Here is a 288,358-nt window from a genome sequence, read left to right on the forward strand (position 1 = left end):
AGTGATACCTCAGAATTAGGGTTCGGGTAGCTTTAAGGGAAACACACAGAAGGTGAACCCACATATTTCGTCATTTTTTGTTGCTTAATACTATTATAATCACAATCATTTAAAAAACCTTTTAAAAGAATCACAGTGTTCACAATATTAAACAATTTAGCAGGCTCAATTAATTGAAAACAAATTTTGACAATTTACAACATTAAGAGCAGCGCTTGGAAGCAGAAGTGTACAATTCTCCAAAACAGGAAAGAAGTCACGTCAACTAGGTGTGACTAGAAACCAGGTTCAACAAACAATTTTATCAGCAAAATGAATTACATGACAGTCACTAAATGTATAAACAATTTCAAAGCTTGGGTAACACATTACACAAGTGGAAAACGCCCATCCAAAATACATAAAGGATAACAAGTCAGCCACTGATTGTGGCTGTTGGAAAGCTCTTAACAATGTATAACCCTTAATAAAAATTCCGTAAGAAATGAAATACACAATCCCCCTAAACACATACAAAGTTGGCATTCAATTTAAATGTGGCTCCCAACTGGTGCACACCGACAGAAACATTGATAATGACTGTTAGATAAATATAAAATTGCCCCAAATACAAGATAAGCCAGGAGGACATGGAATTTAAATGTGAGTCTCAACCGGTACACACCAGCAGAAACGTTGACAATGATCTTTAATGAATGTTCAATTGATCAAAATTCAAGGTAAGTTGGGAACTACAGCAGACAGCTACCACAGACAACAAGGAACAAGGAGGTAAGTTTGACAATAAATGGAGTTAGCTAGTGACTGTGGATCAGAGGAACGGCTCAACAGTTTATACTGTTGAGTTTTAAACTTAACTCACTCAGAAGTAGCAAGGTGTAAAGGAGCAGTTAAAAAGCAGGTATAGTGAGGAGGAACTTCAGGATTACAGAACACGCTTTAAAATAGGGCAGGCTACTGGTTCCCTATAGATCGGCGACACTCCGCCATGGCACGCATCAAACCATCAACTTTACATAACCTGAGCCACCACGACACGGCTGCTTGTAGAGGCACCAGACAGCCGACCAATCCGGGCACCGTGCGACGACGGAAGCCGGAAGTCGGCAGAGAGCAGACACGTCTCTGCTCCGGGCCCAGGGAATAGGAATGCGTCGTCCGCTGCCAGAGCTACCCAGCCTACACACATCAAAAGTGAACAGTAATCTACAGGCGAGAATGCCTAAGATGTAGAAAATCTCAACTAAGTGCACAAGCGACTACATATAAAAGCTACAAGCTTAACACTCCTTAAAATTACTCGTCATTTAGACGCGGAAATATCAGCGCCTGCTGATTTAATGCATACTCATTTACAAATGGCGCTTTGCCTCCGACACAGATTATGTTACAAATCTAATTTCGACCATTCAATTTATGACAGAGAATACTCGTACACTTCATGGAATATGGCCTGCAACACAAACTGCCATCTGTTACACTGAGCGATGACCATACACACAATCACTCGGAGGCGCGTTAATATCCCATTCCCCGTAACAGAAGTATAGCCTTGCAATATCAAGTACCCAGAAAATAAGGAAACAGCACTTAACTCCACTCAGGTGTGCCGGCCGGGGTAGCCGAGCGGTTCTAGGCGCTACAGTCTGGAACCGCGCGACCGCTACGGTCGCAGGTTCGAATCCTGCCTCGGGCATGGATGTGTGTGATGTCCTTAGGTTAGTTAGGTTTAAGTAGTTCTAAGTTCTAGGGGACTGATGACCTCAGCAGTTGAGTCCCATAGTGCTCAGAGCCATCTTTTATTTATTTTTTTTCCACTCAGGTGTGAAGGAGTCGTGACTTGCAGGATTCCAGCCAGGGTGCTATCGTCTCCAATCCGTAAAGGCGGTCTTCGAGGTGCCGTAAAATTTAAACTTGCAGACCAGGCTGGGAATTGCTGACCAGGTTGCACGCGACGTGCGCTGCTCTTGCCGCTACCAATCCTTAAGCAAGCCGGTAAGGCTTGTCACCGACCTATTTAACCATTCGTGGCTTCTCGAGGCCTGTACTGGACAGCTGGAGCCACTCAAAAGCAACATCTATCAGCCACATGTCCTACAGCCAGCTGACTGTGACAGGAGCCACCAAACCAGCAACCAATGTCTCGACCAAAGACGCTTACTCGCGGCGCAAGATCAGATCAATACTGTCAACCGAAGCAGTTAGTGGCGCCAGCGGTGTGTAATGGCGACAAAATTAAAGCCGCCACTGCTCAACAAGATTTTGGTTTCAGCAAACATTATTGTCTGTTTATTTTTTAGAATTTCCTTGCAGATCATGCTTTCCTTTGTAGCTTGATAGCCTCATCACTAAGACAAAAGCGCCCTGAAATTTGTGTGTTCGTGGATGCATTGTGGCAAAATCTGTTACGCTTTTTCTTGCTGGAGCCTTCTACTAAATCCACATCACAGCAACCCAGTGAGAGAACACTGAACGCCTGTCGATGTGGTCGAGCGGTTCTAGGCGCTTCAGTCCGGAACCGCGCTGCTGCTACGGTCGCAGGTTCGAATCCTGCCTCGGGCATGGATGTGTGTGATGTCATTAGGTTAGTTAGGTTTAAGAAGTTCTAAGTCTAGGAGGCTGATGACCTCAGATGTAAAGTCCCATAGTACTAAGAGCCAAATGAACCATTTTTGAACACTGAAGACGATACACGAATTCTTTCTTTCAGAATCACAGTGGCTTCAGCGCTGTTATTAACAGTTTTTTTAATTTTTTTTACAAGCAATTGACAGCTCACTTTAATGGTCTCCGACTGGGCACCATACGTAAAATAGGCTATTGGGCTATCGTGTTAACGCTGCAAGTAAGAATTTCGGTTACCTTCCACGGCATTTCCAGTCTGTGAAAGAAGAAAGGAAGAGTTTTATGTCCAGTCGTCATCGCGGTCATTAGAGATCGAGAACAAGCTCGGGTTACGAAAGAATGGGATAGGAAGTCGGTCATGCTCTTTTCAAGAGAACCATTGCGGCATTTGCCTGGAGTGATTTAGGGAAACCACAAAAAACCTAAATATGAATGGCCGGACAGGGATTTGAATCATCGTCCTACCGAATGCGAGGCCAGTGTCTTAACGACTGAGCCACCACACTTGGTTCCAATCTGTGAATCTGCTTATCTAGTGTGCCTGTAAGCTTTCCCGGCGTAAACTATTGATGGTTTCTCGGGTCTCCAGCCGGGTGGTAGCGTTGATATCTCACAACGTTTCGGGAAGTGTCACACTACCCATCTTCTGGCGAAGACAGAAGACTTCGCCAGAAGATGGGTAGTATGACACTTCCCAAAACGTCGCGAGATATCAACGCTACCACCCGGCTGGAGACCCGAGAAACCTTCATCAATTGCTTATCTAGTGTTGGCGGTAAGGTAACACAACTGAAATAAAGTGCGGAGGTGTCGAGATTTCCCGCCCTTAGTTAAGAGTAACACTGGAGAATAAGTTTCAGTGTGATCATATACTGAAGGACTTGAAGGCGACCGTTTCGTAATGAGCGCTTTTCTTGGATCGCAGGACTGCATCACTCTCGGCGAAAGTCACTTGTTGTTTACAGTTATTCGGGAGCTGTCCATGACTGCGATGAAGACTTGAGAGGTGGCATGAGCCCCCTCTCATAGTTCTATCTTACGATTCTCCTCTCTAATTGCATGCGGTGGAAAGTTGCTATTCCTTCACACACGGACTTCCCACGCAGCGTCTCTCGTCACCCGGGTGGTCCGGTGACAGGTGGGCTCTGCTGATTTCGAAAGGGTAAGCCGACGGGTGTGAATGCTTACCAGACGCCGACATTGTCAAAAGACACGCCCGGAGGGGCCTGAAGTAGCAGCTGGGCTAGAGGTTCCGTTACTTCGCAGAAACTTAGCGAAAACACTTTCTGGCGGGCTACCAGCGAGGCGTGGGAATGACTTGTGTACCCAGGCAGTTGTGGCGGGAAAATTCCCGCGCTTTCTGCAAAATAGTAACTGTGATTGGCTTGCTCAGGGCATAGCTCCGTGACGTAGCAAAATCAGCGCAGAAATTGGCGCCAAGAATCTCCATTGGTGGAATGGTAGCGCTCCGGCAATGGAGTGGAATTTTCCGCCGGTTTTCGAGTTGCTGTTTGGAACGTTTAACCACGGCCACTGTCGTGGGGGCGGGAATGTTCTGTGTTCGGCCTGTACGGGTGCTCAGAGTAGTCGGCTCTCGCCTTTCGGTCGAGGACGTCGAAGCAACCAGCCATCGCCTCCGGTACGCCAAATCGTGTTCTTGCAGTTAAGAAGACAGATTGGTAATGTATGTCCGCAGCACCGGCAGACAGGGATTTTCCTAGGTGATAATCAGAGCTCAGCAGAGCGCGCCTGTTCGTCTTTTTCTAACTTTGTTCTGTCTTGGGTAGCAGCAATTAATGTTGGGTTGGCTATGTGTTTTCTCTTAGATTTGAGTTGCAAGGAATTGGCTCCACATACCACTTCGTCATAATCCTCACAATCTAGTTTAGGGACAACTTCACATTCACAGCGTTTGTTTGAGTATCCAATTTGAGCCAATTTGATGTATTGTAAATGTTTCATGCATTTTTGTTTATTATTTTGTGTTTAGTCTTAATAAATCATATTGTTATTTTGGACAGAACTTTCATTCTGTTAATCGGTAGAGCAACCCTATCATTCCTCACTATGTTAATGAAACCTTCGTTTATTTAACTTATTCATCAAAATTAAGTTATTGCAGGTGCCAAACTCTCTTCTACTCCACTGGCAGGGTTGATTAGAGTCAGTTCGCGTATTTTTTTTAATCCTTGTGCAACAGCAAAAGTCGGAGTTAGAATAGGGGGGGCTTAGAGCATCATTTACATATGTAGATTCTAGAAGAATTTAGTGTTAAATACAATGCTAGCCCCGGCACCTCGCAGACTCACCTTTGCCAAGACAAGGAAGTGCGAGTTTATCTTACGCCAAGGCAAAACGCTTTGACCAGGGCTGATTAATGGGAACGCTAGGCAGCAGAATCTGTTACGATTCCATCATGCTTCGAAGCGAAAGGTAGTTTCTTCTCGTCCTCTGACCCGGCCAGCAGCAGCAATCAGTACTTCTGATACCCGTCTTATATTTCATAAGAACCTTCGGCGTTAACGCTGACACACAGCAAGCTACGAATATTTCGGTTACATTCAAATAATTGGTTTCCACGATGTTTTTCAGGGTAGGTGAAATCGTGTCTTTATTGCGTTGTATTTTACACGCAACTTCTGTGTGCACAGTATTGCAGCTTTGTCTCGTATTCAACTGTTTCATTACACTTGTGGATCTGAATCTGCCTCCGCGCTAGGCATCTATAAATTCAAGTGACTTAGAAGCAGCTTTTCCCACTCGCGACTATCTCTTCTTCTACGATTTTGAGATGCTGTTCGGAAGGGCTGTCAGATAATCCGAGTCGATGCTTGCTTATAGCCACCATGGCGAAACTATACACGCAGCCTGCTTGTAAATTATATTCGTTTCCTGTACTTTTATAATTTGCGAATTCATTGACTCACATCTTGTTCCTGGAACTAATAATTCCACTACAGAACCAAATGCCTCCAAGTTTTAATCTTGAAAGGTAATTGCAACGTAAGTCTTTGATTAGGAGATTTGTGGTAAAATCTTATGGGACCCAAATCCCGAGGTCATCTGTCCCTAAGCTTACACACTACTTCATCTAACTGAAACTAACTTACGCTAAGGACAACACACCCAACCATGCCCGAGGAGGACTCGAACCTCCGCCGAGGGGAGCCGCGCGAACCGTGACAGGACGCCTAAGACCACGCGGATATTCCGCGCGGCATTTGATACACTGCCCATTGCACTGGTCTCTATTATTTTCTAAAAGATTTTCTGCAATCCAAGTAAGTGACGCCGATGCAGTTCCCCGAGTTGTCCAGCAGCAGAGACGAAGTACCTGCAGTTCCATCACATTCACCACAAAGCTCAATGTTTTCAGTGTATTAGGCAATGTAGGCCACAAAGAACAAAAACATTTGTCCCTGCACAAGTCGGACCTATAACGTGCGACTGGCTATATACTCTGAGGCCGTGTTATACTACTAGCCATTAAAATTGCTACACCAAGAAGAAATGCAGATGATAACGTCTATTCATTGGACAAATATATTATACTAGAACTGACATGTGATTACATTTTCACGCAGTTTGAGTGCACAGACCCGGCCGTAATAACGGCCTTGTTACGCCTGGGCATTGAGTCAAACAGAGCCCATGCAGCTTCAACACTATACCACAGTTCATCAAGAGTAGTGACTTGCGTATTGTGACGAGCCAGTTGCTCGGCCACCTTTGACCAGACGTTTTCAGTTGGTGAGAGATCTGGAGAATGTGCTGGCCAGGGCAGAAGCCGAAAATTTTCTGTATCCAGAAAGGCCCGTACAGGACCCGTAACATTAGTCGTGCATTATCCTGCTGAAACGTAGGGTTTCGCTGGGATCGAATGAAGGGTAGAGCCACGGGTAGTAACACATCCGAAATGCAACGTCCACTGTTCAAAGTGCCGTCAATGCGAACAAGAGGTGACCGAGATGTGTAATCAGTGGCACCCCATACCATCACGCCGGGTGATACACCAGTATGGCGATGATGAATACATGCTTCCAATGTGCGTTCACCGCGATGTCGCCAAACACGGATGCGACCATGATGATGCTGTAAACAGAACGTGGATTCATCCGAAAAAATGACGTTTTGCCATTCGTGCACCCAGATTCGTCGTTGAGTACACCATCGCAAGCACTCCTGTCTGTGATGCAGCGTCAAGGGTAACCGCAGCCATGGTCTCCGAGCTGATAGTCCATGCCGCTGCAAACGTCGTCGAACTGTTCGTGCAGATGATTGTTGTCTTACAAACGTCCCCATCTGTTGACTCAGGGATCGAGACGTGGCTGCACGATCCGTCACAACCATGCGGATAAGATTCCTGTCATGTCGACTGCTAGTGATACGAGGCCGTTGGGATCCAGCACGGCGTTCCGTATTACCCTCCTGAACCCAGCGATTCCATATTCTGCTAACAGTCATTGGATCTCGACCAACGCGAGCAGCAATGACGCGATACGATAAACCGCAATCGCGATAGGCTACAATCCGACCTTCATCAAAGTCGGAAACGTGATGTTACGCATTTTCTCCTGCTTACACGAGGCATCACAACAACGTTTCACCAGGCAACGCCGGTCAACTGATGTTTGTGTATGAGAAATCGGTTGGAAACTTTCCTCATGTCAGCACGTTGTATGTGTCGCCACCGGCGCCAATCTTTTGTGAATGCTCTGAAAAGCTAATCATTTGCATATCACATCATCTTCTTCCTGTCGGTTAAATTTCGCGTCTTTAGTACGTTATCTTCGTGGTGTAGAAATTTTAATGGCCAGTAGTGTACTTCCGAGTAACTCTTCCCGTTTTCGGTGCACTTTGTGTAATCTTCCCACCTCCTTTTCCTAGTAAAGGCCAGATAGCATTATCGATGTGTCATATTCACCATCTATGTTGTCCGCCCGTTAGCTGGGTGGTCAGCGTGACGGATTGCCGTCCTACGGGCCCGAGTTCGATTCGCGGCTGGGTCGGGGATTTTCTCCGCTCAGGGACTGGGCGTTGTGTTGTCTTCATCATCATTTCATCCCCATCCGGCGCGTAGGTCGCCCAATGTGGCGTCGAATGTAATAAGATCGCCAAACGCTTATTTCCATTTCCACTGTCTGTGTTGTATCTCAGACTGTAAACTACAACCATAATCTTGTATGAGTACTCGTGGGTGGATGTAAAAGGAGTGACAGCTCACAGACTTCATATGTATATTTACTAAAACCAAATTTGTCAACAAATTAAAGATTGGAAACTGATATGATTTTACTGAATGGGGATTCTAGTAGTCATTGTGTAGGTAAATTTCATTCAGGCCTCTGTATGTATAGTATACTCAGTTTCGGCGCACCCGCAACGTGCATTTCCACTACCAGGAGAAGGAGCTCTGTTAACTTTTTCTCCAACAAAAAGGTTGGCATTTGGTACTCTAGATGTTCTGTCCTGTCTGCTCCATCTCTTGGTGTGTCGGAAGGTCTACCGCTAGGAATATTACTTACGCTTTTTTATTTATTTCTGTTACACTTCAATGACCTGGTCGATAGAAAAAAATAGTAGGTCGTAACTATAAATAATATTAATTTTACCATTTTACAAAACAAATACGTTATACTTTATGTGCTTACTAAGTATATAACATAGCGCGTACGAGAACGTATACAGGGTGGTCCATTGATAGCGACCGGGCCAAATATCTCATGAAATAAGCATAAAAAAACTACAAATAACGAACCTCGTCTAGCTTGAAGGGGAAACCAGATGGCGCTATGGTTGGCCCGCTAGATGGCGCTGCCATAGGTCAAACGAATATCAACTGCGTTTTTTTTTTTAAATAGGAGCCCGATTTTTATTACATATTCGTGTAGTACTTAAAGAAATATGAATGTTTTAGTTGGACCACTTTTTTTCTCTTTGTGATAGTTGGCGATGTAAAAGTCACGAACGTATAAGTACGTGGTACCACGCAACATTCCGCCAGTGCGGACAGTATTTGCTTCGTGATGCATTACCCGTGTTAAAATGGACCGTTTACCAATTGCGGAAAAGGTCGATATCGTGTTGATGTATGGCTATTGTGATCATAACGCCCAACAGGCGTGTGCTATGTATGCTGCTCGGTATCCTGAACGACATCATCCAAGTGTCCGGACCATTCGCCGGATAGTTACTTTATTTAAGGAAACACGAAGTGTTCAGCCACATGTGAAACGTCAGCCACGGCCTGCAACAAATGAAGATGCCCAAGTAGGTGTTTTAGCTGCTGTCGCGAATAATCCGCACATCAGTAGCATACAAATTGCGCGAGAATCTGGAATCTCAAAAACGTCGGTGTTGAGAATGCTACGTCAACATCGATTGCACCCGTACCATATTTCTATGTATCAGGAATTGCATGGCGACAACTTTGAACGTCGTGTACAGTTCTGCCACTGGGCGCAACAGAACTTACGGGACGATGGCAAATTTTTTACACGCGTTCTATTTAGCGTAACGTAAACCGGCATAATATGCACTATTGGGCAACGGAATATCCACGATGGCTGCGACAAGTGGAACATGAGCAACCTTCGTGAGTTAATGTATGGTGCGGCATTATGGGAGGAAGGACAATTGGCCCCCATTTTATCGATGGCAATCTCAATGGTGCAATGTATGCTGATTTCCTATGTAATGTTGTACCGATGTTACTACATGATGTTTGCCGGCCGGAGTAGCGGAGCGGTTCTAGGCGCTACTGTCTGGAACCGCGCGTCCGCTTCCGTCGCAGGTTCGAATCCTGCCTCGGGCATGGATGTGTGTAATGTCCTTAGGTTAGTTAGGTTTAAGTAGTTTTAAGTTCTAGGGGATTGATGATCTCCGAAGTTAAGTCCCATAGTGCTCAGAGCCATTTGAACCATTTTTGAACTACAAGATGTTTCATTGCATGACAGAATGGCGATGCACTTCCAACATGATGGATGTCCGGCACAGAGCTCGCGTACGGTTGAAGCGGTATTGAATAGCGTATTTCATGACAGGTGGATTGGTCGTCGAAGCACCATACCATGCCCCGCACGTTCACCGTATCTGACGTCCCCAGATTTCTTTCTTAGAAAAATTAATGAATTACTGTGCTGATAAACATCTTATGTTATTTGATTTTCAAACAGCTGAGCAAAATTGAACGTACTCAGACGTTCACTAAAGTGACACACAATATTTTTAGCGCAACGCAATCTGACTTTTAGTAATCCCTACAAAAGAACGGCCCTGTCTAACAATAACCTATACCTTTCATGAATTTTTACCTCATAAAAATCTTCGTTACTCGAACTACTGCAATACAGCGAGCGCCAATACTGCCAGCTAAATAAAAGATTCTAACTACTGAAGGCACTAACTACTGATAGGCATAGTTAGCAAATGAAAGATTTTGATAGAGAACAAACAATGTATTTACCTTAATAGTGTTCAAAGGTCATAATATATGCAACGCGCTGTTAACAGCCAACTGCCCAACACTACAATAGCGAATATTACAACAATGCTAACCAGCCACAGACTGCACACAGCACAGCCAGTGATTTTCATAAGGAGCGCTACGTGGCGTTACCAATATAAAAACCTAAACAGCCTACTTACACGGGGAAAGTTGAAGGAATTTGCTATCGTGATCCACCGAAAACGCCTGACAACATGCGTCAGCGCGTTGTCAATGCATGTGCGAACATTACGGAAGGCAAACTACTCACTGTTGAGAGGAATGTCGTTACACGTGTTACCAAATGTATTGAGGCTGACGGACATCATTTTGAGCAATTATTGCATTAATGTAATATTTACAGGTAATCACGCTGTAACAACATGCGTTCTCAGAAATGATAAGCTCACAAAGGTACATGTATCACATTGGAACAACCGAAATAAAATGTTCAAACGTACTTACGTTCTCTATTTTAATTTAAAAAGCCTACCTGTTAGCAACTGTTCGTCTATAATTGTGAGCCATATGTTAGTGACTATTACAGCGCCATCTATCACAAAGCGAGAAAAGTGGTCCAACTAAAACATTCATATTTCTTTACGTACTGCACGAATATGTAAATAAATGGGGGTTCCTGTTTAAAAAAAGAACGCAGTTGATATCCGTTTGACCGCGGTGGCCGTGCGGTTCTGGCGCTGCAGTCCGGAACCGCGGGACTGCTACGGTCGCAGGTTCGAATCCTGCCTCGGGCATGGGTGTGTGTGATGTCCTTAGGTTAGTTAGGTTTAAGTAGTTCTAAGTTCTAGGGGACTTATGACCTAAGATGTTGAGTCCCATAGTGCTCAGAGCCATTTTGATATCCGTTTGACCTATGGCAGCGCCATCTAGTTGGCCAACCATAGCGCCATCTGGTTTCCCCCTTCAAGCTAGACTAGTTTCGTTCTTTGTAGTTTTTTCGTTTGACGCTTATTTCGTGGGATATTTGGCTCAGTCATGAACAATGGACCACCCTGTATAAGACAACAAGTGTCTGACGCAGTTGTTAGATCGGCTACTGCTGCTACAATGGCAGGTTATCAAAATTTAACTGAGTTTGAACATGGTGTTACAGCCGGCGCACGAACGATGGGACATAGCATCTCCGAGGTAGCGATGAAGTGCGGATTTTCAAGTACGACCATTTCACGAGTGTACCGTGAATATTAGCAATCCGGTAAAACATCAAATCTCCGACATCTCTGCGGCCGGAAAAAAATCCTGCAGGAACGGGACCAATGACAACTGAAGAGAATCGTTCAGCCTGACACAAGTGCAACCCTTCCGCAAATTGCTGCCGATTTCAGTTCTGGGTCATCAACAAGCGTGAGTGTGCGAACCATTCAACAAAACATCATCGATGTGGGCTTTCGAATCCGTAGTCCCACTCGTGTACCCTTGATGTCTGCACGACACAAAGCTTTATTCCTTGTCTGGGGATGTCAACATCAACATTGAACTGTTGATGACCGAGAACATGTTATCTAGTTGGGCGAGTCTCATTTCAAATTGTATCGAGCGGATCGACGTTTACGGGTATGGAGACAACCTAATGAATCCACGGACCCTGCATGTCAGCAAGGGCCTGTTGAAGCTGTTGGAGGCTCTGTAATGGCGTGGGACGTGTGAAGTTGGAGTGATATGGGATCCCTGACAGGTCTAGATACGACTCTGACAGGTGACACGTACGTAAGCATGCTGTCTGATAACCTGCATCGATTCAAGTCCGCCGTGCGGAGTGGCTGTGCGGTCTTAGGCGCAATTTCACGGATTGCTCTGCCTCTCCCGTCGGATGTTCGAGTCCTCCATCGGGCATGGGTGTGTGTGTGTTGTTCTTAGCGTAAGTTAGTTTAAGCAGTAGGGACCGATGACCTCAGAAGTTTGATCCCTTAGGAATTCACACACACATTCATGTGCATTGTGCATTCCGACGGACTTGGGCAATGCCATCAGGACAGTACGACTCCCCACAGGCCCAGAATTACTACAAGTGGCTCCAGGAACAATGTTCTGAGTTAAAACTCTTCCGCTGGCCACCAAACTCCTCAGACATGAACATTATTGAGCATATCTGGGTTGCCTTACAGCGTGCTGTTCAGAAGAGGTCTCTACCGCGCCGTACTCTTACAGATTTATGGACAACCCTGCAGGATTCATTGCGTCATTTCCCTGCAACACTACTTGAGACTTTAGTCGATTCCATACCACGTGCTCGCGGGGCCCCTACACGATATTAGGAACGTTTACCAGTCTCTTTGGCTCTTCAGTGTACATTAAAGAAATGCGCAGCCTATGTTCATCCATACGTTTATTAGAGTTCGCGTGAAAGTATACAGTAAATCTTTTCGAGCCCCGCGGTGTGGCCGTGCGATTTGAGGCGCCATGTTACGGATTGCGCAGCCCCTCCCACCGGAGGTTCGCATCCTCCCTCGGGTACGGGTGTGTGTGTCGCTCTTAGCATAAGTTAGTTGTAGTAGTGTGTAAGTCAAGGGACTGATGACCTCAGCAATTTGGTCCCTTAGCAATTCCCACACATTTGAACATTTTGAACAAGAACTTTTCGAGACTTTTGGTAACAACGTAAAAAAACGATTTATCTTCATATAATACACTACTGGGCATTAAAATTGCTACACCACGAAGATGACGTGCTACTGATGCGAAATTTAACCGACAGGAAGAAGATGCTGTGATATGCAAATGATTAGCTTTTCAGAGCATTCACACAAGGCTTGCGACTGTGGCGACACCTACAACGTGCTGACATGAGGGAAGTTTCCAACCGATTTTTCATACACAAACAGCAGTTGACCGGCGTTGCCTGGTGAAACGTTGTGGCGCCTCGTGTAACGAGGAGAAATGCGTACCATCACGTTTCCGACTTTGATAAAGGTCAGATTATAGCCTATCGCGATTGCGGTTTATCGTATCACGAAATGGCTCCTCGCGTTGGTCGCCATCCAATGACTGTTAGCAGAATATGGAATCAGTGGGTTCAGGAGGGTAATACGGAACGCCGTGCTGGATCCCAACGGTCTCGTATCACTAGCAGTCGAGATGACAGGCATCTTATCCGCATGGCTGTAACGGATCGTGCAGCCACGTCTCGATCCCCGAGTCAACAGACGAGGACGTTTGCAAGACAACAACCATCTGCACGAACACTTCGATGTCGTTTGCAACAGCCGTGTAACGCCGGAAATGCATATCCTCCTATTTTCATCTATTGTACTATAATTTTTTTCCTTTATTTGTTACCTGAAGATATGACATTTCTGTGTGTTTATATATTGTAACTGTTCTACTATTTGTATATCGATGTATAAATGGTTTGTTTTGTAAATATTATTTGTATTTTTACGCTGAGTCTGGCCTAGGGAAAACTATGCTATCGAACGATTACATCGATAGATCGTGTGGAGAACCAAAGTGTTTAGGATCTTGGGTAGTGTTAACTCTGCAGCATGGAGCGCGGGCAGAGGGGGTTTGACTGGAGTAGGGCGGTGGAGCAGGTGTGTTGTGTGACGCTCCCTTGAGTTGCTGCGCTTTCTGGGCTTGGCAGCATGTAATTGCGCTCGACTTGCTATGATAGTTTCTGACACGGTGTCGCGGACGGGAAGCATTAGCTGGCGCACATCAAGAGCCCATTTCGCCTGGTGACCGTGTCGAGAAGAAGGCGCGCCAACATCCAGCTTCTGCAACAGCGACGGCCGACAATGAGTGACTGTCGCCACCTCCTCGATCGATGACTTCAAACCTTCAATCAACCAACAAGGAAGACTAAAAGCACGTAAAGTTTTAGAACTGTATGGCGGACCTCAGCTTTTCAAACTGTTCAAATCACAAAATTACAGCAATGTAGCATGAACCTTTGTTGCTCATTGTCCCAATTGCATTACCAGACAGGGTCCCTTCCTTTTCCGGAATGAACCCGAGTGTCGTTGAAATTCAAACGTCAGCATTAAAGTAATATCATTCCATTTCACTGCTTTAATTTCAAAGTTCAGTTAAAGTATTCATAGCTGGCTACAATATTTAGATTACACAAGCACAAATTAAGAGTGCAAGTTTTGTTACGATATTTTAGCTTACCTGTGACTGCAGCTCAGCTTGGTACGTACTAAATTTTACTATTGTTAATTGTTCAGAATCATTTAATTCAAGTTCAAAGTTAAATCTCTTATTTCTAAATTGCGTAGATTCAAGTAGCTTTTGAAATGATTGTTGAGGTAGCCCAAGACTAACCTTATTTTATTGAATTTCGTAGTGCTTCAGAATCAAAGTTCACTATTAATTTCAGTCACTAAATCATCTTTCAATTTTCCGGTTTTATTAATTCTTTTGCTAAATTAAGTCAAGAGTGTAGCGAAATTTATTACTTCTGACAAACATTCAGTTTTCACACAACACGTGTCAACCTTCAGTTGCCACGTTTTCAGTGTTAATTATATGTGCATTAACATTTCCTTTTCAGTTATTATAGTAGTTGTCCATAGGACTGGTGACCGTAATTTTCCCCAAATCTCAAATATCTAATTAACGCCAATTAACGTAACGATCGCACATTTACTTTCTTTATTAATTTTACCCTTTTCTCAAAATTAATTTCCACCAATTTCATTTGCATTTTTCCTCTCATTTAGATGTAACCTTTTCCTCCCTCTTTACCGACAAATTAACTTCGGTGACGATTGCTTTTCCCAAATTTCCATTAGGTGCACGCGGTTTAATTTTTCACTGTCATTAAGGTCGATAAGTGAGGGGGAGGTTACGCGTGGCGACCTGGTGACAGGACAATCTTCGGATTTGAGGTTGTTCTGGGCACGAATTTTGCATTGTGCAAATCTCGTAACAAAGTACTGGTTATGAACAGGTCGTTACGTCAGCGAGAATAAGTAGTGGGAGGAATCCTAATTAGATATGAGATTTGGCATTTATATTTAAAATTATTAAAATGAGTGAAGGCAATAATTGCTAAAATTTGGTAGACTTGGATACGGAACAATCGGTCGAACAGTGGGAAACGCGCACCGCGGAACCCATTGTTCAGGGGCAGGCGGCTAGCATGAAAGACGCGACCGCCGAAACGCAACAAAGAGCAGAAATGGAATTCCAAACTTTAGAAGATGTTTCGGAATCTGAAGTGAAAAGCAAATCTGAACCCATTGATGACGAATACGGGGGGACAATTAAAGAGGCACCCGCTACAGAAGTAAAACCACTGGTTTCCGGAAATTTAACCTATTTATTGAATGTTTGGATTAACGAAATCAAGGCTCAGTCTAGAAAGATAGAAACTCAATCGGCTCAGTCTGAAAAAATTGACAGGAAGCTAGACAATCAGAAAAAAGCTATTAATGTTGTTAACAACAGTGTTGGAGTTGTTAACACAAAAGTTGATAAAATTAAAGAAAATAAGGTTCTGTTTACAGCATCATGATGGTCGCATCCGTGTTTGGCGACATCGCGGTGAACGCACATTGGAAGCGTGTATTCGTCATCGCCATACTGGTGTATCACCCGGCGTGATGCTATGGGGTGCCATTGGTTACACGTCTCGGTCACCTCTCGTTCGCATTGACGGCACCTTGAACAGTGGACGTTACATTTCAGGTGTGTTACGACCCGTGGTTCTACCCATCATTCGATCCCTGCGAAACCTTACATTGCAGCAGGATAATGCACGATCGCATGTTGCAGGTTCTGTACGGGCCTTTCTGGATAGAGAAAGTGTTGGACTGCTGCCCTGGCCAGCACATTCTCCAGATCTCTCACCAATTGAAAACGTCTGGTCAATGGTGGCCGAGCAACTGGCTCGTCACGATACACCAGTCACTACTCTTGATGAACTGTGGTATCGTGTTGAAGCTGCATGTGCAGCTGTACCTGTACACGCCATCCAAGCTCTGTTTGACTCAATGCCCAGGCGTCTCACGGTCGTTATTACGGCCAGAGGTGGTTGTTCTGGGCAATGATTTCTCAGGATCTATGCACCCAAATTGCGTGAAAATGTAGTCACATGTCAGTTCTAGTATAATATATTTGTCCAATGAATACTCATTTATCATCTGCATTTCTTCTTGGTGTAGCAATTTTAATGGCCAGTAGTGTAGTTATGAGTATATCATAAATATCGTTTCCAGTGTAATATGGGCGTTAGCTGTACGAATCGCGTCGTCTTGTTCCGTTCCCGGCCGTCCCCGGAGCTTGAACAACCGGCAGGCGGGCCATGGGCGGAGCCCAAACACGGCTGTCAGTCCCCAGCTCACAGCTCACAGGTTACACCCACGCCAAGCGTCACCTCGTCCGACGGTACGCTGAAGGCCAGAGTCCTTACAGCGCACAACGGCCGTCCTGCCTAAACTGTAACTGACGCAAAACAGATTCAGTTGGTGTTTCGATTGACAGATTCCAGTTCGTTACCCTGGGCGACGATTGCTCAGCAAAAATGAGGAAATTTCTTGACGTGTGCAGTGCAGATGTAACAGTCGCAAAAAAAGAAGATTGTGACAAAAATAAGGCGAAAGCAGTTGCAAAAGTCACTGTAGAATTGAACGTCGCACTCGCGATCCCTGTCAGCACCAAAACATACTAACGGAGCTCCATTAGTAGTGCGAGCTGGAATTCCAAAACCACTAACCGGTGTTGCGAATGCCCGTATCAGGAAAGCGTGGTACCGAAGTCATTTAACCTGAACTATAGAGCATTGGAAGAAAGTCATTTAGTCGGGTGGGTCTTGCTTCACATTATTCCCAACTTCAGACCGAGTTTACGCCCTAAGAGTTGAACATGGCTGAGGTTTCGTGCTGATTTGGGCAGCCATATCCTTCCATTTCGTGGGCCCCTTGGTTATTCTGCAAGGTCGCATTACTGTCCTGGATTATGCAGTCATTATGTCTGAACAGGCCCGTCCCATGCCATATTGTTTTCCAATGATGATAATGTGTTCCAAGACATTGGAGCACCTAATTACGTAGTTCGCATTGTCCAGGATTGGTTTTGTGACCCCGAGGATGAATTGCCACATCCGCCCTGGACACAACAGCCACCAGATCACAATATTACTGACCTGTAACGGTCTATTTTGGAGAGAAGGGTGGGTGATCGTTAAACAGGGTGGCCCACTGATAGTGACCTGTCCAAATATATCACGAGATAAGCGCCGAACGGAAAAACTACAAAGAACGGAACTTGTCTAGCTTGAAGGGGAAAACCAGTTGGCGCTATGGTTGGCCTGCTAGAAGGCGCTGCCATAGATCAAACGAATATCAACATCGTTTTTTTAAAATAGGAACCCCCTTTTTTATTACATATTCGTGTAGTATGTAAAGAAATATGAATGTTTTAGTTGGACCACTTTTTTCGCTTTGTGATAGAGGGCGCTGTAATAGTCACAAACATAAGGCTCACAATTTTAGACGAACAGTTGGTAACAGGTATGTTTTTTAAGTTAAAATACAGAACGTGGGTACGTTTGAACATTTTATTTCGGTTGTTCCAATGTGACACATGTACCTTTGTGAACTTATCATTTCTGATAACGCATGCTGTCACAGCGTGATTACCTGTAAATACCACATTAATGCAATAAATGCTCAAAATGATGTCCGTCAACCTAAATGCATTTGGCAATACGTGTAACGACATTCCTCTCAACAGCGAGTAGTTCGCCTTCCGTAATGTTCGCACATGCACTGACAATGCGCTTACGCATGTTGTCAGGCGTTGTCGGTGGATCACGATAGCAAATATCCTTCAACTTTCCCCACAGAAAGAAATCCGGGGACGTCAGATCCGGTGAACGTGAGGGCCATGGTAAGGTGCCTCGACGACCAATCCACCTGTCATGAAATATGCTATTCAATACCGCTTCAACCGCACGCGAGCTATGTGCCGGACGTCCATCATGTTGGAAATACAACGCCATTCTGTCATGCAGTGAAACATCTTGTAGTAACATCGGTAGAACATTGCGTAGGAAATCAACATATATTGCACCATTTAGATTGCCATCGATAAAATGGGGGCCAATTGTCCTTCCTCCCATAATGCCGCACCATACATTAACTCGCGAAGGTTGCTGATGTTCCACTTGTCGCAGCCATCGTGGATTTTCCGTTGCCCAATAGTGCATATTATGCCGGTTAACGTTACCGCTGTTGGTGAATGACGCTTCGTCGCTAAATAGAACGCGTGCAAAAAATCTGTCATTGTCCCTTAATTTCTCTTGTGCCCAGTGGCAGAACTGTACACGACGTTCAAAGTCGTCGCCATGCAATTCCTAGTGCATAGAAATATGGTACGGGTGCAATCGATGTTGACGTAGCGTTTTCAACGCCGACGTTTTTGAGATTCCAGATTCTCGCGCAATTTGTCTGCTACTGATGTGCGGATTAGCCGCGACAGCAGCTAAAACACCTACTTGGGCATCATCATTTGTTGCAGGTCGTGGTTGACGTGTCACATGTGGCTGAACACTTCCTGTTTCCTTAAATAACGTAACTATCCGGCGAATGGTCTGGACACTTGGATGATGTCATCCAGGATACCGAGTAGCGTACATAGCACACGACCGTTGGGCATTTCGATCACAATAGCCATACATCTACACGATATCGACATTTTCCGCAATTGGTAAAGAGTCCATTATAACACGGGTAATGTATCACGAAGCAAATAGCGTCCGCACTGGCGGAATGTTACGTGACACCACATACTTATACGTTAGTGACTATTACAGCGCCATCTATCACAAAGAGAAAAAAGTGGTCCAACTAAAAGATTCATATTTCTTTACGTACTACACGAATGTGTAATAAAAAATGGGGTCTCCTGTTTAAGTAAACGCGGTTGATATCCGTTTGACCTATGGCAGCGCCATCTAGAGGGCCAACCATAGCGCTATCTGATTTTCCCCTTCAAGCTAGACGAGTTTCGTTCTTTGTAGTTTTTTCGTTTGATGCTTATTTCGTGAGATATTTGGCCCCGTCACTATCAATGGACCACCCTGCATACCTTCATCATCGTTAACTCAACTTGTTCCTATTTGCCGGCCGGAGTGGCTCTGCGTTTCTAGGCGCTACAATCTGGAACCGAGCGACCGCTACGGTCGCAGGTTCGAATCCTGCCTCGGGCATGGATGTGTGTGATGTCCTTCGGTTAGTTAGGTTTATTTAGTTCTAAGTTCTAGGCGACTGATGACCTCAGAAGTTAAGTCGCATAGTGCTCAGAGCCATTTGAACCATTTTTGTTCCTATTTTGCAGGAAAAATGGTATAATATTGCCATGAAAACCATACAATACATGTATTTATCCATTTCGAGACGAATGTAACCTGTTTTAAGTGTCAATTAGTTTCCTGCTCCTATTAGAAATGGTAATGAGTTCTGTTTTTGATGTTTCCATATTTTTGTCTACCCCTGTATACAGAAATGGTCTGGCGAAAGACATAATGTTATCTGAGTTGTATATATTTTGCGTGTGTTTATTCGTGTACTGTTTTCTGTCGGTTGTCTGCGTGAACTGCGCCTAAGTGTATAAATAATACTTGGTCTTTGAGGTTCTGTTGAAACAAAGTGGAACTAAACGTCGTTTCTGGGATGATCAAGTGTAAGTCATCCAGACACCTTTGTTGTCTTCATTTCGATTGTCTCATTATTATCATACATTACTCCACATTAAATGTTATTTAGTGTGAATTATTAATGTTCTTCGAAAGTCCTCGACAATCCCGAATTCGAAACACGTGAACAAGCAAAATTGACGATAAATTTAGTGAAAAATGTTTTTGAAACGATTCTATGCAGTGCTGAGGCTTCTAAATACTATTTAAGCGCTGCAAAAACTTTCTTCATTGGCTGCTGTAGGACATCCCCACAGTTAATCTCAGGATGATGTTCCCTATGCTCTGTATTAGCCTTGGATAAGGATGAAAAACTGCAAAATAAATAAAGTACCAAATGCTTAGTGGTGTTTGCTTAGTTTAGTGCAGGGGTTGATTAGTTTTGTCCTGTTTATTTTTTGATTATTCCAGTATTAGTTGTACGAGGTGCATTCAAGTTCTAAGGCCTCCGATTTTTTTTCTAATTAACTACTCACCCGAAATCGATGAAACTGGCGTTACTTCTCGACGTAATCGCCCTGCAGACGTACAAATTTTTCTTAACGCTGACGCCATGGCAGCGGCGAAGGCTTCTTTAGGAGTCTGTTTTGACCACTGGAAAATCGCTGAGGCAATAGCAGCACGGCTGGTGAATGTGCGGCCACAGAGAGTGTCTTTCATTGCTGGAAAAAGCCAAAAGTCACTAGGAGCCAGGTCAGGTGAGTAGGGAGCATGAGGAATCACTTCAAATTTGTTATCATGAAGAAACTGTTGCGTAACGTTAGCTCGATGTGCGGGTGTGTTGTATTGGTGAAACAGCACACGCGCAGCCCTTCCAGGACGTTTTTGTTGCAGCGCAGGAAGGAATTTGTTTGTTCTTCAAAACATTTTCATAGGATACACCTGTTACCGTAGTGTCCTTTGGAATGCAATGGGTGAGGATTACGCCCTCGCTGTCCCAGAACATGGACACCATCATTTTGTCAGCACTGGCGGTTACCCGAAATCTGTGTGCTTCCATTGAGCTGACTGGCGCTTTGTTTCTGGATTGAAAAATGGCATCCACGTCTCATCCATTGTCACAACCGACGAAAAGAAAGTCCCATTCATGCTGTCGTTGTGCGTCAACATTGCTTGGCAACATGCCACACGGGCAGCCGTGTGGTCGTCCGTCAGCATTCGTGGCGCCCACCTGGATGACACTTTTCGCATTTTCAGGTTGTCATGTAGGATTGTGTGCACAGAACCCACAGAAATGCCAACTCTGGAGGCGATCTGTTCAACAGTCATTTGGCGATCCCCCAAAACAATTCTCGATCATGTCGTCAGACCGGCTTGTGTGAGCCCGAGGTTGTTTTGGTTTGTTGTCACATGATGTTCTGCCTTCATTAAACTGTCGCACCCACGAACGCACTTTCGACACATCCATAACTCCATCACCACATGTCCCCTTCAACTGTCGATGAATTTCAATTGGTTTTGTGGTGTCACCGCCAGACACCACACTTACTAGGTGGTAGCTTTAAATCGGCCGCGGTCCATTAGTACATGTCGGACCCGCGTGTCGCCACTGTCAGTGATCGCAGACCGAGCGCCACCACACGGCAGGTCTCGAGAGACGGACTAGCACTCGCCTCAGTTGTACGGACGACTTAGCTAGCGATGCACACTGACGAAGCCTCGCTCATTTGCAGAGCAGATAGAATAGCCTTCAGCTAAGTCAATGACTACGACCTAGCAAGGCGCCATAGCAATTGATAGTTATCGTATGAAGCATGTCTCATCAAGAACGATGTATACAAATGATGGATTAAAGTTAAGTATTCCAGAAGCTACGTACTTTTCTTTATAGCATTCATTACGTATCCTGTTTCAGACCTCACGCCATCCTGTGTGAGCTTATAGCGTGCATTTCGGCCTTCTCTAGCAATATAACAGGTTTCACACCAAGCAAATTCAGAAAACGAACGATCGCACGCTGTTGAAGTAAGGAAAACGTCGCCATTTTAAGTATTTAAAACAGTTCTCATTCTCGCCGCTGGCAGTAAAATTCCATCTGCCGTACGGTGCTGCCATCTCTGGGACGTATTGACAATGAACGTGGCCTCATTTTAAAACAATGCGCATGTTTTTATCTCTTTCCAGTCCGGAGAAAAAAAATCGGAGGCCTTAGAACTTGAATGCACCTCGTACTTACAAATTCTTATTCTACTAATGAATAATGCGCACTAACACCTTCTCAGAAACTTACTGTATTTCCTTAGGAACTTGCATAAATTATTGCATGTACAGGATCGCAGACAGAGGCTCTTAAAAACCAAAGAAACGTGTAACGAAGTGTTCAAGATCGCTAGATGGAACTTGTAAGAGAAACTGATAACGAGAAGTAATTACCACTCAGTTTTATGAGGAATGGTGGTCTTGCGTGTCAAACACATTACGACTGATGAAATTAGTCGTTGCCCTATGAAGGAGCAGTGCTCGTCTGCATCGAGAGACAAATGGTTTCGCGGAAATGGAGGCTTGTTTACTTCGCGATAGCTGTGGGTTAGGCAGGCTTGATCTTATTTGCGGCGACGAGGCCAACCGCCTAAATGTCACCTCGCGTTATGTCAGCGAGTTTCGTACTCGTTTCTCGGTAGCACGTGACCATTTACTTCTACGTAACGGTTCTGAGTCACTCGTCAGGGAAACGTTACTTATGCCGATACTTCACACGAATAACGTTTAACTAGGTGAGACGTCAAATGGATGCACGATCGGTGTCGGTTACGGTGCACAAATATTACACCAGAAAGAAAAAAAAATTGGCACGAGTCGTCATAGAACGATTCCAAGCTCTTATAAAGGGACTCTTGCTGTTAATCATAACAATGAGCCAATAACTTCTTGCAACTTTATGATTACTGTAAGAGAAACATGCCACATTTTACAAGACCTGGTAACGAGACTATCATCTCTTTTTCAAGTCGAACTTTGTGAAAGAGATATAAAGCAAACTTAATCAGGAAGATGGGGCTGGCCGCGATGGCAGAGCGGTTCTAGGCGCTTCAGTCTGGAACCGCGCGGCAGCTGCGGTCGCAGGTTCGAATCCTGCCTCGGGCATGGATGTGTGTGATGTCCTTAGGTTAGGCAGGTTTAAGTAGTTCTAAGTCTACGGGACTGATGACCTCAGATGTTAAGTCCCATAGTGCTTAGAGCCATTTGAACCATTTGAAGGAAGATGAGACTTCATTTCAGGTAATACTGTCTTCAGACTTACCACTTCCCCCGGAAAGATTCATTCACAAAATCCGATGCCCTTAACATAAAGAAATCTAGTAGGAAACGGCTTAAGCAAAGGGAAAGACAGAAAAATAAATTCTAAAACATCATTCGCGAAAACAGTGGTCATTTGTCGGTGGCGAAGTTTTAGTGGCTAAACCACGCGTCCGAAGTCTAATAATTTGGCCATTGCTCAAATAAGAAAAATTCTGATGACAGAAAATATTCGGATAATTATTCTGCCTACTCTAAGAACACAGGTGGGTCATCTGACACTGCAGAAACGGTGTATTAACAAGTGTTTGGACTGTTTCTAAGAAGCTACTCTGTAACAGAACATTGTATGGAAGTCAAACATGGACTGTGAGAAAAAAGATAAATTGGAAACATTTTAAACGTGATGTTGTCAGAGGTTGCTAAAAAGCTTAGTCAGAGAAAGTACGAAATGAAGTGCTAGAAAAATAGGGAAAAATTGAAACCATCTTTTTTTCTTGGATATACAGAGGCGTTAAATTTGTTAAAAGAAGTCTTTTCCTGCACGAGGCTATTTTTTTAATAGACACAGTTTTTGTTTTATATCGTTGACCACGCCATGAATTTTTTATTTCAAGAGATATCCTGGCTCTTTTTAATGAGTTGTGGTTGCTGACATGGTGACTAAACTCGCGTATCTGTTGCACTTTTTTCTTTCTGTATACAAAGCTTCACATCTGTGATTGTGCCCATAGCTGCTACGGTTGTGTTACCTTTATTAGCCATTACACATTGTTCTGCCAGAATGCTGTGTGGATCATGACGCCCTGGCAGCATGTAAGGTAAATTTAGTGTCATGTCTATTTCTAATGTTCAAGGGGGACGAAATAAGCTAATCGGAGATTAAATGAAATAAAGTGTTTGTATTAAGTAAGAGCCAGCTTCCGCAGCAGAATGACTTCTTTTAGAGGCGGGCAGACATTCGTGGAAAATCTTTTGTGTCCGCATTATACAAACATTTACTTCACAACAGTTTCCGTTAACATCAGACAGGCACATTTAATGAAACAGATGTACAAGGGATGTAGGATCACCGGCCGGTGTGGCCGTGCGGTTCTAGGCGCTTCAGTCTGGAACCGCGTGACCGCTACGGTCGCAGGTTCGAATCCTGCCTCGGGCAGGTTAGTTAGATTTAAGTAGTTCTAAGTTCTAGGGGACTGATGACCTCCGCTGTTACGTCCCATAGTGCTCAGAGCCATTTGAACCATTTTGAAAAATAGTAGGTGAATATGGACTGGGGGTAAGGAATGAAAGAGGAAGCCCCCTGGTAGAATTTTTTAGAGGGCATAATTTAATCATCGCTAACACTTGGTTTAAGAATCATGAAAGAAGGTTGTATACCTGGATGAGACCTGGGGACACCGAAAGGTTTCAGATTGGTTATATAATGGTAAGACAGAGACTTAGGAACCAGGTTTTAAATTGTAAGACATTTCCAGTGACAGATGTGGACACTGACCACAATTTATTGGTTATGAACTGTAGATTAAAACTAAAGAAACTGCAAAAAGGTAGGAATTTAAGGAGATGGAACCTGGATAAACTGAAAGAACCAGAGGTTGCAGAGAGTTTCAGAGAGAGTATTAGGGTACGATTGACAAGAACACGGGAAAGGAATAAGGTGGAAGCACTATGGGACTTAACAGCTGAGGTCATCAGTCCCCTAGAACTTAGAACTACTTAAACCTAACTAACCTAAGGACAACACACACATCCATGCCCGAGGCAGGATTCGAACCTGCGACCGTAGCGGTCGCGCGGTTCCAGACTGAAGCACCTAGAACCGCTCGGCCACTCCGGCCGGCTAACTAAACTCATATATAAATGCATTATGCAATATGAGACACGATCACAAATGCTTAATGAATATTTCGATTGTCATTTTGTACATCTCCATGAGTACTCTGCGATTGACACATGAGTGTGTAGCAGAGGGTTCATCGAATCAGTTTCATACTATTCCTCTGCCGTTCCATTCTCCAACAGCGCGCGGGAAAAACGAACGCTCAAGCTTTCCCGTGCGAGCTTTGATTTATCTCATTTTATTATGATGATCATTTCTTCCTGTGTAGGTGCGCACCTACAAAATATTTTCTGATTCGGAGAAGAGTGTTGGTGATGGTAATTTCGTGACATCTCGTCGCAACGAGAACCCCTTTGTTTTAATGGTTGCCACACCAACTCCGCACCGAGCGAGGTGGCGCAGTGGTTAGACACTGGACTCGCATTCGGGAGGACGACGGTTCAATCCCGCGTCCGGCCATCCCGATTTAGGTTTTCCGTGCTTTCCCTAAATCGCTCCAGGCAAATGCCGGGATGGTTCCTTTCAAAGGGCACGGCCGACTTCCTTCCCCGTCCTTCCCTAATCCGATGAGACCGATGACCTCGCTGTCTGGTCTCCTTCCCCAAAACCAACCACACCAACTCCCGTATCATATGTGACACACTCTCCCCTGCTTCGCGATAGTACGAAACGTCTGTGTAACGTGCATTCACGAATTTGCCATTTCCGTGTCAAAATTTTTACCATATTAGCTGATCGGCCGGAGTCGTGTAAGCCTATCAGCTGTCAGCACTGGAACACAAACAATATAACATTCCTCCTCTCACATATCCATACCTGCAGTGGCCGCTGTACTTACCCCTCCGCCCCTGAGTAAGCGGCCAGCTATACTTGGCTCACGTACTGCCTCTGTGAGTATTTTTGTCTGTTACCGAGCAAGAAAATTACGTTTTTAAGACACTCTTAAAGTTAGTAGAAGTTTTTGGGTTCGGTTGTCATTTGTTGTCATATTATTACAAAATACGGCTGAGAACCGTGGGCCACATGAATGCTTGATGCGGGCCATCCCGCAGGCCGCTGTTTGACGACCACTGGTCCAGTGGTTAATGTCGGCAGCTCTCTCTAGGAGGTGCTCGCAGATGAAGAAGTGTATTTCGTCGACGAAATAAATGGCTTACAGAATGCTTGTTCTATCGATTCTTGAGTATTGTTCATGAGCCTAGAGGGATTAATAGAAGAGATAGGAAAGATGGTGATGAGGTCCCATACTCCGAGGAGCGTAGGGAACGATGCGGGAGACCCGCACCACCGTACTAGGCAAGGTCCTAGTGGAGGTGGTTTGCCATTGCCTTCCTCTGACCGTAACGGGGATGAATGATGATGATGAAGACGACACATCACCCAGTCATCTCGAGGCAGGAAAAATCCGTGATCCGCCGGGAATCGAACTCGGGACCCCGTACACGGGAATCGAGAACGCTACCACAAGACCACGAGCTGCGGAAATAATAAATCGGCATAGGAACAGGAATAGGAAAATAGGAAAGATGAATCGAAAAATGACGGGTTTCATCACGGGATAGTTTAGTCAGCGCGAGAGCGTTACGCAGATGGTCGACAAGCAGATGGTACAAGAGAAGAGTTGTGCATCACGGCGAGGCTGACTGTTGAAAGTCCGTGGAAGCATGTTGCCTGAAGAAACGGGAAATGTATTACTTCCCCAAATGCCTCGAGAAATAACCACGATGAGAAAATCCGAGAAATAGAGTTATTACGGAAGTTTAGGGACAATCATTCATCCACGCTCCACTCGGGAATGGAATATGGAATGGAAAGGGGGCGCGGGCGGAAACATATTCGGTACAGTCAGGTACGACCGATTTAGCCAGAAGGACCAGAAGGTACGGCGTTAGGCACTATTCGGCACACTGTTCATGCGAGCGGCACACGTAAAAAGGTCGGCGGCGAAATTGCACTTTATGCCGTCCGCGCTGCGATGTATGTACAGGAACGTTAGCAGCCTTACTTTTATCCTCAGAAGACTACATCAACATTTTAATAAGGTACTGCAGTACCAGAAAATTAAAATTAACCCTAAGCAAGTGTCAAGCTATTTATTTCAGGACCAAGCACAAATTTCCGGACAGCCAACGCGCCATTGGTGGCAGCGATTTGCCTTTGCGTGATACCGTTGTATACGTACAGGGTAGTTATAATTAAACTTTCGATACTTGAGAATACTACAAACGAGTAATAGTAATAAAACATTCTCGGGTTTCAAGCCGCGTCAAGTGGCTTACTGCCCACGAGCTTTCGGCAAAGATCTCCTCTGCCATTGTCAAGTGGATGACTGTCGTGTGGTTATCATTGATGTGCTTATATAGCCGCTCCGCTTTTCGATGTAAATGAAATTGCGAGATGACTCAAAACATGTTCGTCCATCCTCGATAACTTCACTTGTCGCTCACAAAGGCAAACTGAAAGTAAATCATTGCGGTTTAAGCACTTACAGTAACGATTATTGAGCAAACTTCGAAACTAGTTGTGGTTAACTAATAGATATGGTGAGTGGCACAGACAATCTGCATTTTCGTTTGTATTTTAAGCTTACAGTCACTGCCTCAAAAACCATTCCACTATGGACTAGAATATTCTTAAGAAACTGCATGTTAGAAGTAATCAACACAAGTAATTCAATAATAATAATAATAATAATAGAGTTTGTAAACAACAAATAGAAACAGTAGATCACATCACAAGCGGATGTACAATACTAGCAAATACAGAGTACCCCAGAAGACATGACAATGTAGCAAAAATAATACATCAACAACTTGCCATACAACATAAACTAATAAAACAACACGTTCCCACATACAAGTATGCACCACAAAATGTACTGGAGAATGATGAATACAAATTATACTGGAAGAGAACCATTATAATAGATAAAACAACACCACATAACAAACCTGACATCATACTCACCAATAAAAAGAAGAAATTAACACAACTAATCGAAATATCCATACTCAATACAACAAATATACAGAAGAAAACAGGAGAAAAAATTGAAAAATACATCCAACTGGCTGAGGAAGCCAAGGACATGTGGCATCAGGATAAAGTTGACATTATACCAATTATACTATCAACTACAGGAGTCATACCACACAATATTCATCAGTACATCAACGCAATACAGCTACATCCAAACATATATATATATGCAACTACAGAAATCTGTAATTATTGGTACATGTTCAATTACCCGAAAGTTCCTAAATGCAATGTAACATATACCGTACAGTAACAAGGAAGTCACACTTGATCAAGGTCTGCGTTACTTTCCAATTTTGACCAGACGTGGCGTCTGAGAGGGCAGAGAAATAATAGTAATAATAATAATAATAATAATAATAATGACATACAAGACAATGAAATAATTTATTTACATTTTATATTTACGATATGTAGGTTCAAAGCAAATTTCCTTATTTGCTGAGAATAATGTGATGCTTGACCACTAGCTTGATGTTCCAGATGCTTCTTCAACAGAGCCATTAAATTTTCACTATTTAACGTATCAGAAAATTAATTACATAATATTTTTTCAAAGCAGCAATTTAAGTTTCTAGTTGCACTTTCTTTTGTGTTATTAAGTTGCTTTATACAAATCTTCTGTAACACTTTCTCTGCTTGTACTTAATCATCTTGCACTTCCAGAATTTTTGGCCTTGGGAGACAGTAACTGCAGTCATTGCGAGAAAAGAACGAAATTCCGCTATACGATTACAATAATCAGTGCTTTTTTTCTAAAAAAAAAGTTTGAGGGTACTCCGACATTGGATATAATGCAGCAAAAATTACTTATAACTGAAGCATGGGATACCACCCGTCTGCTTTTAGCCATGACGTCATCAACATGTTACATGCAGGAGAACAAGTAAAATAGTTTGTTAGTTTTCTGTTCATCTCTCACCTCCAACTTAACTTACAAGTTGCAATAAAAGACACGACACATCGTAAACCGTCGCACAACCGACAAGAACGGAACAGCAAACGTAAACGAATAAAGAACAACAAAACAAAGATGGCAATCAATCGCGAAGGATCATGGTAGTGGGACCGTAGAGACATCTATCGGTAGCTCGGCGTTTGAGCGTAGCATATCCGTTTAGCGCTACCATCGCCTACTATTACCGGGCGAGGGCACTACATGTTTGTCGAACTGGCTGCCAGCGATTCAGTTGTCGAGAACGATTGCCGCAGCTTCGAAATGCTTGAAACAGTCAATGACATCGCTTTTCCCACCAAAAACTGCAATTTTACCGTTCGTATTGCAATTACCAACGAAAAAATGAAATAAAAAAATTTACGTCCGTGAAATAAATCTTTGGCACCCTTCCAAGTTCTCAGTATAGTAAAAAAATTACTTTGTTGACGAAAAAGTTTAGGGGTACGCGTCCCTCAGCGTTCCCCCAGGAAAACAGCACTGACAATAATAACAATTTTTCTACATATAAAATAAGAGTTCTCCTCGCTATATCACTTCGGTCTCTCCTCATAATACGTCCATACCATGCTGGTATCTAAAATACAATGTCTGACAAAAAAAAAAAAAAAAAAAAAAAAAAAAAATTGGAGTACTCTAACAGGAAGGAGTAAACAGGATGATAATTTACACATTTAGAGATGGTGTGATGCTATTTCAATGATTACGGAATAGGAGCCAAATTTACAGGGCTCAACAGTATGAACCCACTTACCTATGTGACGTTGCCCTCCATCTGACCCGGATGTATGCACTGATTCTGTTGGGAGGACTATCATAGGCCGCTGTATCCTCCCCTGAGGCAAGCTAGCCAAAGATTTGTTCTTGATACTGACACTGGGACAGAGTTGTCCGAGCAGGTCCCGCACGATTCGGCCGACTGGCCAAAGGGAGACCCAAAATAATGTCCCTTTCAGACTGCGCCAGGCGCTGATAACGCTGTCTCACACGAGCACGCAGTTTCTCAGTGCCCTTCACAGTGACTACTCAACATATGACGCTGTTCACGCCCGTTGTATACCCCACCAGGCCTACTAACAACAATAAACATGAACAACAGAGCGATCTACCTTGACAGGTAGTGACTTACAGCTGTAATCATTTACATATTGTCCGGTGGTCTATGTGTGTACGAGGTTGACGTCCGACCTTGTATTCTGGATGGTCCAATTATTTTGTCAGGCACTGTAGGATCACGAAGTTAATCAAATGTTTTAGCGCCGATCTCTTCCCACTCGCTAACGGCCGGGCTGCAGACAGTGCTAAGTATGCAGCACCACGTGCGCGAAGAAAGACGCGGAAGGCCGCGCTCCTGACCAGGGACCGACCCACGACCCCGCCGCTTCCGGTGACCTCGCCACGCGTGGCCGGAAGCAACGGCCGACCTTCCTCCACACCTCTCTGGTTCACTGAAGAACTAGCACGCGGGCCTTCAGGTGCCACACAGGCGATGGGAAGCTGCAATCAAACGACCCGCCAATTAGCACAACGCTCACGCTATTCGATTATGTAAAGATCTTTGTCTGTTTACCCTCAACCTTAAAACCATGGAGGTAAAAATAAGAGGAGTTGTCATGACGTCACAAACTTGAAGCCGACCCAAGTGAAGATCCGCCATGTTAGCTACCCCAAAACATTCGCTTCTGGTGGTCTGATTCCGTGTTATCGTTTAGTGTTTTGGTAAAAAAAATGCCGGCTTTCGTCGCATACGGGTGTACTAATCGTTCTGATTGTAGGCAAAAGTTTAAAAAAATCACATTTCATTCGTAAGTGGACTTATTTAAGCGCTATTTTCTTATATATGCTTGAAATTCTGGTGCACTGTAAAGTTTTACAGTATAGTTTTATTTCTGTGATTTGACTTTAGATTTCCTATCAATCCAACACGAAGAGCTCACTGGAGGTGAGCAATACACTTGGTTTTCATTGTTTGGTTATTCCCAAGTAACTGAAAAGTCCTGACAAGAAATATCCTGGAAATGGGAACTAATGTTTTAAAATACAATAATTTAATATAAAAGTAGTGTAACTACATGTAGTTAATTAAATCTTAAGTAAAATGTGTGGAACACCTGTTACAGTGATAAATTACAAGTACGGGTTACATATTTGTCAAAGCAAAGTTCGCTATCTAAGTCCAGGCTTAGATCATTACATTAATCATTGTGTAGTCGTCTTACTCTGTAAATTGCTATTATTTGCCACACTAAATGTCATTTGGCAGGTAAAATTTAAAAAAAAAAAAAAGCAGATGTGTAAACTACAATGGGCCTGACAATCTTAAATTCAGTTCTTCGTAATTTTACGAATCTTTCACTTTGTTGACATGACAGCTGGCTTGTCTCTATCATCCCTGCATACATCCATGGGACACCAAAGGACATAAGGTAAGTTTCTTGCAAACTTGAACATTTAAAATATTCATTTCACTTAAAAATGCAACGAATACAAATCGGTGCCTCTAAACTATCAATCATTGCCTTTGGAGTTCTGGCTTTATCAATTATCGACACAAACACAATGAAAGTGAATAGAAATGGATTACGAAAGCACTCTTTTCATAGAACATACTTCTCTTCTCGGTTATTTGAAGTATATAAACAAAAAGGAATTACAGTTCTGAGGCCAAAAGAGTCATATTTTCGTGTCGTATTACTGTATCGAATACGCATTTGAGACCAGAAAAACGTTTGAAGTTGCGTTCCTTATGCTGTGTTGTTCATTAAAACAGTGTAACATTTACTATACAAAACAAATATCGCGTGCACACGACAGAAATAACGAACAAGAAGCAATTGTAAACAGTCGTCTGCTAATGTTTTGGGGGATCTAAGATGGCGGCAGGCTCCGTCCACTGGCTTCAAAACAACGTACAGCGTAAGTCTGTAGCGCCATCTCCCCTTATTCTATCTCCATGCTTAAAACCTAAGTCAGCAATAATATATTTGATACTGACGTCATAAAGATAATCTTCCATACACTGACGTCCCTGACAGTTATGACACCCAGAAAGAATTATCCGTTTTAACCGAAACCCACTGTTGCACTAACAACAGTAATTAAGATTGCTCAAAGACGGCTTTTGTTTTCCAAATTTGGTTTTTATTTGTGGTACGCTCCTGTTTATGACTAAATCACGAAAAAAGTGGGTATGCGATTTAGGTTCTGCCAGTATTGTCAAAACGGTGCGGTAACAGCAACAGCTAAAAAGTGCATGCCAAGAGGATAACGAAAAGAATAGGTTCCAGGATGGAACCAACACTTCCAGCAAAGTGATAACCCAGAGATAGCTACGGAACTGTTGTCCAGCTTGGACATGTCTCGGAGGCAGAAATGGGCAGAAACAGTCGAAAATATGGACTTTACCCACTCGAGCAGGAAAGCATGGAGTCTTCTGAGAAAACTGGGAGGAAGTGCACCAGCATGCAGAAAAAATTCCGAAGTAACACCAGACCAAATTGCTTCCCACATCATTACTACCTCAAGAGTACCTCCTGACAAGAAACATACAAGACATATCAGACGACAGCTTAGTGACCTGAAAAAGAAGGCATCTCCCTCATCTGAGTATACCCATCCCTTCACAGTTTCAGACATTGACTCTGGACTGAAGGACCTCAAACCTCTTAAGGCGCCTGGATTCGATGGTATCCATCCAGAATTCCTGATCCATATGGGAGAAAAAGGTAAGAAATGGCTGGCAGAATTCTTCACTGATATCCTGCTGACTGGTCAACTTCCATTGGAGATTAAAAAGACGAAGGTAATAGCTGTTCTGAAACTTGGCAAACCCAGCAACAAGGTAGAAAACTATCACCCCATTGCCCTACTTAGCTGCTGCTACAAGCTTTTTGAAAGGCTAATATATAACAGAATAAGTAGCGCTATCCTACAGAACGTTCCAGTTGATCAGGCAGGCTTCAGACCAGGGCGTAGCTGCTGCGACCAAGTATTGTCTCTCACATCCTTCATAGAGTCAGGATACCAAATGAAGCAGAAAACATCTGTGGCATTTGTTGATCTAACTGCTGCCTTCGACACTGTGTGAAGGGAAGGCCTTATCTACAAATTTCTCCGCACCATACCCTGCAGAACAAAGGCTCGACTGATTAACAGCATGCTAAGTGATCAGAAGTTCCAGGTAATCACTGGAAGCAACATAAGTAAGGAGAGGAAGCTGAACAATGGATTGCCTCAAGGATCAGTTCTCTCACCCATACTGTTCAACCTAACTGATCTACCTGACACTTCGTCCAGAAAATACTGCTATGCCGATGACCTGGCTCTACCGGTAAAACACCAGGAAATCAAGACAACAGAAGAGATTCTAGCCAATGACCTGTCTGCATTAGGTAATTACTTCAAAATCTGGAGACTCCAACCCAGTGTGAGTAAAACAGAAGTGTGTTGTTTCCACCCAAATAGCCGGTTGGCGAACGTAAAACTGGAGGTAAGTTTCAGAGGCAGAATTCTTCGTCATAATTGGAATCCAAAATATCTTGGTGTCATCCTGGATCGTACACTACGCTTCAAACAACTCCTTCTTAACTTAGCTCAAAACTTGAGGACTCGAAACAACATCCTCTATAAGCTATGCGGAACTACCTGGGGATCTTCAGCAACCACCCTGCGATCTTCAGCTCTGGGCTTGGTGTACTCAAGTGCTGAGTATTGTGCACCTGTTTGGACGAACAGTCATCATACAAGGCTTGTTGATACCCAGCTGAATACCACAATGCGCATAATACCTGGCGCAATCAGATCTACTCCAGTTTATTGGCTTCCACTGTTAACCGGTTTAATGCCTCCTGATCTACGCAGAAGTACTGCCCTTATGAGAGACTTCCACAAGATCTCCAGGAATTCTATCCTACCTGTGCATAGCGACCCGCCACTTTTAAATCGCAAGAGACTGAAATCACGCCATCCAGCTCTGTGCGATGCTGCTGACATGGTTGCTAAGGATTTCAAACCTCTTCAACAATGGAAATGTCGGTGGGAAGCAGTGACAGATGTGCACCTGCATAACATATTCTCAGGCGCTAAACTTCCAAGTGGATTCGACCTACCACGCAAGACCTGGACTACTCTCAACAGAATCCGTACCGGCCATGGCCGATGCAGGGATGCTCTCTTTAAGTGGAAGAAGCTGCCTGATCCAGCCTGTGACTGCGGGGCTCCATACCAGACTATTCACCACATTGTCAGTGAATGCAGGATTCGAGCCTATCACGGCGCCAAAGAGGACTTCCTGCTAGCAACTCCAGATGCAGTGCGCTGGATTGAAGGACTGGATGTTCAGTTGTAACAACAAACTTAAGTTTCTTGTGTGTCAATATGTACATATGCATATGTAATTTAATTTCATGATATGTCTGTATTAGCCATACGCTAAATAAAATAAGTATTGTCAAAAGCATTCGTTAGATCTACAGATGCTACGACTATAAAATTAAGTTTACCTTTTTTCGATTTATCTTTCAGGATAAGTTGTAGGATCAGTATTGACTCAATCGTTCATGTATTTCTCCACAACCAAAACTGAGCTTTCGCGAGGCAGCCTCTGTCCTTTTTCTCCACTCTCTTGCAAATAATTCGTGTCAGTATGTGGCAACCATCTCATGAAATTGATATTCACACCTGTCAGCAGCAATGGCGGATACAGATTTTCTTCTGGGAGGGGGGGAGGGGCGGGGGTAGGGGGGCGACAAGGCTCAGAAACGTGAGCATATCGTTAAAGACTTTGTGAGACTAATTTTGAAATAAAAACTCTCTCTCTCTCTCTCTCTCTCTCTCTCTCCATTTCTCTCTCTCTTTTTCCCTTTTTCGTTTCTTTCTCGAGGTGTTTTTCGGGGGTGAGCGTGGGGGGGGGGGGCATGTAACCCTGTACCCTACCCCCTCAATCCGCCATTGCTCAGCAGCTGTTCGCGTTGGAATTGAAATGTTACCTTCTCCTTTTAGTCGGAGGGCATTTCGCCTGTGTCACTTATCTTGTACGCCAGGTGGAATACTCGTAGTTTTGTCATAGTTCTCTGTCTTAAGCATAAGTGCGAGGAAATGACGTCTACTCCACGGGCCTTGTTTCTACTTTGGTCTTTCAATGTTTGGTCAACTTCTTTTCACGGTATTATATCTCACATCTCCTCTTCATTTACTACAAAGGGTTAGAAAATTAGGACACAAAGCCGTCACCTGCACCAGTAACAATGTCTTCAGCCGGCTGGGCATCGAGTCAAAATGGTTCAAATGGCTCTGAGCACTATGGGACCTAACATCTGAGGTCATCAGTCCCCGAGAACTTAGAACTACTTAAACCTAACTAACATAAGGACATCACACACATCCATGCCCGAGGCAGAATTCGAACCTGCGACCGTAGCGGTCAAGCGGTTCCAGACTGAAGCGCCTAGAACCGTACGGCCACACCGGCCGGCGGCATCGAGTCACTCTGATCCAAAATGACAGACACGATCATGGCAGTCATGATCTATAACAGAGTTAACCAATCGTAGTAGTTCGCTACGGTCGCAGGTTCGAATCCTGCCTCGGGCATGGATGTGTGTGATGTCCTTAGGTTAGTTAGGTTTAAGTAGTTCTAAGTTCTAGGGGACTTATGACCACAGCAGTTGAGTCCCATAGTGCTCCGAGCCATTTGAATCGTAGTAGTTGCCGGGAGATGGCGTGGCAGCCTCTCTGCAGCTCACGATCAGGTGTTCTCCTTGGATGAGAGATGTGGAGGACGTGCTGCAATAGGCAATAGTCGACCAGTCTTTGAATCGAGGCAGGCCAGGAAAGCGCTCACAGCATGTGGTCTCCCGTTGTAACATAACGGACAACTCGAATATAGATCGCAGCCAACGGGCGCAGCACTGCAGAAACGCAAAGCTTGCAGTCCAAATTACCACCTGTGCGAAGCAGAGATGGTATTGTTATGTGCCTAATGGCAACCTACACTTCGACGCCAAGAAAAGGCCCATATGACTGGCGGGTGCAAACTGACCTTGTTTGATCTCCCCGGGGCTTCCTCACACGTATATGTACATCGCGATGCTATACGCAGAACCTCGGATCGTTTGAATGAATGCCGTGGAGCCACTCTTGTGTCCAGTGTTGTCTTCGGACGCACCATTGTCGGCGCAATTCTCTCTGCTTGCGCATGAAGGGAAACCGCAACAATGGTCGCCGTGCGGGCACTCCATTGTCCCCCAGGTATGTGTGGGTACTTTATTGCTGCAATCAAGCACATTTCCTGACGCACGGTGTGTGACATGTCTCTACGATCCCGCTCCGCCAAGGGAATTGTAGGGGAAGCTGTCCTATTTTCGGATAGCAGAGAAAAATCTTAGGATATGGTTGGTTAAAAATCAGCTGAAAGCTCCCAAAAATGGCTGACATATGCAGAACATAATAGATTTTGGTTATATACACTGATCAGCCACAACATTATGACTACCGATCTACATCGATGTTAAACCGTCCAGGCGCTAGCAGCGTAATCTGGCGGGAAATGACTACCAATCAGACGCACGAGCGTTGCATGCGGTATCAGCGAGCGTGCACTCCGTATCTAGAAGGGGGAAGGCACGCCATCTATCTAAAGTTTGACCGAGGGGAGATTGTGATGGCCCAGAAGCTCGGCACGAGCATTTCGGAAACTACGCGTCATGTCCGGTGTTCTAGGAGTGCTGTGGTGAAGGTCTTCAACACTTGGTGAAACCACGTCCAGATGTCGTGGGGTTGGATGACCACCCCTCATTACAGATGTTGTTGTTGTTGTTGTTGTGGTCTTCAGTCCTGAGACTGGTTTGATGCAGCTCTCCATGCTACTATATCCTGTGCAAGCTTCTTCATCTCCCAGTACCTACTGCAACCTACATCCTTCTGAATCTGCTTAGTGTATTCATCTCTTGGTGTCCCCCTACGATTTTTACTCTCCACGATGCCCTCCAATACTAAATTGGTGATCCCTTGATGCCTCAGAACATGTCCTACCAACCGAGCCCTTCTTCTGGTCAAGTTGTGCCACAAACTCCTCTTCTCCCCAATCCTATTCAGTACCTCTCATTACAGATGTCGAACGTCATAAGCCGTGCAGACTGGTAAAACAGAACTGTGGCGCAACTACACTCCTGGAAATGGAAAAAAGAACACATTGACACCGGTGTGTCAGACCCACCATACTTGCTCCGGACACTGCGAGAGGGCTGTACAAGCAATGATCACACGCACGGCACAGCGGACACACCAGGAACCGCGGTGTTGGCCGTCGAATGGCGCTAGCTGCGCAGCATTTGTGCACCGCCGCCGTCAGTGTCAGCCAGTTTGCCGTGGCATACGGAGCTCCATCGCAGTCTCTAACACTGGTAGCATGCCGCGACAGCGTGGACGTGAACCGTATGTGCAGTTGACGGACTTTGAGCGAGGGCGTATAGTGGGCATGCGGGAGGCCGGGTGGACGTACCGCCGAATTGCTCAACACGTGGGGCGTGAGGTCTCCACAGTACATCGATGTTGTCGCCAGTGGTCGGCGGAAGGTGCACGTGCCCGTCGACCTGGGACCGGACCGCAGCGACGCACGGATGCACGCCAAGACCGTAGGATCCTACGCAGTGCCGTAGGGGACCGCACCGCCACTTCCCAGCAAATTAGGGACACTGTTGCTCCTGGGGTATCGGCGAGGACCATTCGCAACCGTCTCCATGAAGCTGGGCTACCGTCCCGCACACCGTTAGGTCGTCTTCCGCTCACGCCCCAACATAGTGCAGCCCGCCTCCAGTGGTGTCGCGACAGGCGTGAATGGAGGGACGAATGGAGACGTGTCGTCTTCAGCGATGAGAGTCGCTTCTGCCTTGGTGCCAATGATGGTCGTATGCGTGTTTGGCGCCGTGCAGGTGAGCGCCACAATCAGGACTGCATACGACCGAGGCACACAGGGCCAACACCCGGCATCATGGTGTGGGGAGCGATCTCCTACACTGGCCGTACACCACTGGTGATCGTCGAGGGAACACTGAATAGTGCACGTTACATCCAAACCGTCATCGAACCCATCGTTCTACTATTCCTAGACCGGCAAGGGAACTTGCTGTTCCAACAGGACAATGCACGTCCGCATGTATCCCGTGCCACCCAACGTGCTCTAGAAGGTGTAAGTCAACTACCCTGGCCAGCAAGACCTCCGGATCTGTCCCCCATTGCGCATGTTTGGGACTGGATGGAGCGTCGTCTCACGCGGTCTGCACGTCCAGCACGAACGCTGGTCCAACTGAGGCGCCAGGTGGAAATGGCATGGCAAGCCGTTCCACAGGACTACATCCAGCATCTCTACGATCGTCTCCATGGGAGAATAGCAGCCTGCATTGCTGCGAAAGGTGGATATACACTGTACTAGTGCCGACATTGTGCATGCCTGTGTCTATGTGCCTGTGGTTCTGTCAGTGTGATCATGTGATGTATCTGACCCCAGGAATGTGTCAATAAAGTTTCCCCTTCCTGGAACAATGAATTCACGGTGTTCTTATTTCAATTTCCAGGAGTGTAACATCAGACATTAATGCTGGGCAGTGTGCAAGTGTGTCTGAACACGCAGTGCATCGAACACTCCTAACGATAGGCTTCACCATAGCCGACGACTGATGCATGTGGCAATGTGAAGACCACGATATCGACAACTACGACTGAAATCGGCACGTGACTGTCGGCACTGGACGTGAGCGCAGTGGCAGAGCGTTGCCGATGGGAAGGGGGGCGGGGGGCGGCGCCAATCCGTCGTCTTTCAGGGGAACAGCTTGTAACGTCACAATAGGTTTCGTTACAGAGTTAAAATCAGTGTTATGTTGCTATCAGCTGATAGACATTATCAGCGTAAAGTCAATTACTTTACATAATTAATGAACAGTGAAATAATCTTAGCCCCAAATTACATGCATGTAGAAACAATTATGTATCAAAGTCTTTTATTCTCATTACAATACGAGGTGCGGCTAGAAAAAAACCGGACTGATGCTGGAAAAAACATTTATTTACAATTATTTACAAGTTCATGTTATCTCCTTCAATGTACTCTCCTCCTCGGTCTCTACACCGCTCCATACGAATTTTCCACTGTTCATAGCAATGCTGCAGATCATTTTCGGTAAGTCCATACATTACTTCCGTCGCTTTTTCTTTTACTGCTTCAACAGTCTCAAATCTAGTTTCTTTCAAAGCTGACTTGACTTTAGGGAAAAGAAAAAAGTCACAGGGGGCCAAATCAGGTGAGTAGGGTGGATGATCTAAGATGGGAATGTTGTGTTTTGCCAAAAACGTCTTCACTGACAACGCACTGTGAGCTGGGGCATTGTCTTGGTGAAGGATCCATGACTTTTTTCTCCACAAATCGTTCCGTTTTCTCCGTACTCGCTCACGTAGGGTAGCCAGGACGCTAATGTAGTAATGCTGATTCACTGTTTGTCCCTCTGGTACCCAATCAATGTGTACAATCCCTTTGATGTCAAAAAAAAAAAAAAAAAAAAAAAAAAGAAAAAAATCATAATTGCCTTGAATTTCGATTTTGACATTCGTGCTTTTTTTTGTCGTGGAGAACCAGGAGTTTTCCAATGCATCGATTGGCGTTTAGTTTCGGGATCGTAAGTAAAAAACCACGATTCATCGCAAGTAATAACATTTTGTAAGAAGGTGAGATCACTTTCAATGTTTTCCAGGATGTCAGAACAAATCATTCTTCGGCGTTCCTTCTGTTCAATTGTGAGACACTTTGGAACCATTTTTGAACACACTTTGTTCATGTTGAAACTTTCATGAAGAATCTACCTAACACTTTCCTTGTCAACTCCTGTTAACTCAGACACTGCTCTGATTGTTAAACGGCGATCTTGTCGAACAAGTTTACCGATTTTTTCAATGTTTGCATCAGTTTTTGCTGACAATGGTCTGCCAGTGCGAGTGTCATCACTGGTGTCTTCGCGGCCATCTTTAAATCGTTTAAACCACTCAAACACTTGTGTTCGCGATAAACAATCATCGCCGTACACTTGTTGTAACATTACAAACGTTTCACTTGCAGATTTTCCTAGTTTGAAACAAAATTTGATGTTAACACGCTGTTCTTTCTGTACACTCAACATTTTCCGACGCACAGACAAAACGTCAACTACTTAAAACAGACGCCACGGGCAGACTGAGTGCAGGAGGCAGATGAAACTCGAGCAGTAGGCGGAGCGAGAGTCACGTGACAGGCCACGCGACTTTCAGCCTTATTGCATTCGTTTTATTGTTTCACCAGTACTAGTCCGGTTTTTTTCTAGCCACACCTCGTATGCACGTCATGTGTCCCTATTTACATTTCCCCACCTCTCCTTAAAGTACGTGGTCAGGTGTGAATGTTTTGAGTGTGGTAGCAGAGAAACCAGAGATGTAGTGGGTCTCAGAATCTTCTACCAACTTTAACACAGTCAGTGGAAGGCAAAGAGCAGGAACAGGATGGTTCGACCAGAGGTGCGAAAGTCTAAAAAAAACGTTTTCTTACCTTCAGAACGCTGCGTCGAAATCAGGACAAAGGTATTTGAATGTTTAAACATGTTTAATGTTAACAATTTATTTACCAGAGGCTTTTTCGCGATTGATTAATTAAGAACCATTTATTGATTTTTTGTTCAATTTATCCGATATAAGAATAATCTTCTCCGTTCGAGATTTCCGTTACGACTCGCCACGTGGTGCATAGTTTCAAACTGCAACCGCCGAGAAAGCTAATAGACGGAGTTGTAGCCAGTTTTTGCGATTGCTAAACATTTATGCTAGCGTGTGTCGATGTTTAACAACTTATTGAAAATTTAGTGACGAGTGTAACTTTTCTAAGATGAATCGTGTCGTATTCAAGCACTTCGCGCTGGAGATACCAGCCACGAGTCCTGCTCGATGCCAGCCTCTGTACATAGAAAATCTGCATAGAGAAATAGTTACGATATTTGCATTTCAGTGATAACTTAGTGCACGTGCATGTATCAGCGTCGTAGTAGTGACCACGTGCTCTCCAAGATTTTCCTTCCCCCCACAGGACGATGCAAATCAAAGGCAACGCGGCTTGTAATTCAAAGGAGAAATAGTCTATGTGCATAGTCAAATAATCTTTGTCCATAGTTAAATGAAAATCCAAAGCAGAATTAGTGAAATGTGTTTTCAAAAGATTGTTAAGAAGTAACTTCCTACATTTGTCTAATGTTGGTTGAAATAAAATTAACTTTGTTTTTCGAAGTAATTTCCGTTCTCGTCTTGCTCATTTAAACCATACCTAAGAACAGAGAATCATATCAATCACGCTGCCCCTTTACTAAAATTATTGGCACAAGACTAGATTCGTGCAGGATGTAGTTTTCTCTGACCATCCCCAAAATTACAATTGCGTTATCCGTTGTGACTTCAAATTCAATCGATAAGATTGTATTCTGAACTTTGATGAGCCTAAACATCAATTCAAAAGCAGGCAGAATGGTCAGGGAAGGTTACACTGCCGAGAGAGAAAAAGTGTGCATAAGATCCTTCCCCACATCAGGCTTATATAAAAATGAATAAAAGTAATCCCTGCTGATAAAATTAAGGAAACTCCCTTCTCAGCCTGCCACAGATAGTGAAAATTAACGACATTTACGATCTAAATACCAGTCGTTGGGAGCTTGCAAGCTGTTTGGCACCTCGCTCTTCTACTGTGGGATGGTGACCTGGCAGCGGACCATTATGCTCTTGCGAACTTTCACGTGGGCCTCCCTGGATCCAGTGGAGCTCGTGCAAGGCCCCTTGATGATCAAAGAGTATCGTATATTCGTTGCAGACCACGTACACCCCTTCATCACGATCTTATTTCCCGATGGCAGTGGCATTTTTCAGCGAGATAATGTGCCGTGTCACGAGGCCAGGAGTTTGATGAAATGGTTCCAGGAAGGACAGTACCGAGTTCCTGTTGATGTCCTGGCCCCCATCTCGCCAGATCTGAACCCAGTCCATTACGAGGTGCATTCAAGTTCTAAGGCCTCCGATTTTTTTTCTCTGGACTGGAAAGAGATAGAAACATGCGCATTGTTTTAAAATGAGGCCGCATTCATTGTCAATACGTCCCAGAGATGGCAGCACCGTACGGCAGATGGAATTTTACCGCCAGCGGCGAGAATGAGAACTGTTCTAAATACTTAAAATGGCGACGTTTTCCTTACTTGAATAGCGTGCAATCGTTCGTTTTCTGAATTTGCTTGGTGTGAAACCAATTGGAATTCATCGACAGTTCAAGGAGACATGTGGTGATGGAGCTATGGATTTGTCAAAAGTGCGTTCGTGGGTGCGACAGTTTAATGAAGGCAGAACATCGTGTGACAACAAACTGAAACAACCTCGGGCTCGCACAAGTCGGTCTGACAACATGATCGAGAAAGTGGAGAGAATTGTTTTGGGGAATCGCCGAATTACTGTTGAACAGATCGCCTCCAGAGTTGGCATTTCTGTGGGTTCTGTGCACACAATCCTGCATGACGACCTGAAAACGCGAAAAGTGTCATCCAGGTGGGTGCCACGAATGCTGACGGACGACCACACGGCTGCCCATGTGGCATGTTGCCAAGCAATGTTGACGCGCAACGACAGCATGAATGGGACTTTCTTTTCGTCGGTTGTGACAATGGATGAGACGTGGATGCCATTTTTCAATCCAGAAACAAAGCGCCAGTCAGCTCAATGGAAGCACACAGATTCACCGCCACCAAAAAAATTTCGGGTAACCGCCAGTGCTGAAAAAATGATGGTGTCCATGTTCTGGGACAGCGAGGGCGTAATCCTTACCCATTGCGCTCCAAAGGGCACTACGGTAACAGGTGAATCCTACGAAAATGTTTTGAAGAACAAATTCCTTCCTGCACTGCAACAAAAACGTCCGGGAAGGGCTGCGCATGTGCTGTTTCACCAAGACAACGCACCCGCACATCGAGCTAACGTTACGCAACAGTTTCTTCGTGATAACAACTTTGAAGTGATTCCTCATGCTCCCTACTCACCTGACCTGGCTCCTAGTGACTTTTGGCTTTTTCCAACAATGAAAAACACTCTCCGTGGCCGCACATTCGCCAGCCGTGCTGCTATTGCCTCAGCGATTTTCCAGTCGTCAAAACAGACTCCTAAAGAAGCCTTCGCCGCTGCCATGGAATCATGGCGTCAGCATTGTGAAAAATGTGTACGTCTGCAGGGCGATTACGTCGAGAAGTAACGCCAGTTTCATCGATTTCGGGTGAGTGGTTAATTAGAAAAAAAATCGGAGGCCTTAGAACTTGAATGCACCTCGTACCTCTGGGATGTGATTGAATGTGCCGTCAGAGCTCGTGACCCCGCATCCCTGGAATTTAGGAGCATTAGCGTGAGGATATGGGGTGCCAACTGCATCCAGCGAAATACCGGGGCTTCATTGCTTCCATCCCACGAGGCATCGCCACTGCCATCCGTGCCAAAGGTGGACATACCGTCTATTAGGTAGGTAGTGATAATTTTCTGGCTGATCGGTGTATAACATTTTAGAGGGAAAGTCGTCAGATTACATTTAATAATGTATATCCAAATAACTTTAGCATTTTGGAGAGTGTACAAAAGGGTGCACAATTTCAGATAGTGTCGTTCTTAATTTCGGATAGGTTGTTTCATAAGAAAAATTCAAGATAGCATTCCCACAACAATATAGTTTTATTTCAAAAACATACAGAAAGTAATGTTGAGATATTCGCTTTTGGCTACAATACTATAACTACATTGATGTTATCAAAAATGGTTCAAATGGCTCTGAGCACTATGGGACTCAACTGCTGAGGTCATTAGTCCCCTAGAACTTAGAACTAGTTAAACCTAACTAACCTAAGGACATCACAAACATCCATGCCCGAGGCAGGATTCGAACCTGCGACCGTAGCGGTCTTGCGGTTCCAGACTGCAGCGCCTTTAACAGCACGGATTGAGGTTATCATTCGCAATTTTCACATTTGTACGTTTTGTAGTCATTTTTCACAGGCCCAGCACACAGTACTTGTACCCAACACAAACATCCTAAACAACTTATCCAGTCTTCTCGAGGTTTATCTTCCCGGTATGGGACCGAATAATAGATGCATTCCTCATATGTGCTGTCTTCATAAAGCGTCGAGACAAGGAATCCTCTGCATATGATAACTCACATGTCGATTTTCTTTGCCTCCTACTCATTTTAGCCACATTCGTATTCTTGTGGCTGCCCCTTTGGCTGCTTTGATGTTATCTCCTTTTTGAAGATTCTCCTAGTCTTTTTAAAATTGCTCTCGCCTTTTAGGTTGTCTTGAGCTGAAGGCTCTTCCTAAAGCACGTTTTCTGCCTGTGCTAGAGACCAGTTTTTCTTCTGTTTTTCCCGTCTTTACGATATCTAAAACTGAAGATTGTGGCATTTGAAACACTTTGGGCTCCTTTTTAAGAATCCTTTTTCTTTATTTCTAGTGGCCTCCATTGCTTTCCGCATATTTTCCCCTGCCCGACACTTTCTTTTCCTCCCAGCCATGCCTTAAAGGAAACAAAAAGCGAAAACTATTAAGGGGCACACTTTTCAGCTGATGGAAATTGAGCACCCTAACAGTAATTAGGCACCTGTACCACTTGACAAACATGGCTGAACAACCGAAACACGTAACAAATTATTGTGTTTAAAAACTAATCACTAGTTTCATTAAATATATCACTAATAAATAAGAATAAGATGTCAAACTACTTACCATGCATCTGTGATGCTTACGTTGTGTCTTCAAAATATTATAGTCAAACGTAAAATGTTAAGAAAAAAATCAACTGCGAACACAGAACGCGACTGATGCACTTTGCAGTTAGCAGGACAGTTAAGTTGTGGAAGTACCAGGATTTCAGCTAGTTTCCGCATTGGCAGCTCTGCCCAGGAAGCAAATATCCACCTATCCAGAACTAGGCCACCATCCGAAAATAGGACACCTTACCCTAACTGTGTTCTCTCTGCGCTACGCGCATAGGGCACTCAGATCTTGCATGGCGTTGAACATCAATTCCATTATCACATTATCACATGATAGTCGCGTGATGCCGACCAACGCGAGCGCCAATATCGCAGAACGTTAAACTTCAATCTCGATCCTACACGACCTTGCCGCTGTCAAATACTGACACGCGCTGCTAGTTGTTTGCCAATTCTTACACGATCGTCCCACAAAAGAATAACATTCAAGTGCGATTTCTGCACGAGAACCTCACTGCGAAATCTTTCCTTCTACGCAGAATGTAGACGGCATCACTCCCACCTCATTTGCGTGGTTGCGCTGAAATACAATTTGCAAATCGAAGTACGTAGTACACCTCGCGAGAATGTGAAGTTTGTTGCCTGCGGCCATATTGCTGTTGCAGTTTTAACGGCCAGGATTGTATGTTTATTTACGAATTGCTCATTGAATTATGATAATGATAGTGTGATAACGGTCGGTGTCTTCCGATATTTTAATCGTAAAATGAGGCGGGACATTATACAGCAGTATAATCTTACTGCGTCTTAAGGTAAATACTAATATTAAAAATTCCGTGTGCCTAAACGGTTTGGTGCAAGCTTTTAACTGGACTCCGATTGGGGACTTGTGTGTCTCTAACCTACACCAGTAAGCCTGTTCTGAAGTTTAACATGGAATCAGAATCACATGTTGATCCTGTTTAATCTTCCTATCACTTATGGGTGAAGGTTATATTAAAGGCACACTGAAGATTCCGTGTGCAGAACGGGATTCAATCCTGCGACCTTTCAAATTCCAGGTACCACCTTTGTCACGACACTACCATGCCAGAGATGGTAATAGTAAAAGCACTGCTATCTAATTTTAAATATCCCCGTGTTCATTGTCATAATATGTGTCTTGAAGTGTGATGATATTACCGGAAATTTACGTTGTGAATGTTACAAATAAACCTAAGTAACTAACAGAACAATCTGACTCCAAATATCATCCTCACATTTAACTCCCGTTCGTAGTCAAAGCAAATGTACCAACAAGCAAGAAGGTACAAAACATCGAAGTTTTCTTTGAACGATTCGTCTAACTTTGGGTCATTTGTTACTGCATTCTGAAGAAATCAAGATATCTGTGAAACGCATGAAAGCGTAAAAGAAGATCGGTGTTTATAAAATACATATATTTGTTGTTGTTGTGGTCTTCAGTCCAGGGACTGGTTTGATGCAGCTCTCCATGCTACTCTATCCTGTGCAAGCTTCTTCATCTCCCAGTACTTACTGCAACTTACGTCCTTCTGAATTTGCTTAGTGTATTCATGTCTTGGTCTACCTTTACGATTTTTACCCTCCACGCTGCCCTACAATACTAAATTGGCGATCCCTTGATGCCTCAGAACATGTCCCACCAACCGATCCCTTCTTCTAGTCACGTTGTGCCGCAAATTTCTCATTTCCCCAATTCTATTCAACACCTCCTCATTAGTTATGTGATCTACCCATCTAATCTTCAGCATTCTTCTGTAGCACCACATTTTGAAAGCTTCTATTCTCTTCTTGCCAAAACTATTTTTCGTCCATGTTTCACTTCCATATATGGCTACACTCCACACAAATACTTGCAAAAACGACTTCCTGACACTTAAATCTATACTCGATGTTAACAAATTTCTCTACTTCAGAATTTGAAACAGAGTATTCCAGTTAACATTGACAAAAGCTTTCTCTAAGTCTACAAATGCTAGAAACGTAGGTTTACCTTTCCTTAATCTAGCTTCTAAGATAAGTCGTAGGGTCAGTATTGCCTCACGTGTTCCAATATTTCTACGGAATCCAAACTGATCTTCGCCAAGGTCGGCTTCTACTAGTTTTTCCATTCGTCTGTAAAGAATTCGCGTCAGTATGTTGCAGCCGTGACTTATTAAACTGATAGTTCGGTAATTTTCACATCTGTCAACGCCTGCTTTCTTTGGGATTGGAATTATTATATTCTTCTTGAAGTCTGAGGGTATTTCGCCTGTCTCAAACACCCTATGGTAGAGTTTTTTGTCAGGGCTGGCTCTCCCAAGGCTGCGGGTAGTTCTAATGGAATGTTGTCTACTCCCGAGGCTTTGTTCCGACTTAGGTCTTTCAGTGCTCTGTCAAACCCTGCACGCAGTATCATATCTCCCATTTCATCTTCATCTACATCCTCTTCCATTTCCATAATATTGTCCTCAAATACATCGCCCTTGTATACACCCTCTATATACTGCTTCCACCTTTCTGCTTTCCCTTCTTTGCTTAGAACTGGGTTTCCATCTGAGCTCTTGATATTCATACAAGTGCTTCTCTTTTCTCCAAATGTCTCTTTAATTTTCCTTTAGGCAGTATCTATCTTACCCCTAGTGAGATATGCGTCTACATCCTTACATTTGTCCTCTAGCCATCCCTGCTTATCCATTTTGCACTTCCTGTCGATCTCATTTATGTTGTATATTTGCCTCGAAAAGAAAAGAAAGTTATTATCACAAAACGTTTCTCTGAAACCTTAGACTGAGGTGACAGAAGTCAATGGACGGCGATACACAAATACACAAATAGCGGTACTACGTGTACGCGGATATAAAAAGGCTGTGCATTGACGGAGCTCTCATTTGTATTCAGCTGATTTATGAGTAAGGAGTCCGACGAGACTGTGGCATCATGACGGCAACCAGCAGACTTCGAACGCGGAATGGTAGCTGGAGCTAGTCGCATGGGGAATTTCGTTTCGGAAATCGTTAGGGAATTCAGTATTCTGAGATCCAGAGTGTCAAGTGTGTGCCCCAGGATACCACATATCAGGCGCTTCCTCATACTAAATAATATGTCGTATGACTAGGGCCTCCCGTCGGATAGGCCGTTCGCCGGGTGTAAGTCTTTCGATTTGACACCACTTCGGCGACTTGCGCGTCGATGGGGATGAAAAGATGATGATGACCAGGACAAAACAACACCCAGTCCCTGAGCAGAGAAAATCTCCGACCCAGCCGGGAATCGAACCCGAGCTGTTAGGATTGACATTCTCTGGCGCTGACCACTCAGCTACCGGGGGCGGACTTCCTCTCACTGCGGACAAGGTAGTGGCCGACGGCCTTCACTTAACGCCCGAGAGCAGCGTTTGCACAGTTGTCAGTGCTAGAATACAAGTAACATTGCGCGAAATAACCACAGAAATGAGAGTGGGACATACGACGAACGTCTCTGTTAGGACAGTACGTCGAATTTTGGCGTTAATTTGCTACGGCAGCAGACGACCGACGTCACGAGTGCCTTTGCTAACAGCACGACATCGCCTACAGATCATTTCCTGGGCTCGTGACTATGTAGGTTGGACGCTAGACAACTGGAAAACCTTGGCCTGCTCAGATACGTCCCGATTTCAGGTGGTAAGAGCTGACGGTAGGGTTCGAGTCTGGCGCAGACCCCACGAAGCGATGGACCGAAGTTGTCAACAAGGCATGATGCAAGCTGGTGGTGGTTCCATAGCGATGTGGGCATTGTTTAAATGGAGTGGACCGGGTTATTTTCGGCTACCTGGAGACCATTTGCAACCATTCATGGATTTCATGTTCGCAAACAACTGTGGAATTTTTATGGATGACAGTGCGCCATGTGACCGGACCACAATTGCTCGCGGTTGGTTTGAAGAACATTCTGGACAATTCGAGCGAATGATTTGGCCACCCAGATCGTCTAATATGAATCCCATCTAACATTTATGGGACATAAGCGAGAGGTCAATTCATGCACAAAATCCTGCACCGGCAACACTTTCGCAATTATGGACGCTATAGATGCAGCATGGCTCAATATTTCTGCAGGGGACTTTCCAAGATGCTACTCCAGGCGGGTGTGAAATGAATGTGCGCAACGGAAAATAATAAACGTTAAAATGAACATTTGGCCCTATCTGACTACCCCCTGAAGCAGATCTCAGGATCTATTAATTCTATAAATTACAGTCTAAACGTAAATGAATGATGAAGGCAACTAATCCTACTAAATGATAAATGTTGTTCCTGCTTATATATTTATTGTAGATTGAAAAAACCTTTATATTACAAAGTTTAAATTTCCTAAGTAGCATTACTAATCAATTGCCCAACTCTGCCCCTTATTACGATTGCGCGATCTAATATCAATAACGCGAAATGACTGACATCATGCCGGCCGGGATGGCCGAGCGGTTCTAGGCGCTACAGTCTGGATCCGCGCGACCGCTACGGTCGCAGGTTCGAATCCTGCCTCGGGCATGCATGTGTGTGATGTCCTTAGGTTAGTTACGTTTAAGTAGTTCTAAGTTCTAGGGGACTGATGACCTCAGATGTTAAGTCCCACAGTGCTCAGAGCTGACATCATCCACGTAATAAACACTACAAGACACTACTTTCAAAGATGATCTACGGTGATGTGGAACCTCAGTGAAAATAAACTAACGTGATCACAGCTGTTTAGCTTTATAGCCCTAATAAACGGAAGCAATTTGCGATACCACCGTATGTACTGCGTCCGGTGCATCGATGTGATGGTGCTCATACTCGTCTGCGACGATGGAAGAACTCCAGCAACAAATAAACTCTTTCCAACACTAGGACGGCAGAAGGCGGTCCTCTGACTAATATACTCTAATACTGTCTTCTTCTCTCTGTGTTCTACAGACGAGAAATGCGAACTCCCAACGACAAGGACGGAGTTCAGATAACGTCTCAACGTAAGTATAGGCAGAGGAAGTGCTCTCAATTACTGAACGCTCCGTACTCGACGACTTCCAACCCGGAGATGAAGTCCAGAATCGTATAGGTTCGCAACAGTACAGTGCGTAACTGTTCTAACTATAAACTCTCCTGAGAGCAAAGACACCAAGTCCGTTTGTACCAACAAAGCTGATATCGAGCGACCGTCACACACGGGCGCTCACAACGGAAGACTTCGTCTCTCCAACGCTGGATTCCCAGCAAGGCTCAGCTCCCCTCCCTCGTAACTCAGAAGGCGAATCGTATTCTCGAAACCACGAAATATTCTCCCTCTCTACAGATTCTTCCGAACGCCGACCAACCATATTTTAGTCTTTTGTCGTCCACTGCGGAAAGTTTGAGAGGAAAAACCTATACTCGTACAATGGTACACTTCCGAGTAAAAATCCTTGGAAATAACCCAGCATGCGTGGTTTCCGAGTTGCCGCTTCTTCGTTCACCTCACCTGCGTCCAAGATTTGTAGGGTTCGGAAGTATTATACTGTTATCGTTCCGGCCCTACTACAATAGCGGCCGGCCATCATCCCATTGTGCTCCAGAGCTCACGTGGCCCAACATCTGTTGTGCTACTTCCTGTGTTTAAGCAGAACCAACACCTGTGCGGGCCTTCCACCCAGAGCTTGAGTTCTGCCTGCCGTTTCAACTCTACTGGCGTCCCAACCTCTACTAGTATAGGCAATCATTCATTATGCCATTTTTATAATAAAGACATTCCGTCACCTTTCATGCAATAAGCGTTAACAATTATTTACAAGGCGTACGTGACAATGTCAGTCTCCTTTAAATATTCATATATACGATCTACAACCTATCAAATGATATCTAATTGTGGTTTTAGTTCACAGCAAAATACACTCCTGGAAATTGAAATAAGAAAACCGTGAATTCATTGTCCCAGGAAGGGGAAACTTTATTGACACATTCCTGGGGTCAGATACATCACATGATCACACTGACAGAACCACAGGCACATAGACACAGGCAACAGAGCATGCACAATGGCGGCACTAGTACAGTGTATATCCACCTTTCGCAGCAATGCAGGCTGCTATTCTCCCATGGAGACGATCGTAGAGATGCTGGATGTAGTCCTGTGGAACGGCTTGCCATGCCATTTCCACCTGGCGCCTCAGTTGGACCAGCGTTCGTGCTGGACGTGCAGACCGCGTGAGACGACGCTTCATCCAGTCCCAAACATGCTCAATGGGGGACAGATCCGGAGATCTTGCTGGCCAGGGTAGTTGACTTACACCTTCTAGAGCACGTTGAGTGGCACGGCATACATGCGGACGTGCATTGTCCTGTTGGAACAGCCTATTCCCTTGCCGGTCTAGGAATGGTAGAACGATGGGTTCGATGACGGTTTGGATGTACCGTGCACTATTCAGTGTCCCCTCGACGATCACCAGTGGTGTACGGCCAGTGTAGGAGATCGCTCCCCACACCATGATGCCGGGTGTTGGCCCTGTGTGCCTCGGTCGTATGCAGTCCTGATTGTGGCGCTCACCTACACGGCGCCAAACACGCATACGACCATCATTGGCACCAAGGCAGAAGCGACTCTCATCGCTGAAGACGACACGTCTCCATTCGTCCCTCCATTCACGCCTGTCGCGACACCACTGGAGGCGGGCTGCACGATGTTGGGGCGTGAGCGGAAGACGGCCTAACGGTGTGCGGGACCGTAGCCCAGCTTCATGGAGACGGTTGCGAATGGTCCTCGCCGATACCCCAGGAGCAACAGTGTCCCTAATTTGCTGGGAAGTGGCGGTGCGGTCCCCTACGGCACTGCGTACGATCCTACGGTCTTGGCGTGCATCCGTGCGTCGCTGCGGTCCGGTCCCAGGTCGACGGGCACGTGCACCTTCCGCCGACCACTGGCGACAACATCGATGTTCTGTGGAGACCTCACGCCCCACGTGTTGAGCAATTCGGCGGTACGTCCACCCGGCCTCCCGCATGCCCACTACACGCCCTCGCTCAAAGTCCGTCAACTGCACATACGGTTCACGTCCACGCTGTCGCGGCATGCTACCAGTGTTAAAGACTGCCATGGAGCTCCGTATGCCACGGCAAACTGGCTGACACTGACGGCGGCGGTGCACAAATGCTGCGCAGCTAGCGCCATTCGACGGCCAACACCGCGGTTCCTGGTGTGTCCGCTGTGCCGTGCGTGTGATCATTGCTTGTACAGCCCTCTCGCAGTGTCCGGAGCAAGTATGGTGGGTCTGACACACCGGTGTCAATGTGTTCTTTTTTCCATTTCCAGGAGTGTATGTGGATGAGTGCTTGTAAGGTGCGAAATTGTAGCCACGTTACAACTTTCAACGACTTGTTGAATCCATGCTATGTCGAGATGCTGCACTACGCCGGGCAAAAGGGGGTCTGACACTGTATTATGAAGTACCCATGACTTTTGTCACCTCTGTGTTTGTAACATCATTGGCTGACATGAAAGCTATATGCTGGAATCTGCTGTTTCTAAATTAATGCCCCTATAGTTTAACTGTATTTCAGTGGTACTGTAGGTAGCCCGTTTTTATGTTGGCAGCCCTGTAGACTATGTTAATATCGCTGACATCGCTCTGCACCATCGGTAAGAGATTCTGTGGTTGGACGGACTAGCAATTAGCGATTGGATAAGGAAGCGTATGGACATGATTTTCTTAGTGGAGACTCTGTGTTTTTAGGGCACGCGATGTAAAGTGAGATGAAATGATGCGTTTATAAGAAAATATGCAAGGATATGTTGGATGAGGGATGTTGTTGATAATGTTTGGGTAGTGGAATTATTGACAAATATATAATTTTTGGAACTGGATTACACATGAATAAAGTAAAATTTTCTAAATACATTGTTTGCTCTTCAAAAAAGTCTTTCTTTTTGCTAACCATATGCCTCCTAGTAATTAGAGTCTATAGTAGTTAGAATCTTTTTATTTAGCTGGCTGTTGTTGCTACTTGCTGTAATTGCTGTAGTTCATGTTATGAAGATTTTCTGTGAGGTAAGTGACTTATAAAAAAGAATGGGGTTTCCTCTATCAGCTTATCGCGATTGAAATGAGTTGGAGGTAGTTTCATACTTTTGGATTTGTATTATTGTTAGGATTTCTTGCAATTCAGGGCCATTCTTTTATGTTAATTATTGGAAGTCATGTTGTCCATGTATAGCAATCAGACTGCGTTGGGTTTCTATATTGTGGGTAATAAATGAATAGGTTAATTTTGAGTTGTGTTAGTCAGGAAAAATTCTGTAGATCAGTGTTTGATAAAAAAAATTAATTTACGAAAGAGTTTCGGTAGATTAAGAGACAAAGCATTGATAACGAGGTACCCAGTTGCGAATCTAAGGGGTGGAGTGCCCCCATTCTTACTAGACATTTTGCTAAGTATGTTCATACTTTTTTAAGTACAGTAATTAACAATCGGTAATTAAAGCGACATACTAATGTAGAAAAAAAACATTTGTCTCAATAATGAACTACTACTTTTATACCTGGCGCAAAGAAGTCGCTGTCTTGTTTAAGTCACTTCGTCACAAATTCTTTGACCTCCTCGGTGTTGCTGAACTTTCTTCCACCTAAAGGCTCTTGAGGGAACCACACAAGTGGAGATCTGAGGGAGCCAAATATGGGCCGTAGGGAGGGCGAAGCAGTATCTTCCAGCCCATTTTCAATGGTGTCTTGGGCCAGCTGGGCGGTGTCAGGGCGAGCATTGTTATGTAGCAACATCACGCCATTTCTCTGAGACCCATGACGTTTTTCTCTCTTCGACAGCCTTCCTTGTTCATCAGCATGTCTGAGTGGTAAGGATTGTTTACTGTATGTTGATATTCCAAATACTCACAAACAACGACACCTTGGTCATTCCAAAAAACCATCGACATGACATTTCCCGCTGATGATTGTATTCTCAATTTCTTTCGGACAGGTGATCTGGTGTGCTTTCCATTCCATGCTTTCTCTTTCGGACTCCGGTTCAAAATGGTGAACCCAAGTTCTATCGCGTGTTAAAATCTTGTTTAGAAAACGGTCACATTCCCTTTCATAGCGTTCTTTTCAAGTCTGTACATCGTGAGTCTTACAAGTGGGGGTTTTCCAGTACGACCATTTCGCATGTGAACCGTGAATATCAGGAATCCGGTAAAAAAGATCCTGCCAGAACGGGACCAATGACGACCGAAGACAATCATTCAACACCGTGACAGAACTGCAACTCTTCCGAAAATTGCTACAGATTGAAAGGTGGCTACACTGAGCCACAGCGCCAGAGATCGCGCTAGAGAGTATTGTTCCGCCGCCTCCACTGACAGTGATTATTGAGATGTCGTAGTGGGCAGTGCTTGTCCAGGACTCGTAGTAGTCAGTTCGTGTTCAGATGTGCTAGTAAGGAGTGCTTGCTGAGATGTGATACTGAAAAGTTCTTGTTGAGATGTGGTAATAGCGAGTCGGTGTGGAGATATATTGTAATTATGAGAGTGATTTTGGTCAATATATGAAGGTAACGAAACTTGATTTATTTTTCATTATTTCCATGTTTTAAATAATGCGTCATTACAGGTTCAGTCAACAAAGCATCTGGCTTGTGTTCTTGGATTAGAGTGTAATTCTGGTTTTCTTGAGTAATTATGGTATTTTTATTTCCTTTAATTAATTCAGTATAAGTGATATTTAAAATTTCTTGTGTTGTTGAAGAAGAACCGTGCCAGATGCGTACGTTGAGTCATACTTCCACACACAGAACAGTTACACTTGTGCTTTGGTTTCGTAGGTTTTATAGTTGCTGGGGACTTAATTAATTAATTGTGTTAATGAAAATTTCCATTTCATTCTTTGTTGTTGTTCTATGCAGTCAGATAGCGTAATAATAAGTCAGGGCCAACCGTTACGAGACTTCGTAATCGGACAGATAGCTACTAAAGCAAAAAAAAAAATTAAAATTAATTGCATTCAACTTTTATTAAGCCCCCATGCACGTGGCGACTAAAACAAAAAAATAAAAATTATTTGCATTGTATTTTAATTAAGCCCCCATGCACGTGGCGACCGCTGCTTCGGATCGTCCCTTGGAATTTTTCTGATTGTAGAAATAGTGGACAGTAGCAGTGTTGTAGTAATTTGTAGTTTAGTAATTATAGTCTGTTTTGCATGTGTAGATTTGGTAAGTGTCATTCTTATAATGGTATTTTTTCTCTGAATTTGATTTGTTGTCTTGTATACGCGTTTGACGACTTAGTGCAATTATTTCAATTGTTCGTTAATCGTGTTTGAGAGAAACATTTCGAGTGAATGGTATTGTTGGAGATAAAGAGTCATTGTGTGTAATTTCCGTACAGTGACGAGTTTTGTATGCTTTGTAAATGATTACGCGATCGATGAAAAAGGCAAAAAAGATGAATAGTGAGAATAACGAAATTGTTAACATGGCGAACTCGCCAACAGAGGAAAACAGTATGATGGATAATGAAGTGGAAAACAATGTAATAAGTCGGGAAAATAGTCCGGAACCATTTCAAAATTTTTCTCAATCAGGAAATTCACAGAATACGAGATTAACGATAGAAGATTCGGAAATAGTATCGAACACAGATAGCTTTACAGCTATGACGAAGGAAACTGGTTTTGCGGGAAATGTTAGGGGCGGAAGGAGTTTCGAATCAGTTACTATGGAGCAGTTGATGAGTGCTATATTAAAAATGGAAACACGGTTTGGATCTGAATTAAAAACAAATAGGGGAACAATGGAGCAGTTACGAGACTCACTTGGATCACAAATAGGAACAATTAAAACAGAGATAGGAACAATTAAAACTGAGATGGGAACAATGGAAACACGGTTAGATTCACGAATAGGGACATGTTTCAAAAACATGAAAGATGAATTAAAGAAAGAAATCAGAGAAGAAGTACAACCGATTTTGAATTCTCACAATAATAGATTAATTGCAGTAGAGATTAGACAAAGGGAACAGGATAGAGAACAGGAAGAAAGAGATCGCGTGATAGTACAAAAATTTTCAGAGTTAAATTTACAACGTGCACACGATAAGGAAGAGATATTTGAGAGAATCGAGGAATCCGTACCAAATGACAGAATAAATAATCTAACACAACAATATGAACAGTTAACTACCAAATGTGACAACACTGAAACCCGAGTCGCGACACTTACGGAAGACGTAGGTAAACAGAAAGAAAAAATAGGTGAATTATCGGAAAGAGTTGAGGAGATTTCAGATAAATTGACAAGTCTTAGTTTACATGGGCATAGAGATTCAGATGATACAGCTCCATTACCATTCGCAGAAACCGAAGAGTACCAGAATATAAATAAGCATGTTGAAAATCAGGGAAAATTTAATGAACGCGTTAAAAGGGAAGTTGAGGCATTACGGAAGCAAGTCAAACAAATTGAAGGGGAAATCGTAGGAAAAGACAGTAGAAGAAATTTAGAATCACAGATAGCAGAGGGCTTTGAAGAAGATAATTTGTTTCATTTACGGGATGCAGCAAGAGAGCGCCAGGCGCGCGAACTTGACAATAATCGACATTCAAACTGGGACAGACGCGGTAGGTCTTTGTCGCCACGAGGCGAAAACTTTGACTATAAACACTTTTTGACTGTTCGGAAATTTAAGATCTTCCGTAATTCTAAGAATGACATACATCCACGTGCATGGGGGCTTAATAAAAGTTGAATGCAAATAATTTTAATTTTTTTTTGCTTTAGTAGCTATCTGTCCGATTACGAAGTCTCGTAACGGTTGGCCCTGACTTATTATTACGCTATCTGACTGCATAGAACAACAACAAAGAATGAAATGGAAATTTTCATTAACACAATTAATTAATTAAGTCCCCAGCAACTATAAAACCTACGAAACCAAAGCACAAGTGTAACTGTTCTGTGTGTGGAAGTATGACTCAACGTACGCATCTGGCACGGTTCTTCTTCAACAACACAAGAAATTTTAAATATCACTTATACTGAATTAATTAAAGGAAATAAAAATACCATAATTACTCAAGAAAACCAGAATTACACTCTAATCCAAGAACACAAGCCAGATGCTTTGTTGACTGAACCTGTAATGACGCATTATTTAAAACATGGAAATAATGAAAAATAAATCAAGTTTCGTTACCTTCATATATTGACCAAAATCACTCTCATAATTACAATATATCTCCACACCGACTCGCTATTACCACATCTCAACAAGAACTTTTCAGTATCACATCTCAGCAAGCACTCCTTACTAGCACATCTGAACACGAACTGACTACTACGAGTCCTGGACAAGCACTGCCCACTACGACATCTCAATAATCACTGTCAGTGGAGGCGGCGGAACAATACTCTCTAGCGCGATCTCTGGCGCTGTGGCTCAGTGTAGCCACCTTTCAAGATTTCAATGCTGAGCCTTCAACAAGTGTCAGCATGTGAACCATTCAACGAGACATCATCGATATGGGCTTTCGGAGCCGAAGGCCCACTCGTGGACCCTTGACGACTGCACGACACAAAGCTTTACGCCTCACCTGGGCCCTTCAACACCAACATCGGACTGTTGATGGCTGAAAACATGTTTTGCCTGGTGGACGAGTCTCGTTTCAAATTGAATCAAGCGGATAGACGTGTACGGGTATGGAGACACTCTCATGAATCCCTGGACCCTTCATGTCAGTGGCGGACTGTTCAGGCTGGTGGAGGCTCTGTAATGGTATGGGGTGTGTACAGTTGGAGTGATATGGAATTCCTAATACGTCTAGATACGACTCCGACAGGTGACACGTACGTAAGCATCCTTCTTCTGAGTTTAAACACTTCCACAGGCAACCAAACTCCTCAGACATGAACATTATTGAGCATATCTGGGATGCCTTGCAACGTGCTGTTCAGAAGAGATCTTCACCCCCTCTTTCTCTTATGGGCAGCCCTGCAGGATTCATGGTGTCAATTCCCTCCAGCACTACTCGAGACGTTAGTCAAGTCCATACCATATCGTGTTGCGGCAATTCTGAGTGCTCGCAGGGGCCCTACACGATATTCAGCAGATGTACAAGTTTCTCTGGCTCTTCAGTGTACTTTACTGCTTTCACAAGAATCATGTGTCTAGATGTATGATGCATGACAGTAATGCCCGCTGGCTCAGTTTTCGGGTGGACAGTTGTGTGGAGATAGGAACTGAGGCAAAGGGCACACCGCATCTTCTCAGTCCACGAGTTATCGGTGGGTGTCTTAGAGTGAGCGGCAATGGAAAGAGGAACCATGTTTTACATTGCAAGTGACAGGAAGCAGGCCAGGAACCATCAGCGTGAGTCCTCGGTGTGGACAGTGAAGAAGGAAACTATGTTTTATTTAGCAAGTTATCTGAAATAGTTTGTATGTAAACGAAGGAACATTACACAATAGAGAAGTACCGGGTGAGGCAATGCAGCTGTTAGGACGCTGACCTCATATTCGGGAGGATGGAGCTGCTCTGTGCGGCCATCCTGATTTGGGTTTTACGTAGTTTTCACGGATCGCCAAGGCAAATGCATGGATGTTTCCTTAACCCAGGCCACGGTCGAACAACTGTCCTAGCCCCATAGGCCAGGAGTCGCACCCTCTTAAAGCGTGTTACGCATGCCGTATGTTATATTTTGGCCTGCTGATCGGCATTGTATTACCTTGACAAATCCTATAACGTTGTAATATCATCCTTGGATGAATAAAGAGAAATACATAAATAAAAAATACCACCTCATTATTTATTCGATTTATCCATCTAATCTTCAACATTATTCTGTAGCAGCACATTTCAGAGGCGTCTGTTGTCTTCTTATCTGAACTGCTTTTCGCCCAAGCTTCACTTCCTTAGAAAGCTGAACATCAGTTAAACACCTTCAGAAAAGCCTTCCTAGAATTTAAATTTATGAACGATATTTACAAGGCCTTCTTTTTCGGTAATGTTTTTCTTCCTATATCCAGTCTATAATTTAAATCCTCTCTACTTCGGCAATGATAAGTTATTTAGCTACCCAAACGGGAAAACTCATGTACTACTATTGGTGTTTCATTTCTTAATCTAGTATCCTCAGCATAGTCTAATTTAATTTGACTATATCCAGGATATTTACTTTAAAAAATGTTCAAATGTGTGTGAAATCTTATGGGACTGCTACGGTCATCAGTCCCTAAGCTTACACACTACTTAACGTAAATTATCCTAAAGACAAACACACACTCCCATGCCCGAGGGAGGACTCGAACCTCCGCCGGGACCAGCCGCACAGTCCATGACTCCATCGCCTGAGACCGCTCGGCTAATCCCGCGCGGTTACTTATTTTACTTTTCTTGATATCCGTCTTATCACCGCTTTTCGAGATACTATCCATTCCATTTAACTGCTCCTCCAAGTACTTTTATACAATGTCATCGGCAAATTTCAGAGTTTTTATTTCTTGTCCCTGAATTTGGATTTCCTTTTCATATTTCTGCTTGGCCTTCTTTCTCTTGCTCAATAAACTGACTGAGTAACATCGATGATAGGCTACAAGCATGTTTCGCCCCCTCCTGAATTGCAGTTTCACTTCGCCACATAACTGCAGTATGGTTTCTGCGCAAGTTGTATACAACCTTTCACTGCCTGCATTTTATGGCTTTTACCGTCAGAATTCCGAGAGTGTATACCAGCCAACGCTGTTAAAAGATTTCTCTAAATCTACAAATGCTATTAAGGATGATTTTCATTCCTTCAACGTATCTTCAAAGTCATGGGACCAGTAGTGTCTCTCGAATCCAAATTCATGTTGACGATGCTGGTTCTACTAGTTTTGTCATTCTTCTCCAATTAAATCGTGTAAATATTTTAAAACTGTGATTTATTACACTAATAGTTTAGTAATATTCACACCGGTCAGCAGGCGTCTTTGTGTTTGGAATTATTACATTCTTCTTGAAGTCTGAGGCTATTTCGTGTGTATCATATATCTTGCACACTAGATGGTATAATTTTGTCGTTGCTGGCTCTCCAAAGGACAGAGGAAATGTTGTCTTCTCCAGGAGCCACATTTTGAATTGGGTCCTTCAGTGGTCTGCTCTGGCAAATTCTTTCCGCAGTTTTATATCTTCGTGTTATTACTACCATTGAATTCCTAAGCTTGAGGGTGACAGGGCAAACGACAACCCAGTTATTACCTCCAAACTGAATCCAGGATCGACACCTAAGAGCTCACAGATCTAACCTGCTCCGAAAATTGTGTTTTACCTTTGCACTTAACACGCCTAAAGGACAGTGGCTGTGTGAAGATAAAAGAGCAGCACCACCAGACGTTGTGACAACGCCAGCGACCGAGGTAGTCACCGGCCGTTCACGTAGTCGTTTTTTTCTCACTGCGCACTTCAAAGCTGCCAGCCCTGAGCCTTTGGAATGTTAGCGCTCGCTATACAATGGGCTATTAGGTCCGCGATGAATGCGATACAATGTCCGGCCGGGAAACTAACGTAAAGCGAACCAGTAGCGCATTTAGTAACGTACTGCAGCAGAAGGAAGCAGCCGCCTGTTCCCTCTGTAGACTCGAGCATCGTAACAATATTTCCTGTGAGTTTTACTCCTTCAAACGAGTCTCCTCGTTACACGCCTTTTAGTACCGGCTTAACAAGAGAGCCCCGCTAGCAAAAGACGAGAAAAGCTCTGGACTAGCACTTTTCTTTGTCTGACGGCATGAAATTAACGTTCTGCACTCAAGTATGTACCTCTATGCTACTTTCTATTCTTTCCCATGCTTCGCTTGTTCAGCGTCGTAACGCATCTGAACAACAGCGGAGAACGTTAATTTAGTACACAAGGTACTCGCGTGCTTATCGTCCTCATCAATAGCGATCCCACTTTCCCTCACGCCATGAGCGGCCAGGAGAAGTCATTCATCCTTCCTCAAGAAATGATTGTGGTTCTTCTTCTCCATTTTTCTCGATCTCCAGCTTCTTCCCTCAACTGTCAATATTTTTTGTTGGCGTTTATCGAAAAATTTTGCTTCCTTTCTTCCTACTCTTCATTTCCCTTCAACAATATGTGATCAAAAGTATCCGGGCACCCTCAAAAACATACTTTTTCATATTAGGTGCATTGCGCTGCCACCTACTGCCAGGTACTCCATATCAGCGACCTCAGTAGTCATTAGACATCATGAGAGAGCAGAATGGCTCCCTCAGCGGAACTCACGGACTACGAACATGATCAGGTGATTGGGTGTCACTTGATTCATATGTCTGTATGCTAATTTCCACACTCCTAAACTGCCCTAGGTCCTCTGTTTATGTTGTGATAGTGAAGTGGAAAAGTGAAGGGACTAGTGCAGCACAAAAGCGTACAGATCGACCTCGTCTGACAGAGACTACCGACAGTTGAAGATGGCCATAATGTGTGATAGGCAGACATTTGTCCAGACTATCAGACAGAAATTCCAAACTGGATCATGATCCACTGCAAGTACTACGACAGTTGGGCGGGGGGGTTACGAAACTGATTTCATCTCGAAATCTGGCAGAAAATCCAAAGAGATTCTGCTCATACATAAAGCACACCAGTGGCAAGACGCAATCAACACCTTCACTGCGCGATAACAACGGTGAAGTCTCTGATGACAGTGCCACTAAAGTAGAGTTATTAAACACGGTTTTCCGAAACCCCTTCGCCAAAGAAAACGAAGTAAATATTCCTGAATTCCAATCAAGAACGACTGCCAAGATGAGAAACATAGAAGTAGATATCCTCGGAGTAACGAAGCAGCTTAAATCACTTAATAAAGGCAAGGCCTCCGGTCCAGATTGTATACCAGTCAGGTTCCTCTCAAAGTATGCTGATACAAGAGCTCCATATTTAGCAATTATATACTACCACTCGCTCACAGGAAGATCCGTACCTAAAGACTGAAAAATTGCTCAAGTCACATCAATACCCAAAAAGGGAAGTGGGAGTAATCCGCTGAATTACAGGCCTATATCACTAACGTCGATTTGGAGTAGGATTTTGGAACATATACTGTATTCAAAAATTATGAAGTACCTAGAAGAAAACGATTTATTGACACATAGTCAGCATGGTTTCAGGAAATATCGTTCGTGTGAAACACTACTAGCTCTTTATACTTATGAAGTAATAAGTCCTATCGACAGACGATGTCACATTGATTCCATATTTTTAGATTTCCAGAAGGCTTTCGACATCGCTCCTCACAAGCGTCTCCTAACCAAACTGCGTGCCTACGGAGTATCGCCTCAGTTGTGCGACTGGATTCGTGATTTCCTGTCAGAAAGGTCGCAGTTCGTAATAATAGACGAAAAGTCATCGAGTAAAACAGAAGTGATATCCGGCGTTCCCCAAGGAAGTGTTATAGGCCCTCTATTGTTCCTGATCTATATCAACGAAATAGGAGACAATCTGAGTAGCTGTCTCAGATTGTTTGCAGATGATGCTGTCATTTGCCGTCTGGTAAAGTCAACAGGTGATCAAAAAGACTTGCAAAATGATTTAGATAAGATATCTGTATGGTGTGAAAAGTGGCAATTGACCATGAATAAGGAAAAGTGTGAAGTTATTTACATGAGTACTAAAAGAAACCAGCTAAATTTCGATTACGCGATAAGTCATACAAATCTGAAGGCTGTTAATTCAACTAAATACTTAGGTATTACAATTACAAATAACCTAAATTGAAACGATCACATAGATAATATTGTGGGCAGCCCAAACCAAAGACTGCGATTCACTGGCAGAACACTTAGAAGGTGCAACAAGTCTACTAGAGAGACTGCTTACACCACGCTTGTCCGCCCTATTCTGGAGTACTGCTGTGCGGTGTGGGATCCGCATCAGGTGGGACTGACGGATGACATCGAAAGGGTACAAAGAACGGCAGCTCGTTTTGTATTATCGCGAAATAGGGGAGATAGTGTCACAGACATGATACGTGAATTGGAGTGTCACTCAATCAAGCAAAGGCATTTTTCGTTGCTACGGGATCTTCTCATGAAATTTCGATCACCAGTTTTCTCCTCCAATTGCGAAAACATTCTGTTGGCACCCACCTACTTAGGGAGAAATGATCATCACGATAAAATAAGAGAAATCAGGGCTCGCTCAGAAAAATTTAAGTGCTCGTTTTCCCCCCGTGCCGTTCGAGAGTGGGACGGTAGAGAGACAGCTTGAAGGTGGTTCATTGAACCCTCTGCCAGGCACTTTATTGTGAATAGCAGAGTAATCACGTAGATGCAGATGTAGATGCAGATAGTCGAACGGCTGCTCGTAAGCCACACGTCATGTCGGTAAATCCCAAACGACGCCTCGCTTAGTGTAAGGAGCGTAAACATTGGACGACTGAACAGTAGAAAACGCTCTGTGGAGTGGCGAATCACGGTACACAATGTGGCAATCAGATGGCAGGGTGTGGGTATGGTGAATGCCCGGTAAATGTCATCAGCCAGCGTTTGTAGTGCCAACAGTAAAATTTGGAGGCGGTGATGTTATGGTGAGGTCGTGTTTTTCATGGAGAGGACTTGCACCCGTTGTTGCTTTGAATGACATCATCACAGCACAGGCCTACATTCATGTTTGAAGCACCTTCTTGCTTCCCACTGTTGAAGAGAAATTCGGGGATGGCGATTGCATCTTTCAACACATCGAGCACCTGTGGCGGAGTGGTTACACGACAATAACATCTCTGTAATGGACTGGCCTGCACAGAGTCCTGACCTGAATCCTTTGGTATGTTTTGCAACGCCGACTTCGTGCCAGGCCTCACTGACTGACATCAATACTTCTCCTCAGTGCAGCACTCCGTGAAGAATGGGCTGCCATTCCCCAAGAACCCTTCCAGCACCTGACTGAAAGTATGCCTGCGAGAGTGGAAGCAGTCATCTGTCACAAGGCAAAGGGTGGGCCACCACCATATTGAATTCCAGCATTACCGGTGGAGGGCGCCACGAAGTTGTAAGTCATTTTCAACCAGGGTCCGGATATTTTTGATCACTTAGTGTATATTGCCTTCTACAGCGTCATATGGAGAACACTTACCGCTGAAAATATGACCAGTCCAACTAATTTTTTGTGAGGATCGAGTTGCTCATTTTAATGAGCTCATCAGCATGTGTCACTTATCAGTCCGAGAAGTCATACCAGTCAGTGCTGTGAAAGAACTGGTGCTGTGAATATCTTGATGAACACGAACGACACTCTAGATCAATATCTCCAGCCTGGTGCTAATTACCCCCTGAGGGGTAAAACGAAACTTTCTCAAGGAGAAAAGCAAAATGGGTTCAGTGATGACTTACTGACATTTCAAATAATCACTATTATCACCACTTCTGTAGACTTTGATATAATATGTCAACATCAGTTATTTAACACTCACCGCCAGATAAAAGCATCCTCTGCGTATTTCCATGTATCTTGATCTTCAACGATAGCAATCGCTGTTGCTCACGCATATTTGCTAATGCCGTAGCCTATCTTCCACTGGTTGGTCTTCCCAGTCTTCTGGTATTTCTTGGAACCCGGAAGAAAGCTTCCTTGGAGCCTCTAGGATCTTTATTTACTTTTACATGTTGAGTTCTGTAGGACCAAATTGTGGAGCAAATCTCCAAGGTCATGGAACGTGTCAGTACATGGAATTAAACATAAAAGTAAAAACAGATACAATAAAATGTCTATGAACCAAAAAAAGACAAGCCATAAGTTCATGTAAACTCAGTCAACAATACAACACAGCAATCAACTCAATTTTTCAAAGAACTCCTCGACAGAGTAGAAGGAGTGGCCCTTGAGGAAACTCTTCAGTTTCGATTTGAAAGCGCTTTGGATTACTGCTAAGACTTTTGAATTCTTGTGGTAGCTTAATGAAAATGGTTGCAGCAGTATATTGCACGTCTTTCTGCACAAGAGTCAAGGAAGTGCCATCTAATTGCAGATTGGATTTCTGCATTGTATTAACTGAGTGAAAGCTGCTAATTCTTGGGAATAATCTGATACTGTTATCAAGAAACGACAATAAAACACATGTATATTGAGAGGCCAATGTCAGAACACTCAGACTAATGAACAGGGTTCGATAAGAGGCTGGCGAACTTACACCAGTTATTGCCCGAACCGCCCGCTTCTGAACCAAAAATATACTTTTCGATTGGGAAGAGTTACCCCAAAGTATAATACCATACGACAAAAGCGAATGAAAATAAGCAAAGTAAACTAATTTTCGTGTCGAACGGTCACTTACTTCAGACACCGTTCGCATAGTAAAAATGGCAGCATTAAGTCTTTGAACAAGATCTGAATGTGGGCTTCCCAAGACAGTTTACTATCTACCTGAACACCTAGAAATTTGAACTGTTCAGTTTCATTAATGTATGCCCATTCTCTGAAATTAAAACGTCAGGTTTTGTTGAATTGTGTGTTAGAAACTGTAAAAACTGAGTCTTACTGTGATTTAGCGTTACTTTATTTACTACAAGCCAAGAACTTACGCCTTGAACTACACTATTTGAAATAGAGCCAATGTTGCACACAACATCCTTTACTACCAAGCTAGTGTCATCAGCAAACAGAAATATTTTAGAATCGCCTATAATACTAGATGGCATATCATTTACATAAATAAAGAACAGGACTGGCCCCAGCGCTGATACCTAGGGCACCCCTCCCTCCCCCCCCCCCCCCCCCCCAGGCCACCCATTTCACTTTGCCCCACTCAGACCCTACATTATAGACATTCTCAACACTGTGGAGAATGATCTTTTGCTGTCTGTTATTAAAGTAAGAGTTGAACCAATTGTAAGTAATTGTAGCACTCTCTGTGTTCCATAATGGTCCAGCTTCTGGAGCAATAATTTGTGATCAACACAATCAAACTCCTTAGTTAAATCAAAAATGATACCTAGCATTCGAAACCTTTTGTTTAATCTATCCAGCACCCCACAGAGAAAAGAGAATAGAGCACTTATAGTTGCTAAACCACTTCTAAAACCTAACTGTGCATTTGATAGCAAATTATGTGAAATAAAATGATCAATTATCCTTACATATACAGCCTTTTCAACAACTTTAGCAAACACTGATGGCATAGAAATAGATCTAAAATTGTTCACATTATCCCTTTTTCCGCTTTTATAAAGCAGCTTTACAAGAGAGTCCTCTAATCATTCAGGAAACTGACCGTTCTTAAAGGAAAAATTACAAAATGGGCAAGTACAGGGTTAACATATGCAGCACAGTACTTTAATATTCTGCTAGGTACTCCATCATTGAATGAGTCCATAGCCTTCAGTGATTTAATTATTGGCTCAATCTCCCCCTTGTCAGTATCGAAGAGGGGCATTTCAGACATCAGTCTCGGAAAGGCACTTTCCAAGGGAGTTATACGACTTTCTGTAGAAACGAAGTTTTTATTTAATTCACCAGCAATGCTGAGAAAGTGCTTGTTAAATACGGTACATATATCTGATTTATCAGTAACAGAAACCTTTTTACTACGACCTCATGCTGCTGACCGACACTTCCTTCACGACTAACCATATGAATTAGCTATTCTATATGTGCCACATACTCTTCATTCCCTGATTACATTTTTAAATACCTTAGAATACTGCTTGTAATGGTCTGTTGTAGCACGATTGTGGCTACTTCTAACATTTTGATATAATTCCCACTTTGTTTCACATGATATCCCTATCCCATTAGTACAGCCACCCAGGCTGCCTTTTTCTGCTAGTACCCTGTTTTGAACATTCTAATGGAAAGAAACTTTCCAAGAGCATGTGAAATATGTTAAGGAAAGCATTATATTTGTCATCTATATTATTAATGCTATAAACATCCTGCCACTCTTGTTCCTTAATGAGGTTTAAGAAACTCCCTATTGCCGTTGGATTAACTTTCTTACATAGTTTGTAATTATATAATAACATCTGTTTGAGTACTAAAACCTTTTAGTGTTAAAATTTGTATATCATAGTCTGAAAGGCCATTCACCCTTTTGCTAATAGAACGCCCATCTAGTAATGAAGAATGAATAAAAATATTGACTGTAGCTACACTATGGTTGAAAAAAAACACAGTCTGCATCAGATCATATGAATAGAGGAGCTCTTCCAACATCCTTTTTCTTCCACAGTCACACACAAAATTAATGTTGAAGTCACCACATACAACTAATTTTTGGTACTTCCTATAAAGTGTACCAAAAACCCTCTGCAGCTGGAGCAGAGTTAGGGGACCTATAAATAACAACAATTAGAAGTTTAGTTTCACTAAATTGAACTGCCCCTGCCCAACATTCAAATACCTGTTCAGTGCAGTGCCATGAAAAGGCTACAAACGCAAATGGAGTACTATTTTTTACATACATGGCCATTCCCACAAACCGCAAAGAACTCTTTGAAAATCATCCAGTTAATATGTATCCTGGTGAAGGAAGCCTCTGAATTGTCAAATTATTTAAGGGGTGCTTCGATATACACTCCTGGAAATTGAAATAAGAACACCGTGAATTCATTGTCCCAGGAAGGGGAAACTTTATTGACACATTCCTGGGGTCAGATACATCACATGATCACACTGACAGAACCACAGGCACATAGACACAGGCAACAGAGCATGCACAATGTCGGCACTAGTACAGTGTATATCCACCTTTCGCAGCAATGCAGGCTGCTATTCTCCCATGGAGACGATCGTAGAGATGCTGGATGTAGTCCTGTGGAACGGCTTGCCATGCCATTTCCACCTGGCGCCTCAGTTGGACCAGCGTTCGTGCTGGACGTGCAGACCGCGTGAGACGACGCTTCATCCAGTCCCAAACATGCTCAATGGGGGACAGATCCGGAGATCTTGCTGGCCAGGGTAGTTGACTTACACCTTCTAGAGCACGTTGGGTGGCACGGGATACATGCGGACGTGCATTGTCCTGTTGGAACAGCAAGTTCCCTTGCCGGTCTAGGAATGGTAGAACGATGGGTTCGATGACGGTTTGGATGTACCGTGCACTATTCAGTGTCCCCTCGACGATCACCAGTGGTGTACGGCCAGTGTAGGAGATCGCTCCCCACACCATGATGCCGGGTGTTGGCCCTGTGTGCCTCGGTCGTATGCAGTCCTGATTGTGGCGCTCACCTGCACGGCGCCAAACACGCATACGACCATCATTGGCACCAAGGCAAAAGCGACTCTCATCGCTGAAGACGACACGTCTCCATTCGTCCCTCCATTCACGCCTGTCGCGACACCACTGGAGGCGGGCTGCACGATGTTGGGGCGTGAGCGGAAGACGGCCTAACGGTGTGCGGGACCGTAGCCCAGCTTCATGGAGACGGTTGCGAATGGTCCTCGCCGATACCCCAGGAGCAACAGTGTCCCTAATTTGTTGGGAAGTGGCGGTGCGGTCCCCTACGGCACTGCGTAGGATCCTACGGTCTTGGCGTGCATCCGTGCGCCGCTGCGGTCCGGTCCCAGGTCGACGGGCACGTGCACCTTCCGCCGACCACTGGCGACAACATCGATGTACTGTGGAGACCTCACGCCCCACGTGTTGAGCAATTCGGCGGTACGTCCACCCGGCCTCCCGCATGCCCACTATACGCCCTCGCTCAAAGTCCGTCAACTGCACATACGGTTCACGTCCACGCTGTCGCGGCATGCTACCAGTGTTAAAGACTGCGATGGAGCTCCGTATGCCACGGCAAACTGGCTGACACTGACGGCGGCGGTGCACAAATGCTGCGCAGCTAGCGCCATTCGACGGCCAACACCGCGGTTCCTGGTGTGTCCGCTGTGCCGTGCGTGTGATCATTGCTTGTACAGCCCTCTCGCAGTGTCCGGAGCAAGTATGGTGGGTCTGACACACCGGTGTCAATGTGTTCTTTTTTCCATTTCCAGGAGTGTATCAATAATGTTAGAGCCAATATTTATAAGCAGTTCACTAACTATATTTCTAATAGCTCTTATATTTTGATGAATTATGCTGATTCTTTCACTGATTGGATACTGGATCTCCTTTGAAGATGATTCCTTTGTTAGAGAGACCTCCTTTAAGCAGGGATACCTATCAGCCGATTTTCTGACTACTGTCCAGTTCACCACTGCCATGTCTAGTCTTCCATCCTTGTCTCTTTCAAAGCCATTTACTTGCTTCCTGTTTCTCTCAATAATTGACAAGACGCATCTTTTCATTGGTCGCTGAAGCGCCCTCGGATTTTGAATGATCTTTGTTTCAAAAGATCATGTCTCATTTTCATTAGTAAAAAAACGGTTCAAATGGCTCTAAGCACTATGGGACTTAACATCTGAGGTCATCAGTCCCCTAAACTTAGAATTACTTAAACCTAACTAACCTAAAGACATCACACACATCCATGCTCGAGGCAGGATTCGAACCTGCGACCGTAGCAGCAGCGTGGTTCCGGACTGATGCGCCTAGAACCGCTCGATCACAGCGGCCGGCCCATTAGTAAAACCTTGTGATACAGACCGTTAGGAAACGTCCACTGTCACACATAATAAAAGCTCCATTTTGAAAAGTCATTTACTTTAAAAGCGCACTATTTTTGCCTTTTTGTTTCATTTCTTTTGCTGTTCGTGCAATAGTAGCAACTACCACTCATCATCAATAATAAATTCTTATAACAAGTATTTTTCTGATTTGCAAAACTGACTAATAGATTTAACATTAGTTTCTGTGAAGAAAGGAATATTTTCAGATGGTGAAATTCGAACAGAAGTACAGTTTATTAAACCTCCAAAGATAATACACTAACAAACAGATTTTCATGAGACAGAATTGGCATTATGTTAACGGTATTCGTCAGTAGTTGTTATTATTGGAATAACTTTTAAGAATATCTATTCTATTCGCCATAACTTGCATGTGTTAAAGTAGAGCTTCAGCTATGTAGAAATGAAAATAAAAAGAGGGAACTAAATGAACACTTAACACATTCTTTACTATGTGCAGTGGTGGTCATCAAATCAAACGTAAAAAATAGTTGTTAGAAATAAGAATTACCAGATCCCCATTGATTTATTATTACATGGTTTAGTGAAAAACGTAGACAACATGTGATTTCAAATTGTATTACCATTAACTATGTATTTTGCTTGAATAAAGAAATTGGGCCTGTAATCTGAGATAAACAAATCGTAGTCCCACCAAAATAATGAATAGGGAATTCGCTAGCAACGAAATTAAACAAGAACTACATTAAATCTGTTTATTACATTTAATTGCAAGTTAAAACACCTGAAAGCCATTGGCAATATCAAACTGTTACTGTGGCACAGCTGGATAAAAGGTAAGGGGTCTGATTTTAATAAATACGTCCCAGTACAACACAGTAATGTCCGCCAAGTCGCACAGTGATTGCTGAAATGTTAGTACACAAAGGGAGAGAGCGCCATAAACGGATGTGCATTTGTATCTATGGTTCGAGTTCACAGCATATTGGCCGTAAAAATCTACAAGCAAGTCTTCAGAGTCAAAATTGAACATTACTGAAACGTAATGAAAACGATTTGACTGTCCCTACGCTCTGCCTCGCTGCCGAAGCTACAGCTCACCGTGTTCATCTGCAGGTGGGGGACGGTGTGGATGCAAAATCAGTAGTTTGTTTTGCGCCAACACCTTGCTACTGTGGCTAAGTGCAACTCAGTCCAAAATATTTCTGTGTCCCCAGCTCATCTGGTCAATAGGGCATCTACCTGCACGGCTGGAGAAGAAATCTACCCAAGAAGTCACCTGCCTGTGAAATTGTCCGACGATGAAGTTGAAATGATTTTGTTACGTGTACTTCCGGGAAGGAGTGTTTGAGTTTCCACGTTTTCGTTCTTTCTATCAGTTAAGTTGGCTGAGCTACGGATATTACGTCGGCCAGTAACAAGGTGCCTTAAATGAAGCTGAACCCCTCTCTGTCTGTGACTTCAGCTGGTTAACTAGTGAAGCGTTCCCTAACATTTGATGCTGAGAAACAGCATCCTGCTCTCTCCCTCTCTCTCTGTGTTTTTCTATGGCCAGTGAGTTGGGTCCTCGACAGCAGAGCCCAGTTTATCTTTTTAAGTGATAATTTGTTTACGTTAGCTTATCCTGGCAGATCTTACATCATGTTAAAAAGTTGGTTTTTGCATTGAATGGGGCCTGACGGCGTCTCATGTCCACAAACGTGGCTTGCCTGTGGTTTTCACTCCACATTTCCATCTTATCTCCAGCAGGAAAGCCCTGTTCTCTACGTTTTGCTCAAAACAGCGTCATCTCCGGAAAAAGAACAATATCAGAAATTGAGTCCGCCTTGATGCAAAACAGCTTGTTATTCGTTTATTTCTTTATTTTCCCAAACTAGTTTCGGCGACAAATATCACCATCATCAGTGGGTTTTTTAATCTAAAACATGCAGAAAATAGCATGGTTATAGAAACAGAATGGCACATTAGTACATTTTTACTATTCGTTTTTTGAAATGTAGTTCTCTAAGGATACTTTCATACTACCTTCTTTATTGTATGTTACAGCATGTTTTTGAGAATTATTGTCGCTGTTTGCGACATATTTTCTGTGCGCTTTCTTTTGCTGCCGTTTTTACTCAGCGAACATCATGTCATCTGCAACTGTGTGGGCGGCTAATAGTAAACAAAATACTATAAGGTGAACTTCGTATGTCAGCAATATACACTTGGGGTTGCGGTAGTGTTGTGGAATCCAGTTATTTGGTGTGTACTGAGCTGTTACTTAGCTATTCGTGTGCTCACGTTCGTTGGATAGTATGTAGCTGATTCTATACACATAAAAACAAAACCTCCGCACATTGTTTATGATCAAAAATATTACGCCATCTTGCTGTTTGCGTGTGTCGCGAGAGGTGTATCGCATGTGGCGAGAAAAGCTATGAAAACTGAAGCGCGAATTACGACGACTTCTGTTCCTTATTTATGTCTCTGTGTGTGATGGGGAAGTGGTTCTTTTGCGTGTGTGTGCTTTCTGTTGTGTGTCCTTGGTCAGTTCTCTCAGAGCGGTAAGGAGTGTGTTATTGTAAAGTGTTGTGTTTTCGTTTATTACATTTTCCCTTCGACTATAGCCTTTTGTATGCAGTAATTTTCTTCTATTGTTAGTTGTCGGTATAGACTGTTGCTGTTTTTCAGAATGTGTAGATCGCTTTCGATATTAGTGGGGTTATGGTTTTTGATCATTAGATGTTCTGCAAAAGTTGAATATGTGCTGTCACTCTTTAGAGCTCTCATGTGCTCTGTGTACCTCGTGCGGAAATTTCTGTTTGTTTTTCCTATGTATTGGGCCTGACAGGAGTTGCAAGTGAGTTGATTTATTTCAGCGTTGCTGAATTTCTCTGAGGTTTTTCTGACTGGTCTCAGTCTTTTCTGAACTGTAATGTTTGTGCTGAATGTTATTGGGATCTCTTGCTAAAAACGTCATTTCTCTTCCTTCCATATTCGAGCTATAATGCAGCCTCTGATAGTGTCCCCACGGGAAATGCTGTTTAACGTAAGGGACCACCGTTCTGCGGCGTCTGCTCAGAGGAAAGATGGTCAGCCAAGAGGCTGCATTCATCAGCTACTTGCAGTCACTGGTACTGATATGCATCTCAGGTTGGTGAGATTAATTATTCTGATATGATTAGACTCTCTAACTCTGATTTCACATTAATTATTTGGCAGTTTTGGGAAAACGGTCACATAACGATTATAAATCATTTGACGCTTTAAAAACACAAGTGTTAATTTTCTCCAGTATAATACGTAATTAGTTCCCTAATTTCATTCAGGGTAATGAACGACCTAGGATCTGGCTCAGGGTTAATAGCCTCGGAAACGTTGGGAACCACTGCTCTAGATGATTTAGTCTAAAATTTTTGGAATCTGCAGGAACTCCACTACAAAGCGATATCCTGGCTAACTACACTACTGGCCACTAAAATTGCTACACCACGAAGATGACGTGCTACAGACGCGAAATTTAACTGACAGGAAGAAGATGCTGTGATATGCAAATGATTAGCTTTTCAGAGCATTCACACAAGGTTGGCGCCGGTGGCGACACCTACAGCGTGCTGACATGAGGAAAGTTTCCAACCGATTTCTCATCCACAAACAGCAGTTGACCGGCGTTGACTAGTTAAACGTCGTTGTGATGCCTTGTGTAAGGAGGAGAAAAGCGTACCATCACGTTTCCGACTTTGATAAAGGTCGGATTGTAGCCTATCGCGATTGCGGTTTATCGTATCACGGCTTTGCTGCTCGCATTGGACGAGATCAAATGACTGTTAGCAGAATATGGAATCGGTGGGTTCAGGAGGGTAATACGGAACGTCGTGCTGGATCCCAACGGCCTCGTATCACTAGCAGTCGAGATGACAGGCATCTTATCCGCATGGCTGTAACGGATTGTGCAGCCACGTTTCGATCCCTGAGTCAACAGATGGGGACGTTTGCAAGACAACAACCATCTGCACGAACAGTTCGACGACGTTTGCAGCAGCATGGACTAACAGCTCGGAGACTATAGCTGCGGTTATCAAATGGTTCAAATGGCTCTGAGCACTATGGGACTCAACTGCTGAGGTCATTAGTCCCCTAGAACTTAGAACTAGTTAAACCTAACTAACCTAAGGACATCACAAACATCCATGCCCGAGGCAGGATTCGAACCTGCGACCGTAGCGGTCTTGCGGTTCCAGACTGCAGCGCCTTTAACCGCACGGCCACTTCGGCCGGCGCTGCGGTTATCCTAGACGCTGCATCACAGGCAGGAGCGCCTGGGATGGTGTACTCAACGTCGAACCTGGGTACACACGAACCTGGGTGCACGAATGGCAAAACGTCATTTTTTCGGATGAATCCAAGTTCTGTTTACAGCATCATGATGGTCGCATCCCTGTTTGGCGACATCGCGGTGAACGCACATTGGAAGCGTGTATTCTTCATCGCCATAGTGGCGTATCATCCGGCGTGATGGTATGGGGTGCCAGGTCCTGTACGGTCCTTTCTGGATACAGAAAATGTTCGACTGCTGCCCTGGCCAGCACATTCTCCAGATCTCTCACCAACTGAAAACGCCTGGTCAATGGTGGCCGAGCAACTGGCTCGTCACAATACGCCAGTTACTACTCTCGATGGACTGTGGTATCGTGTTGAAGCTGCATGTGCAGCTGTACCTATACACGCCATCCAAGCTCTGTATGACTCAATGCCCAGTCGTATCAAGGCCGTTATTACGGCCAGAGGTGGTTGTTCTGGGTACTGATTTCTCAGGATCTATGCACCCAAACTGCGTGAAAATGTCGAATGAATACGCATTAAACATCTGCATTTCTTCTTGGTGTAGCAATTTTAATGGCCAATAGTGTAATTCTTAAGTGTCATAACAGATGTCACACAGACATATCAACTGACTAAATGGCATCCCAGCCTTTAAGAACAAGCGAAACCCAGCCAGCTGTGCTAGCTATAGACTTATTCGCCTCTTGTCAAACACATCGATTATATTTAGACTACTACGACGGTACCATCATCCAACTACCTGCCAGCTAGCGTGTATCAGAGCAGCCTGCGTGGGATGGTGGGACCTCGCTGGGGTGCCGTGTGCACAACAATCTGGTGACAAAGATATGCAAGATGGTCGTTCGTTCAACAGCAATATGTGGCGCAGTGTAGGGAAATAATAAAGGCCGTCTATGTGCTGTGGAAATGTATGAGCATTCTTCTAGCTGATCTTGTCTGTGGCGATGTTATCCTGATCCTCCTGAGGATCAGCTGTATTGGGAATAGAACACATGCAGGGAGCCTTTACAAAAAGGGCACATGTAATGAGTGGGCTATAAAACTTTTATTCAAGCAGTTTTTCACTGGTACTAAAAGAACAGCCTTTCATAAAAATAGGTAATAAATTCTTTTCATAATAATATCTGCCAAGCTAAATTTTATGAAGTGTTGGAATATAATATTTTCTGAAATTAATTATTTTCATGCAGTAAAGAGCAGGCGCACAAAAACAACTGTGATACTTTCAAGCAAAAATGAAGATCTTTGTTAGCAAGTGCCCAAAGACTGCAAACTCATTATTTTCCATGATAACGCAACAAATTTGCGTTTTGGCAGGGAAGACTTCCTGAAGCATTGACTAAATTAAGTAAGGATTTTGTACGCCGAGTTCACATCGAACTGCAAAATTCGAAACACACTGGACGCCTTATTCGCGAGTTTAAAACCACTATTCATAAAATACCTTTGTGGATGATAAGTAGCAAGACAGACTGGGGTTTAATATCAGGTCGAACATGAGGGAAGTAGAAATCAGTTTAGATGGCGGAATACTGGAGAAGGAAATCGTCTGTTCCAAAACGTTCGCCGGCCGAAGTGGCCGTGCGGTTAAAGGCGCTGCAGTCTGGAACCGCAAGACCGCTACGGTCGCAGGTTCGAATCCTGCCTCGGGCATGGATGTTTGTGATGTCCTTAGGATAGTTAGGTTTAACTAGTTCTAAGTTCTAGGGGACTAATGACCTCAGCAGTTGAGTCCCATAGTGCTCAGAGCCATTTGAACCATTTTTGAACCAAAACGTTCAAATGTGTGTGAAATCTTATGGGACTTGACTGCTAAGGTCATCAGTCCCTAAGCTTACACACTACTTAATCTAAATTATCCTAAGGACAAACACACACACCCATGCCCGAGGGAGGACTCGAACCTCCGCCGGGACTAGTCGCACAGTCCATGACTGCAGCGCCTAAGATCGCTCGGCTAATCCCGCGCGGCGGAAATCGCCTTTCAAAGAAACCAACCCGGCATTCATTTCACGTGATTTAAGGGATATCAAAGATATCCCGATCTGGATGGCCGGGTGGAAATTGGATAAGCTGCCCTACTGAATATGAATTCTGTAATTCACCGCTCGGTGATGATAAAAGATAAAGAACAAACGAAATAAGCCTGTACAGAACTGGAGAGAAAAGAAACCAATTTCCATAATGGAGATGGACGGATTAAATGTGACTTTAGATGGGTTGTGACAACTCATTTATGTTAATTTTGTTGTATAGGAAGTACAGTCTTTAAAAATTCTTCCGCAATAGGTTAATGTCGCTGCAAATAATGTCGTACTCACGATTATAGTTCTATGGACAGTAGTTTGAAATGAAGATCCTTTAGTGATTCATCTCCGACGGATACAGGTTTCAGATAGATTACATAATGGTAAGACAGAGATTTAGGAACCAGGTTTTAAATTTTAAGACATTTCTAGGGGCAGATGTGGACTCTGACCACAATCTATTGGTTATGAACTGTAGATAAAAACTGAAGAAACTGCAAAAAGGTGGGAATTTAAGGAGATGGGACCTGGATAAATTGAAAGAACCACAGGTTGTAGAGAGTTTCAAGGAGAGCATAAGGGAACAATTGACAGGAATGGGGGAAAGAAATACAGTAGAAGAAGAATGGGTAGCTTTGAGGGATGAAGTAATGACGGCAGCAGAGGATAAAGTAGGTAAAAAGACGAGGGCTGCTAGAACTCGTTGTGTAACAGAAGAGATAATGAATTTAATTGATGAAAGGAGAAAATACAAAAATGCAGTAAATGAAGCAGGCAAAAAAAATACAAACGTCTCAAAAATGAGTCGACAGGAAGTGCAAAATGGTTAAGCAGGGATGGCTAGAGGAGAAATGTAAGGATGTAGAGGATTATCTCACGAGGGGTAAGATAGATACTGCCTACAGGAAAATTAAAGAGACCTTTGGAGTAAAGAGAACCACATGTATGAATATCAAGAGCTCAGATGGAAACCCAGTTCTAAGCAAAGAAGGGAAAGTAGAAAGGTGGAAGGAGTATATAGAGGAACTATACAAGGGCGATGTACTTGAGGACAATATTATGGAAATGGAAGAGGATGTAGATGAAGGTGAAATGGGGGATAGGATACTACGTGAAGAGTTTGACAGAGCACTGAAAGACCTGAGTCGAAACAAGGCCCCGGGAGTAGACAACATTCCATTAGAACTACTGGCGGCCTTGGGAGAGCCAGTCCTGACAAAACTCTACCATCTGGTGAGCAAGATGTAAGAGACAGGCGAAATACCAAAGAAAGAAGGTGTTGACAGATGTGAAAATTACCGAACTATCAGTTTAATAAGTCACGGCTGCAAAATACTAACGCGAATTCTTTACAGACGAATGGAAAAACTAGTAGAAGCCGACCTCGGGGAAGATCAGTTTGGATTCCGTAGAAATATTGGAGCACGTGAGGCAATACTGACCCTACGACTTATCTTAGAAGATAAAGGAAAGGCAAACCTACGTTTCTAGCATTTGTAGACTTAGAGAAAGCTTTTGACAATGTTGACTGGAATACTCTCTTTCAAATTCTGAAGGTGGCAGGAGTAAAATACAGGGAGCGAAAGGCTATTTACAATTTGTACAGGAACCAGATGGCAGTTATAAGAGTCGAGGGACATGAAAGGGAAGGAGTGGTTGGGAAGGCAGTGAGACAGGGTTGTAGCCTCTCCCCGATGTTATTCAATCTGTATATTGAGCAAGCAGTGAAGGATACAAAAGAAAAATTCGGAGTAGGTATTAAAATCCATGGAGAAGAAATAAAAACTTTGAGGTTTGCCGATGACATTGTAATTCTGTCACAGACAGCAAAGGATTTGGAATAGCAGTTGAACGGAATGGATACTGTCTTGAAAGGAGGTATAAGATGAACATCAAGAAAAGCAAAACGAGGATCATGGAATGTAGTCGAATTAAGTCGGGTGATGCTGAGGGAATTAGATTAGGAAAGGAGACACTTAAAGTAGTAAAGGAGTTTTGCTATATAGGGAGCAAAATAACTGATGGTGGTCGGAGTAGAGAGGATATAAAATGTAGACTGGCAATGGCAAGGAAAGTGTTTCGGAAGAAGAGAAATTTGTTAACATCGAGTATAGATTTAAGTGTCAGAAAGTCGTTTCTGAAAGTATTTGTATGGAGTGTAGCCATGTATGGAAGTGAAACATGGACGATAAATAGTTTGGGCAAGAAGAGAATAGAAGCTTTTGAAATGTGGTGCTACAGAAGAATGCTGAAGATTATATGGGTAGATCACATAACTAATGAGGAGGTACTGAATAGGATTGGGGAGAAGAGAAATTTGTGGCACAACTTGACTAGAAGAAGGGATCGGTAGGTAGGATATGTTCTGAGGCATCAAGGGATCACCAATTTATTATTGGAGGGCAGTGTGGAGGGTAAAAATCGTAGAGGGAGACCAAGAGATGAATACACTAGGCAGATTCAGAAGGATGTAGGTTGCAGTAGGTACTGGGAGATGAAGAAGCTTGCACAGGATAGAGTAGCATGGAGAGCTGCATCAAACCAGACACCAAACCAGACACAATCAAATCGAGAAACCACGCCAGTCTTGGGTAGTATTGGTATTAACAGCTTTTTCAGTATCTACACCTATATTATACTCCGCAAGCCACCTAATGGTGTGTGGCGGAGGGTACTTTCGGTGCCAGTATCTGATTCCTCCAACCCTGTTCCACTCGCGAATCATGCGTGGGAAGAATGATTGTCGGTAAGCCTTTGTATTGGCTCTAATTTCTCGAATTTCCTCCTTATGGTATTGGATAATGACACTTGATTTTTCATGCAGCAAAACGTTTGACGAACTTTGATGAGGTAATAGATTGTTTCGCAGAAAGGAAAACACGTGGTGCAAACCTGTCGCAAGATTGGAGAGAAAAAAATTCTGGGACCTAAGGATTGAAGGAATAAGTACTGTCTTGATTGTTTCTTGTCTTTACTGCTTTTATGTTTCCTACATTTAATTGTATGTCACACAAAAGAAAAAGATATTAGCTAATAGGCAATAAAGAGTGCAAATTTTCTGAAGAGTTCTTATTCTCCCGGTCACAAATAATCCCACCCAGTATTAATTGTGAATATTTTTTTTTAAGGGGGGTAGGATGTCAAACCGGCCGACTAGAAGCAGGAGAGGCACCACAGGAAATTTTAATTTCCACTGTCCTGGATATAGGCTTGATGACTTCCATTACAAAATATACACGTCTGTATTCCACAGAGCGAAATACAGTGACGTGCGGCAGAAGAATGCTGTGTGAAGAGGCGTGGCACTGCACTTTGACACACTTTAGACCGAATAAAATGTCTTACATTTCCTCGAACCTAAATGTTTTATATGCCAAACTCTTCAGAAAGATATACGCTACAAAATCAAAAATCAATTTTTTTTAAATTTTTGACGTCCTCTCTTGATGAAGGAGAAGGTGCTCCATGCTTGGACGAACTCTTTGAATTTGTGGTTTCAGTTTTCTTAGGTTCTCGCAGCTGTTTCTCGTGCACTATTAAGTTACACACCGCCATGTTACAGGATATAATTCGGAGTCCTGTAGCGGCAGAGGTTTGCAACTTGCGTTAGCGAAGCGGCGAAGTCGACCATGCAATACGCACGACATGTTACGCCTCAGCCGATAATGAGGACAGCACAAACAATTTGGAGGCATTGCCTTTCAGCACATCCTCATAGCATTGCGTTTGAGAGAAACAGTGTTCTTACTGTTTCGCTAGCTGCATATCGTAGTTAGTGAAATGCTTTGGAATGACGAAACTCCACCAATGGAAAGCGAGTGAGACTACCTTTGTGGAAACTGCTGCAAGCGGTTCCTTAAATACGTTCAGGTGATTCCGCAGCTTTCTCTGCATGAGGTAGACAAATATATAGCATGTGGCAATCACGAAAGTGGTAGAGGCGGACAACAAATAGCGTCGATTACAATGAATTTCACGAAAGAGGATGCTGTCGTATTAAGCGTATTACCAATGTGAATGGTTCAAGACTATAAAATTGGAATGAATGACGGTGAAAGTACGGGAGAGATCTTACATGCCCCGCGCCTATTCATGCAAGTTGGTCTTTGTTAAGGTCATTCATCGTTCAAAAAAATTTCTTCCGACTTCATATGAAGCACTAGTCGATGAAGGGCAAGGTCGTGTTCTCACTCACTACAAACACAGAAATCGCACGAGCGATTAATGGCAATAAAATAGAATCCACCAAGTATATATTTTTCGCGCGTATTCATCACACTACGTAACAATTAAATGTCTACAGGATGCGGGCACAACATAACAAACTTATTTGTTAATGGGCTTTGCCCTTACCGCTGTGGATACACCGCTTCCCGTCAGATCACAGAAGTTAAGCGCTGTTGGGCGTGGCCGGCACTTGGATGGGTGACCATCCGGGCCGACATGCACTGTTGCCATTTCTCGGGGTGCACTCAGCCTCGTCATGCCAATTGAGGAGCTACTCAACCGAATAGTACCAGCTCCGGTCAAAGAAAACCATCGTAACGACCGGGAGAACGGTGTGCTGACCACACGTCCCTCCTATCTGCACCCTCAGCTGTGGATGACACTGCGGTCGGATGGTCCCGGTGGGCCACTTGTGGCCTGAAGACGAAGAGCTTTTTTTGCCTAGAACCAATAAATTAAAAAAAAACATGTTACTGGAAATATCTCATATTGTGAGCTACTTCCGTGGTTGCTCTTTAGTTTTTCTCTAACAGTGTAAGACGTACGGCAGTGTTCCACATCATCAATAAGTCTGCGGCCATTGGGAAGTTACGATGATCCTTTCTAATCCATTGGGCTTCTGACGAGAGAAGACTGTCGTACCCGTATTTACTGGTGTTTCTGTGACAATATCCGCAAATGTATTAAAAGTATCTAAAGCGGCCATAGTTGCCTCTTGCGGGCTCTGTTCTTACCAACGGTTATGCAAGCACGACTCACGATCCCCCCTCACAGCTTTACTTCCTTCAGTACCTCATCTCCTACATTCCAAACTTCACAGAAGCTCTGCCCGTACTTCTGGGACTAGCGCTCTTCAAACAGGTATATATGCAACAGCATGTGCTACCAGTATCTTCCAAAACGCTATGCATAAAAGCTGAATTTTTCTGGGGCGTATACCTCGGGTTCTATCACAGGTAGAAACCTGAGGTCAAGTGTTTTAGACAGGCCTTGCGCTAGGAGCCATCTTTACACTCAACAGAAGGATCGTTCTACTCTAAATAGTTTAGAGTTCCTGAATATTACACACTTACTCCATCACAGACAAATGAAGGAAATCAGTTGATTCTTTTTGCATTAGTAATTTCTGAGAACGTTTCACTAACGCAATGGCTGGGCTAGGGCGTTAAAAACGATGTAACATAGAAGTAAATACCCTCGGGGTAGTGAAACAACTTAAATAACTTAGTAAAGGCAAGTCTTCTGGTCCAGACTGTATGCCAATTAGGTTGCTTTCAGAGTATACCGATGCAACAGCTCCATACTTAACAGTCATATACAACCGTTCGGTCAACGAAGGATCCGTTACCCAAAGACTGGATGGTTGCACAGGTTCAAATGGCTCTGAGCACTATGGGACTTAACATCTGAGGTCATCAGTCCCATAGAACTTAGAACTACTTAAACCTAACTAATCTAAGGACATCACACACCTCCATGCCCGAGGCAGGATTCGAACCTGCGACCGTAGCGGTCGCGCGGTTCCAGACTGAAGCGTCTACAACCGCTCGGCCACACCGGCCGGCGGTTGCACAGGTCACACCAATATTCAAGAAAGGTAGTAGGAGTAATCCACTAAATTACAGGCCCATATCATTAACGTCGATATGCAGCAGGATTCTGGAACATATATTGTGTTCGAACTTTATGAATCACCTCGAAGAAAACGGCTATTAACACACAGTCAACATGGATTTAGAAAACATCGTTCTTGTGAAACATAACTAGCTCTTTACTCGCTTGAAGTGTTGAGTGCTATTGACAAGGGATTTCAGATTGTTTCCGTATTTCTGGATTTCCGGAAGGCTTTTGACACTGTAGCACACAAGCGGCTCGTAGTGAAATTGCGTGCTTATGGAATATCGTCTCAGTTATGTGACTGGATTCGTGACTTCATGTCAGAGAGGTCACAGTTCGTAGTAATTGACGGAAGGTCATCGAGTAAAACAGAAGCGATTTCTGGTGTCCCCGAGGTAGTGTTATAAGTCCTTTGCTGTTCCTTTCTATATAAACGATTTGGGTGACAATCTGAGCAGCTGTCTTAGGTTGTTGGCAGATGACGCTGTCGTTTATCGACTCACAAAGTCATCAGAAGATCAAAACAAATTGCAAAACGATTTAGAAGAGATATCTGTATGCTACAAAAATTATCAATTGGCCCCAAATAACGAAAACTGTAAGGTTATGCACATGAGTGCTAAAAGGAATCCGTTAAACTTCGGTTGCACGATAAATCAGTCAAATCTAAATTCCAATGAATTACAACTACGAAAAACTTAAATTTGAAGGAACACACAGAAAATGTTGTGGGGAAGGATAACCAACGATTGCGTTTTATTGGCAGGACACTTAGAAAATGTAACAGATCTACTACGCTTGTCCTCCTCTTTTAGAATACTGTTGCGCGGTGTGGGATCCTTACCAGATAGGATTGACAGAGTACCACGGGAAAGTTCAGAGAAGGGCAGCACGCTTTGTATTATCGCGAAATAGGGGAGAGAGTGTCACTGAAGTGATACAGGATTTGTGGTGGACATCATTAAAACAAAGGGGTTTTTCGTTGCGGCGGAATCTTCTCACGAAATTGCAATCACCAACTTTTTCCTCCGAATGCGAAAATATTTTGTTGACGCCCACCTACAGAGGATGAAACGATCACCATGATAAAATGAGGGAAATCAGAGCTCGTACGGGAAGATGTATGTGTTCGTTCTTTCCACGCACTTTACGAGATTGGAATAATACAGAATTGTGAAGGTGGTTCGATGTCCCCCTGCCAGGCACTCAAATGTGATTTGCAGAGTATCCATGCAAATGTCAATGTGGAATGTGGTAGAATGGTCGAGCAGGTTCTCGTAAGTGATGCTTAAGATGGTGTGAAAAGCTACGCCACTGGATAGTCGATGACTGTAAAGCGTGATTTGGAGTGATGAATTACTCTATTGTTTGTGGCAATCCAATGGAAGGGCTTCGGCTGGTGAATGCTTGGAGACGTTACGTGCTACCATGTGTAGTAACGACAGTGAACTGCGAAGGAGGTGATATTACGGTGTTGGGGGTGCATCTCATGGGTAAGATGTGGTCCCCCTATTGCACTTAAGTAAATGTTAATTACGGAAACATATGAAAACTTTTCAAGAAGAATATAATAATTCCAGTCCCAAAGAAATCAGGTGTTGACAGACGTGAAAATTACCGTACTATCAGTTTAATAAGTCACGGCTGCAAAATACCAACGCGAATTTTTTACGGACGAATGGAAAAACTGGTAGAAGCCGACCTCGGGGAAGATCAGTTTGGATTCCGTAGAAATATTCGAACAAGTGAGGCAATACTGACCCTACGACATGTCTTAGAAGAAAGATTACGGAAAGGCAAACCTACGTTTCTAGCATTTGTAGACTTAGAGAAAGCTTTTGACAATGTTGACTGGAATATTCTCTTTCTAATTCTGAAGGTGGCAGGTGTAAAATACAGGAAGCAAAAGGCTATTTACAGTTTGTACAGAAACCAGATGGCAGTTATAAGAGTCGGGGGACATGAAAGGGAAGCAGTGGTTGGGAAGGGAGTGAGACAGGGTTGTAGCCTATCACCTATGTTATTCAATCTGTATATTGACCAAGCAGTAAAGGAAACAAAAGAAAATTCGGAGTAGGTATTAAAATCCATGGAGAAGAAATAAAAACTTTGAGGTTCGCCGATAACATTGTAATTCTGTCAGAGACAGCAAAGGACTTGGAAGAGCAGTTGAACGGAATGGACAATGTCTGGAAAGGAGGATATAAGATGAACATCAACAAAAGCAAAACGAGGATAATGGAATATAGTCGAATTAAATCGGGTAAAGCGGAGGGAATTAGATTAGGAAATGAGACACTTAGAGTAGTAAAGCAGTTTTGCTATTCGGGGAGCAAAATAACTGATAATGGTCGAAGTAGAGAGGATATAAAATGTAGACTGGCAATGGCAAGGAAAGCGTTTCTAAAAAGAGAAATTTGTTAACATCGAGTACAGATTTGTTAGGAAGTCGTTTCTGAAAATATTTGTATGGAGTGTAGCCATGTATGGAAGTGAAACATGGACGATAAATAGCTTGGACAAGAAGAGAATAGAAGCTTTCGAAATATGGTGCTACAGAAGAATGCTGAAGATTAGATGGGTAGATCACATAACTAATGAGGAGGTATTGAATAGAATTGGGGAGAAGAGGAGTTAGTGGCACAAGTTGACTAGAAGAAGGGATCGGTTGGTAGGACATGTTCTGAGGCATCAAGGGATCACCAATTTAGTACTGGAGGGCAGCGTAGAAGGTAAAAATCGTAGAGGGAGACCAAGAGATGAATACACTAAGCAGATTCAGAAGGATGTAGGTTGCAGTAGGTACTGGGAGATGAAGAAGCTTGCACAGGATAGAGTAGCATGGAGAGCTGCATCAAACCAGTCTCAGGACTGAAGACCACAACAACAAAAACAACATTGAAAACTTTTTCAGCATTGTATACTGCTCACAGTGGAGGTTTGTATCAGCATGACAATGCAGTCTGTCATAATGCAGCATCTGTGGGACAGTGGTTTTTGAATAATAACATTCCTGAAATTTACTGGCCTGCCCAGAGTCCCGAGATGACCCTAGTGGGATGAGTGAGAACGTCGACTTCGCTGAAGACGCGAGCGTCCAACTCCAATACCTTATCTGGTTCGATTATTGAGGAAGAGTGGCCTGCCATTCCTCCGCACATATGCAGACATCTAGCTGAAAGTGTTCCCAGGAGATTCAAGCCGTCATAGAGGGAAAGGTTATACACTCGCCATTTTAATGTTCACTAATAGTTGTCCTACTTTTGGTCAGACAGTGTAGCTCTACTTCTTTCAGAATTGCATTGCATAAACAGATTTACTTGCAGCTGTATTGTTGTCAATGTAATTTAGGTTTTCGTGGCTTCACACTAAGCCAGTTGTATGTTCAGCTCCCACTATAAGAAAGCACGTAGGTGGTGGTTCAAAATGGCTCTGAGCGCTATGGGACTTGACATCTGAGATCATCAGTCCCCTAGAACTTAGAACTACACTACTGACCATTAAAATTGCTACACCAAGAAGAAATGCAGATGATAAACGGATATTCATTGGACAAATATATTATACTAGAACTGACATGAGATTACATTTCACGCAATTTGGGTGCATAGATCCTGAGAAATCAGCACCCAGAACAACCACCTCTGGCCGTAATAACGGCCTTGATACGCCTGGGCATTGAGTCAAACAGAGCTTGCATGGCGTGTACAGGTACAGCTGCCCATGCAGCTTCAACACGATACCACAGTTCATCAAACGTAGTGACTGGTGTATTGTGACGAGCCAGTTGCTCGGCTACCTCTGACCAGACGTTTTCAATCGGTGAGAGATCTGGAGAATGTGCTGGCCAGAGCAGCAGTCGAACATTTTCTGTATCCAGAAAGGCCCGTACAGGACCTGCAACATGCGGTCGTGCATTATCCTGCTGAAATGTAGGGTTTTGCAGGGATCGAATGAAGGGTGGAGCCACGGGCCCTAACACATCTGAAATGTAACGTCCACTGTTCAAAGTGCCGTCAAGGCGAACAAGAGGAAACCGAGACGTGTAACCAATGGCAGCCCATACCATCACGCCGGGTGATACGCCAGTATGGCAATGACGAATACACGCTTCGAATGTGCGTTCACCGCGATGTCGCCAAACACGGATGCGACCATCATGATGGTGTAAACAGAACCTGGATTCGTCCGAAAAAATGACGTTTTGCCATTCGTGCACCCAGGTTCGTCGTCGAGTACACCATCGCAGGCGCTCCTGTCTGTGATGCAGCGTCAAGGGTAACCGCCGCCATGGTCTGCGAACTGACCGCCGCCATGGTCTGCGAACTGATAGTCCATGCTGCTGCAAGCGTCGTCGAACTGTTCGTGCAGATGGTTGTTGTCTTGCAAACGTCCACATCTGTTGACTCAGGGATCGAGACGTGGCTGCACGATCCGTTACAGCCATGCGGATAAGATGCCTGTCATCTCGACTGCCAGTGATACGAGGCCGTTGGGATCCAGCACGGCGTTCCGTATTACCCTCCTGAACCCACCGATCCCATATTCTGTTAACAGTCATTGGATCTCGACCAACGCGAGCAGCAATGTCGCAATACGATAAACCGCAATCGCAATAGGCTACATTCCGACCTTTATCAAAGTCGGAAACGTGATGGTACGCATTTCTCCTCCTTACACGAGGCATCACAACAACGTTTCACCAGGCAACGCCTGTCAACAGGTTTGTGTAGGAGAAATCGGTTGGAAACTTTCCTCATGTCGGCACGTTGTAGGTATCGCCACCGGCGGCAACCTTGTGTGAATGCTCTAAAAAGCTAATCATTTGCATATCACAGCATCTTCTTCCTGTAGGTTAAAGTTCGCGTCTGTAGCACGTCACCTTCGTTTTGTAGCAATTTTAATGGTCAGTAGTGTAGTTGTCCTACTTTTGGTCAGATAGTGTAGCTCTACTTCTTTCAGAATTGCATTACATAAACAGATTTCCTTGCACCTGTATTGTTGTCAATGTATTATCAATTTTAGGCTGTTATGGCTTCACACAAAGCCAGTTGTATGTCCAGCTCCTACTGTCAGAAAGCATATATGTGGTGTCCGGAGACATTGCCCACAGTGCAACTTTGTCCACCGGGTTGTCAAAGTCAGCTGGGGGATCCATACTCCAGCCAACCACCGGCGCGGCGGTACCCGACACACTACAGCTGCGCTCCTCGTCCAGCGCTCTCGCCCACGCCTGTCCTTTGTTTTGCTCGCTGATGCCATCGCCAGCTGCGGGCAATCAATTCGGGTCACGGGAGAGAAGCTCAGTGTTTCGCAAGCAGTCGGCTGGAAACCCCTGTGACGTCCTCAGTGCTTACTTGCGATTAAACGTACACAGTGCTGCTGTTGCAGCTTACATAATTTAAATACGCAGTTTAACACAGACTCAGCTACTTACCAGGCAACAGCTGCCAAGAAGACTAATTAAAGAGGCAGCAACCCCCATACATTTCATTTTTCGCTCACCCAAACATGTACACCATACTCAACATTCACAACCATATTAAAAATTCACAACTCAGTCATGACAGAATGGTAAAGCCCGGTTATAATGAAAGCATAATAATGAACCATGAGCCAATAATTACAACCATATCACATGAATTCGCAACTGCGAATAATGACTACCAGTAGCTGTAGAATGGAATGACGGCAATGAAAATTTGTGGCGGACCGGGACTCGAACCCGGATTTCCCGCTTCTCGCGATTGGTCGCCTTACCATTTTTTTTTTTTTTTGTGATCTCATTTTGTTCGCTTTCTTTCGTTCTATTTCTTCGGCGTGGACGTCCCATGATGCTTGTTCAAGTTCATCGTCGAGCGATTAAGTCAGGTTTTTTTTTTTTTTTAATTTTTATTACAAAGGGCATGTAACCCTGTGACTGAACACGCTGAGCTACCGTGCCGGCGGGCGATTGGTTATCCGTGCACGACTCACAGCCAGACCCAAACTTCCATATGTCGTCAACCATGCGTCTACGGTCTGTATTCGCAAATTCGTTATGTGTATTTCCATACAGACCATGCGTTGTACGAGGGTCACTCCAAAAGAAATGCACACTATTTTTTTTACATCCATCTTTTATTCTACAAAAAAAATGGCTCTGAGCACTATGGTACTGAACTTCGGAGGTCATCAGTCCCCTAGAACTTAGAACTACTTAAACCTAACTAACCTATGGACATCACACACATCCATGCCCAAGGCAGGATTCGAACCTGTGAGCGTAGCGGTCGTGCGGTTCCAGACTGTAGCGCCTAGAACCGATCGGCCACCCCGGCCGGCTTTATTCTACATGTTTGAAAGTTTTACAGTGTGCAGATACATCCTTTAGGAACAATATTTTCATTTCTCCACATAATTTCCATCCCTCTCAACTGCCTTACGCCATCTTGGAACCAGCGCCTGTATATCCGCACGGTAAACTTCTGGACCAACCTGTTGGAGCCACTGTTTGGCAGAGTGCTCAAGGGAGTCGTCATCTTCAAACCTTGTTCCACGAAGAGCGTCTTTCAGTTTTCCAAAGAGATGATAGTCAAATGGAGCCAGGTCAGGACTGTAAGGCGGGCGTTTCAGTGTTGTCTATCCGAGTTTTGTGATAGCTTCCATGGTTTTTTGACTGACGTGTGGCCGTGCATTGTCGTGCAACAGCAAAACATCCTGTTTTTGCTGATGTGGTCGAACACGACTCAGTCGAGCTTGAAGTTTCTTCAGTGTCGTCACATATGCATCAGAATTTATGATGGTTCCGCTTGGCATGGTGTCCACAAGCAAGAGTCCTTCGGAATCGAAAAACACCGTAGCCATAACTTTTCCAGCAGAAGGTGTGGTTTTGAATTTTTTTTATTGGATGAATTTGCATGATGCCACTCCATTGATTGCCTCTTCGTCTCTGTTGAAAAATGATAGAGTCATTGTGGTGTCACCGGCAGACACCACACTTGCTAGGTGGTAGCCTTTAAATCGGCCGCGGTCCGCTAGTATACGTCGGACCCGCGTGTCGCCACTGTCAGTGATAGCAGACCGAGCGCCACCACACGGCAGGTCTAGAGAGACGTACTAGCACTCGCCCCAGTTCTACAGCCGACTTTGCAAGGAACGGTTCACTGACAGCTACGCTCTCATTTGCCGAGACGATAGTTAGCATAGCCTTCAGCTACAATTGCTACGACCTAGCAAGGCGCCATAATCCTTTGCCATATATATTGTGGTTATAACATGTATCATCAAGAGCGATGTTCTACAAATGTGGATTAAAGTTAAGTATTCCAGAAGCTACGTACTTTTCTTTATAGCATTCATTACGTATCCTGTGGTCGTGCGGTAGCGTTCTCGCTTCCCACACCCGGGTTCCCGGGTTCGATTCCCGGCGGGGTCAGGGATTTTCTCTGCCTCGTCATGGCTGGGTGTTGTGTGCTGTCCTTAGGTTAGTTAGGTTTAAGTAGTTCTAAGTTCTAGGGGACTGATGACCGTAGCAGTTAAGTCCCATAGTGCTCAGAGCCATTTGAACCATTTGAACGTATCCTGTTGCAGACCTCACGCCAGCCTGCGTGAGTTTAAGCGCGTGCCTTTCGGCTTCCTCTTATTGTGTCTAGGCTGTCTTGTCTAGACACAACAGTCATGTTTCACCACCTGTCACAATTCTTCCAAGAAATTCATCTCCACCATTCTCGTACTGTTCCAGAAGTTCGCTGCACACCGTTTTGCTTGTTTCTTTGTGGGCCACCGTCGACATCCTGGGAACCCACCTGGCACAAACCTTTTTTAACGCCAACACTTTCAGTATTCTGCAAACACTTCCTTCCCCTATCCCAGCGTAGCGTTACAATTCGTTCACTGTGATGCGTCTGTCAGCAGTCACCAATTAGTTAACTCTCTGCACATTGTCTGGAGTGTGTGCAGTACGAGGCCTGCCGCTGCGAGGACAATCCTGAATATTGCCGTGCCCGCTTTCAGCACGTAACCTGCTTGCCCACCGACTAACTGTACTGTGGTCGACAGCAGCATCTCCATACACCTTTTTCAGCCTCTTGTGGATGTTTCCCACTGTCTCGTTTTCACAGCACAGGAATTCTATGACAGAACGTTGCTTCTGATGAACGTCAGGTGTAGCAGCCACCTTGAAGACATGCTGTGACGGCGCCACTCACTGGAACAGGTTGAACTAAGTTTGAAAACAAGCGGGAAGGATGTATTACACACTGTAAAACTTTCACACATGCAGAATGAAAACTGTATTTTTACAAAAATAGTGTGCATTTCTTCTGGAATGACCCTCGTACTTGAAAGTCACATGCCCGGTATCGGCAGATAAATTAGATATAGCAGTGCCTGTTTTATCCTGATGGCGATGCACTGCAGCGGTCACAGCCGTTAGGAAACACATCAGATGAATTCGCAATTGCGAATAATGACTACCATCTTCCGGGTTCGAGTCCCAGCCCGGCACAAATTTTCATTGTCGTCATTCCATTCTACAGCTAATGGTAGTCATTATTCGGAATTGCGAATTCATCTGTTAAGCTTCCTAACGGCTGTAATCGCCGCAGTGCGTCGTCATCAGAATAACACAGGCACTGCAATATCGTAGTAATTACAAATGTGTGATCCAAATGACAACCTTAAAGTGTAATAAAATTTCTAAAAGTTGTACTATCGATTTAGCAGTTGGCCGGAGTTTTCCTTGCGTTTCGACAGATATATAACACTTGACAGGCTGTTGTTGCATCACAGAAAAGGCAGGACTGTCAATAAAAAATTACCGCCCCACTGCCGACTTGCACCGCCATGGTGCAGAGATTTGTGATACAATTATGAGTAGCGCAGCTGTTAAATGTGTGCAATGCACCGCAAGATGTAAGCGCACCACAGTCAATCGTGTGTGTGTCTCTGCAGCAAGTAAAATAGTGCCGCGGGATGTCTAAAACAGGCGTAACTTGTGTGGAAGACGTTACCGCGCCTGGGCCTGCCTCACCGCGTGAAACTTCTTTATTTAAATGTGTGTGTCTGTACTTAAATCACTGAATGACCGAGACCCATAATATCCTAGCGCAACGCAATCTGACTGCTCAAAAAAAAGGTAACCTGTATTCAAATAATTCATTCAAAAGAATGGCCTTGAATAAGAAGCAATCCTGACAATAACCTATACATTTCATTAAGCACTTACCTCACAAAAGTCTTCATTACGCCAACTACTGCAATACAAAGAGCTTCAATACTGCCAGCTAAATAAAAGATTCTAGCTACTAAAGCCACTGATAATAGGCATGTGGTTAGCAAAGTTTTTGTTGCAAACCAAATAATGTATTTTTTACCTTAATAACGTGACATCCAGTTTAAACACGAATATAAATTGTCATTGACATCTAGTACAAAGGTATATAATCATGAATAATTTTCAATCTCCAAGTCGGATACTTCCAGGTAGTTAGCCTACGCTAACACTTCAGACCTCTACCCTCCATCGATGCTAACTTCTCACATTTAACTTCCATCACTGCTGGCTGTTCACCTCTAATTGCCCAACATTACATCCATCACTGCTGGCGACTAACTTCCAACTGCCCAACACTACTGGCGATTAATTTCCAACAACGAGTTCAACCAGCCACAGAATCTCTTACAAAGAAAGCGCAGAGACCCAATGCAAAGCGCTACACAGCGCTACCAACACAGAAGCAGCCCACTTACATGCGTAATTACAAAAGCAAAGTTTATTGCAGTGGAGGAGCTTATGAAGGAAAACACACGTATTATTGTAAAAGAAATAGCTTCTATTTTGGATGTTAGTGCACAGGATCAACGCCACGTCAGTTCACTGCTGAATATTGAGAGATCGTCACGTAGGTGCCTATGGTGAACTACAACCGTAGTCTGAGGTAGGAATGGCTCGGAACAACCTCCTTACTGACTAGGCCTCCCCCGAGTGATTTTCACGTGTTCACATGTCTCAAAGAAGCGCTGGGTGGCAAGCTTTTCAGAAGCCATGAAGAGCTGAAATCCAGGGCACACAACTAAAAGAATTCTTCTCACGAGGTATCCATGCACTTTTGAGGCGCTGGGATGTGCATACATTACTAGTCATGAGAACTACGACGACAATTGATTTTTTTTTTTTTTTTTGAGTCATCAGCCTTCTGACTGGTTTGACGCGGCCCACCATGCTCTCCTGTGCCAACCTCTTCATTTCAGAGTAGCACTTGAAACTTACTTCCTCAATTATTTGCTGGATGTATTCCAATCTCTGCCTTCCTCTACAGTTTTTGCCCTCTACAGCTCCCTCTAGTACCATGGAAGCCATTCCCCGATCTATTAACAGCTGTCCTATCATCCTGTCCCTTCTCCTTGTCAGTGTTTTACACGTATCCCTTTCCTCTCCGATTCTGCGCAGAACCTCCTCATTCCTTACTTTATCAGTCCACCTAACTTTCGACATCCGTATGTAGCATCACATCTCGAATGCATCGATTCCTTTCTGTTCCGGTTTTCCCACAGTCCACGTTTCACTATCACGCAATGCTGCGCACCAAACGTACATTCTCAGATATTCCTTAAATTAAGGCCTATATTTGATACTAGTAGGCTTTTCTTGGCCAGGAATGCATTTTTTGTGGTGTCAACGTTAGGCTCCACGCTGGAGGTTGTGATAATCGATAGCGGTCGAGCACTTGTAACCTCTCTGGACTCGCTGGCGCTTGCAGCGCCGCCGTATGGCACGGGCAGAGACCTGCAGATCGCACCGGCCGAGTCAGCTACAGGTCGTGAACGAAGTTAGATTAGAATAGCCTTCAGCTCGCTAGGTTCACAGCCTCTAGTTCGCGCATGTATTACGCACGTAATACCAGAACTGTGTTATCTTGCTTTTTGTATAATCCAGTTAATGTTTGTTAATGAGTCATTTGTATTCAAGAAAGATAGTTGTTATTAGTTATGTTCCTGGAGTGCAGTAGCAGGACAAAGTTAAGTAAAAGTTATTTACTAAAGTGTTCCAGTACTAATTATTATAGAATGTTCCAGATCCCTACAACCACCCCACTCGTGTTAGCCTCTACCATCCCACTGCAAATCCCAGGGGTACCGACCGAAAATCATCCAGCATTTGTGTGAGGTCATGACACGCTGCCATCGACCTTCACATCACTTTTCACCAGTGCTAGTTTGCTTTTGATATCCTCCTTACCCCGTCCGTCACTGGCTATTTTTCTGCCTAGGTAACAGAATTCCCTTAACTTCATCTACTTCGTGACCATCAATCCTGATGTTAAGTTTCTCGCTGTGCTCAGTTTACTACTTCTCATTACTTTCGTCTTTCTTCGATTCACTCTCTGTCCACATTGTGCGCTCATTAGGCTGTTCATTCCATTCAGCAGGTCATGCAATTCTTCTTTACTTTCACGCAGGATAACAATGTCATTGGCGAATCGTATCATTGATATTTCACCTTGAATTTTAATTCCACTGCTGAAACTTTCTTTTATTCCCATCATTGCTTCTTCTATGTATAGATTGGAAAGTAGGGACGAACGACTACATCCCTGTCTTACACCCTTTTTAATCGGAGCACTTCGTTATTGGTCGTCCACTCTTATTATTCCCTCTTGGCTCTTGTACATATTGTATACTATCACCTCTCCCTATAGCTTACTCTTATTTTTCTCAGAATTACGAACATATTGCACCATTTTACATTGCGAACGCTTTTTCCAGGTCGACAAATCCAATGAACGAGTATCGATTTTTTTAAATCTTGCTTCCATTGTCAGCCGCAACATCAGAATTACGTCTCTGGAGTCTTTACATCTCCTAAAGCCAAACTGTTCATCTAACACACCCTCAATTTTGTTTTCCGTTCTTATGTATATCAGTCTCGTCGCAAGTGGATGCACGAGCTGTTAAGCTGACTGTGCGATAATTCTTGCACTTGTCAGCTCTTGCAGTCTTCGGAATTGTGTGGATGATATTTTTCCGAAAGTCAGATGCTATGTCTCCATACTCATACAATCTACACACCAACGCGAATAGTCATTTTGGTGCCACATCCCCCAATCATATTAGAAATTCTGATGGCATGTTGTCTATCCGTTCTGCCTTATTTGATCTTAAGTCCTCCAAAGATCTCCTAAATTCTGATTCTAATACCGAATCCCCTATCTCTTCTAAATCGACTCCTGTTTGTTTTTTATCACATCAGACAAATCTTCCCCCTCATAGAGGCCTTCAGTGTATTCTTTCCACCTATCCGCCCTCTCCTCTGCATTTAACAGTGGAATTTCCCTTGCACTCTTAACGTTACAGCTCTTGCTTTTAATTTCGTCGAAGGTCGTTTTGACTATCCTGTATGCTGAGTAAGTCCTTCCGACAATCATTTCTTTTTCAATTTCTTCACATTCTTCATACAACCTTTTCATCTTAGCTTCCTTGCATTTCCTATTTACTTCATTCCTCAGCGATATGTATTTCTGAATTTCCTTGAACATTTTTCTACTTTCATCTTTCATCGATCAGCTGAAGTATTTCTTCTGTTATCTATGGGTTCTTTGCAGAGTTATTTCATGTTTCTTCTAATGTTTCAACAATTTCTGACAAAGTGTCTGCATTATTCGAATGTAGTAGAAGCATGTGATTTCGAGTGCAATACCACGTTCTTCAATTTCACTTTTGCATGATTGGAAATGTTAATTGTATTCCACTTTACTGTGATACTCTGGAAACCAGCGCAAAGACAGATGCTATTAGGAAGCACAAAGAAAATTAATTCAGTTTTAACTCCATTGTTAAGCCTTAGCGATACCGCAAAGGCAACTGTTACGAATACTGAATGAGTTGAAAATTCGAGCGAATAATTACTGTGAGTAATTGTGTCAGAGAAACTACGAGGGCCGTTCAGAAAGTAAGCTCCGATCGGTCGCGAAATGGAAACGACTATGAAAATCCGATAAAGCTTTGCACAGATGTGTTGGGTAGTGTCTCTAGTATAACCCCAGTTAGCATCACGTCGCTCTTCTCATTTCTGAGCTCGCAGTGAGTGCGTAAAGATGTCTAGAAAATAGTGTCTGCCGCCAAGTACGAGGGCCTGGTGAGAAATTTCGCCTGAAGCTATGCAGCTAACATTACATAACTGTCGTGCTGTTTCGTCTTCAAGACAATTCTCAGCCGCATTCTGCAGGGGCAATGAAGATGCTCCTGCATCGTTTGCAAATGGGAATGTTAGATTACCCACAATACAGTCCGCAATTGTCTCCCCCTGAGTTTCATCTCTGGTCACATGAACCGCTGTCTTTGACGACAACATTTTGACACAGACAACGAGGTGTAGGCCAGCGTGGAGAATTGGCGGAAAGCACTGGCGGCTGCCTTCTATGATGAGGCTATTGAAAAGTTGGTACAACGCTATGACAAAAGTCTAAGTCAGAACGGCGACTACGTAGAGAAGTAGCTTAAAGGTGTAGCTAATTGTTACAAGTAAAACATTTCTGATGTTCACTGTGGTTTCAATTTGGCAATCAATCGGAGCTTACTTTCTGAACAGGCCTCGTATTAACGGAAAGTGAATGAAATTGAATGAAATTCACTTTGCAAATTACCATTGTGTTGTGACGCGTTATCTGTTTAGCGATGTGCCATCAACAAAGGATATGTACCTGTAGTGCTGCGCATGCGCTGTCTGCTGTGAGTATGGTAAGGGTGTACATTTCGTCAGCTGCCTGGCGAGCTAATAATTTGGAAATTTTCAACAGTTTTTTTTAATAATTGCAGTATATCTTAGCAGATAATAATATCCGGGGCATGTTTCGACATGTCAAACTCGGCCGTTCCGTTGTAAAAGCTGTGCAGGATAGATACGCATTCGATTAGTCAGTTGCGACCAGGCAGTGTTAAGCAGTGGATCTATGGCAACAGTGTCAACATCGTTGTGTCAGAAATCTCACTGGAGCAACATCTCGAAGCCAAGTGTTCAAGACATTACCTGGAATGTTTTGAAGACGAGAAAAGTGTGTGCAAAGTTTGTCCCGCATACCTCGACTTCCAAATAATAACAACGACCGTGGGCACCTGTCACTACTTGATTCAAATGTGAAACGGAGGCAATTATTTTCTGGAAAATACAATCACGGGCAACGAGGCTTATCAGTATGAACGTATCACAAGAAGACAAAGTTCAGAAATTCACCAGGCATTCAAGCCAATGTGCTGCACGGTTTGTACAACATCCCAAAGAAGGACTTTTCTGACAGGTCCACATGGTTCTACGAACATTCTGTGCTTTGTAATCAAGTATGTGGACTGTAGATCACCAGGAGCATAAAAACCACCGTCTTATCTTTTCTCTATTTTTTTTTATTAATCTATTATCGAAACTTTCTGGACTGACGGGGTCGAATGAGGCATTTCAGTCTTTCCTGGAAATCGTCTTAAATGGTTAATTATATCATTTTATGCTCGTAACATGCTTCTATCCTACTTGAATTTTATTATTCTTTTATAGAAACGGAAATGAAATTCAAATAATTTCAAAGCCGGCTAAAATGCTCCATTCGAATCATGTGATGCTTGTGACGTCACTGGATAGTTCGCTGCTCCTAATTCACAGTGATGACGTGTTTTGGAATTTACGTTCCGAAATCGGATTACAGATGGTCTGTAGTACCTCACTGTACAAATACAGCCATAAAAATTCTTGAAAATTTGTTGTTAAGTGTTTCAGAGAATGAGCGTAAAAGTTGGTTGCACTGTACCGGCAGATTGTCACCACCGCGATGCTCAAGTTCCCTAACTTAATTAAAAATGTCTTGCACTCTGAAGTTAACATAACTAATGTTAACATCAGAGTGCGAGACTTTTTAATTACGAGATACGCTTACGCACTGTTACAAAGTAGGACAGCGTCAGTGGACGAAATCATACAGTTAGTAAAAACAATCGTTATAACCCATCCGACACACGTCATTGGATGCTCGGTTTGTAGAGCGGTGGACTGTCGCATCGTAAAAGATGAAATCCATAAATAGTTGTTTCGAATCTAGCCTGCAACACTATTTTAACTTATTTGTAAAACTAATCGAGAGTCCTTTGATGTGAAAATCGAATCACAATTACAAAACTGCAAACACCGTGCCGGCTGCAATGACCGAGCGGTTCTAGGTGCTTCAGTCTGGAACTGCGCGACCGCTACGGTCACGGGTTCGAACCCTGCCTCGGGCATGGATGTGTGTGATGTCCTTAGGTTAGTTAGGTTTAAGTACGTAGTTCTAAGTTCTAGGGGACTGTTAAGTCCCATAGTACTCAGAGCCATTTTTTTGCGAACACCGATTAGAAACTGAGTATTAGTGTGTTTTCCTTGGCATTTACATTCGCTTACATTGGCAATAGCTGTTCACACGCGTCACGTTCAAAAAGATATTCTCTAATTTATATGATCACACACTTTTTGCTTTATGTGAAACAATGTTTTTCTCTATCTTCGAACTGTAAAGCTAGGAACCCCACTGTTTAAGGGTTTGAAGTTTCACCTTCTTACATAAGATGAAGTTAAGTCTGCTTCAAACACCGACCTTAGTTTACACTCACAAATATCACAGCCCTTACGTTTGAGTTACCTGCATGTTGTACATGCTTTATATCTCTCCGCATATAAAACCTCTTCTTCCTGCACGTTGTTGTACTGTGGTAGCATGATGATATCTTCGCTACTAGCAATATTTTCCAATAAAGGTAATTGTTTGTAAGCAAAGTTGATGCATTTATCCTCAGTTGTCCATTTCTTAGATCAAGATTAATGCGAAGCTATATACAGCATATCCCACCATCGAAACAATTGCTACAATGAGTTCTTGCTAAAGCTATATTCATATTTCGTGTAAAACTTTTATACGTTTACCGCTCTTTCAGCATTCGAATCTGCGTTCTTCTCATCCAGTCACATTTGCCATCCGTTGCGCCACACATCACTTGCTTCTAGTGGTAATTCTAATGAGTATCTTGTGTACCGGAAATCAGCACTAAGATTTGAGTTGTATTTCACGATTTACAGTCGACGATATAGATGCAAGACAAGGATCCATTTACAAAAGTTCCACAATTCCTTAGTTTTGAGCGGGTTTAGTGATGATGCAGGGAGCAGGGAAAATAATGTCCGTGTAAATTCGTTTTACGTCACTAAATAGCTGAACTATTTGCAGAAAAAGAACGTAATGACCTAGTAATTCCTATAACACACATAAAGTTTCGTCTTATTCCTAGTCTATGACGTCAGCAGAGCTTCAGCCAATAACAGAGTGTTTTCAATCAAGTGACCGAATCTTGATATTTCATGATTTTTAAATCTTAATTACTTAAAAGTAAGAGACATTTTGTGAGAATATTGAACGTAAACGCGTTATGATTTTTATAATCACTCCGAATAACAACAATCCGGACCATGTTTGCAACATAAGAAAACAGCCTATTACTAATCGTATTGACATAATAGGTGTGACTATAAAATAACGAGACTGATGCCGTCACAGAGTAAATACGCATGTGCCAAAGATGAACGACCAATAGCTCTGAAACCATGGACGTAAAAATAAAAAAAGGAGGGGAGGTGGCACTACAGACTTAACGCTGTACGTTGTTTTGCAGCCACGGCGGGCGCGGCCTGCCGCCTTTTAAGTAGTCCAAAACATTAGCAGACAGCTGTTTACGAGTGCTCCTTGTTCATTATTACTATCGTTTTAAAAACTAAAAATTATAGAGCCTACATGAATAACTTCATCTACATCTACATCCGTACTCCGCAAGCCACATGACGGTGTGTAGCGGAGGGTACCATGGGTACCTTTAATGGTTTTCCCTTCTATTTCAGTCTCGTATTGTTCGTAGAAAAAAAGATTGTCGGTATGCTTCTGTGTGGGCTCGAAACTCTCTGATTTTATCCTCATGGTCTCTTCGCGAGATATACGTAGGAGGGGGCAATATACTGCTTGTCTCCTCGGTGAAGATATGTTCTCGAAACTTCAACAAAAGCCCGTACCGAGCTACTGAGCGTCTCTCTTGCAGAGTCTTCCACTGGAGTTTATCTATCATCTCCGTAACGCTTTCGCGATTACTAGATGATCCTGTAACGAAGCGCGCTGCTCGCCGTTGGATCTTCTCTATCAACCCTATCCGGTGAGCAGTATTCAAGCAATAGGCGAACATTTGTACCGTAACCTACTTCCTTTGTTTTCGGAATGCATTTCCTTAGGATTCTTCCAAAGAATCTCAGTCTGGCATCTGCTTTACCGACGATTAATTTTATATGGTCATTCTATTTTAAATCACTCATAATGCCCACTCCCAGATAATTTATGGAATTAACTGCTTCCAGTTGCTGACCTGCTATATTGTAGTTAAATGATAAAGGATCTTTCTTTCTATATATTCGCAGCACACTACACTTGTCTACATTGAGATTGAATTGCCAATCCCTGCACCATGCGTCAATTCGTTGCAGATCCTCCTGCATTTCAGTACAATTTTCCCTTGTTACAACCTCTCGATATACTACAGCATCATCCGCAGAAAGCCTCAGTGAATTTCCGAAGTTATCCACAAGGTTATTTATATATATTGTGAATAGCAACGGTCCTGCGACCCTCCCCTGCGGCACACCTGAAATTATTCTTACTTCGGAAGACTTCTCTCCATTGACAATGACATGCTGCGTTCTGTTATCTAGGAACTCTTCAATCCAATCACACAACTGGTCTGATAGTCCATATGCTCTTCCTTTGTTCATTAAACAGCTGTAGGGAACTGTATGAAACGTCTTACGGAAGTCAAGAAACATGGCATCTACCTGGGAACTCGTGTCTATGGCCCTCTGAGTCTCGTGGACGAATAGCGCGAGCTGGGTTTCACAAGATCGTCTTTTTCAAGACCCATGCTGATTCCCACAGAATAGATTTCAAGTCTCCAGAAAAATCATTATACTCGAACATAATACGTGTTCCAAAATTCTACCACTGATCGACGTTAGAGATACAGGTCTATAGTTCTACACATCTGTTCGACGTCCCTTCTTGAAAACGGGGATGACCTGTGCCCTTTTCCAATATTTTGGAACGCTACGCTCTTCTAGAGACCTACGGTGTCAGGAGAGCAGTTTCGAACGTTTTTCTGTTCTTGAATGCGCAGTTGCTCTAGTAAAATGACACAGTCAGAGCGACGTCAAGGGCATGTGCCACAGCGGTGAACCATGGGGGTATGAACGCGGTGAACCTAATGTTTTGGGCTAGTTAAAATGGCGGACATCGGCTTCAAGTTTGTGGCGTAATGCCACCTCCCCTGTTTCTTTACCTCCATGTGTGAAACGTTCGGCCTCCTCAGTCGAATGCAGCATCTCTGACGTCCATAAACAAATCATTGTGGTCGTGGTCTTTGTTTGTGTAATAGCTATTATTTTGTTTTGCTGGAAAAATGGCAAGTTGAATAATATAGCAACGAAGTGTCGTGCAGTTTCACATGAAACTTAGAGAAACTGCTACTGAAACTTATCTTTTACTAAAAGAATTGTGTGGCAAAGACTGTCTATCACGCACGCGAGGTTTTGAGCCGAGAAGACGAAGATATTCCATGCACGGGATGATATAGGTAATTTGATTCGATCTGATCGTCGGTTGAGTATTCAGTCGATTTCTGAAACTTAGAAATTGACAAAGAATGCTTAAGGTGTATTTTACATAATCAATTTAATATGAGAAAAGTGTGAACGAAAATGCCGATAATTCTCACGAACGAAGATAAGGAATCTTGTGAAAATTTTTGTACTCTCTGAATACCACGAAAATGATTCTAATTTCTTCGAAAGAGTGATAACATTTGACGAATGTTGGTTTTTCACTTACGATCCAGAAATTAAGCGCCATTCCGTGGACTATAAGGCCCCTCTTCACTGAGAGCGAAAAGATATCTGATAAGCAAATCAAGATTCAAAGCGCTGACGATTGTTTTTTTGGGTACTGACGGAATTGTATATCTTTACTGAGTTCACGAACACCACACTATTAATCAACATTACTAGCTTGAGGGTCTTGCTCAACTCCGTGAGAAAATAAGAAAAAAAGACCAGAATTGTTGAGGAACATGTCATGGGTTGAGCATCAAGACAATACACCTGCTCATACCGATTTGTCTGTTAAGAGGCTTCTAGCGAAGTACAGCATCCCATTGTTGGACCACCCACGTTAGTTACTGGACCTAGAACCACGTGACTTTTATCCATCCCTAAAGGTTAAATCTGCATTAAAAGGAACAATATTTCAGTCCATTGACGCACTGAGCGAGAAAGGGGCACACGTCATCAAGGAGCTCACAGAGGAAGATTTCCAGCACTTTTTCTATCAATGGAAAACTCGAATGGAGCGTTGTGGGGAGTATATGGAGGGTGACAACAACTAATATGTATGTTTTCAGAATAAAATATTTTACAGCAGTAGTTCCGTCATTTTATGGTCACACCTCGTAACCTGCTACTACTGTCGTTTGCACACTGGCTAGAAGTAGTTTACAAGTCGTGTGAGATATACAGGGTGACAATTATTGAACTGTATGAAATAAAGTCGTCATAGCTTCTGAACGATTTGCGTTAGGACGTTCAAAGTACACGATTGGCCCGGGGCATGATGGGAATTAGTATGCGCTGTATGTTTGGTTTAGCGACAAAGCCCACTTTCATTTGGATGGGTTCGTCAGTAACCAAAACTGGCGCATTTGGGGGACTGAGAAACCAGCATTTCGCAATGGAGAAGTCTCTACGCCCTCAACGGGTGACTGTGTGGTATGCAATGTCCTATGACGGAACAATCGATACAATATTCCTTGATGGCACGGTGACTGCCGAATGGTACGTGAAGATTTTGGATGCCGGCCGCGGTGGTCTAGCGGTTCTAGGCGCTCAGTCCGGAACCGCGCGACTGCTACGGTCGCAGGTTCGAATCCTGCCTCGGGCATGGATGTGTGTGATGTCCTTAGGTTAGTTAGGTTTAAGTAGTTCTAAGTTCTAGGGGACTGATGACCACAGATGTTAAGTCCCATAGTGTTTCCACCTTATTCCTTTCCCGTGTTCTTGTCAATCGAAGCAGGAAAGTAATGTCCTGGAGGAGTACTTTAGGGAGCGCATTCTGGTGCTGGGGTACCCAGAGGCCACTAGCATGGGACTCGATTGGCCGCCATATTCTCCGGCTCTTAACACGTGCGACTCCTTTTTGTAGGGCTATATTAAAGACGTGTACAGCAGTAACTCCAAAACCATTCATGAGCTGAAAACAGCCATTCAGGAGGTCATCGACAGCATCAATCTTCTGACACTTCAGCGGGTCGTGCAGAATTCCGCTACTCGTCTGCGCCACATCATTTCCAATGATGGCAGGCATATCGAACACGCCATAACCTAAATTGGAATATCTGTAGTGACGTTTACATGTTGAATAAAGTGTGTGTGCACCCCGTAGTTTGTAACTAATTTACATTTTTGTTCATGTAGTTCAATAATTGTCAACCTGTATGTTTATTGTTGAACTTGACGTACGCTGCTGAGCGGTGATTCTTCACAACAAGCCTCCATCACGACCGCTGACCGCTCTCCCTCCCGCGCCGACAGCGTATCTACGGGCCAAGTTACACTACTGGCCATTAAAATTGCTACACCACGAAGATGACGTGCTTCACATGCGAAATTTAACCAACAGGAAGAAGATGCTGTGATATGCAAATGATTAGCTATTCAGAGCATTCACACAAGGTTGGCGCGGGTGGCGACACCTACAACGTGCTGACATGAGGAAAGTTTCCAACCGATTTCTCATACACAAACAGCAGTTGACCGGCGTTGCCTGGTGAAACGATGTTGTGATGCCTCGTGTAAGGAGGAGAAATGCGTACCATCACGTTTCCGACTTTGATAAAGGTCGGATTGTAGCCTATCGCGATTGCGGTTTATCGTATCGCGACATTGCTGCTCGCGTTGGTCGAGATCCAATGACTGTTAACAGAATATGGAATCGGTGGGTTCAGGAGGGTAATACGGAACGCCGTGCTGGATCCCAACGGCCTCGTATCACTAGCAGTCGAGATGACAGGCATCTTATCCGCATGGCTGTAACGGATCGTGCAGCCACGTCTAGATCCCTGAGTCAACAGATGGGGACGTTTGCAAGACAACAACCATCTGCACGAACAGTTCGACGACGCTTGCAGCAGCATGGACTATCAGTTCGCAGACCATGGAGCGCTTACCCTTGACGCTGCATCACAGACAGGAGCGCCTGCGATGGTGTACTCGACGACGAAGCTGGGTGCACGTATGGCAAAACGTCATTTTTTCGGATGAATCCAGGTTCTGTTTACAGCATCGTGATGGTCGCATCCGTGTTTGGCGACATCGCGGTGAACGCACATTGGAAGCGTGTATTCGTCATTGCCATACTGGCGTATCACCCGGCGTGATGGTATGGCGTGCCATAGGTTACACGTCTCGGTCACCTCTTGTTCGCATTGACGGCACTTTCAACAGTGGACGTTACATTTGAGTTGTGTTACGAACCGTGGCTCTACCCTTCATTCGATCCCTACGAAATCCTACATTTCAGCAGGATAATGCACGACCGAATGTTGCAGGTCCTGTACGGGCCTTTCTGGATACATAAAATGCTCGACTGCTGCCCTGTCCAGCACATTCTCCAGATCTCTCACCAATTGACAATGTCTGGTCAATGGTGGCCTAGCAACTGGCTCGTCACAATACGCCAGTCACTACTCTTGATGAACTGTGGTATCGTGTTGAAGCTGCATGGGCAGCTGTACCTGTACACACCATCCAAGCTCTGTTTGACTCAATGCGCAGGCGTCTCAAGGTCGTTATTACGGCCAGAGGTGGTTGTTCTGGGCACTGATTTCTCAGGATCTGTGCACCCAAATTGCGTGAAAATGTAATCGCATGTCAGTTATAGTATAATATATTTGTCCAATGAATACCCGTTTATCATCTGCATTTCTTCCTAGTGTAGCAATTTTAATAGCGTATTTTGCGCGTAGCCGCGAACCCCGTCAGCGAGGCAATCTGATGCCACGACGTCCCTTGAAGTGCTAGTACAGACACTTGACGCTCGGTGACGTCTTTCTCAGGAAAGGAAGCGTAATTGCCCGCGGGATGCCCTGCGTTTCTTTTTCCTTTATCTCGAAGAGAGCGACGAGACACAGCCATTATTTCCGCCCACCGGGAGCCAGGAATCAGAGCGCGGAGGTCGGCGGACGCACAAGACTCGTGTCGAGGCAGGTCTTTGGAGTGCGTGCGTGACACGACGACGGCGGCGGCGGCGGCGGCGGCGGCCACGCTTTCTACCGTTCGCACCGGGCCGACGTTGTGGACCGGCGCGCGTGGGCGGCGTGGGAGGGACCGGCGCCTCCGCAGAGAGTGGACACACAAAGAGAGAGGGCTCTCGAGTCAGGTTGTCCGCAGACCGATTTCCCACTAACACTTCTGGTTGGGCACATAAACACATAAATCCCGATTCTCGAAATGAGGTCTCGGTTGCCAGATTTCAAGCTCCCACAATCGATTTTTCCGCCTCGTGTATCACAACAGCACAAATATCACTACTGACCATTTATGGTTCAAATGGTTCAAATGGCTCTTAGCACTATGGGACTTAACTTCCGAGGTCATCAGTCCCCTAGAACTTAGAACTACTTAAACCTAACTAACCTAAGGACATCACACACATCCATGCCCGAGGCAGGATTCGAACCTCCGACCGTAGCGGTCGCGCGGTTCCAGACTGTAGCGCCTTGAACCGTTCGGCCACCACGGCCGGCGAGAATTTATGTCTCTTTTGAATTTGATACGATTTATTGTATCATGAACTACAACTACCTAGACAAGAAAATCATAAAGAGTGCCAAGGGATAGAAAATCGAGCAAAATCTTTCTGCAAGAATAGTTCACCGATATACTACGGAGAGATATGTAAGCAGTATCGGAAACGATACTCGTGGGCGACAGTTAACAGCTTACCTTAATACAACAGAAAAGGCACAGTAAGATTAAATATAATTGATAATGAAAGTAGAAAAACTATTGTAAAAATTTATACTGTAGTGGGCTCAAATTAAGATAACAATGATAAAGAACTAAATATAGAAGACTCAACAACAGTATCAAAATTACGACAAGCATTAAAGGAATGAAAAAACAGAAAATGTTGTGGTCTAGGCGGAACAAGCACTAGATTGCTATAATATGGAGGAATGTTTTTTGAACTGCAGTTCTTACATTTAATAGATGAATACTGCAATAAGTGTTAGCGAGACCATCTGCATGGCATACGGCTAAAATAATATCTCTATTTAAGAAAGATCAAAGAGACAACAGCGAAAGCCTACTGAACACCGCCTGTATAGTCCAAGATAATAACAATCAACTTAAGATAATAACTGTTGTAATATCAGAGGAAGAACAACCAGGATTCAGAAAAGATAGTTCATGTACAGATAACATCTTCACTTTAAAACAAATAATACCACAACGGCGAGAATTCAACTTCAAGATTCATATTGCATTCATAGGCTTCAAAAAACCCTTCAAGAAAGTAAACAGATCTAACTCGGTGGATATTGCCACTATTTAATTTAAACACTAAACAGAATATACCAAAAGAACAAGAGAGTAGCATTTTATTTTTTATGTACATTGATAACATAGTTGAAAAATGGAAGACAAAGACAAGCTCTGGGATAAAAATAAATCATAATACAACAATAAATGTTTTACTGATTCCGGATGATCTTACAGTCATAACCAAACTAGAAGATGATCTTCAAAAGTCTTTGTATAGATTTGAACAAATTGTTAAATAATATAACTTAGAAATTTCGGTACCTAAAATTAGAGTATTGCCATTTCAGAGGAAATAGCCAGTCTCTTCAAAGATAACCATCAACAGAAAACCCACAGAACACATGTTTCACTTGTGTTGTGTTGGAGTAGACATAATTTACAATAACTATCGAAATGTAGAAAGTAACACTCAAAGTTTTCAACACATATGTAGTGCTATAAACAGAAAAATAGGACGTTGGGCAACAAGACAAGAAAGGACATCAGAATCAAAATTCATAGAGTAATGACAACACCAGTTTTAAAATATGGAAGTGAGACTTCGGTACTTACACAGAAGAATGTGAGTAATACAGAAACAGCAGAAATCAGATATTTAAAAAAGGCTAAAGGATACTCTAGATTAGACAGAAAACTTAACAAAGACATAAGAAAGGAACTTCATGTTTATAATATTTGCGAAGGAATGAACGATTATGTAAGAAAAAGGAAAGAATAATGGAATAATGAAGATAGATTGAGCAAGCAGCTAAGGTTTCGTAACCCACAATGGAGAAGAGATCCTGGAGGACCAAGTGAAAGATAGGAGGTACTCTAAATACGACGTCGGAACATACATTTTGTCCAGACCATGAATAGCAGAAGAAGAAGAAGAAGAAAAAGAAGAAGAAGATTTTCGAGCCACTGGAATGGCATCTTCTGATGGAGCTATTATAGGAACATTTGAAACGTCCCCTTACAAAAATTATGAATGACTGTGCTGGTAAACTTCTACGTTATTTGATTTTCAAACAACTGAACAAAACTCAAACAGTTTTCTCTTTACTTATTCTGATCATCACTAAACTGACACACAATATTTTAGCGCAACGCAATCTCACTTTCAATAATCCCTACAAAAGAATGGCCCTGACTAACAATAACCTATACCTTTCATGAATCACTTACCTCTCAAATATCTTCGTTGGTTGAACTATTGCAATACAGCGAGCGCCAATACTGACAGCTAAATAAAAGATTCTAACTACTGAAGGCACTAACTACTGATAGGCACAGTTAGCAAATGAAAGATTGAGATAGAGATCAAGCAATGTATTTACCTTAATAGCGTTCAAAAGTCATGATTTATATATCTATCAATTCATGACATCCATCTTTACAAATTTCCTTTTTCTGGCGGACACACGTCCAGATCGTCCGCTTGTAGTAACCTCTCAAAACTCTGCCATCTCTCTCTCCACATACACCACTGCTGGCGGCTCACCTTCAACTGCCCGACGCTACGCGCTGTTCACATCCAACTGCCCAACACTACACTAGCGAATATTCCAGCAATGAGTCCAACCGGCCACAGACTGCACACAGCGCTGTCAGCGATTTTCATACAGAGCACTACGTCGCGTTACCAACATAAAAACCTAAACAGCCTACTTACATATTACTTTCTGGACCGTATGCAGCTAGACACTAGGGTTATGGTGCTTCGAAAACAATGGAACTTTAGATGTAAGTTACTGAAACGTCGGGACGAGAACATCGTAATGCCTCACGATACCTGCATTGCATGTACGACAACTCCGTTAAGTGTAGGGGCAAGTATGCTAAGATATTGCCCTTCTGGACAACCACAGACTTAAAACCTCGTAGTAAAGGCAACACAATGGGTTAGGTGATAATTGGCTGCATCTCGTAGTGTCATAACATCAAACACCAAATGTTTGTAGTAAATCTTGGCATCATAATGTCCGATATTCTTCTATCACCTCTTATTACTCGTAACTTACATCGTGGTAGTTGTCGCTTTGCTTTTAGATACCTCACTCCCAAACGATCATCCCTGATGACAGTCCAGAATATGACCGAATCACTGTACGCAAGACTGGACCATTTATCCTTGTAGTTTTATCCTTCGCTACGCTATTAAAGGTAGACGAGGCTTGAAGCCGCGTCTTTGGTCACAGCCCATGGTTCAGCGTTACTCCACTTACCGTCGTAGCTGAGGTAGGTGCCCCAATCATAGATGAGTTTTATGACATCAAATAAAATCCTGCAATATTTGGTATCAAACACGTAACGAAGCTCATGCTGTTTGAGCAAGTGTTGTAAATGCAATTGAACATGTCTTCAATAATATGTAAGTTGTAGAGAATCGTTTCTATTCGTTCTCAGAACCTTGAGGACGTCTCACGCGCGTTAACTCGCAAGCGATAGGTTAAAAAGAATGTCTTCTCTCTTTGCTTTTAATGGTGCTCTCGGTGTATCCCGTCATACTTGTGTAAGGATGCTCGGAGTTAAAGATTAGTGAGATGATTCTGAACGCACCCTCTGTACGGATCGGCTCGACAAGACCCCTTAATTATCGTAGGATTGTGGACCGTGTGGCAGGAGTGAGATGTGTACCGACCAACAGTCATGTTCCCCGCGATCCGAGGGTCGTACGTAGAGCATTCCTACACACGAGACCTGCCGCGGCTGAGTGCCTCGTTGCGATAGAGGGAGGGGGAAGGTTAGAGGTCAACGTTACGTCTACTGCGAAGTCGTCAGAGATTATCCGATTTGACTGGACAAGGCTGAGGACAGAACAGGCCATGACCTTCTTCAATGGAACGCTCCGTTATCTTCTGCGACTGATTTGTGGAATCCACAGGAAATGCACGTCAAACTGGCTGTACGATTCCGTTTGTTTAACCAGCGCGTCAATTAGCTCCATCCAGCCCAGCACGGTCTGTCAAATCAGAACAGAACCTGAGATTCCGCCTCAGCAATTAAGTTTCAGTATTTTTAATGTATTTAATACCTAGCCGCAGCTTCAGCACTCGTTCTGGGCCAGTACCAGCAGTACAAGTTCGCCAATAACTGTCACGCGTCTACAGTAAACGGTTCTCATAAGCAGTGGAATTTGCTCGTGGTTAACGAAGAGAACCGCAGTCATCGACGTCTTCCTCAGCCCGAATGATGGAAATTACAAGAGAGAACACATGGTGGCCAGTAGCTGCGTAGCTATTAATTCCTTGCACGTCATAAGGCGTCAGTGCTTTTCGTCTCCAGATGGCGCAGACGTTGCTCATCTCTGTGATGAGAATATTCTACAATGGCGAAACTGCAGATATTTCCTTTTGTTACTTGGCTAATACTGCTTACAGTTAACATGTGAGCTCCCAGAAACGTACCCGTTACGGCAGAGTCCTCAGTGCTACTATCGAACTTGTGAAGTCGAGTAAACGATCGCTACTGATGCCATTTGTCACTGCGGAGACGACGACATCGCCGTGCCTCCATACGTTAGGTACAGGGCGACTGTAGCTCCCAGGCGATGTGACTACAGCGGTCTTCATGAAAATAAGCACCTCACGGTCTCACAATCATACAGCACTGCCAGTTAGTGATAATTTCATAGCTTCGTAAAAATTCCGGAAAATGGTGCACATTTCTATTTTCAGTCTCGAGTTTGATTGAGTACTTTCTAAACGAAAATCCTCACTAGCTGTTACAAAAAAAAAAAAGAATAAAAACTAACGTTACAGAAAATATTGAAGAAATATGATTTTTTACTTCAATATATCTGCATTGAAAAAAATATACGAACGTTTTCCAAGTTTATACGTGTGATACGTATTTTATCGTGTAAACATAAAAGTATTCCGAGATTAAAAAGAAAATATCCTGTGGTGTGAAACTGTTCCGTCTGTATAGCGACATACACTACTGGCCATTAAAATTGCTACACCAAGAAGAAATTCAGATGATAAACAGGTATTCATTGGACAAATATATTATACTAGAACTGACATGTGATTACATTTTCACGTTGTTTGGGTGCATGGATCCTGAGAAATCAGAACCCAAAGCAACCACCTCTGGTCGTAATAACGGCCTTGATACGCCTGGCCATTGAGTCAAACAGAGCTTGGATGGCGTGTACAGGTACAGCTGCCCATGCAGCTTCAACACGATACCACAGTTCATCAACAGTAGTGACTGGCGTATTGTGACGAGCCAGTTGCTCGGCCACCATTGACCAGACGTTTTCAGTTGGTGAGTGATCTGGAAAATGTGCAGGCCAGAGCAGCAGTCGAACATTTTCTCTATCCAGAAGGGCCCGTACAGGACCTGCAACATGCGGTCGTGCATTATCCTGCTGAAATGTAAGGTTTCGCAGGGATCGAATGAAGGGTAGAGACACGGGTCGTAACACATCTGAAATGTAACGTCCACTGTTCAAAGTGGTGGTGGTGGTGGTGGTGGTGGTTAGTGTTTAACGTCCCGTCGACAACGAGGTCATTAGAGACGGAGCACAAGCTCGGGTTAGGGAAGGATTGGGAAGGAAATCGGCCGTGCCCTTTCAAAGGAATCATCCCGGCATTTGCCTGAAACGATTTAGGGAAATCACGGAAAACCTAAATCAGGATGGCCGGAGACGGGATTGAACCGTCGTCCTCCCGAATGCGAGTCCAGTGTGCTAACCACTGCGCCACCTCGCTCGGTCAAAGTGCCGTCATTGCGAACAAGAGGTGACCGAGACGTGTAACCAATGGCACCCCATACCATCACGCTGGGTGATACGCCAGTATGGCGATGACGAATACACGCTTCCAATGTGCGTTCACCGCGATGTCGCCAAACACGGATGCGACCATCATGATGCTGTAAACAGAACCTGGATTCATCTGAAAAAATGACGTTTTGCCATTTGTGCAGCTAGGTTCGTCGTCGAGTACACCATCGCAGGCGTTCTTGTCTGTGATGCAGCGTCAACGGTAACCGCAGCCATGGTCTCCGAGCTGATAGTCCATGCTTCTGCAAACGTCGTCGAACTGTTCGTGCAGATGGTTGTTGTCTTGCAAACGTACCCTTCTGTTGACTCAAGGATTGTGACGTGGCTGCACGATCCGTTACAGCCATGCGGATAAGATGCCTGTCATCTCGACTGCTAGTGATACTAGGCCTTTGGGATCCAGCACGGCGTTCCGTATTACCCTGCTGAACCCACCGATTCCATATTCTGCGAACAGTCATTGGATCGCGACCAACGCGAGCAGCAATGTCGCGATACGATAAACCGCAATCGCGATAGGCTACAATCCGACCTTTATCAAAGTCGGAAACGTGATGGTACACATTTCTCCTCATTACACGAGGCATCACAGCATCGTTTCACCAGGCAACGCCGGTCAATTGCTGTTTGTGTATGAGAAATCGGTTGGAAACTTTCCTCATGTCAGCACGTTGTAGGTGTCGCCACCCGCGCCATCCTTGTGTGAATTCTCTGAAAAGCTAATCATTTGCATATCACAGCATCTTCTTCCTGCTGATTAAATTCCGCGTCTGTAACACGTCATCTTCGTGGTGTAGCAATTTTAATGGCCAGTAGTGTTTGTCGTCTGTGATGTATTTGCGTTCTGTTGGACCACGTACAAACCTGCACCGAAAAAGTTGTTTAGGAAACGGTAAAATTAATTTTGTTAAGATGTGACATCATTATTGTATCGTGTCACTCAGGAACCTGTTTTATTCACTAGAGACTCCATACGCGACAGCGCGTGAGTACGTGTATATTGCCGCCAGGACTTTAGTTCCGACGGCTCGCCCAAATACGACCGAGAACGTTCCCTGCCTCCCGAAACTTTTTTGTTTGCAGCCATTACAGACCCTTCATCACTGCACAGATTACTCAAATCGCCGATATACGATGTTCAAAGGCAACTGTAGGTATCTGCAGCCCACTATTTCCGCTGAAGAAGTCGAGCAAAATATATTTGTTCGTATGGTTTTGTGAAATACAGGTTTTATCGAAGAGTACTACAAGACTATTTTACTCAGCATGTGCATTGTACATAAAACCTTGCCGGCCGCTGGTGGCCGAGCGGTTCTGGCGCTACAGTCTGGAACCGTGCGACCGCTACGGTCGCAGGTTCGAATCCTGCCTCGGGCATGGATGTGTGTGTTGTCCTTAGGTTAGTTAGGTTTAAGTAGTTCTAAGTTCTAGGGGACTTATGACCCCAGCAGTTGAATCCCATAGTGCTCAGAGCCATTTGAACCATAAAACCTTCACTCTCGTTGCTGCGATTTCTCTGCATTTCATTAAAAATTTTCGTCCGTCATTATACTTTCTGAGTCGAAAATCAAGTAAGCGGAGAAGAAGAACGGAATTATTTCACGCAGATCGCCCTTTATTTTTCTATCTGTCGAATGCCCTCCTCCGACGTAGTAACCAGGTACAGCTCTAGGCACTAAATTTTTGTTATAATCGTCAAATTCCATAGATTTCCGTTTCCGATTGTATCGCTGTCTTGGAGGAACAAAGCACATGCTCATAGCTGGAGATTCTGCTGATGTTTTTACTGTACTCTTAATAAGGAATGCAGTCGATTTGAAAATACCAAGAGGTTTTGCCGTCAGCTTACGAATTTGATCGAAATTTTATACTAAGATTTCTTCACTGTTGGCCAGATCAAAGAAAACCTGCCAGGAAGTTTCATATCAGCGCACACTCTGCGGCTGAGTGAAAATCTCATTCTGGAAACATCCCCAGGCTGTGGCTAAGTCATGTCTCTGCTACATCCTTTCTTCCAGGAGTGTTAGTTCTACAAGTTTCGCAGGAGAGCTTCTGTGGAGTTTGGAAAGTAGGAGACGAGTTACTGGCGGAAGTAAGGCTGTGAGGACGGGGCGTGAGTCCTGCTTGGGTCGCTCAGATGGTAGAGCACTTGCCCGCGAAAGGCAAAGTTCCCGAGTTCGAGTCTCGGTCCGGCACACAGTTTTAATCCGCCAGGAAGTTTCATATCAGCGCACACACTGCTGCTGGGTGAAAATCTCATTCTGGAAACATCCCCCAGGCTGTGGCTAAGCCATGTCTCCGCTATATCCTTCCTTCCAGGAGTGCTACTTCTGCGAGGTTCGCAGGAGAGCTTCTGTGAAGTTTGGAAAGTAGGAGACGAGGTCCTGGCTGAGGTAAGGCTGTGAGGACGGGACGTGAGTCCTGCTTGGGTAGCTCAGATGGTAGAGCATTTGCCCGCGAAAGGCAAAGGTCCCGAGTTCGAGTCTCGGTCCGGCACACAGTTTTAATCTGCCAGGAAGTTTCATATCAGCGCACACTCCGCTGCAGAGTGAAAATCTCAAACTGCACTCCATGTCAGTGATTAGCCTATCCTTCTCTAATTGTGGCTCAAACGAGCTAATGGAACGATTTTCCTCTCTCACCTACTGCCCTTCCTGTAACATCTATATTTCCCTTCCATCACCTATGAAAACTGAACATCGTATTCTACTCAATCGTCGCTCACCCCGTATTTTTGTGGCACCTTTACTTCCAGGTATCGCATCCCCTTGCCTTTTAAAAGTCATCCATTATAGCATTGAAAAAGCAACTCCAATGCATAACATCAATTTAGACTCCCGTCAGTGTGCGACAGAACATCTTAATAACTAAACATACGAAGGCACCTATCGATGTTCTGCAACAATTTTGTTTTCGTTTCGTTTGCCTCCCTCAGGAGATAGGGAAGCACCTATCTTCGCATTGCCTAGAGCAGGAGCAATTAAGGAACATTTTCTATACGTTTGGACTTTTCACCTAACAGCGGCAAAATGAAAGCTGTTGTAGCAAACGACCTAAGGAGCTCCTACGCCACTCGTGGTCGCAGCGGCCGCAATGCTGAAATGTGAAACTTAGGCTTCTTCCTGCCGATGAGGCAGTATGTTTACACAATGTTATTCGCCTGCAGGCTGTAGAACCGTAAGTTCGTTGATGAAACTGTTATAGCCGTAAATGAGGAACAGACGGGCAGTTTCCACGTTGCTCATTAACGGGTTTAGAAAGCCGTGGAGTAACGTGTTTGTGCCATGAAAGAAAAACGAATGACCGAGACAAGGTTTCCGGTTAAGGGCGCGGACACACGATCCGGTTTTGGGGCGCAGAAGAAGACCCCATTTCGTGTTGTCTCTTACCTTCTCTTTCCCCCTCCAAAATATAGTCTGTTGTCACGACCACTTTTAATGCCCACAGACGCGTGCAGTTTTAGAAATAAACACAACAAAATATCTTAATACAATATTAATAAATTGTTTCATTATTATAAAATATATAAAATGATATGACAATAATAAAAATTCGTTCACAACGTTGAATTATGTACTGCTATATCAAACGTCCAAGACGTTACAGCTCACGACATCACAGCCTTTGAAGAGCATACGTCCGAAAAATTGAATCATAGTTGCGTCACGAAGTTAATTTAAGAACTACAGTGGCAACAAACTCTCGCAGTTATATTGACGCCGTAATACGTAATATAAAAGCGAACTGTGTAGTAATAATAGTAGTAGTAGTAGTAATAGTTTTATTCATCCGTAGATCACTTTTGTAAGGATACTGTCTTGACATTACAACTTAAGTGCAACAAAAAGTAATTCTCATACGCAGATATTTACATACCAACAGGCCTAGTATGACAAGGATGGGATAGGTAGTCGGGCGTGGCATTATAGAAGGAAACATCCCAGTTTGTAAATTTTGCTTATTTTTTTCATAGTTCCACACAACTTCTTCCTGTTTTCTCGATTGATCTGTGTTCAGTTTTTCAAGGCCTGTCCCTGTGCCAAATTATAACTAAATCTGAGGGGGGTGATAGTTTTATTCATCCGTAGATCACTTTTGTAAGGATACTGTCTTGACATTACAACTTAAGTGCAACAAAAAGTAATTCTCATACGCAGATATTTACATACCAACAGGCCTAGTATGACAAGGATGGGATAGGTAGTCGGGCGTGGCATTATAGAAGGAAACATCCCAGTATTTGCCTGAAATAATTTAGGGGAACCACGGAAAACCTAAATCAGGATGGCTGGATGAAGACTGGAGTCTCCGCCCTCCCGAACACAAGGTCACTCTTTTTAAATTAGTACTGCCTCATTCGGTTTATCCCTGATGTATCAAACTTTTGTTGTACAAATTAGTTACTTAATAATATAAAAGGCTAGTGCTACACTGTTAATTCATTTCTCACTCCCAGTTACTGCGCACACTCCACAGACTATACACATACTGTTTCACAGGACTACACCCGCTATCAGCTGATTTAAAGACCATTTTGTATACCACAAATGCCCATTTGCTAGCCTGAAAAACTAAGCCAGAATCTGTCTATAACGAGTGAGGTGTTGAGCTCAAAAAGACGATTAGGTGTCAGTATTATACTTAGCATAGCTTGGGAAGTAAGTTTTTCCAGAAAATAAAAGAACGAAAAACTGTGGTGTGGCAGTGTTATGTGGAATGATAGGTGTTTTACTATCGTTATTACTATTTATTTGTGTTACATTTTTATCACGCCTCTGCTCTGTGTTAGCTAAGTAATCCTCCAATGTACAGAATGTATTGCTTAACGTATACCTTTTAACTGTCCTTTTAAATAAGCTTGTTTTGCCAATTTCTTTAATCTCCTTTGGTAATTTATTGAACACTTTTATTCCTTAGCAGAAATGCTGTTTTGAGTTCCGTCTAGATCTTGTTCGATTGGTCATTGGCAGAACTGTTTATGCAGTAATTACCAATGTTATTTTTAAAGTGTACAACTGATTGGTAAATGTACTCTCACGGTACAGTTAAAATCATTCCAATGAGTTCAACTGCTATTTGGAGTTATCATTCTTACGGACCATATCTGCAGTTTGAAAATTGTGTTCATATTTTGTACCTTTGTACCTTGTAGCTGAAGGACACTGGCTATTACTCACTCTAACAAGGGAACCTCCCCATCGCACCCCCCTCAGATTTAATTATAAGTTGGCACAGTGGATAGGCCTTGAAAAACTGGACCCAGATCAATCGAGAAAACAGGAAGAAGTTGTGTGGAACTATGAAAAAATAAGCAAAATGTACAAGCTGAGTAGTCAACGGGCAACATAGGCAACATCAAGGAGAATATGAGCTCAAGAGCGCCGTGGTCCCGTGGTTAGCGTGAGCGGCTGCGGAACGAGAAGTCTTTGGTTCAAGTCGTCCATCGACTGAAAAGTTTAATTTTTTTATTATCAGACAATCATTATCTGTCCGTCCGTCCGTCCGTCCGATGCAAGGTAACTGCGCCGTAGTATGGGGACGCCACACCTAAACAAACATCGAAACACACGACGTCAGTCGACTACAGCGCAGGGAAGAGAGAGTATTCCTGCTAACGAGGCTCCCTGGCTGGCAGTTGACTGTTCACTACTTTGGACGAGAGTGCATTAAATACGTGAGATGTATTCCGTGGGCAATATGAATCCAGCAAATATAGCTCGGGCCTTCAATAACAATAGCACGGTTATGCGGTGCGGTCGCAAAACACAGGCGCTAAACTTATTACAGTGAACAGAGACGTCAGTGAACGAACGGACAGATCATAAGTTTGCGAAAATAAAATTTTCACTCGAGGGAAGACTTGAACTAAGGACCTCTAGTTCCACAGCGTGTCACGCTGACCACAGGACCACGGCGCTCTCAAGCTCCCACAGTCCTTGATGTTGCCTATCTTGCACATGGACTACTAAGTTTGTATATTTTGCTTACTTTTTTCATAGTTCCACACAACTTCTTCTTGTTTTCTCGATTGATCTGTGTTCAGTTTTTCAAGGCCTATCCACTGTGCTAACTTATAACTAAATCTGAGGGGGGTGCGATGGGGCGGTTCCCTTGTAAGGGCGTAACGTGCTGATGATATTTTGTTTGCAAGGATCTTCGTAGGTTCACACTACTGGAACTGAGAGTCAGTATTCATACCCAGAAATGTTGCGTTTGTTACACGGTCTATAAAGCTGTCCTCTAATTTTAATTTAACAATTTCATTTTCTCTCTTCGAACTCCAATTCGTGGCGTTAGTTTTCTTTTGTTCAAGTCATTTTATTGTTTATTGACCAGCTCTAAACCTGTTTGAGGGTTTCATGTGCTTTCTCTGCAAACAGTTCTCTTGTTTTCTCAGTGACTGTGATACTTCTGTCAGCAGCAAAGAGAAGTTTTTCCCCATGACGAACACTGGGCAAGTCATTAATGTATAGCAGGAGCAGTACTGGTCTTAATAGGCTACCCTGGGGAATACATAAATTAATGTGTTTTGGTTCTGATAGGTGTTTTACTAAAAGTTTGGACTTATTTGAGACATGGATAACCTCTGCTCTTCGTACCATATTTGTCAGGTGTGATCTGAATAGATGTGTTCAAATTTCTAGGTGTTCAGATAGATAACAAACTGTCTTGGAAAGGACTTAATACTGACATTTTTACTATTTGAAAGTATTTGAAGTAGGTGATAGTTCGTCATGAAAAGTGATCTACTTTGCTAATTTTTATTCGCTTATAACGTATGGTGTTATATTTTGGGGTAGTTCTGGATAATTCTTCCCATTCTCAAAGGATATTTTTGGCTCAGAAAGGGGCGGATCGGGCAATAAATGGTGTAAGTTCGTGAAAATCTTGTCGACCCCTATTCATTAGTCTCGGTATTCTGATATTGACCTCTTAATATATATATATATATATATATATATATATATATATATATATATATATATATATATATACGAGGTGTGGCTAGAAAAAAACCGGACTAGTACTGGTAAAACAATAAAACGAATGCAATAAGGCTGAAAGTCGCGTGGCCTGTCACGTGACTCTCGCTCCGCCTACTGCTCGAGTTTCATCTGCCTCCTGCACTCAGTCTGCCCGTGGCGTCTGTTTTAAGTAGTTGACGTTTTGTCTGTGCGTCGGAAAATGTTGAGTGTACAGAAAGAACAGCGTGTTAACATCAAATTTTGTTTCAAACTAGGAAAATCTGCAAGTGAAACGTTTGTAATGTTACAACAAGTCTACGGCGATGATTATTTATCGCGAACACAAGTGTTTGAGTGGTTTAAACGATTTAAAGATGGCCGCGAAGACACCAGTGATGACACTCGCACTGGCAGACCATTGTCAGCAAAAACTGATGCAAACATTGAAAAAATCGGTAAACTTGTTCGACAAGATCGCCGTTTAACAATCAGAGCAGTGTCTGAGTTAACAGGAGTTGACAAGGAAAGTGTTAGGCAGATTCTTCATGAAAGTTTCAACATGAACAAAGTGTGTTCAAAAATAGTTCCAAAGTGTCTCTCAATTGAACAGAAGGAACGCCGAAGAATGATTTGTTCTGACATCCTGGAAAACATTGAAAGTGATCCCACCTTCTTACAAAATGTTATTACTTGCGATGAATCGTGGTTTTTTACTTACGATCCCGAAACTAAACGCCAATCGATGCATTGGAAAACTCCTGGTTCTCCACGACAAAAAAAAGCACGAATGTCAAAATCGAAATTCAAGGCAATGATGATTGTTTTTTTTTTTTGACATCAAAGGGATTGTGCACATTGATTGGGTACCAGAGGGACAAACAGTGAATCAGCATTACTACATTAGCGTCCTGGCTACCCTACGTGAGCGAGTACGGAGAAAACGGAACGATTTGTGGAGAAAAAAGTCATGGATCCTTCACAAAGACAATGCCCCAGCTCACAGTGCGTTGTCAGTGAAGACGTTTTTGGCAAAACACAACATTCCCATCTTAGATCATCCACCCTACTCACCTGATTTGGCCCCCTGTGACTTTTTTCTTTTCCCTAAAGTCAAGTCAGCTTTGAAAGGAACTAGATTTGAGACTGTTGAAGCAGTAAAAGAAAAAGCGACGGAAGTAATGTATGGACTTACCGTAAATGATCTGCAGCATTGCTATGAACAGTGGAAAATTCGTATGGAGCGGTGTAGAGACCGAGGAGGAGAGTACATTGAAGGAGATAACATGAAATTGTAAATAATTGTAAATAAATGTTTTTTCCAGCATCAGTCCGGTTTTTTTCTACCCGCACCTCGTACAGGGTTATTACAAATGATTGAAGCGATTTCACAGCTCTACAATAACTTTATTATTTGAGATATTTTTACAATGCTTTGCACACACATACAAAAACTCAAAAAGTTTTTTTAGGCATTCACAAATGTTCGATATGTGCCCCTTTAGTGATTCGGCAGACATCAAGCCGATAATCAAGTTCCTCTCACACTCGGCGCAGCATGTCTCCATCAATGAGTTCGAAAGCATCGTTGATGCGAGCTCGCAGTTCTGGCACGTTTCTTGGTAGAGGAGGTTTAAACACTGAATCTTTCACATAACCCCACAGAAAGAAATCGCATGGGGTTAAGTCGGGAGAGCGTGGAGGCCATGACATGAATTGCTGATCATGATCTCCACCACGAACGATCCATCGGTTTTCCAATCTCCTGTTAAGAAATGCCGAACATCATGATGGAAGTGCGGTGGAGCACCATCCTGTTGAAAGATGAAGTCGGCGCTGTCGGCCTCCAGTTGTGGCATGAGCCAATTTTCCAGCATGTCCAGATACACGTGTCCTGTAACGTTTTTTCTCGCAGAAGAAAAAGGGGCCGTAAACATTAAACCGTGAGATTGCACAAAACACGTTAACTTTTGGTGAATTGCGAATTTGCTGCACGAATGCGTGAGGATTCTCTACCGCCCAGATTCGCACATTGTGTCTGTTCACTTCACCATTAAGAAAAAATGTTGCTTCATCACTGAAAACAAGTTTCGCACTGAACGCATCCTCTTCCATGAGCTGTTGCAACCGCGCTGAAAATTCAAAGCGTTTGACTTTGTCATTGGGTGTCAGGGCTTGTAGCAATTGTAAACGGTAAGGCTTCTGCTTTAGCCTCTTCCGTAAGATTTTCCAAACCGTCGGCTGTGGTACGTTTAGCTCCCTGTTTGCTTTATTCGTCGACTTCCGCAGGCTACGCGTGAAACTTGCCCGCACGCGTTCAACCGTTTCTTCGCTCACTGCAGGCCGACCCGTTGATTTCCCCTTACAGAGGCATGCAGAAGCTTTAAACTGCGCATACCATCGCCGAATGGAGTTAGCAGTTGGTGGATCTTTGTTGAACTTCGTCCTGAAGTGTCGTTGCACTGTTATGACTGACTGATGTGAGCGCATTTCAAACACGACATACGCTTTCTCGGCTCCTGTCGCCATTTTGTCTCACTCCGCTCTCGAGCGCTCTGGCGGCAGAAACCTGAAGTGCGGCTTCAGCCGAACAAAACTTTATGAGTTTTTCTACGTATCTGTAGTGTGTCGTGACCATATGTCAATGAATGGAGCTACAGTGAATTTATGAAATCGCTTCAATCATTTGTAATAGCCCTATATATATATATATATATATATATATATATATATATATATATATATATATATATATATATATTCTTTATTGGCGTTTCTTGTTACCAATATAAGCTTATTCCCAAGAACTAGCAGCTTTCACTTAGTTACTAATAGGCACAAATTCAATCTGCATTTGGATCGCACTGCCTTGCCTCTTGTGCAGAAAGGTGTGCAGTATACTGCTGCAGACATTTTCAGTAAACTACCGCAAGAATTCAAAAATCTTAGCATAAATGCAAGCGCTTTCCTGGTTACATAAAGTTATGGTTTGTCTTTTTTGGGTCCATAAACATTTTATTTTATCTGTTATTACTTTTATGTTGTGAATTCATCTATTGACAGGTTTCATGACCTCGGAGATTTGCTCCTCAATTTCAAGACGAGAAAAAAAAAGCTACTCCTCTAATTTTTGATGTTTCTAGCTTATTTACGACCTCCTTGCCAGTCATGAAGGCCGATGGGGTGTCTACCGGCCGCAGTGTCACCCTCGCCTTGTGGCAAAGTGCGAATGCGGTATGGAGGAGCATGTAATCAGCAGGCCGTTTTACAGACTTGCCAGACAGTGAAGCCGCTACTACTCGGTCAAGTAGATCCTCAACTGGCATGACGAGGCTGCGTGTGCCCCGTACAGTCCTTCCACCAAGGAAAGTCCTTTGGAAGTACTGGGAATCGAACCCGGCTCTTCTCGATTGTTGCCAGCTACGTCAACCACAAGCAGTGGAGGTGGACTCTAGCTTATTTAGTAGAATTTATGGTCAACGCTCTCAAAACCTTTAGAAAACTTTAAAAATATGCCTGTGACATTCTTATTTTTGTCTACAGCATCACGTTCGTGAATTGTACAATGGTAGATTCCATACTTCCGCCGCTTCGGAAACCAAACTGTGATTCGCCCAAAAGGTTATATTTATTCAAGTAATTCATAATTCACTAATCTGTCTTCTGTTAGTTTTGAGAATGTTGACAGCAGAGAAATGGGCCGATAATGTACATTCAGAGTTACCAGTATTTCACTAAACACTACGATTGTGAACGCTACCCTGCAACCTGTGGCTATACGAGCGTCCAAATTAGTGGCACATTGTTTCTTTTAGTAGTTTCTGCCTGCGTTCGAGACGTTAGTTTTCTGTAAGGTGTTGTGGATTGGCAGGAGACCAACCCACTAAATTGAGAGGAAGCCGAAAGGCACGCGTTTAAGCTCACGCAGGCTGGCGTGAGGTCTGCAACAGGACAAGGAATTTAGACTTTAGAAAAAAGGATGTAGCTTGTGGAATACTTAACTTTAATCCATTAATGTTGAACGTAGCTCTTGTCTGTACATTCTTTACAATATCAATAGCAACTGATAATGGCGCCTTGCTAGGTCGCAGCAAATGACGCAGCTGAAGGCTATGCTAACTATCGTCTCGGCAAATGAGAACGTATTTTGTCAGTGAAACATCGCTAGCAAAGTCGGTTGTACAACTGGGGCGAGTGCTAGGAAGTCTCTCTAGACCTGCCGTGTGGCGGCGCTCGGTGTGCAATCACTGACAGTGGCGACACGCGGGTCCGACGTATACTAACGGACCGCGGCCGATTTAAAGGCTACCACCTAGCAAGTGTGGTGTCTGGCGGTGACACCACATTCCTCCCCCGCAAATCGGCGTACGGTTGTGTTATAAGGCTTCCGCCCGCCGTGGGGAGGACCCCATGTTGACGTATGTGACGAGGTGGGGAGCCTAACAACAGGCGAGGCTGTGCCACCCGCACCCTGCCATTCGGTCCGAGGGGAACTAGGAAACGCCTGAAAACCTGCTCCAGAGTGCACGCCAACATGCGGTGTATGCGCCCGCAGAGAGACAGGAGGGGCCGAAGGGTCGACCTCCATCGGGCCGGGGCACCCGACGAGCGAAGACGACATATGGTCCGGCGCGGGCAATAGTTCCATATCGGAGGACAGCTGGTCACGGGAAGCGAGCGGCGGCGCGTGACCCAGGGAAGCGCCCGGCGGTTGCAGCGACGCGTCCACTGCGGGCGTCGCCGGCGGGAGAACAGGCGGCGACGGCGGCGGCGCGTCGCCATGGGGCTAAATGTAAGGCAGCGTCGGTAACACCTAGGGCTGAGGCGAGCCAGTAGATGGGACCCCAGGGCGCTGACCGGACGGCACCGTCGCTGAAAGCAGACGGGGAGCGGCAGAACCCGTGCGACGAAAGAGGCGCAGCTGATTGAGATGCCGACGCACCTCACCAGAGGCCCCCAAAACCAGATACATAGCGCGTCCAAGGCAGCGAAGAATGCGCCCTTCGAGCCAACGCCGTGAACCTCGATAGTGGCGATAGCAGACAACGTCGCCTGGAGCAAAAGCAGGTGTCTGCCGCTGCACAGGAACCTGATGCGGCGGATGTAGCAAAGACTTCAAGGTTCGATGAGGACGACTGGAGCAACTCAGCCGGCGAGCGACCATCTCGGGGCTGAGAGCGATACGAGGACAAAAAGAGCAATAACGCGTCCTCCCGAGAATGCGACTCTTTTAACTTCAACATCCGTGACTTGAAAGTCCGGACCAATCGTTCAGCGGCACCGTTTGAGTGTGGCGAAAACGACGCGGTTTTCAGATGTTGAATACCATTGGCCTTGCAGAATGACTGAAATTCTGCGGACCTGAATTGTGGGCCATTGTCGGAAACAATAGTCTGCGTAATACCTTGAAAGCAAAAGATAGCAGATAACGCTTGGATTGTGGCAGATGACGTCGTGGAAGACATCCGGACAACAAAACGAAAATTACTGAATGAATCTACCACAATCAACCATCGAGCATTCCAGAATGGACCAGCAAAATCGATGTGTAAGCGTTGCCAAGGGGAAGTGGCTTTTGGCCATGCAAAGAATTTCCGCGGTGGTGCGGATTGTTGTTCGGCACACGCCATGCAAGAAGAGCACATATTCGTAATCGCAGCATCGATTCCGAACCAAGTACAGTGCTGACGAGCAAGTTGTTTCGTTTTCATTATACCCCAATGTCCTTGGTGGAGAAGCCGGAAGACAGAGGACTGTAACGAACGTGGGACCACGACCCTGGACTGATCATTATCAAAAAAATGGTTCAAATGGCTCTGAGGACTATGGGACTCAACTGCTGTGGTCATAAGTCCCCTAGAACTTAGAACTACTTAAACCTAACTAACCTAAGGACAGCACACAACACCCAGCCATCACGAGGCAGAGAAAATCCCTGACCCCGCCGGGAATCGAACCCGGGAACCCGGGCGTGGGAAGCGAGAACGCTACCGCACGACCACGAGATGCGGGCTGATCATTATCAGAACGCAACAGCAAAACACCACCGCAAAACACCACGTCGTACAAAAAGTCTCTCCTTGTGAGCAAAAAATCGGCGAACCAACGGATCCTCGATCCGTGACTTTGACAAGGGCCATTGCGTAGCAACAAAACGCAGAACGGTAGCAAGGACAGGGTCGGCAGCTGTGGCTGTAGCTACACGACGAAAATCAATAGGAAGCGATTCGGCCACGTCATCGGTTTCCGCATCAATGAACATGCAAGCAAGTTCGGAGGAATCGAATGCTCTATCCTCAGCAACAGGCAAACGGGACCACGCATCGGCGTTTCCGTGCTTAGCAGTGGACCGATACAAGATATCTACCGGTACTGCGAGAGGAAAATAGACCAGCGAATAAATTTCTGCGCTGTACGTCGAGGTACAGGCTTGTTCGAATGAAAAAGCGATGTCAAAGGTTTGTGGTCTGTGATGATGGTAAAGTGACGACCATACAAGAAATCATGAAACTTTGTAACACCAAATACGAGAGCCAATGCTTATTTCTCGATCTGTGAATAATTTCTTTGTGCAGACGAGAGGAGTTTGGACGCAAAGGCAATAGGGCGATCATGCGATCCATCTGTGTGCGCAAGTACAGCACCGATCCCGAAATCCGATGCATCCACCATCAACAAAAGGGGTTTCTGGGGATCGAATGGCGTAAGGCAAGTATTGGAAAGCAACGCCGATTTCAACTGGCGAAAGGCGCGTTCGCATTCCGTCGTCCAGACGAACGGAACACCTTTACGGCGTAAGCGATGAAGCGGAGCTGAAATGGAAGAAGCGTGCGGCACATATTTGTTATAATAATTAATTTTTCCCAGCACACTCTGTAGCTGCTTCAAATTCTGCGGCGAAGGCAAGTCTTGTATGGCACGGAGGTGCTCGGGACTGGGATGTATGCCTTGGGCATTGAGTACATGGCCCAGGTAGGGTAAGTCACGAGCAAAAAACACATATTTGTCCTTCCGCAAGCGAAGACCATTTTGTCGCAAGACCTGAAATAATGTTCTGAGATTGGCTAAATGTTCTTCCGTCTGTCCGGAGATCACTATATCGTCCAGATAGTTTGCTGCAGTAGGGACCGACGCACAAACAGTTTGCAGATATTGCTGAAACAATGCAGGGGTGAATGCACACCCGAATGGCAGTCGTTTGAATCGATACAAACCAAGATGCGTTTTAACCACCAAAACGCGCTGGGAGTCTTCGTCCACCGGTATTTGCAAGTACGAATCTGCTAGGTCCAACTTCGAAAAATATTTACCCGGGCACAGTTTGTCAAAAAGATCTTCCGGGCAGGGTAAAGGAAAAGTTGCAGTCACTAGTTGTGGATTCACTGTTGCCTTGAAGTCCACACAAAGTCTTAATTTTCCAGAAGGTTTTGCCAAAATTACTAACGGTGATGCCCAGAGAGAAGCCTGCACACGTTCAATCACGCCTTGCGATTCCAAATCGTTTAATGTTCTTGCAACCGCATCACGCAATGCGTGGGGAACATTGCGCGCTCTGAAAAATTTCTGTTGCGCGTTTACTTGCAGTTCCAAATGCGCTTTATAGTTCTTAGCGCAACCAAGGCCCGGTGCAAAAATGTCTGCAAACTCTTCACATAGACGAGAAACACTGTCTGAAGGCACAGTCTGGTTCACTGATAGGACCTGATTGACTATAGACAAGTTAAACAACTGAAATAAATCTAAACCAAACAATTTCACTGCAGAAGAAGAACGAAGGACGTACAATGACACAAGTTTCGTTTGTCCCTTGTATGTTGCAAGAAGGCTGCACTGTCCTAACACAGGGAGCCCGTGACCTGAATATGCAGTTAGCTTAACATTTGCGGCACACAACGGAGGTGAGGCCAGCTGTTTGTATGTGTCTTGATTGATCAGTGAAACTGCAGCTCCGGTATCGAGCTGGAATGGTATCACTTTGCCGTTAATGTCCAAGTCGACAAAAAGTTTATTGTCCTGCTGACGGCAAGAGCGACTGCCGCGTGCAACGTGAACTGACACTGGTACAAAATCACTTGTGACGTGATGGGATTTCCGGCGATGTCGACGCACACTATTTGTGGGACGAACACAGTCACTGTTAGAGAGAGTGGCACTGGGCGGAGTGGAATGAACTACATGAATTTCCATGGGCGAAGGTTCACGAGCCGGAGTATCCTTGCTATTTGGGCCGAAAATTAACTTACGATGGCCGAAGAAGTGATAAAATAAAATTCAAACTGGGAATGGAAGAAAATCGCTTCCGGAAAAGAGAAATTTTTAATGTCGAAAATAAATTTAAATATTAGGGAGTATTTTTTGAAAGTATATGTCTGGTCTGCAGTCTTCTACAGAACTGAAACGTTGGTGAGAGAAGCTTTTGCACTGTGATGCTACAGAAGAATGTTGAAGACTGGCTGGATAGTTCGAGTAACTAAGGAAGAGGTACTGAAACGAACTGAGAAAAAAAATTGTGGTACAATGTTACTAAATTAGGGGATCGTTTGGTAGGACATATTCAGAGGGTTCAGGGAATTGTCAGTTGGGTGATGGAAGGGACTATGGTGGTTAAATTTGTTGACAGATGCCAAGGCTTGAGTACAAATGCAGCTTGCGAGACTTTTACACGATAGAGTACCTCGGACTGAAGCCTGCAACAACAACATGCACTTAGTGTATTCACAGTAGCTGGACAAACCTATCGATATTAGATCTGCAGTACCTATTCTTAAGACAATACAGTCACTTAAAAATAGCTACAATATTTCTTATGAGACTTAGTGGCGCGTTCTTCAAGATGATAGCTCTCAAGAAACAACAAAATGGTGAATGCTCTGTCTCAGAATGTAACGCTGTTGTGTGTAGAGTCGTTTAGATTCCAGCATAGATCTTATTGGACTGTCTCGACTACATTTGGGAATCGGCCTTCTGAGTGTTTCTAGCGAAGTTATGTAACATTTGCCGTTTTAAACAGACACAGAAACCAGCACTGGAAGTGAAAAAGATTTTATATATACAAGTGGAATAATCATTTTCCGTGTAGTATCTATGCAGAGATAAACAGATTAGCACCAGATTGCAAGGAAAGAACGGTGGCATGAAATCAGGCTGATGTATAGAAACTGATAAGAATTCTCGTCACGGAGAACTTAGTTGTCAAGAGTAGTTGGTAAATATGTCTTTCATCCTCTTCAGTGACATTTAGCGTTCAGGTTGGTCGGCTTCCGTCTCTTTAGTGTTTTTTACGTTATTTGTCTTTTCGCTATAGCAGCTAAGAGCTTGCCACTGTTAAAAATACCGAAACAGGATTTTTAATCCAGACAGGTTTCGGCGGTAGGTAACTGTGACAGCCATCGTACACTTGTCGTTCAACAGTGAAAAGGTGAAGGTCCCCCGTTTGTACATTTGCCTGCTGCTTCTGTGTGTGTGTTCTTGCTGTATATAAATGACCTTCAACCTTACACTGGCAAAGCAGAAATAGTGGTCTTTGCTGATGATGCAAGCATCAAAATGAAGCCCAGCAGAGTTGTAAGAACAGAGGGCGATATGAATGAGATATTCGTAAGTTCTTTTGATTGGTTTTCGGTACGCTAGCTTCATAGCAAAAAGGCAGTTCAATAAAGCTACAAAAGAAAAGACATATCATCATTAATAACAATATATCACAGGGGAAAGGAAACATACAAAACTGATTATTGGAAATTCCAGGGTGTGAATACCGATCAGAACACGAATTTGTTAATCATATATCTTCTAAAAAGTTCGAGTATAGCTAAATTTGGTTTAGGTATAATTATTTGTTGTCTAGGTGATGAAAGCCTTAGAACATTGACTTACTTTGAATATTTCCATTTATTGATACCACAGGGAATAGGTTTCTGGGGTAACTCCATGCTAAGACACGAAGTATTCACTGCACAGAAACGTGCTGTAAAGGTAATATCTGGTGTCCATCCTCTGACTTCACCTAAGTTATTGTTTAAAAATTAGGCTTACTAACAATAGCTTCGCAATAAATTTACTCTTCTATGAATTTTGCTGTAGAGAATCCGGCAGCCGCGTGGAGTGGCCGCTCGGTTTAAGGTGCCTTGTCACGGATTGCGCGGCCCCTCCCGCCGGAGGTTCGAGTCCTTCCTCGGGCATGCGTGTGTGTGTCGTTCATAGCATAAGTTAGTTTAAGTTAATTTAAGTAGTGTGTAAGTCTAGGGACCGATGGCCTCAGCAGTTTGGTCCGTTAGGCATTCACACCCACTTGAACAAGAATCCGGCACAGTTTCAAAATAAAAGTAGTATTAATAATTATGGCTACAAAAAAAAAAAAAAACATCTTTCACTAATCACGACTTAATCGTACTCTTGCAGAGTTAGAAGCAAAGTATGCAGTCATAAAAATATTTGCCCTCCACTCTTGTTAATTAAAGGTACTGGCAGATAATGAAAGTAGAATCCGTTTCTTTTATGCCATTCTATAATCGCAAAAACTGTTCTACACTATCGATTTTGGTCAGTCGCTACCATCTTCAGGTGTGTCTAAAACACATCCTAAAATAAGAAAACCAGAGTGGAATCGACAAGAGATACTCGTACGAACAAAATCAGCTACGCATCGTTGAACATAACTAAAAATATCTTGCGAACTAGGCGATAGTGGCGGCAGAGACATCATGTGAACAGCGCTAACGGTCATAAAACAAACTGGCGAAAGGTACCACTGTCACGCCAACCCCCATGTCCCTATTCCAGCCGCGAATTGTTCGCGGGAAGAACGAGTGCCTCCGTGTGGGCTCGAATCTCTCTAATTTTATCTTCACAGACTTTTCGCGAGATGTGCGTAGGAGGCAGCAATATGTTGGTTGACTCTTACAGGAACGTGAATAGTAAACGTTAATAGTAAATCACATCGTGAGACAGAAAGCCTCTCTTGTAGCGTCTGTTACTGGAGTAGGATGAACATCTCCATGACGTTTCCACGGTTACTAAATGACGCGGTAAAGAAACGCGCTGCTCTTCTTTGGACCTTCACTACTTCCTCTGTCAGTCGCATTTGATACGGATCCCAGACTGACGAGAAATATTCAAGTATTAGTCGAACTAGGGTTCTGTAAGCTGCTTCCTTTTGTGGATGGGCTACATCTCCTGATATTCTTCCAATAACTCTGTCTGGCACCTGCCCTACCTACGATTAAGTTTACGTGGTCGATCCACTTAAAATCGCCCCGTAGGCATACTCCTAGACATTTTATGGATGTGACTACTTCCAGTGATCTGCAATCGTTCAGTCATACAGTAATGGCTAAATAATTAATACTAAAAACAGTCTTGATCACGATTTATTTAACAAGGTGACCGGTTTCGACCACTACTGTGGTCATCTTCAGACCATTGAGTAGGAACCTCTTTCTGTTGGAGAATTCCAAAAGAAAGAGGTTCCTACTCAATGGTCTGAAGATGACCACAGTAGTGGTCGAAACCGGTCACCTTGTTAAATAAATCGTGATCAAGACTGTTTTTAGTAGTAATTATTTATAAGACATTGATCACTGCTGTTCCCGTAATGCATTCAAAAGTAATACAGTAATGGCCTTTCTTCTATTTATGCGCAACAAGCTGCATTTCTTTATGTTGAGGGTGAATTTTCAAAACACTATAATCACTATACATTGTGAACACCACCTACTAGCGCCGCAGGCACCTGATGCGCTAAGGAAAGTACATAAGCGGAGGAGAGGCGAATGGGAAATCATTCTAGCGACGATAGGGGCCGTAAATAGCGTAATTCGCCGGCCGCGGTGGTCTCGCGGTTCTAGGCGCGCAGTCCGGAACCGTGCGACTGCTGCGGTCGCAGGTTCGAATCCTGCCTCGGGCATGGATGTGTGTGATGTCCTTAGGTTGGTTAGGTTTAAGTAGTTCTAAGTTCTAGGGGACTAATGACCACAGCAGTTGAGTCCCATAGTGCTCAGAGCCAGGGTAATTCATGACATAAGCGACTGCGACAAAGGACAGATTGTTATGGACGGCGCTCGGGAACGAGCAACTCGGCAAGGGCGAAGATGGTCGGCTACAGTCTTCAGTGTCTACGGAAATTGGCTGAACGGCGGTGAAACCACAAGTAGAGGACACGGTGTAGGATGTCCATGCGACATAGTAGAGCGTGGAGATAGAAAAGTTTATCATCTTGCCTATTATCTATCCCAACCATAGAACTGGTCTCTAAAGTGTGCGAGTGTGAAGAATAAAAATTTATGTAAAGCTGTGTGAGTATAAATCGTCGCATCGAGTAGGCGCACTTCAAAAGCGATGGAATTAAAAATTAATGAAACTTCCTGGCAGATTAAAACTGTGTGCCGGGCCGAGACTCGAACTCGGGACCTTTGCCTTTCGCGGGCAAGTGCTCTACCAACTGAGCTGAGGCAGAAGTAAAGCTGTGAGGACGGCGCGTGAGGCGTGCACGGGTATCTCAGTTGGTAGAGCACTTGCCCGCGAAAGGCAAAGGTCCCGAGTTCAAGTCTCGGTCCGGCACATAGTTTTAATCTGCCAGGAAGTTTCATATCAGCGCACACTCCGCTGCAGAGTGAAAATCTCATTCTGTCAAAAATTAATATAAGTTCTTAGAAAATGTTTCGTCGGTAACTGTCATTTTATACAGGCCAATGTACAATGCTGGCTCGTGTCATTGTTAGCGCCATTAAAGGGCGTAAGTTACTGAAATTCTCATCCAGTAAAATGCTAACTGAAATGTAAGTGAACGTTGTTTTGTATGCAGGCAGTTTTTTTGTGAAAAATAAGAAAATACGACAGTACGCGACTGGCTCACGATCGTTTTAACCACTAAATAATCCGATCCCAGCTTTCTATATGGCCGAAAATTTCAAATACTTTAAATAGATATGTTTAATTGAATAAAAGACATGGTGTTATGTACTTGTGTTTGATCGAGTCAATTCAAAAAAATTAACTACTACAATAGGAGACTGGACCCCCTCTGCAAAGTAGGAAACGCGGCGATCTGTTACAGATCTAACGGCAGAAAACAAAGTATTACGGAGCACACCGTTATGCGCACATTTTGACGTAGGGCACCGCAGCGGACGACACTTACGCCATCCTTTGTTGTCGAAACGACATCGTCAATTACGGTTGCTGTGGGCACGGCATAATCGAGATTGAACCGTGCATCAATGGAAAAGTATCGCCTGGTCGGATATCTGACGTTTCTTGTTAAATGAGGTCAATCATCGTGTCGGCACACGCCGTTGACGGCTACTCAACCGGCCGTTGTGACCGAGCGGTTCTAGGCGCTTCAGTCTGGAACCGCGCCACCGCTACGGTGGCAGGTTCGAATCCTGCCTCGGGCATGGATGTGTGTGATGTCCTTACGTTAGTTAGGTTTAAGTAGTTCTAGGGGACTGATGACCTCAGATGTTGAGTCCCATAGTGATCAGAGCCATTTGAACCATTTTGACGGCTGCTCGAAACATGCAGCGCGTCACGGCCGCAGGACATTGGGGGCACTATAACGCTATCTTTGCCGTTCAGCTGGGCTTCCGAGGGGACTTGTGATAGTAATCGAAGACACTACGGCAGCTGCGGACTACGTGAATATTACTGAGAACCACCTGCATCCATTCATGTTTGACATCTTCCCTGACCGCGATGGAGCGTTCCAGCAGTATAATTCTCCGCCTTACGAGCCATATTCGTGCTACAGTCTCTTGAGGAACGTCATAGGAACTCACGTTGATGTTTTGGCTACCAAGTTCGCATGCTCTAAACCCGATGGAACACATGTGGCAGGCTATCGAAGGCCACCTCTGCACCCACGAACCACCAGCCCTTAATTTACAGGAGCTGCGTGACCTGTGCCTACACATCTTTCGCCACACGCCTCCGGAAACCTACCAAGGATTTCTCGAATTTGTGCCTCGTAGAATCGCTGCTGTACGTGGGCGGTTTTATGAGTCTGATAAAAAAAAAAGACCAAGAAGAAATATTTGTTTAGTAAACAACTCATCTTACTTTTCAACATGGTCTCGGTCCAGCGATCCTCCAGCGTTTTCATCCCATTGAAAATATATAGAAGTCTACAAAATATTCGTTGACTGCAACTATCACATCGTCATTTTATTAACGTTTCTTCCCAGTAAGCCAAATCTTCAAGTTACGGGACAGGATGAATTGACTTGGGGCAAAATCTCGTGAATATAGTGGATGAGGAGCCATTTCGTTAACTAACTGATGCACTTTCGTCATTGTCATCGCTGATGTGTGGGATGGTGCGTTATCATGGTCAAAGAGAACTTTTTTGTGGCAACCTCCGTCTTTTAGCACCCAAGTTTCAAACCATCGAACGATGAAGCATAATAGGGTCCAGTTATGGTTCCTCCTTTTTCCAAGTAATCAATGAGGATTATTCTTTGGAAATTCCCCAAAATAGTTTTGTATTATCGCGAAATAGGGGAGAGAGTGTCACTGCACTGATGCACGATTCGGGGTGCACATAGTTAAAACAAAGGCGTTTTTCGTTGCGACGGAATCTTCTCACGAAATTCCATTCACCAGCTTTCTTTGTTGGCACTGACCCACATAGGGTGAAACGATTACCGTGATAAAAGAAGGGAAGTCAGAGCTAGTACGGAAAAATATAGGTGTTCATTACTTTCGCGCGCTATACGAAATTGGAACTACAGAGAATTGTGAAGGTGGTTCGATGAACCCTCTGTCAGGCACTTAAATGTGATTTGCAGAGTATCCATGTAGATGTATAAGTAGAATCCTAAAGTAAATGGTCCTGAATGATGATGCAGAGGACGCGTGAACCTCATCCAGTTCTGTTTCGATTTGTGCGACAGTACAACCCTTCAAATGAGAAAGTTTAGTAACAGCACGAAACTCGGTTTTCTTCTTTCTTCAATCGCAATCGATTCATTGACAAATTGACAATTGTCAACAATGTACAATACGCTGTACACTGTTGAAATTCTTTATGCGATCCTTGGAATAATCAAGCTTATCAATCGTAAAGGCGCACCAAAATGCACGGTACCATTGTTTCATGGCAATTTACAGTGAAACTTCTTTATTTAAATGAGTGTGGCTGTACTTAAATTTCTGAATGACTGAGACCCACAATATCCTAGCGCAACGCAATCTGACTGCTCAAAAAAAGATAACCTGACTTAAAATAATGAATTCAAAAGAATGGCCCTGACTAAAAAGAAAGCTTAACAATAACCTATTGCGGGCCAGTGTGGCCGAGCGGTTCTAGGCGCTTCAGTCTGGAACCGCGCGACCGCTACGGTCGCAGGTTCGAATCCTGCCTCAGGCATGGATGCGTATGATGTCCTTAGGTTAGTTAGGTTTAACTAGTTCTAAGTTCTAGGGGACTGATGACCTCAGATGTTAAGTCCCATAGTGCTCAGAGCCATTTGAGCCAATAACCTATTCATTTCATTAAGCACTTACCTCACAAAAACCTTCAATACGCGAACTACTGCAATACAGCGAGCGTCAATAGTGCCAGCTAAATAAAACTACTAAAGCCACTAACTACTAATAGGTATGTGGTTAGCAAAGGAAAGATTTTGTTGCAAACTAAATAATGTATTTTTTTACCTTAACAATGTGACATCCAGCTCAAACACGAATATATTTCGCCATCGACATCTAGTACAAAGGTATATAATCATGAATAATATTCAATCTCCAAGTCGAATATGCACAGGTCGTTAGCCTACGCTAGCACTTCAGACGTCTACCCTCCATCAATGCTAACTTCTCACATCTAACATCCATCACTGCTGGCTGTTCACCTTCAACTGCCCAACAGTACTTCCATCACTGCTGGCAACTAACTTCCAACTGCCCAACACTACTGGCGATTAATTTCCAACAACGAGTCCAACCAGCCACAGAGTCTCTTACAAAGACAGCGCAGTCAGAGATCCAACGCAAAGCGTTACACAGCGCTGCCAACACAGAAGCAGCCCACTTACAACAAGACTTATCAAATAATCTCCGTATTACGTTCTTAAGGTGGATCAATACGCTGTTAGGATGTTCCTCGTCTTTAAAGGCATCGACGCCATCGACAGTTCCCCATCAATCAAAATGCGAGGTAATATCACTTCAGAAGAATATTCTCAGTCAGGTAGCGTTTCTGCGCGGAAACATGCAGCTTGGGCACGTAAGATACATCACTTACACTTCGCAAAATCAGTGCGTGCAATGGGTGAGGATGAAAATAATCTTTCCAATGTAAATGTCTGGAACCCGAGGTAATGTCCAAGACTATCATGACGTATGAAATGTCTCCCTTTTTTCTGTATAATTATCCAAGAATGAGCCGGCCGCTGTGGCCGAGCGGTTCTAGACGCTTCAGCACGGAACCACGCTGCTGCTGCGGTCGCAGGTTCGAACCCTGCCTAGATGAGTGTGATGTCCTTAGGTTAGTTAGGTTTAAGTAGTTCCGGATTTCCGGAAGGCTTTTGACACTGTACCACAAAAGCGGCTCGTAGTGAAATTGCGTGCCTATGGAATATCGTCTGAGTTATGTGACTGGATTTGCGATTTCCTGTCAGAGAGGTCACAGTTAGTAAGTAATTGACGGAAAGTCATCGAGTAAAACAGAAGTGATTTATGGCGTTCCCCAAGATAGTGTTATAGGCCCTTTGCTGTTCCTTATCTATATAAACGATTCGGGAGACAATCTGAGCAGCCGTCTTCGGTTGTTGGCAGATGACGCTGTCGTTCATCGACTAATAAAGTCATTAGAAGATCAAAACAAAGTGCAAAACGATTAACCGGCCGGTGTGGCCGTGCGGTTCTAGGCGCTAGTCTGGAACCGCGTGACCGCTACGGTCGCAGGTTCGAATCCTGCCTCGGGCATGGATGCGTGTGATGTCCTTAGGTTAGTTAGGTTTAAGTAGGTCTAAGTTCTAGGGGACTAATGACCACAGATGTTAAGTCCCATAGTGCTCAGAGCCATTTGAACCTTTTTTTTTTTTTTCAAAACGTTTTAGAAAAAATATCTGAATCGTGCGAAAAGTGGCAGTTGACCCTTAATAACGAAAAGTGTGAGGTCACCCACATGAGTGCTAAAAGGAAGTCGTTAAACTTCGGTTACACGATAAATCAGTCTAATCTAAAAGTGGTAAATTGAACTAAATACCTAGGTATCACAATTACGAACAACTTAAATTGGAAGGAACATAGAAAATGTTGTGGGGAAGGCTAACCAATGACTGCGTTTTATTGGCAGGACACTTAGAAATTACGAACAATTACGAACAACTTAAATTGGAAGGAACACATAGAAAATGTTGTGGGGAACCCTAACCAATGACTGCGTTTCATTGGCAGGACACTTAGAAAATGTAACAGACTATGGAGACTGCCTACACTACGCTTGTCCGTCCTCTTTTAGAATACTGCTACGCGGTGTGGGACCCTTACCAGATAGGACTGACAGAGTACATAGAAGAAGTTCAGAGAAAAGCAGCACGTTTTGTACTATCGCGAAATATGGGAGAGAGTGTCAGAAATGATACAGGATTTGGGCTGGAAAACATTAAAAGAAAGGCGTTTTTCTTTGCGACGGAATCTTCTCACCAAATTCCAATCAAGAACTTTCTCCTCCGAATGCGAAAATATTTTGTTGCGACCGACCTACATAGGAAGGAACAATCACCACGATAAAATAAGGGAAATCAGAGCTCGTACGGAAAGATATAGGTGTTCATTCTATCCGCGCGCTATACGAGATTCGAAAAATATAGAATTGTGGAGGTGGTTCGATGAACCCTCTGCCAGGCACTTAAATGGGATTTGCAGAGCATCCATGTAGATGTAAATGTAGTTCTAAGTCTAGAGGACTGATGACCTCAGATGTTAAGTCCCACAGTGCTTAGAGCCATTGAACCATTCTTTTTATCCAAGAATGTCAATCAAGGTTAGGAGCTAGCGCAAGCTTAAAAGAAAATCGCAGAGGTGCAGAAAAGATCTGCGACACGCGAGACGTCTGGTGACGACAGAAGGTCGGCGGCTGGTGGTGTGGTGGGTGATGGGCAGCCTTGGAGGCGGCGAGTTGCATCCGCGGCTGGCCGCCTACCCTTTGCGTCTGCCTCGTGCAGCACGAGTTCGTGAAAAGTGCAATCACAGCTTTCATCTGGCCGCTGACTCACTGGCCACTGCTCGTCTGCGCCGCCAATGAAGCGGCGCTTAAGTGATAAAGGCTGCAGCCGTGACCCCTTGCAGCGGCGCTCCATTCACTGCCTACTGCCGACTGCTGCAGCTCAGCAGCAGCAGGGAACCGGCGTGAAGAGTTTGAAATACCGTAGGCGTCGAAGTCGTTAGAACGGGGCACAAGCTTGGAACGGAGCACGGAGAAAAAAATCGCCCGCGATCTGGTTTAAGGGGGGTAGGACGTCAAGCGGGCCGACTTGGAGCAGGAGACGCACCACATGACATTTAAACTTCCACTGTTTATCTTTTTACAAATTAATTCATAAAACTTTGTCAGCATGACCAGGAAGGATTCAGAATACACACTCATAGCGGTGGAAGTTCGAAAATAACGTAATAATTTTCTTTACATGTTAAATTTCATCATTTTTTTCACTTACTAATGGCAGCATTTGTTGCTATAGGTACACTTTTCTTCATAAGTAAGAGAGATTCTACGATGAATTTCGCACACCATACAAACCATACTTAAAGGTGTATGAAATTCTAGTATTTTCCAAACCTATTAAAAACTGTGGTAAAAATTGACGTAATTAACCATAAAATTTGTGTTTTTTTCTAAACATGATGTTTAAAATATAACAGTCCATTGGTTTTTTCATAAATTAAATAAATTCTAGAGTTTCATACACCTGTGAGTATGGTATGTATGCTGTGCAAAATTCATAGAAGAATCTCTCTAACTTATGAAGAAAAGTGTGCCTATGGCAAACAAGGCAGCCATTAGTAAGTGAAAAAAAATGATGAAATTTCGCACGCAAAAAAATTTATTTTGTTATGTTTTCGAACGTCTACTGCAATGTGTATGAATCCTGAATCCTTCCTGGAGATGCTGACAAAGTTTTATGAACTTATTTCTAAAAGGATAAACAGTGCAAATTAAAATGTCCTGTGATGCCCCTCCTGCTCCAAGTCGGCCCGTTTGGCGTCCTACCCCCCCTTAAGGAATCTGTACTGATAAACGGAGTAAAGGAGTTTTGCTATTTGGGGAGCAAAATAACTGATGATGGTCGAAGTAGAGAGGATATAAAATGTAGACTGGCAATGGCAAGGAAAGCGTTTCTGAAGAAGACAAATTTGTTAACATCGAGTATAGATTTAAATGTCAGGAAGTCGTTTTGAAAGTATTTGTGTGGAATGTAGCCATGTATGGAAGTGAAACATGGACGATAAATAGTTTGGACAGGAAGAGAATAGAAGCTTTCGAAGTGTGGTGCAACAGAAGAATGCTGAAGATTATATGGGTGGATCACATAACTAATGAGGAGGTATTGAAAAGGATTGGGGAGAAGAGGAGTTTGTGGCACAACTTGACTAGAAGAAGGGATCGGTTGGTAGGACATGTTCTGAGGCATCAAGGGATCACCAGTTTAGTATTGGAGGGCAGCGTGGAGGGTAAAAATCGTAGAGGGAGACCAAGAGATGAATACACTGGGCAGATTTAGAAGGATGTAGGTGCAGTAGGCACTGGGAAATGAAGAAGCTTGCACAGGATAGAGTAGCATGGAGAGCTGCATCAAACCAGTCTCAGGACTGAAGACCACAACAACAACAAAATGGATAAACGGTTATCCCGGGCCATAGCCATGACGCACAGTCACAACTGCAGGGTGCCTATCTAACGTCTGCTAGGAGCAAATGGCTCCAAGCACTATGGGACTTAACATCTGAGGTTATGAGTCCCCTAGACTTAGAAATACTTAAACCTATCTAACCTAAGGACATCACTCACATCCATGCCCGAGGCAGGATTCGAACCTGCGACCGTAGCAGCAGCGTGGTTCCGGACTGAAGCGCCTAGAACCGCTCGGCCACAGCGGCCGGCTCTGCTAGGAGCAACAAAAAATAGATTTTCAGTATTTCGCATAATTATTGACCGAACTTAAAAATATAAAATGCCATCATTATCTGCTCGTTAAGAAGTGTAATCCGATACTGCGCGTTCAACACATTAAGACAATTATTACCGTCAGAAACTGTTTATGTGTCCTGAGACAGCATAATGCAAATCGCTTAAACCACGCAGATTATATTATCCACCATTTTAGAACGAGAGCACTTAGCAACTGCCAAAAACTTTACATTTAATTTCAAACCTTTTCGAAACTAGTATTCGCTGACACGCCCCACAAAATGTTGAAAGGATAAACGTTTATAGCTTACTAAATTTTCATTGTTCGTGCAGTAAAAATTTCAGCATCAAGTGTGAATTTTAAAATTTTCCCTGCGCATTGAATCTTCAAACTGATTTAGGGGCTGCAGCCGGTCGTCGTTCGGTACATTCCACGATATTTCAACTGGGCACCTGCCAGTGATCCTCAGTTGAGCCATCGAGGATCAACGAAGATGTCCTCCGTTCCACAATCTGCAGCAGTATCAGCATAAAAATCAGCATCGTGCATGGCATTTTAGTTCCTTACTTCTTTCCTGCTAACTCCATTCCCAATACACTTTGCAGACAGTATCAACATACATGATGATTTCGTGATGATCTCACTATATATGACGTCATGCATCCTGAACTATGTGTCGTAAAACGATGTAATTGTGAAGATACATTCAGTGGTTCACAGCATGGTTCCGTGATGTTGTTACAAGCTCCCAGGGCTGATGGAGAAGGGCAAATATATCAATTTGAGGTAAGGAACACTGATGCGAAATGAAAAAAATTACTGTATAAGCGAAAATCGTTCTGATGCCTCTGACAATGGAATACATGTACCGGTACTGTTGTTGGTAGGATTATAGGGGAGGCAATTTTCAGAGGTGGTAGTATGGATCAAAATAAGAAGAGAAAGCCTAGTAAACATCGGCTCTAAAATGCATACGTGACGAGTTATGAGCATTTGTTCATCTTCGACACTGTGAAAGACACCTCTTCTACAGCAAGTTCTTCAGTTCCCATATTTTTGGAGGATATAGAACACACCAAAACAAGAAAAAAATGTGGAGTAAAAAGGGCTCTAAAATTTATACCTTAAGAGCTATGGGAACTTGTTCAGTACAAGTGACATGTTCACAGTAGCTAATATCCCTTAAGGTGTGCTTTATGGAGCCCATGTTTGCTGGTTATTTATTCTTGTTTTGGTCGTTACTATCACTTCTGAAAGTTGCCTACCCTACAGTCTTTGCAACAACAGTACTTCAATCAATCAATCAGTCTCTTTATTCATCCGTTAACAATATACATTGTATGGATGTAGTCAATTACAATATAGTTTCTTGTCTTTAATTTGTCTCAAAAACTTGGATAGTAAATACAAATATTTTATATCAATATATATAAATAATATTACTTTCCCATATTCAGATATTCTTCAATGCTATAAAAACTATGTGTTAGTAAAAATTGTTTAAGATCTACCTTGAATTTATGAAATTCTTTAATTTTCTTTATTGTATAAGGCAATGCACTAAAAAGTATTTTCAGCTGGTAGTTTACCCATTTTTGGAAGAGTGCTCCTTTGTGGGTGTCCCTGTGAAATTCATCCCTGTTTCTTGTTTCATGGTTATGAACCTGATTATTTAATGTTGAAAATTCCTAGTGAGTTTTCAGAAAGCATACACATTCATAGATGTATAAGCTAGGAAGAGTCATTATTTTAAATTCTTTAAATATTTCCTTGTATGACACTCTGCAGGGAACCCCTTTTATTATTCTAATAGCCCTTTTCTGAAGTTTGAAATCTTGTTTTGCCATACCTGTATTTCCCCAGAAGATCACACCATATCTAAGCAAACTGTTCATGTAAGCATAATAGGCACACAGCAATGATTCAGTGTTGCAACATTCCTGAAGCATTCTTAGCACATAGCAGCATTTACTTAATTTTTTACTCAAAACTTCTAGATGCTGTTCCCATCTCAAGTGCTCATCCACCCGTACACTGAGGAATTTTGTGTATGGAGCTTGTGCAATAACATAGTTCCCTAACTCAACTTTTACTCTTCTTCTAGCCTTACTTTTAATATTACTGAAATTCATCAATACCGTTTTCTCCTTATTTATGATCAAAGCATTATCACTAAACCATTTTCCTGTCTCATTTATTGTCCTAGAGACACTCCGCTGTAGATCATCCTCAGTGTATCCTTTTATAAAAATGCTAGTGTCATCAGCGAACATCACCATTTCTGCAACTGTCAGATGGTTTGGCAAATCGTTTATGTACACCAAGAATAACAGAGGGCCTAACACGGAACCCTGGGGCACTCCATAGCTGGTTTTTTTTTTTTTTTTTTAATATCTGAAAGATACTCTTTGCCTTCATGACATGTTTGTACTTTCTGTTTTCTATCAGAGAGATAAGACTTGTACATGTAATCCACTGTAAGAGGTATGAGAACGATTTTCATTTATAACTTTCGATTCGATCGTTTCCGGACCAGGTTCCCTTACCGCAAGCTGATATACTACCCTTTCGTCATCACTGAAAGTTTGTAATATCATTACGGATCATCCTGTATATCACTGAACGTACCTGCGCAATTATATCGTTGCACGACTCATAGTTCAGGAGATGTGACGTCATATACAGTGAGCTGTGTGAAAGACTAACTTTTGCAGACAATGGAGCGCAAATTACCCAGACTATCGTCATTCAGTGTTTCAAAATGACAGAAATTAGCGGCTTCCAACAAATTTTAAACATAATTTGAAACATTTTCTAAACTCCTCCCTGCTCACATGCTTCACGTCTAATATTTAACACATGAACTCATTTGTCTTATACATGAGAGTTCGATTGTTTATAGAATCAGGGTGTGGAGTTTACTGATTGTCTCAGAAGTCTCGTCGTGTGGTTTAGGAAAATCTTAATCAGAACAGCTGGGTGGTGATTTTGACCACGCTCTTTCCGATTTCTTACCGCTGCACCACATCGCTCTGTAGCAGATAAGGGTCCGGATGGTATTGAAACGCCCAACGGACCAAAAAAAATCGGTCATCCCCAGACACATTGCGATGAAATCCGCGTCATTAGGAAGGCGGCTCAATTTTCAGCCATTCTACGCATCCCCCTCCACTAACCACTGGCAGTCAGTAATATTCATTCCTTTTCCGAGCGAGTAGCAGCGAGTTTCAGCCAGACAGCGAGAATCTCGCTCGTACACGCTGCACTGTTGCCGTACTTCGCTACAACCGAATTATTCATTCAACTGTCAGTTTTCTTGTTTCCTTGTAGGAGTGTAGCTGTGACTGTGTATCTGTAAATGTTTAAGTTCGATTACAAAGAGGCCAGGTGACGGCAAGAAATGTAAAGTGCTTCACAAGCAGGAGAGCGGGATTATTTACCGCATTGATGACTTTTACAAACTTGAATTTGAAAGCAGGTCTCCCACTGTTGACATTTGGAGACACATGAACGGACTACAGAACCATGTGTTGTAGGCAAGAGAACTGTAAAGAGAATTGTAAACGAAAGTGTCAGAGCTATAGGAATCGTAGAAAAAGTTTGTTTCGTGTCGCCTGGAAAGCACCGAAATCGCAAGGAGCCTGTAGCAGAAATGGATGGTTTTAATCACAATGTTTTAAAGTACTCCTCGTCAATATGAATGCCAGACATCAGAAAAACGTGTTACAGTTATGCAGGAGAAAAATGGCTTCAATGGTAAGCGCTTCGTCAATGTAAAGAACTTTAAAAGACGTTGGTTCCAGTTATGTTAAGAAGAGAGTTTTTAGTTCAAAGAAGTGATACAGGTTCAGCACGAACTACATACCATATAAAGATTCACGATACAAGAGAAGGAGGTAGTTCAACAGTGTATTAGCTTGATGAAACATGGGCCAATTAGAACCATTCCAGGAAGATCTCCTGGAAAATGAGTGATATTACTGGCGGTTTTAAAGTTCTCATAAAAACAGGTGCATAATTATTCTGCATGCTGACTCTTCCTCTGGTTTTGTTTCTGATAATGAACTTGTACGAGTATTTACGTGTAAGAAAAACCGCGGTGACTACGATTCGGAAATGAATGCTGTCAGTTTCGTAACGTGATTCACAATTCTTGTCATAACTTGCTTCGAAGTCGGTCATTGCCAGTTATATTTCAACCGTTACAGGGAAAACACCAAGTACATACACCAGAGAAGCGGATATTTTCCCTGGCTTAAAAAAACATTAAGCACAGTATAAACTAGATTCGCGCCGATCTCCTGCATCTCGTTTATTTATGCAAGTGATGTGTCAGAACGTACAAACTTGACTTCCTTGCACGTGAATGTGGTCACAGTTTTGCGTTTCTCCACATATCACTGTCAGTGTAGCCCCATGGAATTAGTTTGAGCAAAGGGTTAAGCCTATGTGGGAGAAAAAAAAACGTTCAAGATACACACACTGAATCGCTTGCGCATGAGGAAATAGACAACATCCCAGCTGTAGCGTGTGCACAGTCTGTGCGGCATGCTGAAAAGCTTCAGAAAGAATGAGATTTTCACTCTGCAGCGGAGTGTGCGCTGATATGAAACTTCCTGGCAGATTAAAACTGTGTGCCCGACGGAGACTCGAACTCGGGACCTTTGCCTTTCGCGGGCAAGTGCTCTACCAACTGAGCTACCGAAGCACGACTCACGCCCGGTACTCACAGCTTTACTTCTGCCAGTACCTCGTCTCCTACCTTCCAAACTTTACAAAAGCTCTCCTGCGAACCTTGCAGAACTAGCACTCCTGAAAGAAAGGATATTGCGGAGACATGGCTTAGCCACAGCCTGGGGGATGTTTCCAGAATGAGATTTTCACTCTGCAGCGGAGTGTGCGCTGATATGAAACTTCCTGGCAGATTAAAACTGTGTGCCCGACCGAGACTCGAACTCGGGACCTTTGCCTTTCGCGGGCAAGTGCTCTACCAACTGAGCTACCGAAGCACGACTCACGCCCGGTACTCACAGCTGTACTTCTGCCAGTACCTCGTCTCCTACCTTCCAAACTTTACAGAAGCTCTCCTGCGAACCTTGCAGAACTAGCACTCCTGAAAGAAAGGATATTGCGGAGACATGGCTTAGCCACAGCCTGGGGGATGTTTCCAGAATGAGATTTTCACTCTGCAGCGGAGTGTGCGCTGATATGAAACTTCCTGGCAGATTAAAACTGTGTGCCCGACCGAGACTCGAACTCGGGACCTTTGCCTTTCGCGGGCAAGTGCTCTACCAACTGAGCTACCGAAGCACGACTCACGCCCGGTACTCACAGCTTTACTTCTGCCAGTACCTCGTCTCCTACCTTCCAAACTTTACAGAAGCTCTCCTGCGAACCTTGCAGAACTAGCACTCCTGAAAGAAAGGATATTGCGGAGACATGGCTTAGCCACAGCTTGGGGGATGTTTCCAGAATGAGATTTTCACTCTGCAGCGGAGTGTGCGCTGTGAGTACCGGGCGTGAGTCGTGCTTCGGTAGCTCAGATGGTAGAGCACTTGCCCGCGAAAGGCAAAGGTCCCGAGTTCGAGTCTCGGTCGGGCACACAGTTTTAATCTGCCAGGTAGTTTCAGCCTCAGAAAGAATAATTTAACAGAGGAGTGATGATGGGTACAAGCCTTGAAGCTGTCATCGTAAATTTACAATCAGATTGTTCGAAAACAGACTCAAATAAAAGTGACGATGATATTACGTTGTAGACTTCGGAACAATGTAATAATGTTTCGTAGTTGTAAAGACTCGTGGTTTAAAAAAATGTATTTGTCAACATGTCAGTTGCGTATATAATAATTAGAACTTCTAGCGTTTTTGATTAGGACTTTATATCCTTTGAATTATGCAGATTATAATGTTCAACATAATGCCCAAAGAGAAGCTTTTCCTACCATTTTCCCGCGGTATATTGCCCGATGAATTTGTAGCAGTTCTGAAGCGAATGCCGTGAAGTGTTTCCTTCAGTTTAGAAATCGAGATGAACTTACTAGGGCTTAAGTCAGGGGAGTGCAGTAGGTGGTATAGCATTTAGCAGCTCCACCAGTCAAACGAATCAGTAGCAGCTTGCACTACACGTGCTTGAGCATTGTCCTGCAAAATGGTCAGGTGCTGCAGCAAGTGTCATCAATTCTGTCCCTATGCTGTTCGTTTTTGGAACACAACCTACGACCAGATTAGAGACAGAAGTGATGACACTTTCTGCAGGACCTGACCATCATTTTGCAGGACAATGCTCAAGCACGTACAGTCCAAGCTGTCACTGCTTTCTTTGACTGATGGGCCTGCTAAGTGCTATACCAACTACTGCACCCCCCTGACTTAAATGAAATATATACGAGGGTTGGAACTTTAATAGTGGCAAGTACTTAATTACAGCTCGTACAAAAGAAATATGTGAAATATGTGTTTCAAAGTTTTACTGACCTGAAGGATCTGAACGAGTGAGCCCAAGTCTTCAAACATCACAGAACACTCGATTTCTAAACTGAGGGAAACACTTGGCGGCATTCGCTTCAGAACTGCTACAAATTCGTCGGGCAACAGACGGCGCCTCTCGAACTGTCAACACAACTAGCACTCCTAAGAGTATCCTAGGATTTCCACATCGCTGGTAACGGGTTATGCAATGCTGGTGACTACTTTGAAGGTCAGTAAAACTTTGAAACACATACACTCCTGGAAATTGAAATAAGAACACCGTGAATTCATTGTCCCAGGAAGGGGAAACTTTATTGACACATTCCTGGGGTCAGATACATCACATGATCACACTGACAGAACCACAGGCACATAGACACAGGCAACAGAGCATGCACAATGTCGGCACTAGTACAGTGTATATCCACCTTTCGCAGCAATGCAGGCTGCTATTCTCCCATGGAGACGATCGTAGAGATGCTGGATGTAGTCCTGTGGAACGGCTTGCCATGCCATTTCCACCTGGCGCCTCAGTTGGACCAGCGTTCGTGCTGGACGTGCAGACCGCGTGAGACGACGCTTCATCCAGTCCCAAACATGCTCAATGGAGGACAGATCCGGAGATCTTGCTGGCCAGGGTAGTTGACTTACACCTTCTAGAGCACGTTGGGTGGCACGGGATACATGCGGACGTGCACTGTCCTGTTGGAACAGCAAGTTCCCTTGCCGGTCTAGGAATGGTAGAACGATGGGTTCGATGACGGTTTGGATGTACCGTGCACTATTCAGTGTCCCCTCGACGATCACCAGTGGTGTACGGCCAGTGTAGGAGATCGCTCCCCACACCATGATGCCGGGTGTTGGCCCTGTGTGCCTCGGTCGTATGCAGTCCTGATTGTGGCGCTCACCTGCACGGCGCCAAACACGCATACGACCATCATTGGCACCAAGGCAGAAGCGACTCTCATCGCTGAAGACGACACGTCTCCATTCGTCCCTCCATTCACGCCTGTCGCGACACCACTGGAGGCGGGCTGCACGATGTTGGGGCGTGAGCGGAAGACGGCCTAACGCTGTGCGGGACCGTAGCCCAGCTTCATGGAGACGGTTGCGAATGGTCCTCGCCGATACCCCGGGAGCAACAGTGTCCCTAATTTGCTGGGAAGTGGCGGTGCGGTCCCCTACGGCACTGCGTAGGATCCTACGGTCTTGGCGTGCATCCGTGCGTCGCTGCGGTCCGGTCCCAGGTCGACGGGCACGTGCACCTTCCGCCGACCACTGGCGACAACATCGATGTACTGTGGAGACCTCACGCCCCACGTGTTGAGCAATTCGGCGGTACGTCCACCCGGCCTCCCGCATGCCCACTATACGCCCTCGCTCAAAGTCCGTCAACTGCACATACGGTTCACGTCCACGCTGTCGCGGCATGCTACCAGTGTTAAAGACTGCGATGGAGCTCCGTATGCCACGGCAAACTGGCTGACACTGACGGCGGCGGTGCACAAATGCTGCGCAGCTAGCGCCATTCGACGGCCAACACCGCGGTTCCTGGTGTGTCCGCTGTGCCGTGCGTGTGATCATTGCTTGTACAGCCCTCTCGCAGTGTCCGGAGCAAGTATGGTGGGTCTGACACACCGGTGTCAATGTGTTCTTTTTTCCATTTCCAGGAGTGTATATATTTTGTACGATCTGCAAGTAAATAGTTGCCACTATTAAAGTTCCGACCCTCGTAGAATCACCGTAACTGTAAATTCTGTGCTCTATGTAGCTTCATTTCCTTTCATTTAACGTGGTGCTGGGCTCACTTGTTTCTGGATGATTTTATGTGCGTGGGAAGGCACAACTTGTCGGATTTGAGAAGTGACAGACAGAGAATGCAACGAATGATATCATGCCAGTACCTCAGGTGTTGACTTTGGACAAGCAGGGGCGCCAGGCCCAGGAAAGAGTGGCGACTATTGAGTATTTTTAGTGTTTACTTTCCATGCTAATCTGAATGAGCGAGCCGAAGTCACGGTGTGAAAAACACCCTTGAAACATCACAGAACAGCTTCTGGGCTGAACTACACGCTCTACATACGATAGGTGGTCGCCTCTTTGTGCCGCCAATCCACTGGACGCCTTGCTTCATCTGAAAAGACACAAAAAGGCGATAAGTCGGACCACACTACACTCCTTCATGAGTCTGTTGCCCAGTTTCCGCATTATTTGACCCACTGAAAACTTGCGTATTTATGTGGCGCTGTGAGCACTGGCCTTTTGCGAGGTATTCGACTCCTGATGGCCACTCCGTGCAGCTGTGCTCGTGAAGTTCGCAGTTCTACACAACCCATAGCGCTGCAAAGCAACCAGTGAGTTATTTTAAAAGAGTTGCTATGTTTTGTCCGGTGAGCTCACACACTGATTAGTCGGTAAAGTAACCCAATGTAAAATAACCACGCTGCTATTCTCGCGGACATAGGCGTGCCAGTAATCGGTGCTCCAGCTCGATGCCTCTTCCAAATGTTGTTGTGAAGTGCATAGCTGATCATCATCTGTAGGGAAGCGCTAGTTATATTAAGATTCTCATTTTTGTAAACCCTGCTTAACTCCATTCTGCAGTTCTTGGTATCACAGAACAACATTGTAACTACGATTTCTGTTCCTGTCGAGGAAATCAACTGTGGAAAGTTACGCTCTATGTCAGTAGACGAGCAAGTGTTGGGCCAGGCATGGGTTTACAAATGGATTCGTTATGTATGAATGCATGGTCTCGCGTCGATATGAATTAATAAAATCTTCTCGGGCTTCCAGCCGCGTCAGAAGGTTAAAATCCAACTAGCTTTCGACCGTGCTCTCCTCGACCATTGTCAAGTCCTCATAATGACAGACGTTTCGTCGAACAGAACTCGGTGGCGATTTTCTGAAGTATAATCCCTACCGGCTGATTTTTCAAGATAGCGTAGGCGTAAACACTTCTCGTATTCCATACGGTGTCGCTCCACAGTTCGTACTGTTTGGTCGACATAGCAGCAGCCACTCTGACATGGCCCCTTCTAGACTCCAGGCATTTTAAGCACCAGATCGTCCTTCACAAATATTTGAGATTGGCTTGTAAAAGAAGATATAGAAATAAAATAAGAACACCATCAAAAAGAACAGTGATTTGCAGCTCAGCACAGCCTGGGACCTGGCCATCGCGAGGTTGAAACGCGCGCAACGGAAGTGGTACGAAAACATTACCTCATTTGGCGAGGAAGAGAGCACCAGCGACGTCACAGGCAGCCGCGTGGCTACGTAACGACGAGGCCACGGCGACAGGGCCGCCATTTACCACTTGACAATGGCCGAGGAGAGCTCGCTCGAAAGCTCGTGGGATCCTAATCACATGACGTAACTGGAAGGCCAGAAGATTTTATTGGTTTCATTAATTTAGAAATTGTCATGTATCTGTTGAAATTCAACTGTGACTGGCTGGGACGTTACTCGACTTTTAGAAAGGAGCATGCTGGAGAAAGTTTCTGATGCAATCATGTCTGATCGTCGCATATAAGCTTCAGCCTCTGTCCTAGTTTATTTACTGTCAGATGCGAATCACTGGTTTTCATGATTTGGCAAATTTATTTTATTAGTTAACTTTGTGCTTGCATAGCCTTCCTGTCGCCACAGTCGGGATTAATTTAAGGGAAGTAAACAGTGCGCTCCAAATTCTTATCAGCATCGTATATACTTTGTTTTGTGGGTTATATTATTTTAGCTGTTTGTGTGTCATATTATCTGAAGCAGAGACTGGTAGACCAGCACAGCACTTGCGCATCGGAGCGTGGTAACAGTCTAAAAGCTTTCGAAGGCTGGCCGGTGAATCAGATCAACGGACCTCAACCAGCCACGGCGAATCAATGCCTAGTCTCAGAAGCTAAGGCGCTGTGTGTCAAGATACAGAATCAGGTAGGAGTCTTATCGAGTTATTGCCGACGAGTTTTGTTAGGAGATTTGAAAATAAACATGTAGCAAATAAAGTGGTTCCACGTGTACTTTCCAAAGAACTTAGACCATCACACTTACAAATCAGTTCTGACTTCGTGTCAAAAGTTATTATAGTCGACCAGAAGTGGTGTTAGGAGCACTATACAAAAACCAAACAACGGTAGTATGAAACGTCCCCTTTGAAAAATTAAGAATGACTGTGCTGGTAAACTTCTACGTTATTTGATTTTCAAACAGCTGAGCAAAACTCAACGAACTTAGACAGTTTTCTCTTTACTTAGTCTGATCATCACTAAACTGACACACAATATTTTAGCGCAACGCAAACTGACTTTCAGTAATCACTACAAAAGAATGGCCCTAACTATCAATAACCTATACCTTTCATGAATCACTTACCTCACAAAAATCTTCGTTTCTCGAACTACTGCAATACAGCGAGCGCCAATACTGCGAGACAAATAAAAGATTCTAACTACTGAAGGCACTAACTACTGATAGGCATAGTTAGCAAATGAAAGATTTTGATAGAGAACAAACAATGTATTTATGACATCCATCTTCACAAATTTCCTTTTTCTGGCGGACACACGTCCAGATCGTCCGCTTATAGTACTTCTCAAAACTCTGGCATCTCTCTCTCCACACCCACCACTGCTGGCGGCTCACCTCCAACTGCCCAACATCACATCCAACAGCCCAACACTACACTAGCGAATATTCCAACAGTGAGTCCAACCAGCCACAGACTGTACGCAGCACAGTCAGTGATTTTCATACAGAGCACTACGTGGCGTTACCAAAGTGAAAACCTAAACAGCCTACTTACAATAGATTCACGGAAAAACAGTTCCGTCATCATGACCGAAGTAAGCGTAACAGCTGAGTACCAACAAGAAAGTAGTGTTTGCTCTTTTTGGATATGAATGGAATAATCACGCACGAATTTGTTCCTTAAAGTACCGCAATTAACCAGCTCCACTACGTACGTAAACTAATGGTCCAGGAATTTCAGAGAAAATGATTTACACTGTGATGATCGGAATGACTGGGTGCTCAACGATTCAGCGATGAGAAAGCTCATTGTCACAGGGTTTTGAGAGTCTGCTAGCGTTTAGTTACAACGGGAAGAGCGTACCCACACGATCTGTACTGGGGGAGGGGATGGGGGTGGGGAGAAGCAACTCAACTCATGTTATCTTCTAGGTGAATGACGAAGTAGGTTTGAGGTATCACGACAAATGATTCTGCATACGCTTGCTACTACCTCAGTATCCGAAACATTTTCTGCCTTTTCTCAGACTGATAGAGGATTAATCCATTTGTCTGTTTGGTGTGGCACTGCGCCGATTCGGTAATCTATTAGAAGCCTGTAGCCGCCCTACCTCTTCCTTACAGAGTATGCCCTTGGAGAACGGTTTCACACCCACGTTACTCGTCTGATCGTATCTACCCCCTACGATTCTTATTCCTGTTCGATAGTAAGGAAAGGGACGAAGAAGGAGAGTGTTTTCGGGACACAGAAGAAGAGAAACAAATCTATCGAGTCACTGCACGTCATTGCTTCGGATATCATTAAAATAAAATTTCGCAATTGTGTGAAACATTTGGACAATTGTATTAGGCCTGATGAGTACTATCTTCTGGGAGTCAAGTGCGTGTGTGTGAAATCTTGTGGGACTTAACTGCTAAGGTCATCAGTCCCTAAGCTTACACACTACTTAACCTAAATTATCCTAAGGACAAACACACACACACACACACACACACACACACACACACACACCCATGCCCGAGGGAGGACTCGAACCTCCGCCGGGACCAGCCGTTCTGGGTGTCATACTCTCGCAAATTCTCTATAAAATCTAGTATGTGTGATAATAGTTCTGTTTGCATTTGAGCATCCATACGTGTGCAGATAGCTGCGACGGGGGGGGGGGGGGGGGGGTTGATTGCGTCCTAAATCTAGAATCTAGAATTCTGCGCCGTCTGGACCACAGAGAATGATAGTTGTTAGCAAGACTGGTGACTAATTGCGTAACCACTGAGCTTACATTCTGTTCCTGAACAAGCTCTGAATTCCGTATTGTCGTGTTGGTTTTCATTACCTTCTTCCATATCCGCTACAACTTATTCAACAAGAGAGTGCTCAGGATGTACATGATTATACACTGGCGGAAACTGAAATACGAAGACCCATACGAGCTGTGCAGGGGCCAGATTGCCACACCAACCGCAAATAGTTGCCCTGAAGCTCTGTTCGCTCCTCTGTCATCTTTCAAAAGACCTTCGGCCGAGCGACGGTAAGGCCTCGTACTGGACGCCTGCAGGCCCCATTACTGCTGAGTATTATTCACAATTTAAGCGGTATTCGATTCGAATCCAGGACCCAGAACGGTTCCATTACCAGCCAAAGACGTTACCTCTAGAAATAAGATATTTTAAAAATAGGAATGTATAAATTTTTGTATTGCAGTAATTATGCAATCTCCAACTGCTTATACTTACATTTTCTTTTTAAAGTTGGAATACAGATTTTTACTTGGACTTGAATCTCAAATTTTTGTCCTTTTTTCTCAAAAATGTGGTTGTTCATAATGATGTTAACGTTGTTGTTGTGGTCTTCAGAGACTGGTTTGATGCAGCTCTCAATGCTACTCTATCCTGTGCAAGCGTCTTCATCTCCCAGTATCTACTGCAACCTACATCCTTCTGAATCTATTTAGTGCATTCATCTCTTGGTCTCCCTCTACGATTTGTACCCTCCACGCTGCCCTCCAAGACTAAATTGGTGATCCCTTGATTTCTCACAATAAGTCCTACCTACTGATCCCTTCTTCTAGTCAAGTTGAGCCACAAATTTACTTCAATGATTTAAATACACTAATTTCAATCAATTTCTTCATCAGTTCATTAAATCATACAATTGTATGATAAAAGTTTAGCAGCTAAACAATAAAACTTAAGTAGCAATACGTGAAGTAGCCTCAGGTTGCAGTTGTGGTATTACAAATTTTATTCCAAGATCGATTTCAAGACTTCACGTCTCATCTTCAGATGTACCTTAGTACACATATTACCGATAGTACCAAAATACGGTAAACACTCCCTACGTCTGCAGCACCATGCAAGCGACACTACAACAGTGGCCAAGAGACAACGAACATCGTGCTGTGATCTGGAAAATTAGCAAGTAACGGTCGGTCAGATGAGTACTAAGGTGTATCTGAAGCTGAGACGTCAAATCTTAATATGGATCATGCAATAAAACTTGTAACACCATAACTGCAGCTTGAGACGATTTTATTTATGGTTATTATTATATGCAGATGCGTTCCCTCCATTCAGTATGATGGATAATGAGAACAACTTCAGTGCTTTTAATGCGAAAACAACTCTAAAACATACACCACTGGCCATTAAAATTGCTACACCAAGAAGAAATGCAGATGATAAACGGGTATTCACTGGACAAATATATTATACTAGAACTGACATGTGATTACATTTTCACGCAATTTGGGTGCATAGATTGTGAGAAATCAGTACCCAGAACAACCGCCTCTGGCCGTAATAACCGCCTTGATACACCTGGGCATTGAGTCAAACAGAGCTTGGATGGCGTGTACAGGTACAGCTGCCAATGCAGCTTCAACACGATAACACAGTTCATCAAGAGTAGTGACTGGCGTAGTGTGACGAGCCAGTTGCTCGGCCACCATTGACCAGACGTTTCCAGTTGGCCAGAGATCTGGAGAATGTGCTGTAGCCAGCGCAGCAGTCGAACATTTTTGGTATCCAGAAAGGCCGGTACAGGACCTGCAACATGCGGTCGTGCATTATCCTGCTGAAATGTAGGGTTTCGCAGGGATCGAATGAAGGGTAGACCCACGGGTCGTAACACATCTGAAATGTAATGTCCACTGTTCAAAGTGCCGTTAATGCGAACAAGAGGTGACCGAGACGTGTAACCAATGGCACTCCATACCATCACGCCGGGTGATAAACCAGTATGGCGATGCCGAATACACGCTTCCAATGTGCGTTCACCGCAATGTCGCCAAACACGGATGCGACCATCATGAAGCTGTAAACAGAACCTGGATTCATCCGAAAAAAAATGACGTTTTGCCATTCGTGCACCCAGGTTCGTCGTTGAGTACACCACCGCAGGCGCTCCTGTCTGTGATGCAGCGTGAAGGGCAACCGCAGCCATGGTCTCCGAGCTGATAGTCCATGTTGCTGCAAACGTCGTCGAACTGTTCGTGCAGATTGTTGTCTTGCAAACGCCCCCGTCTGTTGACTCAGGGATCGAGACGTGGCTGCACGATCCGTTACAGGCATGCGGATAAGATGCCTGTCATTTCGACTGCTAGTGATACGAGGCCGTTGGGATCCAGCACGGCGTTCCGTATTACCCTGCTGAACCCACCGATTCCATATTCTGCTAACAGTCATTGGATCTCGACCAACGCGAGCAGCAATGTCGCGATACGATGAACCGCATTCACGATAGGCTACAATCCGACCTTTATCAAAGTCGGAAACGTGATGGTACGCATTTCTCCTCCTTACACGAGGCATCACAACAACGTTTCACCAGGCAATGCCGTTCAACTGGTGTTTGTGTATGAGAAATCGGTTGGAAACTTTCCTCATGTCAGCACGCTGTAGATGTTGCCACCGGCGCCAACCTTGTGTGAATGCTCTGAAAAGCTGATCATTTGCGTATCACAACATCTTCTTCCTGTCGGTTTAATTTCGCGTCTGTAGCATGTCATCTTCGTAGTGTAGCAATTTTAATGGCCAGTAATGTACTTTTTTTGGTGCGTTAATCATCACAATTTAGCCTAGGAGTATAGAGATCTTAAATGTAGGTCTCCAACGCTAGCGCCGACTTCTGCGAGAACTGCGGAGCTGGATGTCAGAACAGCTGTTTCTCGGCGCAGACCTGAGCCCACACGTCACCTGTCGCTGCGTGGAAAGCTACGGCCTGGGCTCGACACGGCGCCGCGCAGCTGTCGTGGGACGGGAAAGTCGCGTGCGCCTCATCGTCCTGTTTGTCTCAAGGACTTGGGACAACTTCCGTTCAGCCAAGGACACACTTTACTCACAGGTTGCTGCCAACCAAAGCGAAGAAGGAAGATCAGCGTTTACTGTCGCGTCAACGACGAGGCCATCATAGACAGCTCGGACTGGAGAAGAATGGGGAAGAATACCGGCCGTGCACACTCTAGCCGTCCTTTCATGGGACGTGAAAACGCACGTGGACTGAGAGCCGACGTCACAACGTGGAATTCCACGTGCCACTACATTTGGAGCGTGAGATACAGAATCTGGCATGTCTGATTTTTGCTTCGTGTAGAGGAGCGTGGCTAATAAGACGCGATACCGTTTTAAGTTACAGGCGGAAAAGAGGAGCCGCTATATTGTATGCCGTTAAACATCGTTTGTGGTGGATATTCTTTCCGTAGAGTACATGGTATGAATATAAGTTGTTACAAAACCTGAGCAAATTCAGGATCTCTCGAAGACTCGTCTTTTTAGCTACGATTCGCTATAATGTAGCTACAGTTAGGTTGGTAAATGCTTTCTGTAGTTGATGTTTTTAGTGTTACGACTTGTGCTGTACGAAACTATACCGTTTCAGTGCTACGGCACAATGATAAACTATCGAAAGCGCGTCTTTCTGGTACAGTTTGCATATTGGATATCAAATAATGACGTATGGAGAGGCAATCTTTATACGCTGTACGCCAGATAAGGAGAATCATTTGCTATGTCGAAGCTGACACGCAGCTGGGAACGTCGTGGTTTACGACATGTAAAGAAAACAGTAGCAGCTTCGCAACTACCGCCTTCTGAAATTTTCTTTTTTTCCACCTTTCGTCTTCTAAAAGATTCTGGGGCTTTCTTCTTCATTTGATAGAAGTATTATCCCAAAAGCCGATGCTATTTAAGATAAATAATGTGCTTGTTGCAATTCTTGTTGCAAAGGCCAACGACTGAAACGTCTCTCCAGTGGCCAGAAATCTTAACGCGTCTGCCAGTCTCTGTCTGAAACTAAACACAAGTTATACACTGGAAGGTTTTGTTATTATGAACCTCTCTGTGAAAGACGTATACCTATTTTTCCTTTTTTTTGGAGGGGGGGGGGGGGGGGGGGGAGGCGGTCATCAGCCTTCTGGCACGTTTGATGCGGCCCGCTACGAATTCCTCTCCTGTGCCAATCTCTTCATCTCAGAGTAGCACTTGCAACCTATGTCCTCAACTGTTTGCTGGATGTATTCCAATCTCTGTCTTCCTCTACAGTTTTTGCCCTCTACAGCTTCTCTAGTACCATGGAAGTAATTCCCTGACGTCTCAACAGATGTCGTATCACCCTGTCACTTCTCCTTGTCAGTGTTTTCCACACTTTCCTTTCCTCTCCGATTCTGCGCAGAACCGATATTCCTTCCTCAAATTAAGGCCGATATTTGATATTAGTAGACTTCTCTTGGCCAGGAATGCCTTTTTTTTTGCCATAGCTAGTCTGCTTTTGATGTTCTCCTTGTTCCCTCCGTCATTCGTTATTTTATCGCCTAGGTAGCAGAATTCCTTAGCCTCATCTACTTCGTGGCCATTAATCAGGATATCAAGTTTCTCGCTGTTCTCATTTCTGCTACTTCTCACTACTTTCGTCTTTTTCGATTCACTCTAAATTCATATTCTGTACTCATTAGATTGTTCGTTCCATTCAGCATGTCATGTATTTCTTCTTCACTTTCACTCAAGATGTCAATGTCATCAGCAAATCGTATCATTGATATCCTTTCACCTTGAATTTTAATTCCATTCATGGACCTTTCTTTTATTTCCATAATTGCTTCTTCGTTGTACAGATTGAACATCCCTGTCTTACACCCTTTTTAATCCAAGTGCTTCGTTCTTTGTCGTCCACAGTTATTATTCCCTCTTATTTCTTGTACATATTGTATATTATTTGTCTCTCCCTATAGCTGGCCTCTATTTTTCTCAGAGTTTCGAACATCTTGCACCATTTTACACTGTAGAATTCTTTATCCAGGTCGATAAATCCTACGAACGTGTCTTTATTTTTCTTTATTTTTGGCTCCTTTACCAACCGCAACATCAGAATTGCATCTTTGGTGCCTTTACCTTCTCTAAAGCCAAACTGATTGTCATCTAGCACATCCTCAGTTTTATTTTCCATTCTTCTGTGTGTTATTCTTGTCAGCAACTTGGATGCATGAGCTGTTATGCTGATTTGTGTGATAATTCTCGCACCTGTCAGCTCTTGTTGTTTTCGGAATTGGATGGATGATATTTTTCTGAAAGTCAGATGGTATGTCGCTAGACTCATACATTCTACACACCAACCTGAATAGTCGTTTTGTTGCCACTTCGTGCATTGAGTTTAGAAATTCTAATAGAATGTTATCCATCCCTTCTGCCTATATCTGAGTTTATTGACTGGCTCAGGACTGTATCTTGCCGGCAATCTTTTTCAGAGATGGCGAGCAACTCCGAAGAAAAATCTCTACTTCCATTCGAATTCCGAGCTTGATATGTACGTGACCAAGTATGTTATTTCAGAGTGCTGGGAGTAAATGCAGCGTCGACAATATGAATATTATGCGTGCACGACCTGACATTAGACACAATACCTTAACTATACTCAGTTTAAAACCGAACATAGGATGAACATTCAACTGAGCTGACGAATAACTTATACCAGCACCGGACTGCCGGTATGTTTCTCAGATTGCAGTACAGCATCATGCAGTTTTCCTCTACCTGCAGTTCACTGTTCAAGCCATCGACGAGTCCAGAATCTTCTCCACTACTTTCTCCGCTCTTCCGCGGCAGTAGCTAACAGAGTTGACGCAGATATTTCACGCGTGTCCAGTTTTGTAAGGGAGCGGTGCGGTTTACGAGCCCAGTAAAGCTGACAACAGCCGCTGCAGAGTGCTTTAAGAGCAAATCACGTTAACTATGTATCTCGTCCCGTGTGCCGACGGCGCTGTCTCTCGTGAGGCCGCATATCCCGTCCGCGTCCACGTGTCGAAGTTAACTGCCTCGTCCCGTGTGAGGGCGGCCAACGGAACCAGTATGGCTGGTGCACTCTCAGAAACGAGCTGGTTCATCACACAGAATGTGTTTCTCTGCGTCGTGTGGTTCAAATGGTTCAAATGGCTCTAAACACTATGGGACTTAACAGCTGAGGTCATCAGTCTTCTAGACTACTTAACCCTAACTAACCTAAGGACATCACACACATCCATCCCCGAGGCAGGATTCGAACCTGCGTCGTTTGGGACCACGGCACCCCACCCCCACTCATAGTTGCCAATTATAACTGGCGTGCGAATAACTCGTCTTGTTTACAGAAGAGGGATCGCGTATAATAGCTGCGTTAACTATGATTCTGTTTGTGATAATAAACATAATGGAGGTATATTTTGTTTATAACTAAATGTGTTTCGTCTTTTCATTCCATGCATCTTCGGTGATCTACAATACAAAGTAAATTATTTAATTATACGTGATACGCATTTACAACGAATGTTAAGAAAGGTAGGAAAATATTTTTGCTTAGCAAGAGTGACGGGATACAAATTGCAGAGTATCTGAACAGTCAGCCTCAAATATTCAGTGCTGAGAGTGAAGATGTGGAGCGCAAAAGGGAAAAGTTCAAACCCATCGTTGAATATGCGTTAGACAAGTACCTGCCGATCAAGGTCTTAAGGAAAAAGACCCACCGTGGTTCAATAGCCGTGACAGAAAGCTGCTATGTAAGCAAAGAGAGCTTCATCACAGATTCAAGGGATGTCAAAAGCTAGCTGACGAACAAAATCAGAACGAAGCGAAAATAAGCGTAAGGAGAGTAATGAGAGAAGTGTTCAATGACTTTGAAAGTACGCCGGCCTGAGTGCCCGAGCGGTTTTTCCGGTTAGAGTCAACCAACGTATTACTTCGTGCCACATACACGACCACAACGAGAAAATTCGAGAAATTACAGCTAATACGTAGGCTTAAGGACAATCGTTCTTCCCAAGCATCATTCGCGAGTTGAACAGGATAGGGGGAATCAGTTAGTGGTACAAGAAGTATCGTGCGCCACACACCATTAGGTGCTGGGTAAAAGATCTGTAGTGTTTGAAGGTAGCACATTTAAATTATCGATTTAAAAATATATAGTTGTGATTTATTATCTGCTTTCATTTTACTTTTCTTAGAAGAACGGAGAAATACAGTAAATGAAAAGAAAAATGAAAGTATTTTATTTATTGAAAAGGATCTTTATTTGTATGTTCGAAACCTATCCGTCTGCGGGCAACATCTTTCATAAGATCGAAATTATTCTTATTGTAGTCCACTCGAGACACAATAACCGTAGTGTTGCCTTTCCGCCTGGAAGAATTACCGCTTTCTCGTCCTCCCGCAGATCACGTATTCTTTCTTCGATGTGTTGGATCTTAGGATTGGCGCTGTGGCAAGTGCTCTACAGATTCATCATCTCCAAGAAAGACGAGTAACACTGAATAATCTGCAGGACGATGAGGAAACAAATTCTACCAGGTGACCAGTAAAAGGCGACAGTCCTAATATCACATGCGGGATACAATAAGAAAATTTTCGGTCTTTGAACAATGTTGCCTACAAACAGAAAGATGTCTATCCTACGAATAAAATCGAGAGTAAGATGATGACTCAGTGAGGTACATAAGGAAGAATCGAGAAGGGTACCGACCGTGCCCTTCCTAAGGAACCAGTATGGTTGGTGCACTGTCAGAGAAGAAGTGGTACATCACACGGAATGTGCTGCTCTGCGTAATTTGGGACCACAGCGGTCTCCAGCCACAGATGACAGCTGTAACTGGCACGCAAATCATGCGTCTTGTTTAGAAAAGTGGGGATGCCTCCATGCTAGCTGGCAAAATACCTGAAGCGCAATCTCAGCGAATGCGTCAAAGTGCAGACAGAACGTTCACAACTCCGCTCACTTGCATACCACCTCATTCAACAGTGGCTCCACGATGCTGATATTACGATCATTTTCGATGTAGTCTACAGTAGCAGGGTAAACAGAATTCTGGTACAATTTTCATATATTCAGGAGCAAGCATGCATTCTGGAGCAAAGCTACTTTTATGCTAATTTATTTATGACCCCTGGGTGTTTTAATTTTTGTAACCCTGAGGATAATCCATCCTACTGAGAAATCACTTTATTTGATGGGAAAAACTCATCATTCCCCACTATTTATTTAATTTTGGGAGATGCAGATCTTTTAACACATCGAAAAGAAGTAATTAAATATGCAAATAGATCTTATCTTTCAATCTCATAACGAATACCATCACGAAATCGACGTCCGCTTGAAACACTCACAATATATAATTACATTGTTACAGATCATGTTAAACATATCTGGCAAAAAACCTCATAATCGTGTCTTTGTGCATGTTGCATCACACTACACGCACCCGACTGCTCACTACCATTTGAGTCCAGACCGCAAGACTGCGAGGTGATGGTCACCTGTGGAGGACTGCATGATACCGGATGTCAGCTTCCATTCATATTTGATACCAGACTCACCTCCTGTTTTTTGCTTTCTAACACACATCCACCACACCAGGTCAGTGGAAGCAGCTGGTCTATGGGCTAGCCCTGCTGTGCAGATACTGACAGAGTTAGTTCAATATTTCCCTAGAAGATGATGCTGGGAGAAGCAACCTCACGACCCCTCCTCCATCCAATCCCCTCCTCCCATACCCCTCGCCACTTACATGCTGTTGGACAATGCATCATGTGATGGCATCTCTTTGATAATGATACCTGGGAAATTCTTGTTAAAACATATGCTCTCTCTCTTTCAAGTGGCTACCTTCTGCCCTGTAAGCATCTGTCACATGCCAGCGGAAACCACACTAACTCCTCTTTTGCCCTGAAAAATTCTGGGCATTGGATGTCTTGGAATAAGTCCATTTGCATTACCCCTACTCAATCATACTGATTGACTAATTAGTTAAATCGATACGCTCTACATGAGAGAGTTTTTCATTGCTTCCTATTGGTGTATATTAGAACTGGCATATCTGGCGAGAAATTCTCGGGCTGTCCAGGATTTGAGCCCATAACTGCCTGGTTTCTAATCTGTACTCTTCCCCCTTCTGTATTTTCCTTGCGTCTTGTTGGTGGATTCTGGTACAGTTAGGACATCTTGTGGGAAATTTATTACATTAGAGGTAGCTGAAAAGAGTAGTGAGAATTTCCAATTTCAACTTAACTGCGCTACATCCTGAAACAATTTGCAGGAGACAGGGCAAGGTTTTGACTGGAGTGTTCTCACAACTCTACTATCATAAACAGTAAATTTATCAATCGGAAATGTGATATCAAATTGGGAGTGGTGCTGTATAAAATGATGGCTGTAATTTCAAATTTGTTCAGGAACTGATGACGTCACAGTTGTGTAATTCCGACCACCTACAGGCCAGTTAAGTGTATTTTTAAAGCACTATAGAATTCCCAAGTTGGTTCTCTCCGCTACACCAGGAAGAAGAAGGAAGGGAAAAGGTCTGCCACATGATATGATAGTAAAAGCAACAAATCTACTTTTATTTAAACAAATACCACTCCATCTTTCTGCTACAAGGCAGAGTCCTCTTGGATGTATTGATAAGCAATCAATGCCACACACAGCAGCCGCCATCACATGGTCAGGGCACACATACACTTAATCCACGATCCATTCCGTAGAAGTTGTCACAGATGTCAGAAATCTCAGAAATACCCGTAGGCCATTTTCACATGTTGGCCACGCCGGCAGCTACACACAAATCTGCCAGCGTCCACACGTCAGCTGTTCCAGACACTCAGAGGTCCGAGAGACTGCCGGCGTGACTGCCCAGCTGGTCAACTAAACAATTTACGGAGGGGGGGGGGGGGAATATCACCTACACAAATACTTCTCAAATTTCTGCTTAAAAATCGGAGAATACTCGCAGCACACTCAATCGCAAAGGCTGCCCAACACATGCTGAGTATCAGTTCGCTTTTCTCCTGCCCAGAGGGCGACAGGTTAGGTCAACTGCACCCTAGTACCCTGCCTGACAGTTTGGGAGACTCATTAGTGGCTAGTGCCTTAAGTTGGAATGTCCATTTGTTCCAGCCACCTCCACCATACGGCCGGATACAAAGTGGACCTAAACTAGGAAACAAGCCACATACACTCCTGGAAATGGAAAAAAGAACACATTGACACCGGTGTGTCAGACCCACCATACTTGCTCCGGACACTGCGAGACACACAGCGGACACACCAGGAACCGCGGTGTTGGCCGTCGAATGGCGCTAGCTGCGCAGCATTTGTGCACCGCCGCCGTCAGTGTCAGCTAGTTTGCCGTGGCATACGGAGCTCCATCGCAGTCTTTAACACTGGTAGCATGCCGCGACAGCTTGGACGTGAACCGTATGTGCAGTTGACGGACTTTGAGCGAGGGCGTATAGTGGGCATGCGGGAGGCCGGGTGGACGTACCGCCGAATTGCTCAACACGTGAGGCGTGAGGTCTCCACAGTACATTGATGTTGTCGCCAGTGGTCGGCGGAAGGTGCACGTGCCCGTCGACCTGGGACCGGACCGCAGCGACGCACGGATGCACGCCAAGACCGTAGGATCCTACGCAGTGCCGTAGGGGACCGCACCGCCACTTCCCAGCAAATTAGGGACACTGTTGCTCCCGGGGTATCGGCGAGGACCATTCGCAACCGTCTCCATGAAGCTGGGCTACGGTCCCGCACACCGTTAGGCCGTCTTCCGCTCACGCCCCAACATCGTGCAGCCCGCCTCCAGTGGTGTCGCGACAGGCGTGAATGGAGGGACGAATGGAGACGTGTCGTCTTCAGCGATGAGAGTCGCTTCTGCCTTGGTGCCAATGATGGTCGTATGCGTGTTTGGCGCCGTGCAGGTGAGCGCCACAATCAGGACTGCATACGACCGAGGCACACAGGGCCAACACACGGCATCATGGTGTGGGGAGCGATCTCCTACACTGGCCGTACACCACTGGTGATCGTCGAGGGGACACTGAATAGTGCACGGTACATCCAAACCGTCATCGAACCCATCGTTCTACCGTTCCTAGACCGGCAAGGGAACTTGCTGTTCCAACAGGACAATGCACGTCCGCATGTATCCCGTGCCACCCAACGTGCTCTAAAAAGGTGTAAGTCAACTACCCTGGCCAGCAAGATCTCCGGATCTGTCCCCCATTGAGCATGTTTGGGACTGGATGAAGCGTCGTCTCACGCGGTCTGCACGTCCAGCACGAACGCTGGTCCAACTGAGGCGCCAGGTGTAAATGGCATGGCAAGCCGTTCCACAGGACTACATCCAGCATCTCTACGATCGTCTCCATGGGAGAATAGCAGCCTGCATTGCTGCGAAAGGTGGATATACACTGTACTAGTGCCGACATTGTGCATGCTCTGTTGCCTGTGTCTATGTGCCTGTGGTTCTGTCAGTGTGATCATGTGATGTATCTGACCCCAGGAATGTGTCAATAAAGTTTCCCCTTCCTGGGACAATGAATTCACGGTGTTCTTATTTCAATTTCCAGGAGTGTATTTATTGGTTTAATTAGAATTAAATATTATAACTGCAGCGCCAATCTGGTGACACTTGACAATGAGAGAAGTATGAGAACTACCTCTTCCTGACGACTGTGGCTCTGGAAATATCAGTCTCTCACATAAATCTGTATTCTCCTTACGACTGGATGTAATTTTCCATGTAAAATTGTTCATACCCCTAACAGCTATCAATGTATTGAAACTGCAATTTTCCACATAAGATCTGTACCCTCTTACGACCAGACACAGTCCCACCCACATCATTTAGTTTGCACCTATCGGAACATCGACTACAGTAATTTTACACCCCGATAGAGTGCGATTATCGGTTACATGCTTTAGAATTCGGAAAAATTATTGTATATCCACCCCCTTCCCCCCCCCCCCCTCCCAACACACACAGGGTTATTTCTTCTCACTTCTAGGAAATTATTTAACATTTAGGTCTTCTAGCCTATCAGATTCGAGAACAGACTGTAGGTTTTTTCAGTCAGCGCTTCAGAAAGGTGCTGCATCCCACCAAGACTCTCTCGGACAAGTGTTGTAAGGCACAGCCGTCCAGCACTATGTGATAATCAACAGCACTTCCATGGACGAAAGGGTTGGAAAGCCATCATCGTTATGGGTTGATGTTCTGTAATAAACATCGCAGTTGATAGTGCGACAAACAACATGTGAGGATCTGTATATGGGAGTCCATGAGAGGACATTCTGCACATCTATGATGTTACTTGCATGGCCTGCCCTGTTTGTAGCCTATAGCAGATCCAGTTGTACCTTTGCATTGGCATTTACGAAATGAATTTATCACCCTTTATGGTTGGGTATACTCTTCAAAGTGTTGACATCACAATTCCCCACCTCAAATCAATCCTCCACTCACGGAAACTGCTGAGGTCATCGGTCCCTAGGCTTAGACACTACTACTTAAGCTAAGTTAAACTAACTTACGCTAAAGTCAACACACATCCATGCCCAAGGGAGGACTCGTACCTCTGATGGGGGCAACTGCACAAACTGTGACAAGGCGCCCTAGACCACACGACTACCTTGCTCGGCTCCCTTATGGCTAGAGATACATACACTACGTGACCAAAAGTATCCGGAGACCCCCAAAACATACGTTTTTCATATTAGGTGCATTGTGCTGCCACCTACTGCCAAGTACTCCATATCAGCGATCTCAGTAGTCATCACACATCATGAGAGAGCAGAATGGGGTACTCCACGAAACTCATGGACTTCGAACGTCGTACGTCTGTACGCGAGATTTCCACACTCCTAAACAACCCTAGGTCTACTCTTTCCAATGTGATAGTGAAGTGGACACGTGAAGGGACATATACAGCACAAAAGCATATAGGCCGACCTCGTCCGTTGACTCACAGACAGCCGGCAGTTGAAGAGGGTCGTAATGTGTAATAGGCAGACAGCCATCCAGACCACCACACAGGAATTCCAGACTGCATCAGGATCCACTGCAGCTACTATGATAGTTAGGCAGGAGGTGAGAAAACTTGGATTTCATGATCGAGCAGCTGCTCATAAGCCACATATCACACCAGTAAATGTCAACGATGCCTCGTGCAAACATGACAGAATGTTGGAAAAACATTGTGTGGAGTGACGAATCACGATACACAATGTGGCAATCCGATGGAACGGTCCGAGTATGGCGAATGCCCGGTGAACGTCATCTGCCAGCGTGTGCAGTGCCAACAGTAAAATTCGGAGGCGGTGGTGTTATGGTGTGATCGTGTTTTTCAAGGAGGTTGCAGCACTTGTTGTTTTGGGTGGCACTATCACAGCACAGGTCTACATTGATGTTTTAAACGCCTTCTTGCTTCCCACAGTTGAAGAGCAATTTGGGGATGGCGACTGCATCTTTCAACACAATCGAGCACCTGTTTATAATGCACGGCCTTTGGCAGAGCGCTTACACGACAATAGCATCACTGTAATGGATGGGCCTGCACTGAGTCCTGATCTGAATCCTATAGAACATCTCTGGGATGTTTTGGAACGTCGAATTCGTGCCAGGCTTCACCGAATGACATCGATACCTCTCCTCAGTGCAGCCTCGATTTGTCGTTTTTACTACTCTCTCATGTGGTAGACCATTTCCCCTCCTTCTTCTTCCTGACGTAGCAGAGGCAACCAACTTGGGAATTGTATAGTGCTTTAAAAGTACAGTTAGCTGACTTGTAGGTGGTCAGAATCACACAAACGTGATGTGATCAATTCCTGCCGAAATTTGATATTACAATATCATTTTATACAGCACCACTTCCAATAGCGACATCACAATTCCGATTGATCAAGTTACTGTTTCCATTAGTGGAGCTGTGAGAACACTTCAGTCAGAAACCTGCTCCGTCTCCTGCAAGTTGTTTCAGGTCTTAGCACATTGAGCTTAAATTTGAAATTCTCACATGTAGTTTCAGCTATGTCAAATGTAACAGATTTCCCGCCAGACGACATAACTGTGCCAGAATTAACCAACAGGATGCAACGAAAATGCAGAAGAGGGAAACCGAGTGAGGTGGCGCAGTGACTAGCGCACTGGATTCGCATTCGGGAGGACGACGGTTCAATCCCGTGTCCGGCCATCCTGATTTAGGTTTTCCGTGATTTCCCTAAATCGCTCCAGGCAAATGCCAGGATGGTTCCTTTGAAAGGGCACGGCTGACTTCCCACCCCGTCCTTCCCTAATCCGCTGAGACCGATGGCCTCGCAGTTTGGTCTCTTCCCCCAGCCCCCATCGTTCCCTCCTGCTGCAGCCATATCATCGGAAGAGAACATATTGGAAACCAGGCAGTTGTGGGGTCGGATCCCAGATAGCCCCAGAATTTCCTATCAAATATGCCTGTCCTAGCATCCACCAGTAGGAAGCAGGGCCTGCATCTTCCAAAATTAATAAACTGCAGAGAATGATGATCTTTTCCCGCCAAATAAAGAAATCCTAACCCTATGAATTGGTATGCAAATTGAATTTTATAAATAAACAATATACATTATGTCTTCTGCAATGTGGTTGAATTTACTGTCATGGAATCCTTTCAGTCCAGAGTTCACCACAGACTGAGCGATTTTTCACACCAATTTTTTCTGAGAGGGGTGGAGAGGGAGGGATAAGGGGTGGGGCGTGGGTTGGCCTCTGGTGGTGGTACTGTGTACTAGCTAAGTCGATCCCAGCATGTCAAGGTGAGCACAGACACGAAAATTTTCAAGCAGGACGACACCTCCAATGTTACAGCGGGGTAGTTACGTAATTAGGATATATGGTTGCCGGCCAAGGAAATACTTCCACTTTCTAGTCCACTGGTTCAGCTCATTTCTCCACGTGGGGGTAGGGGCAGTAAGTTGATGGGAGGGGAGGAGCTGAGCTTTCCCACCAATTTCCAACAGGGTAGCATCCAAATTACAGAAAATAAACTGCCCTATGCTCATCCCCTCCAACAGATCAGCAGAGACTGACTCTTTTTCCCTCCAGTTTTCAAGTGGGGAAGGGGGAATGGGTGAGGGGAGGTCTAGGAGATTTCCCAGAGAGGGATGGGTTATCAAAAATGCTCTTGTATCAGCAGGGAGGAGGGTTGGTGATATCCCAAAGGATTAGGAAGGAGGAAGGGGGAGGGTTATTGGTTATCACCAGGGGATCATAACTCAACCTCCTGGGGGTCATAAATCAGTTTGCATAACAATAGGTTTGTCCCTGAATGCATGCTTGCTGCTGAATATATGCAATCTGTGCAAACAAAATGCGCCATGACCCTCTTTACCCTACTACCGTGTTCCTCTTTACAAGAGTTCGACTTACTGAATACTTGGAATTAATCATGGTAATATTCGACAACTGTTTCACTTGACTTTTTAGAAATGTTCTAGTGTCAACTTGCTTAAAAACCAGTCAACAGCCAACATCACTTAAAATATATATATTAATTTAAGACAAATGGTTTCAGCAGAGTATGCTGCTATCTTCGGCCAGCCGTGGTCGCCGTGCGGTTCTAGGTGCTGCAGTCCGGAACTGCGGGACTGCTATGGTCGCAGGTTCGAATCCTGCCTCGGGCATGGATGTGTGTGATATCCTTAGGTTAGTTAGGTTTAAGTAGTTCTAAGTTCTAGGGGACTGATGACCTAAGATGTTAAGTCCCATAGTGCTCAGAGCCATTTGAACCATTTTTTTGCTATCTTCAGATAAAGTCTTTTGTTGTAAAACATGTTCATTTTATGATGACCTCACGCACAAGACGTCAGATGAGGTCAGCATAAAATGAACATGCCTTACAAAAAAAAGATTTTAATACCTGAAGATGACAGCATAGTATGTTGAAATGATTGTCTTAAATTTAAAAATAATTTGTACGATCTTGGCTGTTGAATGGTTTTTAACAATTAAACAGATTACCCTTCAGTTCTCGCAAAGTGAGTAAATTCAGTCAGCTCGCTTGTTCGTCGGAAGTCGGTGTCGTGGCGATGCGTAGTTGGTTATCGCCCAGTTTGATGAATCTGTACCAGGAACACCTTCAACCAAAGGCGCCTTTACACGCCAAGTTGAAACTAACGTCTTTATGGCGATGCTTGGACTACACGTTTGTGACGTGGCTACATGGAACGAAAAAGCTTAAAGAGTTCCTGAAACATTTAAAGTCTACCAATCCTAATATAAAATTAAAGATGGCACTTGAAAAGGTGGGCAAACTACCTTTCCTCGACGAGTTCCTAGGGACACAGTGCACACAGAAAATCCACGTACACCGACCTCTATCAACGCCTCGAGCTATGACCATCTGTCACAAAGACATTTCATGCTAAAGAGTCTGGTCCCAAAAGCTTGAACACTTCCATACAACGATAGCCTCAGCGAGGAATTAAGAGACCTACGAATCGTGTCCCTAAGGAATGGGTACTCAGTTCGTGAAACTGAACGGGCGCTGCAGTCGAAATCGGGAATGCCTGAGTAACAGGTTGATACTGAGACGGAGAAAGAGAAGGAGAGAATCTCTTACCTATCTTATGTTGGCCCAATATGCGGAATGATCGGTAGACTCCTACACAAACATGGCATCCAGTGTATTTCCCTTCCGTCAGCTTCGATGTCTTTTTTCAAAAGTTAAAGACGCTCTAGGCCTCCGAAAGCCGAATACGAACTGTTTTCCATGCGAATGTGGCATGTAGTACGTGGGCAGACTTCTGGAACAAGCGAGGAGAGATGCAAGGAACACTAGCACTACAACCGACTCAAACAACCATCACTTGTCACCGAGCACTGCCCCGAATATATTAGTGAAATGCCATACGAGGAGACCAGTATCGCGATAAAAAGCCAAATTTTTGGAACAGTACAAATAAGGAGTCTATAGAAGTAAAGGCGTCCAAAAATCTAATGAACAGGGAAGGAGGTTCCAATTTAATCTAGACTTGACCGAGACGCTCAATTTATTAAGATCTCCCCGGCCATCACATCCACCAGCAGCAAAACAGTGACAGAATGTGCGTTTCACGGATGTTCAGTACGACCTCTGACTAACGAAAGAATATCAGGGGGCATAGTAGACCTCATGAGTCGAACTGAGCTCAAACAGCGCCGGATGACCGACAACACTGTCTGGTTGCAGTCCAGGCCGCGAGCACGCATAGCAGCAAATCTCGTAGCACCCGAAGAAGGCATCTGGGTCGGTCGTCGAAATTTTCCCCATAAAATGAAAACAACACGTCGTCTCCGTACCCGGAAGCACGCCTTTAATCAATCACGCCGAGGAAACCTAAGAGGTCACGTTCTTGATTATCGGCGTTAATGCTGGCCCGAGAATGTACTACCTACACTACTGGCCATTAAAATTGCTACACCAAGAAGAAATGCAGATGATAAACGAGTATTGGACAAATATATTATACTAGAACTGACATGTGATTACATTTTCACGCATTTTGGGTGCACAGATCCTGAGAAATCAGTACCCAGAACAATCGCCTCTGGCCGTAATAACGGCCTTGATACGCCTGGGCTTTGAGTGAAACAGAGCTTGGATGGCGTGTACAGGTACAGCTGCCCATGCAGCTTCAACACGATACCACAGTTCATCAAGAGTAGCGACAGGCGTATTGTGACGAGCCAGACGCTTTCAATTCGTGAGAAATCTGGAGAATATGCTGGTCAGGGCAGCAGTCGAACATTTTCTGTATCCAGAAAGGCCCGTACAGGACCTGCAACATTCGGTCGTGCATTATCCTGCTGAAATGTAGGGTTTCGCAGGGATCGAATGAAGGGTAGAGCCACGGGTCGTAACACATCTGAAATGTAACGTCCACTGTTCAAAGTGCCGTCAGTGCGAGCAAGACGTGTAACCATTGGCACCCCATATCATCACGCCGGGTGATACGCCAGTATGGCGATGACGAATACACGCTTCCAATGTGCGTTCACCGCGATGTCGCCAGACACGAATGCGACCATCATCATGCTGTAAACAGAACATGGATTCAGCCGAAAAAAATGACGTTTTGCCATTCGTGCACCCAGGTTCGTCGTCGAGTACACCATCGCAGACTCTCCTGTCTGCGATGCAGCTTCAAGGGTTACCGCAGCCATGGTCTCCGAGCTGATAGTCCATGCTGCTGCAAACGTCCCCGAACTGTTCGTGCAGATGCTTGTGGTCTTGCAAACGTCCCCATCTGTTGACTCAGGGATCGAGACGTGGCTGCACGATCCGTTACAGCCATGCGGATAAGATGCCTGTCATATCGACTGCTAGTGATACGAGGCCGTTGGGATCCAGCACGGCGTTCCGTATTACCCTCCTGAACCCACCGATTCCATATTCTGCCAACAGTCATTGGATCTCGACCAATGCGAGCAGAAATGTCGCGATACGATAAACCGCAATCGCGATAGGCTACAATCCTACCTTTATCAAAGTCGGAAACGTGATGGTAAGCATTTCTGCTCCTTACACGAGGCATCACAACAACGTTTCACCAGGCAACGCCGGTCAACTGCTGTTTGATTATGAGAAATAGGTTGGAAACTTTCCTCATGTCAGCACGTTGTAGGTGTCTGCACCGGCGCCAACCTTGTGTGAATGCTCTGAAAAGCTGATCATTTGCATATCACAGCATCTTCTTCCTGTCGGTTAAATTTCTCGTCTGTAGCACGTCATCTTCCTGGTGTAGCAATTTTAATGGCCAGTAGTGTAGTTCACTTACGGGAAGGAATCGTCTCTTTTTTCCTGTTTTGGTTTTTCATTAACTTTCTGTGACTATGGTTCTCATCTTGCAGAGAGTGAAAGCATCAGTACAGTCAAAAGAATTCAGTCCTGCTTACACAAATAACACATCGACCCGTTTCGGTGCATCGGCGAACGTGATAACGAGGTCCTCAATCGCTGTTGGTATGCCTATCCAAAAATCCTGAGAGAGCGTTCCTGCAGATTGTCTTTTTTTTTAATTTGTTCATAACGTCTAATTTGTCTTCGATCGTTATAACAACACGTTTGTGTTTATCTGTCAACTTCCTTGCACATATAAACCGTCCGTAACGCCAACAACAAGAAACGTGTTAAAAAGTCTGTGATCTATTTTAGAAGCTATTGTTGAGATCTGTCGTTGGCTAGAAATGCACGATCGGCGTCGCATTTCTCCTGCCGATGTTTAACGGCGTGCTCTCATTCCGTATTAATTCAGCGCAAGAATTGTGAAGGGAACCGTTCCAGAATCAAATCTAAATAACTTTATTTTATGAACCGCTTTGAGTAAGTTTTACATTATCGGTTTGTAGCTCCTAGGGAAAGAGCTAGCCAAACACATACACAGGAAATCGGCCGCAGACACGATATAAAGGTAGATTCCCCGCATTTACCTGAAGATCAGATAGAAAACAACTCAAAAATACGAGTATTTTGTGCTATCTGAGCTTGCACTGCCTTCCGGTGTAAACATGATTCACAGGGATAATTGTGTATTCCAAATGAAAATATTCATTCTTATTACGACAGAATACTTCAGGATTTTTATTTTGTTCAAAAATCGCCGAACTAAGCCCAGACAATCTTAAAACTGGACAATTCAAACTTAGAAAATCAGGAGCCTGCTGTAACTGATTACTGACTGTCGTTGGAAACCAACCAACTGATAAGTCATGTATGTGTCTGGGGATAAAACAAAATAATAAACAAGTTTTTAGCTAAGGTGAATGCAACTAGTTCATTTTTGTCCCGCAAAAACAGAACTGTCACGCAGCTAGTTCCTTCACAACGATTATTGTCCTTCAGCAGTATAGCCTGTAACATACACTGAAGCACCAAAAGAACTGGTACAGGCATTCGTATTCAAATACAGCGATATATGAACATGCAGAATACGGCGCTGCGGTCGGCGACGCCTATATAAGACAATAAGTGTCTTGCGCAGTTGTTAGATCGGTTACACAAGTGTTAGCGTGTGAACCATTCAGCGAAACATCATCGGTATAGGCTATGGGAGCCGAAGACCCACTCGTGTACCCTTGATGACTGCACGACACAAAGCTTTGCGCCTCGCCAGGGCCCGGCAACACCGACATTGGACTGTTGATGAGTCGAAACATGTTGCCTGATTGAACGAGTCTCGTTTCAAATTGTATCGAGCGAATGGACGTGTACAGGTATGGAGACAACGTCAGGAATCCATGGACCCTGCATGTCAGCAGGGAGCTGTTCAAGCTGGTGGAGGCTCTGTAATGATGTGGGTCGTGTGCAGTTGGAGTGAAATGGGACCCCTGATACGTCTAGATACGACTCTGACAGGTGACACGTACGTAAGCATCCTGTCTGATCACCTGCACCCATTCATGTCCACTGTGCATTCCGACGGACTTGGGCAAATCCAGCAGGACAATGCGACACCCCAAGCGTCCAGAATCGCTGCAGGGTGGCTCCAGGAAAACACTTGTTTAAACACTTCCGCTGCCCAACAAACTCCGCAGACATGAACTTTATTGAGCATATCTGGATGCCTTGCATCTTGCTGTTCAGATGATATCTCCACCCCTTCGTACTCTTACAGATTTATGGACAGCCCTGCAGGATTCACAGTGTCACTTCCCTCCAGCACTACTTCAGACATTAGTCGAGTCCATGCCACGTCGTGCTGCAGCACTTCTGCGTGCTCTTGGGGGGCCCTACACGATATTAGGCAGGTGTAACAGTTTCTTTGGCTCTTCAGTGTAATTCTGTTGAGCCCACTTACACATCGATTGCATCGGATGAAAACTGTTTTGTAAAATACACTAGCTGATCAAACCTATACGGACTCCCCTGACTAACGCGGAACTGACACAAGATATCTCGAAAGGCGGACGCGCAAGTGTAGGAGGAGGTGTGGAGTTGTGATGTGGAGCATTGTATTATCAGCAGACAAGCTGTAATAGGAGAACAGGTAGGTCAGGAGAGCTCTTGACTTCGAACGTGGACTAGTCACTGGATGTCACCTGAGTGACAAATCGATCATGTGCATTTCAACCCTTCTAAAGCTGCCCAAGACGACTGTTGATGATGTCACTATGAAATGGAAATGCGAAGAAACAACCGTAACTAAACTATCACCCGTACAGACGGTTAGGGACCGTCGAGCACTACGTAGGGTGGTTGAAAAAATTCGCATGAAATCAGCGGAAGGAATCACTCACTACTAGCATCCAGCTAGCAAAATGACTGTGTATAGGGAGATAAAAGATTGGAGAGCAACGATCAAGAAGCACCTCATGAGCCGAATTTTTCTGTGGCCAGTGCTAAGCGACGCTTGAGGTTACGTGGAGAGCGACGCCATTGGACACTGGATGATTGTCCGCCTCCGTAGCTCAGCGGTAGCGTTACCTCGTACTGCGCTAGGGTGCCGAGGTTCGATTCCCTGCAGGGGACTGGGTGTTGTGTGTCCTTCATCATCATTTTCATCATCATTGACACGCAAGTCGCCGAAGTGGTGTCAACTAAAAAGACTTGCAATACGGCGGCCAAACCCCGAAGGGTATATCCCGGCCAATAAATGCCATACGATCATTTCCTTTCATTCACTGGATGATTGTAACATGGCGTAATGAATCACGCTACACCCTGTGCCAATCCGATAGAAGGGTTTGGGTTTTGCGAATACCTGGAGAACATTACCTGCCATCACGTGCAGTGCCAACAGTAAGGTACAGAGGTGGTAGTGTATGGCATGGGGGTGTTTTTCTTGGTTAGTGTTGCGCTTAAGACAACGCTAACTGCGGAAGCATAGGAACACGTTTTGCAGCACTGCGTGCTGCGTTCAGCAGAGGAACAGTAGGGGATGATGATCAATTGTACCAGAATGACAACGCACCCTGCCATGAAGCAGCGTCTGTGAGGCAGTGGCTAGTGGACAATAACTTTCCTGAGTGGACTGGCTTGCCCAGAATCCCGACCTCAACCTGATGGAACACTTTTGTGAAGAGCTAGAACAGTGACTTCGTTCCAGACCACAGCCCTCAGTAGCACTGCCTTCCCAGGTTTCGGCTCTTGAGTAAGAACGGGCTGCCATTCCTTCACAGACATCCAGACAGCTCACTGAAAATGTTATAAAGGCGAAAGGTGGACAAACCCTGTATTAACGTCCATTAGTAGGTGACCGGATTCTTTTGATCGTATGGCGTAAAGGCAGGTCTCCTCTCATCCCTGTAATCGAATACACTAACACTCGGCCGGTTCTAGGCGTTTCAGTCTGGAACCGCGCGACCACTACGGTCGCGCAAGTTCGAATCCTGCTTCGGGCACGAATGTGTGTGATGTCCTTAGGTTAGTTAGGTTTAAGTAGTTCTAAGTGCTAGGGGACTGATGACCTCGGATGTTAAGTACCATAGTGCTCAGAGCCATTTTGAACCACTAATACTCGTTTCTGCTGTGGCAGAAATATCCACCGTCAGAATTTGGCTGACAAAGATCTGAGTTTCTCCTGGTGAATACAATTTTCAAACAACTTACGTGAATTCAGCCAGATAATATTAACAGCGACCGCCGATATTTCGGCGGGAGCACACCCCGCCATTTTCAAGGCAAACTGCAACGGACAGGCGATGTACAGGCAAATTTCAAATCTCGGTTCTCGGACTAATGCAGGAAAGATTACACACACACACACACACACACACACACACACACACACACACACACACTGAACACTAGTGCCACCATATATATGGCTCTGAGCACTATGGGACTTAAGTTCTGAGGTCATCAGTCCCCTAGAACTTAGAACTAGTTAAACCTAACTAACCTAGGGACATAACACACATCCATGCCTGAGGCAAGATTCGAACCTGCGACCTTAGCGGTTGTGTGGTTCCAGACTATAGCGCCTACAACCGCTCGGCCACACCGGCCGGTACTAGTGCCACCAAAGACAACCAAAGACAGAGATATCGATAGTAAGACTACGAACTAGCCGGTGGGGTAACATTGACTCTGTCCCTCTGTTTTTTGACAAGGGAGAGAGCAGGATTCCAAACAGAGTTTGAACAAAAACCTCTATCTCTGTTTACAAAGTTGCTCGCTAATTTAATCTCAACTGCCTCATAATAACATTGTCCCAATAGCTGGACGTGCATGCCAATATTTCGGTGTTGTTGTATAACACATGGTGACCAGTATCCAAGCAATGTTCGGCAATAGCAGATCTACTTGGCTGCTGTAATCGTGTGTGCCGTTTATGCACAGAACATCGGTCCTCCACGGTCTTGATAGTTTCACCAGTATACGCCATGCCACAGCTACAAGGAGTGCGATATACACCCGCCATACGGAAAGCAAGATCATCATTAACGGAACCCATAAGCACTCTAATTTTAGATCGGGGTCGAGGTCTCATCGTATTTCCGTAAAGTACGACCCATCTTATTGGAAGAGCTTCCAACGTATGCAAAAAAGAGAGTAGACTTAGGTGTCGACTCAGTATTACCATCAGTCACCCGACGCACAGTTGGTCGATAGCGCAACGCATGTTCAATCTGTCTTTCACTATAACCATTTTGACGAAACGTAGCTCCAAGGTGGGACAGCTCAGCTGGCAGAGTCTCACTGTCGTAAATGACATGTGCCCTTTGTACCAAGGTACGAATTTGCCTGTACATCGCCTGTCCGTTGCAGTTTGCCTTGGAAATGGCGGTGTGTGCTCCCACCGAAATATCGGCAGAGATGATTGCGTTAAAGTTTCAGACTTAGCTCGAATATTCTGGATTGAATTCGAAGACCCCGCAGTGTCTCATGGAGTGAGGTCATGTGGCACTGTCGGTCGTGATAGGTCCGTCAGCTGGGGATGTGAAGCTCGGAGGATATCTGACTGCTGCTCGGGAGAAGTTGGACTGGTGCCGTTTTTAACCCTTTCCCCTCTCTCTGTAGTCATTACCACAGCACAAACACGACACTGAAAGTCAGAATGCACAGTCACGTATACTAAACAGACATCCTTAAGACACCTTTCTTACATTTCGCGAAGGAAAGGTGCTATTGTGCACGAAGAAAGAAAGCGTTTCCAGTAAGGTGGGTGAACGAGGTTTCTCAGCCCTGCTTCTCCTCGGCAGTTAAAAGTGTCGTACCCTTAGTTGCCATTTCACGCGATACGTTAAGAAAGACTGGGCGTTTGTTCTCCTTCTTTGTCTGAGCCAGAGCAGCGCTGTGGAGGGAGCGGTGGGGAACGACCGCGGTTGCTCGCCGAGCACTTGGGCGGCCATGCGGGCAGCCAGGAAGAAGAAGCCGGGGCAGGCGCTAGCTAGACCAGAGCTGTGCTACGCTGCGACGAGGCGGATGCAGCCCACTCCGGCGTTCGCACTCGTGCTGCTTTCCCTAAAAACCTCCCAAACCTGTTATCCAGTTTTTTTGTCTAAGACTATACGTAAGCATCCTGTCTGATCACCTGCATCCATTCGTATCCATTCTGCATTCAGACGGATTTGGGCAGTTCCAGCAGGACGATGCGACACCCCACACGTCCAGAATTGCTACAGAGTGGCTTCAGGAACACTCTTCTGAGTTTAAACACTTCCGCTGGCCACCAAACTGCCCACACATGAACGTTATTTAGCATATTTGGGATGCCTTGCAATGTGATGTCCGGAAGAGATGCCCACCCGCTTGTACTCTTACGGATTTATGGACAATCTTTAAGGATACATGGCGTCAGTTCCCTCCAGCACTACTTCAGACATTATTCGAGTCCATGCCACGTCATGTTGCGGCACTTCTGCGTGCTCACGGGGGCCCTACACGATATTAGGCAGGTGTACCGTTTCTTTGGCTCTTCAGTGTATTTCAAAAGCTTCTGCTCACTTCTTGTCTGAACTGTTTATCGTCCACGTTTCTCTTCCATACAAGGCTACACTCTACACAATTACCTTACGTCCTCTCTACTTCGGCCATCGTCAGATACTTTTCTGCAAACAGCAAACGTTATTCCTGACCTAATTTAATTAGCATCACCAGATTTAATTCGACTACATTGAATTAGCCTTGTTTTACGGTCATTGATAGTCACTTTATAACCTCACTTCAAGACGCCATACATTGCCATCAGCTACTCTTTCAAGTCTTCTGCTGTGTCTGACAGAATTACAATGTCATCGGCAAATTTCAAAGATTTTATTTCTTCTCCTTGAAGTTTTTTAATTCCTACTCCAAATTTTTCTTTTGTTCCCTTTACTGCTTCCTCAAAGTACAGAGTGAATCCTGTCTCATTCTCTTTTCAACCACTACTTCCCTTTCATGCCCCTCGACCCTTACAACTGCCGTCTATTTCTGTACTACCTTCAGAATTCCAAAGCGTGTATTCCAGTCTACAGTGTCAAAAACGTTCTCTAGGTCTACAAGTACTATAAACGTACCTTCGCCTTTCTTCAGTCTGTCTTCTAAGGGAAGTCGTCCAGTCAATATTGCCTCGCATGTTCCATTTCTCCGGAACGTAAACTGATCTTCACCCAGGTCAGCTTCTCCCAGCTTTTGAATTGTTCTGTAAATAATTACGTGTATTCTAGGGCCCTTCTTTCGTCTCTGATTTTTTTAGCGCTCCGTAAAATTACTCTCACAGTATTACGTCCCCCATCTCATGGTCACCTTCCTCTTCTCTTGCCTTCAAGTTTGTTTTCGTTACGTAGACCCTCTGCGAATTTCTTCCACATTTCAGCCTTTCCTTCTTTACTTAGCATGGACTTGCCATCTGAGCTCTTAATGTTCATACAGTTGCTCCTTTTTGATCCAAAGGTCTCTTTTACTTTCCTGTCAGCTGCATCTATCTTTCGCATAGTCTGGCACGCTTCTACAACTTTGCCTTTCTCGCCTAGCCATTCTTGCTTTGTAAGTTCGCACTTCCTCTCAGTCTCATTTTTTACACGTCTGTATTCTCTTTTGTCTGCTTCTTATGTTGCATTTTTACAGCAAGGCCGTTTTGGTTGATGTTACAAGGCCAGGTCAGCCAATCATCCAGACTGTTGCTCCTGCAACTGCTGAAAAGGCTGCTACCCCTCTTCAGGAACCACACGTTTGTCTGGCCTCTCTACAGATACCGCTCCGTTGTGCTTGCACCTAAGGTACAACTATCTGTATCGCTGAGGCACTTTATTCTACATAAAGGTGCAGTAATAATATTACAAGTTGATAGCTCCTGGATGTACTAACGACCATGCTCAAATTTATGACAAAGAAACCTGTACGTCGGCTAACTCATGAATTAATCAGCTCCTGAATCTCAGACAAGCTGCATATCGGGCATACAAATTACGTCCTATACCTGAAAATCATACAGCTTACAACCAGAAGCGGAACACAGTCAGTCTATACAGCCTGTTCCAGGACGAATGGTCAATATTTGGGGATAACGCAGAAACCATCATTTGAAGCAAAAGAGTCTAGTGTACATGGACTCTAAAATGCACACCTTAAGACCTATCAGCATTAGTTCAGTAAAAGAGTTGTGTTTCACAATAACAAAGATGAAAAAGCGCTCATAACTCCCAAGGTGTGCACTTTATAGCCCATCTTAATTGCACTTTTTTTTCTTATTTTGATCAACACAATCACCTCTCAAAATATGAAAAACAAAGAGCCTGCAGAAGAAGAAATTTATTTCACAGAGTCGAAGATGAAGAAATGATCGTAGCTGTTTAGGTTTGCCTTTTAGAACCCATATTTACTAGACTTTTTTGCTCGGAATGTATCGTTCCTGTCATATCTGTGAATACTAACCATCCCTCCTGTATTTTGACAACTACTTTCTAATGTCTGGCGAGCCATGTACAGGGTGGAGCAGAGAAAACGCATGTTTTTCACTATTGAATGACTGGGATACGATTTGATAAAAATAAAAAAAAACAAGCATTAAGTGATTGATTTTTAATGCAGTTTTGAAATATACGTACTTTAATTAGGTTCGAAAAATAATGTCTTGGAGATGACGTCCTTCTTGCTGGATACAAATTTGGATCCTCTCCCAAAAGTTACGCATGGCTCTCTCCAACATTTAATTTGGCACGGCTTCAATTTCCTGACGAATGGAATTCTTTACGTCATCGATTGTGCGTTCATTCAGACTTTTGATTTTAAATATCCCCACAAAAAAGAAGTAGCATTTCGACAAATCGGGCGAGGGGGCCAGTAAACATCACCATGTCTCGAAATAACGTGTCCTGGGAACATTTGTCGAACCACTTCCATGGATGATCTAACGCCGGCCGGTGTGGCCGAGCGGTTCTAGGCGCTTCAGTCTGAAACCGCGCGACTACTACAGTCGCAGGTTCGAATCCTGCCTCGGGCACGAATGTGTGTGATGTCCTTAGGTTAGTTAGGTTTAAGTAGTTCTAAGTTCTAGGGGACCATCCGACCGCCGTGTCATCCTCAGTGGAGGATGCGGATAGGAGGTTCAAAAATGGTTCAAATGGCTCTGAGCACTATGGGACTTAACATCTATGGTCATCAGTCCCCTAGAACTTAGTACTACTTAAACCTAACTAACCTAAGGGCATCACACAACACCCAGTCATCACGAGGCAGAGAAAATCCCTGACCCCGCCGGGAATCGAACCCGGGAACCAGGGCGTGGGAAGCGAGAACGCTACCACACGACCACAAGCTGCGGATAGGAGGGGCGTGGGGTCAGCACACCGCTCTCGCGGCCGTTATGATGGTATTCTTGACCGAAGCCGCTACTATTCGGTCGAGTAGCTCCTCAATTGGCATCACGAGGCTGAGTGCACCCCGAAAAAATGGTAGCAGCGCATGGCGGCTGGATGGTCACCCATCCAAGTGCCGGCCACGCCCAACAGCGCTTAACTTCGATGATCTCACGGGAACTGGTGTGTCCTCTGCGGCAAGGCCGTTGCCAGTGGACTGATGACCTCAGATGTTATGTCCCATAGTGCTCAGAGCCATTTGAACCATTTGATGCTCTCGCCGTGTGAGCTGTGACACAGTCCTGCTGAAACCATATTTCCCTGATGTTCACTTGACGCATTTCACGTTCTGGACGAAGAAAGTTGTTTAACTTTTTAACGTAACGCGCTGATGTCCAGTAACTGCAGTTCCTTCCTCTTAAAAAAACGGGGGGGGGGGGGGGAGGGGTCCAACGATACCCATCTTTGAAATGCAACACCATACTGTTACTTTTAAACTGTGGAGAGGTCTTTGGTGTAATTCATGTGGGTTCTCCTGCGCCCAATACCGACAATTTTGAACACAGACGTAACTGTCTACATGAAAATGTGCCTCATCACTCATGAAGACTGTAGTATCTGCATCTTCCGTAAATATTTCGTCCATTACGCGACAAAACTCTCTGCGGTGCACAAAATCCCCTTCACTAAGCTGCTGGACGATCATTATCTTGTACGGGTGAAACTTAAGATCATCATGTAAGATGCGGTGAAGCGAACGACGTGACATACCCAGCCTGCCGTCTAGCCGATAGTTTCGGACTAGCAAGAACTGCCGTTCTCACTCGGTCTACATTTTCCGGAGTACGAACTGAACGGGGAAGACCAGTTGGCTTCTTTTTCATCACAGATCCAGTACTCCTAAACGCTGCAACCCATCGGAGCAAAGTATTTCGATCAGGCATTGCACCTTGACGGAAAAGACGTTGTTCTGTGGCTACGGAATCATTGTTTCTAAAGTACTGCTCGACAACGAACAGACGATGCTCTACGCTCCAACGCTCCATAGCGACTGAAACTGCACTGTATGGGCAGTCTGCCAATATTCATCCAAGGTCAATACCCCCTCTCGTCGCCGCGTACTAGTGGTTCAAAAAACATGCGTTTCCTCTGATCCACCCTGTAGTTTTTTTCGATTTGGTCTAACAGTTTATCAATAATATTATTGAAAGATTTTGTGTGTACCGAAAAAAGAATTTGAATAGAGAACATTTCTGAGTTACGATTGTTTTACGTTTTCAGATCGCCATTAACGATTAAACAACGGGAATATCGGTCTTGAAATGCATTTGGCGAAGAAACCAAATGTAGGACAATAGTCTCTAGTTGGTTAAGCGAGCTCAAATGCGCTATTTTTTCTCAGTGAGGAATTTCATGAAGGACGCCCGGGAACAGCTCTTATTTCCGCTGTTCGAGCAATGCTTTAGGAAGTTAGACGGATATTTTATGAATTATTCTGGCCTCATTAGGGATTAGTGAAAGTTAAATCCAACACATTTCACATCAAGAGCTAGACGTGAGAGAAAATTGTTGTCGATTGATTCCACACAAACTGACTCCTAATCAAAAGCAACAACGCACTGACTGGTGGAGAAAAACACAGAAAAAATTCCAACGCTACACTTCAAATCTAGTAATGGAAGTAGTAACATCTGGAAGCTACACAGTCACCGCTTCTTTTGTACAAAGTCATACAAACACCTAAGTAATTATGTCTCAAATAATCGCTGCTATGCACCCTGGTAGTCTATGGTCATCAGTCCCCTAGAACTTAGAACTACTTAAACCTAACTAACCTAAGGACATCACAGAACACCCGGTCATCACGAGGCAGAGAAAATCCCTGACCCCGCCGGGAATCGAACCCGGGCGTGGGAAGCGAGAACGCTACCGCACGACCACGAGCTGCGGACGACAAGCAATAACTAACGATAAACTACTCTCTGGTCAGAGATTCTGTCATGCCTCGCCCATCGCAGGCAAAGCATACGTCTTACATAACCCTCCACTGGGGGGAGCAAAAATTTGGCAGCGATGGTGAGTCAATTGGACTTGCCATGAGCAACAAATTTTTCTTAATTAACTAAGTTTACAATCACAGAATATTTACATATATATAAGCGCAGAACATGAAATAAAATATAGTGCACACGCACTGAGTACAGAACATATCAAGCAAAGACAAAATGTATACACAATGAGTACAAATCAAATGACATAAAGTGCACACGCACTGTAGTTCAGAATCATGTTACCAAAATGACATAAAGTGCACACGCACTGTAGTACAGAACATATCACAAAATGTATACGTAATGAGTACAAATCATATTAACAAATGGCATAGAGTGCACACGCACTGTAAAACTCTCTAGCATTTTTATAACAAATAAACATCAAGGAGTGAAATAAAGTGCACACGCACTGTAGAAGTCTTTAGCATTCTTACATAACATATCATGGAGTGAAATAAAGTGCACACGCACTGTATAAGTCTTTAGCATTTTTACATAACATATCATGGAATGAAATAAAGTGCACATGCCCTGTATAAGTCTTTAGCATTTTTACATATCATGGAGTAAAATAAAGTGCACACGCACTGTAGAAGTCTTTAGCATATTTAGGACAACTGATCTTGTTAACAAATGAAATGAAGTGCACACGCACTGTATATGTCTTTATCATTTTACAAGAATTAGGAAAGGAATGGGAAGGATTGCGTCATGGTTGTAGCACTTTAGGTTGCACGCAGCTGCTCTGAAAGTCCATATTTTTCTATAGAAGCACAACACCAAGTGAGACAATCTGAAGTTCTTTTCCTTGAAGTATTAATCAGTGTAGCCAAGACACTGAAATGTCGTAATAATATTCCATGCTATCATTTTGGTAGTACACTAGGTACACCAAACAGTGGGACCATAATAACATCTCCATCGCTCAAGGTGGTGGACAGCATGTCGTGTCAACACCACATTCTTGTAAAGTACACCAACGTAGAATTAGTGCAAAAACCAAATATAGTGCTCCATGATCATGAGGACAGACAGGAGAAACGGATATTGCAGTAATTTCTGGTAATTAGGTCAGAAGGTGAAGGACATTAAGTCACATAGTAGTCTGCATTGAGAATTACACTAGTCTAACAACTGATTTGAGTAATTGGTGGCACTCATCGCCCAGTACTGAACATTTCTGTACCATGTATGTAGTATTACAGAATAATGTTCATAAATTATCTGAATATAGTAATTATTGGCACTCATTGGCCAGATGAATGGCATAGTATTTATACATAATTAATCTAGTTATAGTAATCGTTGGCATCATAGGTCATCTTATTACAATAAGCAGTGGCATTCATTGGCCAGCTACAAAGCATTTCTTTTATGCATTATTCAGAAGTGATCATTCAAAATGAGTTAATTATTGGTATAGCATTTATACATAATTAATCGAATTATAGTAATCATTGGCATCATAGGTCATCTTATTACAGTAATCAGTGGCATTCATTGGCCAGCTACAAAGCATTTTTTTATGCATTATTCAGAAGTGATCATTCAAAACAAGCGTTAATTATTGGCGTAGCATTTATAGATAATTAATCTAATTATAGTAATCATTGGCATCATAGGTCATCTTATTACAGTAATCAGTGGCATTCATTGGCTAGCTACAAAGCATTTTTTTTTTGTTCTGGCAATGCATTGCGTCGGGATCGATAATTAATTACTGGGGGATAACAATATTTGCTTTTGAGTTATTGCTGCAAATGAAGATGTGTAACGTCATTCGTCATGAGTCAGCTGTAGCAAGGTTATGAAACAAGTAGAGTATATGTGATCACAATCATAAATGACATAGGTTTAATGAACAACTGCTTATAGCACATTAATTTCATGAATAATTTCTCCTGCAAAATATACAAAATGGATTATTAAACTGAAAGAAGAAACGCATATTATGCTGAAAAGTAGTGAACTTCGAATTAACAGGTAGTGAAATGTGTATAAAAAATATATATGTTCTCTAGCTGTCCTTTCCAAAACCTTCAGTCATCATACCATGCGATATAAGACATACTGTCAAAACGAACTGCAACAAATACTTAAATAACTACATAGCATTTCTTAACTAACAGTAAATATATAAACTTCATCATTATTTTCATCTGCAAAGAAAAAACTTCATTATTCATATTATCATAACTCCATTATTATCATCACCTGTAAAGAAAAACTTCATTATCAATAGTAGCATATTCTTCATCATTATTCATCACCATTCATTATCATCTGCAAAAAAGTCACTTTCTAGCATATTTCATCACTAAAACTAAGACGTGTAGTTCTGTCTGACAGCCTGCATCAATCGCCTCGTATTCTGAAAGAAAAAATTAGTTAAGACTGCTATCATACGATGTGTATAGTATATTCTTGTTAATGCTTGTTAATTCTGATCCATTTACTCTTCGTCACGAGGTATTGCATCTTCTTTCGTTCATTCCGAAGGTGAAATTCCCATTTCTGTTTAATTTATTTCGTTTACACGTTATTTCTTTCTGAAAATGATGAACAAAGATTAATGTCTTGCATTTAATTCATATACCCATTAAATAAAAACTGGTTTATACTAACATAATTGAGCATACAGCATAGCATGACAGAAAACATAATATGTCAAAAACATAGACAGTGTTCAGAAGCAAAAATGTACACAGTGTATCACAATGTAGCAGCAAAAAAAAATTAAAGTAGACACGATGTTGAGATATCATATGGCAAAAATGTTAAAGTCAACTGGTGTTTGTTATATCTTAACTATTTCATAGTGCATACAAACAAAACAGGAAAACAATCATACATACATAAAAAATGGAAAATATGCAAGGTCTGATATATGATGACAAGAAGAGCGACCTGCTAACCTTACCTTGCCAGGCACTTGCCAAGAAAAAATACAATAATCATCAGTAAGTGTTCATGTGGATATAATTGCATAAGTGGTCATAAAAATTTAGGAAATGGCATTACAGTGTGATAAATCATAAAGTATCTTCATTCAATAAAAGGTTTGATGTTGGATATGTGGTGGTTCCCTTTGGTTTTTCTGGTTCTCAAAGTTTCGACGTGTACTACATTGGGGTGAGGAATGCTGCGAATCCGATATGGACCTGCGTATAGAAGTTCAAATTGACTACACTTACCTTTTCCTCTATTGGATAAATAGTGTGTACGTACTAATATCTTCTGTCCAATGTGAAAGTCACGGCGTGTACAAACCTGTTTTTGCTGTCTTCTCCGGCGCTCTGCGGCACGTTTGATGTTGTTCAGCGCAATGTTAATTATTTCATGGTGTCGTAGTCGACGAGATGTAGGTAAGGTTACTAATTCTTTAATTTTGTTAGGTGGTTCGACATTTTTCAGTATAACAGACGGAGATAGATTCATTTGGTATGGAATTAATTACATCCTGGAATGAGAGTATGTGTGTGTCCCAATCAATATGTTTTTTATGGCAGTATATTCTACACAGTTTACCAATTTCTTTCATTAATCGTTCACAAGGGTTCGAAGAAGCATGGTACCGGGAAATAAAGATCGGAGAAATGTTTCTAGCTCGTAATATACGTGTCCATATAGCAGATCGAAACTGTGATCCATTGTCGGAAATTACTTTCAACACATGCCCTACATGAAATAGAAAATGTTTTACAAATGCTTTCGAAACAGTTTTAGCAGTAGCTTTGCGTAACGGAGTGAAGGTAACAAATTTTGAAGTGAGTTCAACAGCGACAAAGATGTAGCAAAAACCTCTATTAGTTCTGGGAATCGGACCAAAAATGTCTACAGCGGCCAATGTCTCAATTTAACAGGTACAATGGGATGTAATGGAGGAATATGTGAAGTCGTGTCTGATTTAGCTTTCTGGCAGATTTTACATAACGCTAAAACTCGTCGAATACGTTTCTCCATGTTGGTAAAATAACAGTTCTGTCTCAGTATAAGAAAACATTTTCTGGCTCCGTAATATGCGTATCTTCAATGAGTATACCATATTAATTTGTTAACAAGTTCGTCAGGAATGCATAATAACCAATTGTTGCTGTCAGGATGAGAGCGGCGAAACAGAATGTCATTGCGTACAGTGTAATGGTTTCTAATGGTAACATTATTCCTATCTTGCCAAAGGTGTTTAATTTCTTTCCACACGTTGTCTTTACTCTGCTCTTGTGTTATGTCTTGTAATGACGACGGAATGAAATTTTCAAATGCTACTTGTTGAATGTACATGACGCTGAAATTTGCTTTGCAGAAGTTGGTTGCGACGTCTTGCTGATTGTTGTTAAGAGAACGGGATAGTGCGTCTGCTACAATATTTTGTGTGCCGGGAATGTGAACAATTGTAAAATTAAATTCCTGCAAATAAAGTTTCCATCTGCTTAATATGTCGTGTGTAAATTTAGGCGAAAGTAAAAATTGTATCGCTCTATGATCTGTGTAAACGGTAGTGTGTCTTCCATAAAGAAAATGCCTAAATCTGGTAAAAGCCCATACAACACATAATGTTTCAAGTTCTGTAACAGAATAATTTCGTTCAGCAGGTGACAGAATGCGACTTGCAAAAGCGATGTTTTTAATCACTGTACAACCATCTTCTTCAATTTCCTGAAAAATATGTACGCTTAAAGCGGTGTTAGAACTGTCGGTGGCAATAGAAAAATTTCTGGTAAGATCTGGGTGTGATAAAAGTGGTGCATTCAACAAGACTTCTTTCAAGTTCATAAATTCAGAATGTGCTTGCCTATCCCAGGACCAAATAGTGCTTTTACCTATCAATTGACATAATCTAGGGGTGTCTAAAGCAGAGTAATGAATAAATTTACGAAAAAAGTTAATTAAACCCAAAAAACTGCGTAGTTGTTTCTTCGTCGTAGGAACAGTAATGTCACGTAAAGCTTGAAGTTTTTCCGGGTCAGGCGTAATGCCCTCTGCTGAAATTACATGTCCAAGAAATTTTATAGAAGTTTTACCAAAGTGCGATTTACTGAGATTAACTGTGAGTCCTTGTGCACGAAAAGTTTGCAACAGTCGTTCAAGAATCAGATTGTGTTCAGACCAGTTAGCTTCTGCAATAAGAATGTCGTCTACGTACGTTGTGATTCTGTCTTTAAGTTCTGTCGGAAGTATTGTATTCAAACCGCGAATAAAAGCTGCTGAAGAAATAGTTAAACCGAACGGTAATTTACAAAATTGATAACAGTCACCAAAACAGAGAAATGCTGTGTACTTTCTGCAGTTCGGATGGAGCTGAATTTGCCAAAATCCCGATTTCAAATCAAATGTGGAATAAATAGCAGTACCATGAAATTTCTGTAGAAGTTCTTCTAGTGTCTGTGGGCGATCTGTTTCATTAATAATAATGTCATTGATGTGACGCGAATCCAGTACGAGGCGAAGTGAACCATCTTTTTTCTTAACAATATGGAGCGGGTTTATGTACGGACTAACTGCCGGTTCAATAATTCCTTGGTCAAGCATAGCTTGCAATTCTTTCTTAACTTGTTCTCTATGAATATACGGAATGGGATAATGCTTGGCTTTAAATGTGTCGTGCTGTTTAACTTGAAATTCATACATAAAACCGGACATAGTACCAGGAACGTTGTCAAAAACTGGAGCTTGCTGTAAAAGAATTTTGTGTAGTTGCGTGCGTTCGTCGTCTGTATTTGCACAGCTCTGTTTAACTTTATCAGAAATTATCTGCATAACGTCATAGTCGTCTTCGTCTGGAGTATTATAGTTGTGTACGTACGTATCTGTGAACAATGTGGAATTACAGTCTATGTTACGTGATGCGGAAATTACCTCTGTACGATTAATTGTTTGTTCTTCCGCAGATAAAGACTGCTGAAATTCTAAAGCCAGTTGTACATTTTCATCCTTTAACATTAAATAGGAGTTTTGAAAGTCAATAATTGCGTCGTTTTGTACCAGAAAATTCGTACCTAAAATAACGTCTGTCGTCAATAAGGGAACAATCCAAAAATTTGAATGAAATGTATGACCTGCAATACAAAATGATAAATGTGTCTATAATTTTACATCTACTCCTTTACTAGATACTGCTCCTTTTACTTTCGTTTTGCCTAATGGTAACGTAGGATAAGTATTCTCTTTGTTACACTCGTTGAAAGTTTCCTCATTTATTACTGACATAGGTGATCCAGAATCGATTACTGCTGAAAATTTCGATGATCCAATTTTAACTTCGATGACAGGGTGTGAAATGGTTTTTTGAATAACTGGTCTTTCCTGCAAAAGAGTGTCTCGGATGTCGTCAAAAGTAATAACATTTTCGTGAACAACATTCTGCGTGTCAAAAGTAGTGCTTGTGTTGCTGGAAGATGCGACCTGTACAGTATCTAGTCAAATTCTATCTGACGTGTTATTATTTTCAGGAGGATGCTGTGGCATTTCCACTATATGTACTGTTCTATTATTTCTTCCTGACGTATTACGTTCGGGATGATATCTACTGACTGGTTCATTCATGATTATATGTTGTGGCGGATGTTCTTGCTGCTGATAAGACCGACTGTTATTAAATGTACGCTGAAAATTGTGCTCATTATTTTTACGTCTGTCATGATAGTCATTTCTATACGGTGCACTGCGATAGGAATTGAAATAGTGTGTTTTCTGTACTTACTGATTTCCTTGTTGCTGTGCGTTACTATTTGTTGGGGCCGATGCTATACGTGCACGCGGCGAAACATTAAAGCTTGGTTGACCTTGTGCATTACATTGTTGGTTAGGTATTCTAACCGGTTGGTTTTGTTGCTGTTGCGAAGAAAAACCTCTGTTGTTACCAAAATGTGGTTCCTGTTGCTGATAATTTTGACGATACTGATAATTAAAATTTTGTCTGTTATTAAAGTTCTGGTGGTTGTCGTTCCTTAAGCGTCTATTACCTTTGCTATTGAAATTGCGTGGCTGATCATAATTGCTGTATGTTTGTTGGCCTTGGTTATTATATGAAAAATTTTTGTTTATAAAGGAATAATCCGATTGCTGCACTTCCAAAAGCTGTAACAGATCTCTGAATGCCGAAATATTTTCTTTCTGCTGACCCGTTAAAAGAGACACTCTTAATGATCGTGGTAATTTAGAAATACATAATTGAATAAGTGCAGATTCACTATATGGTTCACTTAAGTACTGGTTTTGTTGGACCATGTGTTCAAAAAATTGCGTGACAGTGGAAAAATTTGAGTTCTCATAATTTGGCAAACTAATTAATTGATCCTTGATTCCGCGCTGTGTCGTCTTCGACCAATACGCTGACAGAAAAGCATTCTGAAATTCTTCTACCGAGTAGCATTGTCTCGCGATCGGTCTCATACGAGTTGCCGGTTCGCCTTCCAAAAAACTGCAAATAGATTCAAGTTTGTGCGTTACAGGCCAAGTCGGTGGAAAAGCAAAGCTAAATTGTTGTATCCAATCCAAGGGGTGGGTCTGTGTTCTGTCATTTTTAAATACTTTAAATTTTCTCACTGATAGAAAATGTTTGTAATCAAAATTATCGTCTCTGTACGTCTGAACAGGTTCAGGATTGTATGAGAATCTATTTGTCTGTGACTGTTCGGAATCTAAGTCACGTACTCTCAGTAAATTACCCAAATTATACTGGCTGTGTGATTGTGAGAAATGTTCGGAATGTGCCGTATGCTGTGACGTATTATTAACTGAAATATTTTTTATCTCTGTCACTTCTTGCTGTAAAGTTGACAATTTTCTACGTAATGTATTATTAGACGAATCTATCTCACTGATTGTCTGCTGTAAATTTTGGAATTCAGGTGTTTGATTAAACGAAATCGGTGAAGTATCGTCTGATTTGCTGTCATTATTACTTTCGATAACATCAATACGACTGGCCAATTCATCATATTTTTCAGTCAGTATTTTTACCTGTTCATCGATTTTATTGTCACAAGCATTAATTTGTTTTTGTAATTTACGTGTGGTTTCGCTTAATTTTTTAACGTCAGCTTTGATGACATCGGAATCCTGTGTTAGTTCTAATTGTTCGAGTCTGTCGGTCACTGTCTGAAAGTCTACTGTGTGTGTATCTGTTTTTGTTTTAAGACCGGAAATTTCATCACGCAATTCGGTGTTCAACTGTTTGATTGTATTAATTTCGTCTGATATAGTAGCAATATTGTTGTCTACGTATGTTTTCGCTTTCGTAAACAATTTGCGTTTATACTCCTGTCTCTGTGCGGTAATTGTTTCCATAACTTGTCGCTTTACTTTATTATGTTCCTGTATAAATTTACGGAAACGCGTTTCACTGTTTTGTAGGTGATGATTAAAACGTTCGTCAATTTGACTGTTTTGTTGGTCGAATTTCGCGTCTACTTTTGCATCCAGTGTACGCGAAAGTTCTGCTGACATTAATTTAAACTCGTCGCGTAACTGTGTTGCGTTTTCAAAGCATTGTTTACCGACTGCACTAATTTCGCCTCTAAGTGATTCTGTTGTAGCTGTTTGCGTATCCCTTAATTCTTGAGCAACAGATCTAATTTCTTCACCACTTTTCCTAGCACAAGCCTCAATTTCCTTACGTAACTGTTCTTTAGTATCATGACATTGCGCGGCAACGGCTGTAATCTGTTCACTATGTTGTTGTTGTGGTCTTCAGTCCTGAGACTGGTTTGATGCAGCTCTCCATGCTACTCTATCCTGTGCAAGCTTCTTCATCTCCCAGTACCTACTGCAACCTACATCCTTCTGAATCTGCTTAGTGTATACATCTCTTGGTCTCCCCCTACGATTTTTACCCTCCACGCTGCCCTCCAATGCTAAATTTGTGATCCCTTGATACCTCAGAACATGTCCTACCAACCGATCCCTTCTTCTAGTCAAGTTGTGCCACAAATTTCTCTTCTCCCCAATCCTATTCAATACCTCCTCATTAGTTACGTGATCTACCCACCTTATCTTCAGCATTCTTCTGTAGCACCACATTTCGAAAGCTTCTATTCTCTTCTTGTCCAAACTGGTTATCGTCCATGTTTCACTTCCATACATGGCTACACTCCATACAAATACTTTCAGAAACGACTTCCTGACACTTAAATCTATACTCGATGTTAACAAATTTCTCTTCTTCAGAAACGCTTTCCTTGCCATTGCCAGTCTACATTTTATATCCTCTCTACTTCGACCGTCATCAGTTATTTTACTCCCTAAATAGCAAAACTCCTTTACTACTTTAAGTGTCTCATTTCCTAATCTAATCCCCTCAGCATCACCCGATTTAATTTGACTACATTCCATTATCCTCGTTTTGCTTTTGTTGATGTTCATCTTATATCCTCCTTTGCAGACACTGTCCATTCCGTTCAACTGCTCTTCCAAGTCCTTTGCTGTCTCTGACAGAATTACAATGTCATCGGCGAACCTCAAAGTTTTTACTTCTTCTCCATGAATTTTAATACCTACTCCGAATTTTTCTTTTGTTTCCTTTACTGCTTGCTCAATATACAGATTGAATAACATCGGGGAGAGGCTACAACCCTGTCTCACTCCTTTCCCAACCACTGCTTCCCTTTCATGCCCCTCGACTCTTATAACTGCCATCTGGTTTCTGTACAAATTGTAAATAGCCTTTCGCTCCCTGTATTTTACCCCTGCCACCTTCAGAATTTGAAAGAGAGTATTCCAGTTAACGTTGTCAAAAGCTTTCTCTAAGTCTACAAATGCTAGAAACGTAGGTTTGCCTTTTCTTAATCTTTCTTCTAAGATAAGTCGTAAGGTTAGTATTGCCTCACGTGTTCCAACATTTCTACGGAATCCAAACTGATCTTCCCCGAGGTCCGCTTCTACCAGTTTTTCCATTCGTCTGTAAAGAATTCGCGTTAGTATTTTGCAGCTGTGACTTATTAAACTGATAGTTCGGTAATTTTCACATCTGTCAACACCTGCTTTCTTTGGTATTGGAATTATTATATTCTTCTTGAAGTCTGTGGGTATTTCACCTGTCTCATACATCTTGCTCACCAGATGGTAGAGTTTTGTCATGACTGGCTCTCCCAAGGCCATCAGTAGTTCTAATGGAATGTTGTCTACTCCCGGGGCCTTGTTTCGACTCAGGTCTTTCAGTGCTCTGTCAAACTCTTCACGCAGTATCTTATCTCCCATTTCATCTTCATCTACATCCTCTTCCATTTCCATAATATTGTCCTCAAGTACATCGCCCTTGTATAAACCCTCTATATACTCCTTCCACCTTTCTGCCTTCCCTTCTTTGCTTAGAACTGGGTTGCCATCTGAGCTCTTGATATTCATACAAGTGGTTTTCTTCTCTCCAAAGGTCTCTTTAATTTTCCTGTAGGCAGTATCTATCTTACCCCTAGTGAGACAAGCCTCTACATCCTTACATTTGTCCTCTAGCCATCCCTGCTTAGCCATTTTGCACTTTCTGTCGATCTCATTTTTGAGACGTTTGTATTCCCTTTTGCCTGCTTCATTTACTGCATTTTTATATTTTCTCCTTTCATCAATTAAATTCAATATTTCTTCTGTTACCCAAGGATTTCTATTAGCCCTCGTCTTCTTACCTACTTGATCCTCTGCTGCCTTCACTACTTCATCCCTCAGAGCTACCCATTCTTCTTCTACTGTATTTCTTTCCCCCATTCCTGTCAATTGTTCCCTTATGCTCTCCCTGAAACTCTCTACAACCTCTGGTTCTTTCAGTTTATCCAGGTCCCATCTCCTTAAATTCCCACCTTTTTGCAGTTTCTTCAGTTTCAATCTGCAGTTCATAACCAATAGATTGTGGTCAGAATCCACATCTGCCCCTGGAAATGTCTTACAATTTAAAACCTGGTTCCTAAATCTCTGTCTTACCATTATATAATCTATCTGATACCTATTAGTATCTCCAGGATTCTTCCAGGTATACAACCTTCTTTTATGATTCTTGAACCAAGTGTTAGCTATGATTAAGTTATGCTCTGTGCAAAATTCTACAAGGCGGCTTCCTCTTTCATTTCTTCCCCCCAATCCATATTCACCTACTATGTTTCCTTCTCTCCCTTTTGCTACTGACGAATTCCTGAATAATTTCTTTTATCTCGTCATACATTTCATCAATTTCTTCATCATCTGCAGAGCTAGTTGGCATATAAACTTGTACTACTGTAGTAGGCATGGGCTTTGTGTCTATCTTGGCCACAATAATGCGTTCACTATGCTGTTTGTAGTAGCTAACCCGCACTCCTATTTTTTTATTCATTATTAAACCTACTCCTGCATTACCCCTATTTGATTTTGTATTTATAACCCTGTAATCACCGGACCATAAGTCTTGTTCCTCCTGCCACCGAACTTCACTAATTCCCACTATATCTAACTTTAACCTATCCATTTCCCTTTTTAAATTTTCTAACCTACCTGCCCGATTAAGGGATCTGACATTCCACGCTCCGATCCGTAGAATGCCAGTTTTCTTTCTCCTGATAACGACGTCCTCTTGAGTAGTCCCCGCCCGGAGATCCGAATGGGGGACTATTTTACCTCCGGAATATTTTACCCAAGAGGACGCCATCATCATTTAATCATACAGTAAAGCTGCATGTCCTCGGGAAAAATTACGGCTGTAGTTTCCCCTTGCTTTCAGCCGTTATCTGTTCACTAAGCTGTCTGGAATTGCTGTCTAATTTTTCATTAAGGTTGTCTTGTTTTTCATTAAGTTGTTTGAAATTTTCATTAAGTTGTTTGAAATTTTCACTAAGTTGTTGTTTGAGATTTTCATTATTTTGTTTGTTTGATTCATGAAGATGTAGCAATAATGCCATAACTTGATCCATGCCAACATTCCTACTCTATTCTCTGTACTGTTTGATGGCGTAACTGCAGTTGTCACGTTTTGTGTATCCATTTGGATATTCTGTGATTCTTGAAACGGTTTGCCAATCGAATGCGCACTGATGGTCACTAAATCGGAATCAAATAAATCTGTCGTACTTTGAGTACATTGTTCATTTTCGTTAGAAATAATAATCTGTTCATTACGTAAACTTTGCAGACCGGGTGTGTCAAGCTGGGCAGCGTTCATTGTAACAGAACGTGCCGTGTCATCAATTGACGTTAAATTAACAGAGGACACAATTGAATTTATTTGCTCATCATTAGGATCAAAATCGTTACTAGCGGTCGGTACGCACTGATTGTCTACAATTAGGGGATTATCATCATTACACTGAGTAACGCTAATACTATCGGTCAAATTATTAGAGTCGGCTATTTCACTCATTACACATCGCGGTGTACTGTTAACAGTTTTTCGCGGCATTTTTCACAAATCAAAATTATTCACAAATGAAACAAAGACAATGCAAAATGCAACAAACAAAATTACAACAAAGTGTAACAAATTGCCGATGGTCTGTGGAAGAAAGAGTGACAAATTAGTAAATGCGTTGCGCCAGATGCAAACTACGTTTAAGTACATAAGAGCAGATATATGACTACTTATCAGAAGATTCACAAAGAAATGCGATCCTGGCCGGATGTCGCCAAGTGTAACCTCCCCACACAAAATATGTTAAATAAAAAATAAAATGAGCCAAGTGTAACCTCGCCACAAAAAATAATAATTAAATGAATTTTTCTAATATTGTAACTTCAGAACAAAATTGGCTCCCATTTATTGTCTGTGTGCAAAAATGCATTCACATTTAATATTCCCACAAAATTCTTTTCTCATTTAATGTGAAGTTCGAAACAGAAAATTTCCTTAACACCAAAATAATAAAAAAATTTTGTAACCTGATGAATTTTATGAGGACAGCAGCGCTGCCCTTCGGCCCTGTATTCTGAATAAAAAAAGCAAAAATTCTTACCTCAATAAAACTGCAATTATATTTGCTCTTAATTAGTCATTTTTTGACACAGCTTCGTGCAATGCTGGCGTATATATATATATTTTTTTGATTCTTGGAAGCAATAATAATGCATTGGAAATATTCTTTAAATTGAAACGAATGCTTTTCTTTAAAAGAGTTACTTTATATTATAAAAATTATTATTGGGGCATTTTTTTGAACATGCGCAAGGCTGCTTCTTTACCTTCTACAACAATACTCATTCTCCAGAGTCCTGACCAGAGTCGCGAGTAGAGCACACAGCCGACGCATGCCGACTCCCGCAGACTACATCAGACTACTACAGACTACTACTGTCGACTCGCGCAGTCAAGCGCAGACTAGCGACAAGCAACAACTAACGATAAACTACTCTCTGGTCAGAGATTCTGTCATGCCTCGCCCATCGCCGGCAAAGCATACGTCTTACACGTTATGAGGAGCCTCGTTTATGCAAATGGTTCAAATGGCTCTGAGCACTATGGGACTTAACATCTGAAGTCATCAGTCCCCTGGAACATAGAACCTAAGGACATCACACGCACATCCATGCCCGAGGCAGGATTCGAACCTACGACCGTAGCAGCCGCGCGGTTCCGGACTGAAGCGCTTAGAACCGCTCGGTCACCGTTGCAGGCGTTTCTGCATTAGAAACGAAATCTAAAACGGGGTAAACTCTAATATTTGTGACATTATGTTGTGTTTCTTTTTAATAAAAGAGTGAAAGCAATGGAGTCAATTCGAAACACCTGCGCCCTGAATAGATTGAGTGCTATCGAGAAAGTCAACTGTCGTTTCAAGTACGATCGTTTTGAGACAAATTAATCAACAAATTCAGAAAGACAAACAGGTGTTGATGAATGTAATTCCTGCAATTTACTACTACGGTCAATGACAGTGTATCCGATAATTGGCAAGTGTGACGACCAATTAATCTAAATGTGACACTTGCCTTTAGTAGTCATATTGAGGTTAAAAGAAAGGAGGGAGTATTACAGCACAACGCCTAGTCGAAAACGAGATTATGTGCGAAGCAGGATCTCCAAGTGGGAAGGATGGAGAAGGAAGCTGTTTGTGCCCTGTCAAAAGACTAATCCTGGCATAGAGTAATGGAGGTCACTGCAAACCTAAATCATTGCAGCCTGATGGTGATTTGAAGTACTGTATGGTAACTTCATAAGAAGAAAATAGTGAGTAAACCATAACAAACATTATCTCAAACAATGGCCTGTACATGTCCCAAAATGTATTGTTATTGATATACATCTGGTGGCACAAGGAAGATGTATTGTTCATATGCTTCACAGGGACGTGTCTTTCGCAGTTGACATTTGTTACCTGCAAATGAGATGCCTTGCTGTCGCAGAGTAACGAATGCGACCTGGAAGGAAGAGCTTGGTTGGCAAACAAGCGTACCGCATGTCCTTTAATCTAGCACCAGTATGTGTTTACCCTCCTCTCCCCTTATCGATCAACCGCCAAGAAAGTTAGTTTTGTTTTCTTTTGCGAGGGTGAGTAAGATGAAAACCTTAAATTTGTAATAGCAAATCGAAATTTCGCGCCGTTATCCTGTAAGTTAGTAAGTGTGCTACACTCCTGGAAATTGAAATAAGAACACCGTGAATTCATTGTCCCAGGAAGGGGAAACTTTATTGACACATTCCTGGGGTCAGATACATCACATGATCACACTGACAGAACCACAGGCACATAGACACAGGCAACAGAGCATGCACAATGTCGGCACTAGTACAGTGTATATCCACCTTTCGCAGCAATGCAGGCTGCTATTCTCCCATGGAGACGATCGTAGAGATGCTGGATGTAGTCCTGTGGAACGGCTTGCCATGCCATTTCCACCTGGCGCCTCAGTTGTACCAGCGTTCGTGCTGGACGTGCAGACCGCGTGAGACGACGCTTCATCCAGTCCCAAACATGCTCAATGGGGGACAGATCCGGAGATCTTGCTGGCCAGGGTAGTTGACTTACACCTTCTAGAGCACGTTGGGTGGCACGGGATACATGCGGACGTGCATTGTCCTGTTGGAACAGCAAGTTCCCTTGCCGGTCTAGGAATGGTAGAACGATGGGTTCGATGACGGTTTGGATGTACCGTGCACTATTCAGTGTCCCCTCGACGATCACCAGTGGTGTACGGCCAGTGTAGGAGATCGCTCCCCACACCATGATGCCGGGTGTTGGTCCTGTGTGCCTCGGTCGTATGCAGTCCTGATTGTGGCGCTCACCTGCACGGCGCCAAACACGCATACGACCATCATTGGCACCAAGGCAGAAGCGACTCTCATCGCTGAAGACGACACGTCTCCATTCGTCCCTCCATTCACGCCTGTCGCGACACCACTGGAGGCGGGCTGCACGATGTTGGGGCGTGAGCGGAAGACGGCCTAACGGTGTGCGGGACCGTAGCCCAGCTTCATGGAGACGGTTGCGAATGGTCCTCGCCGATACCCCAGGAGCAACAGTGTCCCTAATTTGCTGGGAAGTGGCGGTGCGGTCCCCTACGGCACTGCGTAGGATCCTACGGTCTTGGCGTGCATCCGTGCGTCGCTGCGGTCCGGTCCCAGGTCGACGGACACGTGCACCTTCCGCCGACCACTGGCGACAACATCGATGTACTGTGGAGACCTCACGCCCCACGTGTTGGGCAATTCGGCGGTACGTCCACCCGGCCTCCCGCATGCCCACTATACGCCCTCGCTCAAAGTCCGTCAACTGCACATACGGTTCACGTCCACGCTGTCGCGGCATGCTACCAGTGTTAAAGACTGCGATGGAGCTCCGTATGCCACGGCAAACTGGCTGACACTGACGGCGGCGGTGCACAAATGCTGCGCAGCTAGCGCCATTCGACGGCCAACACCGCGGTTCCTGGTGTGTCCGCTGTGCCGTGCGTGTGATCATTGCTTGTACAGCCCTCTCGCAGTGTCCGGAGCAAGTATGGTGGGTCTGACACACCGGTGTCAATGTGTTCTTTTTTCCATTTCCAGGAGTGTACAAACAGCATGCAGAATGGCCTGTAGGTGGCAGCATAGTGCAGGTGCACACATACTGTCGCAGTATCAGTATAAAGATGGCCTCCCCACTTGCGACTTGCATCAGGGAAGAACAGCGTTTGGCCGGCCGGAGTGGCCGTGCAGTTCTGGGCGCTACAGTCTGGAACCGCGTGACCGCTACGGTCGCAGGTTCGAATCCTGCCTCGGGCATGGACGTGTGTGATGTCCTTAGGTTAGTTAGGTTTAAGTATTTCTAAGTTATAGGGGACTGATGACCTCAGATGTTAAGTCCCATAGTGCTCAGAGGCATTTGAACCAACGACCTGCGCGTCTTCTGACGGTTTTCGATAACAAGGTGGATGGAATATCTTGCTGACAATTTCTCTGATATTTGTGTCTATGTTGCTCAACAAACTAACGGGAAATGCCGTTAATTTGCACTACACTAATACAGCTGTTGTCTCATCATAATACCATAAAACGAATGGCTATCTTAATTAAACGTGAAGTCGTTTATCAGACAATATGACAATGTGTCTGTGAAAGCAGTTGCTGAATGAAACACAGTTAACAGAGTGATACGATGTCACTAACAGATGTGCAGTTCTGCAGTATTTTATGTTTACTACCTCTAGATCTACTGGTTACAGAACAAAGCGAGACGCCTTATGATGACAAAATTTCTGAAGACGTTGTTCTGAGTTCGACATGGATGTTTTTAGCTCTGTCACAAAGGAGGTAAAATTTTACTCTTGCGCTAATTTGAAACTGAGAGCTACTGCTTCTTACTCTTCACAGTGCGTCGACATTTTCGTGGACCAAACGGCCAACTGCATCATTCATTGCCCTTGTGATGGCTGATACAGATAATTGGCAATGTAGACAAAGAAAATACTGCAGTTTCTGAGTGAAAGTAACCTCCCCTGTCTGTAAACATATATTTGATAAATCGATGAGACACCACAGTGGAATTCATTCAGAATCTTTGATTGATGTACCCCCAATATATCAAGTGAATCTTGCAAGATAATTTTCTGTCATTCCAAGAAGTATCAAAACTATCAGTGTCACCATACAACAGTCATGTTCCACAACATTATCATGACCCTATCATCGTCGTAGCCGGACGATTATGTTTCTACAGGCAATGTCTTTCTTGAGTGGGCTAAAAATGTAGGAGTACGTGTTGTGCATCAATGATCCAACTGCTTATTCTCTTTCCCTACGACGTCATGAGGGTATTCTTGTATTTATGGTGAGGGAGAAGAATGGAAAGTTGCACAGAGCACCGCAATACATACGAAAGAAAATAAACATACTTCACTGAGTTACAGATCCATTTCATTGTCATTGATATGTAGCAGAGCTTGTCAACAAATACTTTGATAGTTTCGAAAGCATCACTTTTGTGAGACAGATGGGACTTTTTTTCGCACGGTGTACTGCGCACAGGAGCTTTCAAATTTAGAAGGTTCCGAAAAGGCTTTTGATATCATTCCTCATAAGTGACTTCCAACCACTTTGATTTCCTATGGACTATCGTCTCAGTTGTGCGACTGGATTTGTGATTTCCCTTCTGAAAGGTCACAGTTCGCAGTAACTGACAGGACGTTACTTAGTGAAAAGGAAGTGCTGCGTGTCATTCTGCAAGTAAAGTGATGTAGATCGTCTGCTATTTCTAATATAGCAGACAATCACAACATATCTCTTAGATTTGTGGCAGGTAACGCTGCCGTCTAGTAAACACATTAGAAGAGCAAAGTGGACTGAAAAATGATGTTGAAAATACACTCCTGGAAATTGAAATAAGAACACCGTGAATTCATTGTCCCAGGAAGGGGAAACTTTATTGACACATTCCTGGGGTCAGATACATCACATGATCACACTGACAGAACCACAGGCACATAGACACAGGCAACAGAGCATGCACAATGTCGGCACTAGTACAGTGTATATCCACCTTTCGCAGCAATGCAGGCTGCTATTCTCCCATGGAGACGATCGTAGAGATGCTGGATGTAGTCCTGTGGAACGGCTTGCCATGCCATTTCCACCTGACGCCTCAGTTCGACCAGCGTTCGTGCTGGACGTGCAGACCGCGTGAGACGACGCTTCATCCAGTCCCAAACATGCTCAATGGGGGACAGATCCGGAGATCTTGCTGGCCAGGGTAGTTGACTTACACCTTCTAGAGCACGTTGGGTGGCACGGGATACATGCGGACGTGCATTGTCCTGTTGGAACAGCAAGTTCCCTTGCCGGTCTAGGAATGGTAGAACGATGGGTTCGATGACGGTTTGGATGTACCATGCACTATTCAGTGTCCCCTCGACGATCACCAGTGGTGTACGGCCAGTGTAGGAGATCGCTCCCCACACCATGATGCCGGGTGTTGGCCCTGTGTGCCTCGGTCGTATGCAGTCCTGATTGTGGCGCTCACCTGCACGGCGCCAAACACGCATACGACCATCATTGGCACCAAGGCAGAAGCGACTCTCATCGCTGAAGACGACACGTCTCCATTCGTCCCTCCATTCACGCCTGTCGCGACACCACTGGAGGCGGGCTGCACGATGTTGGGGCGTGAGCGGAAGACGGCCTAACGGTGTGCGGGACCGTAGCCCAGCTTCATGGAGACGGTTGCGAATGGTCCTCGCCGATACCCCAGGAGCAACAGTGTCCCTAATTTCCTGGGAAGTGGCGGTGCGGTCCCCTACGGCACTGCGTAGGATCCTACGGTCTTGGCGTGCATCCGTGCGTCGCTGCGGTCCGGTCCCAGGTCGACGGGCACGTGCACCTTCCGCCGACCACTGGCGACAACATCGATGTACTGTGGAGACCTCACGCCCCACGTGTTGAGCAATTCGGCGGTACGTCCACCCGGCCTCCCGCATGCCCACTATACGCCCTCACTCAAAGTCCGTCAACTGCACATACGGTTCACGTCCACGCTGTCGCGGCATGCTACCAGTGTTAAAGACTGCGATGGAGCTCCGTATGCCACGGCAAACTGGCTGACACTGACGGCGGCGGTGCACAAATGCTGCGCAGCTAGCGCCATTCGACGGCCAACACCGCGGTTCCTGGTGTGTCCGCTGTGCCGTGCGTGTGATCATTGCTTGTACAGCCCTCTCGCAGTGTCCGGAGCAAGTATGGTGGGTCTGACACACCGGTGTCAATGTGTTCTTTTTTCCATTTCCAGGAGTGTATATCTTCACGGCGCCGAACGTGATAATTGACCCTAAACAACAAAATGTGTGAGGTTCTCAACATGATCTTCGTAACGAAAGTTCGTAATACAAAACACCTTTTTTGTGCCAGCAGTTGTATATCAATAACAATACATTTTTGGACATATACGTGTCATTGTTTGAGATAATGTTTGTCATGGTTTGCCCACTATTTTCTTCTCATAAAGTTGCAATACAGTACATTGAATCACCATCAGACCTCCTTAAATTTTTGCCAGTATAAATCTTTTGAAAGGGCACAGACGACTTCCTTCCCCATCCTTCCCACTTGGAGATTCTGCTTCGCACCTAATCTCGTTTTCGACGAGACGTTGTACTGTAACACTTTCATTTGGATGGGTTAGTCAATAAGCAAAATTAGCGCATTTGGGGGACTGAGAATCCTCATTTCGCTATCGAGAAGTCTCTTCAACCTCAACGAGTGATTGTGTGCTGTGCAATGTCCAGTCACATAATAATCGGTGCATTATTCTTTCATGGCACGGTGACTAACAAACGGTATTTTAAGGTTGTGGAAGACGATTTCATCCCCTTTATCCAAAGTGACCCTGATTTCGACAAGACGTGGTTCATGCAAGGCGGAGATCGACACCATCAGAGCGAGAGCATTCTGACTCTAGGGTACTCAGAGGCCACTGTCATGCACCTCGATGGCCGTCAGGTCCTCCGGATCTGTAGGCGTGTGACTCCTTTTTGTGGGGCTATATTAAAGACAAGGTGCACGGCAACAACAGCAAAACCATTGCTGAACTGAAAACAGGCATTCAGGCGTCATATACAGCATCAGTGTTCCTACACTCCTGTGGCTCATGCAGAATTTCGCGATTCGTCTACTGATGATGGCAGGCATGTCGAACATGTGATAACCTAAATCCGAATAGCTGTTGTGACGTTTACATGTTCAATGAATTGCGTGCTCGCTGTAGTTCGTAACTAATTTACGTATTTTTACATAGTTCAGTAAGTGTCACCTTGTAAAATCTATGTTGCGCAACGAAAATAGCACCACGCATTTTTTAATGACAGACAAGGATAATTACAGAAATTTTTAATGTCGGCAATGTTAAACCTACGAGGGTGAGTCAAATGAAAGCCTTAAATATTTTTTAAATATTATTTATTGTGCAGAAGTGGTACAAAGCTGTACCACTTTTCAATATAATCTCACCCACGCTCAATGCAAGCCCTCCAGTGTTTACAAAGTGCATGAATTCCTTTAGAAAAAAATTCTTTTGGTAATCCGCGCAACCACTCATACACCGCGTGGCGTACCACTTCATCAGAACGGAACTTCTTTCCTCGCATTGCGTCTTTGAGTTGTCCAAACACTTGGGGCAAGGCTTGATGAGTATGGTGGATGAGGAAGACGCTCAAGATGCAGGTCTGTGATTGTTGCAACTGTTGTCCGGGCAGTGTGGGGACTTGAATTGTCATGTTGCAAAAGGACACCTGCTGACAGCAATCTACATCGCTTTGATTTGATTGCAGGCCGCAGATGATTTTTTTGGAGATCCGTGTATGATGCACTGGTGACAGTGGTCCCTCTAGGCATATAATACTCCAAAATTACGTTCTTTTTCGCCCCAAACGAGAGTCAGCGTAACCTTCCTTGCTGATGGTTCTGTTCGAAACTTCTTTGGTTTTGGTGATGAGGAATGGCGCCATTCCTTGCTCGCCCTCTTCGTTTCCGGTTGGTGGAAGTGAACCCAGGTTTCGTCCCCAGTAACGATTCTTGCAAGGAAGCCATCACCTTCTCGTTCAAAGCGCCGAAGAAGTTCTTCACAAGCATCAACACGTCGTTCTCTCATTTCAGGAGTCAGCTGCCGTGGCACCCATCTTGCAGACACTTTGTGAAACTTGAGCACATCATGCACAATGTGGTGTGGTGACCCATGACTAATCTGTAAACATGCTGCGATGTCATTCAGTGTCACTCGGTGGTTTTCCTTCACTATGGCTTCAACTGCTGCAATGTTCTATGGAGTCACAACTCGTTGTGCCTGACCTGGACGAGGAGGATCTTCCACTGAAGTCACACCATTTACGAACTTCCTACTCCATTGCTGCTGTGACAAACATGCATCAGCGTACTGAACCTTCATTCGTCGGTCAATTTCAATAACTTTCACACCTTCGCTACGCAAAAACCGAATAACAGAATGTTGTTTTCCCTGGTGCAAGTCGCAAGTGGGGCGGCCATCTTTACACTGATACTGCGACGGTATGTGTGCATCTGCACTATGCTGCCACGTACTGGACATTCTGCATGCTGTTTGTAGCACGCTTACCATCTTACAGGATAACGGCGCGAAATTTCGATTCGTTGTTACAAATTCATTTTACTCACCCTCGTATAAACAAAAATGCAGATGTAGTGTCAGAATAAATGAGTGTTGCCCAGAAAGTAATGCACCGCATTTTTTCTTAAAGAATTCTTTATTGAACATAATGAGAATTACAGACACCAAAGAATGGTTTTTTACCTATACACCCTATTTTTCCAGGTAATCTCCATCCCGCTCTATGGGCTTCCTCGAGCGCGAAACAAGGCGTGTATGCCCTGTCGGAACCAATCTTCGTCCTGTTGGCAGAGCCAGTACTCACTGTGTGAATCACCTCGTCGACGTCTTCAAAATGTCTTCCACAAATGCGTCTGTCCAAGCGAATGACATCAGCAACTCGCTGCAACATGTCACGTGTGACAGCCGTGGATATTCTCCCGGACCGGTGCAAATCCTGGAGCTCCGCCGAACCGCGCCCTGATGACCTCATCTTCCGTGCCCAGCGACTAACTGTACTTCTGTCGTCAGCAAATGCTGTATAGACTTTGCCCAAGCGTCTGTGAATCTTCCCCACAGTTTCTTTCTCTATAGTGAGAAATACAATGACAGATGTTGCTTGTACAGTACAACACCTACAGACGCCATTTTGAAACTGCCTGCTGCTACGCTATCTGTCGGAAGAGACGGAAACTTGACGTGCTGACTCAGACGACTTCAAATAATACATACATAACATTTCGGATTCGTAGCATTGTTTTCGGCTAAGAAAAAAATGCGGTGGTTACTTTCTGGGCAACCCTCATATAAGAAAATTTTAATTTGATTGTAGATATATTTTTCGATATACGGGGTGATCAGAAACAGTCTTGCTTGTAATGGTGTTGCAGGATAGGCTGTGCTGAGAAATAACTGTTGCGAATGAAATTCGATACGTTGCGCCGTTCCAGAGTTAATCAGCATTGAAGTTAGCCAATCAGGCCGTTTCGCGCTCATATTCAAGCGGCCCAACCATATATATTAGTGTCAGTCGTTGCGCAGCCTTTCGCTCAGTCTTCAGTAGAGTTACACGTCCAATTGTATCGATCTCTTGTTCAGTCTTAGGAAACCAAACTATGAACGCGTTTGGAAACAGCGCCTCCGACGGGTCGCTTGAATTTGCGCGCCCAATGGCCTGATTGGCTAACTTCAGTGCTAATTATCTCAGACTCGGCGCAACGCATCTAATTTTTTTCTTAAGAATTATTTCTTAGCACAGCCTACGCTGCACCTTACAAGCTTTTCAGACTGTTTCTGACCATTTTGTATAGGCAGACGCATAATTCGGCCACGGGGTGCATGCTGTACAGTATCAGTGAAGCTGGAAGTGTTTGTGCTCTGCATAGCTTGTAAATCAGAAAAAAGGAGTTACACGTTGCAGAATCAAAATAGATACATCTAAGTTTTAACTGAACGTAAATATACAACGCGAGAATCGTGATAGCTAAACGGATTGTTATTTTCACAGCGCAGCCGCTGCGTTGAAAACGCATTCTCAGAGATATTGTATTGACGAAGATCTCAATGTACCACTCGTATGAGTGAAAACATGACACGCATCTTGACTTAAATAGAGCTATATAAAAATTGACTGGCTGCTGTATTTAAAGTAATTATGGATTACTGATTGCAATATCCTCAATTGCTCATGAAACCATTGAACTGAAAAAAGATTCAATATATGTTTTCCAAAATGCAGTAATTTCAGCGCTTGGGCTTCTGTTTGTTTTGATATCCATCGCTTGCCAATTATGTATGAGTCAGTTGCTGCGTCAAGTGCTACTTGTATCGGCGTTAGAAGTGCAGACATAATGTTCCAGAAATCCCAAGGTAGACCAGTGAGTAGGATGTCCACACACTATCTAAGAGGGCGCTGTCACTGCTTTACGCAACTGAGTCTCAGCTGAAGGCCTTCGTTCGGTTTACCTTTAGAAGCGAAGAAGGAACAGTTAAATATTCCGCATTCCTAACAGTATGCTCACAGGTTGTCAGGAAAGTATTCGTTCTGGATCTTAACACCTGATCTGTTTTATGGCCATGAGCACATAAACAGAGTCAGCTAATTGCAGGAGTGGAGCGAGTTCCGACCAGTGGAAGATAAAGCCGGAAGCCTGAGGTACGGCGTAGTTGCCAGCTTAGAAGGCTAGTCAGGTACTCTTATGTAAGGAGGCCACAGAAGTCAGCGGTCTCTGTGAAGTCAGAGGTCGTTCTAGTAATGAACTGCATGTATTGTGTATATCCTGCTCCTGATTGTCTACGAACTCTGTGTACAACAGTTGAGTGCTGTTGCCTGACGACAAATTATTTCTTTTCTTTTCTCGTCTCGCAGTTTTTCGGCTATTTCGACTGCAACATCACAATCGATGCTAACATTGTTGTCATCGAATTGTGTCCGAAATGCTGAATTTATTTCTAGAGTTTGTGATGGGGACCACTCACACCTTGATTGGGTATAGGACCCTGCTCAATGATTCGGTTGCTAAAAGTAATCAGTTAACCTCGACCGCATGGCGCTCCACACAACGCTACGTGAATCATTTCACATGAATCTCCCACATTCGCGCGGATTTTAGTTTGTTTTTACCTCCTGGCGACGTGTGAGAGACAAGTTAGATACACAAAGTAAGGAGCTTCAGTATGCCTGTTGTCTCGACAGTCCAGTCGATATTTCGCACTCCAACTTCTCTTCCCCCCCCCCCCCCCCCCCGCGGCACCTCCAGCACCACACCACCCCTGCGTCATCCACTCCTCTACGACAGAAGGAAGGATGGAAGACTGGGGTTTAACGTTCCTCCGACATCTAGGTCATTAGAGACAGGGCACAAGCTCGGATTGTTTCAAGTAAGGGGAACTAAATCGGCAGTGATCTTTCAAAGGAACCATACAGGCATTTGCCTGTACTAATTTGCCGAAATCACGGAATCAGAATAGCCCGACACGGATTTGAACTGCCGTCTTCCCGAAAGTGAGTCCAGTGTGCCTCAGCATTAGAGAAGCACAATACCCAGAAGTTATTCCTATTTCAGTCTTGTATACTTCATAAAAAAGCATGTTTCCTGTGTTTTATTTACGCATGTGCAGTGCATAAACACCCCCAACTTCCTCGTGTAGCTTAGCATGCTGTGCACTAGCCTACGAGTACAGTTGTAAAACTATTGTAGGCTACCGTATATTATTGTAAGTAAACATAGAATACGATTGTTTTGCTAGCAGCTTTGGTAGTTAAGAATGTTAGCTGAACGTTAGGTGTATTGCATACCTAATGGATGTTACCTCATTTCGACCGTTTTGTTTAGGTATGTGATAAGTAAATTGGAAATTTGTGATAGGTTCCTATGGGACCAGACTGCTGAGGTCATCGATCCCTAGGCTTACCCACTACTTAATGTAACTTAAACTGACTTACGCTAAGGACAATACACAAACCCATGCCCAAGGGAGGACTCGACCGTCCGACAGGGGGGGGGGGGGGGGGAGGCGCGTTAACCGTGGCAAGGCGCCCTAGACCGCCCTGCTACCCCGCGCGGCTATGCGGAAGGTGTCATACTAGATTCCCTATGAAACTGGAAGCGGTGAACCATCTAGAAACTGAGTGGGATATACACTGAAGAGCCAAAGTAACTGCTGCACCTGCATAATAACGTGTAGAGCCCCCACAAGCACGCAGAAGTGCAGTAACACGACGTGGCTTGGACTCGACTAATGTCTGAAATAGGGCTGGAGGGAATTGACTCCATGAATCCTGCAGTGCTGCCCATAAATCCGTAACAATACGAGGGGGTGGAGATCTCCTCTGAACAGCACGTTGCAAGGCATCTGACATATGCTCAATAATATTCATTTCTGAGGAGTTTTGTAGCCAGCGGAAATGTCTAACTCAGACGAGTTTTCCTGGAGCCGCTCTGTAGCAATTCTGGACATGTGGAGTGTCGCATTCTCCTCCTGTAATTGCCGAAGTCCGTCGGAATGTACGGTGGACAGAATGTTTGCATTTGATCAGACAGGATGCTAACGTACGTGTCACCTGTCAGAGTCGTATGTAAAAGTACAGGGGTCCCATATCATTCCAACTGCACGCGCCCCACACCATTACAGAGCCTCCACCAGCTCGAAGAGTTCCCTACTGACATGCAGGGTCCATGGAATCGTGAGACTGTCTCTATACCCGTACAAGTCCATCCACTCGATATAATTTGAAACGATACTCGTCCGACCAGGAAACATGTTTCCAATTATCAATAATGCAATGTTAGTGCTGACGGGCTCAGACGAGGCGTAAAACTTTGTGTCGAGTAGTCACCAAGGGTACACGAGTGGGCCTTCGTCTCCGAAAGCCCATATCGATGATGCTTCGTTGAATTGTTCGCACCCTGACACTTACTGTTGGCCCAGCATTGAAAACTGCAGCAATTTGTGGAATGGTGGCAGTTATGTCACGTTGAACGATTCTCTTCAGTCGTCGATGGTCCCGTTCTTACAGGATCTTTTACCGGCCGCAGCAGTGTGGGAGATTTGATGTTTTACCAGATTTCACAGAGTCACTGTGGACTCGTGGAATGGTCGTACGGGAAAATCTCCATCGCTACCTCGGAGATGCTGTGTCCCATCGCTCGCGCGCCGACTATAACACCAGGTTCAAACTCACTTAAGTCTTGATAACCTGCCATTGTAGCAACAGTAACCGATCTAACTGCGCCAGACACTTGTCTTATATAGGCATTGCCGACCACAGCGCCGTATTCTGCCTGTTTACATATCTCTGTATTTGTATTCTCATGCCTATGCCAGTTTCTTTGGTACATCGTTGTATAAAGGGCAGCATAACCTACGGAACATTTTTGTTCTAAATAAATATCCTCCGTCTGTTAATTAAAACTAAATAATAGTTATAGCAAAATTGGAATTGACAAGTTCTAATTCACGTTTTATTGGAAAATTGTTGATTTGTACTGTGAAACAAAAGGATGATGTAGCAAAAATAAAAAAAAATAAAAACATGTTCGTCATGTAGAGCTAGAAGAAGAAATTTCCACAAAAAAGGTAAAAATTTAAAACATGCAAAACGAAAACGTACCAAACACTGCTTCAGTACTTCGTCGCGTCTATAAAAACATGTTTCTGTTATTGCTGAACTGCTTTCACGCTGATCAATTATAACAAAAAATTCTTGCCTTTAATCATGATGAACAACGTTCAGTTGAGTGCAAAATAAGAACAACCACATAGTTTTTTTGTGTGTAAGCTTTACTTGCATGAAAAGTAGTTAAGCGAGCAGCGTAAAATGCAAATTGCATTTTGTACCAACACTAAACCCTGCGCGGTTCCTAATTACGTGCAAAACAAACAAACGAAAAACAAAGAGAAGTCGTCGGCTCCCAGTTCAAATGGTTCAAATGGCTCTGAGCACTATGGGACTCAACTGCTGTGGTCATAAGTCCCCTAGAACTTAGAATTACTTAAACCTAACTAACCTAAGGACATCACACACATCCATGCCCGAGGCAGGATTCGAACCTGCGACCGTAGCGGTCGTGCGGTTCCAGACTGTAGCGCCTTTAACCGCTCGCCCACTCTGGCCGGCCAGGCTCCCAGTTCCTCCCTCATACATTTATTTATGTTTCTTTCCCTACCAATGCTACCAGTAATCTTACCATTTACTATGTCATTTATGTAATGCACCAAAATGACCGAACCGTAGTTTTGACACAACGCAACTCTGCCTACGAGATAGGGAGGGGAACCAGATCCGGGTGAAATAGGCTCGGTGGATTAACGACTGTTGGTATGCTACGACAGCCTGTGTGTGGTTTTTAGGCTGTTTACCACAGTCGCCTGGGCGAATGTCTGGCTGGTCCCCAATCTCCACCCCAGGAAGTAAAACACAAGAACAGTTAAAATACGATAACACAGAGAACAAAGTTTACACGATTGGCAGTCTGATGGATAAACTCCCCTCCCTTAGGTGTTACCTGACATCTATGGCCGCAGGAAGGGCACCTGATCACAAAATTAAAACAAAATAAATTTGCCAAATAATAAGAAACAGAGGACCCCGTAGGACGGAATAAGCGCAAGGAGAGAGGGAGAGAGAGAAAGAAAGACAGAGAGAGCGCACAAACATTCTCAACGCCTAGACAGCTACTACGTTCCATGTTGTGCAAGATCACAGCCGCTTTCCTTTCTGATCCCACATGCAACGGCGTTGAACTGTAATTATCGTTTTTCCCCACATATTGTTTTTCTCTCTATCAACTGAGAAATTTATTGTTCCATTAAAATACCTTTAGCGCAGTATCCACCTCTTATGACTTGCAAAGATTACGTTTGATCATATCAAGAGACCTTCTGATTGCACTAGCTATTCCGTCGTCAAAGCAGTGACAATAGGATAATACTAATAGCCAGATAATGTGGTACATCGCCGTATGTTGTATACAAACCATCCTGGATATTCTGAGGAACTCTTTATGCTCATTCAAATTTGCAGGCGGGTACAGTGTCTTATAAGGGACAGTCAAATGAAAATGAGACAGATAGAAAAAATGTAAATAAACTGATTCTTGAGTTTCTCCCGGCGTATTTGATAATCAAAATATCCACGGGTGTACTGCCGGTCTACAGTGCCCAACGGGCACAATATTTCGGCGATCATACATGTCGCCATCATCAGGTGAACTGACGGACTGAGCTCCTGTGAACGTGCCGGCACGGAGATCCGTACACTATGGCTGCTCAGGGGGAACTGGGTTCGGTCGCGGCTGCGGGCGATTTAAATACCCTCCGCCCGCAGCTGCCACCACCCTTCACAGAGGAATGGGGTGCTTAAAACTCTAGTACATAGGGCGCGCACTATCTCTGACGCAGAGAGTCTACCCCATGAATTGGAACATCTGAGAACTGTATTTCGAAAAAATGGGTACTCAGAGTGGCAGATTCAACGTGCTCTCCGCCCACCCACTACAGCACAACCTGTGGAGATGGATGAAATCACGAGGGAGGAGGTAGGCACTGCGTTTATCCCATATACAGGCGCACTCTCGGGGAAAATCGCCCGCATTTTGAAGAAACACCGGGTCGGAACTGTGTTTTGTCCTCCGAATAAAACTCGTGCACTGGTGGGGAGCGCCAAAGATGACCTCGGTTTGAGGAAGGCCGGCGTGTACCAGATTCCGTGTCAATGTGGCAAGTCGTATATTGGTCAGACGATGCGTACCGTCGAGGATCGATGCCGTGAACACCAGAGGCACACTCGACTGATGTATCCGAGCAAGTCGGCGGTCGCTGAACATTGTTTGTCGGAAAATCACGCTATGGAGTATGAACGCACGAGGATTCTGGTACAGACGTCGAGATACTGGGACAGCGTTGTTAGAGAGGCCATCGAAATTCGCACCAATGACGACTTCATAAACTGTGACTGTGGCTATAATCTTACCAAGGCTTGGGAACCAGCGATTGGGTTAATCAAGAGTAAATCGAGCAAATGTATAGTTGTGACGACCACGGCGGACAGAGCCATCACACCGACGTCATCTCAGACGCCGTCGCAATCTGTTCCACCGCGCGACCGTGGCGCGGGGCGCGGACGGCGGAGTGAGCGCGCCGCGGGCGGAGGGTATTTAAATCGCCCGTAGCCGCGACCGAACCCAGTTCCCCCTGAGCAGCCATAGTGTACGGATCTCCGTGCCGGCACGTTCACAGGAGCTCAGTCCGTCAGTTCACCTGATGATGGCGACATGTATGATCGCCGAAATATTGTGCCCGTTGGACACTGTAGACCGGCAGTACACCTGTGGATATTTTGATTGTAAATAAACTGTTTGTTATTTGAAAAGTAAACGCCATAATTATTAATACATTGATCTCACTGTGACACAAGATGGTCACGCCTTCAAGGAAAAATGTCCTGGCCGTGTTCTGGCCGCGCCCACATGTTGCCAAAGTTGTTTCTCTTACGCCGTAGAATTTTCGGTGGGAAACCCTTACATATCCTCCAAACAGTCCAGATCTCTCCACATGCGATTTCGATATTTTTGGAACCCTGTAGGAAGAGATTCGTGGCCGTCGGTTTGCTTCGGATGAAGAGATGCACGCATGGGTACAACCGTACTTGCGTCAACGACCGCAAACATTTTTTCATGGAGGCACTGACCGCCCTGTCTCACACAGGAATAAATTCATTAACAATTATGGCAATTACTTTGAAATAATAGATAGTGTACTTACTTTTTTCCTTCTGTCTCGTTTTCACTTGACTGCCCCTTATACATGAAGATAAATTCCGCATTGGTAACAGTTCGAGCAGCATTTGGCCAACATCGTCAACTCTAATGGTTTCAACGGCGTTGCAATTATACACACACTATGGTTGTCAACATCATTACAGAATCTCCACCATGCTTCCCATTCGGAGCGTACTTCCCGAATCGCATGCTTTTTCTGTATGCAAGTACATTCTGTTGTCGGCTGCAGAATAGAAGAGAGCTCTTTTGACCACATCACATATTTTCATTCGTCTTGTCTTCCTTGCACAAGTGAATCCCTTTTTTTTTGCATTCTTTTGATATATAAAAAGAAATGATTATAGCTGCTGTACCATGAATAGTTTATTTGTTCAGCTAGCATCGCGCTGCTACGTTCACACTCATATGTCTATAAGTAAGTTTAGTTTCTCCTCCACTGTACAGTTTAGCACAGGAAATGACTCCAAGAATTGAAAGTAAAATCTTCAAGGCTGTTAGGTCGCGCTATATTCCTATTAAATTTTTTCTCACACAATCGACGTTTCGACCGCTCTGCTCGTATCTTCTTCAAAATCTTCTGGTGTCCCGGTTAGCTAATTGAGACAGCAGAAGATGCTGAAGAAGATCCCAGCGTTGGGAACGACTACGAAAGCTTGCAGACTTAAATGGGCTCTGAGCACTATGGGACTTAACATCTATGGTCATGAGTCCCCTAGAACTTAGAACTACTTAAACCTCAACTAACCTAAGGACATCACACACATCCATGCCCGAGGCAGGATTCGAACCTGCGACCGTAGCAGTCGCGCGGCTCCGGACTGAGCGCCTAGAAACGCTAGACCACCGCGGCCGGCGCTTGCACACTTAGATATTAGTCCAAAACTCTGTATGTTTTCATTTCTAGATACATTAACTCTATCTATCCGTTACAGACTAACATCGAGAGACGCTGTGCAGTGGTTAGAACTTTCCACTGGTGTTGGATAGGTGGGGTGTTCACATGGTTTCAGAGATATTGCTACTGCCTAGTTTTCATCCTGTTGAACTAAAGGAATGCAGTGTTTGCCAGGTGAGAAACCCAGTGCGTGTATACATTTAAACAGCGTCTTCAGAAAGAGGAATAAATCACTACAGATGTATACAGTGATCGATATTGGGTCCGATCACTTTTTTTCTATGTACTAGGTGTTTATGGATAGTCAGGCGCATTTTATCTGGTATTTCGGCAGATGGTTGCAGTTAAGTTTTTGCAACGTGTAGCCCGAACCAACCCAAACAAATACCACTGATCATGTCTTTCATATGACGCCCAGCGTCGAAGGACAACGTCATTTTGTTTGCCAAACAAAATTATTTTTAGATAGCAATTTTACGTGCTCATGCGATACAGCGGTCCAGGATTAGCCTGGTGCGTTATTCGCTTTATCGATGTGTATTGGGAGGAACATTAAAACAGGAATAATGAGTACTCCAGCAGCCACTGAGCAGCGCTTCTACATGGCGGTAGCATTCAGAGCGGGCCACGGAGGTGCTATCGCTGATGAAGCACTGTTTATTCCATTGCTAATGTTTTACTGTCCCTGATACGTGTCAACAAAACGAATATGGCACTAGACTAATCTGAACCACTCTGTCGAGTACGAACGTAAAATTCCACTTTAAAATGCATTTCGTTTGTAATGGGAAACAAACTGATGTTTTCCATCGACGCTGGGCGTCGCATGAAAGAGATGATGAAAATACTCTGTTTTATCCCGCTCCAACTACACGTTGCAAAAACTAAACAGCAAATACCTGCCCAAAACACCAGAGAAAATTCGCTTGACAAATCATAGGAGCCGGCCGGAGTGCCAGAGCGCTTCTAGGCGCTACAGTCTGGAGACACGCGACCGCTACCGTCGCAGGTTCGAATCCTGCCTCGGGCATGGATGTGTGTGCTGTCCTTAGGTTACTTCTAAGTTCTAGGGGACTGATGACCTCAGCAGTTAAGTCCCATAGTGCTCAGAGCCATTTTTGAAATCATAGGAAACACAACCTGCGTAAATAACTTGCCTTCATACTCGTGTATCTAAGAAGAAGAAACAGTTCTCCTCGCTGACGATGTTATCATTGTAATCAAATCTTATGGAGAAATATCAAAACTTGAAAATATAACTAAAATTGTTTTGAAAAATAATAACTGGTTCTATGCAAATAAGCTGCCACTGAACTACACTACTGGATATTAAAATTGCTACACCAAGAAGATGTGCTACAGACGCGAAATTTAACCGACAGGAAGAAGAAGCTGTGATAGGCAAATAAATGATTAGCTTTCCAGAGCATTCACACACGTTTGGCGCCGGTGGCGACACCTACAACGTGCTGACATGAGGAAAGGTTCCAACCGACTTCTCATACACAAACAGCAGTTGACCGGCCTTGCCTGGTGAAATATTTTGTGATGCCTCGTTGTAGGAGGAGAAATGCGTACCATCATGTTTCCTACTTTGATAAAGGTCTGATTGTAGCCTATCGCGATTGCGGTTTATCGTATCGCGACATTGCTGCTCGTGTTGGTCGAGATCCAATGACTGTTGGCAGAATATGGAATCGGTGGGTTCAGCAGGGTAATACGGAACGCCGTGCTGGATCCCAACGGTCTCGTATTACTAGCAGTCGAGATGACAGGCATCTTATCCGCATGGCTGTAACGGATCGTGCAGCCACGTCTCGATCCCTGAGTCAACAGGTGGGGACGTTTGCAAGACAACAACCATCTGCACGAACAGTTCGACTACATTTGCAGCAGCATGGACTATCAGCTCGGAGACTGTGGCTGCGGTTACCCTTGACGCTATATCACAGACAGGAGCGCCTGCGGTGGTGTACTCGACGACGAACCTGGGTGCACGATTGGCAAAACGTCATTTTTTCGGATGAATCCAGGTTCTGTTTACAGCATCATGATGGTCGCATCCGTGTTTGGCGACATGGCGATGAACGCACATTGGAAGCGTGTATTCGTCATCGCCATACTGGGGTATCACCCGGCATGCTGGTAAGGGGTGCCATTTCTTACAGGTCTCGGTCACCTCTTGTTCGCATTGACGGCACTTTGAACAGTGGAAGTTACATTTCAGATGTGTTACGACCCGTGGCTCTATCCTTCATTCTATCCCTGCGAAACCCTACATTTGAGCAGGATAATGCACGACCGCATGTTGCAGGTCCTGTACGGGCCTTTCTTGACACAGAAAATGTTCGACTGCAGACCTGGCCAGCACATTCTCCAGATCTCTCACCAACTGAAAACGTCTGGTCAATGGTGGCCGAGCAACTGGCTCGTCACAATACGCCAGTCACTACTCTTGATGAACTGTGGTATCGTGTTGAAGCTGCATGGGCAGCTGTACCTGTACACGTCATCCAAGCTCTGTTTGACTCAATGGCCAGGCGTATCAAAGCCGTTATTACGGCCAGAGGTGATTGTTCTGGGTACTGGTTTCTCAGGATCTATGCACCCAAATTGCGTGAAAATGTAATCACATGTCAGATCTAGTATAATACATTTGTGCAGTGAATACCTATTTATCATCTGCATTTCTTCTTGGTGTAGCTATTTCAATGGCCAGTAGTGTAGATTAAACTCAATACATGCCTATTCAGTAATGCACGTTGCCTGACGACAGCATCAGAAATAACGCACGAGGACAAATGATTAAATGAAACAGAATATTTCAAATTCTTACGTGTGTGTATTGTAAAGAATCCTAAATGAAAGTCGTATGGTGCAAACCTTCTTAAACATCTGAGCTCGATAACTTTTGAATTACGGATGATATTAGATTTTGGAGATGACAGCGTGAAAAGTTTACTCAGTATTCCTATTTCCGTTCACCAATATCTTGTGATATCATATTCTGGCGCATTCCGTCATTAAAGAGTAAAGTGTTTCTTACACTGGAGAGTGTAATAAGGATAATATGCCGCGTCCACTTAGGAATCTCTTGCAGAAAATCCTCAAACAACTGGGCGTACTTGCAAAGTATGTTGGGAACAATCGATCAGAGTTAGAAAACAACAGGAACTATCATAAGTATAATACGAGCGTTGGAACTTAAATAGTGGCAACTATTTATTCACAACGGATACAAGAGGTACATGTTTGCACCTGTTAGTGTCCTTCAAAGTAGTCACCAGTGTTGTGTAGAACCCGTTGCTACCGATGTGGAAAGCGTAGTATACCGTTAGCATACCTTGCTCTGATGGTGGTGCGAATGGAGCTTTCTAAAGTTATTGTGATTCTCGTGTACGATTGCGATGGTGTTATCCCAACGCATTATGTTCCTCTACGGCAGACCGTCAATGCACAGTATTACTGTTCGTTTTTGGAGCATCACCTCCGACCAACCTTGCGAAAGAAACGGCGATACTTTCTGCGCAACCCCCCATCATATTGCACGAGAATGCGCGGGCGCGTACAGCGCAAGCTGTGGTTGCTCTGTTCGGTCTATGGGACTGGGAAGTACTGTACCATCCACCATACTCCCCGGACTTAAGTCCTTGTGACTTTGATTTGATTCCGAAGATGAACCACTTCGTAGCATTCGCTTCAGAACTGTTGCAGAGATTCGACAGGCATTAGACAGCTCCATTCGCACCATCAACAGAACAGGCTCTGCTAACGGTACACTACGCCTACCACATCGCTGGTAACGGGTTCTGCACAATGCTGGTGACTACTTTGAAGAACTAACTATTTTGAATCGGCTGTGAATAAATATTTGCCGCTATTTAAGTTCCAACCCTCGTACTAGAAAGAGAAACGCATCGATCACCCTTAGTGTCGCACAAAAAGGAATGGGATATTCATCCACCAAAATATTTGACCACTTTCCAAGTGGTCTAAATAACAAAAAAATTAACTTCGAACTGAGATCATATCTTCTTGACAACTCCTGCTCAAAGGAAGAATTGCGAATCTTTAATAGTATAATTTGTGTGTGTCTGCGTGCGTGCTCCCGCGCGCTCGTGTGTGTGTGTGTGTGTGTGTGTGTGTGTCTTTGAGAGAGAGATATTCAGTGTGACTGAGAATACAGTATATGGTCTCGAGTATGTAATGTAATTCACCACTAGGTGCCACCAGAGATGAACTCGCTGGAACTAACCGAGCGGGCTGTATTGTGTTATCAGTAGAGAAGCACAAACAACAGAATCGCTGCGTCAGAATTCTTCTGTCACTTCGAAAGTTGATTGTTCGTTGGATGTCACCTGAGTAACAAATCCACCATGGACAGTTCGACCCTTCTAAAGCTGCGCAAGTCGGCTTTTCGTAATGTGATTGTGAAGTGGAAATGCGAAGGAACAACCAAAATTAAACCAAAACCAGGCAGACATCTTGTACTGACGGGCAGTGACCGTCGAGCGTCGCAGAGGGTTGTTCTAAACGAAATCAAATGAAATTAGCGCAAGGTATCACTCGCGAGTTCCAAAGTACTTCCAGCAGTTCATCTAGCAAAATTACTGTACGTAGGAAGTTAAAAAGAATGGGGTACACTGGCCGAGAAGCTGCTCATAAGTCGCAGAATTCTTTAATCAGTTCTCAACGACAGTCGAAATGGTGTAAAGAGCGACGCCAGTGGAAACTGGATGACTGGCAACGAATTATACTACTGGCCATTAAAATTGCTACACCACGAAGATGACGTGCTACAGAGGCGAAATTCAACCGACGGGAAGAAGATGCTGTGTATGCAAATGATTAGCTTTTTAGAGCATTCACACAAGGTTGGCGATACCTATAACGTGCTGACATGAGGAAAGTTTCCAATAGATTTCTCGTACACAAACAGCAGTTGACCGGCGTTGCCTGGTGAAACGTTGTTGTGATGCCTCGTGTAAGGAGGAGAAATGCGTACCATCACCATTCCGACTTTGATAATGGTCGGATTGTAGCCTATCGCGATTGCGGTTTATCATATCGCGACATTGCTGCTCGCGTTGGTCGAGATCCAATTACTGTTAGCAGAATATGGAATGGGTGGGTCCAGGAGGGTTATACGGAACGCCGTGCTGGATCCCAACGGTCTCGTATCACTATCAGTCGAGATGACAGGCATCTTATTCGTATGGCTGTAACAGATCATGCAGCCACTTCTCGATCCCTGAGTCAACAGATGGGGACGTTTGCAAGACAAGAACCATCTGCACGAACAGTTCGACGACGTTTGCAGCAGCATGGACTATCAGCTCGGAGACCGTGGCTGCGGTTACCATTGACGCTGCATCACAGACAGGAGCGCCTGTGATGGCGTACTCAACGACGAACCTGGGTGCAAGAATGGCAAAACGTAATTTACATTTCGGATGTGTTACGACTCGTGGCTCTACCCTTCATTCGAGTCCTGCGAAACCCTACATTTCAGCAGGATAATGCACGACCGCATGTTGCAGGTCCTGTGCGGGCCTTTGTGGATACAGAAAATGTTCGACTGTTCGACTGCTGCCCTGGCCAGCACATTCTCCAGATCTCTCAACAATTGGAAACGTCTGGTCAATGGTGGCCGAGCAACTGGCTCGTCACAATACGCCAGTCACTACTCTTGATGAACTGTGGTATCGTGTTGAAGCTGCATGGGCAACTGTACCTGTACACGCTATCCAAGCTCTGTTTGACTCAATGCCCAGGCGTATCAAGGCCGTTGTTACGGCCAGGTGGTTGTTCTGGGTACTGATTTCTCAGGATCTATGCACCCAAATTACATGAAAATGTAATCACAGGTCAGTTCTAGTATAATATATTTGTCCAATGAATACCCGTTTATCAAATGCATTTCTTCTTGGTGCCGCAATTTTAATGGCCAGTAGTGTATTTGGGTTGATTAATCACCCAGTGGTAATCCGATGGATGGGTTTGGGTTTAGCGAATGCCTGGAGAACGCTACCTGCTCTCGTGTGTAGTGGCAGCATTGAGGTGGTTTTGCCGGCCGCTGGTGCCCGAGCGGTTCTGGCGCTACAGTCTGGAACCGCGCGACCGCTACGGTCGCAGGTTCGAATCCTGCCTCGGGCATGGATGTGTGTGTTGTCCTTAGGTTAGTTAGGTTTAAGTAGTTCTAAGTTCTAGGGGACTTATGACCTCAGCAGTTGAGTCCCATAGTGCTCAGAGCCATTTGAACCATTTGAGGTGGTTTTACGGTATGGGGGGGGGGGGGGGGGGTTCCGTGGTTAGGGTGTGGTCCCCTTATTGCGCATAGGAGAATGTCAAATGTGAAAGAATATAAACGCATTTCACGGAAATGTGTACTGCAGACAGCAGAGGAACAGTTCAAAGACGATGGTTGTTTGTACCACCATGACGGTGCTATCGTCATTGGGTCCAGTGAAGTGTTGAAGTTGTACTGTAGTAATTTAGTAATTTTTGTATACATGTAGGGTAAGGTGGGATAAATCCGACCGCGTGGGTAAACCCGACGCCCTCTATTTTTGAGAAACGGCAAAGCGGAGCGATTTCGCATTAGTGTTACCGTATAGAGCATTCGAAATTACGAAAACGTCACCTTGACAGCTTTGCCGCGTTTGACATTTAGACAATCAAAAGACAATAAGTGTGTTTTCGATTGTTTCAATTTAATTTTTGTGCAAATTTCATCACTAGATTTACCTTACTAAATAAAACGATCGCAAAACAAACGATAAGTGATTCTGTAGTGCATTTAGTGGCCTATTCAGTGTATGTATCGTTTTTGTTGGAAATTACGTGTAAATTGTTATGTGTGTTAAATGAAATATGGCATGGTGAGGTAAATCCGACCGCTAAATGGTGGGGTAAATCCGACCGCATGTTTTTTATCCTTTTTGTGTATGGAATTAGTTGTTTATGGAAACAAAGTGAATTTTTGTTTATTTTTAGAAAAATGGTACGAAATTAAGAACGAAAAACGACAAAACGCAACCAAAACGATATTCACCGAGCAGATGCTGCATGCAAATGAGAATGTCTTTACGAGCTGTCGCTCGTGATTTTAACATTCCGAGATCGACATTGCTGTTGCACGGCCGTGCAGTGAAATCATATTTTTTCAATTAAAAGTTACATTCATGTAACTTTCAGTACATTTAGTTCTCTAAACATTGTTATTTTTAATACATTTTCTTCATTTATGTAAAAAACATAATTGCTTATAATTATTTCCCAAAAAACCGTTCATCTAGAACTATTTCTGTGCAAAATCAGCCAAACAAATAGGGGTTGGATTTATCCAACCATTTTTGCAAATGGGAAAAATGGACGTTTCTTAAAATACAGATATCCCAAATACTATTGATGGTATAACAAATACTTTGCAAACAGTTGCTCCTTTATATTACCTATAATTTAACGCATATAATTTTAAGACCCGACCTCGGATAAGCGTTTTATAACCACAAGGTATTACTAGGTCGGATTTACCTCACCTTACCCTAGCTATTGTTGTGATTGAAAGACTAAGTGTATGTCATAAAACTAAACTCTGTCCGAACAGGCCAGGAAGGCCCGATGGTACCGACCAGCCGCCGTGTCATTCTCAGCCCACAGGCGTCACTGGAAGCGGATATGAAGGGGCATGTAGTCAGCATACCACTCTCCAAGCCGTAAGTCAGTTTACGAGACCGGAGCTCCTACTTCTCAACCAAGCAGCTCCTCAGATTGCCTCACAATGGCTGAGGGCACCCCACTTGCCAACAGCGCTCGGCAGACGGGATGGTCACCCATCCAATTGCTAGCCCATCCCGACAGTGCTTAACTCCAGTGATCTGACGGGAACCGGTGTTACCACTGCGGCAAGGCCACTGGCCTAAGTGTATGTCATAAGATAACTAAATAAGGCACCCTGCTGTAAAGCAGCATATGTGGGGTATTGGTGTGTGGACAATAACATTTCTGTAATAGATTGCCCAGCCCAAAATCGCGACCTGAACCCAGTGGAACATGTTTTGGATAAGTTAGAACGTCGGCTTCGCCCCTCACTCCAGCTTCCAACATCAGTACCTCGTCTGGTTTTGGGCACTGAGGAAGAATGGTCCGCCGGCCACTGTAGCCGAGCGGTTCTAGGCGCTACAGTCCGGAACCGCACTGCTGCTAGGGTCGCAAGCTCGAATCCTGCCTCGGGCATGGATGTGTGTGATGACCTTAGGTTAGTTAGGTTTAAGTAGTTCTAAGTCTAGGGGACTGATGACCTCACATCTTAAGTCCCATAGTGGTTAGAACCATTTGAACAAATAATTACGATGAAGTCATTGTGATTCGTGATGTTTCCCTGACATTTCAAAATATGGGAGATGGTTTTAAACAGGGTGTGTGACCGCCACGGATGACAATGCATGCTCTGCAACGTGCCATTGCTTCACCAGCGCGGTCGACATCTGCTGTGTGGTCCTTGCTGCATATCGACAAGCTGCAAAACGTCTTCCCAACGGATCTCGTATGTGCTTGATGGATGATGTTTATGGGGCGCTCAACTGCACAGTCATCAGCACCCGTACGAAGTCCCAATTCCTAAAAAATGGTTTAAATGGCACTGAGCAGTATGGGACTTAACATCTGAGGTCAGCAGTCCCCTAGAACGTAGAACTACTTAAACCTAACTAACCTAAGGACATCACACACATCCATGCCCCAGGCAGGATTCGAACCTGCGACCGTAGCGGTCGCGCGGTTCCAGACTGTAGCGCCCAGAACCGCTCAGCCATTCCGGCCGGCTCCTAATTCTTATACAGCCCAAGTTTTTACACAGTGCAATCTAACCACTGTCACGATTTATGATTTTGATGATGATGAAATGATGAGGAGAACACAAACACCCAGTCTCCAGGCAGAGAAAATCCACAACCCAGCCGGGAATCGATCCCAGACCCCGTGGTCCAGAGGCAGCAACGCTAGCCACTAGACCACGAGCTGTGGACGTATTCGACGGGATTTAATTCGGGAGAAGGGGACAGACCAGTCCACTCGCTGAATATCCTCTCGTCCCAAGAGTCCCTCCATCTGCACTGTTCAATACTTTCAAGCATTGTCATCCATAACAAAGAAGTCATGGCCGTCATGGTTAAAAGCACCTGGCTAAAAGCACCCCTGAAAAGACGCACAGTCCAGAAGGACTGCAATGTCATAATAATGATGTCTGGTGATTTCAAAAATTAGGTCAGTACGCCCATCAGTACGCCTGGACCAGCAAAACGACCATGTTAGCCAAAGTTACTTTGCACATCACGTGTTCCCTCCTCTCGCCATATGAGGGTACGCCCAGCATTGTCTAACATGATCGTTTCTGGTCCACGTGTGATGATGTGTTGTTGTTGTTGTTGTTGATGATGATGTTTGATTTGTGGGGCGCTCAACTGTGTGGACATCAGCGCCCGTTCAGAGTGTCAATTTTTATACAGTCCAATTATTACGCAATCCAGTCCAGCCACTGTCATGAATGATGATGATGAAATGATTAGGAGAACACCAACAGCCAGCCCCGGGCAGAGAAAATCCCATACCGGCAGGGAATGTAACCCAGGACCCTGTGATCCACAGGCAGGAACACTAGCCAATGGTCCACGAGCTGAGGACATGGTGTGGTGTGGTGGGGAATAATGTTCCCTGGGTGTATTTGCCTCCAGATATTTCAACACAGTACACTCACCCGTCAACGTCATTGTGACACTGGACTCCTCCCCCAAGTGCCTCTTTTCTGGAGTGCATTCGGCCCTGACTTCAGGACGAACTTCTGGAACGAGAGGATATTCGTCGAATGGACTCTCCTACCAGTTGCCCCAACTTAAATCCATCGAGAAGATGTAAGGTGAGCTTGGGAGAAGTATTTAAGCCCGTCCACATGCATCAGTGGTCTGTCAGAAGTTGTCAACTGCGACAGTGGAGGCATTGAACGTCATTCTTAACCCTCCTTGTGGCCAGCGTTGAGCACGTTGCAGAACATCCATTGGCGTCCCTGGTAATCCCACGCCCTTTTAAGAACCTTGCCCCGCTTTTTGTCATGTCCAGGCGAAGATCATGACTCGACTTCAATGTAATTATTGTCTTTGAAGGAAAGTATCATTTCAATTGTACCCATCCCGTATTTCTTTTCATTTATCTTCTGCGCTATACTGCAGTAGTTACAGGTTTCATCGAGTTCTGTTACGTAGCAGTGATACATCAGGTGGAAACTACTTTAGTCCTTAATTTTTGCACATCTGTGTATAATGGAAGCATTTAGTATGTACTGTAATGAATTATGTCAACAAAAAATATTTGTAAGTATAAGAAAGTAGTGTTGTTATTTCGACCGTTGATGTCAGTCTGTAAGCTACGTAGCGTAACTCACTTGGTAACACCAGTGTCAAAAAGGTAGTAAGCCTATTTTACTTCCGATTTCGAGCTACTCTTTTCTACATCTACATCTTCATGGATACTCTGCAAATCACAGTTAAGTGCCTGGCAGAGGGTTCATCAAACCACCTTCGCAATTCAAATGGTTCAAATGGCTCTGAGCACTATGGGACTTAACATCTATGGTCATCAGTCCCCTAGAACTTAGAACTACTTAAACCTAACTAACCTAAGGACATCACACAACACCCAGCCATCACGAGGCAGAGAAAATCCCTGACCCCGCCGGGCCTTCACAATTCTCTATTATTCCAATCTCGTATAATGCGCGAAAAGAATGAACACCTTAATCTTTCCGTAAGAGCTCTGATTTCCCTTATTCTATCGTGGTGATCGTTCCTCCCTATGTAGGTCGGTGTCGACAAAATATTTTCGCATTCGGAGGAGAAAGTTGGTGATTGGAATTTCGTGAGAAGATTCCGTCGCAACGAAAAACACCTTTCTTTCAACGATTTCCAGCCCAAATCCTGTATCATTTCTGTGACACTCCCTCCCATATTTCGGGATAATACAAAACGTGCTGCTTTTCTTTGAACTTTTTCGACGTACTCCGTCAGTCCTACCTGGTTCAAATGGTTCAAATGGCTCTGAGCACTATGGGACTTAACTTCTGAGGTCATCAGCCCCTAGAACTTAGAACTACTTAAATCTAACTAATCTAAGGACATCACACACATCCATGCCCGAGGCAGGATTCGAACCTGCAACCGTAGCGGTCGCGCGGTTCCAGACTGTAGCGCCTAGAACCGCTCGGCCACCCCGGCCGGCTCGTATCTGGTAAGGATCCCACACTGTGCAGCAGTATTCTAAAAGAGGACGGACAAGCGTAGTGTAGGCAGTCTCCTTAGTAGGTCTGTTACATTTTCTAAGTGTCCTGCAAATAAAAAGCAGTCTTTGGTTAGCCTTCCCCACAACATTTTCTATGTGTTCTTTCCAATTTAAGTTGTTCGTAACTGTAATACCTAGGTATTTAGTTGAATTTACGGCTTTTAGATTAGACTGGTCTATCGTGTAACCGAAGTTTAACGAGTTCCTTTTAGCACTCATGTGGATGACCTCACACTTTTCGTTATTCAGGGTCAACTGCCACTTTTCGCACCATTCAGATATTTTTTCCAAATCGTTTTGCAGTTTGTTTTGATCTTCTGATGACTTTATTAGTCGATAAACGACAGCGTCATCTGCAAACAACCTATCAGTCAAAGAATGGATCACCGCTGATGCCCTTACAAATTCTCAACATTGAGAATGGTTGCCTGGAGAGAAGATGAATAAGGTATTAACCAGCTTTCGTGTTCTAGAGTTGCAACTCGTGACAGTTACGAAGTAGTTAACCAATGTTAAATGATAATGAATGAGTGTAAATTATACCTATTGCGTTAAATCTCTTCAGACGGCGAGGGATTGTTTGGTGACAATACTGTATTTCAGTAACAACGGCTGTTCATTTAGCTCCATTCAGCCTATTTGACTTTCCAATTATCTAATAGTTCTAGTAACGACGTAGCTTCATTACACGTGAACGGAAATGGTGGGCCCGGCCGGAGTGACCGTGCGGTTCTAGGCGCTAGAGTCTGGAACCGTGGGACCGCTACGGTCGCAGGTTCGAATCCTGCCTCGGGCATGGGTGTGTGTGATGTCCTTAGGTTCGTTAGGTTTAATTAGTTCTAAGTTCTAGGCGACTGGTGACCTCAGAAGTTAAGTCGCATAGTGCTCAGAGCCATTATTGGAAATGGTGGAGGCCCGAACCACGGCTAGCCAAAGACTTGGCTACGACACTGCTGGCCATTTTCCTAATATGTTTCTGAGGTTTTATTTGAGACTGCCTAAGTGGCACAGCTGTAACCGGTGTAGTATACGAAACACGCATTTGCACAACGCGTAACAGTGAATTTGGAAGGGCCTTTAGGGAAAAGGGTATTGGCCAAGACAGCGGGAACCAGGACAGTGGGGCGACGCGGCCAAGGGCGCGAGAACCGCTCACACGGTCGCCACAGAAGGACAGGCCCGTGCTGACAGCCGGGCTTAGTCATCTCAAGTAGTGCACAGTCTAGCTGTCCGTCCAGTCCCGAGCGATGTGGCGCAGCGGTAAGACACTGCGCTCGTATTTCGGTAGACGGCGGTTCAAATCTCTGTCCGTCATCCAGATTTAGGTTTTACGTGGTTTCCTTAAATCACTGCAGGCGAATGACAGAGTGGCTGCCTTGAAAGGCATGTCCCATTTCCTTCCCCAATCCAAGATGAGAATCCCTCTCTAATGACGTTATCGTCGACGGACTTAAGACCTTAATATACCTTCCTTCTCGTGGATACACAAAGCTGCTAGTACGAGGGCTATTCCGAAAGTAAGGTCCGATCGGTCACGAAATGGAAACGACTATGAAAATCCGATAAAGCTTTGCACAGATGTGTTGGGTAGTGTCTCTAGTATAACCCCAGTTAGCATCACGTCGCTCTTCTCATTTCTGAGCTCGCAGTGAGTGCGTAAAGATGTCTAGAAAATAGTGTCTGCCGCCAAGTACGGGGGCCTGGTGAGAAATTTCCCCTGAAGCTATGCAGCTAACATTACATAACTGTCGTGCTGTTTCGTCTTCAAGACAATTCTCAGCCGCATTCTGCAGGGGCAATGAAGATGCTCCTGCATCGTTTTCAAATGGAAATGTGAGATTACCCACAATACAGCCCGTAATTGTCTCCCTCTGAGTTTCAGCTCAGGTCACATGAACCGCTGGTTATGAAGACAACATTTCGGCACAAGACAACGAGCCGTAGGCCAGCGTAGAGAATTGGCGGAGAGCACTGGCGGCTGCCTTCTATAGCGAGGGTATGGGAAAGTTGGTACAACGCTACGATACACGTCTAAGTCGGGTCGGCGACTATGGAGATAGGTAGCTGCAAGGTGTATACTAACTGTTGCAAATAAAACATTTTTGATTTTTACCGTGGTTTCCATTTCGCGACCTATCGGACCTTACTTTCGGAATAGCCCTCGTATATAGATTTCCAGAAGGCTTTCGACACTGTTCCTCAAATTGCGTGGCTATGGAGTATCAACACGGGTGTGCCACTGGATTCGTGACTTCCTGTCAGAAAGATTACAGCTCGTAGTGATGATGATGATGAAGTCCCATATTTCTTTACAGAGCGTAGGGTAACGACGCGGGAGGCCCGCGCCGCCTTACTAGGCAAGGTTCTAGTGGAGGTGGTTTGCCATTGCCTTCCTCCGACCGTAATGGGGATGAATGATGATGGCGAAGACGACACAACAACATCCAGACATCTCGAGGCAGGAAAAATCCCTGACCCCGCCGGGAATAGAACCCGAGACCCCGTACTCGGGAAGCGAGAACGCTACCGCGAGACCACGAGCTCGTAGTAACTGTGGAAAGCCATCGAGTGGAACAGAAGTGACATCAGATGTTCCCCAGAAAAGTGTTAAAGGCCCTCTGGGGTTCCTTAAAATGATTTAAGAGACACACCGTGCAATCATCTTAGAGTGTTTGCAGTTGATGCTGTCCTTTACAGTCTGGTAACGCTATCAAAAGATCAAAACTAGCTGCAAAATGATTTAGACAAGTATAATCGAGCGAAAAGTGGCACTTGCCTCTAAACAATAAAAAGTGTGAGGTCATCCGCGTCATACTACTCAATAAATCACATAAATTTAAAGGCTGTCAAATCAGTTAAATATCTAGGGATCGCAATTAGGAGCAAGATGAATTGAAATCATCACACAGAAAATGTAGTGGGGGAGACGAAACAAAGACTGCATTTTATTGGTAGAACACTTCCAAGATGCAACAGATCTACTGCGGGGCTTGCCTTCACTACACTTGTCTGTCTTATTCTGGACTAATTCTGCGCATTATGGGATCCTTACCGATAATACTGACGGACGCATCGAAAAAGTTTTTAAAAAGGGGAAGCTCGTTTTGAATTATCGCAGAAGGGGGGGGGGGGGGGGGAAGGGAGAGAGTGGTACGAATATCGCGTGGGAGATGAGGTGGGAATCATTCTAAAAAAGGAGTTACTGGTTGCTGCGTGATCTTTTCAGAAAATCTGAATCGACTACTTTCTTCTCAGAATGCAAAAACATTTCGTTGACTCCCACCTATGGACTAAAAAATTATAACAGTAATAAAACGAAGCAAAAAGTAGCTCGCAGTGAAGATTTCAGTGATCGTTTTCACAAGGTGCTGTTGCGGAGAAGAACGGTAGACAAATGCTCTGAAGGTGGTTCGAGCCAAGCACTATAATGGTTCAAATGGCTCTGAGCACTATGGGACTTAACATCTGAGGTCATCAGTCCCCTAGAACTTAGAAATACTTAAACCTAACTAACCTAAGGACATCACACACATCCGTGCCCGAGGCAGGATTCGAACCTGCGACCCTAGCAGCAGCGCGGTTCCGGACTGAAGCGCCTAGAACCGCTCGGCCACAACGGCCGGTGGAAGATTGTAAATCGTGGTCTGCAGAGTTATGTGTCTAGTAAGTGGATTAACGCTGAAAAGGATCACCGTGGTTAAATAACGAAATTCGGAAAATGCTGAGAAAGCAGAGGTTGTTGCATTCGGCGGTTCAGAAGAGAAGGCGCAAATTCGAGAAGCAAATGTTAATAGAGTTTCTTGCGTCTGTGAAAAGATCCATGCGCGAAGCTTACAACTAATCCCACCGTCATACTTCAGCAAAAGATCTGGCAGAGAGCCGGAGAACATGCCGGTCCTATGTAAAGTCGCTAGGCCGATCAAAGGCTTTATCCAGTCACTTATTGACCAGTCTGGTGTAGCAGTTGAAGATAGCAAAACAAAAGCCAAACATTTAAATTTCGCATAGAAGAAAGCATTCACGCAGGAGAATCGTACGAACATACTGTCATTTGAACATTGGAAAGACTCCCGTGTGGGTGACATAGTAAGAATCATCCCTGGCGCAGAGAAGCAAGTGAAAGATTTGAAAGCATATAAGTCATCAGGTCCGGATGGAATCCCATTTCGGTTTTACAAACAGTGCTATACGGCACTGGCCCCTTACCTAGCTTGCATTTATCGCGAATCTCTCGCCCAGCTCGAAGTCCCGAGCGACTGGAAAAAAGCGCTGGTGACACTACTGGCCATTATAATTGCTACACAACGAAGATGACGTGCTACAGACGCGAAATTTAACCGACAGGAAGAAGATGCTGTGACATGCAAATGATTAGCTTTTCAGAGCATTCGCACAAGGTTGGCGCCAGTGGTGACACCTACAACGTGCTGACATGAGGAAAGTTTCCAACCGATTTCTCATACACAAACAGCAGGTGACCGGCCCTGCCTGGTGAAACGTTGTTGTGATGCCTCATGTAAGGAGGCGACATGCGTACCATCACCTTTCCAACTTTGATAAAGGTCGGATTGTAGCCTATCGCGATTGCGGTTTATCGTATCGCGACATTGCTGCTCGCGTTGGTCGAGATCCAATGACTGTTAGCAGAATATGGAATGGGTGGGTCCAGGAGGGTAATACGGAACGCCGTGCTGGATCCCAACGGTCTCGTATTACTAGCAGTCGAGATGACAGGCATCTTATGCGCATGGCTGTAACGGATCGTGCAGCCACGTCTCGATCCCTGAGTCAACAGATGGGGACGTTTGCAACACAACAACCATCTGCACGAAAAGTTCGACGACGTTTGCAGCAGCATGGACTATAAGCTCGGAGACCATGGCTGCGGTTACGCTTGACGCTACACCACAGACAGGAGCGCCTGCGATGGTGTACTCAACGACGAACCTGGGTGCACGAATGGCAAAACGCAATTTTTTCGGATGAATCCAAGTTCTGTTTACAGCATCATGATGGTCGCATCCGTGTTTGGCGACATCGCAGTGAACGCACATTGGAAGCGTGTATTCGTCATCGCCATACTGGCGTATCACCCGGTGTGATGGTATGGGGTGCCATCGGTTACACGTCTCGGTCACCTCTTGTTCGCATTGACGGCACTTTGAACAGTGGACGTTACATTTCAGATGTGTTACGAACAGTGGCTCTATCCTCCATTCGATCCCTGCGAAACCCTACATTTCATCAGGATAATGCACGATCGCATGTTGCAGGTCCTGTACGGGCCTTTCTGGATACAGAAAATGTTCGACCACTGCCCTGGTCAGCACATTCTCCAGATCTCTCACCAATTGAAAACGTCTAGTCAATGCTGACCGAGCAACTGGCTCGTCACAATATGCCAGTCACTACTCTTGATGAACTGTGGTATGGTGTTGAAGCTGCATGGGCAGCTGTACCTGTACACGCCATCCAAGCTCTGTTTGACTCAATGCCCAGGCGTATCAAGGCCGTTATTACGGCCAGAGGTGGTTGTTCTGGGCACTGATTTCGCAGGATCTATGCACCAAAATTGCGTGAAAAAGAAATGACATGTCAGTTCTAGTATAATAAATTTGTCCAATGAATACCCGTTTATCATCTGCATTTGTTCTTGGTGTAGCAATTTTAATGGCCAATAGTGTATAAGAAGGGTAACAGAACGGACACCAAAATTACGGTCACATATCCCTAAATTCAGTTTGCTGCAGAATCCTTGAACATATTCTCAGTTCGAATGTAATAAATTTTTTTGAGACAGAATCTTACGTCCATGGATCAGCACGGTTTTAGAAACCATCGCTCGTGCGAAACTCAGCTCGACCTTCTCTCACATAATATCCTGCGAACTATGGATGAAGACCCCATACTTTTAGATTTAAGGGAAACGCTTGACGCGATGCCCCCTTCCTGGCTGTTAACGAACATATCGAATAGGTTCTCAGATGTGTGAGTGCCTCGAAGACTTCTTAAGTTATAGAACCCAGACTGTTCATCAGAGAGAAGGGTATCGACAGGAGTGCCCCAGGGAAGTGTGATAGGATGCTGTTGTTCTCTATATACATAAATGGTTTGGCAGACAGGGTGCGCAGCAATCTGCCGTTGTTTGCTGATGATGCTCTGGTGTATGGTAAGGTGTCGAAGCTGAGGGGCTGCAGGAGGATATAAGATGATCTAGACAAAATTTCTTGTACGATACGATATACGATATGCAGTGCCTGTGTTATTCGGATTACGAAGCAAAGTTCCTCTGGACATGCGAGCACGTTCAATGGAACAGGCACTGTGGCGACCACAGCCGTTACGAAACTCATCAAATGAATTCGTAATTGCGAATAAGGACTACCATCAGCTGTAGAATGGAATGTTTTTGTTCCTTTTTATTTGCTTCATTTGCTGCATTTTTAAATTTTCTCCTTTCATCAGTCGAATTCAGTATCTCCGGTGTTATCCAACAATTTCTGCTAGACCTGGTCTTTATTATCTAAAAAAATGGCTCTGAGCACTATGGGACTCAACTGCTGAGGCCATTAGTCCCCTAGAACTTAGAACTAGTTAAACCTAACTAACCTAAGGACATCACACACATCCATGCCCGAGGCAGGATTCGAACCTGCGACCGTAGCGGTCTTGCGGTTCCAGACTGCAGCGCCTTTAACCGCATGGCCACTTCGGCCGGCCTTTATTATCTATTTGGTCCTCTGCTGCCTTCACTAGTTCATCTCTTAAAGCTACCCATTGTATCACCCCAATTACAGAAACCCTAATAAAGAACCCCTAGTTGTAAAAGAAGTAGCAAAATTAGTTCAAATGGTTCAAATGGCTCTGAGCACTATGGGACTTAACTTCTGAGGTCATCAGTTCCCTAGAACTTAGAACTACTTCAACCTAACTAACCTAAGGACATCACACACATCCATGCCCGAGGCAGGATTCGAACCTGCGACCGTAGCGGTCGCGCGGTTCCTGACTGTAGCGCCTAGAACCTCTCGGCCACACCGACCGGCGGAAAATTAGTCCTCCTGACAGTGACGGCAGCTACTGACGACAAATTTTACACCTGTGATAATTTGATGAACAGGAATGTCATGTGAATAATAATATTTATCATGAAATAGAGACTGAATGAAAGAATACGATAGGATACGGAACAAAAATATCAGAGAAAGAATTTCAAAATAATTAATACCGAAGGCTAAAGCCCAGATGGTAAATTGGCCAACGATAACATTTATCATAGAAGAAAACTGTAGCCGCATCGAAAAGGAAGTTCGATGTGAATACAATGTAACTCGGAAATGGAAATGTTAGCTTCAGTTGCTATCTAGTCGCTCTCTAGTACTACTGCGATCGTAGCATGCACGTAAGCGCTACTAGATTGTTTTAAGGTAATCTGAAGTTTGAAAGTTTTGCAATATACACTCCTGGAAATTGAAATAAGAACACCGTAAATTCATTGTCCCAGGAAGGGGAAATTTTATTGACACATTCCTGGGGTCAGATACATCACATGATCACACTGACAGAACCACAGGCACATAGACACAGGCAACAGAGCATGCACAATGTCGGCACTAGTACAGTGTACATCCACCTTTCGCAGCAATGCAGGCTGCTATTCTCCCATGGAGACGATCGTAGAGATGCTGGACGTAGTCCTGTGGAACGGCTTGCCATGCCATTTCCACCTGGCGCCTCAGTTGGACCAGCGTTCGTGCTGGACGTGCAGACCGCGTGAGACGACGCTTCATCCAATCCCAAACATGCTCAATGGGGGACAGATCCGGAGATCTTGCTGGCCAGGGTAGTTGACTTACACCTTCTAGAGCACGTTGGGTGGCACGGGATACATGCGGACGTGCATTGTCCTGTTGGAACAGCAAGTTCCCTTGCCGGTCTAGGAATGGTAGAACGATGGGTTCGATGACGGTTTGGATGTACCGTGCACTATTCAGTGTCCCCTCGACGATCACCAGTGGTGTACGGCCAGTGTAGGAGATCGCTCCCCACACCATGATGCCGGGTGTTGGCCCTGTGTGCCTCGGTCGTATGCAGTCCTGATTGTGGCGCTCACCTGCACGGCGCCAAACACGCATACGACCATCATTGGCACCAAGGCAGAAGCGACTCTCATCGCTGAAGACGACACGTCTCCATTCGTCCCTCCATTCACGCCTGTCGCGACACCACTGGAGGTGGGCTGCACGACGTTGGGGCGTGAGCGGAAGACGGCCTTACGGTGTGCGGGACCGTAGCCCAGATTCATGGAGACGGTTGCGAATGGTCCTCGCCGATACCCCAGGAGCAACAGTGTCCCTAATTTGCTGGGAAGTGGCGGTGCGGTCCCCTACGGCACTACGTAGGATCCTACGGTCTTGGCGTGCATCCGTGCGTCGCTGCGGTCCGGTCCCAGGTCGACGGGCACGTGCACCTTCCGCCGACCACTGGCGACAACATCGATGTACTGTGGAGACCTCACGCCCCACGTGTTGAGCAATTCGGCGGTACGTCCACCCGGCCTCCCGCATGCCCACTATACGCCCTCGCTCAAAGTCCGTCAACTGCACATACGGTTCACGTCCACGCTGTCGCGGCATGCTACCAGTGTTAAAGACTGCGATGGAGCTCCGTATGCCATGGCAAACTGGCTGACACTGACGGCGGCGGTGCACAAATGCTGCGCAGCTAGCGCCATTCGACGGCCAACACCGCGGTTCCTGGTGTGTCCGCTGTGCCGTGCGTGTGATCATTGCTTGTACAGCCCTCTCGCAGTGTCCGGAGCAAGTATGGTGGGTCTGACACACCGGTGTCAATGTGTTCTTTTTTCCATTTCCAGGAGTGTAGAATGAACCATTATTCAGAAGTCATACTAAAGCAAAGTCATCTTTACCGTTAGCAAGATAACTGGATACGGAGATTCGCGACGAAGTTAAATCGTGTGAGATGTTTGATGGCACTTAGCCTTCGTGATCCTGAATAAGCATGAAAATTCAAGGACACTGAAGAAGAAAGAACGCCGACAGAATAAGAATTTTTAGCCTTGAGTAGGTAACATAGAAACGCCAACATGAAGAACGTACAATTGCGACGAGTTGTCAGAAGTTTTCGTCAACGACAGGACTACTGATGCAAACGGAAGCAATTCCCTGAGTGAGAAATCGGTGTGCGTGCTCAGTGTAGGGACAATTACAAGGAACAATAAAACTGGAATCAAACTTTAATTCTTCGTGTCACCTACATAATTGAATAGACTTTACAAGGTGCATTAGTGAAAATTAATTGACTATTAGAAAATTATGAAGTGAAAAGTGAATGCATGGTTATTTTACAGTGAACAGTCATCGATTTGTCCCAAGATTACGACGCATTCTGAACATTGCTTAAGTATACGTTATCTCTGGAATTACATCGTGCAGTTATTGAACACGCGACGTAGCGACGTCTTGACGACGGAATAACAATTTATCAACTTAACATCCTCGCAATTCCATAATGTGGCCACGACTTGGGTGATGGATTGAAGATTCAAGACTTTATATTGTTAATATTCAACATCCATTATCTAACCGGGCATAATAAAAAGAAGAACTACAGTTAGCCAGTTCGCGCAAGCTGAAAAGTCTGTCGGGAGGAGTTTGTGTTTTTCTACTAGTTACAGGGTGGCGCTGTCGTGAGCGACGGACGCCGTTCCACGTCATACCGACTGATAACAACCATCACCGCCGAGGCGTGTCAACTCTAAGGAGACGCAGACACCACACCATTCCTCTCCTACTGTGTTCCTTTCCCCTGTTCTACTGATCCGTTGCCTAATGCTCCCTCTGAAACTTTCAACAACATCTGGTTCTTTCAACTTATTCAGGTCTCATCTCCTTAATTTCCTACCTTTCTGCAATTTCTTCAGCCGGCCGAAGTGGCCGTGCTGTTAAAGGCGCTGCAGTCTGGCACCGCAAGACCGCTACGGTCGCAGGTTCGAATCCTGCCTCGGGCATGGATGTTTGTGATGTCCTTAGGTTAGTTAGGTTTAACTAGTTCTAAGTTCTAGGGGACTAATGACCTCAGCAGTTGAGTCCCATAGTGCTCAGAGCCATTTGAACCATTTTTGCAATTTCTTCAGCTTTAATCTACAGTTCACAACCAAAGCATTGTGGTCAGAGTCCACATCTGGCCCTGGAAATGTCTTACAATTTGAAATCTGGTTCCGAAATCTCTGTCTTACCATTATAAAACTAGTGTGAAACCTTACGGTGTCTCCAGGTCTCTTCCACATATACAACCTTCTTTCATGACTGTTAAACCAAGTGTTAGTGATGATCAAATTATGCTCTGTGCAACGTTCTACCAGGCGGCTTCCTCTTTCATTCCCCTCCCTCAGTCTACAGTCACATACTGCTTTACTTCTCTTCCTTTTCCTGCTGTCGAATTCCAGTCCCTAACACAATTAAATTTTCCTCTCACTTAACTATCTGAATAATTTATTTCACCTCCTCATACGTTTCTTCAACCTCTTCATCATCAGCGGAGTTAGTTGCTGCATAAAAAAGCACTACAGTCGTGGGTGTTGGCTTTGTGTCTATCTTGGCTCCAGTAATGGGTTTACTGTACTGTTCGTAGTAGCTTACCGCGCTCGTATTTTCTTATTCATTGTTAAAGCTACTCCTTCATTACCCCTACTCGATTTTATAGTCATAAGCTTGTATTCACCTGACAAGAAGTCCTATTCCTCCTGCCACCGAACTTCACTAATTCCCACTATATGTAACTTCAAACTATCCATTTCTCTTTTTAAATTTTCTAACCTACCCTCCCGATTAAGTAATCTAACATTCACGTTCCAATCCGTAGAATACCAGTTTTGTTTCCCCTGATGACGACATCCGCGTGAGTAGTACCCGCCCGAAGATCAAAATGAGGGACTATCTTCTCTTCGGAACATTATACACAAGAGGTCCCATCATACTGTAGAGCTGTAAGCCCTCGGGAAAAATTGCGACTGTGCTTTCCTCTGCTTTCAGCCCTTCACAGTACCAGCACAGCAAGACCGCTTTGGTTGACGTTACAAGACGAGATCAGTTAATCATCCAGACTGTTGCCCCTGAAACTATTGAAAAGGTTGCTGCCTCTTTTCAGCAACCACACGTTTGTCTGGCCTCTCAATATATACCTCTCCGTTTTGGTGAATCTACTCTACGGCTATCTGCAGCGCTGAGACACGCAAACCACCCCACCGTCGGCAAGGTCCATGTTTTGTGAGGGGGTTTTGTACCTTATTCTTCCCTGAGTCGAATGTTTTCTCCGTATCAAATGATCACGTTGTCGACGTGGCTTAAACCCCAGTATTTTCGGCGAAAGAGGAAATACAGGCACGGGGGACGCGGCAGATTTATAGATGGCAGTGCCAGGAAGAGGATAAAGGCCTCAAGGCGATAGCTTACCTACACCACCTTGGATATGTTTCTTACAGAACCGGTAGAGTAATGTAGAATCGCCAAGTTGAAGACATCTTTGAACCTCCTGCTGTAACGTCGACACTTCTGGGCTCGGTCAAGGACCAGGCACCATCACGCAAGGCGGGAATTGTCAAGTTTCCATGTGAATGTGACGGCTTTTACATAGGGAAAATACCTACGCTCTGAACGTCCAAAAAGTGACTCATTATGACTAAATAGATCAAATTTCCAGCTGGTGGTGTGCATGCATGTAAATATGAGGGACGTTCAGTAAGTAATGCAACACTTTTTTCCTGAAAGCACGGTGGTTTTGCTCAGGATTCGAATACACCATATTATTCCCCACTCTTTTGGCTACAAAACCCTGTGTTTCAATACAATCTCCGTTCTATGCGACGGCCTTACACCACCATACTGAGAAGAAGTTCGTTTGCACTTTTATGGCTAAAAGAACACCGAAGTCGTTTCTTCAGTTTCCTGGGGGCATCACAGCACACTTCAGAGTTGATCGTTGCACCATGAGAAGGGTCGTCGGAAAGAATAGCCCCTTCAGAGTCCCAGAAGACCGTCGCCATGATTTTACCAGCCAAGGGTGCAGATTGGAATTTTTGTCTTCGGAGGATAGGTGGTATGGCGCCACTCCATGGATTGCCATTTTGTTTCCTGTTCGAAGTAATGAACCCATGAGGCATCGCATGTGACGATGATCGACAAGAAATTGTCACGATTAGCCGCAGATGGTCGTTAGTTGCTCTTATGTTCTTCTGTTAGGCGGCGAGAAATCGAGTAGGCAAATGTGCGCGACCTTGTTGCGATGATGACAGACGCCTCACCCAACGACTGACTGTGCTTTTGTTCACTGCAATTTCTCCGTAGACATTCTCCAACCGTTTATGGATATCTGCGACGCTCTGGTTTTCCGCCAGAAGTTGGTGTCACCGTATGCTGAAGAATATTACACTACGTGATCAAAAGTATCCGGACACCCCCAAGGACATACTTTTTTCATATTAGGTGCATTTTGCTGCTACCTACTGCCAGGTAATCCATATCAGCGACCTCAGTAGGCAACAGACTACGTGAGAGAGCAGAATGGGGCGCTACGCGGAACTCAGAGGCTTCGAACGTGGTCAGGTGATTGGCTGTCACTTGTGTGATACGTCTGTACGCGAGATTTCCACACTCCTAAACATTCCTAGGTCTAGTGTTTTCGATGTGATAGTGAAGCGGAAATGTGAAGGGATACGTACAGCACAAGAGCGAACAGGCCGACCTCGTCTGTTGACTGGCAGAGTCCGCCGACAGTTGAAGAGGGTCGTAATGTGTAATAGGCAGACATCTATCCAGACCATCACACAGGAATTCCAAACTGCATCAGGATCCACTGCAAGTACTACGACAGTTAGGCGGGAGGTGAGAAAACCTGGATTTCATGGTCGAGCGGCTGGTCATAAGCCACACATCACGTCGGTAAATTCCAAACGACGCCTTGTTTGGTGTAAGGAGCGTAAACATTGGACGATTGAACAGTGGAATAGGGTTTTGTGGGGTGACGAATCACGGTACACAATGTGACGATCCCATGGCAGGGTGTGGGTATGGCGAATGCCCGGTGAACGTCATCTGCCAGCGTGTGTAGTGCCAACAGTAAAATTCGGAGGCGGTGGTGTTACGGTGTGGTCGTGTTTTTCTGGAGGAGGCTTGCACCGCTTGTTGTTTTGCGTGGCACTATCACAGCGCAGGCCTACATTGATGTTTTAAGCACATTCTTGCTTTCCACTGTTGAAGAGCGATTCGGGGATGGCCGTTGCACCTTTCAACACGATCGAGCACCTGTTCATTATGCACGGCCTGTGGCGGAGTGGTTACACGACAATGACATCCCTGCAATGGACTGGACTGCACAGAGTCCTGACCTGAAACCTGTAGAACACCTTTGGGATGTTTTGAAACGCTGACTTCGTGCCAGGGCTCACCGACCGACATCGATACCTCCCCTTAGTACAGCACTCCCTGAAAAACAGGCTCCCATTCCCCAAGAAACCTTCCAGCACCTGATTGACCGTATGCCTGCGAGAGTGCAAGCTGTCATCAAGGTTAAGAGTCGGCCAACACCATTCTGAATTCCAACATTACCAATGGAGGGCACCACGAACTTGTAAGACATTTTCAGCCAGGTGTCCAGATACTTTTGATCACGCAGTGTATCACAGCTGAAAAAACACCGCGTCTCAGTGCGTCGTTTCATTTGTTTTAAATTGGGTGACACAGTTCTCGTTGAGTGTCACAGTTGGTATTGGCATTGTTGGTCGCATCAGTCATTGGCACACTCTGTCTCTCCCAAAATACATTGTGCAGTTACTTCTGTAAGGCGAGATCCCGAACTCATGAGTAGATGTATGCACATAGTTCATGGTTGCTACAGCACTGCGTTGGCCAACATTATCACAACACAGTACGTTGAAGTGTGCCTGTACATGCGTAATGATAGCTGTAATTGCTGTTTTTAAATCGCATTCAGATTTTACGATCAGACATCTGGTATACGGGACCAAATATATTTTGTAGTGTTTGGACGACGGGATATCATTCAGACAGTTCTGATGTTTATCGATCTTTTTTGAGCTTGTACTTGAAACTGGTTCTGCATCATTGTGCAACATTCTGCGAACTAATTAGATTAGCTGCCCTCTTTTAAGAATGAAATGGCTTAACTTTCGCCATTAGAGTGGGGTTCACACAGCTTTGGAAATGGTCGCAAATTCAATGTTCAGAGTAACTGTCTCAGACTAGTGCATAATAATTTTCTGTTCAGTATTTATTCCTGTAAAACAGTTAACTGGCTTGTTTTACGTTAACATTGGCGAAAAGTTGAGGCCTAATCGTCCTTGCTTTTCGTGATGTTAGGCTAGGTCTGGACATAATGGTAGTCTCGAACAATAACTTGACGATAATAGACGGCGCTGGATAATGAGGTCGCTGTGCAGGGAAGTGTAACCTTGCCGTATACCAACTGACGTCACGCGCTGTGTAACATCCACTTTCTACAGCCGCAAGCGTTATATCCTATTTAGGTGAAAGTATCCGAAGCAATGAAGCACTTTTCCTCGTAGGCTAGTAGGGAGTGAAGAGCATTTTCTATATGAAAATTGTATTTCCGTATGTTTACAGTAAAACAAAGCACCGGTTCTTCAGTGTACCGGCAGGTACTCTTTTTCCTGCAAATTATTGGAATAGCCATCTTTTAGCCCCGTCAGAATTGTAATGGAAGGCTTTGTAATATTCGTGTATACATTTTTTTTCTTTTTTGTATAAGAAGAAGCAGCACGATCAAAGCGAGGATCCAGCTAAAGTTATCTACGTAGTGTACTACCAAACACAGTTTTCCCTGTAAGTGCTTGTACCTATTCCTTTCGTTCTTAATTCCTTTCTATAAGCGTGTTGTATAAGCTTATTACTAAAAATTAGATTACGTTCTTAATAGAAGTATTCTCTAGTGTGTGGACAGCTGAAGTTACAATACTCTATCTATATCCGAAACCCGTTCCAGCTACTGCCGGGTCTGGGTGCCGACGAGTCCTCTCCATTTGGCTCGGTCCTCCCACCACTTTTCTTCCTCCACTTGCTGGCAGGTCACACCTCTCCTTTCAACTGATATTCTCACTCCCATTATCCACTGTGTTCTTGGGCGCCCTCTGAGTCTTTTCCCATCCATCTTTAGTTCTTCGATAGTTTTGGGGAGTCTCTGCCCATGCATCCTCTTAACATGCCGATACCATCTTAATCTCTTTTTTTCAATTTCTTCTCTCATACTTTCTTGTTTAAGGTCCTTTCTAATCTCTACATTCCTTACTCTGTCGATTCTTGTTTTTACCTTAACTGCTCTGAGAAATTTCATTTCCCCTGCTTGCAATCTGCTCCAGTCCCTTTCTGTCATTATCCATGTTTCTCCACTATAGGTGACAATAGGGAAGTATTAATTCTTATACATAAGGAGTTTTGCTTTTTATGAAACTTCCTTATTCCAAATCAGGTGTTTTATTGTTTGGTAGAAATTGCCTCCCTTCTGTAACCTCCTATTAATTTCGTTAGTTATTCTTCCATCCCTAGATATTTCACTCCCTAAATAAGTGAAACTTTCTACCACTTTGAGGGGTTCTCCATTAATGGCAATATTTCCGTTGATCCCTTTCTCTCTTCCAAATACCATTACTTCACTCTTGTCTTTATTTATTTTTAATCCATACCTTCCACGCATCACGCTGTAACTGTACATCTACCTCTTCATCACTCCATATTACCACATCATCTGCAAAAATCATCTTTTTGTCTTTTTTTTTTGTTACAATAAAACAGTTGAAATATAGTTTACTGAGACAAAGTTCCTACCGGAGCGCCGATTTGTGCCTCTCGCGATCACGGCTTTGACGATTGTGGTGAGCTTAAGGAAATGATATTGACTATGAAAAGAAGAACCCGGGCAAATTGCCCAGTATGCCACTAGCATTTGTAAAGTTGAACTTTATGATCTGACGTCCAGGTTTGATTCCTGCTTTCATAATTTCCGGGTATGCTTTTACTCTTGGGCTATTCCCAACCGCACGAGACTGCAAGAAGTCAAATAAAACTATACGTAAAGCACCAAGAAGCTCACGGCATTAAAGAAATGAATCACTACTCAGTGTCACTAGGAAAATGTTACAACGTGAGACGTGTAAATACGACGACGGCCGACAGCCTGGGAATGACAGGTCTCAGTCAGGATTTTCTCGGAACTATTTTTTATTGAGTAACTGTTGAAAGAAACTGGTTTACCCCGATTTGAACCTGGTAGCAAGCAAGGCTGTCAACACAGAGCGGCGGATCTGAGTGCTCATACGTCCAGTATGCTGTTTACCAACAAGCCGTTAATCTCACGTCTCGTTCCTTCTTACTGCATCCACCTTTAACTATATACATGTCCTTCTAAATGTAAACCAAAATTTAAACGAGGTTGACTCACTTTACTTCTTCATTTGTGTCACTTGCACACATTAATCATTTTAATAACAGGATAAAAAGTTCCTTGTTCAGCTGTCGTGTCTGATTCGAATAAAATCACAAGGTTTCGATGACACTCTCCTCCGCCGTTGTCAAGGGCTAAACGTGACTGACATGGGACTTTTTTCTTTTGTTTATTCTCAGGGCGAGGATAGCCTGGCAGCAGCACACTAACGCAGCAGAGAGCATTTGTAAAATGTCAAACTATAGTTATCTGAAAAGTTCAAAGACGCTGCATATGTACATATACAGGCTGTTTATAAATGAATATCGAGGTTTTAACGCTTTATAATATTTATTACATTAAACTTACAGTTATAAATGACATGTCAGATGACAGAGCAACTCAAACAGTTTTACCAAGACCCTTATAAATGTTCAATGTGAGCACCATTTGTCACACGGCACACATATACCTCAGTTTTCCCCACTTTCTTTTTTTGGTGAACCTACTGTGACTGGCTCTCCATACCTTGATACACTAGAGCAATGGCTCTTCCCTCAGTTGGGAGATGAGCCAGAGAACTACATTTTCCAGCAGGATGATGCGCCACCTCACTGGCATAGCGAAGCACGCGATTGGTTGAACTTCGCTGTACACAAGTGCTGGATAGGCTGCAAGGGGCCCAACGACAGGGCTTGCTTCGCATGGCGTCCACGTTCACCCGACCTAACGCCACGCGATTTTTTCCTTTGCGGCTTCATCAAGGATCGTGTGAACGTGCCTCCGCTACCAGCAGACCTCCCTGAATTAAGAAACAGAACTGAAGCAGCTGTTGCTACAATCACTGAAGACACAATTATCAACGTTTGGGAAGAACTCGGCTATAGACTTGATGTGTGCTGTGTGACAAATGGTGCTCATATTGAACATTTATAAGGTTCTTGGTAAAACTGTTTCAGTTTCTCTTTCATTTGACATATCATTTATAACTGTAAGTTTAATACAATAAATATTAGAAAGCGTTAAAACCCCGATATTCATTTATACTAAAATTCCGAAAACTGATCCTTGTACGTTGGAAATCGTAAGTAAAATACCGTCGTCCTTTAAAATTTAAGAAATTGACGACAGCCTACATAAAGAAATGGAGCATTTCACGTTACTGGACTGAGTTGCAGTAGGAAAAGAGGGTTGTTGCAGGTAGAGCTCGTTTTGGAAAGGATGTGAAATAGAAAAGTTGGGGAAGAGGACCCAAAAGCAAACTGTTGGAAAGTGAGGGAGCACACTTGCGGAAGAAGAGCCTAGGCATGGAGAGGGAGAGAAATATTCTGTCAAATTGTTTGAACAAAGCAGTCTAGATCACCTTTTATGTACCTGTTGCGGCCGGTTTCGGATGGATATACACTTAAGTACAGGACTGTTGCTACCGCTGGTGTCAGCTTGTGTGCGTCGTTACAACTGAATGATTACAGCAATGGTCCTGTACTTTAGTTTATATCTGAACACGGCCTAATTCGTCAGAAACGTACGTTATCTAGACTGTACTGTTCACAAAACAATGAAAAAAGACCACTGACCTCTCCGGTGACGCATTGCCGCTATCTGTACTCTGTTGAAGTTGGAAGAAAGGACAGATTTCTGGGCGGTTTTCGTGGTCGGGTAGGAGGGGGCGGGCGTGGTTAAAGTTTCTTTGAGATCCGTTTTTGAGAGTGAGTAGGTTTAAGATTAAGAGGAAGTGTTGGTGCAAGCGTGGCGGGGAACAGAGGGTGCTAATTAGAGATGCCAGAAATGTAGGAAATATTGAAGCGTTTATTGTGGAAAATGGTACGAAAAAATATTCGTACAGGATACAAGTTGGGGCTGGTAAGTCGATTGCCTGGTATTCTAGTTTTTGAAGGGAGCGTAGATTGTTAACTTCCGCAAGACACCGTACTACATACCTTATGTCAGGTCATCATGTTATCGACAGGCGCCCAGAAATTACGTTTGCGGTCGCGGGCCAGCATCGTATGTAGCGCCACCACTCATAAAATGTTAACAATGTATGCATTCCTCCGTACCCTTTCTTTCTCGAGCGCCCTGCTTCATGTATTATAAGTGCATAACCGGTATCTCTATTAATTGAAACACAGCCTATTTTCAACAGCTTCGCTAATGATGGAGTTCTATTAGTTCGAATTGTGTAGCACCATCACTGACTGTTGAAAACATAATTTTGTCTTTTATTTCTTTAGGCTGCTCCCAGCCACCATTGATTTTTCGATATTTGTATCCTTCAGATATGTTGGTGTTCAGAACAACAATCGGAAATAGTCCGCATCGACTGCCGAACGTACCCGTTTTTCACTTTTGTATGGAATATTACAAACTCCTGGGACTCTAGTGCTCAGATTATCTTTTTTTTCTTGTGTGTCACAAGTCTTCTGACTGGTTTGAGCGACCTGCCACGAAATCCTCTCCTGTGCCACCTTCTTCCTCTCAGAGTAGAACTTGCAACCTAACTCCTCAATAATTTGCTGTATGTACCCGCTCCCTGTCTTCCTCTACAGTTTTTATCCTCTGTGGCTCCCTCGAATAGCATTGAAGTTATTCCTTCATGTCGTAACAGATTTCCATCATCCTGTCGCTTCTTCTTGTCAGTGTTTTCCATACATTCCTTTCCTCACCGATTCTGCTGAGAATCTCCTCAGTCCCTACCTTATCAGTCCATCTAATTTTCAACATTTTTCTGTAACACCGCATTTCAAATGCTTGTATTCTCTACTGTTCCGGTTTTCCCAAGTCCATGTCTTACTACCATACAATGCTGTGTTCCAAACACACATTTTCAGGAATTGTTTTCTCAAATTAATGCCTATGTTTGATTCTAATAGACTTCTCTTGGCCATGAATGCCCTTTTTGCCAGAGCTAGGCAGATTTTTTTGTCATCCTTTCCCCGTCTGTCATGCGCTATTTTGCTCCCTAGGTTCCAGAATTCCTTAACTTCAACTGCTTTGTGATGACCAATCCTGATGTTAAGTTTCTCTCTGTCCTCATTTCTGCTACTTGCCATTACTTTTGTCTTTCCTCGATTTACTCTCCATCCATATTCTACACTCTCTAAATTGACCATTCAGTTCAACAGATCCTGTAAATCTTCTTTACTTCCACTCAGGATAGCAATGTCATTAGAGAATCTTAACACCGACATACTTTCAAATTGAATTTTAACCCCATTCTTGACCCTTTCTTTTATTTCCTTCATTGCTTCTTCGACATGTAGTAGGGGCGAAATACTACATACCTGCCTTACACCCTTTTTAATTCGTGCATTTCGTTCTTGGTCCTCCATTCTTACTGCTCCCTTTTGGTTCTCGTACATATACTCGCCTTTCCCTATAGCCTACCCCTACTTTTCTAAAGATTTCGGACATCTTCCTCTATTTTTCACTGTCGAACGCTTTTTCCAGGTCAACAAATCTTACGAATGTGTCTTTATTTTACTTCAGTCTCGCTTCTGTTATCAATTCCAACGTCACAATTGCCTCTCTGGTGCCTAAAGCCAAATTGATAGTCATCTAGGAGGTCCTCAGTTTTCTTTTCCATTCTTCTGTATTTTATTCTTGTTAGCAACTTGGATGCATGAGCTGTTAAGCTGATTGTGCGATAATTCTCGCACTTGTTGGCTCTCGCTGTCTTTTGAATTGTGTGGATAATGTTTTTCCGGAAGTCTGATGGTATTTCGCTAGTCTCATGCATTCTACACACCAACGTGAGCAATCGTTTTGTTGCCACTTCTCCCAGTGATTTTAGAAATTCTGATGGAATGTTATCTATCCCTTCTGCCTTATTTGGTTTCAAGTCTTCCAGAGCTCTTTTACATTCTGATTCCAATACTGGATCCCCTATCTCTTCCCTATCGACTCCTGTCTCTTCTTCTATCATGTTTTCAGACACTCCACCCGCTCATAGAGGTCTTCAGTGACTGTTCCTATCTATCCGCTCTCTCCTCTGCTTTTAACTGTAGGATTCTCATTGCACTCTTAATGTTAACGCCCTTGCTTTTAATTTAACCAAAGATTTTTTTGACTTTTCTTTATGCTGATTCAGTCTTTCGGACAATAATTTCTTTTTCTGTTTCTTCACATTTTGCTTATTTCCCTGCATTTCCTCTTTATTTCATTATTAAAATATTTGTATTTCAGTATTCCTGAATTTCCCTGCACATTTTTTAATTCATTCTTTCGTCGATCAACTGAAGTATTTCCTCTGTTATTCATGGTTTCTTTGCAGTTACCTTCCTTGTACCTATGTTTATCTTTCCAACTCCTGTAGTTGTCTTTCTACGGATGCACATTGCTCTTCAACTGCACTTTCCACTGAGGTATTCATTACTGCAGTATCTATAGCCTCAGAAAACTTCAGGCGAATCTCTTCATTCCTTACTACTTCCGCATTCCACTTCCTTGCACGCTGGTTGTTCCTGACTATTCTCTTTAACTTCAACTTACTCTTCATCACTACTAAATTGTGATCAGAGCCTATATCTGCTTCTGGGTACGCCTTACGATCCAGTATCTGATCTCGGAACCTCTGCCTGACCTAACTCAAATCTACCAATATCTACTCTTGAACAGAGTATCCGTTATAACTGTCTGAAATTTGTTGACGAACTCAGTTAGTGTATCGCCCCTCTCATTCCTAACAACAAGCTCACTTCCTCCTGTAATCCTTTCTTCTTCCCTTACAGCCACATTTCAGACCCTCATGACTATCAGACTTTCATCTCCCTTTACGTACTGAATTACCCTTTCAGCATCCTCATATACTTTTTCTACTTCTTCATCATCTGCATGCGTTGTCGACATGTACACCTGAACTGTCGTTGTCGGTGGTTGTTTGCTGTCGATTCTGACGAGAACAACCCTATCACTGAACTGTTCACAGTAACTCACTCTCTGCCCTACCTTCCCATTCATAACGAATTCTACTCCCGTTGTACCGTTTTCTGCTTTGGAGATATTACCCCATACTCATCTGACCAGAAATCCTTGTCTTCCCACCATTTCACTTCACTAACCCCAAATATATCTACATCGAGACTTAGCATTTCTCTTTTCGGATTTTCTAGCTTCACTACCAAGTACAAACTTCTGACATTCAACGCCCCGACTCATAGAACGTTACCCTGTCGTTGGTTAATCACTCTTTTGCTCATGGTCAACTCCCCCCTTGGCAGCCCCCCCCCCCCCAACCCCCCCACCAACCCTCCCCCGTCGGGGTCCGAATGTGGGATTATTCCAGAGTCTTTTGCCAGGGGAGAGATCATCATGACACCTTCTCAAATAAAGGTCACACGTCTTGTGGATACATATTATTTTCCTCATGATTCTTCCGTGTTTTAGGGGCAGTTTCCCATACCTCTGTCCGCTCCTCCACCCTCTTTGACAAGGCCGTTGGCAGAGTGAGTGTCACTTCTCATGCCGGAAGTCTTATGTCGCCATTGCTGGTTTTTCTTCAAAATATAAGCAGTGGCAAGGTTCGAACGTGGGTCCGAGGAAGCTTTGATTTCTAATCCAAAATGCTATACCTAGACCACAAATATACATAGCAACATTTCTTTAACTTTTGTGGATGGTCGGAAGGCAGATTCATTCCCGCGTCTTGGTTTCCTAACAAGAACTAACTAAATAATCATAAAGTAATCTCTGGGCACAGGCAACAGCATTCACTATCTGCGTGATGTCATGATAATGTAAACTAACTTATCTGGACATAACAGTGGGTGCCTTGGCACCTTCACGACAGTCAGACTTAGCACCTGACAACGATGATTGGGGGGGGGGGGGGGGGGCTATCATCTCATCGAAACCTCGGAACTTTTTTGTGCAGATTTGGAACGACATATTAACCAAGCACTTTTTATCCATAAAGTTGGTCACGAAATGCTTCGTAGCCTGCACCTACACAGTTCAACCTAAGAGGAAAGTGGCTGGTTGCTATTTTCTTCTCTGTAAGAATTAACCTACATTAATTGTACGCAGCCACGGTCTCACCATATTAGTTTTAGACAAAATAGCAGAAGTAGAATTCTGTCTGTAACCAGTAATCGTAGTTCATTTCTGGTTCAAGCTTTCACCGCCAGTGAACACTGCTGCTACGAGCCTAAAGCGTACGAGATGTCTGTGGGCTAAGTAGTACTCCCACTGCCATCACCGCCACAGACCCAAGGCCGCCAATGATGGACATCTTCCCACCCCCATCTCTCCATCATATGACAGCCCCCCAATGGTAGAGAAACGCACTTTATTTATTTAATGACAGATACTTCTCTGCTTATACCTTCTGCGAACACACTCATGAATGGTAACATCCCTCAGTTAATCTTTACTGGTACCTTGGATGGCTGAGGAGAGAGACTGTCATGATACGAAACACACTGCCAGGTCCCAACCACCTATGAGAACCATCTCATCCTCCCCTCTCTCCCTGGACCAATAAGAATCATGCTCTGCCATCCTTCTCCCATTTTTATTTCTAGAGCAAATGTGTGAGCGGCACCTTCCTTGTTCTATCCACCACAGAGAGTGGATCATCATGAAACACCAACAATAACAGGGATCAGCCAGCACCTCTCACATAGAGAAAAAGAGTAAGAAGGATTGTAATTACAGTTAACCTGTAACAAATCGATATTTAAACAAATAAACTCTTGCTACATAGAAAATCTGCAGCAGTTCATTACTTAACAACAAATACGAGTACGTTACCCCTGCACCATTAATATGTGATGTAATAGTACTAAAAACAATGGCATAAACAATCCAATCTACAAACTTCTATCGCTGTTTGCATTATTTTGACTGCCTACTCCCACTTTTCGAAGAACACGCACGTAGATACTTGACTGAGCAAATAACACACACAGCAATAAATGAAACTAATGCTGCTTACCAAGCCGCAGGGCTGATGCACACCGCCTCCGAGCCCCCACGGCCCCGCTGCTGTCTCGCATACAGCACGTGCTCGCCGTCACAGTAACTCCTGTCCGAGAGAGAAGCACAAATCCTCAGTACCTCGCTTAACGTCTCATCTGGGGAAGGAACCGGCAAGGCATCGAAGTGTGCACGACACATACCAATTGACTGCCAGTAACTGCCGGAAAAACGTCATATGCAAAACTTATAAATAGGGAATCTCAAATCTATGTCATTTTCGTTAACGGTCAAGTATTACTCTCTACGTCACGGAAATCTCAACTGCCTGTCTGCCACCTCTAAGTATCATTCACACTACCTCTTAAAAGACGCCCACCTCGCAATACCAACCACGCTTGGAGATTAGGGAGGGGTACGTGCTATCAGAAGTGGTGAGAGAAACAGCATAGAGGGGAGCTGTAAAAAGATCTAAAATTATTTTTATTATACGACTCACGTACGTCTCTGAATGCATCTATGAGCTGCTGGATTTGTCCATACAGCCTTATTAACAGAATATGTCAATATCCAACGTTAAACAACTTCTGAAATGTATTATTTAACGACAAATACATTCCTAAATGTTGCATGGGGGCTTAATTAAAATATAATGCAAATAATTTTAATTTTTTGATTTAGTAGCTGTCTGTCCGATTACGAAGTCTCGTAAACGGTTGGCCCTGACTAGTATTATTACGCAATCTGACTGCATGAAACAACAACAAGGAATGAAATGAAAATCTCCGTTAACACAATTAATTAATTAAGTCCCCAGCAACTATAAAACCTACGAAACCAAAGCACAAGTATAACTGTTCTGTGTGTGGAAGTATGATTCAATGTATGCATCTGGCACGGTTCTTCTTCAATAACACAAGAAATTTCAAATACCATTTATACTGAAGTAATTAAAAGAAAATAGAAATACTATAATTGCGCAAGAAAACCAGGATTACACTCTAATCCAAGAACACAAGCCAGATGCTTTGTTGACTGAACCTGTAATGACGCATTATTTAAGACACTGAAATAATGAAAAAAAAACACAGAATATTTTACCTTCATATATATTGACGAAAAGCACTCTGATCATTACAGTATTTCCATTCGAACCATCTGCTGTCTAGCCCATCAAACAACTGCATAAAACATGGAACAACATCTCGACAAACACTGCCCACTAGCACATCTCAACACACACTGACTACTACGAGTCCTCGACAAGCACTGCCCACTACGACATCTCAATAATCACTGCCAGTGGAGGCGGCGGAACAATACTCTCTAGCGCGATCTCTGGCGCTGTGGCTCAGTGTAGCCACCTTTCAATGTACTCAAGCTTTTTCTCCACTACAATACCATCGTCAGGTTTAAAGTAAGATTTACGTCGAACCCTTCTTTCCTGTTTCTCGTGTGCAGTTATAGCAGGAAGAGTTCGTCCAAGGTCCCTTCTATGATACTGTCATTGAAGATGAAGCATAATTCAGGTAATATGAGAGTCAAGTTCAGTAGCCCTAATGTTTATGCCTGTTACTGTTGAGATGAGTCTTTAGATCGGGTATTATATTTCTTCTTTTGTTCTCTTGTAAGGTGTAAGGTGGTAAATGCTTCGCCTCTCATCTGACGGGTGTCCGTAATCCTTACATGTGATGATTTCCATTTTTAGTTCGCACTCCGCTAGGCAATGTTTAAGGGAATACATGTTTGAGGTAGACTGAGATAATTATACCCAACATCTATTTGTTCAAATCTGGTAAGTGACTCAGGCTGATGAGCAATTACCATAACATGATGTATTTTTTTTTACATAACACACCGCGAAAAAGTACTTGAAAATCCGAATCCTTTCCCAAGACGTGTTATGCAGCTGATAAATAATTATAGATTACATCGATCATGATGGGTAGTCATAGGTACTTTGCGACAGCATATTGACATTAGGGCAGAGTGATAGGACTCTATCACATTTCCACATATACAGTACTATTATCTGTTGAAGCGTTACATCAGTAGGGCTGGAGCGCCCAGCTAATCATATGACGCGATTTTGTAGTTACAGACATCTGTCTGCAACCTACTTTCTAAAGCGCGATTTTTCCAAGCATGTTTTAGTATTCTCATCGGGTATGGAGGTGGAAACGCCTTGACACGTCATATATACATTATTATCTTGATGTATAGAGATACATAAACTTGACTTTGTCTAGATTTTTCCGCATTCTTAACATCTCTTATATCATTAAAAAACATTTCTTTGGTTTCATGTGTATTTTTCATACCTGTGCAACTCAGTGTTCATATTGTCCTTAAACTTCTTGAAGTTCGCTCTCTATTGATTTTTCTACTGTACAATGAGAATCACGAAGTTCTTCACATCGCCTCTTGAGAATAATTACACTTATATTGGTGCACATCCTTCAATCATTTCCCGAAACGTATATGCAAGTGAAAAGTAATTATAGATTACAACGATCTCGACGGGTAAACATATGTTGGCAGTGGCTTATTGCCAACAGCAAAGTGTAATGAGAGTGCAGCACACACTATTACGTATCACAGGACGGTAATTTGTAATGATAGGTCAAGTGTCTTTGTAAGTAGCCATGTTTGTTTTCATACTCCACGTGTTTTCCCTCTGCTACAATGAAATCATCAGGTTTGAAGTGTTGGGCGTTAAGATTAACCTCGAATTCTTCTCCACAGTTTCTCATGTGTCGTTTTTCTATCGTTAGAACAGTAAGGGCTCCGACATATGGGTGAAAGATGACATTAAGAACCAACCAGCGAACCACATAACACGTTTCATTAAACAGGAATGCAATATGTATTCTAATTTTAGGAGTCATCATCTGGAGTAACATCATGATCACGTGATCAACCTACAAGCATAAAGCAATCTAGCATTACAATTTTAAGCGAACCCTCGTACAGAATGTAACTATCACTTTCTCGTGCTTTTGTTTTTCCTTAGCTGTAGCACTGTGTCCACTTCTCTTATCGTAGGCTCCTCTACTTCTGGTTGGGGTTCTTCCTCGATCCCACTTCCTTCTGCCATCTCCTTTTGTATCTTTCCCTGTCCTTTCTACTTGTTAATTGATAAGCTGTCTCAACTGAAGATAGCAGAGGGCTCTGCGCCGAAATACCATGGCAGGATGTTGCAGATACCTGGTAGTTCTCCCAAAATTTTGTGGAGCACATCTCTTTTCTTTTTGTGTTACTTGTCTGGCATCTCTGGCATCCCTTACTGTTTTGCTGTTTCGCATTGTGGAGTGTTGCTATCTAACGTCTTCTGTTTGCAGTCCTTTCTCTTCACGGTTATCTCTTCTCCATCTGCATTGAACCACTCATTAATCCTCCCTTCCCTTTCCCTCTTAAGTACTCCTTTGCGTTCTTGATCAAATTGTTTTGAAGGTCTCCCATCAGTTCTCATCACGTGCAGCTGATGTTTCTCCTATTTGTACCAGTTCTTCCAGAATTTCAGATTGTTTCTGTAACTTTAGCTGGTACTTGCTTTATGTTTTCCCCTTTCTTTGTAGACTAATATATCTTACATAATCTTTTCTCTTGATATTGAGATTACTTACTACTTCGGCTCTTCCATCCTTCTTTTACGTCCTCGACTTACATGTATTGAGTTCATCAATACTTTATCATTGTGACTATATGTACACTTGCATAACATTTTGAATATTTCCGGAAATTATGTGAACTCACGCTAGCAAGCTATGACGCTATAGAGGTGGTCTGGTAGTGGCGAACACTCTTTTACTGAGTAGTTTAATCTAGTGGTTTTTGCTGTTCGTATTTAACCTGTCTTTGTCTTTCAGCAGTTTTATGTAGCGATGTTTAATATTTGGTTATAATTGGTACTATCACTTTTTCTTGCAGTCATTTGAAAAAGAAATTTCCATTTTTTTTCCAGTTACCCATAAACCTTTATCCATCACTCCTTATTTTAGTACAGTTAATATTAACAGAGATACATTACATTTCATCTGTACTTCCGACATGAAAAAATAAAACCTGTATGACACTGAAACGAACAGATAAGATCACCAGCACTTAACACCATTAGGCAATGGGCGAATATTTTCGCACGTTGACTGAACACGCGTTACGCGACTGGGATTATTTCGTCCTTATTTTTTAAAAAAAAACCTAAGCTCTGGCTAAAGTCAAGGATTGCCAAATCCATTTCATCAGAGACAACAGTGAACTCAAACAAATATGACATCAACGGATACAGGAAGGAAAAAATCCTAAGCATAACATACACCTGAATACCGTTATTATATCACACCACAGCTGCGCCATAGAAACCATACTTACACACAAAAAGTGTTAACAAATGATACTCGTGACAACGTTGTTACTGCAGCAGCAACAGCATTAGTGAACTAATGAAATTAAAGAGTAAAGAGGAACATTCTAATTATTATGTTCGCCTGAAAGTCATATGTAAAGAAGCGTCCAACAGGTTCAAACTGTACAATGGACTTGGAGTCGAACCCAGAGCCACACGTTTAGCGGGAAGAGCTCTTATCAGTTGGGGTATCCAGGCATGCCTCACAGTCCACCTCAGAGCTTCATTCTGCCAGTACCTCTTTGCTGTTTTACAAAAGAGATTGTAAGACTTCATTTTACAAGAGCACTGGAAAAATTGGAAATTTGTGGTAAGTTCTATGGGACCAAACTGCTGAGGTCATCGGTCCCTAGGCTTACACACTACTTAATCTAACTTAAACTAAGAACAACACACACACACACACACACACACACATACATACACATGCCCAAGGGAGCACTCGAACCTCCAACGGGGGAAGCCACGCGAACCATGGCTAGACGCTTTAGACCACATGGCTACCCCACGTGGCGAGAACACTGGTCTTGAATAGAAGAGTTGTGGGTTGAAGATCGGATACAGACTCTGCTATGGCTAGTTAATAATTTTTTACGATGTACTCTCCAATGCCCAGTGAAAGATTTAATTGCATCACTGGCATTAAAATTAAAACGCCACATAGACAGCACGCAACAAATGTCAAATGGGCACAAACTTGGATATACAAACGATTAGTATGTCAGGATTAGTGCATAAAGCACGTAAGAATAACGCCATATTATTATTATTATTGTGGATTTACAATGTGAGTACATTTTTCCAGCACCTATTCTAGATTACAGTAAGTCACTAATTATTGTTCTCCACTCTTCTCTATTTGTCCATAAATCTTCAGGAATGTTGTTCTTCCTCATTGCTGACTGAACTCCCTGTATCCATGTATCAGGTGGTCGTCCCCTTTTTCTTCTTCCAATTGGTGCCCAGTCGATTATGCATTTTGGTAGCCTTTCCTGTTCCATTCGTCTGATGTGTCCATACCATTTAAGTTGTTTGTGCTCGATGAAATCAATAATTGAATTTTTACATTTCATCTTGTCTCTGATTACTTCATTTCTTATTCTTTCTCGTCTTGATATTCTTGCTGAACATCTCCAGAAATCCATTTCTGTGGCTAATAATTTTGATTTCAGTTGCCATTTTGTTGTCCACACTTCTGAACCATATGTAATAATGCTCCTAACTATTGTTTTAAAAATCCTTATTTTGTTATCAGTTGATATGTGTTTGTCCCAGAGAATTCCATTCAATAAAGAGATTGTCGTCTTTCCAGAATTTATTCTTGATCTAATTTCTTTGTCCTGTTTCCCATCATTTGTAATTTTCACACCTAAATATTTATATTCCTCAGTAGCTGTTATTGTTCCCATCCCTTCTTCTAATATTAAGTCTCCATTCACTCCACCAATTACCATGTACTTTGTTTTATTCATGTTTACATTTAGACCTGATTTTTTATATTCTTGAATCAATTTTCTGGTCATATATTCTGTGTCCTCATAGTCTTGGGCTATAATCAGTTGGTCATCTGCAAATTGTAACGAGTATATTTTTTCTTTAAATCTACAGTCGATCATGAAATTAAAACCACAGTGAAAATCCAGTAAATCTTTGTGCAAATTTGTTGCACAGTTTCTCTAGTATGCCCATCTATCGCGTCACATCATTCTTTTCAGCTCTGAGTGCACAGTGTGAGCACGTAAAGATGCCTAGAACAACAGTGTATCTGGCCAAGTTTCTGCTGAGTGGTTTCCCCTGGTTTCAAGCAGACCACATAACGTAACTGTCATGCATTCCATTTTTCATGGCAGTTCTCCGCCACAGGTGCAACAAAGATGTTCCCACAGCTTTTTCGATGGGATGTGTTTGATCACCAACCACGCAGCCTGGACTTGGCTACCTCTGATTTTCGTCTCTTCACTCACATGAACCGCTGGCTATGAGGAGAACGTTTTGGCACAGACAACCAGCTGGAGACCAGCTTTCGGAATTGGAGGATATCAGAGGTGGCTGCCTTCTATTATGAGGGTATTGGGAAGTTAGTACCACGTTATGACAGATGTCTAAGTCGGACCGCCGTCTCTGTACAGAAGTAGCAGGAATTTGTAGCTAAATGTTGTCAACAAAATATTTTTGATTTCCACTGTGGTTTCCATCTCACGACCGATCAGAGATTGAGAAACATAGTTTGTACATAAAGAAGCTTTACCCAGTGGTCTTCTTGTCATTCTGCAGTCACACCAGAATATTGGTGGTCTGTGAGAAGATCGTGTTATGCGATGTGTAAGAAGAAGAAAAACCTTCCAGGATGTCTCAGAATTTAAGAGTGATTGGACCGTCTCCTAGTGAGACAGTGCTTTATCGTCCCATGATACTACTGCTCTTGTTGGTCGAGATCCCAATGAGTCTCCTGTTGATCTGGAATTAATGTGTTCAGGGCAGCTATATGCAACGTCATGCAAGATGGCAACGACCCCATGCGACTAGCGTCCGAGAGACCAGACAAGATGTTTGTTCGGCCATGGAGGATCGTACAACCACGTCACAAACCTCCAGGCAGAAAATTGACTTGGTTTCAGTGAGACAGGTACCCACATTGACAGTGCGACAACGCCTGGATCACCACAGACTGTCAGAACGGCGACCAACGTTGCAGCTACCTTTGACGTGGTAGCAGCAAAAGGCACGCTGACAGTAGTGCGCCCTGCGACAACAGTGAACCCAAAAGTGGCACCACGTCCTCCTTTTGGAGGGGCCTCGGTTCTGCGTACAGCATTAGCACAGATGTATCTGCGTATAGAGCCTCCAACAAGAACGAGTATCGCCAGACTGTATTCGTCATCACCATATGGAGCCATATGGTGTGAGGTGGCTTTGGCGACCGTTGTGGCCGAGCGGTTCTAGGCGCTTCAGTCGGGAACCACGCGACCGCTACGGTCGCAGGTTCGAATCCTGCCTCGGGCATGGATGTGTGTGATGTCCTTAGGTTAGTTACATTTAAGTAGTTCTAAGTTCTAGGGGACTGATGACCTCAGATGTCAAGTCCCATAGTGCTCAGAGCCATTTTTTTGAGGTGGCATTGGGTACAAAGACGATCACCTCTGATACGCAAATGTGGTAACTTGGCAGCAGGCAGTACATTCGTGAGGTGGAAAGGCCTCTAGGCATGCCCCATCTTCGAGGTTTCCGTGACGTCATCTCTCAACAAGATAACGCAAGACCTACCTGTCTTATCTCGACACAGGTGCTCGACTTTAGACCTGGTCAGCATGTTCTCCAGATCTCTCAACCACTGATCACATATGGTCATAAGTTGTTGAGGGACTTGCACATCACCACTCGCCAGCCACTGCAGCTGATGAACTCCTACAGAACTGAAGAAGCATGGAGTGACATACCCGTATTTCTGATCCTAGTTCAGTTAAGCCCCTTTTTACCCGACCAACTTTCTTATCTGAATTGACTGCTCGAGACAGGTGAGCCCACTGCAGCGCCCCTGGCGTTTTATTCCTGTACTGACTAGGAGACCACACGGCAATAGGAACTTTGTATATTTTTTATATTTATTTCTATAGTGCCTGAAGTCCGGAAATCAAAAATCAATTTCTGAAAGTAGTTGCATGCAACTCTCTTAAATTCTCGAGAAAATCGATTATAAAGTGAAATACCGTGAAGTACGACCGGTTTTCGGCGGGCCCTGTAACTCTGCAGTACAATGCTCGCCTGGCACGTGGGCGGCCTTTTGTTCGATTCTTAGCCAAGGTGAATTTTTAACCGAAGATGCATGTTGTATGAGGAATTCTGTGAAGTGTAAAATACATAAAATGAAAAAAATAACTTGTGGTTTTTAAAAATTCAAACAACCTTTTATAAAAGATCGATAAATAAGAATTTTCATTTTCAATTAAACATGAATTTTTGTGTGCGATATGAGATTAGAAATAAGAATTCGTATATTTTTCATAACAATGGCTATTCGATATGTGTTAATTACCATATATTCGATGAATGTTGTATTTCTGTGACGGAGGTATTTGAATTCAACGGGAAAGGATGACTAAAACGAGACTTGAACCGGCGGCACAGCAGTTACCAGATTCGAACGCTACTGATTTCTTACCATCTCTATGTATTCAACACTTTACGAAAATGCTCGTAGATAATGCACTTAGTTTAAAAATTTGCAACGACCGGGATTCAAACATACCACTCCTATATGGAGGAAAAAAAGAAGAGAGAAAGAAAGGGGAAAAAACAGCGTTCTACCACAGAGCCACGCTGCATGTCGAACTAACCAACTTGCTTTGGGCTGTTAAAGGCACTCGGAATACTTCAGAGGCGATATCCTCGAGAATTTTCGACAATTGCATCGACCTCCGTGGACGACTGATATTTGTGTTCTGGTCTCCACGTACCACAAATACGACAAATTACAAAATTCCGATTATCGTGAGGTCTGCTTATAAGTCCCGTCTGTCTCGAGTTGTCATTTTCGTTTACACGGCAGCGCCAGGATCGCCCGTGTTGTGAGACTTATCTGCTGTGCAGCTTGGCACCTGAATGTTGAAAACGAGGTTATGAGGGACTATACTTTTTACGAAAATTCGAAATATAGCAACAAAATGTAGGGACAAATAATGAACATAGTGTTTATTAATGACCAAAACAAAATTCATAGTGGATGATCTTATCAAGGGTTGTATGGTAAATTCCCTACAGTCCTCAGAATTCAAACAATAGGAAAAGAGACGTCGAAACAGTTCAAAATATGTACATTTCTTTGTTCGAGAAAATATATATTCGCGAAAACACTAAACAACAATAACTCACTAAATAGCGCTGTTTTACTTTACCCTTTGTATCTCGCTTCCAAAATTATTTTTGTCGTCAAATGACTCTGACATTTACACAGCTTAAATAATTTTCATTAAAATATGTTTATCTACTTTCGTTCTTATTTATGCATAGTGTAGGCTTTTTCTCTGGTCGGAGAACATGGTAGAAAAAATACCAGAATCGCATGCAACCTTTTCAATGTGTCACAAAAACGAAGTGAACAACACAGTGAAGATTAAGAAGACACTCTGAAGTTTAGAACTCTACATTTAGCAATATCTATAGATCATAGTTAAATATACTCGTAAGAAACCTTGTAACAAACCATGGCTTACTAAGGGTATAAAAATATCTTGTAACCGGAAAAGGGAAATGTATCTGACAGCAAGCAAGAGTGGTGACCCAGAAACTATCAAACATTATAAAAACTACTGTGTTATATTAAGAAAAGTTATTAAAAAATCCAGGAGTATGTGTATCATGTCTGAAATCAGCAACTCTGATAATAAAATTAAAACAATTTGGAATATTATTAAACGAGAAACAGGTCAACCAAGAGCAGAGGAAGACAGTATTACCATCAAACTGAATGAAAACTTTATGAACAAAAAGTCAGAAGTTGAAAATATTTTTAATAATCATTTTCTAAATGTTGTGGATATAGTAGGATCCAGGTGTTCAGTAGAAGATGCTAGGCTGTTAATGGAAGAGGCCATACCTATGCAATTTGATACAATTGAAATCTCACCCACTTCTCCCTCTGAAATTAGGAAAATAATAAACTTGCTTAAAAGCAAAAACTCACATGGAATTGATGGCATTTCCAGCAAAATACTAAAAGCTTGTTCTCAACAGATAAGTAAGATTCTCAGCCACCTGTGTAATAGCTCTCTGGAACAGGGCATTTTCCCTGATAGACTGAAATATGCTATTGTTATACCTTTGCATAAAAAGGGGGATAGATCTGATGTCAACAATAACCATCCAATCTCCCTTCTAACAGCTTTATCCAAAATTTTTGAGAAAGTAATGTATTCAAGAGTAGCTTCACATACCTGTAAAAATGAAGTACTAACAAAATGTCAGTTTGGTTTCCAGAAAGGTTTTTCAACAGAAAATGCCATATATGCTTTCACCAGTCAAATTTTGAATGATATGAATAACCGAACGCCACCCATTGGGATTTTTTGTGATCTCTCAAAGGCTTTTGATTGTGTAAATCATGAAATTCTGCTAGACAAGCTCAAGTATTGTGGCATGAGTGGGACAGTGCACAAATGGTTTAATTCGTACCTAACTGGAAGAGTGCAGAAAGTTGAAATAAGTAGTTCTCATAACATGCAAAGATCAGCACATTCCTCAAACTGGGGAACTATCAAGAATGGGGTTCCACAAGGGTCAGTCTTGGTTCCTTTGTTGTTCTTATTATATATTAATGACTTGCCATTCTATATTCATGAAGAGGCAAAGTTAGTTCTCTTTGCTGATGATACAAGTATAGTAATCACACCTGACAAACAAGAATTAACTGATGAAATTTTCAATACTGTCTTTCAGAAAATTACTAAGTGGTTCCTTGTAAACGGACTCTCACTGAATTTTGATAAGACACAGTACATACAGTTCCGTACAGTGAATGGTATGACGCCATTAATAAATATAGACCTTAATCAGAAGCATATAGCTAAGGTAGAATATTCCAAATTTTTAGGTGTGTCCATTGATGAGAGATTAAATTGGAAGAAACACATTGATGATCTGCTGAAACGTTTGAGTTCAGCTACTTATGCAATAAGGGTCATTGCAAATTTTGGTGATAAACATCTTAGTAAATTAGCTTACTACGCCTATTTTCACTCATTGCTTTCATATGGCATCATATTTTGGGGTAATTCATCACTGAGGAATAAAGTATTTATTGCACAAAAGCGTGTAATCAGAATAATAGCTGGAGTCCACCCAAGATCATACTGCAGACATTTATTTAAGGATCTAGGGATATTCACAGTAGCTTCTCAGTATATATACTCTCTTATGAAATTTGTTATTAACAACCAAACCCAATTCAAAAGTAATAGCAGTGTGCATAACTACAATACTAGGAGAAAGGATGATCTTCACTATTCAAGATTAAATCTAACTTTGGCACAGAAAGGGGTGAATTATACTGGCACTAAAGTCTTTGGTCACTTACCAAATAGTATCAAAAGTCTGACAGATAACCAACAAGTATTTAAGAAGAAATTAAAAGAATTTCTGAATGACAACTCCTTCTACTCCATAGAGGAATTTTTAGATATAAATTAAGAAAAAAAATATTAAAAAAATAAAAAAATAAAGAAAAACAAAAAACACAAAAAATAAAGTTGTTATATTAACTTAAGCATGTTGTTAAATTAACCATATTATGTCATGTATTGGAAAATTCGACTCGTTCCACATCATTACGAAATATCGTATTCATGATCCATGGAACTTGTATTAATCTAATCTAATCATTGACGTCACAGAGACACTCGCTACATGGTTGGCTGCTGATTTACACACGGGCCGTTAGAGTAATCGATTTTGACCAAGAAGTCGTTCGTCTAAAACGTGCTTTATACTCCATGCTCAGCCAGGTCGGAGTCGTTGTTGCTGCCAATGGTGGCAATTAAGTAAACTAAATTTCGCACCTTGTGTACATCCAAATTTAATAGTGTATTCTTCCTGCCACACTGCATACACAAACTAAGTAATGTTTCGTTATTTGCCTTCATCCTTGATGCCGAAATTTTATTCGCCACCAATGCAGTTCAACTTGATGGCCGTGAAAACTTGAACGCAGCAAAACATTTTATGTGTTCTAGAAGCCTGATTCGGAAGTTTAGTGTATTTTACTTTGTTTTTGTAACGTAATTTTTTGAGCCAGCTACGAGTCATCAGCTTGTTTGTCACTGCAGAATCTGAGAGAAGGTCCTAGAAATAAAACGTTCTCTAGCAATCACTGGGAATCGAAGGCAGTGGAAAAAGTGAGAGAGAGGAAGATGGAAGGGCGATTGTGCCAGGTGGTAAAAGGCCATGCTCGGTGTTAGGCGGCGTAGCAGCTGGCGTTACGTCCGTACAAGGTCTTTCCTATCTCGAGGCAGCTTGCATCTCGAATTTATGATCCAGCGAAAAAGGCCACCTCTCTCGGCACCCACAGACAACTTTCGCTGGTCACTTGGAGTCTGAGCCAAAAAACAGTATTCTCACTGGAAATCTTTCTGATACTGATGCGAAAAGCATCTGGCAAGTTTTTTCACATTTTTTACGCCGTCGGAAAGGTCGCAACGAGCTATAAAATTTGCCATTCGGTTTTGAGAACGAAATGTCACCGGCTTCACACACAAAAAGATTTTGAGATGAACGATGTACAGTTGTAGAGACATCTCTGGAAGTCTCACTGAAACTTCTTTGTGTTTTTCGTCAGTGCGTTTGCACCGGCAATATTCGTATTTTGAAAAACAGAGAGTATGTCTTGACTTAATTGAAAAAAGTGTAATGACGCCAAACCTGAATCTACGGTATTTGCAAGACTTTTTTCTGTTATTTCCCATTCCTGAGGCGACCTGTTACCGAACGATCGATCGACAATAGTTCCCTGTTCACTGATTGTTCCAATTTCTACCCCATTATTTACCGACTGGTCCATGTCCCTATGCACTATTACCAATTTATTGTCTTTAACATTTGTCAATTCGTTTCTAGGAGGTGCTAACGAGCCATGCTCGTCGTCACTGTCATTTCTCAATTTGCTTTGCAGCCTAGTTTTATGCTTTTCACTCACTATGATTATCACACTATTTTACTCAGTAACACACAAAAAACAATTTTATAAGCAAAAATAAGGAGAAACACTAAAATAGCACTGAAAATAATAAGTATCTAATTATTTGCAAAAGCGACTGTGAGATACTTAGTGCAAATCCACTTGCATGCCACAACTACTATGGTCATGACAATACAGTATGACAATAATAAACTGTAACTACAAAGGAAATTTCATAAATACAATTATGCACTAGCAGTAAACAATAACTAATTTCTAATCATGTGCTAATTATTCAAACTACAAGAAAATCAGAAGATTCCAGGTTCAACCCCTGGAAGGGTCGCCAGGTGAAACTTCTTAGCATTTGTAATTCTTCATGCTTTCCCGGCGATCTGTTGACATCTTGGATATTCGGGAATCCAGCCGGATGTTCGCGTCGTTCTCGCACGATATTTCAACAGCGTGCCTCGCTATCTTCTTCAGGTGCTACCTGAGACTGGTCCTTGGGTCGATCAAGTCCAGTATTTATGCCTGGGAGGAGCTGGGCGTTCCCTAATCGGTCCGCGCCGAGTCGGGTGTTCCATCTGTGGTCCGCGCCCGCCAGACTCGGCTTCAACGGACCCCTCCAGTCGCAGATGTTCCGACTGCCGTCGGCGCCCGTTCTGGCCGTCCTCAACGGATGTGGTTATCATTTGAGGTGTGTCAGACCCGGTCTGAGATGTTGGGTACTGGTTCAAATGGTTCAAATGGCTCTGAGCACTATGGGACTCAACTGCTGTGGTCATAAGTCCCCTAGAACTTAGAACTACTTAAACCTAACTAACCTAAGGACATCACACACATCCATGCCCGAGGCAGGATTCGAACCTGCGACCGTAGCGGTCGTGCAGTTCCAGACTGTAGCGACTTTAACCTGTTGGGTACTCTACCTCCTGACTGTTACTATGATTTCCACTTCTGTTTCGTGCTGGGCGCTCCCTAATCGGTCCGCGCCGCGTCGTGTGTTCCGTCTGAGGTCCGCGCCCGCCAGACGCGGCTACATTGTCCCTCTCTGGTCGCTGGTGTTCCCTCCGCCGTCCGCGCCCGGCCTGGCCGTCTTCTGAAGTCGAGTTCATGCTCTGGGGTGTGTCAGATCTGGTCTCCAATGTCAGACACCTTATCTCACGGCTGTTCTCTCGGTCTCCACTTCTATTTCTTGTAGAATCCCGGAGTGTCCTGCGTTGAGTTTTCACAAGCTCGAGCGCTGGATTCCAGGCAGTGCTGATTGGTATCCCGAGTCACGGTTGATTAGATTGTCTGTGACCTTAATCTCAATGGTTTCTTTAATGACACTGTCCCAAAATCTTGAGGTCTGTGTCACAATCTTGGTGTCATTGTAATCCATTGAATGACCAAGTTCCAGACAATGCTCTGCTATGGCTGATTTAGTTGCCTGCCTGAGTCTGGTATGTCTCTGGTGTTCTTTACACCTGATGTTCACAGTTCTGGTGGTCTGGCCAATGTATGACATCCCACACTGGCATGGTATGTTGTAAATACCTGGCTTGCGTAGTCCCAGGTCATCTTTTACATTCCCTAGCATAGCCCCCAATTTTGGTGGGTGGGCAAAATATGCTCTTGATGTCATATTTCTGGAGAATCCTGCTGATCTTGGCAGAGATAGGTCCGGCATATGACAGGTATGCCATCTTCTTTGCCTCTTCTGGTTCTTCTTCTTGATCCTTTGGCCAGTTAGTAGGTTGAAGTGCCTTCTGGATATCTCTAGAGGATTACCCATTCCTGCTGAACACTGATTGTAAGTGTTCTATTTCTGTGGCCAGACTATCAGGATTACTTATTTTTATCATTTCAAACACTGACTTACAGGATTTTCCCTTACAAAGACAACTCAGATTTAACCTACTCATTTATTAACCACAATATACAAGCCCAACACAATCTGACTGCTATACAATGACAACATGGCTTTAACACAAAAGAATGACCTTGAATTGGAAGAAATCATAACAATAACCTACAATTTTCATAAGTCACTTACCTCACAGAAAATCTTCATAACACGAACTACAGCAATTACAGCAAGCAGCAACTACAGCGAGCTAAATAAAAGTATTATAACTACTAGAAGGCATATGGTTAGCAAAATAAAGATTTTGTTGAAGAGCAAACAATGTATTTAGCAGACTTTTACCTTATTCATGTGACATCCTGTTCAAAAAATTGTATAGTTGTCAATAATTCCACTACTCAAACATTACCAACTACATCCATCCCCATTTTACAATTCATGTCCTACCAACATGGAGTCTCCACAGAAGACACATGTCCAATCCGTCTGCCCGCTAACTGCTAACTGCTGGTCTGTCCAACCATAGAGTCTCAAGCCGAGGACACAGAGTGCTGTCAGACATATTAATACAGTCTATAGCGCTGCCAACATACAAACATATAAGCAGGCTACTTACATCATCTAGGGATGTGTTCGATGATATTACACTCGGAAATTGTATTGATTAGCACTATAGGTCATACTGGACTCGAGAAATGCAATTCTGACTCTGAGTCTGCGCAGGTATAAACTCCGAGGTGATAATTTATCATTAAGAAGCGATATAACGTGGAGCTGACGCATAAAAACTATTGTTAGTAGGATACAGTGTGACACTGCGGTAATCAACTACTGTTATTCATGACAATTCGAAATTATTATGTATGCAATTTCGTCAATATACTGTGTAATCTCTAAGTGATCATACACTTATATAAGTCGTCGTACAGTTAAAGGAAGACTATCTGATGATAATATTATATATTTCATGGGTTTATTTACTTGAATAAAAAAGAAGTTAAATGTAGATACTAGAAGTATTTTGAATTAAGAGATCTTTTGATAACTGTTGAAAACATTTTCGCAAATGATTGTGTATGCTGGTTACAAGAACATGTTTGTAGAGTGCACTGCGGTACCTAAGACCTCTGGTGCACAATTATCAGACTATTTACTACTTCATGTATATATTTTTTTCCTTTGCAAATTTTGATTCAGTGTAAATGCGTATCACATTTGTTATTGTTAGAAACCTTGCTCCCTTAACTAGATGGTCAGAATTTTTATAGCAAATACCATGTATTTGCTATATCACTAGGCATATATCACTACGGATAAGATACATACTGCCTACAAGAAAATTAAAGCGACCTTTGCAGAAAAGAGAACCACCTGTATGAATATCAAGAGACCAGATGGAAAACCAGTCCTAAGCAAAGCTGGAAAGCAGAAAGATGGAAGGAGTATATAGAGGGTCTGTACAAGGTCTATGTTCTTGGGGGGGGGGGGGGGGGACAATATTATGGAAATGTAAGAGGACGTAGATGAAGATGAGATGGGAGATATGACACTGAGTGAAGAATTTGACAGAGCACTGAAAGACCTAAGTCAAACGAAGGCCCCAGAGCTACTGACAGCCTTGTGAGAGCCAGCCGTAACAAAACTCTATCAGCTGGTGAGAAAGATATATGAGAAGGTCGTAATACCCTCAGACTTCAAGAAGAATATAATAATTCCAATCCCAAAGAAATCAGGTGCTGACTGGTGTTAAAATTACCGAACTACTAGTTTAATAAATCACGGCTGTAAAATACTAACATGAATACTTTACACATGAATGGAAAAACTAGTAGAAGCCGAACTTGGGGAAGATCAGTTTGGATTCCATTATAACATGCGAGGCAATAAAGACCCTAAAAACTTATCTTAGAAGATGGATTAAGAAAACGCGAACTTAAGTTTCTATCATTTGTAGACATGGAGTAAGCTTTTACAATTTTGACTGAGATACTCTCTATAAAATTCTGAGGGGTAAAACACAAGGAGCGAAAGGCTATTTAGAATTTGTACAGAAACCAGTTGGCAGTTATAAGAGTAGAGGGGCAAGAAAGTGAAGCAGTGGTTGGGAAGGGAGTGAGACAGTATTGTAGCCTACCCCCGATGTTATTAAATGTTATTAAATCTGTATATTGAGGAAGCAGCAAAGGAAACAAAAGAAAAATTTGGAGTAGGGATTAAAATCAATGGAGAAGAAATAAAAACCTTGAGGTTTGCCAGCAAAGGATCTGGAAGAGCAGTTGAACGGAATGGACAGTGTCTTGAAAGGAGGATATAAGATGAACATCAACGAAAGCAAAACGAGGATAATGGAATGTAGTCGAATCAAGTCAGGTGACGCTGTGGGAATTAGATTAGGAAACGAGACACTTAAAGTAGTAAAGGACTTTTGCTATTTGGGGAGTAAAATAACTGATGATGGTCGAAGTAGAGAGGATATAAAATGTAGACTGGCAGTGGCAAGGAAAGCATTTCTGAAGAAGAGAAATTTGTTAACATCGAGTATAGATTTAAGTGTCAGGAAGTCGTTTCTGAAAGTATTTGTATGGAGTGTAGCCATTTATGGAAGTGAAACATGGACAATAAATAGTTTGGACAAGAAGAGAATAGAAGCTTTCGAAATGTGGTGCTACAGAAGAATGCTGAAGGTTAGATGGGTAGATCACATAACTAATGACGAGGTATTGAATAGGATTGGGGAGAAGAGGAGTTTGTGGCACAACTTGACGACAGAGAGAGGTCAAGTTACGATACTGTTAAACAGTCTTTGGTCTTGTCGGATTACACCTTTTTTTAAAATCATTGTTCTCATTGTTAACCGTAATACTGTTCAGACCAATGTTATGTGCAATGATCACGCGAAATATTTCTCAGTCTTTTTGAATATATATTTCATTCTGAAATCGTTGCCTTGGCATATCATTTCATAGGAATGGTTATTCTCCCCGCCCCACAGTTTATCATTACGCATTACCACATGCAACAATGTGTATTTAGAAACAGAAATCTAGCTTAGCCGGTGCCTATTTGCTGTTGTGCTTTCGAGAAATCTGGAACAATGTTGTTAAGATACGAGTTTGATGAAATTTTAATTAGGATCAGATAAGTGGCTTACTTCCGTTGCCCATTTAATACAAAGTCAAGCTGCATTCAGATCAGTTACAGTTAAGTTAGTATTAGGTTTTGTAATGCTGGGCTAAATTTCAGACAGAAGCAAAACACAAGAGGGCAACCTATGTCAACCTTCCTGCAAGGATAGTTCGTTGGTTCTTTTGGTAATACGTAGTCAGATTGTGTTGGATGTCTCGAAAGCGAAAATTCCGTTGCGCTAGTTTTACTAATGTTGTACTTCTTTGTCAGGCAATTCATTTAAAATTCTGTGTTCAATTTGTGGAATTTTGTGCCATGTGACCATTACTGAATACTTTATTACATAAACTGTTGGCATAATAATGCAGATTTTGTGTGGATTTCTTTCATTGCTGAGTATTTACGTGCATAATAACACAGTTTTGTTTTTCGTTTTTTTGGTCATTGTAGCAATTTTGTTCTCCAAGAAATTGTATTTCATCACGTTTGGTACAACAGAAAATAATGTGGTAATCCGTCGTAGCACATGACAACAAAGGGCGTTGCAAAATAACAAGTCGGTACAAAGTGAGATAAACCATCTCGAGCAATTAGCAAATACCAATAGATTACATGAGACTGTAGAAAATCGTGTGAATCCGCAATTATTGACTAATGTAGAGAACAATAATGAAACACAACAAATTATGTGCAATGAACACGCAAATTCTGAAGTTGAGTCGGTCGGCTGTAAGTCGCGACAGTCTAGCGTAAGATTACAAAAGTCACCACAGTTGAGTGAAACTTCATTACTGGTAACGGACGCCTCAGAATGAGGTTTAGCGTCAACGTCTTTTGAACGAGCGCAACACACATCACCTTCAGTGAACAGTTATATAGAACCACACTGCGCGAATCAGACAAATTTTCTAGAATAAATCTGCCAGATGCTTAAGGAAAGACAAGATGAGAATAGAAAATCAGATGAAGAAAATAGTAAATCGTTTAGGCAAGAAATGAAAAATGCTCTTCAACCAATAATAAACAATTTTTCGACAAGAATACGTGGCGTGTAAACAAAACATGAAGATTTGAAAACAAATCAGCGTAATGACAGGTATGAATTGTTAGCTAAAATCAACACTGTAATTCCGAGTGCGATAGTTACACAGGTAAAAGAACAGCGCGAACAGCTTAACACAATGGTAAAACAAATTAGATAGCAATTGGAACTTTGACACTAAATTATGAAGAACAAAAAGAGCAGTTAAGCACAATTAAAGAAAAAGTTGATAACCTGACAACGCAAATGACAAAATTTGCAACCAATGCAGATATTCAGATGACACAGTGCCAGTGCAATTTTCAGACACAGCAGAATATCAGTCATTAATAAATTTTAAAGAAAACCGAGAGAAAATTAATCGAGAAAATAAGCGTTACAGGAACACTATTAACGAAAAGGTCGAGCCTAATGGCGACAACTAAAAGTATGGATTTGACCGTGTACATTCATATACAGAAAACCTTGGGTGACCACATAAATTCTTGGCATTTAGGTGACTTTTCACGAGAACACAGTTTCTCTCGCAGTCGAAACAATAAGAAGCCTTGGCGGTATACCAGCGAAGTTTTGTGGATACAGAAAGCTTACAGTTACATTCACAAACATTTTCGTAGAGAAAAGTTTGGCGATTGTCTTCTTATACAAAAATGTACTTACACACAAGACAGTGAACAGTCCGCGTGCAATAATATTGAGTCCTTGAGCAAAGTACTCACGAAAAGAAGTGCCAATCTGAATTACATGCATCTTATTACGTTCAAATGTAGGTACATCAATTGGCGAACCATGCCTCCCCGAGCTGGGTGATAACTATTCTTTAGTTTCTTGGTACAACCGCCTTCTCTTACTAGCCTTTCTTTGGTCATTGTAGCAATTTTATTTTCCCAAGAAATAATATAAGTACAAGGAACCTTCTTCTACTATCCTAATTTAAATATGTTGAAAATAATTTTAGTTACTTGTGAACTATGGTTAAGAATACATCGTACTTGCGACAAAGTCCATTCCGATACTGACAAACTGAATGCTTTGATTACAAGCATTTCATGATCATAACAAAATGTGACCAGGTTAAAAAAATGTTAAAATGAAAAATCACTTGCATTTAATAAATATTTTATCCCGTTAGCGAAAGGTGTAGAGAAAAAAACCGGCATTTTCATTGAAGTTAGACTGTGGCACATACGTAACAATACGAAATGTACTATACAAGAGCGACTTGCAGTTCCTGCAGTAAATAGTGAGTCACATCACAAAAATATACCGCTGCTACCGCACTAAACTTTGATCACTTATAGAAATGTGAGGGACTTTTACTGATCGTCCAGGGATTGTACTCTCAGTAAACATTTTCTAATACGAAATTTTTGGAAGTGAAACACAGATTGGCGAAACAAGTACACAACTTTGAACAGCAGTAGCAGTCGAGAGTTATAAAATGAAAGAGTAGTATCAGTTCTAATGAGATATACAGATTAATGAGATAGTAGTGGTGTTGCCCATATGGAAAGGCTGTTCTGCAAATGATGCCGGTACTGATGAACTGCGAGAATATGAAGGATTTTCTACCAGTTACTGGCATAATTGCAGGTTGTTAAAGGTAAGAATGTGTTGTCTGAAGGAAATTATCAGTGTCTGAGGTAATACGTATTTTTGTGGAGCAATGAAGGTTTGTTTGCTCAGTAGTGTTATTTACGAAGTGTGACAGCGGACTATTTCACGTGTAAGGACTGGTTAATGAAACAGAGCAGGGAGTATTTATTATTGATTATCTACGAGATATGAGGATTATGAGATGTGAAGTTATTATGATGATGATACAATAGAGATACATACGTTGAAGACCTTAGTGATTATTGATTATGAGGATAATGATGGAGTGGAAAGATACTGTGGTTAGGAATTATAGTGTATTATGAGGAATGAGTAGGTAATGGTTAGGGCACATGTTAGGAACCTTGATTTTTGTTGGATGCATGTAGCAAAGGGAAGGTGAGGAACAGTAATGTGGTTTCTTTAAAGTCAGTACCGCCAGTAGACTTGTTTATTTACAGTGTTACATTTACACTTACACAATCATGATTTTGGCTTCATAGTGCATTTATCAAGTGTTTTAAGTGTTATAAATTGCCTAAGATGGCATACCGTCATATTAAAATACACCATTTGACACATTGTCTCAGAGTCGATATTTATGGCAGAGCCTACTGCTTTGTTTCATTACTGAGTACACCATCTTTCAATACGACAGTATGCCATCTTAGGTAATTTATAACACTTAAAACACTTGATAATGGCACTTTGAAACCGAAATCATGACTGTGTAAGTGTAAATGTAACACTGTAAATAAACAACGGTCTAATGGCGGTACTGACTTTAAAGAAATATATTATCACTGTCGCCCCGCATTATAAAAAATTAGTAATGTGATTAGTAGCACAACGGCGATCTGAAATAGTAAGCAACACCAGTGTGGTGAAAGGCAATAATTTTTTCATGTGATTCTACATAGGTCACAGAACTACATGTAGCTTGTTTCGAAAGTATTTCTTGCATTACAGCGCGCAACAACAGTTAGCGGTAAACAATACTATTGCACCGCATGCCGGGCCGACTACTGTCGCGCAACAAACTTCATTTATCGCGGAACAACTCGAACGGTTTGCTGCCACGACGCGTACGCTAAACAAACTTCTGGGAACTCTGAAATTTCATCTCGTAGCTGAATAAGAACATGTAATTTCTAATAAAATGAACGTTGACAGTATTTTTTTAAACCAGTTCGGAGACGATACACAAGTTAACAGCAATGTGTTGTTCACTTGAGAAACATTTTTGGCTGTACTACTCAATGAAAAATTTAACACTTTCTGCCACTTTTGATCAGATATACAGACAGTTAGTGTGGTAAATGTGTTGTCTGCAAAGAAGAGCGATAGGTATTTTGATGTAAGAAGTTTTTCAGGATCTGTTGTGAGGTAGTGCTGCTGTGTTTACTGAACTGTAATATTTACGGTTATAGTACTGAAGTGGTCGAAAACAAAGCATGGAATTGTTATTTGAAGTGTATACGAGCCGAAAACAGCGAATATTATTAATGTTGTAACAGAATGATGAGATTCATGTTGGTGTGGTACATGAGATGATAATAGCAAGATTTATGATGCATACTGTAATAGAATGAGGTAATGAAGTGAAAGAGTGAGTAGGTAATGGTTAGGGCACAGGGACCTTGTTTCTTGTTATAGTCAGCTTCATGCCATGTTGATGTATTTCGTGTTTATGAGCGGAAGAGGTAAGTTTCTGAAAAGTGGCTGAGTGACAATAGGAACAATGATTGACAGGACTGCCAAGATCGTGCACGAGTTGGCCAGAATCAACATAACACACTTCAGGGTACCATTACACACTGACAACTTACCATTGGGCGCTCTTTGAGTCCGTAGTCTGTTTTGCAGCCACTGCATGGGCCCACCGAGTACTTCTGGTGGCAAATCGGAACATCGTGCGGCGTGGGCAGAGACGTGCCCTGGTAAGGCTGTCAGGAGCTTTCAACACCACGTCGTCCGCCCCCGATAGCTGAGTAGGCAGCGCGACAGAATGTCAATCCTAAGGACCCGGGTTAGATTCCCGGCTGGGTCGGAGATTTTCACCGCTCAGGGACTGGCTGTTGTGTTGTCCTAACCATCATCATTTCATCCCCGTCGACGCGCAAGTCGCCGAAGTGGCGTCAAATCGAAAGACTTGCATCCGGCGAACGGTCTACCCGACGGGAGGCCCTAATCACACGACATTTATTAATTTAACACCACGTCAGAGGACTCACTCTACGTGTTGCTTTGAGCCTTCCCTATTGACATCAACATTCGGTTTCGGGCTGACTGGCTGAGAACGGGGTGACAGGAGAAGGAAATTACCGAGAAGCGCCAACTCGTTAAATGGCGGGTGGACACCTGGCAAAGGCAATGGGAGTTAAGCGATAACGGCCATAGGATATATCGATTCTTCCCCTACATCAGGGACACTGAGTCATATCAATCCCAGCCGGGGTATGGTCCACATTCTGACAGGTGACGGCCCTTACCCTGCGCACTTACACCGTAGGCCGCAACCAGAGCGCTGCTTGCACGGAACGTGGATCCCCAGAACACACTTTTTAACTGTCACCGATACAGAGCAGCACACCAGGCACAAACGCAGTACGACAATGACACGATACGGGAGATACGAGACAAAGACGAGAGGGAAATAATAAATAAAATCGCTGATGATGTCTCAAGGACTCTACATAACGAATACAGACAGACACGGCCATGTAACAGAACACTGCAACACACACGAATGACGTAAGACAGCAGCTGCAATTCGGGCACTAACACAGACAGCAGCACCAAAACACACACTCACTCAACAGCAAACACTTTCACCAATACATACCACAGGCAACCTTACACAACAACTAAAATAATTAAACTGTATCAGAATAAACAGTATAACGCAATCAGCCCTGTAAACCTGATCTAGCTGAAGTATAAACAGCTGGCATACCCAGACCGTGGTTATTATGCCACTGTTGGGCTGTAACAATTGTAATTGAACACTTACTAAATGAGCAACATAACAGATAAAATTCAAGATATATAATATAGGAACTGAAGGTTAATTAATAATCCCAACAAATAACTTACTTTATACTCACCCACCGCCGGCCGCTGGTGGCCGAGCGGTTCTGGCGCTACAGTCTGGAACTGCGCGACCGCTACGGACGCAGGTTCGAATCCTGCCTCGGGCATGGATGTGTGTGTTGTCCTTAGGTTAGTTAGGTTTAAGTAGTTCTAAGTTCTAGGGGACTTATGACCTCAGCAGTTGAGTCCCATAGTGCTCAGAGCCATTTGAACTCACCCACCACCGCGCTTTCTACAACGTAGATAATAGTTGTAGCGCTTTTGTAAATAGTGTACAGAAATATTAATCTGTAAATTAAACTGTAGCGAATCGTGACTGCAAAGCTCAAAGTAGTTCCGAGATTTTCATATGAAGCTGGCTCCACTTTCCTATCATCTATCATCATATCTTCTTAAAATCTGGGAAATTTGTGTGTGTACAACAGCTTTCTTAGTGTACAGCTTACTGAAGTCTTCCAGAGCTGGTTAATTTGCCGTGTCGTAATCTACTGTAGTTGCGCTTGGTAGCTGAATCGTGGTCGCGGAATTAAGCCCCCTTGTTGCTCACAGGGAGCCAGTTCTTCTCTGAAACGAGAGATCGAGCGTCAGCGTGATTGCTCCGGCCGTGAAAGAGTCTCACTGCCCCGCCTGTCTTGTTTCCGGTGGCGTGTAAAAGAGAGAGGAACTGGATTGCAAATTTCTGGCTGTTTACGTTTCTTATTCCATGCTGGGCAGTAGTTCTACCCGTTACTGCTTTCCCAAACTCTGCTCTTTGTTAAAATATGTAGTCTATGCTTTAAATGATTATAATATCTTCTCGTGATTTGACATTGAAGATTTACAATTTATGAACTTGTTTTGTCCGCAGCTCGTGGTCTTGCGGTAACGTTCTCGCTTCCCGCGGACGGGGTTCCGGGTTCGATTCCCGTGTCGTCTTCATCATCATCATCATCATCATCATCATCATCATCATCATCATTCATCCCCATTACGGTCGGAGGAAGGCAATGGCAAACCACCTCCACTAGGCCCTTGCCTAGTCGGTGGTACAGGTCTCCCGCATCGTTCCGTACGCACCTCGGAGTATGGGACCTCATCATCGTCATCAAATGGTTCAAATGGCTCTGAGCACTATGGGACTCAACTGCTGTGGTCATTAGTCCCCTAGAACTTAGAACTACTTAAACCTAACTAACCTAAGGACATCACAAACATCCATGCCCGAGGCAGGATTCGAACCTGCGACCGTAGCAGTCGCACGGTTCCGGACTGCGCGCCTAGAACCGCGAGACCACCGCGGCCGGCTCATCGTCATCATCGAACTTGTCTATAAGGGGTTTTAATTTGTTAAAAGACCCTGTTTCATTTTAAAGCTGTTATTGGTATCGAAACTGTTATTACCTCTTTAGTTACTGTTTGCAGTGAATATTGTTGATTTCAGTAATTTTGTCTTCTTATAGACTATATATAGTTTTTTTAATAGAAATAAAGTTTGTCAAATGGTGAATGATGTGTATTTAAAACCGCGGCTTAGTCCTTTCGTGTGTTTGATTTTGGTTAAGCTGCAGTTTACAAGGTGGCATTTCACTAACTCTATAATACCCAATAATCGTCAATTGCCACATTCACATTCGATTTAATAATTACGCTTGTTAACACTCTCGCGACCTTCTCTGTTGCCTTTTGACGTTGACACTGATTTTATTCAACAAATCTAGATAATGCAACAGTCTGTGCGAACCGTGACCCACACTCGACCGTTCGCTCGGTCTGACGCCGCGACACTCCCCAAGCAGTGACAACGACGTTCCTGGCCTGAAACAGTTTGGTCAACCATCGGCCTGCATTTTTCTTATGCTCACAAATAATTCGGCTGCTCTCAGCCAATAATTAGCGAGGACATTGTTCGTAGATGGGCGATGGCGTGCTACGTCAACAAACTGCCACACTGAAAGATCCACGTTAGCCTTCTTCCCAAACTGAAGGTCTTGGGTTGTACTGCACCGCCTTACGAAATCTATTTAACTGCAATTTGCACTGTGAGACGACGCGGCCATCTGGTTGCACCTTTAATAACTTTGGTTATGTCTTGACCACACTTTTATTTAAACAAAAGTTTTTTATTTAAATAAAAGCGTTGTCAAGACGTAAGTAAAGTTATAAAATGTAAATCTGTTTAATGCAAGTGTTATATCTGATGTACGACTATGAGATCATTTTACAGTTTCACTCATATTTTTGACTCTGCAAACGAAGATTCAGTGTAAGTGCATATCACGTGCGTAAGTTGAAAAGTGTGGGAAAGGAGAATCCACCCCTGCCTTCCGTCCCTTTTTAATGTGATAAGTGTTTTTTGGTTTTCTATCTTTACTGGTCCCTCTCGCTTCCTGCCCTACTGCCTTTCCCAAAAACTTATTCCTATTTTCCTGACAATTTCAAACATTTTGCACCATTTGACGGCATCGAAAGCTTTCTCTAAATCAACAAATCCTACGAAAGTGTTTTAATTCTTTTGTTAACTAAACGAAGCACCTTTTTACCTTCTTTCACGAAACTTCGTTAATTTTGTTCACCTAGGTTTCGCACTGTAAGCCAATTTTCCAGAATTCAACAATCGTTCTGGATTGTAAGCTTATTTTCCAGAACACAATCGTTGTGTACTGGAAAATGGGCTTACAATGCAAAACATGAGTCACACAAAAATAATAAAATTTTGTGGAACAAGGTAAAAAATTGTTACATTTACTAAATACAATATGCAATGATTCGCTAAGATGCTGCAGTTGAATCAGTTAAACTGTCTTAACTTCCCTTAGTCTTGCCTTCGATCATTTTCAATTCCACAACTGAATCAGTTATAATCCGTTCATTGTGAGAATAAACCTGTTGTAAACAAACACAAACGCGATGATTGGTCAGCAGCCGTAGTACACGTTCACTGGTGTTGTTACGCTGTTGGAAGTCGGTCTTACTTATGTATTAGGTATCTTATTACTAAGTTACGTTAAATGAAACTTGTGTTAACAGCCATCAACATTTTTTCTTAATCACGCTTTAGCTACGTACTTTTTATTTCAAAAATCGTGTACAGTCACAGCCTCTGAAGCGTTGTGCTCTAATAGTCGCGCTGTTAATGCACAGAATAAAAGTGGTTGAAGCTGCTTTCTGTTCCGTAGTGAAACACGAGCGTGGAACACGGTTAAAAAGTGCCGAGGAATATGTTGGTCGTAATGTTTTTCATAAATTTACGGAGATAATCGGCTTTTAACTTTTACTAGAGTTGTATACGTTGCAGTTAGTAGTGTTAAACGTGTAGCTCAGTTGGTAGCATAATGGGATTTAAACTAAATGCGGTTATTTGTCTAATGGTTCAAATCTCGCTAGTATAATTTTTTCTATGAATAATGCGCGTCTCATACTGGACGCGAAATTCCTGTTTCCATTTCAAATACAAATTCTTAATTATCGATGTTTTATGAAAGACTGTTCATAAAAGTTGTTTAAATTAAGAAAACATAACAATTTAATTTTTAAGGCAAAAATGAAAAACCAAATCGTCTCTATTTGGACTATGTCCATCGTTTGATACCACAGAGGTAGATAAGTATCGAAGAAACATGAAAAAAAATAATTTTCACAGCATCGAGCACATCATACAAATGTTGCATTTTTACATTTGTTACTGTACCATTACGATATGAACAAAACAGAACTGATCTGGAGCCAAGGTGCGGGATTTGGCCCGAGAAGTAACAAGACTGTTTGTTAAGCTGCCAGACGTACTGGAACTAACGCACGCAGCTTCTTCACACGTCACTGCCGAACGCTGGCGGGATGTAGAACGGCTCGCCATAAAAGAAGAAGAGAGAATGCTGCGCCTGGTTGGCTTCGTGGATTCTGTTGTTGATAGGCTCGTTATCAACGTAGCAGGAGACACTTCCAGAACTGAAATGTATTTCTCGGATTCGGATAAGGAAGGAGCTAAGAGATTACCAGACGACTGTCTGTAAGTAATACCTTCAGTGGCTTCTATATTTAACTATACGGTGAAATCCTTCAATACTCTCTTACGTTACACACGACGTATGCAGAAAAACTACCCTGTGGTTAAGTCATGAATTTTCATCAGTCTTGTTTTTAATTACAATAGTACGTTAGCTAAAAACGATAACGTGTTGCGGTTTTCGTCTAGTCGTCTAAGGAGCGTGTTGTGAGAGATTTACAGTGTATTATTTCATTCTGCTTAAAAATTAAATGACATTCGAAGCTGTATTACTCCTCTGCTCGTGGTTTTTTTCTTGTGGACTGCAGCTGGCCACGTCACTGCAGGTTAGCTTTACCGGCTGACCGCCCAGTGTTGTCCACGTTAAATGCGCTGATAGTGCTGTTGTCCCGTACTATGGCTAAGTCGATGTGCGCGTAACGCCTAGCGCAAAATGTACCCTTATTATCGTACTTGACAGTACTCAAGACAGCTTGGCTGCAGTCCCACATGAAACGGAAATCCGATGAGGTTCCAGCAAATGCGGAAGAACTAATAGTGCAATGTTTACGTCCGGTTTATTCTTATGACGAACGGATTATACAACATCTTAAAATGGCTCTGAGCACTATGGGACTTAACATCTGAGGTCATCTGTCACAAGTTCTTAATTTTCCTTAAGTCTTGGTTTCAATCATTTCCATTTCCGTTATAAGCTGCAGCGTCAGAAGTGGCCAACGTCAGAAATGGCTGTCTCTCTAGAGCCTTTAGATTTATAAAGTCAAAATGATCATTTAATAAGTCCTCAATTTGCTTTTCTATTCTTCTATATGTTATTCTAGTCAGCAACGTGAATGCATGAGCTATTAAGCTGATTGTGCGCCGGCTCTCACATTTATCTGTCTTTACTATCTTCGGGATTATGTGGGTAATATTCTACCGAAACTCCAATTGTCATGAATTATCGTATTATACGTTGTAGTTGAGTTTGAACGACGTGGTAAATTCATTATTCAAACCTGAACAAGTCTGTCTGCGTTGATGTGAAAGGCAGACTCTTGTTGGCTGATGCGAAGTATCAAGGACGTCATTAACGGGTGAAATTTAAACCGTCCAGGAAGAAACTTCCCTACATCAGCACAGAAGCAACGTCATTAACCTATTCAGGAACCAGGTTGGCGAAGGTTTTTCTCTTTTGGCTGACTGCCGAATGAAGGATCCTCGGCAGTGCTTTGTGATTAACAAGTCGTCTTCTTCCTGCTGTTGCAGCCAATGTGTGAGTCATGACGCCGCTGCTTTTTTATTCAAGCACCTGCTTAGGTAGGCTCGTAGAGCTAATTAGAGTGCATCTCAAAGCTCCTCACTTCTCGAGAATTCAGCAAGAGAACAGGAAATGAATCGAGATCTTCCGCTATATTATGAAGGTGAGTTAACCGATGACGAAACTGGAAATAATTTTGCCCTTCGTCAGCTTCGATGTGGTACAACTGTGAAAAAGTGTCTGTTTATTGAAGAACAATGAAAGAACCTAGGGTTGATCTATGAACATCTCAAGAAACGGAAAGTGCGGCCCTGTATGTCGTTAAATCAAAACTAGTTTTGAGGAAGTGAACACTGAATTTATCAAGTGCTGTTCCCGAACCCCAGCACTGCACTGTTTTGCATAATTTAAATATGGAGTCTGCAACAGTCCATCCTGTGGGCCCTGCTGTTGTTTAGCATCATGAACGTCCCTGTCATTATCGTCATGACCATCTTCCTCTTCTATGTGCATATCCGTGTAATGTGCCATTGTGTTCTAGCTCTGTTACCAATTTAGCCATGGTCTAGTTAGCAGTAATTGTTTCTTCGTCTACATCTACGAGATACTCCGCAAGCCACCTGACGGTATGTGGCGGAGGGTACCCTTCTATTCCAGTCTCGTATTGTTCGTGGAAAGAAGCATTGTCGGTATGCCTCTGTGTGGGCTCTAATCTCTCTGATTTTATCCTCATGGTCTCTTCGCGAGATATACGTAGGAAGTATCAATATACTGCTTATACGTACACCTATCAAGTTCGACATATAATCTCTTGGTTTCTGTCTCAGGTTTTTCGGCAGACGTTTGGTCTACAATGTTTTCTGACGGATCGTCAGCACGAGTAATTTGCATTGTCAAATCTACACCCTCCATTGCTGCTCACGGACTGAAGTCTAGCTCCTGGCTGAAGATTATAATTATGTACCAGTCGCGCCAACATCTGAGCATCTGAGGACTTTTCCTTGGTCGTCACCACCGTGGTTCTCCAGTAGGTACTTGGAACGGTACTTAGCTACAGCACGGAAATCCAAAGTCCATTTATTTTGGGGCTTTACGCTTTCTTACTGAAGCTGCCGTCATGTTTGTGTATGTCCTTAGATTTCCTGAACAAGCGGGAGCGGTAGCTCTTCTTCACAGGAAGAAGTTCTTCAAATTCAAATGGCTCCGAGCACTATGGAACTTAACATCTGAGGTCATCAGTAACCTAGACTTAGAAGTACTTAAACCTGACTATCCTAAGGACATCACACACATCCATGCCCGAGGCAGGATTCGAACCTGCGACCGTAACGGCAAAGAAGTTCTGTATTGGGGAACTATATTATGTGATCGGTCCCACACGCGCGTGCTCCTTCATGACCGATTTCTCCACGTGTCCCAGCCTGCAATGACGTTTATGTTCGGTGCCAGTGGTATTGATGGATCATACAGTAATTCCTATATAGAATTCACCTCATGTACATGGAATTAGGTATCTTACCGACATTGCAAGTGGGTCCCTTTTATCCTTTGCTGAATTAAGATACTCTTTGACTTTCTTCTTTGGTTTGTAATCCGTCTTTAAAACGAGTTTGCGCAATATACGGCCGCGTCAGTCTTTCAATCTGGGAATGTATGGCGGAAAAATCGTCAAACAACGTCGGTCGAAGAAACCGTGAAAGAAACCAAAACGCAATATGTCAACATGTACCTGAAATTTTTACAATCTGCTTTTTTCGCCTGTGACCGGGATCAAACACGTACTTCCTAGCGCCATGTTATCACATCAGTTTGGCGTGAAGTACTTCGCTTAACGGTGATTCGTGATGTCATCGATGAAGTGCGAACTGATTCGTGTCTCCTCTTAATCAGTTGTTTACTTATGACTGAGTATGAAACGATTTCCTAGTTACGTCATGTCATCGAATGAAACAACAAGTTTACGCCCTGATAGTATAATACTGACACGGTCTGCTACGCTATTTTGCACTATAACTGGATACTAATTAAATTACTATAAAGAAATGAATATAAACGGTTTGCGCGCTGACAAGAAGATAATCCCTTCTAACTTTCAGACGGCCGTTGTGGCCGAGCGGTTCAAGGCGCTTCAGTCTGGAACCGCGCGACCGCTACGATCGCAGGTTCGAATCCTGCCTCGAGCATGGATGTGTGTGATGTCCTTAGGTTAGTTAGGTTTAAGTAGTTCTAGGGGACTGATGACCTCAGCTATTAAGTCCCATAGTGCTCAGAGCCATTTGACCCATCTAACTTTCATCACAGTAGCCATTCTCAACGGTAGCAGTCCCTGTTGGCGTTGTTCCTGCATTTGTCGTTTTTGCCGCAACCCACCTTGTGACATCACACGTCTACTACTATAGCCTCACTGTAACTCAGATGTAATCCTTGGTGATAAAGCAATGGGTCCAAGAACCAGCAAATGTCACAAGTACCACCGGAATATGACCGACCACAGCGTCCCAATCCTTCACAGTACATCTCCGAGTCATCAGCTAACAGTTTCGGATGGCGCTGTACTCTCTGCTTTCTGCTATGCCGATTCCAGCAAATGTTATCAGTTTACTATCGTGATCCTTGGAAGAGTTGCGAACAACCATTACACACGGTGCAATTACATTAATGTGATCATCGCCTATGTTCCATGTCAACGTGCAATAACCACTCACAGACATGTGACAACACCAACAGTGGAGGGTATATAAAGCATGTTGGCGGGATGCAGGTAACAGCGCAGTCGTTATTGCAATGTGGAAACGGAGCGGTTTAGCTGACGTCCAAAAGGGTGTGATCATTAGCTTTCGAGCCTGGGGTGGAGGCTTTTCTGAAATGGCTACGTTTGTAAATTGTCGGCGTGCCGCCGTTGTTCACGTATACCATGCATGGTAAAATGACGCTATCCAAAACTGGTGCTGCGGCAACTGTGAAGCCCCACAGGCCATAGATGACAACGGTGAACAATGGCTGCAGCGATGTATATTGGCGAATAGACGTGCAACAGTTGAGCAAATGACCGCCCAGAAGAACCAAGGGACTACCATCAGGCTCTCCTCAAGGTCCGTTCACCGAATGTTTGTGCGTATGGGCTTCCACGGCAGGCGTCTGGTTTATGCACCGATGCTGACTGCTGTTCATAGGCGATGAAGGTCGGAATTTGGACGCCAGTCCTGAAAGGGTACAGTACCGCCCGACATTGAAAATAGGTACAACATACTTCATTATTTTTGTCAGAACAACACATTTTTTTGTAAAATAACTCAATTTCAATTATACAGTGTGGGAAAGAATGACAATTTATTTATTTAATTGATCACATGTGCACTCCCACAAAATAAATCCCTACATCCAGTTTGGTGAGATCTGTGAAATGAATGAATGTATGGTCATCTGCTAACCGCAGATAGTGAATGTGAATATATGATCATCTTTGAGATGATCCTTTGGTCACCTTTGGTGGGACCAAAGAGATGAAATTTACCTGAGCTTTGATCGCCTGAAATGTGGCTGACCAATACGGTAGCAAGGTGCTCCCCCACTTCGGCAAAGGTGCGAGAGGACCTGAAGAACGGCCATGTTTCAGTACTCTGCCGCTGGATCTTGTGCTGTTAAGACCTGTCTTAGTTGTGCTCCGTAAAGACAAAAGAGTGGAGACATGGTATGCATGTGGATTATTTAAGAGTAGTTTGAAATAATAATTTCTCTATTTCAGGGACTTTTGTGGGGAGAATTAAATGTCAGGCAGGTAATATTAATGGGATCGTAGTAATCTTCGGAAGTGACCAACGGTCACAATGAAACCACGTGTAGCAATAACTTGAAATACTTCCATGTGCTTAAGTTAAGCTGAATTACTACCATGTGTACTATAAGTTGAAATATTTAAGAAATAGCGTGTGCAGGACTTGAAATTAGAGGCGAGTACTTCCACGTGGTGAGTACTGTGTGAGTCTCAATCTGTGTATGAGACAAAGGATAAAGAGAAGTACTCGTCCGTGGTATCAGTTGAGGACTCGTGTGTGTGATGAATATGTTCTTAATATTACTTTGCGAGATATGTTTCCGTGTGACGCTTGATTCAAACTATAGCACTCTGAGAGAGAAACAAGCAACGCCACTTGGCTTGTATTGCACAGGAAGACGTGCATATATCTCTAGAGGTCATAGTAGGAAAGTAGAATTACGAAGTGGGGCAGTGTCGTGTGAAACTGGGATAAATATTAATTGGAGTGGGAAAGCTGAAAGTGATAATGGTTCAAATGGCTCTAAGCACTATGGGACTTAACATCTGAGGTCATCATTCCGCTAGACTTAGAACTACTTAAACCTAACTAACCTAAGAACATCACACACATCCATGCCCGAGGCAGGATTCGAACCTGAGACCGTAGCAGCAGTGTGGTTCCGGACTGAAGCGCCTAGAACCGGAAAGTGATAATGTTGTGACTATTCCCTGTGTAGTACAGAGTTATAACAAATGATTGAAGCGATTTCACAGCTCTACAATAACTTTATTATTTGAGATATTTTCACAATGCTTTGCACACACATACAAAAACTCAAAAAGTTTTTTTAGGCATTCACAAACGTTCGAATGTGCCCCTTTAGTGATTCGGCAGACATCAAGCCGATAATCAAATTCCTCCCACACTCGGCGCAGCATGTCCCCATCAATGAGTTCGAAAGCATCGTTGATGCGAGTTCTTGGTAGAGGAGGTTTAAACACTGAATCTTTCACATAAACCCACAGAAAGAAATCGCATGAGGTTAAGTCGGCAGAGCGTGGAGGCCATGACATGAATTGCTGATCATGATCTCCACCACGACGGATCCATCGGTTTGTCAATCTCCTGTTTAAGAAATGCCGAACATCATGATGGATATGCGGTGGAGCACCATCCTGTTGAAAGATGAAGTCGGCGCTGTCGGTCTCCAGTTGTGGCATGAGCCAGTTTCCCAGCATGTCCAGATACACGTGTCCTGTAACGTTTTTTTCGCAGAAGAAAAAGGGGCCGTAAACTTTAAACCGTGAGATTGCACAAAACACGTTAACTTTTGGTGAATTGCGAATTTGCTGCACGAATGCGTGAGGATTCTCTACCGCCCAGATTCGCACATTGTGTCTGTTCACTTCACCATTAAGAAAAAATGTTGCTTCATCACTGAAAACAAGTTTCGCAATGAACGCATCCTCTTCCATGAGCTGTTGCAACCGCGCCGAAAATCCAAAGCGTTTGACTTTGTCATCAGGTGTCAGGGCTTGTAGATTTTGTAAACAGTAAGGCTTCTGCTTTAGCCTTTTCCGTAAAATTTTCCAAACCGTCGGCTGTGGTACGTTTAGCTCCCTGCTTGCTTTATTCGTTGACTTCCGCGGGCTACGCGTGAAACTTGCCCGCACGCGTTCAACCGTTTCTTCGCTCACTGCAGGCCGACCCGTCGATTTCCCCTTACAGAGGCTTCCAGAAGCTTTAAACTGCGCATACCATCGCCGAATGGAGTTAGCAGTTGGTGGATCTTTGTTGAACTTCGTCCTGAAGTGTCGTTACACTGTTATGACTGACTGATGTGAGTGCATTTCAAGGACGACATACGCTTTCTCGGCTCCTGTCGCCATTTTGTCTCACTGCGCTCTCGAGCGCTCTGGCGGCAGAAACCTGAAGTGCGGCTTCAGCCGAACAAAACTTTACGAGTTTTTCCACGTATCTGTAGTGTGTCGTGACCATATGTCAATGAATGGAGCTACCATGAATTTATGAAATCGCTTCAGTCATTTGTAATAGCCCTCTATTTCATGTTGTAGTGTGGTGTATGTCATGTAAATTAAGTATGTGTGGTTTGCATGGGGGAGTAGCAAGGTAGTTTCAGAGGTAGTGGGTTATGTGTGTTCCTTTTGTTCTGCTCGGTCTGGAGGAAAGTTTCGTGATGATGATTGTGAGAGTCGAAGTGTGAGAAATAATAAAAGATCCACCATCCTATCCAGAAAGTGCACTGTAGCGTTAAATAATTACGAGACCATAAGATCGAGATTCACCAATGTAAAGCCATGCCCACTGGGCCGAATTTCTCATGTGTTATTGTTGTAGGTTATAGAATTTGTGTGTTTAGGTTATAGAATTTATCGGAATAAATAAGATAGTGAAAAGAAAAAGATTGGTGGCCTTTTCCTCCGAATTGTATGTTGTCATGATATCCAGAATTTATAATGTGTGCGCCACTCATATTCAGTGCGATGGCCACGTGTTGATAAAAGCCGTTAAATAAAAAATAAAGGAAAATGTGGTATTGCCAGTGCGTAGTGAACAGTCAGAGTTCTGTAAATTACTGATAGTCGGATGTGCGTTTCCGTTGCGTATTATTCATACAGGGGGATAATTTGTAACTTAATTGTGAGTACGAGAGTTCATGTTACTCGATAAATAAGAATTAATCCACTCGCTTGGCAGATCACTCATCTTGCAGGCCTGACTGCTTGATGCCACAGTATGAGCGAGGCATGTGGGTGCCTCTCATAATTTCGACCCTGCCAGGATTATTGCTGTTAAGATTTTTTTTGATGGAATATATTGTGATAGCGCTAAGAAGTAAATTTTTTTTTGTTTGCAATTTCTTTCTGGATTGGTGAGGATCTTTAATTTTTTTATGTAATTAATTGCTATATCGTCCAAGGCTGGAAGATCGTTGCATAATTTTTTTTGCGTAATGTCCATAGTAACTAGGTTGCAGTCGAAAAGTGTAGTCACCATGGAGAATAGTGATTCTGGGGTGAACATAGCAGTGCAGCAGGAAGTAGGTGTCGACTTTGGGTTAATGAGCGAGAACGGCAAACACTCGGAAGGGGCTGAATTGTTCAGCGGACTGCAGCTAGGTGATCCTTTATGCGGCGGGCTTTGTCCGCAAACGGGGGCTTTTCCCGACGACGCGGGCGAGCGGGGACAAGGTCAGGTATGCAGTGAAAGTGAAGCTACCCTTGGCGAAGCTACGGTTTCTCAGGCAAACGAGGTGAGCGCACCGAGAGTAGCAAATGTCAATGTGCTACTGCAGTTTTTACAGAGGATGGATAGAGATAATAAGGAAAGATTGGAAGCGATGAATAGAGATAATAAGGAAAGATTGGAAGTGATGGATAAAGATAACAAGGAGAGAGATATGTATAATAAGGAAAGATTGGAAGCGATGGATAAAGATAATAAGGAGAGAGATAGGGAGAATAAGGAAAGATTGGAAGCAATGGATAGGGAGACTAAGGAAAGATTGGAAGCAAATAAGGAAAGATTGGAGGCAAATGAGGAAAGATTGGAGGCAAATAAGGAAAGATTGGAGGCAATGGATAAGGGAAATAAAGAGGCAATGAGGAAGCTACACACAGTTATCGATGAGCGTCTGTCCGCAGTTAATAATCGGTTAGATGAGGGGGAGAAGAATCTGGATGCGTTGAAGTAAGTATGTGATGCCGTGAAAGAAAAAGCCAATAATTTGTAGGTACGAATAAGTGCAATTGAGAGTGATATTACAGAACGTAGGGACGTGTTGCCGGATGAGCGAATCAAAGAGATAGTAGAGGACTTACTTGCAGATAAACAAGGGGCATTAGACAGCGTGGAAGCTCAAGTCATCCGGCAGGAAGTGGCGCTAAATAAACACAGGGATGAAGTTGCGGAGGTATTGGTCAGAATGAATACGATTAGCGCAGATGTAGAAAAGATCAGTATAAGAGGCGAAACAGGCTCTGACAGTACACAGCGAGATGTTTATGCCGACCAGGAGGAGATACAATCACTATTACAGTTTAAAGAGGCACAACAAGAAACAAATAGGAAACACAGGGAAGAACTAGCACAGTTGCAATTAGCGTGCAGAAGTGAAGGTGAAACACCACCAGGTAGACTGCAGAGGGAGAGTGAGATAAATTCAAAAAACGAAAATAGGCAGAAAGAGGAACACGAACTCAGAGAGTTAGAAGAACGGTTGTGTCGGATAAAACAGGTGGCAAACCCAACTGGGTATAGTCCAAGGACGGAAAACATAAATGCGGAAGAAGAATGTAGGAGGCACTTCGTGTTGGTACAAACGTACACTTGTTTTCCGGATCCTGATAATTACCAACATCCATGCCTGTGGCTGTCTCAATTTCAAGATTCATTACCTTCATCGTGGGGACCGCTCCTCAAAATGAAGTTTGTGTGTAACCATTTGAGGGACGAGGCTAGAGCGAAAATGCAGGAAGTTATTAAAGACTGTAGTAGCTACAAGATATTTTGTGACAAGTTTTTAAATGAATTCTGGTCGAAAAGTAAGCAGGACCAGGTTAAGCAAAGCATATTGATGATGCCAAATTGTAACGAAGGTGGTATAAGAGATCCAGTGTCATGCTATCAGGAAATGCTGAGACGAAATAGGTATTTGGATGTGCCATACGAAACTGGGGAGTTCATTAGGATCTGTATAACGAAGTTGCCAGTGAGATTTCGCAGAGATATAGTGATAGCAGGCAGAGGCTTAGACGATTCCGCGTCATTTCAGCACTTGTTACAGGAACTGGGTAATGAGAGCAACATTGTGAACGGCGACACGACTCATAGGTCAGACAGAGTCGAGGATAGGAACGGCAGAAACTATCAGAATGGCAGGAGAGCATGGAATCCGAGGAATGACGGAAATGGAAGATGGCGAGGAAATAGGGGGCAGAATTCATGGGGATATCGACCGGCAAACCGGGAAAATAGAAGATGGGACAGAGATGGAAGAAGAAGGGAAAATGAAAATGAGGGGCGAAGAGAGGATAGGCAGTCATTGGGTTCACGACAGTACAATCACTGTCACAATGACGGAGGAACAAGAAAGTGACTACATGATAGACGGGTACAAACCAGGACTATTAATGATGTAAATATTAGGTATATCGATTACGGAAAACTAAGGGAGAATCTGTTAGAGGAGGTAGGAGATGTGGGGAGTGAAGTCCACCCAATAATTAGCGTAGAAATAAATAATATAATCGTACCTTGTGTCATCGACACAGGCAGTGTAATGAGTGTTTTGAGGGAAGATGTGTTTAAGTGTTGTAGTCTTACAAAACCATGGCCAACGTTGCCATTGCAAAGGACAACAGTGAGAGGGGCAGTTACATGAAAGGGAATTGAGGTGAAGTTACAAGCGCAGGTAGACTTTGTGTGCCAGGCGAAGAGGTTTAGTACAGTGTTCATGATTGTGTCATCTCTAACTGTTGAAGGGATATTAGGCGTTAATTTTTTGAGCCAATATAAAGCAGTCGTTAACATGAGAAATGGTTCGATGGAGTTGAAACGAGATTCGGAGGAAATTACATTAAGATTCGACGATTGTTTATATGCTAAAGATAACGCACACTTAGCATTATGTCTGGCGGTAAAGTCCGGTAGACAGGCACAGAATACGGGGTTCGAACAAGAGAAGGAGGAAATTCATAAATGTTTGGAGGAGGAGATCAGGGAGAAAATCTGGCATTTACGAGGGACCGCGGTCTACGGGGAATTGCAGAAAATTTTATACGAGAATAGAAAGGTATTTAAACATGCTGCGGGTACAATAAGAAATTTTGTGTATAGATTCAAGGTCAAGCCTCATAAACAGTTTAGGGCCCAAGTGTACCCGATACCTGTTGTGTACAAAGAAAGAGTGGAAGCTGAGATCGAAAGCATGCTACAACAAGGGATTATCGAACCAGCATCCAGTCCGTACAACAGCCCTTTAGTTTGTGTCGACAAAATGGATGGGTCAATTAGATTAGTTTTGGACGCAAGAAGGATTAATAAGATAATAGAGCCAGAGACAGATCGGCCGCTGACACTTGACGAATTCCTACAAAAGTTTCACGGGATCAGAGTTCTCAGCTCAGTTGATTTGAGAATGAGTTTCTGGCAGGTGGAGTTAGATAGGGGGTGTAGAAAATACACTGCTTTCTTGTGCTACGGGAAATCGTATCAATTCCGGAAATTACCATTTGGGTTAAATGTATCATCCGCGGCATTTATCAGAGCGCTAAATACTGTCACTCCTAATTAAATAAAAGAATAAGGTAACATAGTATGTGGGTGATGTCCTGATAGCCGAAAGAAACTGGGAAGACCACAATAGAACGTTCAGCATATTGCTCGGTGCATTGGAGAGACATGGGGTAACCGTGAATTTGGGAAAGTCAGAATTTGGACGAAAAGAAATCGAGTTTCTAGGTCACATTGTGACACCAGAGGGAATAAGACCAAATCCAGACAAACTCGAAGCAATCAGAGATTTTCCGGTGCCAAGAACAAAACGTCAGCTACGGGGTTATTTAGGATTAATCAATTTTTACAGGAGGTTCATTAAGATTGGGGGTGCAGCGACACCCAGACTATGTCAGCTGACTGGAAAGAAAACGGTATGGAATTGGGACCCTGTCGCGCAGAAAGAGTATGAGGCGTTAAAGAAGGCACTGCTATCGGCATCCCTTCTCGGGCATCCAGACCTAGGGAAAGAGTTTTGTATGGCCACGGACAGTTCCCGTAGTGGACTTGGGGTAACATTGTTCCAAGAGCAAGAGCAAGGAGGAGAAGTAATACAACAACCTATTGCATTTGCGAGCCGAGTGCTTAGCAAAGCTGAGAGAAATTACACGGTAACTGAGCTTGAAGCTTTGGCAATAGTATGGGGTTTTAGTAAGTTTAGATACTATTTGTATGGGAGGCATACTAAAACCTATACTGACCACAAGTCACTACAGTTTCTGATGTCGGCCAAACTTAACCATAGACGACTCGCTAGGTGGGCACTCTATTTACAGGAGTTTCAGTTTTCGGTCATGTATATTCCTGGGCCACAGAATATAGTGGCAGATGCGTTGTCAAGGAACCCAGTAGGTCATGGTCAATGCTTTGATGAGGAGGTAAACGAGAACAGATATGATATATTGTATATGCAGGGCGTGCTGTTCGAGAAATACATAGGGACGGTACTCACAAATATCGCAAAAGAGCAGGATAAAGACGCGTCATGGAGAATGGTGAAGGACAGAGTTAGAGCCAACTCAGATGCCAATATAGCGCGCTTTTATACAATTCAGAACGGGGTCCTGTTCTACCGTAGAAATCCGAACACACAGGACTGGGTGTTGTGTATACCAAATGAAATAGTCAACAAGTTGATCTGGTACACGCACCCTTTTTACGGGCATTACGGAGCAAGGAAATGCTGTAAGGAGTTAAGGGAATCAGTTTATTTCATTAGTATGGAGAGGAGGATCAAGAACGTGCTTGGTAGTTGCAAATTGTGCCAGAAGGCAAAATCGTTAACTATCTCATGCAAAGCACCACTTTTTCCGATAGTGCCAGGTAGATTGAGGGAATTCGGAGCAACAGATTTGTTTGGCCGCTACCTAAGTCAGTGCAGGGATATAGATATGTTTTAGTAGCAGTGGAATTGGTGTCAAAGTATGTGACCTTTACCGCATTGAAACGTGCGACGGGAAGGACAGTAGCAGCAGCGATCGTTAAAAACTTTTTGCGAGAAGTAGGAACTGTAGAAAAGTTCATAGCTGACAATGGACCACAATACAGATCCAGACAATGGCTAACCACACTGAAGAGAAGAAGGATAAAACCGGTGTTCATATCCCGATACCATGCTGCAAGTAACCCCAGTGAAAGAGTGGTAAAAGAACTGGGGAAGTTGTGTAAGATCTATTGCCATAGGCAACATAGAAGTTGGAGTATTTTTCTCAAAGATTTTAAGGACATCCTCAATGAGCTACCACATGGAGCAACTGGTTTATCACCAATTACGGTACTAAAGAATGAACTACCACCAGATCGAGTCAAGGAGCTGGTAGATTTTCCACGATCAGGAAAGCAGAGGCACACAGAAATTGTCAAGGTTGCGATAGAGCGTATTAAGAAAGCAGCTAAGGATAGGCAGGAGAAGCAGAAAGGAAAGATCTGTAAGATCGAATTGGCAGTAGGAGACAAGGTTCTAATTAAAACTCATCGATTATCAAAGAAGCACAGATTCCTAACTAGCAAATTCTTTACGGTGTATATTGGACCATTCAGAGTGAGGCGGATTGTCCATGAAAATGCTGTACTGATTGAGACGATCAAGGGAAAACAATCTCGTGGGCTTCATCACATTTCTAACATCAAATTATGGAAAAGTTAAGGATAGATCGAAAGTAGGCAATTTATGGTAGATAGTCAGTGTATTTATTTGTGGTGTGTAACGTTGTGCAGGGTCAAATCGAACATAACAATTTTCAAGCGGGATGTCAGGAAGTATGACGGAATAGACTGGTCGAATGAGTCATGAACAGGAGTCGACAGAGTGGTGTATGTACGTATTTTTTGTCATATGAATAAGGATCAAGCAGAAACGACGTGATAAATAGTAGTGGATAAAGGTGATATTTAAGGAGAGAAGCGACGTGAAGCAGTGTGATTAATAAAGAGAGATTCGACGTGATGAAACAGTGGTAAATAAAGGTGAGTAGATGTTTTAGAGGTATGTTACAGAGAGGCCTGTGTATGCTGCAATCGAGATTGATGCGAATGGCGAAGGAAGACCAGGAAATGATGGAGTAATCGACGGACGGAGAGCCGAAATACGAATGAAGAGATGAGGACGACTGCACAACGTGAAGGGACATAAAGGGAGTATGAGATCCAGATGGTGAACGTTGTGGAATACTGACGTAAGATGTAATATAAGTGTAAATCTAATTCTTACCATAACATTTGCAATTTGGCAAAAATAATATTTTTTTGTTGTTGTTGAAGCCTGGTACCAGTATAACTAATCAAAACGGTACCAAGAATGTGTACAGTTATTTTGCAGGATGAATAATTTGTGTATATTTTGTTCTTAGATGAAATGTCGCAATTCTAAGTTGATATTTAGCAGGATGAATAATCGGTAAAGTGAATGCAGAGGTAAGCCGATGGAGAGAGGTGCCAGAGTGAAAGGACGAATTCGGAGACTGGAAAGCTATCTCCGAAACAGCTTCATGTGTTATGTGGTTGAGTATAAGGGAGCAAAGGTATAGTATGTTGTCGTGAGTGTGGTGGTGTTAAGGTTAGCTGACTTCTAGACCTATTCTGTTAGTGTATTAATGGGTTGAATGAGAAGGAAAATGTGATGACTGGTGAGTGAGAGTCGTAGAGTAGTGTGATCAATGCGCACACTCCTGTAAAGGGGATGCTATCGATCGATAACTAAAACATTATTGTGTTTTATTGTTTGATTGGGATGAACCTCGATGGCAGGTCAGGATCTGACATGTGGATGGTACATACGTGTCCTAGAAATGTTGTTATATATAATAAAATGTAAAATATATAAAGAGATACTAATTTCAGTCTGTCACAAGCGCAAAGGTGCATTGTATGTTGTAGATTTAGAGTCATCAGTTTCTAGTTTATGGTGTTAGGATGTTAAAGTAGTTTACTATTTAACAACATGTGGTAGGTAATTGTGAGCTGTGTAGATTATTTCTTATTTTTTTGTTAGAACACTTTCAAGGGGTATTAATTTCAGTCTGTCACAAGCACAAAGGTTCACTGTATATTGTAGTTTTAGAATAAACAGTTTCTAATATTTTCACTGTGATGGGATGTTACAGTAGTCTACTATTTGATATTGTAATTATGAGCTGTATAGATTGTTTCTTATTCCTTTTGTTTTTTTTTTTTTTTTTTACACTTTCATGTTTTGTATGAGGGACGACAGGTACAATCAATAGCACAAGTGTGGGCTGTATATAGAAAAGGGATAAATGTTGATGTTGTATGTGTAGAAAACTAGGGTGTATGATTTTATGTTTTTTAGAACAAAGATTCTTTTATTACCAATGTATCTAATAGATCATACATGTAATCAATGAGTATTTAAATACTGTAAGAATATCCTTTTGTCTGTAATGTTACGAGATGCACGGGAGGGTCTGACTGATTGGGTGTCGTAGCGCTGAGGTGCTACCCAAAACGCGCCCATACCGCTACCCGAGGCCAAGCTGACGTCGCCATGGGAGAGGCGACAGAGCCGCGGCACTCCCCACTTCACTGCCGGTCGGGGTACACTCCACGCACCCGCTACAGCAGGTCAACGGCCTGGGGCGACACGCACGTACCACTGGCCATTCGTAAGTTCCGCCACCCTTACGACTGCGGAAAGTATCCCGCGGAGGCAACAGCGGGTGGTTTCTTCTGCTCAAGCGGCGCCACGGCAGAATGAACGACGCGCGGCAGAGTCTGGCGGGCAATTTTTACCAGCAACTATTAAATAGTACTGGACTGTGGAGCCGTGAAACAAGATGACTGCTCGTTATGTCTCCATAAGGTGGAAAGTGGACTGGTGTTTCCACGTTGTGAGTGGTGGAAAAGATTTTGTCTTTAGCAGACAGGACGATTGTTTTGTTTTGTCTTGACCACTGGACGGTGGGATCCATAAACTTTTGGCAGTGACTTGTTAAGTGTGCTTTGTGAATTGCATGTGGGACGCTTGGTATTCTTAAAGAGGACAATTGTCGTTTGGTGACTAATTATTGTATGAACACAAGAAACTAAAGTGGGACATTGACATTTGCATTTGTAGTAGGAGACATTTCTTTAATTGGTGCGGGAATAAGTGCTGTTTGTTGGAACTTACGACTTTTAATTACACCATGAACTGAAAGGACAGAACCGTGGGTAATAGTAGTTGTAGGGCCATTTCTGGACGACCATCGTGTGGATGGTACTCTGAGGGTAACTATGACATTTGTGTTTAATGTGTTCAAA

This window comes from Schistocerca nitens, chromosome 9, assembly GCF_023898315.1.
Source record: "Schistocerca nitens isolate TAMUIC-IGC-003100 chromosome 9, iqSchNite1.1, whole genome shotgun sequence".
Lineage (NCBI taxonomy): Eukaryota > Metazoa > Arthropoda > Insecta > Orthoptera > Acrididae > Schistocerca > Schistocerca nitens.